Genomic DNA, 278,939 nt, shown 5'->3' with positions numbered 1-278,939 from the left:
ATGTGAGGCAGGTGGAGTGGGTAGAGCAAGATGGTGGAATAGAAGTCTTCACCAATTGTTCCCCCTCAAGCCCCCTGCAAGGACATCAGTTTAAAAAATATCTACACAAACAAAAAAAGCACCTTCATAAGAACAAAAAATCAGGTGAGCACTCACAGTAAGTACCTGGTTTTAACTTCATATCGCTAAAAGAGGCAATGAAGAGGTACAATGAACAGTCTTGGATTACTAAACACCACCTCCTCCTCCATCCCCTGAAAGTGGCAACAAGGTGAAGAGAACGTTGTGCCTTCTGTGCCCCGGGGAGAGGGAAAGCACAGCAATTGTGAGGTATTGAACTCAGTGCTGCTTATCGCAGAAAGCAAAACTAGACCAAACTCAGCTGATGCCCACCCTGGAGGGTGCATTTAAACCAGTCCTAGCCAGAGGGGAATCGCAGATCCCAGAGGTTGGAATTTGAGTTCCTGCAAACCTCATTGTTATAGGCTAAAGGGCTTTGGGGTCCCAAATAAACTTGAAAGGCTGTCTAGGCCACAAGGAGTGCAACACATAAATGAGCCCTAGGGCTGAACTGGGCCCAGAGCCTGTGGCCTGGGGGGACATGGGACATACTGAGACACCAGCTGGGGTGACTAAGGGAGTGCTAGCATCACCCCTCCCCTAACCCCAGGCAACTCCAAAAGAGAACCCTTCCTTGCACTTGAAGAGAGAATATGGAAGAGTGGGGCAAGGCTTTGTATTACATCTTAAATACCAGCTCAGCCACAGCAGGATAGGGCACCAGTCCAAGTCGTAAGAACCCTATTGCAGGCCCTACCTCCTGGACATTTCTAGACACACCCTAGGCCAGAAGGGAACCACTGCCTTGAAGGGAAGGACGCAGTACTGGCAGGGCTTATTACCCAGTAACTGAATAGCCCTTGAGTCCCAAATAACCAGCAGCAATACCCAGGTACTATGTCAAGGGCCTTGGGTAAGACAGAGACTTACCAGCCACTAATGAGTCTCAGCATATTCCCAGGTGTGGTGTCTAAAGGGTGAGACTTCTGATTGAGAAAAGCAGAGGGAAAAGTAAAGGAGACTTTGTCTTGCACCTTAGATACCAGCTCAGCTACAGCAGGCTCTTGGGGCCCCCAATTCTAGGGCTTAGGTTTTGGATGGCATTTCTGGACCTGCCCTGGGCCAGAGGAGAGCCCATTGCTCTGAAAGATGAGTCCCAGGCTAGGCAGCACTCACTACAAACTGAATGAAGAGCCCTTGGGCCTTAAGAGAACATCAGTGGTAATGTGGCAGTACTCCCCATAGGCCTTTTCCTCAACACACAGATCATTCTCAATGATAGACCATATGTTAGGTCACATAACAAGCCTGAAAATATCCCCCTAAAATTAAAATAATATCAAGCACCTTCTCTGACCACAATGGAATAGGTGGCAATGGCCACCGGGTGAGGCTCCTCTGCTTTCGGAAAGAGGACGGAAGAATGAGAAGGACAGCCTCTTGTGGTTTGAGTGTCAGCTCAGCTGTAGTACAATAAAATACCAGGTGGACTTCTAAGGTTTTTGACTCTAGACCTTGGATCCTGGATGGCATCTCTGGATCCACCTGGGAGCCTGGGGGAACTCACCACCCTAAATGAAAGAACGACATAGGTGTGACTGGCCTTGGCACCTGCTGATTATAGAGCCCCAGGACTTTGAGCGAACATAGGTGGTAGCCAGGAAGTGGTTACAGCAGACTTTGCATAATGCCCAGTGTTGTGCTGGCTTCAGGTCTGAACTAGCAGAATCCTAGGGATGGTGGCCACCAGGGTGCTTGTGTCACTCCACCGCCAGCTTCAGGTGGCTCAGGGTAGAAAGAGACTCTATTTGTTTGGCAGAAAGTAAGGGAAGAGAACAAGAGTCTCTGCCTGGTAATCCAGAAAATTCTTTATCTTGGCCAAGACCATCAAGGTGGTACTTCTATAAGTCTGCAAGAACCACAGCACTACTGGGTTTGGGGTCTGCCCTAAAGCAGATACAGCTTAGATCAGAACACCCAAGCCTTTTAAAATATCTGGAAAGCCTTCCCAAAAATTACAGGTGCAAACAAGCCCAGACTGAGAAGACTACAAAAAAAAAAACTCACTTTTCAATGCTCAGACACAGATGTACATCTAAAAGTATCAAGATGACCCAGGAAAACATGACCTCACCAAATGAACTAAATAATGCACCAGGGGCCAATCCTGGAGAGACAGAGATATGTGACCTTTTAGATATTGAAGTCAAAATAACTGTTTTGAGGAAACTCACATAAATTAAAGATAACACAGAGAATTCAGAATTCTATCAGATAAATGAACAAAGAGACAGAAATAATTAAAAAGAATCAAGGAGAAATTCTGGAGCTGCCAAATACATTCAGCATAGTGAAGAACACATCATAGTCTTTTAACAGCAGAATTGATCAAGCAGAAGAAAGAATGAGTGAGCTTGAACACAGGCAATTTGAAAATACACACCTACAGATTTTAGAAAATAGCTTCAAATGGGGAAATCTAAGAGTTACTGGCCTTCAAGAAGAGGTAGAATGTCTATTCCACGGGATAACTACAGAGAACCTTACAAACTTAGAGAAAGACATCAATATCCAAGTACAAGAAAGTTATAGAATGCTAAACAGATTTATTTTAGATAAATCTAAATAGTTATAGAACAACAAGCCAAGATGGCCAAATAGGAACAGCTCTGGTCTACAGCTCCCAGTGTGAGCGACACAGAAGACGGGTGATTTCTGCATTTCCATCTGAGGAATGCAGCTCCTCACCAGCAATGGAACAAAGCTGGATGGAAAATGACTTTGACGAGTTGAGAGATGAAGGCTTCAGATGATCAAACTACTCTGAGCTATAGGAGGAAATTCAAACCAATGGCAAAGAAGTTAAAAACTATGAAAAAAAATTAGACAAACGGATAACTAGAATAACCAACACAGAGAAGTCCTTAAGGAGCTGATGGAGCTGAAAGCCAAGGCTCGAGAAATACGTGAAGAATGCAGAAGCCTGAGGAGCCAATGCGATCAACTGGAAGAAAGGGTATCAGTGATGGAAGACGAAATGAATGAAATGAAGCGAGAAGGGAAGTTTAGAGAAAAAAGAATAAAAATAAACAAAGCCTCCAAGAAATATGGGACTACATGAAAAGACCAAATCTACATCTGATTGGTGTACCTGAAAGTGACAGGGAGAATGGTACCAAGTTGGAAAACACTCTGCAGGATATTATCCAGGAGAACTTCCCCAATCGAGCAAGGCAGGCCATCATTCAGATTCAGGAAATACAGAGAATGCCACAAAGATACTCTTCGAGAAGAGCAACTCCAAGACACATAATTCTCAGATTCACCAAAGTTGAAATGAAGGAAAAAATGTTAAGGGCAGCCAGAGAGAAAGGTCGGGTTACCCACAAAGGGAAGCCCATCAGACTAACAGCAGATCTCTCGACAGAAACTCTACAAGCCAGAAGAGAGTGGGGGCCAATATTCAACATTCTTAAAGAAAAGAATTTTCAACCCAGAATTTCACATCTGGTCAAACTAAGCTTCATAAGTGAAGGAGAAATAAAATACTTTACAGACAAGCAAATGCTGAGAGATTTTGTCACCACCAGACCTGCCCTAAAAGAGCTCCTGAAGGAAGCACTAAACATGGAAAGGAACAACCGGTACCAGCCACTGCAAAAACATGCCAAAATGTAAAGATCATCAAGGCGAGGAAGAAACTGCATCAACAAACGAGCAAAATAACCAGCTAACATCATAATGACATGACCAAATTCACAAATAACAATATTAACTTTAAATGTAAATGGGCTTAATGCTCCAATTAAAAGACACAGACTGGCAAATTGGATAAAGAGTAAAGGCCCATCAGTGTGCTGTATTCAGGAAACCCATCTCATGTGCAGACACACACATAGGATCAAAATAAAGGGATGGAGGAAGATCTACCAAGCAAATGGAAAACAAAAAAAGGTAGGGGTTGCAATTCTAGTCTCTGATAAAACAGACTTTAAACCAACAAAGACCAAAAGAGACAAAGAAGGCCATTACATAATGGTAAAGGGATCAATTCAATAAGAAGAGCTAACTATCCTAAATATATATGTACCTAATACAGGAGCACCCAGATTCATAAAGCAAGTCCTTAGTGACTTAGACTGAGACTGACTTTGACTGAGACTTAGACTCCCACACAATAATAATGGGAGACTTTAACACCCCACTGTCAACATTAGACAGATCAATGAGACAGAAAGTTAACAAGGATATCCAGGAATTGAACTCAGCTCTGCACCAAACAGACCTAATAGACATCTATAGAACTCTCCACGCCAAATCAACAGAATATACATTTTTTTCAACACCACACCACACCTATTCCAAAATTGACCACACAGTAGGAAGTAAAGCTCTCCTCAGCAAATGTAAAAGAACAAAAATTATAACAAACCGTCTCTCACACCACAGTGCAATCAAACTAGAACTCAGGATTAAGAAACTCACTCAAAACCACTCAACTACATGGAAACTGAACAACCTGCTCCTGAGTGACTACTGGGTACATAATGAAATGGAGGTAGAAATAAAGATGTTCTTTGAAACCAATGAGAACAAAGACACAACATCCCACAGTCTCTGAGACATATTCAAAGCAGTGTGTAGAGGGAAATTTATAGTACTAAATGCCCACAAGAGAAAGCAGGAAAGATCCAGAATTGACACCCTAACATCACAATTAAAAGAACTAGAAAACCAAGAGTAAACACATTCAAAAGCTAGCAGAAGGCAAGAAATAACTAAAATCAGAGCAGAATTGAAGGAAATAGAGGCACAAAAAACCCTTCAAAAATTAATGAATCCAGGAGCTGGTTTTTTGAAAAGAGCAACAAAATTGATAGACCACTAGCAAGACTAATAAAGAAGAAAAGAGAGAACAATCAAATAGACGCAATAAAAAATGATAAAGGGGATATCACCACTGATCCCACAGAAATACAAACTACCATCAGAGAATACTACAAACACCTCTACGCAAATAAACTAGAAAATCTAGAAGAAATGGATAAATTCCTCGACACATACACCCTCCCAAGACTAAACCAGGAAGAAATTGAATCTCTGAATAGACCAGTAACAGGCTCTGAAATTGTGGCAATAATCAATAGCTTACCAACCAAAAAAAGTCCAGGACCAGACGGATTCACAGCCAAATTCTACCAGAGGTACAAGGAGGGGCTGGTACCATTCCTTCTGAAACTATTCCAATCAATAGGAAAAGAGGGAATCCTCCCTAACTCATTTTATGAGGCCAGCGTCACCCTGATACCAAAGCCTGGCAGAGACACAACCAAAAAAGAGAATTTTAGACCAATATCCTTGATGAACATTGATGCAAAAGTCCTCAATAAAATACTGGCAAACCAAATCCAGCAGCACATCAAAAAGCTTATCCAACATGATCAAGTGGGCTTCATCCCTGGGATGCAAGGCTGGTTCAACATACGCAAATCAATAAATATAAACCAGCATATAAACAGAACCAAAGACAAAAACCACATGATTATCTCAAAAGATGCAGAAAAGGCCTTTGACAAAATTCAACAACCCTTCATGATAAAAACTCTCAATAAATTAGGTATAGATGGGATGTATCTCAAAATAATAAGAGCTATCCATGACAAACCCACAGCCAATATCATACTGAATGGGCAAAAACTGGAAGCATTCCCTTGGAAAACTGGCACCAGACAGGGATGCCCTCTCTCACCACTCCTATTCAACATAGTGCTGGAAGTTCTGGCCAGGGCAATCAGGCAGGAGAAGGAAATAAAGGGTATTCAATTAGGAAAAGGGGAAGTCAAATTGTCCCTGTTTGCAGATGACATGATTTTATATTTAGAAAACACCCTTGTCTCAGCCTAAAATCTCCTTAAGCTGACAAGCAACTTCAGCAAAGTCTCAGGATACAAAATCAATGTACAAAAATCACAAGCATTCTTATACACCAACAACAGACAAACAGAGAGCCAAATCATGAGTGAACACCCATTCACAATTGCTTCAAAGAGAATCAAATACCTAGGAATCCAACTTACAAGGGATGTGAAGGACCTATTCAAGGAGAACTACAAACCACTGCTCAATGAAATCAAAGAGGATACAAACAAATGGAAGAACATTCCATGCTCATGGGTAGGAAGAATCAATATTGTGAAAATGGCCATACTGCCCAAGGTAATTTATAGATTCAATGCCATCCCCAGCAAGCTACCAATGACTTTCTTCACAGAATTAGAAAAAACTACTTTAAAGTTCATATGGAACCAAAAAAGAGCCCGCATCACCAAGTCAATCCTAAGCTAAAAGAACAAAGCTGGAGGCATCACACTACCTGACTTCAAACTATACTACAAGGCTACAGTAACCAAAACAGCATAGTACTGGTACCAAAACAGAGATATAGATCAATGGAACAGAACAGAGCCCTCAGAAATAATGCTGCATATCTACAACCATCTGATCTTTGACAAACCTGACAAAAACAAGCAAAGGGGAAAGGATTCCCTATTTAATAAATGGTGCTGGGAAAAGTGGCTAGCCATATGTAGAAAGCTGAAACAGGATCCCCTCCTCACACCTTATACAAAAATTAATTCAAGATGGATTAAAGACTTACATGTTAGACCTAAAACCATAAAAACCTTAGAAGAAAACCTAGGCAGTACCATTCAGGACATAGGCATGGGCAAGGATTTCATGTCTAAAACATCAAAAGCAATGGCAACAAAAGCCAGAATTGACAAATGGGATGTAATTAAACTAAAGAGCTTCTGCACAGCAAAAGAAACTACCATCAGAGTGAACAGGAACTTACAAAATGGGAGAAAATTTTTGCAACCTACTCATCTGACAAAGGGCTAATATCCAGAATCTACAATGAACTCAAACAAATTTACAAGAAAAAAACAAACAACACCATCAAAAAGTGGGCAAAGGATATGAACAGACACTTCTCAAAAGAAGACATTTATGCAGCCAAAAAATACATGAAAAAATGCTCATCATCACTGGCCGTCAGAGAAATGCAAATCAAAACCACAGTGAGATACCATCTCACGCCAGTTAGAATGGCGCTCATTAAAAAATCAGGAAACAACAGGTGCTGGAGAGGATGTGGAGAAATAGGAACACTTTTACACTGTTGGTGGGACTGTAAACTAGTTCAACCATTGTGGAAGTCAGTGTGGTGATTCCTCAGGGATCTAGTAATAGAAATACCATTTGACCCAGCCATCCTATTACTGGGTATATATCCAAAGGATTATAAATCATGCTGCTATAAAGACACATGCACACGTATGTTTATTGCGGTACTATTCACAATACCAAAGAGTTGGAACCAACCCAAATGTCCAACAACAATAGACTGGATTAAGAAAATGTGGCACATATACACCATGGAATACTATGCAGCCATAAAAAATGATGAGTTCATGTCCTTTGTAGGGACATAGATGAAACTGGAAAACATCGTTCTCAGCAAACTATCGCAAGGACAAAAAACCAAACACCGCATGTTCTCACTCATAGGTGGGAATTGAACAATGAGAACTCATGGACACAGGAAGGGGAACATCACACTCCGGGGACTGTTGTGGGGTGGGGGCAGCGGGGAGGGATGGCATTAAGAGATAAACCTAATGCTAAATGACGAATTAATGGGTGCAGCAAAACAACATGGCACATGTATACATATGTAACAAACCTGAACATTGTGCACATATACTCTAAAACTTAAAGTATAATATTAATAATATTTAAAAAAATAGTTATAGAACGCCAAAGAAGATTACCTCATGGTATTTAATAAACAAATTCCAAAGATCAAGGATAAAGAAAGGATCCTAAAAGCCACAAGAGAAAACAAACAAATCGCTCCAATACATCTGGCAGCAGACTTTTCAGTAGAAGCCTTACAAGCCAGGAGAGAGTGGCATGACATATATAAAGTGCCAAAGGAAAATATTTTTTACCCTAGAATAGTACATCAGGTGAAATTATCTTTCAAACATGAAGGAGAAATAAAGACTTTCCCAGACCAAAAAAAAAAAAAAAAAAAAAGAAAAGGAGAGAGATTTTTATCAACACTGGAGCTATCCTACAAGAAATTCTAAAGGGAATTTTATAGTCAGAAAGAAAAGGACAATAAAGAGCAAGAAGAAATAATCTGAAGGTACAAAACTCAGTGGTAACAGGAAGTACAAAGAAAAGCAAAGAATATTATAACATGGTAACTGTGGTGTGTAAACTGTTATTAAGTAGAAAGACTAAACAATGAACCAATGAAAAATAGTAACAACAACAAATTTTTATGATGTAGACAGTACAGTAAGATATAAAGAGTAACAACAAAAAATTAAAAAGCAAGGGGATTATTAAGGTATACAATATTAGTTTTCTTTTTGATTGCTTGCATGTTTGTTTGTTTATGCAAACAGTGTTTTTATCAGCTAATCTCAAACCAAAAATCATACAACCTATACAGAAAAAACATGAAACAAGAAACTAAATCATATGACCAGAGGAAATTACCTTCACTAAAAGGAAGACAGGAAGGAAAGAAGGAAGACAAGACCACAAAGCAAAGAGAAAAGAAGAAAAATAGTAGAATTATATCGTTATTTATCAACAATAACATTGAATGTAAATGTACTAAACTCTCCAATAAAAAGACAGAGTTTTGGATACACTAAAAACACAAAACATGACCTATTCTGTTTTCTATTAGAAACACATTTCAACTATAAAGACACACATGAACTGAAGATAAAGGGATAGAAAAAGATATTCCATGCCAATGGAAACCAAAAAAGAACAGGAGTAGCTATCATTATATCAGACAAAATAGATTTCAAAACAAAAACTATAAGAAAAGACAAGGTCACTTATATAATGATAAAGGGGTCAGTTCAGCAAGAGGATATAACAATGTAAAATGTACATGGACCTAACCCTGGAACACTCAGATATGTAATGCAAATATTGTTAGAGCTAAAGAGAGAGACTCCAATACAATAATAGCTGGAGACTTCAACACCCCACTTTCAACATTGGACAGATATTCCAAATAGAAAATCAACAAAGAAACATCAGACTTAACACGTACTGTAGACCAAATGGATCTGATATTAATAGAACATTTCATCTAATGACTATAGAGTACATATCCTTCTCCTCAGCACATGGATCATTCTCAAAGATAGACCATATATTAGGTCACTTAACAAGACTTAAAATATCCCCTCAAAATTAAAATAATATCAAGCATCTTCTCTGACCACAATGGAATAAAACTACAAATAAATCACAAGAAGGATTCTGGAAACTATACAAATACATGGAAATTAAACAATATGCTCCTGAATGACCAATGGGTCAAAGAAGAAATTAAGAAAGAATTTGAAAAATTTTTTGAAACAAACGATAAGGAAACGCAATATGCCAAAACTTATGGGATACAGCAAAAGCACTTCTAAGAGGGAAGTTTATAGCTATAAGTGCCTACATCAAAAAAATAAGAAAAAGTTAAAATAAAAAACCTAACAATGGATTTTAAAGAACTAGAAAAGCAAGAGCAAACCAAACTCAAAATTAGTAGAAGTAAAAAAATAATAAAGGTCAGAGCAGGAAAAAATGAATTTGAAATTAAGAAAATAACAAAAGATGAATGAAACATAAAGTTGATTTTTTGAAAAGTTAAGCAAAATTGACAAACCTTTAACCAGACTAAAAAAAAAAAAAAAGAGAGAGAGAAAATCCAAATAAATAAAATCAGAGATGAAAAAGGAGACATTACAACTGATACTGCAGAAATTCAAAGGATCATTAATGGCTACCGGGAGCAACTATATGCCAATAAATGGGAAAATCTATGAGAAATGGACAAATTCCTAGACACGTACAAACTACCAAGGTTGAACCATAAGGAAATTCAAAACCTAAACAGACCTCTGACAAGTAATGAGATTGAAGCCATAATAAAAAGTCTCCCAGTAAAGAAAACCCTGGGTCCTGATGACTTCACTACTGAATGTTACCAAATTTTTAAAGAATAACTAATATCAATTCTACTTAAACTTTTCTGAAAAACAGAGTAGGAGAGAATACTTTGAAACTCATTCTACAAGGCCAGTATTACACTGACACCAAAACCAGACAAAGACACATAAAAAAAGGAGAAAACTACAGGCCAATATCTCTAATGAATATTGATACAAAAACTTCAACAAGATACTAACAAACCAATTCAACAGTACATTTAAAAGATTATTCATTGGCCGGGAGCGATGGCTCACGCCTGTAATCCCAGCACTTTGGGAGGCCGAGGTGGGCGGATCACAAGGTCAGGAGATCAAGACCATCCTGGCTAACACGGTGAAACGCCGTCTCTACTAAAAATACAAAGAATTAGCCAGGCGTGATGGCGGGTGCCTGTAGTCCCAGCTACTTGGGAAGCTGAGGCAGGAGAATGGTGTGAACCCAGAAGGCGGAACTTGCAATGAGCCGAGATTGTGCCACTGCACTCTAGTCTGGGTGACAGAGCGAGACTCCATCTCAAAGAAAAAAAAAAAAAAAAAAAAGACCAAGTGGTATTTATTCCTAGTTTGCAAGAATGGTTCAACATATGCAAATCAACCAATGTGATACATTATATCAACAGAATGAAGGACTATAACCATATGATCATTTCAATTGATGTTGAAAAAGCATGTGATAAAATGTAGCATCCTTTCATGATAAAAACTGCCAGAAAGCGGGATATAGAAGGAACATACCTCAACGTAATAAAAGCCATATATGGCAGACCCACAGATAGTATCATATTGAAGGGGAAAAAATTTGAAAGGCTTTCCTCTATTATCTGAAACATGACAAGGATGCCTTTCACCGCCGTTATCAACACAGTACTGAAAGTCCTAGCTGGAGCTATGAGATAAGAGAAAGACATAAAGGCCATCCAAATTAGAAACAAAGAAGTCAAATTTACAAATGATATATTTAGAAAAACCTAAAGAAGCCACAAAAAGATCTATTAAAACTGATTTTAAAAATTTAGTAAAGTTGCAGGATACGAAATCAACATACATAGAATTTCTATATGTTAACAGAAACTGAAACTGAAGAAACTGAAAAAGAAATTAAAAAGTAGTCCCATTTACAATAACCACAAATAAAATTAAATATGTAGGAATTAACTAAAGAAGTTAAAGTTCTCTATAATGAAACCTACAAAACACTGATTAAAGAAATTCAGGCGGGGACACCATAAAATACAAAGATATTCTATGTTCATGAATTGAAAGAATAAATATTGTTAAAATATCCATACTACCCAGAGCAATCTACAGATTCAATGAAATGCCTATCAAAATACCAATGACATTCTTCACAGAAATAGAAAAAAAACTATGCTAAAATGTATATGGAACCACAAAAGATCCAGAATAACCAAAGTTATCCTAAGCAAAAATGACAAAACTGGAGGAATCACATTACCTGACTTCAAATTATACTACAGAGCTATTGTAACCAAAAACCAAAACAGCATAGTAATGGCATAAAAACAGGCACATAGACCAATGAAACAGAATAGAGAACCCAGAAATAAATCCACACGCCTACAGTGAACTCATTTTCGACCAAGGTGCCAAGAACATATATTGGGAAAAAGATTCTTCAATAAATAATTCTGGGAAACTGGATATCCATATGCAGAAGAAGGAAACTAGTCCCCTATCTCTTGTCATACACAAAAATCAAATCAAAGTAGATTAAAGCCTTAAACCTAAGACCTCAAATTATGAAACTAACAAAAGAAAACATTGGGGAAACTCTCCAGGCCATCAGTCTGGGCAAAGATTTCTTGAGTAATATCCAACAAACATAGGCAACCAAAGCAAAAATGGACAAATTGAATTGCATCAAGTTAGAAAGCTTCTGCACAGTGAAAGAAACAATCAACAAAGCAAAGATACAACCCACAGAATGAGAGAAAATATTAGCAAACTACTCATCTGACAAGGGATTAATAATTATAATATATAAGAAACTCAACTCCACAAGAAAAAATCTAAAAATCTGATTAAAAATGGGGAAAAGACTTGAATAGACATTTCTCAAAGGAAGACTTACGAATGGAAAATAGGCATATGAAAATGTGTTCAACATCATTGATCACCAGAGAAATGCAAATCAAAATTACAATGAGATATCATCTCATCTGAGATAAAATGGCTTATATCTAAAAAACAGGCAATAACAAATGCTGGCAAAGATGTGGAGAAAAGGGAACCCTCATACACTGTTGGTGGGAATGTAAATTAGTACAACCACTATGGAAAACATTTTGGAGGCTCCTCCAAAAAGTAAAAGTAGAGCTACTATGTGATTCAGCAATCACACTGTTAGGTATATACCCATAAGAAAGGAAATCAGTATATCAAAAAGATATATGTACTCATGTTTGATGCAGCTTTTGTCACAATAGCCAAGATTTGGAAGGAACACAATTATCCATCAACAGATGAATGGATAAGAAAAATGTGGTACTTATACATAATGGAGTACTATTCAGCCATAAAAAAGAATGAGATTCAGTCATTTGCAACAATATAGACAGAACTGGAGGTCACTATGTTAAATGAAATAAGCAAGGCACAGACAGACAAACATCACATGTTGTGTCCAAAAATCAAAACAATTGAAACCATAGAGAATAGAAGGATGGTGATATGGTTTGGATGTGTCCCCATCCAAACTTCATTTTGAATTGTAGTCCCCATAATCCCCATGTGTCATGGAAGAGTCCTAGCGGGAGGGAGTTGAATCATGGGGGCAGTTATCCTCAGGCTGTTCTCATTATAGTGAGTGAGTTCTCATGAGATCTGATGGTTTTATAAGGGGCTTTGCCCTCTTTTGCTCAGAATTTCTCCTTGCTGCCGCCATGTGAAGAAGGATGTTTGCTTCCCTTCCACCATGGTTGTGAGTTTCCTGAGGCCTCCCCAGCCATGCTGAACTGTGAGTCAATTAAACCTCTTTCCTTTATACATTACCCAGTCTCAGGTATGTCTTTATTAGCAGCATAAGAAAAGACTAATACAGTAAATTGTTACCTGGCAGTGGGGTGCTGCTGTAAAGATATCTGAAAATGTGGAAGCAACTTTGATACTGGGTAATAGGCAGAGGCTGGGAAGTTTGGAGGGCCTACAAGAAGATAGGAAAATGTGGGAAAGTTTGGAATTTCCTAGAGACTTGTTGAATGGCTTTGACCAAAATGCTGATAGTGATATGAACAATAAAGTCCAGACTGAGGTGGTCACAGATGGAGATTAGGAACCTGTTGCGAACTGGAGCAAAGGTCACTCTTGCTATGCAAAGAGACTGGTGGCATTTTGCCCCTGCCCTAGAGGTCTGTGGAACTTTAAACTTGAGAGAGATGATTTAGGGTACTTAGTGGAATAAATTTTTAAGCAGCAAAGCATTCAATAGGCGACAGAGCATAATGTTAGGAAAATTTGCAGCCTGACAATGCAGTAGAAAAGAAAAATCCATGTTCTGGGGATAAATTCAAGCCTGCTGCAGATATTTACATATGTAACCAGGAGCCAAATGCTAATCACCAATGCATGGGGAAAACGTTTCCAGGACATGTCAGAGACCTTCTCAGCAGCCCCTCCCATCACAAGCCTGAAGGCTTAGGAAGGAAAAATGGCTTTGTGGGCAGGGCCCAGGGTCCCCCTAGTGTGTCCAGCCCAGGAAATGGTGTTCTGTGTCCCAGCTGCTTCAGCTACAGCCATGGCTAAAGGGGCCAAGGTACAGCTTGGGCCATGGCTTCAGAGGGTGCAAGCCCCAAGCCTTGGCAGCTTTTGTGTGATGTTGGTCCTGCAGGTACACAGAAGACAAGAATTAAGGTTTGAGAACTTCCACATAGATTTCAGAGGATGTGTAGAAATGCCTGGATGTCCAGGCAAAGGTGTACTGTAGGGGCAATGCCCTCATGGAGAACTTCTGCTAGTGCAGTGCCAAAGGGAAATGTGGGATTGGAGCCCCCACACAGAGTCCCAATTGGTGCACTGCCTAGTGGAGCTGTGAAAGAGGGCCATCGTCCTCCAGACCCCAGAATGGAAGATCCAACGACAGCTTGCACAGTGCACATGGAAAAGCTGCAGACACTCAATGACAGCCATGAAAGCAGCTGGGAGGGAAGCTGTACCCTGACAAGCTGCAAGCGTGGAGCTGCCCAAGACCATGGGAACCCACCTCTTACATCAGCATGACCTGGATGTGAGACATGAAGTCAAAGAAAATCATTTTGGAGCTTTAAGATTTGACTGCCCTGCTGGATTTTGGACTTGCAGGGGGCCTATAACCCCTTGGTTTTGGCCAATTTCTCCCATTTGGAATGGCTGTATTTACCAAATGCCTGTACCCCCATTGTAGCTAGGAAGTAATTAACTTGCTTTTGATTTTACAGGCTCATAGGTGGAACAGACTTGCCTTGTTTCAGATGAGACTTTGGACTTGAACTTTTAGGTTAATGCTGGAATGAGTTAACACTTTGGAGAACTGTTAGGAAGGCATGATTGTGTTTTTGAAATGTGAGGACAATAGATTTGGGAGGGGCCAGGGGCTGAATGGTATGGTTTGGCTGTGTCCCCACCCAAATCTTATCTTGAATTGTAGTTCCCATAGTCCCCACATGTCATGGGAGGGACACAGTGGGAGGTAATTGAATCATGGGGTTGGTTACCTCCATGATGCTGTACTTATGATAGTGAGTGAGTTCCCACAAGATTTGTTGATTTTAGAAGGGGCTTTTCCTCCTTTTGCTCAGCACTTCTCCTTGTTGCTGCCATGTGAAGAAGGATGTGTTTGCTTCCCCTTCCGCCAAGGTTGTAAGTTTTCTGAGGCTTCCCCAGCCATGCTGAATTGTGAGTCAATTAAACCTCTTTCCTTTATACATTACCCAGTCTTGGGTATGACCCTATTAGCATTGTGAGAACAGACTAACACAGATGGTTACCAGAGGCTAGGAATGGTAGTCAGTGGGTGGGGGTTTAAGAGGTGAGGATGGTTAATCAATTCAAAAAAATAGTTAGAGTAAATGAATAAGGTCTAGTATTTGATAGCACAATAGGGTAACTATAGTTGATAATAATTTAATTTTACATTTAAAAATAACAGAATATAATTAATTTTTTATTACACTTTAAGTTCTGGGGTACATGTGCAGAATGTGCAGGTTTGTTCATAGGAATACAGGTGCCATGGTGATTTGCTGCCCCCATCAACCCATCATCTACATTAGGTATTTTTCCTAGTGCTATCCCACCCCTAGCCCCCCATCCCCCGACAGGCCCTGGTGTGTGATATTCCCCTCCCTGTGTCCATGTGTTCTCACTGTTCAACTCCCACTTATGAGTGAGAACATGCAGTGTTTGGTTTTCTGTTCCTGTGTTAGTTTGCTGAGAATGATGGTTTCCAGCTTCATCCATGTCCCTGCAAAGGACATGAACTCATTCTTTTTTATGGCTGCATAGTATTCCATGGTGTATATGTGCCACATTTGCTTTATCCAGTCTATGATTGATGGGCATTTGGGTTGGTTCCAAGTCTTTGCTATTGTGAACAGTGCTGCAATAAACATACATGTGCTTGTGTCTCTATAGTAGAATGATTTATAATCCTTTGGGTACATACCCAGTAATGGGATTGCTGGGTCAAATGGTATTTCTCATTCTAGATCCTTGAGGAATCACCACTGTCTTCCACAATAGTTGAAGTAATTTACACTCCCACTAACAGAGTAAAATTTTTCCTATTTCCCCACATCCTCTCAAGCATCTGTTTTTTCCTGGCTTTTTAATGATCATCATTCTAACTGGCATGAGATGGTATCTTATTGTGGTTTTGAATTGAATTTCTCTAATGACCAGTGATGATCAACTTTTTTTATATGTTTGTTGGCCGCATAAATGTCTTCTTTTGAGAAATGCCTGTTAATATCCGTTGCCCAAAAAGGATATGAGGTTGATGGGGTTGTTTGTATTTTTCTTGTAAATTTGTTTAAGTTCCTTGTAGATTCTGGATATCAGTCCTTTGTCCGATGGACAGACTGCAAAATTTTTTTCCCATTCTCTAGGTTGCCTGTTCACTCTGATGATAGTTTCTTTTGCTGTGCAGAAGCTCTTTAGTTTAATTAGATCCCATTTCTCAATTTTGGCTTTTGTTGCCATTGCTTTTGTTGTTTTAGTGATCAAGTCTTTGCCCATGCCTATGTCCTGAATGGTATTGCCTAGGTTTTCTTCTAGGGTTTGTATGGTTTTAAGTCTTACTTTTAAGTCTTTACTCCACCTTGAGTATGTTGAACCACCCTTGCATCCCAGGGGTGAAGCTGACTTGATCGTGGTGGATAAGCTTTTGGATGTGCTGCTGGATTTGGTTTGCCAGTATTTTACTGAGGATTTTTGCATCAATGTTCATTAGGGATATTGGCCTGAAATTTCCTTTTTCTGTCATGTCTCTGCTAGGTTTTGGTATCAGGGTAATTCTGGCCTCACAAAATGAGTTAGGGAGGAATCCCTCTTTTTCTATCGTTTGGAATAGTTTCAGAAGGAACGGTACCAGCTCCTCTTTGTACCTGTGGTAGAATTTGGCTGTGAATCCATCTGGTCCTGGGCTTTTTCTGGTTGGTAGGCTAGTAATGACTGCCTCAATTCCAGAACTCGTTATTGGTCTATTCAGGAATTCAACTTCTTCCTGGTTTAGTCTCGGGAGGGTGTGTATATCCAGGAATTTATCCATTTCTTCTAGACTTTCTAGTTTATTTGCATAGAGATGTTTATAGTATTCGCTGATGGTAGTTTGTATTTCTGTAGGATCAGTGGTGGTAGCCCCTTTATCATTTTTTATTGTGTCTATTTGATTCTTCTCTTTCCTTCTTAATCTGGTTAGCAGTCTATCTATTTTGTTAATCTTTTCAAACAACCAGCTCCTGGATTCATTGATTTTTTGAAGGGCTTTTTGTGTCTCTATCTCATTTAGTTCTTCTCTGCTCTTAGTTATTTCTTGTCTTCTGCTAGATTTTGAATTTCTTTGCTCTTGCTTCTCTAGTTCTTTTTTTTTTTTTTTATGGACAGAGTCTCGCACTGTCACCCAGACTGGAGTGCAGTGGCATGATCATGGCTCACTGCAAGTTCTGCCTCCTGGGTTCATGCCATTCTCCTGCCTCAGCCTCCTGAGTAGCTGAGACTACAGGTGCCCACCACCACACTGGACTAATTTTTCGTATTTTTAGTAGAGATGGGGTTTCACCATGTTAGCCAGGATGGTCTCGACCTCTTGACCTAGTGATCCACCTGCCCTGGCCTCCCAAAGTGTTGGGATTACAGGCATGAGCCACCACGCCTGGCCTCTAGTTCTTTTAATTGTGATGTTAGGGTATCAATTTTAGATCTTTCCCACTTTCTCCTGTGGGCATTTAGTGCTATAAATTTTCCTCTAAACACTGCTTTAGCTGTGTCCCAGAGATTCTGGTATGTTGTGTCTTTGGTCTCATTGGTTTCAAGAAACTTATTTATTTTTGCCTTAATGTTATTTACCCAGTAGTCATTCAGGAGCAGGTTGTTGACTTTCCATGTAATTGTGTGGTTTTGAGTGAATTTCTTCATCCTGAATTCTAATTTCATTGCACTGTGGTCTGAGAGGCTGTTTGTTATGATTTCCATTCTTTTGCATTTGCTGAGGAGTGTTTTACTTCCAATTATGTGGTCAATTTCAGAATAAGTGTGATGTGGTGCTGAGAAGAATGTATATTCTGTTGAATTGGGGTAGAGATTTCTGTAGATGTCTATTAGGTCCACTTGGTCCAGAGCTGAGTTCAAGTCCTGAATATCCTTGTTAATTTCTGTCTTGTTGATCAGGCTAATATTGACAGTGGGGTGTTAAAGTCTCCCATTATTATTGTGTGGGAGTCTAAGTCTCTTTGTAAGTCTGTAAGGACTTGCTTTATGAATCTGGCTGCTCCTGTTTTGGATGCATATATATTTAGGATAGTTAGCTCTACTAGTTGCATTGACCCCATTACCATTATGTAATGCCCTTCTTTGTCTCTTTTTATCTTTGTTGATTTAAAGTCTCTTTTGTCAGAGACTAGGATTGCAATCCCCCCCCTTTTTTCTTCCTTTTGAGATGGAGTCTCACTGTCGTCTAGGCTGGAGTGCAGTGGTGCAATCTTGGCTCACTGCAAGCTCCGCCTCCCAGGTTCACACCATTTCCTGCCTCAGCCTCCCAAGTAGCTGAGACTACAGGTGCCTGCCACCACACCTGGCTAATTTTTTTTGTATTTTTAGTAGAGACAGGGTTTCATTGTATTAGCCAGGATGGTCTTGATCTCCTAAACTCGTCATCTGCCTGCCTCGGCCTCCCCAAATGCTGGGATTACAGGCGTGAGCCACAGCACTTGGCCCAATCCCTGCTTTTATGCTTTCCATTTGCTTGGTAAATATTCCTCCATCTATTTTGAGCCTATTTGTGTTTTTGCACATAGATGGGTCTCCTGAATACAGGACTCTAATGGGTCTTGACTCTGTATCCAATTTGCCAGTCTGTGTCTTTTAATTGGGGCATTTAGCCCATTTACATTTAAGGTTAATATTGTTATGTGTGAATTTGATCCTGTCATGATGCTAGCTGGTTGTTTTGCCTGTTAGTTGATGCAGTCTCTTCATAGTGTCGGCGTTCTTTACAATTTGCAGTGGCTGGTACCAGTTGTTTCTTTCCATGTTTAGTGCTTCCATCAGGAGTTTTGTAAGAGAGGCCTGGTGGTGACAAAACCTCTCAGCATTTGCTTGTCTGTAAAGGATTTTATTTATCCTTCACTTATGAAGCTTAGTTTGGCTGGATATAAACTTCTGGGTTGAAAAAATTCTTTTCTCTAAGAATGTTGAATATTGGCCGCCACTCTCTACTGCCTTGTAGAGTTTCTGCAGAGAGACCCGCTGTTGGTCTGATGGGCTTCCCTTTGTTGGTTATATGACCTTTCTCTCTGGCTGCCCTTAACATTTTTTCCTTCATTTCAACCTTGGTGGATCTGATGATATGTGTCTTGGGATTGCTCTTCTCAAGGAGTACCTTTGTGCTGTTCTCTGCATTTCCTGAATTTGAATGTTGGTCTGTCTTGCTAGGTTGGGGAAGTTCTCCTGGATTATATCCTGAAGAGTGTTTTCCAACTTGGTTCCATTCTCCCTGTCACTTTCAGGTACACCAATCAAATGTACGTTTGGTCTTTTCACATAGTCCCATATTTCTTGAAGGATTTGTTCAGTCCTTTCTCTCTAATCTTATCTTCACACTTTATTTCATTAAGTTGGTCTTCAATCTCTGATATCCTTCCTTCCACTTGATCAGTTTGGCTATTGATACCTGTATATGCTTCGTGAAGTTCTCATGCTGTGTTTTTGAGCTCCATCAGGTCATTTATGTTCTTCTCTAAACTGGTTATTCCAGTTTGCAATTCATCTAACCTTTTTTCAAGGTTCTTAGCTTCCTTGCATTGGGTTAGAACATGCCCCTTTAGCTTGGGGCAGTTTGTTATTACCCGTCTTCTGAAGCCTACTTCTGTCAATTCATCAAACTCGTTCTGTGTCCAGTTTTGTTCCATTGCTGGTGAGGAGTTGTTATCCTTTGGAGGAGAAGAGGAATTCTAGATTTTGGAATTTTCAGCCTTTTTGCACTGTTTTTTCCTCATCTTCATGGATTTATCTACCTTTGGTCTTTCATGTTGGTAACCTTCAGATGGGGTTTTTGTGTGGATGTCCTTTTTGTTGATGTTGATGCTATTCTTTTCTGTTTGTTAATTTTCCTTGTAACAGCCAGTCCTCTCTGCTGTAGATCTGCTGGAGCTTGTTAGACATCCACTCCAGACCCTATTTACCTGGGTATCATGAGCGGAGGCTGCAAAACAGCAAAGATTGCTGCCTGCTCCTTCCTCAGGAAGTTTCTTCCCAGAGGGGCACCTGCCAGATGCCAGCCAGAGCTCTCCTGTATGAAGTCTTTTGGCCCCTGCTGAGAGGTGTCTTCCAGTCAGGAGGCACGGGGGTCAGGGATCCACTTGAGGAGGCAGTCTGTTCCTTAGCAGAGCTCAAGCACTGTGCTGGGAGATCTGCTGCTGTCTTCAGAGCCGGCAGGCAGGAACTTTTAAGTTTGCTGAAGCTGCGCCCACAGCCACCCTTTCCCCCAGGGGCTCTGTCCCAGGGAGATGGGAGTTTTATTTATAAGCCCCTGACTGGGGTTTTGCCTTTCCATCAGAGACACCCTGCCCAGAGAGGAGGAATCTAGAGAGGCAGTCTGGCTACAGCAGCTTTGCTGAGCTGTGGTGGGCTCTGCCCTGTTCAAATTTCCCAGCAGTTTGTTTACACTGTAAGGGAAAAACCGCCTACTCAAGCCTCAGTAATGGATGAGGCCCTTCCCCCCACCAAGCTCGAGCATCCTAGGTCAACTTCAGACTGCTGTGCCAGTAGCAAGAATTTCAAGCCAGTAGATCTTAGCTTGCTGGGCTCCATGGGGGTGGGATCTGCTGAGCTAGACCACTTGGCTCCCTGGCTTCAGCCCCTTTTCCAGCGGAATGAACAGTTCCGTCTTGCTGGCATTCCAGGCACCACTGGGGTATAAAGAAAAAAAACTCCTGCAGCTAGCTCGGTGTCTGCCCAAATGGCTGTCCAGTTTTGTGCTTGAAACCCAGGGCCCTGGTGGTATAGGCACCTGAGGGAATCTCCTGGTCTGCGGGGTTGCAAAGACAATGGGTAAAGCATAGTATCTGGGCTGATTGCACCATCCCTCATGGCACAGTCCCTCACAGCTTCCCTTAGCTAGAGGATGGAGTTTCTGGACCTCTTGTGCTTCTCAGGTGAGGTGATGCCCCATGCTGCTTTGGTTCACCCTCTGTGGGCTGCACCCACTGTCTAACCAGTCCCAGTGAGATAAGCTGGGTACCTCAGTTGGAAATGCAGAAATCACCCACCTTCTGTGTTGATCTTGCTGGGAGCTGCAGACCAGAGCTGTTTCTATTCTGCCTTCTTGTGTGCCACTCAATGTGATTGTTTATAATACAAAAGAAATGCTTAAAAGGATGGATACTCCATCTTCCATTATGTGATTTTTAGGCATTGCATGCCTGTATCAAAACATGTACCTTGCAGATATATGTGCCTATGTACCCACAAAAAATTAAAATTAAAATAAACTCACATATCCCATAAATATATATACCTTCTATGTACCCATAAGTAAAAAATGAAACATGAATAAAATAAATAAAATAAAATGCCATGCAAATTTTTGCTGTTTTTTTGTTTTTAGCCAGTTTTATCCCTTTAGGGGGCTTTTTAAAAAGGATATAAGTATGATGATAGGAGAGGAGAGAGTGGACAAGGCTTACAAGTTTGCTTATTGAGGGTCTACTCTCCCCTTGTAAAAACTCTTTCTTCTTGTTACTAATCCCCTTTAAATGCAACGTCATGCAGAAGAGGCCAGACTTTAAATCAGCATTAAATAACACATTAGGCCATGTGCCAGCCCCTCAAGTGAGGTCTGGCCCATGACCAGGTAAGGGCAAGAGTGATGGGACAGAGGGCAGAGGCCATGGCAGGAGGTGAGTGCCGTGGAAGAGGAGACCAGGAGGGCACAAGAATTGACATCCTCTACTGTGAAATTCTCCTCGAACTGTTTTTTTTTCTATTTATTTTATTCTGTAAGATTTATACATCCAAAGGTAGTTGTGAGATGGAATTCTGTGGAGAAGTTTATAAAATACAGATTATTCATTATCCTGGAGGGTACATTCTGAACTAAAGAGCTTTCTTTCAGTCCTGTGATCTAAAGGTTTTGCTTTTAAAGAATTGAGTTTGAATTCCTTATTGAGTTTGATTAAAATGTGCCTTGTTCTCAGCCATTGCACCTCCCCAGCCCTCTTAACAACCATGAAGGAAAAAAATGTAGAAAACTGTATAAATAGGGCTATACCCCAGATGTCCTTAAGCCTAGCTAGTCTATGGATGCCAGTGGGGAGAGGGTCCCCCGTTACAGCAGTAACTCAAATTTCCTGTATTATTTGTTTCCTGTATTATTTGTTCACATGTTCCACCACCTGTTTCACCAGGCATGTTTGGTCTGCTCAGCCAAATCCACCTGTGACTTTTGAAGGACTGAGAACAGCCAAATCACCCACTCCTGGTACCAAAATCTGTATTAGAGTTCTCCAGAGGGACAGAACTATAATAGGATATGTGTATATATGACAGGGAGTTTATTAAGGAGAATTGACACACAATCTCAAGATAAAGTCCCATGATAGGCTGCCTGCAAGCTGAGAAGCAAAGAAGCCAGCAGTGGTTCAGTATGAGTCTTAAAGCCTCAAAAGTAGGAATACTGACAGTGCAGCCTTCAGTTTGTGGCTGAAGGCCTGAGAGCCCCTGGCAAATCATTGGTGTAAGTCAAAAAGCCCAAAGGCCCAAGAACTTGGAGTCCAATGATCAAGGACAGGAAGCAACTAGCACAACAGAAAGATAGAAGACTCAGCAAGCCAACTTCATCAGTGTTTTCCTACACATCCAAGTTGCAGGGTTCCATTCTTTTCCAATCAATGCCCTCACTTTAATAGCAGACACTTGGCGAGGCTGTGTGTGCACCTTCCATTGCAGGTCCCAGCCACTCACATCATAAGAGTTTATGTTTGATTTTCTGCAATTTCAGCCCTTTGTCTACAGGGTATAAGACTCTCACTCAGGGCAATCTTAGAAGATTTGAGCCTAAATATGTGCTTCTGGAGACAGGAGTTGGAATCCCTGAGCTTATCCTTTTCTTTCATCACTTTGTTATGCAAGCTTAGGAGCAACCAACAAACTTCATTACATTTCTTGTTTCTCCACATACAGTTAAAGGTATTATGTATAGGGTCACTGAACTCCTTGCTTCTCAAGAGGAGTGAATCAGGAGTATCAAATGCATTTATTTGGCATAACTGTTCACACCAAGGACTATCTGTTCTCCATACTATTAGAAGTACAGTCCTTAGCACTCTTGTGTCAATCAGATTAAGCAGCCAAGTCCAGAAACCCCAAAACCAACTAAAGAGATCCATCCTTAAAATTCTGTTTCTCTAGTACCACTCCTGGTACCAATTTTCTGTATTAGTCTGTTTTCACACTGCTATAAAGAACTGCCCAAGACTGGGTAATTTATAAAGGAAAGAGGCTTAATTGACTCACAGTTCTGCATGGCTTGGTGGACCACAGGAAACTTGCAATCATAGTGGAAGGGGAAGCAGTCACCTTCTTCACAAGGCGGCAGGAGAGAGAAAGCGTGTGAAGGAGGAACTGTCAAACACTTATAAAACTATCAGATATCATCATCAGATAGTGAGTGAAAACTCACTATCATGAAAACAGCATGGGGGAAACCACCCCATGATCTAGTCACCTCCCACCAGGTCCCTCCCTCGACATATGGAGATTACAATTCAAGATGAGATTTGGGTAGGGACAGAGAACGAAACCATATCACCCTCACATCTTGTCCGTGTCCTTATCAAGCCAGGTAGCAAAAGTGATTTTAAAGGTAAGAAGAAGAACTATGACACAAACCCAGAGCAGTTTTATTATAATGATTGATTTACATCCATGTATAAAACTTGTTCTTGTATTAACATTGCTTACATTAAAGGCTGGGCACGGTGGCTCACGCTTGTAATCCCAGCACTCTGGGAGGCCGAGGTGGGTGGATCACGAGGTCAGGAGATCAAGACCACGGTGAAACCCTGTCTCTACTAAAAAATACAAAAAATTAGCCGGGCGTGGTTGCAGGCACCTGTAGTCCCAGCTACTCAGAGAGGCTGAGGCAGGAGAATGGCGTGAACCCGGGAGGCGGAGCTTGCAGTGAGCCGAGATTGTGCCACTGCACTCCAGCCTGGGTGACAGAGCAAGACTCCGTCTCAAAAAAAAAAAAAAAAAAAAAAAAATTGCTTACATTGATTTTGGGAATTATTTAAGAGGCTTCTTCTCATTTCCAAGGCATTTCAGTTTGGTATATTTCCTAGATGTTGTCATCACATCTTCCTTTCAAAGTGCTTCATGTGTGTATTTTGTCTTCCCCATTGTGGGGGTAGGGTACAGGGGTCACTGAAAACAGAGACAGTTTTGTACTTCTTTTGTTATCTTTTAAGGGATCTCGGTGCAGTGCTCTGAGTCAAAGGACTCTGTTGCAGGTGTTCAACTGTGTAGATGTGTAGATTAGCTGAGTGATGAGTATGTGTGGACATCTGTGCAAATTTGTATATAGCATTAGGATAGTAGAACTTACTCCCTGTGAGACTGGAGCAAGAAACTAAGAGGGGTCTCGACTTACTGGCTTCATGAACTTGGATAAGTCACTTTACTTCTCTTGCCTCAGCTTTTCAACTCATATGGCAGAGCTAATAGTCTAGAATACAAGCCCAGAGTACAGCATTGTTGAGAGGCTCAACTAGATTAAATGGCTACATGTTTTACAAACCTAAACTGACTGGATGAACCCAGGCCTTGTATACAGTGGGCGCTCAGCAAACATTAGTAGCGAGGCCATTGGCTCTCCGTGCTAGCAAGAGCTCAAAGCGGGGATATGCCAGAAGCAGAATCCAAACTTTCCATAATACAGGCTGACTTTGCTTTTGAAGTCCTTCCTCTTAGGCTAGAATTTGTGATAGGAAACCAGTTTGCTTGGAGTGGCAAGGGTTGTGTGGGGTGGGGTGCAGATGATCTGCTACTTTTGTTTCCATTTTGGATTTCCAGGTTTCTGTGAGTTTCTCTCATCTTGTTTCCTGTTTTTCCTAAAAGCCTGAGTATATAAATATCTTTTTTCCGGCAGGTGTTTCTAACTTCTTTTTCCTTCCGGACAGTCTCAGTAATTATTGCCTTTCATGTGGGTTCTATGACCATGGTGAGTGATGTAATAACAGAAAAGAAGATTCCCATAGCAAGAGATAGCTATGTGAATGCTGGTGTGAGGTGTTTTTGCTTGGAATGAAGATGCAGATCTGAAAAGCTATATAATATGTATATATATTTTTTTGAGACAGAGTCTCACTCTGTTGCCCAGGCTGGAGTGCAGTGGTGAGATCTCAGCTCACTGAAGTCTTCAACTCCTAGATTCAAGTGACTTTTGTGCCTCAGCCTCCTGAGTAGCTGGGACTACAGGCATGTGCCACCATGCCTGGCTAATTTTTGTACTTTTAGTAGAGACAGGGTTTCACCATGTTGGCCAGACTGGTCTCAAATTCCTGACTTCAACTGATCTAACTGCCTCGGCCTTCCAAGGTGCTGGGATTACAGGCATGAGACTGCACTCGGCCAGATTTTTAAAAACTCAGTTAAATTGTATAAAAATGATTTACTAAAGCATATTAAAACATGTGTTTTTCACTAAACTGATGCCAATAAACTATCAGTGAATTATCAAACATCACTGCTGTACAACGGAGACAACCCATTATAACATTACTTAAAAGAGTCTCTATATAACTTATGTGTCTATACACACATATATACATTAATTTCTTCAATCAAGTTTTAGTGTTTCTTAATAAAATCTTATATTTTAAAAACTTTCTCTTTTTAACTTTTTACATACTTCATGCTTCGAATCCATCCATGGATGATAACCATGCCATTTAGGCTATCTTATTTTGATGTACATGGGTTTTATATTAGATCATTATTTCTTCCTTAGCAAGAATTATTGCTGCTTGAGGAACTGGTGGCTTAGCCTCAGTGTCACTGCTATCTTCCCAAGCTACTGGAATGACTGCTGCTCCCTAGGTCTCCCTGGGGACTACTCTGAGATGGAAAATTCTCAGCCCCAACTGGAATTTGGCCACAGAGAGGAAAAACAAAAGAAATGCCGTTTTCCAAAATCAAGTTGACTAAGACTCCTCCTATCATTACATATAATCTCCCTGCCTCCCGAAGACTAACTCTTGGGACACTTCTTTGTGTAAACAGGAATGATAACAGAGACCCCTGCTATGTTGGAGCTTAAGTACACAGCTCAACACAGGTAGGAAGGCAGGTGATTTGAACTTTAAAAAAAATAAATTTTGCACGTGAAAGCTTTTCAGCAATTTTTAAAAAATGTTTTCTGGCTTATTGTGTACATCTTTTCCATTTAGAATGGAGTTTGCCCAAATCAATAATAGACATATGTTTACCATTTATTTTAACTTTAGTCTACACATATATTTGACAGTTTTCTAGATCATGCATAACTCTAAGTAGAGACTATTCAAGAAAAATGTCCACAGTAATTTAACAAGTATTGATATTACCTAGCATATCATCTTTGGCAAACCATTGGTTAAAACTAGAGTAAATACAGCCATCTTGGACTTTTGAACAAGTTAAGTATTCTTTAAATTTGCCCAAGTTTTGTTTTGTTTTCTTTACCACTTATAGAAGGGAAACTTGCTAGATATAAAAGTTGCTTGTTTATAATTATTCTATCAGATCTTACAGAGAAGCTGAGGATTCATATGTCATTAAACATGTTTAATTATAAGGAAATCTATGAAAAGGAAATCTATGAAAGTCAATACATAGAATACAACTGCCAATAGGAGTCATGATATTTTGGACATGTCATTCTTCTTAAGGAAAACCTAAATGTCCATAAAGAAACATCCCAAAGCAGCACTGTGTTGGCATTTGTGGATTAGGTGCTATGGAATTCATCCTACTTCCTGCTCCAGTCTCTTCTTCACAAATAGTTTTTAACAATGTTAAGTCAAATGATGTCATTTCTTGGATGACATCAAGAGTTAAGAAATAATAATAATGAAAGTAAAATAATTAGAAAATGATACAAGTTTGTAATACAAGTGTATTAGGCCATTCTCACATTGCTATAAAGACATACCTGAGACTGAGTAATTCATGAGAAAAGAGGTTTAATTCACTCATGGTTCTGAAGGCTGTACAGGAAGCATAGCAGCATCTGCTTCTGGGAAGCCTCAGGAAGCCTGCAGTACTTTTCTATCTCAGAATTAGATCCAAAGTCCTTACCTAGGCTTAACAGTAAGATTATCACAGAATTCATCATACAAACAGGATTCTTCTGAAAATGAAAAGAGCCTTAGGAGCAATCACTCCACAGTAACAGGTGTAAACCAGAGTTGTTCCCAAGAAAACCAGGACCTAGAGGCACCTACCTAGATGGCCCTAGATGAACTAGCCATCCCTCCCTCCCATATCTCATGTTCTATCACTGTCTCCTTCTCTCTGTCCTCAATTAGCTCCAGCCACAACAACCTACTGGATGCTTTTCAAATATAACAAGCATGCCTCAGTTGCCTGGAATGTTCTTCCCCAAGATACCTGTGCAGGTCTTGCTGTTTTCATTTAATCCAGGGTTTCTACTCAAATCTCATTTGTTAAAGAGACTTTTCCTGATGCCCTCCTAAAATAGCATCTCTGTTCACTCTCTCCACCTTACTCTGCCTGATTTTTCTTCATAATGCTTATTACATCCTGACATAAAATATATGTACTCTTTATTGTTTATATTCTTCCTTTTTTTTTGTGAGACAAGGTCTCATTCTGTCACCCAGACTAGACTGCAGTGCCATAATCCTGACTCACCACAGCCTTGACCTTCCGGACTCAAGCAATCCTCCCCCGCCAGACTATGCAGTAGCTGGGACTACAGGCATGCACCACCATGCTCCACTAATTTTTAATTTTTTGGTAGAAATGGGGATCTCATTATGTAGCCCAGGCTGGTCTGAAACTCCTGGCCTCAAGCATCTGTCCCGCCTTGGCCTCCCAAGGTGTTGTGATTACAAGCGTGAGCCACTGTACCTGGTCTTTCTTTTCTAACTGGGTATGTCTCCCTCACAGAAGGCAATCTCCATCTGTAGATGAACTTTGTTTTGTTTATTACTGTGTGCCTGGCATCTACAGTAGTGCCTGGCACTGAGTACATATTTAATCATACTTGATAAGTGAACAAATGAGTGCATGCATGAAATAAGAAGTTGCTGTTTAAAATTGGAGGCATCTTTAAGGGGAAAGAGCAACTTCCATTTACTTTTGGATGGAAGTTAAGTGAGAATGCTTGTATTCTAAGAAATAATTGAGAAGTACCGGGAGGAGCATTACATGATATAAAGAATGAGTTGGGGAAAATTCTGGCTAATGTGAATGATGAAGGTATTCTAGAAACGATGACTCACTGAAATGTTTTTACATCTGATTTCAGTGAAATGACTTACTCCCTAGTAATGCACATTTTATGTCTTTATAACATGTTGAATCCATTCAGATTGCCTACCTTGTGTTTTAATTCAACTTAATTTTAAAAACTCATTTCAAATTTTATGGCAGCCACTAGATTTAGGAAATCCCTTAACAGATGATGTTGTCATCTTTTGAATAATAATATATACCTATCAGGTATATATTACCTATTATTTGCCAGGCATTATCTTTAGTGTTTTTAAGTATTATTTCATTTAATCTTTCCAACATATTATATAGTGTAGGCATTCCCATTATCCCCAGTTTATAATGAGGAAACTGAAACATGGAGAGATTGAGGCAGTCTGATTTCAGAGTCCATCAACTTTGTCATATTGTGCAATTTGTTTGTTTTTTATGGTTGTTGCAATCATTATTCATTTATTATTCCCATTAATTTCTGTATTCCAGTGGAAATATTTTAATAGAATTCTCTGATTTCCCTGGCAAATTCTAAATGTAACCTTTTGTGATTCAGTCTACTTAAGCCACTACCAGTTGTTTTTCTCTTAACTTTTATGACAGTGTGTTTTTATTTTGGTTATTTATTTCACTGTTTATGGTCTATCTTTTCTTACTGAAATGTCAGCTTCTTGAGGGTAGGAATTTCTTTGTTTTGCTCACTGCTATATTACCAATGCAAAAATGCCTGGTATGTAGCAAATGCTCAGTAACTGTTGGCTGCATGAATAAATACTGAATGAATGAGTTATATTAATTAGTTTTATCCTTTTACTATATGACTCATGTGATTCAGTCGACCAATGTTTATAAGCACCAATTCCATGCCTAGCACCATGTTTCATATATAGACTTAACAAATGCCAAGTCTTCTTCCAAGCACTTTATGTAAAGCAACTCTTAATATCTACAGTAACTCTATGAGGTGATCTGCGAAGGTCCAAAAACTGTTAGGACATGGCTGCTTTCCAGAAGGAGCTTCAAATAGAGTTGAGAAATAATAACAATGAAAGTAAAATAATTAGAAAATGATACAAGTTTATAATACACGTGTATTAGGCCATTCTCACATTGCTATAAAGAAATACCTGAGACTGAGTAATTCATGAGAAAAGAGGTTTAATTCACTCATGGTTCTGAAGGTTGTACAGGAAGCATAGCACCATCTGCTTCTGGTAAGCCTCAGGAAGCTTCCAATCATGGCAGAAGGCAGGGGGTGCAGGCAGGTCACATGGGAAAAGCAGGAGCAAGACAGCAAGGGAGGAGGGGCCACACACTTCTAAATGAGCAGATCTTGCGAGAATTCAGTATCACAAGGACCGTACGAAGATGGATGATGCTAAACCATTCATAAGAAAGCCACCCCTATGATCCAATCACCTCCCACAAGGTCCCACTTCCAACATTGGGGATTACCTTTCAATATGAGATTTGGGTGAGGACAAACATCCGAGCTATATCAACAAGCATTTAATTATTAAATTTTGAGTTACAATTATGCTTTAAAGAAGTGTCAGGCCTCTGAGCCCGAGCTAAGCCATCATACCCCTGTGACCGGCAGGTATATATCCAGATGGCCTGAAGCAACTGAAGATCCACAAAAGTGAAAATAGCCAGTTCCTGCCTTAACTGATGACATTCCACCATTGTGATTTGTTCCTGCCCCATCCTAACTGATCAATTGACTTTGTGACAATTCACCCTCCCCACCCTTGGGATAATGTACTTTGTGATATTCCCCCGACCCCCTGTGAATGTACTTGGTATGGTACACCCTCCCCACCCTTGAGAAGGTATTTTTAATATCTTCTCCCACCCTTAAGAAAGTACTTTGTAATATTCACCCCGCCCTTGAGAATGTACTTTGTAAGATCTACCGCCTGCCTGCAAAAAATTGCTCCTAACTCCACCGCCTATCCCAAACACATAACAACTAATAATAATCCCACCACTCTTTGCTGACTCTCTTTTCAGACTCAGTCCACCTGCACCCAGGTGATTAAAAAGCTTTATTGCTCACACAAAGCCTGTTTGGTGGTCTCTTCACATGGATGTGTGTGACAAGAAGAATATAGGTAGATATTTCAAATTCTAAAAGAAGTTGATACTTCATCTTGGCCTCAAAAGATGGGAGGAATTTGGATAGATGAAGGGAAGAGAGGGATGATATTCCTGGATAGAACAACTGAATTAAGGTGGAGAACAAGAATGACCTTTGGGGTCTGGGAATAATGGTATACAAGACTGGGCAGATAGGGAGAGGCCAGCCATAGATAGGTTTGAAACCCAGGCAGAAAAAGTTGAACCAGAGGTGACTGGAATTAGTGAATCGCTGTGTGTGAATATGTGTGTGCATGTATGTGTGTATCATTTGTAAAATTAAAGAAATATTTTTTCCAGCCTTATTATGTAGATTAAATGGGATAAAGAGTGTAAAGCACTTATCCCAGTTCCTGGCCTGTATTAAGCAGTCACTAATTAGTAGCCATTATTACTAAATTAGTGATAACAGCAGAGAAAGATTTGCCTTGAATTAAAAAAATTATTTTCTTTTTATGTGTATAAATTTATGGGGTACAAGTATAATTTTGTTAAATGCATAGATTGTGTAATGGTAAAGTCAGAGCTTTTAGGGTATCCATCACTCAAATAAAATACATTGTACCCATTAGGTAATCTCTCATCATCTACCCACTCCCACCCCCCTCACCTGTACAAATTTTTGTTGTCTATCATTCCACTCCCTATGTCCATGTGTACATATTATTTAGCTCCTACTTACAAGTGGCTTTCTGTGTCTGACTTGCTTCACTTAAGATAATTTGCCTTGAATTTTTAATTTGGACAAATAGACTCATTCTGGGTTATCTATACAAGGTCTATCTAATTTGTCTTTATAAAGTTGAATATAGTTTAACCAATAATACTATTGATGAAGACAAACACCTAGGATCTTACATAAAAATGAGCAGACCCCACATATACTCCAGCAAAGAAAATGTGTTATTTTAATGGTGTCACCATTGATGGAGTTAAAAATAATCACATGAAAAAGTTTTCAGACTACTGACTATTTCATTAAAAATGTGCTATTTGCGACTCTACAGAATCCAGTTATAGCTTTATGATTCCCCATGGAGGATATTTCGCTAAAACTCAGTTGGTATAAAAACAGGCATTTCCCAGAGGGATAAACAGAGAAGGCATAATAACCTCTGCAAGATCCTCTATAAATTTCAAAGGTATGAGCATGCCTGGAAGGTTTTTGTTTTGCTTTGTTTTGGGTTTTTTTTGGTGATGATAGGGGAGGCAAAGTATAAATAAACTGTAACTCAAGATTTCAGTTCTTTAACATTAAAAAATCCATCTAAATATAGTGTACCAGTATCATTAGTACAATATATTCCACGTTATTCTCCAAGCTGTTTTTTTTTTTTTTTTTTTTTTTTTGAGACAGAGTCTTGCTCTGTTGCCCAGGCTGAAGTGCAGTGGCGTGACCTCAGCTCACTGCAAGCTCCGCCTCCCGAGTTCACGCCATTCTCCTGCCTCAGCCTCCCAAGTAGCTGGGACTACAGGCGCCTGCCACCGCGCCAGGCTAATTTTTTGTATTTTTAGTAGAGACGGGGTTTCACCATGTTAGCCAGGATGGTCTCGATCTCCTGACCTCGTGATCCGCCCGTCTCGGCCTCCCAAAGTGCTGGGATTACAGGCGTGAGCCACCGCGCCTGGCCTATTCTCCAAGCTGTTTATACGAGTTAATGGTGCAACTTATAATTAAATATTATTCTAGATGAAGAAAACAAGGTCAAAGTTCTAAATAAGCTAGATGTGGATGGAGAAGTCTGAGCCACAGGGCTTCTGTAGAGGGAAGGACTAAAAAGTTTAGGGGAAAAGAAAAGAGGAACAGAAAGCAAGAACAGAGGAGAAAAACATGATTCAAGTCCTTTGAAGATTTTAAAGTCAAGAGTTTAAAATAAAATAGGAGCCAGTTAAATTCATGTACGCAGTTTGCATTATTGCTCACGTAGAAAACATTTCCTTTGTGCAACAGCCTGGACCTGCTCCATGTAATTAACAGAAAGAAAGGTCATACACACAGAGAAAGGCACTACTTTTGTTGCTGAATAGCTGGGTTAATCTTTTAACAAAGTCTTATATTTTTCTAATTCCCTTTGCCCTTAAGCCTTGGAATTAACCAGACTTCCAGCCATGTGTTCTCTCCTGTTCATCTCCCTTCTCCTTTCCCCTCTGCCTGCAATTCCAGACATTCCGTGCTACCTTCCACGCCCCTTACACAATCATCCATCTTAACTAGGGCTTTGTGGACAGAGGCATTCTTAGCCTGTGGTCTTTGCAGCCTGCTGCCAAAACCCTTTCCCACCTGATGGCCTTTATGCAAGTTGGGACACATACCGAGTTTCTAGAAATAGAATTAATTTTAGGTGAAAGTGCATTGAGTTTTGTTTTTGTTTTTTCTGAGACAGGCCTCACTGTGTCACACAGGCTGGAGTACAGTAACGCTATCATAGCTCACTGCAGTCTCCAACTTCTGGGCTCAAGGTGAGGTAGGAGAATAGCATCTGGAGGCAGGGCACTTAAGGCCAATTCATGCTGATTTCCTAAAGCTGAATCAAGGAAAAACATCAAGGTCTGGGGGCAGGGAATCTGAGGCCAATTTGTGCTGATTTCCTAGAGCTAAATCAAGGAAGAACACAAAGGTCTGGGGATAGGGAATCTAAGGCCAATTCATGCCGACTGTCCAGAGCTGGATCAAAAGGAAAACACCTGGGTCTGGGGGCAGGGAGCCTAAGGCCAATTAACACCAACTTCCAAAAGCTAAACCAAAAGGAAAGACCCCATCTCCTCACACCAAGTAGCAAAGGATCAAAGGCTACTCTTCCTACAACCCTCCCCCTTCCCTAGGGCTCAGATGGAAAGGGAGAGTGCCTTGGATTTGGGCCACGTGTGGGCCATCGCTTCATCTTCATAGGGCGCCAATTCACATCAGCCTTTAACTGGCCACAGACAAACTCTCATTCAGATAAGGGTCAGCTGCTAGGGACCTCAAAAGGAGTGTTTAAAACCCAGAAAACATTGTAACTGGGTCCTTATTCAGGGTGGGCCCACTCCCACACTGTGGAGTGCTTTCTTGCTTTAATCCCTGCTTTCACTGCTTCGTTCCTGTGTTTCATTCCTTTGTTACTTTGTGCGTTTTGTTCAATTCTTTGTTCAAAATGCCAAGAACCTGGACAACTCCCACCTGGCCTTCCTTCCAGTAACAAAGGGATTGTCCCGCCTCAGCCTCCCAAGTAGCTGGGACTAAAGGGGCACGTCACCACACCTGGTTGATTTTTAAATTTTCTGGACTCCTGGCTCAAGGAATCCTCCTGCCTGGCCTCCCAAAGTGCTGAGATTACAGGTGTGAGCCACCATGCCTGGCCTGCACTGAGTATTTTGAGTGCAAGTCACTATTTGCTGTTTCAGTTGGCAAAGTATACAATGACATTTTAGTTCACAGTATAGATATTGAGACAAGTGTCAACTCTTGCCTTTCTTGAGGACAATTAGCTAAAAACTAGTTGTGATCAGTTCATTTTGGTTTGTTTGGACCAACTTTTTACTCAAGTGGAAGGTGTCAGGCCTCTGAGCCTAAGCTAAGCTATCACATCCCCTGTGACCTGCATGTACATATCCAGATGGCCAGTTCCTGCCTTAACTGATGACATTCCACCACAAAAGAAATGAAAATAGCCTGTTCCTGCCTTAATTGATGGCATTATCTTGTGAAACTCCTTCTCCTGGCTCATCCTGGCTCAAAAGCTCCCCTACTGAGCACCTTGTGACCCCCACTCCTCCCTGCCAGAGAACAACCCCCCCTGTTTCCTTTACCTACCCAAATCCTATAAAATGGCCCCACCCCTATCTCCCTTCGCTCTTTTCAGACTCAGCCCACCTGCACCCAGGTGAAATAAACAGCTTTATTGCTTACACAAAGCCTATTTGCTGGTCTCTTCACACGGACGCAAGTGAAATTTGGTGCCATGACTCAGATTGGGGGACCTCCCTTGGGAGATCAATCCCCTGTCCTCCTGCTCTTTGCTCAGTGAGAAAGATCCACCAACGACCTCGGGTCCTCAGACCAACCAGCCCAAGGAACGTCTCACCAATTTTAAATCTGGTAAGCGGCCCCTTTTCACTCTCTTCTCCAACCTCTCTCACTGTCCCTCAACCTCTTTCTCCTTTCAATCTTGGTGCCACACTTCAATCTCTCCCTTCTCTTAATTTCAATTCCTTTCATTTTCTGGTAGAGACAAAGGAGACACGTTTTATCCGTGGACCCAAAACTCCGGCGCTGGTCACAGACTGGGAAGGCAGCCTTCCCTTGGTGTTTAATCATTGCAGGGATGCCTCTCTGATTATTCACCCAGGTTTCAGATGTGTCAGACCACGCAAGGACGCCTGCCTTGCTCCTTCACCCTTAGCAGCAAGTCCCACTTTTCTGGAGGAGGGGCAGGAACCCTGACCTCTTATCTCTGCACCCCAACCTCTTATCTCTGGGCCCCAATCCCTTATTTCTGCACCCTGACCTATTATCTCTGTGCCCCAACCCCTTATTTCTGTGCCCCATCCCCTTCTTTGCTTTTCTGGAAGGCAAGAACCCCCCACCCCTTCTCCGTGTCTCTACTCTCTTTTCTCTGGGCTTGCCTCCTTCACTATGGGCAAGCTTCCACCTTCCATTCCTCCTTCTTCTCCTTTAGCCTGTGTTCTTAAGAACTTAAAACCTCTTCAACTCTCACCTGACCTAAAATCTAAGCATCTTACTTTCTTCTGCAATGCCACTTCACCCCAATAGAAACGCGACAGTAGTTCCAAATAGCTGGAAAACAGCACTTTCAATTTTTCCATCCTACAAGACCTAAATAATTCTTGTCGTAAAATAGGCAAACGGTCAAGGTGCCTGACGTCCAGGCATTCTTTTACACATCGATCCCTCCTCCTAGTCTCTGTTCCCAATGTAACTCATCCCAAATCTTTCTTCTTTCCCTCCCACCGGTCCCCTCAGTCCCAACCCCAAGTGTTGCTGAGTCTTTCTAATCTTCCTTTTCTACAGACCCATCTGACCTCTCCCCTCCTTGCCAGGCCAAGCTAGGTCCTAATTCTTCCTCAGCCTCCGCTCCTCCACCCTATAATCCTTTTATCACCTCCCCTCCTCACACCCAGTCTGGCTTACAGCTTTGTTCCGTGACTAGCCCTCCCCCACCTGCCCAGCAATTTACTCTTAAAAGGGTGGCTGGAGCTAAAGGCATACTCAAGTTTAATGCTCCTTTTTTTTTTTTTTATCTCAAATCAGATAGGTTTAGGCTCTTTTGCATCAAATATAAAAATCCAGCCCAGTTCATGGCTCATTTGGCAGCAACCCTGAGACACTTTACAGCCCTAGACCCTAAAAGGTCAAAAGGCTGTCTTATTCTCAATATACATTTTATTACTCAATCTGTTCCTGACATTAAATAAAACTCCAAAAATTAAATTCCAGCCCTCAAACCCCACAACAGGACTTAATTAACCTTGCCTTCAAGGTGTACAATAATAAAGGCAGCCAAGTAGCAATATATTTCTGAGATGCAATTCCTTGCCTCCACTGTGAGACAAACCCCAGCCACATCTCCAGCACACAAGAACTTCCAGACGCCTAAACCGCAGTGGCCAGGCGTTCCTCCAGAACCGCCTCCCCCAGGAGCTTGCTATAAGTGCCAGAAATCTGGCCACCAGGCCAAGGAATGCCCGCAGCCCAGGATTCCTCCTAAGCCATGTCCCATCTGTGTGGGACCCCACTGGAAATCAGACTGTTCAACTCACCTGGCAGCCACTCCCAGAGCCCCTGGAACTCTGGCCCAAAGCTCTCTGACTCCTTCCCAGATCTTCTCAGCTTAGCGGCTGAAGACTGATGCTGCCCCATCGCCTGGGAAGCCCCGTAGACCATCACGGACGCCAAGCTTTACGTAACTCTCACAGTGGAGGGTAAGTCCGTCCCCTTCTTAATCAATATGGAGGCTACCCACTGCACATTACCTTCTTTTTGAGGGCCTGTTTCCCTTGCCTCCGTAACTGTGGTAGGTATTGACAGCCAGGCTTCTAAACCTCTTAAAACTCCCTAACTCTGGTGCCAACTTAGACAACACTCTTTTAAGCACTCCATTTTAGTTATCCCCACCTGCCCAGTTCCCTTATTAGGCTGAGACACTTTAACTAAATTATCTGCTTCCCTGACTATTCCTGGATTACAGCTACATCTCATTGCCACCCTTCTTCCCAATCCAAAGCCTCCTTTGCGTCCTTCTCTTGTATCCCCCCACCTTAACCCACAAGTATAAGATACCTCTACTCCCTCCTTGGTGACCGATCATGCGCCACTTACCATCTCATTAAAACCTAATCACCCTTACCCTGCTCAATGCCAATATCCCATCCCACAGCATGCTTTGAAAGGATTAAAGCCTGTTATCACTTGCCTGCTACAGCATGGCCTTTTAAAGCCTATAAACTCTCCTTACAATTCCCCTATTTTACCTGTCCTAAAACCAGACAAGTCTTATGAGTTATTTCAGGATCCATTCCTTATCAACCAAATTGTTTTGCCTATCCACTCCGTGGTGCCAAACCCATATACTCTCCTATCCTCAATACCTCCTCCACAATCCATTATTCTGTTCTGGATCTCAAACATGCTTTCTTTACTATTCCTTTGCACCCTTCATCCCAGCCTCTCTTTGCTTTCACCTGGACTGACCCTGACACCCATCAAGCTCAGCAAATTACCTGGGCTGTACTGCCACAAACCTTCACAGACAGCCCCCATTACTTCAGTCAAGCCCAAATTTCTTCCTCATCTGTTACCTATCTCGGCATAATTCTCATAAAAACACATGTGCTCTCCCTGCTGATCGTGTCTGGCTAATCTCCCAAACCCCAATCCCTTCTACAACACAACAACTCCTTTCCTTCCTAGGCATAGTTGGATACTTTTGTCTTTGGATACCTGGTTTTGCCATCCTAACAAAACCATTATATAAACTCACAAAAGGAAACCTAGCTGACCCCATAGATCCTAAATCCTTTCCCCATGCCTCTTTCCATTCCTTGAAGACAGCTTTAGAGACTGCCTCGACCCTAGCTCTCCCTGACTCATCCCAACTCTTTTCATTACACACAGCAGAAGTGCAGGGCTGTGCAGTTGGAATTCTTACACAAGGACCGGGATCGCGTCCTGTAGCCTTTTTGTCCAAACAACTTGACCTTACTGTTTTAGGCTGGCCATCATGTCTCCGTGCAGTGGCTGCTGCCACCCTAATACTTTTAGAGGCCCTTAAAATCACAAACTATGCTCAACTCACTCTCTACAGCTCTCATAATTTCCAAAATCTATTTTCTTCCTCACACCTGACACATATACTTTCTGCTCCCCGGCTCCTTCAGCTGTACTCACTTTGTTGAGTCTCCCACAATTACCATTGTTCCTGGCCGGGACTTCAATCCAGCCTCCCACATTGTTCCTGATACCACACCTGACCCTCATGACTGCATCTCTCTGATCCACCTGACGTTCACCCCATTTTCCCACATTTCCTTCTTCCCTGTTTCTCACCCTGATCACCCTTGGTTTATTGATGGCAGTTCCACCAGGCCTAATCGCCACACACCAGCAAAGGTAGGCTATGCTATAGTACAAGCCACTAGCCCACCTCTTAGAACCTCTCATTTCCTTTCCATTGTGGAACTCTATCCTCAAGGAAATAACTTCTCAGTGTTCCATCTGCTATTCTACTACTCCTCAGGGATTATTCAGGCCCCCTCCCTTCCCTACACATCAAGCTCAGGGATTTGCCCCCTCCCAGGACTGGCAAATTAGCTTTACTCAACATGCCCCGAGTCAGGAAACTAAAATACCTCTTGGTCTAGGTAGACACTTTCACTGGATAGGTAGAGGCCTTTCCCACAGGGTCTAAGAAGGCCACCACGGTCATTTCTTCCCTTCTGTCAGATACAATTACTCAGTTTGGCCTTCCCACTTCTACACAGTCCGATAGTAGACCAGCCTTTGTTAGTCAAATCAGCCAAGCAGTTTTTCAGACTCTTGGTATTCAGTGAAACCTTTATATCCCTTACAGTCCTCAGTCTTCAGGAAAAGTAGAATGGACTAATGGTCTTTTAAAAACACACCTCACCAAGCTCAGCCACCAACTTAAAAAGGACTGGACAGTACTTTTACCTCTTTCTTTTCTCAGAATTCAGGCCTGTCCTTGGAATGCACAAGGTACAGCCCATTTGCGCTCCTGTATAGACGCTCCTTTTTATTAAGCCCCAGTCTCATTCCAGACACCAGACCAACTTAGACTGTGCCCCAAAAAACTTGTCATCCCTACTATCTTCTGTCTAGTCATACTCCTATTCACCATTCTCAACTACTCATACATGCCCTGCTCTTGTTTACACTGCCGGTTTACACTGTTTCTCCAAGCCATCACAGCTGATACCTCCTGGTGCTATCCCTAAACTGCCACTCTTAACTCTTGAAGTAAATAAATAATCTTTGCTGGCAGGACTATGCTGAATCTCCTTAGGCACTCTCTAATTAGATGTCCTAGGTCCTCCCAACTCTTAGACCTTTAATACCTGTTTTTCTCCTTCTCTTATTCCATTTAGTTTCTCAATTCATACAAAACCGTATCCAGGTCATCACCGATAATTCTAAATGACAAATGTTTCTTCTAACAGTCCCATAATATCACCCCTTACCACAAAATCTTCCTTCAGCTTAATCTCTCCCACTCTGGGTTCCCACTCTGCCCCTAATCTCGCTGGAAGCAGCCCTGAGAAACATCGCCCATTATCTCTGCATACCATCCCCCAAAATTTTCGCCGTCCCAACACTTTTACCACTATTTCGTTTTATTTTTCTTATTAATATAAGAAGACAGGAATGTCAGGCCTCTGAGCCCAAGCTAAGCCATCATATCCCCTGTGACCTGTGTACACATCCAGATGGCCAGTTCCTGCCTTAACTGATGACATTCCACCACAAAAGAAATGAAAATAGCCTGTTCCTGCCTTAACTGATGGCATTATCTTGTGAAATTCCTTCTCCTGGCTCATCCTGGCTCAAAAGCTCCCCTACTGAGCACCTTGTGACCCCCACTCCTGCCTGCCAGAGAACAACCCCCCTTTTTCCGTTACTTACCCAAATCCTATAAAACGGCCCCACCCCTATCTCCCTTCACTGACTCTTTTCAGATTCAGCCCACCTGCACCCAGGTGAAATAAACAGCTTTATTGCTCACACAAAGCCTGTTTGGTGGTCTCTTCACACAGACCCAAGTGAAAGAAGGAGCCTGCCTTCAACCTTCCAGGTCAGTTACCTCTCTGCAAGCTCTCCAGCCCTGCCATAAAATGAAACCGTTTGCAATAGTTGCTACATCATAGCTTGCTTGGCATCTGCTTTCCTGAGCTTGTTCCAATTGTTCCCTTCATGGGGTCAGGTGAAGTTCACGTTGCATAGCGACTAGGATCTAGGTATGGTTTCCATCTCACTGGGGCAGCAGGCAGATGCTGAGCACAGAGGACCTAGGTGGTGGCTACACAGTTGCAGAGCAGCCATGACATGCTCTTGGAAACAAAAATAACTGAACACTGAAGTATGTGTAAAAGTACTTTTCCCCTTTGAATCAAGAATATGATCATCAACCTTAGCAAAAACAAAGCAATGGTGCTGACTCAGTCTTCTAAACATTGGCCCTGAACCTGAACCTACTATTAAATTGGGCTAAAAGGTTTACAGAGAAAGTGGATTCATTAAAACTGTGTTTTGCTATATTCTGTGTTCTGGCTTTGTCCCAGAGACTTCCAATGCTTCTAGCAGCTTTGGAGTTAGTAACTCTGATATGTTTGCATCTGACTTCTGACCTAAACTTTAGTGTTATTTTCAGCTGTTCTTTGACAGGGAATCCAACAGCTGCTGTTTAATACCACAGACAACTTGTGACACAGGCTAAGTTTCTAGCAATAGGATTAATCTACCAATGTGGGGCACTGATTTGAAGCTGGCTATAATTTTCCTGCACAGGAGGTGGGGGTAGGGAATAAAAAGCCTGAAGTATAGTGCTTTCCTTTTGTTTTTGTTTTTAATTGCAGCAAAATATATGTCTTAATAACCTTTAACCACACAGAAAACATTTTCTCGCTGCTATTAAAAGGTAACAGCAAAGTATTTTGCTTTCTCATGGTATTGATAACTGAACTTGAAAACCCTGTCCAATGGAGCAGAATAGTCACAAAGAAAATCTGAAATGATAGGCACCTATTTATAAATGCTGGTTGAAATATTTTTAAAAAAATTCCTAAGAAATCTGAGGCTCTGAGAAAATGTGGCTATTCCATCTAAACTTCATTTGGCAAAGAACAGTAAGTTTTAGAAAAGCAGATTAATCTAAAAATGTGTTTTAAGCAATTTGTGACTTAACCCCAAGACAAATACCAAAACTTTTTTAAAGTACACTTTGGTAGTTCTCTTTGCATGAGAGAGATTTCAAAAATCTTGAAAAGATTGATAGCCAGGTCAATGACTTACTGGTTTCAAAGTCCGTGGTTACAATTGCATAGTTTCAGTGGTAAAACTAATTTGGGTTGTCAGGATGTAATTTTTTTTTCCATTTGTTATCAAACATCAGCTGATAAGGAAAGAGCTTGAAGCTGTCCTCCACATTTAAGATAACAGCAAAAATAACAGGCACTTAGTGTCACCATACTAGGGGCGTGGCAATTCTCTCTCGTTCGCTCCTTTCTCTCTCACGATAAACTCAATGGGGTTGTCTATTTTTAACCTCCTGTTCTTTCCTTTTGGCAGAGTAATCAGTGTGAGCTGAGCTCTTTCCCTGAATGAATCCAAGTAACCCTGGTGGTTGCCTTCTGAAATGACCAGCAGACACACAACTGTCCAGAGGCTGCCCAAAGTATAAACTCTGGTTCTAAAGTACCATGTCCAGCCAAGGAAGTCCTAGTGTGGCGCTTTCTACGACGACAGTCAGTTCAGTTGCTGTGCAGGCTGGGGACTCCAAAATCGTTATAGCTGTCATAAAGGTAAGCTAACAACTTCCCTTTTTCTGTGCGGCTGTGGGCTTCTAGCTGTGTGTTGAAAACCCTAAAAAACATTCCATGCAATCGGCAGGACACAGCATAGAGAAGACAACGCAGCAAGCACTCTTTTGCTTTCTTAAATCGGCTACTAAGAGAAACCTCTAGAAGTTTCAGCAGTTACCAGAGATTCTCTTTCCTTTCAGTCAGCCAGAAAGCATCTACAGCAATTTGATTTAAAAAAAAAAGAAAAAGAAAGAAAAATAAAGAAAACCTCTAGCATATACTGTCAATTTGGTCTTTAAAAGCAAGGCATTAGTAATTGGAAGTTCATGATTGCCTGACTAAAGAGTCCAATGGACCTGTGAAATGCTTGTGATTTTTGAGAGTGGATGTGATGGAGATGGGAGGAGGCAGGTCCTGATAGACCGGGGAAGGGCACTGCTTTAAGCACAATGGAACTCAAAAAACACCTAGTAAAGGGCTCCGACATGTGTCCTTTGCCACACTGGTTTTGACATGGTAAAGACACTACTAAATCCTTGTCCAGTAACGAAGACCCTGCAAGGAAAGGTACAAAATGTTTGTGTCAAATTTGCTCTTAACAGCAGGAAGTAGAAGCCACTTAGAGTTTACAATTACTGCATGTTTTATGACAACCCATTTGCCCATTTACAAAGATGACCACACATCTTTAGGCTGCAGAAGAACTCCACGATTTTATTCTCCATGGAAATGCCCTGCAAAAAAACCTTTCAAGCACTCGGCTTGGGCTTTAGATGATATTCCACCTAAATAATTCAGTGTTAAATGAAGGGAAAGCTGGCAAACAAGCTGATGGTCACAAACCAGTTCCTTTCAGGTCCCTACCAGGCTTAATTGAATGACTTTTCTGGCCTTTTGTTAGAGCATGGACAGCAAGCCATGTTTACTTTAACTTAATTGCTGTGAATTTTATGGTAATGTGAAAATTCATACCAGGAAAACAGCACTTGATATTGAGCAAAACAATTCACTATAGAAGGACAGAATGGAAAGTGTTCCTGCCAAGGTGGATTTTCTGGTGTTGTGAGACTTCTCTCCCACAGGAACCAGGCCTCTGCTGACTTCCTCACCCTCCCATCTTTTCAGAGTCCCAGAGTGGAGATGAAAAGAAGCCTGATGCAGAAGTAGTGCAAACATCGTTTGCACGTGATTAATGATACTTTGAGTTAACTGCAGATTTCAGCAATGAGGGAAAAGAGGCAAACTCACTATTTTTCAAAAAGTTAACTTTTCATTTCCTCAAATACAAACATTCTTGGAGCAGGATGAGGAATAATATTAGAGGATAAATTACAGAAGAATCAGAGGTAGATTGAACACAAAAAATTTACACTGGAAATTACACTGGAAAATTACACTGGAAACTCTTATTTTAACTGAATTGTGTTTCTAAGAATGTTCCCCCACTACCCTCTCCTCAGCCCTCTTACCTTACTGCCATCTCCATACAAAATACACCCCAAGCAATTCAGAGTAGAAAGTCCATCTTAATGGAATAGAAGTGCCTGTGTGTGATTTATAGTGACTGTCCAAACTGTCTCGGGGACTGAATATATTCTAAAGTAGAAACACATTTTTCTAATTTCTCTTTAGTAATTCATGTATCTACATGCCTGTTAGTGGTTCCTTTTGCTTAATGAGTTGTTGCTTCTTAGAAAAGCAATTCCTCAGGAAATGCAATGACAAATTATGTCTTAGAGCAGTGTAAATCTTGTGTGGAAAGCAAGTTGACTATGCTCAAATGGCAGTTGTCACAGGCATCTAATTTTGTTAATATTTTCCTACATGCTTTAATGAATATTCAACAACTAAGGTTGGAAAACAGCATATTTTACTTTTGAAATAAGATAAAAATCAATTTCTTCATCTGATATTTATTATTTTCAGCTAAACCAGCAAGGCCAATTTAAAGACACTAATCAGCCTAAATTGCATTTACCAGAACTTCCCCCTATGGTGAAATTTGCATCCTACCTGCCCAAGTGGAATTTCACTATTTTTATTGAGTTCAGTTTTGTGAGTGAGAGAGGATACAGTTGTGTAAATTATTCTGTAACTTTATAATATTCAGTAATACATAATCCATTGAATGTTTTCCTCGTTTGGGAATTTTTAACTCAAATCCAATATGCCAAGAGAGAATAATTTATCCTAAGAATAAAAAATAGAAGGCAGGGCATGGATTTATATTAGATCTGCTATGTTTCAATTTAAGTAAACCCCATCTCTATGGAAAGAATGGGAAAAAATAGAAAATAGAAAAAACTGTTTACAGTATAACTGGAAATTTAAAAGATATATTAAAAATGAGAAGGGTGAAGAGGAAGGAACAAGAGGAACTAAAAGTGCATTTTATTTAATTTTTATTTTTAGTGTGGCAAATGGGTACAACTTCAACTGGCTGAATCACAGCCCAATCTTCTAGAAATTGGCAGCAGTCAAGATGAAACCAAAAAACTTCTTCATGATCATGAACTTCTTTTGGCCAAGCTCAAGGTAAGATACTAAGATGTGAAGCAGAAACAAAATTAAAGAGAAATAAAAAACTATTTCTTATACTTCTTGATTCCTCTGCTGTTACTGGCCTAGGGCCACTTTAATATGGTACCAGGTAGATAATGGAAAAATCAGTAGTTATTTATGAACAAACAGCATCAGACAGAAGTAGCAAGATTTTTAAAAATTTTCCCTAATGTGATAGAAAATATGGAATGATAATATTTTTCACTGTGGAGAAATGAGTAATTTTTTTTTCCTGGCTGCCTCAGTGGAAAAAAAACTCCATCATTTTTTCATTTCGTGCATTACACCATCAAGTCACAAAGACAGATCCACAATTTCTATTGTTAATGATACCTGCTGGTAAAAATAATTTAGAAGACTTTTCCCCCTGTTGGACTATTGAAAATATCTGATTCTGTGCTTAGTATTAAGAGTTCTTGAAACCAAATAATACTTCTAGTAAAACCAGACATACTATTTTATATGTGTTGAGAGTATGTGGTTAGAAATCTAAAAGTAACATTGGTTTGAGGTTGCCAGATAAAGGCCAGGTAAGATCAGAGCCAGCTACATAATCTGTGGGACCCAGGGCAAATAAAAATTTGGGGCCATTTGTTCAAAAGCAGGGAAAAGCTTTTTCTTGACCCATCACGGTGTTTTTTATTCACTACTTAATGTCTGGCTCCTTCATGTGTAAGATGAGTGCAGACCCTCACAGGTACATGGCCTCACCCATGACTCAGTGCAAAGGACATGGGTTTTACCCCACCCTTCTTAAGTTTCACCTTGGCCACAGCTCCAGCTATAAGAGGTGGCAGCAGTCACTGAGTGGGGCTGAGGAGCAGACAGGATAGCTGACTCTATATCCAGGAGATAGGACCACATGTCTGATGAGGTGCCAAGCCCTCAGCACTTGCTCTGTTGTCCCCTTGGACTTAATTTACAAAACACAAATGTAAGGAATTTCAACACAGGAACAGGTACAGCATTAAGCCCTAAATGGTGTTCCATTCTGAGGAACCTCTGAGGGAGCCAGCCCTGTGAGTAATAACCTCATAGACAAATGAAATATCTTCACTAAGATCAAAGAGGTTCAAAGAGATTTAATGAGGATTCAGAGAACTGCAAAGACTAGGATGCTCTGCGTTTTTAGTACTTTAATATTACTGTTTTCTTCGTACATCTAGGCTGAAATTCATACTTGCTTTCTAGATTTAGAAGCAGATTTGATCTGCATCTGATATATAGACAGTGGTTTTCTGCTTGGACAGTGGTAAAAGTAATTGAGTAAATGAAACCAAGAAGTTGAAGAAAGAATTAGTGCAAAGAAGAAGGCCCCTAGAAGGCAGAATTTATTCCCCTGTTTGACAGCCCCTTACTCTGGGATTTAGGTTGTTTTGCAAGGCAGAAATCCCTACTTATTGGTAAGTCTTTTCTGTGTAGAAAAACCCCATTATGATGTGGAAGAGCAATGAACCAGGAATCAAAACACTTATTGTTTAGCTCTAATTATGTCACAAACTAGTGAGATTTGGCTAACAACTCAAGGTCTTCCTGCTACACAAAAAGCTGTGTAAACTTGTTGTGAATCCCCAATTCCATGAACTGTAGAAATGCAATACTTACCTGAAGTTTCTGACCATTCCCAGAAGTTTGCTTTCTCATGATCTCTTGTGACCCCAGCTCCTTTGTATGCACCTGCCAACTGTTTCTGCTGAAGCTAACCTGGGCTTGAAACCACATCTTTTCCCCAGTTCCTACTAATAATTCATGCCCAGCCAGCATTTCCCAGTCCACTGATAAATTGTGGGTAGTGGTGGGTGAGCTCACATCAGTTTGGAACTCTTGGGCTACCTCACTTCTCCCTTCATCCCTACTCCATCCAGGACTACAGAAGGGAAATGCCTCCTTAGGTGCAGCAATTCAGCTCCTACCTCCCACCCTGTGCTCAAATTTGCATACCTAAATCCATCCAGTAGCTCAGCTACAAAAGGGTTTTCCGGTAGTATAGTTTGAAGTTGGGTAGAGCGATGCCTCCAGCATCATTCTTTTGCTCAGGATTGCCTTGGCTCTTCGGGTTCTTCTTTGGTTTCATATGAATTTTAAAATAGTTTTTTCTAATACTGTGAAGAATGTCAATGGTAGTTTAATGGGAACAGTATCGAATCTATAAATTTCTTTGGGCAGTATGGCCATTTTCACGATATTGATTCTTCCTATCCATGAGCATGGAATGTTTTTCCATTTGTTTGTGTCATCTCTGATTTCTTCAAGCAGTGGTTTGTAGTTCCCCTTAAAGAGGTTCTTCACTTTTCTTGTTAGTTGTATTCCTAGGTATTTTATTCTTTTTGTGGCAGTTGTGAATGGGAGTTCATTTGTGATTTGGCTCTCGGCTTGCCTGTTATTGGTGTATAGGAATGCTAGCGGTTTTTGCACGTTGATTTTGTATCCTGAGACTTTGCTGAAGTAGCTTATTAGCTTCAGAAGCTTTTGGGCTGAGACAATGGGATTTTTCCTATGTGCTTAGATGTAGGATCATGTCATCTGCAAAGATAGTTTTACTTCCTCTCTTCCTATTCATTTGTTTCTCTTACCTGATTGCCCTAGCCACAACTTCCAATACTACGTTGATAGGCATCCTTGTCTTGTGCTGGTATACAAGGAGAATGCTTCCAGCTTCTGCCCATTCAGTATAATATTGGCTGTGGGTTTATCATATATGGCTTTTGTTATTTTGAGGTATGTTCCTTCAATACCTAGTTTATTCAGAGTTTTTAACATGAAGGGATGTTGAATTTTATCAAAGGCCTTTTGTGTGTCTATTAAGATAATCATGTGGTTTTCATCTTTAGTTCTGTGTATGTAATGAATCACGTTTATTGATTTGCATCTGGGGAATGAAGCCTACTTGATTGTGGTGGATAAGCTTTTTGATGTGCTGCTGGATTTGGTTTGCTAGTATTTTGTTGAAGATTTTTGCATCAATGTTCATCAAGGCCTGGAGTTTTCTTTTTTTGTTGTATCTCTGCCAGGTTTTGGCATCAGGATGAGTTAGGGAGGAGTCCCTCCTACTCAATTCTTGGGATAGTTTCAGTAGGAATGGTACCAGCTCTTCTTTATACCTCTGATAGTAGTCAACTGTGAATCCATCTGGCCCTGGGCTTTTTTTGGTTGGCAGGCTATTTATTAGTGCCTCAATTTCAGAACTCATTATTGGCCTATTCAAGGATTCAATTTCTTCCTGGTTCAGTCTTGGGAGGGTGCATGTGTCCAGGAATTTATTCATTTTTTTCTAGATTTTCTAGTTTATATACATAGAGGTGTTTATAGTATTCTCTGATGGTTGGTTGTATTTCTGTTGGGTCAATGGTACTATCCCCATTATCATTTCAAATTGTGTTTATTTGATGCTTCTCTCTTTTCTTCTTTATTAGTCTTGCTAGTGGCCTATCATTTTTTTTTTTTTTTTTTTTTCAAAAAACTAGCTTTTTGGATTCATTGATTTTTTTTTTTTGAAGGTTTTTTTGTGTCTCTATCTCTTTCAGTTCAGCTCTGATCTTGGTTATTTATTGTCTTCTGCCAGCTTAACTGGGTTGTTTGCTCTTGATTCTTTCTTTTAGTTGTGATGTTAGGTTGTTAACTTGAGATTTTTCTAGCTTTTTGATGTCAGCATTTTAGTGCTATAAATTTCTCTCTTCATACTGCTTTAGCTGCATCCCAGAGATTCTGGTCCATTGTGTCTTTGTTCTCATTAGTTTCAAAGAACTTCTTAGGCTGGGCACATTGGCTCATGCCTGTAATCCCAGCACTTTGGCATGCCAAGGTGGGCAGATCACCTGAGGTCAGGAGTTTGAGACCAGCCTGGCTAACATGGTGAAGCCTTGTCTCTATTAAAAATACAAAAATTAGCCAGTCGTAGTGGTGCACACCTGTAATCCCAGCTACTTGGGAGGCTGAGGCAGGAGAATTTACTGAACCCAGGAGGCAGAGGTTGCAGTAAGCTGAGATCGCACCATTGCATTTCAGCCTGGGTGACAGAGCAAGACTCTGTCAAAAAAAAAAGAAAAAAGAAAAAAGAACTTCTGGATTGATTTCTGCCTTAATTTCATTATTTGCCCAAGAGTCATCCTGGGGCACATTGTTCAATTTTCATTTGGTTGTATGATTTTGAGTGAATTTCTTAATCTTGACTTCTAATTTGATTGTGCTATTGTCTGAGAGACTATTATGATTTCACTTCTTTTGCATTGGCTGAGGAGTGTTCTGCTTCTGATTATGTGATCAATTTTAAAGTAAGTGCCATGTGGTGATGAGAATAATGTATGTTCTGTTCTTTTGGGGTAGACAGTTCTGTATATGACTATCAGGTCCACTTATCCAGAGCTGTACTCAGCTCTGGATCTGAGCCGAATATCTTTTTAAATTTTCCATCAATGATCTAATATTGTCAGTGTGGTGTTAAAGTCTCCCACTATTGTGTGGGTGTCTAAGTCTCTTTGAAGGTCTCTAAGAACTTGCTTTATGAATCTGGATATTCCTGTATTAGGTACATATATATTTATGATGTTCAGCTCTTCTTGTTGAATTGAACTTTTTACCTTTATGCAATGCTCTTCTTTGTCTTTTTTAGTTTTTGTTGGCTTACAGTCTGTTTTGTCGGAACTTGGAATGCAAATCTTGCTTTTTCTGTTTTCTATTTGCTTGTTAAATTTTCCTCCATCCTTGTATTTTGAGCCTATGTGAGTCTTTGCATGTGAGATGATCTCTTGAAGACAGCATACCAATGGGTCTTGGTTCTTTATCCCACTTGCCATTCTGTGTCTTTTAATTGGGGCATTTCCATTTACATTTAAGGTTAGTATTGTTATGTGTGGATTTACTCTTGTCATCATGATGCTAGCTGGTTATTTGGCAAAAAAAAAAAAAAACAAAAAAAACCCACAACCAACCCGATTAAATAATAGGCAAAGGACATGAACAGACACTTCTCAAAAGAAGACATACATGCAGCCAACAAACATTAAAAAAAAGCTCAAAATCACTGATCATTAGAGAAATGCAAATCAAAACCACAATGAGATACCATCTCACACCAGTCAGAATGACTATTATTAAAATGTCAAAAAAAGCAGACATGGCCGGGTGTGGTGGCTCATGCCTGTAATCCCAGCACTTTGGGAGGCCAAGGTGGGGGGATCACGAGGTCAGGAGATCAAGACCATCCTGGCTAACACGGTGAAACCTGTCTCTATTAAAAATACAAAAAATTAGCTGGGCATGGTGGTGGGTGCCTGTAGTCCCAGCTACTCGGGAGGCTGAGGCAGGAGAATGGTGTGAACCCAGGAGGTGGAGCTTGCAGTGAGCTGAGATCACACCACTGCACTCCAGCCTGGGTGACAGAGGGAGACTCTGTCTCAAAAAAAAAAAAAAAAAAAACAACAAACAAAAAAACAACAGCAGAAGTTGGTGAGGTTTTGGAGAAAAGGAATGCTTTTACCATGCTAGTAGGAGTGTAAGTTAGTTGAATCATCGTGGAATTGTAGAAGACAGTGTGGCATTTCCTCAAAGACCTGGAGGCAGAAATACCATTCAACCCATCAATCCCATTACTGGGTATATACCCAAAGGAATGTAAATCGTTCTGTCATAAAGTTATATGCATGAGTATGTTCATTGCAGTACTATTCATGATAGCAAAGACATGGAATCAACCTAAATCCCCACCAATGATAGACTGGATAAAGAAAATGTGGCACATACATACCATGGAATTTGATGTAGCCATAAACAGGAATGAGATCATGTCCTTTGCAGGGACATAGATGGAGCTGGAGGCCATTGTCCTTAGCAAACTAACTCAGAAACAGAAAACCAAATACCATGTGTTCTCACTTATAAGGGGGAGCTGAATGATGAGACCCACATGGACACAGTTGGGGGAACAACATACACTGGTGCCTGTCAGAGGGTGGGAAGTGGGAGGAGGGAGAGCATCAGGAAGAATAGCTAATGGATACTGGGCTTGATACTTGGGTGATAGGATGATCTGTACAGCAATCCACCATAGCACACATTTACCTATGTAACAAACCTGCCCATCCTGCACATTTAGCCCTAAACTTAAAATTAAAATTGGAAGTAAAAAAAGAAGAGGGGTTTCCATTTCTATCCTCTTTAGAAGGCACTGGTTCTAGAATTAAACATCTTGTTCTTTGATGCCCTTAAGGCTATGTGTGGACTAGCCATTTAAGTTCTCTGGACTTTAGGCTTTTTATCTTTAAAATGAGGGAACCGGACAGATCAAAGCTTCATATTTATTGTGGATCTTACAATAATGTGCCATTCTCTCTCCCTGCACATGGGTCTAAGAAAATGAGGTCTCGAACAAAAAGATCTTTTACCTTCATCTGGACCTCTAGCCATAACCTCTTAAGGTCCATCTCTCATATTCTCTCCCAACTACTCACCACTCTCAGTCCAGCCACTCAGCCCTAACAAACTTTAACTAGTAGTTTTATCACCTAGATATACCTAATTCTAATATTATGAGTCTAAAAAAGAAAAAAATTATCAAGAAGTCTAAAGTGTATTTCAGATTTGCTGGCAAAAGACTTTTAAAAATAATGAAGATGTAAATTCCATTTCACAAATGGATAGATCATAAATTCAACCAATTTACTAGTTAATATGCTGTCAAGATAGGCACAAACTTAACCTGTAGCAGAAAATTGTTGGATCCCATTTGGTTTGAATATGAGCTTTTGAAGGATGAGGACATTAGTAGTTCAATAAGCCAATAATACTTAATATTTAATGTTTATTCCAGTCCTTTTTGTATGTACAGGGTCTTGCAATTTGTTCTAATCATAAAGAATGTGGTGAAAATGGCATTGGAAGGGTGTAGGATTCGGTGCTGAGTCAACTCTGATTTGGGCACAACACTTAGTCTCTCAGGTCTCAGGGTCTTTATTTGAGAAATTAGAATAATAATGACAGTTACCTTCACACACCTAAAAAGAAAATTTGGGGAAGAAATACAATAATATATGGAAGTGCATGCTGCTTTTCAAAGAAAAAGTGGCATAATTATTATGTTAATGAGTGTATCAGAGTAATTTGATATATTAAATGTTTAATTTAATAGAAAAGCTATTTTCTGCTTTCCACTGAAAATTATCTCAAACCCTAGTAATTTCGACTAAAGAAAAAAATTCTGAAAACTCAGAATTTTTATAAGTGCCTCTAATGTTGGTAATATCTGTACCCTAGAGATTTTATTTTCCCTTCTGCAATGTACTTAATCTCAGTGGAGTGTCCAGAGAAAAAATATTTTCCTGTTTTCAGTGATGAAAATACAATCAAGTGGAAAAAACTTTAACTCCCAAAAGGCATCTAGATTTCCAAACCATATTCAAATCATTTATAATGAAAAAGAAGGATTCCAGAAAAGGTAGATTTAAGCCAGGTAAAGAAGATCTGCCTGTGGCTACTATTGACATTATATACTCAGGTGAGGTGCAGAGTGTTAAAGGAAGAAAAAAAGTTGGAAATTGGAAGTTGTCAAGAATGTTCTTCTTAACATCTCACTTTCCATGACACTGCTACTGTCTAGGGTAATTACGACTGTAAGAGTCAAGAAAACCTCCTGGGCACTGGCTACTGTATTTGCAGTTGGCATTCAGTGAAGAATGACCCTTTAGAGTGGTAAAACACTGGAAAATTTCACCTCTAATTTGACTCTCATAAATTTACTGGTTTCCTGTTTTGACTAAATCTCCAACTCAGGGAATGCTTATTTTTGCCCTATTTCTATTTTCTGAGCTAGAAATGAATGTACTATAAATAGAATATATTAGTAGTAAAACTAAAAGTCTTATAAAAACTTACCTTAAATAAGAGATAGTGAGCTTTTCTGGTGTTCATCTGAAATATTTACTAAGAATGCATTTAGAAAATATTTTTATTATGGTAAAATATATATAACATATAATTTACCATTTCATTTGTTTTATGTGTACAATTCAGTGGCATTAATTATATTCACAATGTTGTGCAACCATCACCACTATCTATTTCCAAAACTTTCTCATCACCCCAAACAGAAACTCAGTACCCAGTAAAAAAAATAACTCTAATTATTACTTTCACTGGTAAGCTCTAATCCACTTTCTGTCTCTATGAATTTGTCTATTCTAGGTACCCCATATAAATGGAATCACATAATATTTGTCCTTTTGTGCCTGACTTATTTCACTTAGCATATGATGTTTTCAAGGTTCACCCATTTTGCAGCATGTATCAGACCTTCATTCCTTTTTGAATAATGAATAATAATCCATTGTAAAGACATGCTACATTTTGTTTATTCATTCATCTGTCAATAGACATTTAAATTGTTTCCACTTTTTGGCCCTTATGAATGCTGCTACAATGAACATTGGTGTACGAGTATCTGTTTGAGTATCTGTTTTCAATTCTTTTGAATATATATGTAGGAGTGAAATTGCTGGGTCCCGTGCTAAAAATTTCTGTTTTTAGTGTTTTGAGGAAACATCAAAATATTTTCCACAGCAACTGCATCAACTTTTGTTCCCACCAACATTATATGTGTTCCAATTGGTCCACATCTTGTCCATAACTTGTTGTTTCTTGTTTGTTTCTTTTTTAAAAAGTCATAGCCATCCTATTAGGTGTGATATGTCATTGTGGTTTTAATTTGTGTTTCCCTAAAGTGGATGATGTTGAGCATCTTTTCATGTGCTTATTGGCCAATGTATATCTTTTTTGGTGAAATATCTATTCAAATCCTTTGTCCACTTTTAAAGCAAGTTGTTTGGATTTTTCGTTGTTGAGTTGTAGAAGTTCTTTTTATATTTTAGATATTAATGCCTTATCAGATACATGATTTACAAATATCTTCTGCCATTCTGTAGGTTGCTTCTCATTTTCTTGATGATATTCTTTAAGAATGTATTCCAAAGCTGTGTGACTCGAATTATTTACATTTACATATTAGAGGAAATTTCATAGCATGTGTGTTGTGAATGTGATGAAACACTTTCAGACAGTGATAGAAGAGGACTAACCTGTTTTACATTATCTGTGTCATAGCAGTGTTTTACTCTAAATGCTTACTTTATATAGGAGCCACTCTATCTCTTTCCCTGTGCTCCTGTTGACCCACACCTTCAAGAATTTACCCTCTCAGAAGTGTTGGGGAAGATATTTCCACTTATATCTCCTCACTTTCTCTTTCCTACACAAATAGGGAGGCCTGTGTCACCTGATTGGTGAGACTGGGGAAGCCTCAAGGGCTCTTACCACAGATCCACTTAACTATGGGCTGCAGTTTCTCTTCTCTCTCTGCTTCTGCTCACCTGGCCAGATGTCCCCACCTGGCAAACACAGGCCACAGTCCCATCTAGGGCAGCCAGTTATGTATCTGTGCCTCAGATCCACCTCTCTCCACAGGGAGGTTCTGTGGGATAGGTTACAGGGAGAAAATGCAGAAATGCAACTCAACCCCATCCTCCAGTCCAGCTTTACTAGTAATAACAGCATATATTCTTATCCTTCCCTCACCCTGATTTCTATTTCTCAGTCGATTCAGAATCTTGAAGGGAAAAGGAGTGAGATCAATTGGCACCTTCCAAATTCAAACACATATTGATCTGTGTTTGAAATAGATGGTGTTCTCATTTTCTATGCATGTAAAGTTCCGGCCTTATTTTTCATGGAACATTTTGAAGAAGGTGACTGGAACAACATGGGAACAATGCCGGAATTGTAGCCTAGTGGGAATTAGTCAGTGCTTTAATTTCTCTTTTAGGGTTTTGAAAACGGAGAACTTTTTCCACTAAAAAATGAAAATAGTGTTCTCATAACTATGAGGCAGCACAACTTCCTGGTGACTTTCTCTACCTCGCTTGGCACCGTCCTTGTTTATACAGTGTTTTTTTCCCTGGTTCATTTCCAGTGACTAGAAGGGAGCAGTGCAGTGGTCCAAGGGGCTTAAGTTTAAATAGCATTCTTTACATTTGAAAAGTGCCTTGGCCGATTCTGTAAAACATAGTTTTCACAAGTGGATGTGAGACATGTTGATTTAAGAGAGACTAGGGTGTCCATTAAAATAGGCTTCTTCAACATGGAGTTAGGGCACATAATATTCTGGATATCACAAATAATTTGTTACCAGTTCAGGTTGAGCAGGAGTTTAGAGTATGACCATAACTAATGAAGTGTTGATGGGAGTTGATTTACCAAAGGGGCAAGAATTCTAGAAGGAGAGAATTTTGTAGGCAGAGACTGAAGAGTAAGAAAATTTAGAAAAGACACTCCTGACCTCGGCCTTGTCCTGGCCCAGGAATCAAGGTTGGACTTCTTAGCAGAGGCCGATGGGCCTGTGAAAAAGATGAGGCACACGCCATACTCCTTTGTTGCTGGGACACCAAATGATACAGAGTGGGCAAAAAAGAGAGGTGTCCTCCATATTTCTGCAAGGAACAGAACCTGGCTTGGTTATAGTGAATACTGTCAACTCTTTTGGCAACTTTGAAAAGACCTAGTACTCAGGAATATTATGGTAGATGAAAGATGGCTATTAATTCTTTGAAACGTCTCTTCCTGAGAAGTGGAATCTATGTCCCTTCCCTCAAAATTGGAGACTCTGTGACTGTTTAGAGTGATATGATGATGCTGTGCCATATTCTGGGCCCAGGCCTCAAGAGACTGGCTGCTTTTACTTCCTGAAACTTGGAATTGTAACTCTGGGAACCCATCCACCTTGTAAGGGAGTCAAACAGCACTGTAGAGAAGCCCATGTTGAGGAGAACTGAGGCTCCAAGGTAACAGCTTTGGCTGAAATCCAACAGTCAATCAACTTCCAGTCATGTGAGTGAGCCACCTTGGAAGTAGATTCTCCAGCCCCAATTGAGCTTCGCAGCTGACTTGCATGGGGCAGAGACAGGCCTTTTCCACTGAGTCCTGCCCAAATTGAGAATCATGAACAAAGTAAATGGTTGCTGTTTCAGGCAACTAGAATTTGGGGTGGTGTGTTACACAGCCACAACTGGAACAGAGTGCAAATGCAGAAGGAGCACCCTATAGGGATTTTGAAGGCAGTGCTCATAAATGAAAAGGCACAGGCAGAAGAAAACAACAGTTTTTATGGGAAGACAGTGGATAAGTGGAACTGAGTTTCTCTAACATGAAATATGGGGTGATAATCCAAATGATAAGTAAAAAGAAAATTCTGAATTTATGAGAGATTTACTTTATGAAGAATGAGGACAGATTCAAAGATATGACTATCATAATGTTAGACTGTTTGACTTGTGTTCTGACATAGTTTCTTGATAGACAGAAAAATGTTGTAGTTATAATTCAGCACACAGAGATATACACCAACTATTATGGGTATATTGTGGAAAATAGGGTATTTAGTTCTTCCAGGAAAACCTTGACAGAAAAAGTGATATTCGAGCTGTCCTGGAGATGAATATGAGTTTTCCAGAACCCATAGACTAATTTAATGGATGAACAATAGATAGGGAGAAAAATATTTGCAATTTACATGAAAGTCAAATGGTAATAATCCTTCATATTGATAAGAAATACAAATAAAATCAATAAAAAATGGACAATTTACAAAAGAGAAATACATTTCCACTAAACATTTAAAAAGATCAACATCAGAATTACCTGAGAAATGAAACAATAATTAAAAAGATACACCATTATTTGCCTAATATACCATTATGAATTCAAAATATCAATAACATCCAATGATGGTAAGAATGCGAGGAAAGACTGGTTGAGACATTGGACTGACACAACCTTTTGGAAACCGGAAAGCATTGAAATGTAAAATGCATGCATTCTGTGATCTACTAACTTCACCTCCAGGAAACTATCCTTGGAAATGAAAGCACTAGTAGAGATACTGATATAAAGATGCTTTTGCTCTGATATTGACCATGTTTTCACATTTTTTAAAACTTAAGTTCAGAGGTACACGTGCAGGTTTGCTCTTTAGGGAAGCTTGTGTCATGGGGGTTTGTTGTACAGATTATTTCATCACCCAAGTATTCAGCCTAGCACCCTACTAGTTATTTTTCCTGATCCTCTCGTTCCTCCCACCCTCCACCCTCCATTAGGAACCAAAGTCTGTTGTTCCCCTACATGTGTCCATGTCCATCTGTCATCATGTAGCTCCCACTTACAAGTGAGAACATGCAAAATTTGGTTTTCTGTTCCTGCTTTAGTTTGCTAAGGGTAATGGCCTCCAGCTCCATCTATGTCACTGCAAAGGACATTATCTCATTCTTTTTTATTGCTGCATAGTATTTCATGGTGTTTATATACCACATTTTCTTTATTCAGTGTATCACTGATGGGCATTTAGATTGATTCCATGTCTTTGCTATTGTGAATAATGCTGCAATGAACATATGTGTTTTTAGTAGAACAACCTAACTAGAAACAAAACAGTATACAATAACAGGGGAAATACAATTTTAAATTGGTAATTTATGCTTTTTTCATACTGCAAAATATTATACTGAGCCCCAGGCTTCTTACTTGTGACATAGATAAATTCAGAAGTTTAAGGCAGTGTTGGTTGGGCTTTATGTTATTTGCCACTAAAAACATTTCTATTTGAAAGGCCTGGATCATAGCTAGCATTTTTGAAATCATAGGCCTGTAGTCTCCAGCTATTAATTTTCTATTTAGAAGGTAGTCCTTTAAAATATAAACCCACAAACAAAATTTTTTCGTGGAAAATAGAACCCATAGTCCTTATTAGTATGACAAAAAGGCTGTAGGTCTGAGATTTAGACAGACAGGACGAAACCCTGGCAGTTCAATATAAATGAAAATGACAGAGATAAAGTAGACACAGAATCCATCCATCCCCTACTCCCAATCTTCAATATGTCTCAGTAAGATTAAATGTTAGGATAAAAATATACTTTTGTATTCTGTCCAGGAGGTAACAGATCTTTCTACTCTAGAAAAGACATAAAATTGTCTCTCAGTAACTGTGTGGGATTGGTTCCAGGATCTCTGCAGATACCAAAATTCACTGATGCTCAAGTCCCTTAAATAAAATGGCATAGTATTTGCATGTAAGCTATGCACATCCCCCTTTATACTTTAAATCATCTGTAGATGACATATAATATATAAAATAATATAACATTATGTAAATATTATACCACATTGGTTTCATATTTGTATTATTTTTTGTGGTTATGTTATTTCTTTCTGAATATTTTTATACATGGTTTATCGAATCTGTGGATGTGGATGTGAAGAACCAACTGTCCATATATATTGTACTTAGCCTAGAATGAGAGCATTTTCTTTTCTTTGTTTTGGTTTGTCTGTGTGTTTTAAGTAATTATGACTCCTCCCTGATTAGCCTTAGCCAGAATGCATCTTTTCTAAACTATAGACTTTGTCAGAGATATATAATAATGTATAAATGTATAAAACACTAGAGATTTCAAGTGACATGGCTATATCATTCTCATGACAAGTTCATCTAGCTATTACTCTTCTGGAGAATAAAGCAAACTTCTGACTCTATGATTAGCTCTGTTCTCCAAATTTTCTGTGTCCTCCATCTCCTTGCTACTATATATTTGAAACTTAGGTCCTTGAGCGAGATTAGAATTCTTGTCTTTTTTACTAGTTCTAGTACCAGGAAAGATGAAATGAACATCCTCCACCCTGTCTCCACTAACCACAACTATAAACCCAGGTGGAATACATGTATGACAAAGATGAAGAGCTAATGCCGGCAGATAGATTAGGGGAAAGGATTAGAGATCCAAATACCACCAAACCAGCAGTGTTTTCATATGTCCTTGCTCTGGTATTTGCCAGGTTGAATTCAAAGACAAATTGACACCCTGATATATGTACCAGATGTGGACAGAAAAAGTTCCAGAAAAGCCCTCTCTTTCAGTTGTGAGCAGAGGAAAGACGATCCAAGGGTCAGAGAGGGAAAGGGAAAATCTCTTGCTTTTGTTTTTTGCTTTTTGTGTTTCTATTGTCTCTGCCTAAGCCCAAGCCACAACCACCCCATCCCCAAATGGCAGTGGTGATAGTGAAAGTGGACGCAACCAGGCAGATGCCTAAACCTCCAAGAGAGGGGAAAGCTGGCCAGAAGATCAATGGTCCCAGAGCTTGGAATGAATTCATATTGCTTTTTTCTCTCCCTATCCTTTCTGCTGCTTGGTCCTACAGGTGCCATGAGAGGATGTGCACAGCAGTGAGGAAGCTAAAGCCCCTGTTTTAATGCCAAAGAACCAGTAAGGGGGTTTTCCAGGGTACAAATTTCAGGCACTGAGTCAAGCCAGTAAAGTGGGAAGACAGAGAAGGTGAGGGAGCAGTCTCATCTTTCAGCTCTATAACTCATATTGTATAGATGGTTCTCTGATTTTTTTCTTTTTTTTAAAATTTTATTATTATACTTTAAGTTTTAGGGTACATGTGCACAACGTGCAGGTTTGTTACATACGTATACATGTGCCATGTTTGTGTGCTGCACCCATTAACTCATTATTTAGCATTAGGTATATCTCCTAATGCTGTCCCTCCCCACTCCCCCCACCCCACAACAGTCCCCGGAGTGTGATGTTCCCCTTCCTGTGTCCGTGTGTTCTCATTGTTCAATTCCCACCTATGAGTGAGAACACGCGGTGTTTGGTTTTTTGTCCTTGCGATAGTTTGCTGAGAATGATGGTTTCCAGTTTCATCTATGTCCTTACAAAGGACATGAACTCATCATTTTTTATGGCTGCATAGTATTCCATGGTGTATATGTGCCACATTTTCTTAATCCAGTCTATCCTTGTTGGACATTTGGGTTGGTTCCAAGTCTTTGCTATTGTGAATAGTACCGCAATAAACATACGTGTGCATGTGTCTTTATAGCAGCATGATTTATAATCCTTTGGGTATATACCCAGTAATGGGATGGCTGGGTCAAATGGTATTTCTATTACTAGATCCCTGAGGAATCACCACACTGACTTCCACAATGGTTGAACTAGTTTACAGTCCCACCAACAGTGTAAAAGTGTTCCTGTTTCTCCACATCCTCTCCAGCACCTGTTGTTTCCTGACTTTTTAATGATCGCCATTCTAACTGGTGTGAGATGGTATCTCATTGTGGTTTTCATTTGCATTTCTCTGACGGCCAGTGATGATGAGCATTTTCTCATGTGTCTGCTGGCTGCATAAATGTCTTCTTTTGAGAAGTGTCTGTTCATTTCCTTGACCCACTTTTTGATGGGGTTGTTTGTTTTTTTCTTGTAAATTTGTTTGAGTTCATTGTAGATTCTGGATATTAGCCCTTTGTCAGATGAGTAGGTTGCAAAAATTTTCTCCCATTTTGTAAGTTCCTGTTCACTCTGATGGTAGTTTCTTTTGCTGTGCAGAAGCTCTTTTTTTTTTTTTTTTTTTTTTGAGACAGAGTCTCGCTCTGTCACCCAGGCTGGAGTGCAGTGGCACAATCTCGGCTCACTGCAAGCTCCGCCTCCCGGGTTCACGCCATTCACCTGCCTCAGCCTCTCCGAGTAGCTGGGACTACAGGCGCCTGCCACCACGCCCGGCTAATTTTTTTGTATTTTTAGTAGAGACGGGGGTTGCACCTTGTTAGCCAGGACGGTCTCGATCTCCTGACCTCGTGATCCGCCCGCCTCGGCCTCCCAAAGTGCTGGGATTACAAGCGTGAGCCACCACGCCCAGCCCAGAAGCTCTTTAGTTTAATTAGATCCAATTTGTCAATTCTGGCTTTTGTTGCCATTGCTTTTGGTGTTTTAGACATGAAGTCCTTGCCCATGCCTATGTACTGAATGGTATTGCTTAGGTTTTCTTCTAGGGTTTTTATGGTTTTAGGTCTAACATGTAAGTCTTTAATCCACCTTGAAATAATTTTTGTATAAGATGTGAGGAGGGGATCCTGTTTCAGCTTTCTACATATGGCTAGCCAGTTTTCCCAGCACCATTTATTAAATAGGGAATCCTTTCCCCATTGCTTGTTTTTGTCAGGTTTGTCAAAGATCAGATGGTTGTAGATATGTGGCATTATTTCTGAGGGCTCTGTTCTGTTCCATTGAGCTATATCTCTGTTGTGGTACCAGTACCATGCTGTTTTGGTTACTGTAGACTTGTAGTATAGTTTGAAGTCAGGTAGCGTGATGTTTCCGGCTTTGTTCTTTTGGCTTAGGATTGACTTGGTGATGTGGGCTCTTTTTTGGTTCCATATGAACTTTAAAGTAGTTTTTTCTAATTCTGTGAAGAAAGTCATTGGTAGCTTGCTGGGGATGGCATTGAATCTATAAATTACCTTGGGCAGTATGGCCATTTTCACGATATTGATTCTTCCTACCCATGAGCATGGAATGTTCTTCCATTTGTTTGTATCCTCTTTGATTTCATTGAGCAGTGGTTTGTAGTTCTCCTTGAATAGGTCCTTCACATCCCTTGTAAGTTGAATTCCTAGGTATTTTATTCTCTTTGAAGCAATTGTGAATGGGAGTTCACTCATGATTTGGCTCTCTGTTTGTCTGTTATTGGTGTATAAAAATGCTTGTGATTTTTGTACATTGATTTTGTATCCTGAGACTTTGCTGAAGTTGCTTGTCAGCTTAAGGAGATTTTGGGCTGAGACGATGGGGTTTTCTAGATATACAATCATGTCATCTGCAAACAGGGATGATTTGACTTCCCATTTTCCTAATTGAATACCCTTTATTTCCTTCTCCTGCCTGATTGCCCTGGCCAGAACTTCCAGCACTATGTTGAATAGGAGTGGTGAGAGAGGGCATCCCTGTCTGGTGCCAGTTTTCCAAGGGAATGCTTCCAGTTTTTGCCCATTCAGTATGATATTGGCTGTGGGTTTGTCATGGATAGCTCTTATTACTTTGAGATACGTCCCATCTATACCTAATTTATTGAGAGTTTTTAGCATGAAGGGTTGTTGAATTTTGTCAAAGGCCTTTTCTGCATCTATTGAGATAATCATGTGGTTTTTGTCTTTGGTTCTGTTTATATGCTGGATTACATTTATTGATTTGTGTATGTTGAACCAGCCTTGCATCCCAGGGATGAAGCCCACTTGATCATGTTGGATAAGCTTTTTGATGTGCTGCTGGATTTGGTTTGCCAGTATTTTATTGAGGATTTTTACATCAATGTTCATCAAGGATATTGGTCTAAAATTCTCTTTTTTGGTTGTGTCTCTGCCAGGCTTTGGTATCAGGATGATGCTGGCCTCATAAAATGAGTTAGGGAGGATTCCCTCTTTTCCTATTGATTGGAATAGTTTCAGAAGGAATGGTACCAGTTCCTCCTTGTACCTCTGGTAGAATTTGGCTGTGAATCCGTCTGGTCCTGGACTTTTTTTGGTTGGTAAGCTATTGATTATTGCCACAATTTCAGAGCCTGTTATTGGTCTATTCAGAGATTCAACTTCTTCCTGGTTTAGTCTTGGGAGGGTGTATTTGTCGAGGAATTTATCCATTTCTTCTAGATTTTCTAGTTTATTTGCATAGAGGTGTTTGTAGTATTCTCTGATGGTAGTTTGTATTTCTGTGGGATCGGTGGTGATATCCCCTTTATCATCTTTTATTGCATCTATTTCATTCTTCTCTCTTTTCTTCTTTATTAGTCTTGCTAGCGGTCTATCAATTTTGTTGATCTTTTCAAAAAACCAGCTCCTGGATTCATTAACTTTTGAAGGATTTTTTGTGTCTCTATTTCCTTCAGTTCTGCTCTGATTTTAGTTATTTCTTGCCTTCTGCTAGCTTTTGAATGTGTTTGCTCTTGGTTTTCTAGTTCTTTTAATTGTGATGTTAGGGTGTCAATTTTGGATCTTTCCTGCTTTCTCTTGTGGGCATTTAGTACTATAAATTTCCCTCTACACAGTGCTTTGAATGTGTCCCAGAGATTCTGGTATGTTGTGTCTTTGTTCTCATTGGTTTCAAAGAACATCTTTATTTCTGCCTTCATTTCATTATGTACCTAGTAGTCACTCAGGAGCAGGTTGTTCAGTTTCCATGTAGTTGAGTGGTTTTGAGTGAGTTTCTTAATCCTGAGTTCTAGTTTGATTGCACTGTGGTCTGAGAGATGGTTTGTTATAATTTCTGTTCTTTTATATTTGCTGAGGAGAGCTTTACTTCCAACTATGTGGTCAATTTTGGAATAGGTGTGGTGTGGTGCCTAGAAGAATGTATGTTCTGTTGACTTGAGGTGAAGAGTTCTGTAGATGTCTATTAGGTCTGCTTGGTGCAGAGCTGAGTTCAATTCCTGGATATCCTTGTTAACTTTCTGTCTCATTGATCTGTCTAATGTTGACAGTGGGGTGTTAAAGTCCCCCATTATTATTGTGTGGGAGTCTCAGTCTCTTTGTACATCACTAAGGACTTGCTTTATGAATCTGGGTGCTCCTGTATTGGGTGCATATATATTTAGGATAGTTAGCTCTTCTTGTTGAATTGATCCCTTCCCCATTATGTAATGGCCTTCTTTGTCTCTTTTGATCTTTGTTGGTTTAAAGTCTGTTTTATCAGAGACTAGGATTGCACCCCCTGCCTTTTTTTGTTTTCCATTTGCTTGATAGATCTTCCTCCATCCCTTTATTTTCAGCCTATGTGTGTGTCTGCACATGAGATGGGTTTCCTGAATACAGCACACTGATGGGTCCTGACTCTTTATCCAATTTGCCAGCCTGTGTCTTTTAATTGGAGCATTTAGCCCATTTACATTTAAAGTTAATATTGTTACATGTGAATTTGATCCTGTCATTATGTTGTTAGCTGGTTATTTTGCTAGTTAGTTGATGCAGTTTCTTCCTAGCACCGATGGTCTTTACATTTTGGCATGTTTTTGCAGTGGCTGGTACCAGTTGTTCCTTTCCATGTTTAGTGCTTCCTTCAGGAGCTCTTTTAGGGCACGCCTGGTGGTGACAAAATCACTCAGCATTTGCTTGTCTGTAAAGTATTTTATTTCTCCTTCACTTATGAAGCTTAGTTTGGCTGGATATGAAATTCTGGGTTGAAAATTGGCCCCCACTCTCTTCTGGCTTGTAGAGTTTCTGCTGGAGAGATCAGCTGTTAGTCTGATGGGCTTCCCTTTGTGGGTAACCCGACCTTTCTCTCTGGCTGCCCTTAACATTTTTTCCTTCATTTCAACTTTGGTGAATCTGACAGTTATGTGTTTTGGAGTTGCTCTTCTCGAGGAGTATCTTTGTGGCGTTCTCTGTATTTCCTGAATCTGAATGTTGGCCTGCCTCACTAGATTGGGGAAGTTCTCCTGTATAATATCCTGCAGAGTGTTTTCCAACTTGGTTCCATTCTCCCCGTGAGTTTCAGGTACACCAATCAGATGTAGATTTGGTCTTTTCACATAGTCCCATATTTCTTGGAGGCTTTGTTTGTTTTCTTTTTTTCTTTTTTCTCTAAACTTCCTTTCTCGCTTCATTTCATTCATTTCGTCTTCCATCACTGTTACCCTTTTTTCCAGTTGATTGCATTGGCTCCTGAAGCTTCTGCATTCTTCATGTAGTACTCCAGCCTTAGCTTTCAGCTCCATCAGCTCCTTTAAGGGCTTCTCTGCATTAGTTATTCTAGTTATCCATTTGTGTAATTTTTTTTTTCAAAGTTTTTAACTTCTTTGTCATTGGTTTGAATTTCCTCCTGTAGCTCAGAGTAGTTTGATCATCTGAAGCCTTCTTCTGTCAACTTGTCAAAGTCATTCTCCGTCCAGCTTTGTTCCATTGCTGGTGAGGAGCTGTGTTCCTTTGGAGGAGGAGAGGTGCTCTGCTTTTTAGAGTTTCCAGTTTTTCTGCTCTGTTTTTTCCCCATCTTTGTGGTTTTATCTACTTTTGGTCTTTGATGATGGTGACTTACAGATGGGTTTTTGGTGTGGATGTCCTTTCTGTTTGTTAGTTTTCCTTCTACCAGACAGGACCCTCAGCTGCAGGTCTGTTGGAGTTTGCTAGAGGTCCACTCCAGACGCTGTTTGCCTGGGTATCAGCAGCAGTGGCTGCAGAACAGTGGTGGCTGTAGAACAGCGGATATTGGTGACCCATAAATGCTGCTGCCTGCTCATTCCTCTGGAAGTTTTGTCTCAGGGGAGTACCCGGTGGGGTGAGGTGTCAGTCTGCCCCTACTGGGGGGTGCCTCCCAGTTAGGCTGCTCGGGGGTCAGGGACCCACTTGAGGAGGCAGTCTGCCCGTTCTCAGATCTCCAGCTGCATGCTGGGAGAACCACTACTCTCTTCAAAGCTGTGAGACAGGGACATTTAAGTTTGCAGAGGTTACTGCTGTCTTTTTGTTTGTCTGTGCCCTGCCCCCACAGGTGGAGACTACAGAGGCAGGCAGGCCTCCTTGAGCTGTGGTGGGCTCCACCCAGTTGGAGCTTCCAGGCCACTTTGTTTACCTAATCAAGCATGGGCAATGGCAGGTGCCCCTCCCCCAGCCTCGCTGCCCCACCTTGCAGTTTGATGTCAGACTGCTGTGCTAGCAATCCGCGAGATTCCATGGGTGTAGGACCCTCCCAGCCAGGTGTGGAATATAATCTCCTGGCATGCTGTTTTTTAAGCCCATTGGAAAAGCACAGTATTAGGGTGGGAGTGACCCGATTTTCCAGGTGCTGTCTGTCACCTCTTTGTTTGACTAGGAAAGGGAACTCCCTGACCCCTTGCACTTCCCGAGTGAGACAGTGCCTTGCCCTGCTTCGGCTCATGCACAGTGGGCTGCACCCACTGTCCTGCAGCCACTGTCTGGCACTCCCTAGTGAGATGAACCTGGTACCTCAGACGGAAATGCAGAAATCACCCATCTTCTGCATTGCTCATGCTGGGAGCTATAGACAGGAGCTGTTCCTATTTGGCCATCTTGGCTCCACCCTCCAGTTCTCTGATTTTTTTTAAAGTAAGCTTAATTACTCTGTCAGTAGACAGGAAACTCTGAAGAACCACAAGCTCTCAAATTCAGTTTCATAAGACATGTTTTTCACTTTAACAGCCAATTCAAAACCCATCCTAAGTATTTCCGTATTTGAAACTGGAGAAACCCAAACCACCCAAGGCTATTGCTGACTGCTTTGAGTGCCTGAGAATCTTAGATTCAGTGATACCATAGGCTATTAAACTTTTATTAACATATTGAAAAGAAAACACTTTGCTAGTGTGTCACACTTCTTGGAGCAGCAATAAATAGAAATGCATAAGAAAAACCACAAATGTAAGCTGCAGATGTAATTTAAATTTTTTGGTACTCCATATATGAATTCTGGAGCATTAAATGTTTACATTACAAAAGAATAGGTGTCTCAAATTGATGACCTAAGCTTTTGCCTTAAGAAACTAGAAAAATAAGAGTAAATTAAAGCCAAAGCAAGCAGAATGATGGAAAAAATGAAGATAAAAGCAGAAATCAATGAAATTGAAAGCAGTAAAACAGTAGGGAAAATCAGTAAGACCAAAAGCTAGTTTTTTGAAATGCTTTCCCGGCCAGACTGAGAAAGGAAAGAAAGAGGGCAAAAATTACTAATATTGGGATGAACAACTGTATGCACATGTTTAACACTTAGATGAAAGAAACCAAACCCTTAAAAATCATAAGCTACCAAAACTACTCAAGAAGAAAAGTAAAAAAAAAAAAAAAAAAAAGTGAAAATAATTTAATAATATGTTTAATTTACCCCATATATATATTATCTCTTAGCATCTAATCTTTATAAAAATTGAGATAGTTTAATCTTTTTTATATTAAAATTTCAAAGTCAGCCGGGCGCGGTGGCTCACGCCTGTAATCCCAGCACTTTGGGAGGCCGAGGCGGGTGGATCACGAGGTCAGGAGATCGAGACCACGGTGAAACCCCGTCTCTACTAAAAAACACAAAAAAATCAGCCGGGCGTGGTGGCGGGCGCCTGTAGTCCCAGCTACTCGGAGAGGCTGAGGCAGGAGAATGGCATGAACCCGGGAGGCGGAGCTTGCAGTGAGCTGAGATTGTGCCACTGCACTCCAGCCTGGGCGACAGAGCGAGACTCCGTCTCAAAAAAAAAAAAAAAAAACTTCAAAGTCCAGTATACACTTTATACTCATAGCACATCAGAATTTGAACAAGTCATTTTTCAGGTGGCTAGTGGCCCTCCATATTGGGTGTGCAGATTTAGAGAATAAAGAAGACTAAATGTTTTGGGAATGAAAATAGTTCATTTTTTTTAGCCCAGGAAAAGCCTGCTTGCCAAACTAATGCATACAGAGCCTGAAAAGGAAAATTGTGAGATGAGATTTATTTCAAGGATAAGAAAAGAAAGAAAACCAGGCCAAATTATTTCTAATAGCAAATGTTTGAAGGCAATTAATAAAGCAGTCTTATTAGACACTGTCATAGGATGAGTAGGAATATTTTTCCTAATATCATATTTTTAAAAATAGGCATGTGTGTAAATTTATTTGTATATGTATGTAGTAACTATTCCAACTATTTTACTTAGAAAAGTAATTTCTTTAAAATGAATGAATTATATAAGCATTTTGCAACAATGAAATGAAAACATACTAATCCAGTTTGAAGGGCTAGTGGTAAAAGACAGTAATTAAATGGTGAATTGTCTGTTTACAAATTCCGGGAGCATTAATGCACATTTCACTAATAATATTATATGTAATTAATTTGTTGTTCATTGTGCATCCATTGCTCAAATATTGCTCAGTGGATTTTTTGTGGTTATGTTTCTTAATGATAACAACATGGGAGGCCAAATGCAATTCAGATTCTAAAAATAGCTGAAAGGATTTTGTTAATATTTCTTAGTTTTTCTTGATGTTGGTTAATGGGTCATTAAAGATTGTATATTTTGTTACTTGAGTGACGAATGCGTAATACAAAGCAAGAATTTGCTTTCTGTTAGCATATTTGGAAAATGAACTAATTTAAAAATTGCTTTTGGTATTGCTTAATTTATTTATAAATGTTTCACATATGACTAATTTTCATTTATGGTTGTAGATGATGGCCTAAGTTCTGAATAATAAGCAAAGGGGGAGATATATATGTTATTTAAGAATATGATCTCTAATAACTTCAGTGTTCTATCGATGTTTATAGCCACTTAATGTATTGTGCTTAGAGAAGAGAGAATCATGCTCTGGATATTACATACACAAATGGGAGAAAGATTTAAATCTCTGGTAAAGCCAATTCTCCAGGACTAAGCAAGACACCTGGAAAAAGTATTGGATTATTAATCAACATTAGAAAGACAAAAAATCATAAATTGTGGATTTTCTTTTTCTTCCAATAACAGAAAACTTTCTATATCACCTGAGACTTAGAACTGGCCTGCAAAAAGGGTTAGTTAAACACAGGGATATCAAACAACATTTTCAATCCTGAAATTTCCATCATAACCAATTCATTAGTTATTGTAAGTGATTCCTTTTAATAAATCATGTTTACACTTCTAACCAAAAATCCCAGTTGAGCTTGCAAATAGGATTTTTTTGTAATTCCTAGAATGTTCATGATTAACTTATGGACCCAATATGTAACTATGGGACACCCTCTGTGGACCCAGCTCAGAGTTGGTACACAAAGGACTGTGGATATGAAATATTGCAAAATAAAGTTTTTACCCCCTTGAAAAACTTACAGAAGCAATAATGGTTACTATCTATGAATCATCTACTATATGCCAGTCATTGTATTAGATGCATTAGATATTTAATCTTCAAATTAACCTTGTGAGATAGGAAATATTTTCATTTCACAGATGATTAAACAAATTCAGAAGTGGTTATGCCCAAGTTCCACAATGGCCTACTATACTATTAGTCATTGCTACTCTAACTTATTTAAAGAGGTATTACCAAATCCAGCAGCACATCAAAAAGCTTATCCACCATGATCAAGTGGGCTTCATCCCTGGGATGCAGGACTGATTCAACATACACAAATCAATAAATGTAATCCAGCATATACACAGAACCAATGACAAAAACCACATGATTATCTCAATAGATGCAGAAAAGGCCTTTGACAAAATTCAACAACCCTTCATGCTAAAAACTCTCAATAAATTAGGTATAGATGGGACGTATCTCAAAGTAATAAGAGCTATCCATGACAAACCCACAGCCAATATCATACTGAATGGGCAAAAACTGGAAGCATTCCCTTGGAAAACTGGCACAAGACAAAGATGCCCTCTCTCACCACTCTTATTCAACATAGTGTTGGAAGTTCTGGCCAGGGCAATCAGGCAGGAGAAGGAAATAAAGGGTATTCAATTAGGAAAATGGGAAGTCAAATTGTCCCTGTTTGCAGATGACATGATTGTATATTTAGAAAACGCCATCGTCTCAGCCCAAAATCACAATCATGGCCTCACAATCATGGCAGTAGGCAAGGAGGAGCAAGTCATGTCTTACATGGATGGCAGCAGACAGAGAGAGCTTATTCAGGGAAACTCCTGTTTTAAAACCATCAGACCTCATGAGACTCATTCATTGTATGAGAACAGCACAGGAAAGACCCACCCCCTAATTCAGTCACTTCCCACTGGGTTCCTCCCACAACACCTGGGAATTGTGGGAGTTACAATGCAAGATGAGATTTGGGTGGGAGATAGCAAAACCATATCTGAGGGTGAGGACCAAAAAATTACCCATCAGGCCCTATGCTGATTACCTGGGTGACAAAATAATCTGTATCCCAAACCCCTGTGACACACAGTTTACCTATATAACAAACCTGCACATGTATCCCTGATCTTAAAGTGGAAGTTAAAAAAAAAAAAAGAAAAAGAAAATGAACAATCTCCGTAAGGAGCAGCAGAGAAGAGGAAGGAAGTCCTAAGCAGGTGATTCTCGACTGGGCTGGCATCAGAATCAACTGAGGAACTTAAAAAAATGAACCACAGGACTCATATATTCAGGCCCCAAACCCAAAGAGGCAAAGAAAGGCTGGAGTGCCTATATGTCTTTTTAAAAAGTTTTTGCAGTAATTCTAAAACACAATGAGGAACAAGAAGCGCTGACTATAACCTCAAGAAACATTTTTCCATTAAATAACATTAAAATGCCATCAATGGAATGGAAAAAGAGACTAATGGAAAGTTAGAGGCAAAAATATTCAGGGTCCCATCACAAACATTTGGAGAAAAGGAAATTCTAACACAGAAGTATTGAGTAGTGTCGAAAACAGCAGTGTGTTTGAGGAAGCTGACGTGAGCTCTGACAGTGAGGAAATTATCATTGCTCTCTGAAACATTCTTGGAGAGCTTCCCACTTACCTTATTGGCCAGGACCTCCTCTGAGTACCTTCTATAACTTGCAGCCTACCTACTTCTACTATAGTATGTGTTTCATGACAGACCATGAGTGTTTCATTTTCATCTTTGCGAGATTGTGGACATATTTCTATCCATAGAGCCTAGCACTGTGCTTGAATTACATGTTCAACAAATGTTTGTGGAATGAATGAATAAAGGAATGAATGAATGAATACATATGTTCATGACATAATCACAGGAACAGTTCATCTCTGAAATAACAAAAGAAACACGCAAAAAAGGAATGTGGGTGAAGAAACAAAATAGCGATGATTTAAATGGTATTCACATACCTTGCTGTTCTTGCTTGCAACAGTTCTGAGGGTTTGAAGAAGACTCAATTATTAATGTATGGAACATTTGGGCTCCTAAGAGAACATGGTGAAACGGATGAATAATTAATGCTGTTAGTTTTTCTGATTTGTGTCATTATTCTTCTTTTAACTGAGCCAGAGGATGGATTTCCCTGTAAATTATAGATGTCCTCATTTTGGAATGCCAATGTGGCCTCCTGAGCTTTGCCCTCACCTAAGCCGGGCCTGTCTTTCTCTACTGTGCTTCCTTCAAGTTTCTCAACCAATGTCTCATTATGCACAGTACAGTGTGACATTAATGTGATACTTACACAAGCATGGCCTGTATAATGTATTTCAAGCATGGTTTATGAAGTATTTACATTCATATCATCTTGGGTACCTGTTAAAGGGCAGCTCTCCAGACCTCTATGAGATAAGACTCTCTGTGGTGAGAGTAGGGCCTTCTGCACTTGGCACCTGCAGCTCTAAGGCTCTTCCTCATCATTTGGCATTGCTTTTAATGTTAGTTTGCTTATATTTTTACATATGTATATATTTCTCATAAGAGTGTAAGTTTTCCTCATGACAGAGATTGTGTTGGTGCACATTATTTTCTAGATAATTTTTGTCTAAATTAGTTGTAAGAAATTTAGAGCCCGAGTTGTGATATATGTATAAACATAACACAGTGGACTTTCATTGCATGATTGCTAGGTGCCAACCACTTCTAAACATTTAATATTTAATTTCAAACATTACATATATTTAAATGCTTTAAATGTATTAATCTGTTTAATCTTTAAAATAATCATATGAGTTAAATTTCATAACACGCAGTGTAACTTAGCAGTTGAGTATGTATGCTCTGCCTGCCTGGATGTGCGTTCCAGTGTTGCTGCTTGGCTGTGTAACTCTGGGAAAGTTACTTATCCTCTTTCTGCCTCAGTTTCCTCATCTGTAAAATGGAGGCAGTAATACCTACCTCAGAAGGTGGATGTGAGGATTTAGTGAGTTGAAACCTTTAAAGAATTTGAAACAAGGCTTCACACATAGTAAGTCCTGAATGATTACCTGTTATTATTTTTAATCTCCATTTTACAATTGAAGAAACAAATGCATACACAAGTCTGTATACACAGATGTATATACAGTCATTTGCCCTGGTCATACAGCTAGGAAGCCGTGGAGCTGGGGCTGCCATTCCAGTGGTGTGCCTTTGTGCGATTCCCCATACCCAGCAGGCTGTGTGCCCTTCAATCATTAACTGTAGTATGAGATCCCGCTCATTCAGGGGAGTCATAGGGATGGTATGTGTCACTTCTCAGCTGACTGAAAAGGACTACTCAGTAATTTCTTTAGCAATACTGAGGCCATGGAACTCATAGGATTTGCAGGAACCACATCACATAGCATCAGGATGGCTCTGCTCCACGTGGCTAGCTTCCCTGTCTACTCTGTGCCTCTGTCCTTGGCACTGGAAGGGACACCCACACACAAAATGTAAAAGGCATTCTTGGCGTCCAGAAATATATGATGTATAATATATAGAGAACAAAATGACCCTGGTAGGCTCACAAAGCAGTTAAATAACAGTGAAGTCACAACATCAAGGCACTAACTGATTAATTAAGTCCCCAGATGAAAGACACTGATCATGAAAGTACCATAGACATATTCATGGAGAAAGAGAAATTAATTTAGCTGGAGTCGTTTCATAGAGAAGGTAGAATTTAAGGTCAACCTTGATATACAAGGCTGTGGGAGTAAGTAGCTTGAGACAGAAAAGTGCTTGGGGCCGGGAGGAGAGCTAGCTCTTCAAGTTAGAAAAGCTGCCTTTTTCCTCTGCTTTAGCTTCATCCTGTGAACAGACGTTAGCTTAGTACTCGTGTTTATTTATCTTTCTGTTTGGTACAAAAACTTCCTGTTGTTCTAGCTTTCATCGAGTCTTAGGGAATGTGTTATTCTCTTTGTTGTTATTTTTGTATTTTATTCAAGCATGGTAGAGTTCAGATTCCCCAGTAAAACACACAATGGTATTCTTGATAAGCCTCCAGGACTGTTTTTTCAGTCACTTGAAAGGCCACAGAACTCTGCAAAAAAGGTAGTGAAATCCAAACAAATCCAAGCGTACGGACAACTCCCTCAAATAGCAGAAACTACTATTATTTGGTCCATACACCTGTAGATTATTTCTAATTACATTATTTACTTCATTTAACAGATCAGTTATGGAAGAGTCATTTGTACGCAAATATCCAAAAAGAAAAAATTAAGGAAACGCATTTATGAGAATTAATGTTATAGAGCCTTTTAGATGCATTTGAAATGTTTTAAAATACCATCTTTTATTAGGCCTATGCAAAAGAAATATTTTTGGAATAATTATTTTGCAGTAAACTGAGAAGAAAATATCTGATCTGGTTCCATTTACATTATACTTAGTCTTGTAATTATAAAGGGACTAAATTGTAGCTGGCGTTTCCATTATAAACAGATTTTATGGTCCTTTAATAAATGGTTCTAGTTTGAAAAGTGACCAAGAAAACACAAATCCTTGTTTTTTAAATCCAAATGGACTGATTCAATACAATGTCAGAATTTTCCAAGTTGCTTTTCATAATTTTGTCTCTTTCTGTTACTGTGTATGTCACTGACATTTCCTAGTGACAGCAGAACCATTTGATCTTTTACTAATTTGGTTTTAGCACAGGAGCCCTTGAAAATTAAAGAGTTGACACAAGAATCCTCAATTCACTGAGGGCTGTGGTCTAGCTTTCAGTTAGAGGTGATTTCCACTCAGGACAGCTGTGACCCTCAGGTTTTCAGCAGCCCATTAGCTGCAGCTTCTATTTCAAACTGAAGCCAATCAGAATACTAGTTCTGTCATTTGTGTGCCAGTTTGGATTAGGGGCAGCCTATACAAATAGGACAGGGTAATACCCCCTTCAGATAGGCATGGGCAATTAGGTTTGCATAGCTAAAATTAAGTGGTGGTATGTTCGTTTCTCTTTCACCAGAAAAAATAGTTGAAGCCAGAAATTCATTATGCCTGTCAGCAGTGTAAACTCAAAATCAAATTCAGCATGGTTTACAAAGGAAGGTATAACCTACTTGTTAGCGAAAAAAAGGCATAAAATGCCTATAAAAGGAAGTATGTAATTTCCAAAGTATTTATTATCTTATAATTATCTTACATTTTCGTTACTATTAATGATGATGATTATGCTAAGTTACTAACTTTTATGGAAGACTGAAGAGTAGCCAGGTGATGTGCTAACAATCACATGCTAATTAGCCAGCATGTGAAAAAGGATGTATTATCAACATCAAGGTTTTCCTAACATCCCTGAAATCACGCCACATATTTGCTTATTTATTCCATCAACATTTATGGCTAATGCTAACTGCCATCAGGAAATGTTGAAGCCTGTAGAAATATAAGCATTGCATGTAACTAAGCTGTAACCACTAAAATATCTTCATAGAATCCAAGTAAAACTAGATTAGAATAATTAACTTACATAAATGCATACATACTTACTTTAGAGACTGCTTTCATGTCATTGTCTCATTTTAGCATATATAATAAGGACCAGTGTGGTATGGACTCATTTTCACAGGTAAGGGAGCTGAGTCTCAGAGAGATTAAGGGACTTGATCAGGTTTAGTAACTGGCTGAGCTGGACTCACACTCTGATTAAAATCTCATTTTCATGATCTTTCCATGATGTTGGATCCTGTGGCTTCCTGGCACAAGCTGAGCATGGAAGCCTGCTGCTGTCTAGAAATATACACCTGATCCCATGAGAAGTGCCGTCATATCACAGCCAACAGTGGTCTCATGGGATCAGGTGTCTATTTCTAGGTAAGCCTAAGACTGGCCCAGTTCCAGCTTGGAGGATTCTGACATGCAGATCCTTAGTTCCCCTGCGTGGGGCAGTGTTGACCAGCCCAGAGTAGCACTCTGGCACACTGGATTGGAGTGTGGGGTGTACATAACTGACATAAAGAGTAGGAACATATTTAGGTAAAATTATGCTTTTGGATTTTAACGCTAGAGCTCCTTAAATTGTTGAGTGAGAGAAAAAAAAAAACCCACCACCTATATTTGAAATACGCATGCCCTTTCTATGGAACTTTTTGGATTCTACATGACGGTTATAATAGTCTTTGTTGCTAATAAATATGAAACTATTTTCTCTTACCTATCAAATGATCTTTCTAGCTGGGCATAGTGGCCCATGCCTTCAATCCTAGCACTTTGGTAGGCCCAGGTAGTCGGATTGCTTGAGCTCAGGAGTTTGAGACCCACCTGGGCAACATGGTGAAGCCCCATCTCGAAAAATTAGCTGGGCATGGTGGTGCGTGCCTGTAGTCCCAGCTACCTGGGAGGCTAAGGTAGGAAGATTGCTTGAGCCCAGGAGGTAGAGGCTGCAGTGAGCCATAATCATGCCACTGTGCTCCAGTCTGGGAGACAGAGTGAGATACTGTCTCAATAAAATGAATAAAATAAATAAATAATAAATATTTAGAAAATGATCTTACCATCACTGCAAAATAGACTAAGAGCTATACTGATGTATTGGAACTATGTTGTTTCAACTTTAAAGTCAATATTAATTATTAAAGTGTAGTTTCCTACTATAGAATAATCATTTTACTTTGGATATGAGGCAAAGTGTGAAGTAAAGGGGATAGAAAGGGAAAGAAAATAAATAGCAGTTTATGAGTAGATTTTTCTTTCTGAACACTGCTAAAAGCTTTCCTGTATGAAATAAATATTACGTCATTAAACTGGAATTACTGATACAAGAAGAAGTGATGTGCAATAAGTATTGTGCAATCGAAGGGTACAATAGTGAGGCCCTGGTGTTGATAGGTCTTCACATGAATGCTTCTCTCTCATCATTAATGTTCTGCATTGATGAAGTAACGATTATGGGAGTCATTTTTTTTATAAATATGGAGGTGCTTCACTTATCAGCAGTGTAGACCATGAATATATTTTGTTGATTCCTGGAGTCTCCAGGGAGATGCATCAAGATGATAGAAATATTGGGAAATATATTAAGTATTTGGATTTGGATAAGTGTTGGGAACCAAAAAGACTTTCGTCTCCTAATATATTATTGGCTTGCTGGACTGTGGAATATTGGCTCAGTGGACACAGTTTTATTTTTGAGCAACCAAATGGTAATTAACACTGACAAAAAGCAATGCTCTGAACTTGGAGCTGTGAGAGTCCAAAGAAGAGGGCCATGGTCTGGCTTTTGGGAAATTATAATCAAATGGAAATGGGATTTTTATTTTTGTTTTTTAGTATTTGCTTTTAAAGAATTATCTGAAACATATTTCATTGACTTATCTTTTCCGAATATGAATTTTAGAACATTGATTTGTACTTTTTTTTGCTATTTAACTTTTTCAGTAACTTCATATTGTATTTAAAAAGAAATATTATACTGTCCAATAAGAAGTACAAAAATGAGTGAGACTGTTCTTGCTCTCGCCTAGTTTATAATCTACAGAATTTAAAACTAGCTCACTCACAATTGTACCAAACAGTGAAACATAACAACCACATTAGGAAGGTGGAAAGAAAGTGACAAAGGAGCCCACAGGAAGGAGTTACTTTTTGCTGCTGTGGAGAGAAGGGTTTCATGGAGGAGGCAGCATTGTAATTGGGACTTGAAGGCTAACAGGTTTTAGATAGGCAGATGCTAAAGGGTAGAACATTTTAGCTAAAATCCTTCAACAAAACAACAGCAAAAGCTAAAAGAAATCCTTGACATTATTTGAAAGAGACTGAAAAAATAATAGAACTTAACCATTTACTGTTCCCCAAGTTTTTAAAAATTTGTGTTCTTTACTTTTAAGTGTCTTAAATTAATTACCTCCAGTTTAGTGGTAAAACTAAGTGCGTTTCTATAAACTAGAGACTCAACCTGTATCCCACAGTTTATGTTACAGATAGACTCCAGTGTCAGGAAAACATATGCAGGATATGCCACATATGTTTGCTCTTTTAGAAAATTGCTATTCAGGGGACCATTTAACGCTCTACTGAAGAGAAAGTCCATAATCCTTTTTTGTGGTTCGCGTAGCAGTTGAGGTGGTGCAATGTCTATAAAATATGCTGTCCTTAAAAAGCAGCAATTTCAAAGCCACACTTAAAAAGACAGAGTGCATTTTTCAAGTATTGCAGCACAGCCTTGGTTTCCTATCCTTTTGGAAGCAAAAGGGAAGTAGTGCCTTTTAGCATTTCTTTAAATAACCAGCTTTATGATGTTGGCCAGAACATCTTTTCCTCAGATCCAATTCCAAAATATTTTCCTTAGTTTAATGACTAAGCAAGTAGGAGAGGAAAACTTAAATCAAGCTGGACTTGACTGAGTCTTGAGGCAAGCCATTTTTCATGGGCTGCTCTTCTTATAAGTCCCATATCTCATCGTCATGGCCATATCTCATCGTCATGGCCATATCTCATCGTCAACACAAAGTCTGCTTACACTGTAAACTGGGCATTCCATTTTGTTCCCTTAAAAAACTAGTTTTAAAAAATGTTATTATTGCTGATGTCAATTTATCTAAGGGTTTTATTTGGTAACTGCCCTGATTTTTAAAAAAATCTGAGAATATGTGTTTTTTTTCAAGGTAAGGACAAAAATTGATTTTTTTATACTTTGCAAACAGATTGAAGTGTATTTTTTCACCTCGGACAGTGTCTAATTTTCTTTTAGGATAGTTTGTGTAACCTAGCAGCCACTTTCTTCAAGTTTAAAGACGGTACTAACAAGAAGAGAGGGCTTTATTACGCTTTAAAGCAGGGGAATGAGGATTTAAGGAAATGCACAGAAATGACTTGAAAGGTGGGAACCCAGTGTGCTTAACTCCCAAGGAACAGAAAAGAAGGGCTATCACCCACCCCAGACACACCCCTATAAAGCATCTTTCTTCAAAAATCAGATGTAAGTAAGAAGTGGAAGCTCATTTGTAAGATGGGCTTCTGTAGTTTACAAAAGAATGATGTGGTTCCTTAACACAGGTGTCTCTATCAAAAGATAGAACTAGAAGTATTTTTTTTCTCAAAAGTCAACTATTATTCAGAAACAAAGAAAGAAAGATGTGGAGAACACTGGATAAATAGGCCACCAGTATGCACTTTCTTTTGTTGTAAATAATTATTTAAAAGTTCAAAATATCTGGATAAAGTAGAAAATTGGATAATCATAACTTACAAATATTCGTGCTGTATGAAAATAAAATCTGCCAAATGAATAGACCAATACATTTTTGCGTGTGGGAAATCTCCTCCCTCCCCTATTAAAAAAGTAAGAAGAAAAAGAAAAAACACTTCTTGAAGCATGGCGGCCCACATAGGGAATATATTTTGTATCAAATATTTGCCTAGGGACCAATTCACCCAAACTTCAGCATATGTAGCACCTTTTACCGTTCAGAAATATGAAATCTCAGCAGTTCATAAAGCCCAGCCTACTCTGCTCTTTACCATCCACCCCGATGCCAACCCTCACCTTCCAACCTCAACCAGAATTCCATTTGTTTTCCACTAGGTAAAATTAACCAGGGAAATAAGAAATAAGTACATTCTTAAAAAAATAAAGAAGTTTATTCTTGCTTATGCATCAAAAGGTATCAAGACATCAATGTGTCATTCCTACCACTTATCAATTAACTCAGTAGTTAGTAAAAGCATACTCTGTGTCAGGTACTGGATTAGATTCAATCAATATAACTATGATTATGACATGACTCCTGTACTCTAGAAGCTTATGTGAAGATGGACCGTTCTTAGCAACTTTTTATTTTGAAAAATTTCAGACCTGAAGAAATCCTTCACTTAGATTTACTAACTGTTAATGCTGTTGCATATTTTCTTTCTCTTCCTCATCTTGCCTCTAAATATGTGTTTATGTGTATACATTTTTTTATGGTGGGGGGAGAACTATTTACTTTTTATTTTTTCCCATAAGTTATTAGGTAGGTACAGGTGGTATTTGGTTACATGAATAATTTCTTTAGTGGTGATTTGTGAGATTTTGGTGCACCCATCACCCGAGCAGTATACACTGCATCATATTTGTAGCCTTTTATCCCTCACCGCCCTCCCACTCTTCCCTCCAAGTCCCCAAAGTCCATTGTATTCATTCTTATGCCTTTGTGTCCCATAGCTTAGCTCCCATGTACCAGTGAGAAGATACAACGTTTGATTTTCTATTCCTGAGTTACTTCACTTAGAGTAATAGTCTCCAATCTCATCCAGGTCATTGCGAATGCTGTAAATTCATTCCTTTTTATGGCTGAGTAACGTTCCATCATATATATCATATATAGATATATATGATATATATGATATATGAGATATATGATACATATGATATATATATATGATTGATATATATCACATATATGTCACAGTTTATCTACTCATTGATTGATGGGCATTTGGGTTGGTTCCATGATTTTGCAACTGTGAATTGTGCTGCTGTAAACATGAATGTGCAAGTAACTTTTTCAAATAATGATTTCTTTTCCTCTGGGTAGATACCCAGTAGTGGGATTGCTGGATCAAATGGTGGTTCTACTTTTAGTTCTTTAAGGAAACTCCACACTGTTTTCCATAGTGGTTGTACTAGTTTACATTCCCACCAGTAGTGTAGAAGTGTTCCCTGATTGCCACATCCATGCCAACATCTACTGTTTTTTAATTTTTTTGATTATGGCCATTCTTGCAGCAGTAAGGTGGTATTGCATTGTGGTTTTGATTTGCATTTTCCTGATCATTAGTGATGTTGAGCATTTTTTCATGTTTCTTGGCCATTTTGATATCTTCTTTTGAGAATTGTCTATGCATGTCCTTAGCCTACTTTTTGATGGGATTGTTTGTTTTTTTCTTGCTGATTTGTTTGAGTTCATTGTAGTTTCTGGATATTAGTCCTTTGTCAGATGTATAGATTGTGAAGATTTTCTCCCCCTCTGTGGGTTGTCCATTTACTCTACTGACAGTTCCTTTTGCCGTGCAAAAGCTCTTAAGTTTCATTAGGTCCCAGCTATTTATGTTTGTTTTTATTGCATTTGCTTTTGGGTTCTTGGTCATGAAATCCTTACCTGAGCAAATGTCTCAAAGGGTTTTTCCAGTGTTATCTTCTACAATTTTTATAGTTTCAGATCTTAGGGTTAAGTCCTTAATCCACCTTGAATCGGTTTTTGTATAAGGTGAGAGATGAGGATCCAGTTTCATTCTCCTACATGTGGCTAGCCAATTATTCCAGCACCATTTGTTGAAAAGGGTGTCCTTTCCCTGCTTTATGTTTTTGTTTGCTTTGTCGAAGGTCAGTTGGCTGTCAGTATTTGGGTTTATTTCTGGTTTCTCTGTTCCATGTGTCTATTCTCTATTTTTATACCAGTACCATGCTGTTTTGGTGACTATGGCCTTATAGTATAATTTGAAATGAGGTAGTGTGACGCCTCTAGATTTGTCCGTTTTTTCTTTTTCTTTTTTTTTTTTGAGACAGAGTCTCACTCTGTAGCCCAGGCTGGAGTGCAGTGGTGTGATCTTGGCTCACTGCAAGCTCTGCCTCCCGGGTTCACGCCATTCTGCTGCCTCAGCCTCCTGAGTAGCTTGGACTACAAGTGCCCACCACCATGCCCGGCTAATTTTTTGTATTTTTAGTAGAGACGGGGTTTCACCATGTTAGCCAGGATGGTCTCGATCTCCTGACCTCATGATCCACCTGCCTCAGCCTCCCAAAGTGCTGGGATTATAGGCGTGAGCCACCGCACCCGGTCTATATTTATTCTTTTTGCTTAGTCTTGCTTTGGCTATGTGGGTTCCTTTTTGGTTTCATGTGAATTTTAGAATTGTTTTTTTCTAATTCTGTAAAGAATGATGGTGGTATTTTGATGGGAACTGTGTTAAATTTGTAGATTGCTTTTGACAGTATGATCATTTTCACAACATTGATTCTACCCATCCATGAGTATGGGATGTGTTTCCATTTGTTCATGTCATCTATGATTTCTTTCAGCAGTGTTTTGTAGTTTTCCTTGTAGGTGGTCTTTTGACTCCTTGTTTGGTATATTCCTAAGTATTTTATTTTTTTGCAGCCATTGTAAAAGGTGTTGAGTTCTTGATGTGATTCTCCGCTTGGTTGCTGTTGATGTATAGAAGAGCTACTGATTTGTGTATATTAATCTTGTATCTGGAAACTTTGCTGCATTCTTTTATCAGTTCTAGGAGCTTTCTGGAGGAGTCCCTAGGATTTTCAAGGTAAACGATTATATCATCAGCAAACAGGGGCAGTTTGACATCCTCTTTACTGATTTGGATGCCCTTTATTTCTCTCTCTTGTCTGATTGCTCTGGCTAGGACTTCCAGTACTATGTTGAAGAGGAGTGGTGAGAATGGGCATTCTTGTCTTGTTCCAGTTCTCAGAGGGCATGCTTTCAACTTTTCTCCATTTGGTATTGTGTTGGCTGTGAGTTTGTCATAGATGGCTTTTATTACATTAAGGTATGTCCCTTGTATGCTGATTTTGCTGAGAGTTTTAATCATAAAGGGATGCTGGATTTTGTTGAGTGCTTTTTCTGCATCTATTGAGATGATCATGTGATTTGTTTTTAATTCTGTTTATGTGGTATATCACGTTTATTGACTTGCATATGTTAAGCTATCCCTGCATCCCTGATATGAAACCCACTTGATCATGGTGGATTATCTTTTTGATATGTTGTTGGATTCGGTTAACTAATATTTTGTTACGGATTTTAGCATCTATGTTCATCAAGGATATCAGTCTGTAGTTTTCTTTTTTGGTTATGTCCTTTCCTGGTTTTGGTATTAGGGTAATGCTGGCTTCATAGAATGAATTAGAGAGGGTTCCTTCTTTATCTTGTGGAATAGTGTCAAAAGGATTGGTACCAATTCTTCTTTGAATGTCTGGTAGAATTCTGCTGCGAATCCATCTGGTCCTGGACTTTTTTTGTTGATAATTTTTAAATTACCATTTCAATCTCACTGCTTGTTGTTAGTCTGTTCAGGGTATCTAATTCTTCTTGATTTAAGGTAGGAGGGTTTGTATTTTTCCAGGAATGTATCCATCTTTTCTAGGTTTTCTATGTGCATAAAGGTGTTCATAGTAGCCTTGAATGATCTTATTTCAGTGGTGTCAGTTAGGCTATCTCCTGTTTTGTTTCTTAGTGAGGTTATTTGGATTTTCTCTCTTCTTTTCTTGGTTAATCTTGCTAATGGTCGATCAATTTTATTTACCTTTTCAAACAACCAGCTTTTTGTTTAATTTATCTTTTGTATTTTTTTGTTTGTTTCAATTTCATTTAGTTCTGTTCTGATCTTGGTTATTTCCTTTCTTCTTCTGGGTTTGGGTTTGGTTTGTTCTTCTTTCTCTAGTTCCTTAAGGTGTGACCTTAGAATGTCAGTTTGTGCTCTTACAGTCTTTTTGATGTAGGTGTTTAGAGCTATTGACTTTCCTCTTAGCACCACCTTTGCTGTATCCCAGAGGTTTTGATAGGTTGTGTCAATATTGTCATCCAGTTTGAAGAATTTTTAAATTTCCATCTTGATTTCGTTTTTGACCCAGTACTCATTCAGGAGATTATTTAATTTCCATATATTTGCATGGTTTTGAAGGTTCCTTTTGGAGTCGATTTCCAGTTTTATTCCACTGTTGTCTAGGAGAGTGCTTGATATAATTTCAATTTTCTTCTATTTATTAAGGCTCGTTTTATGGCCTATCATATGATCTATCTTGAAGAAAGTTCCACGTGCTGTTGAATAGAATGTGTATTCTGTGGTTGTTGGATGAAATGTTCTGTATATATCTGCTAAGTCCATTTGTTCCAAGATACAGTTTAAATCCATTGTTTCTTTGTTGACTTTCTGTCTTGATGATCTGTCTAGTGTATGTTGTCCGTAGGGTATTGAAGTCCCCCACTATTGTGTTTCTGTCTATCACATTTTTTAGGTCTATTAGTAATTGTTTTATAAATTTTGGAGCTCCAGTGTTAGGTGCATGTATGTTTAGGATTGTGATATTTTCCTGTTGGACAAGGTCTTTTACCATTATATAATGTCCTTCTTTGTCTCTTTTAACTGCTGTTGCTTTAAAGTTTGTTTTGTCTGATATAATAATAGCTAACCCTGCTCATTTTTTGTGTCCATTTGCATGAAATGTCTTTTTCCAACCCTTTACCTTAAGTTTCCGTGAGTCCTTATGTGTTAAGCAAATCTCCTGAAGGCAGCAGATAGTTGGTTGGTGAGTTCTTATGCATTCTGCAGTTCTGTATCTTGTGTTTTTTTTTGTTTTTTTTTGTTTTTGAGACCGTCTCACCCTATTGCCCAGGCTGGAGTGCAGTGGTGTTATCTCAGCTCACTGCAACCTCTGCCTCCCAGGTTCAAGCGATTCTCCTGCCTCAGCCTCCCCAGTAGCTGGGATTACAGGTGTGTGCCACCACACCTGGCTAATTTTTTGTATCTTTAGTAGAGATAGGGTTTCACCATGCTGGCCAGGCTGGTCTTGAACTCCTGACCTTGTGATCTACCCAACCCCATGCACAGCATTAGGAGAGCAGGAAGTAGTTTTGCATGGTTGGCCCATGTGCTAGGGATTAAAAGTTTGGGAAAAGGGTCATGAGAAAGATAGGATGGACAAGTAGGCAGTGGCTGAAACGCAGAAGGCCTCCTATGCCACTAAAAGGAGGTTTATCTTTATCTTTGTCTTATGGCTGATGAATAATCATTGACAAGTGATAGGCTGAGGAGTGACCTGATTTGTGCTCTGTATTCAGAACTTTATAGAGAGAACATCTAAAGTTAAAAGAACAACGGTGAAGAGGGAGATTTTCAGGTACCCTGATAATCCTGTGGGTAGAGATATTTGGGGAACTCAAGGCTTTTCAAATGCCCTAATATCTTACCCATGAATTGGTGCCCTGATTTTTCCACTCCAGAATATATATGTGGAGTGGTGCTTCCAACACATGGTTGTATGTTACAGTCAACTGAGGAGTTTTAAAAGAAGAGATTCACGGCTTTTACTCCAAACCTATTGAGTCAGAATCCTCTGAAGTGGGACCTGGGGATCTGTATTTTCCAAAATTTCCCCCAGGTAGCACTGGTGTAGCCAGTTCACTGAGTGAAGTTTGGGCACATCAAGTTGTAGAGGGAGAATAGGAAGGATTGGCTGCAGAGGTCTTACAAAGGGCTCAACTCGTCAGTGCCCGTGACACCTACCAAATGCTGTGAGAGCATTTTGGTTATATTAGCCTGCATTGCTGAAGCTGCCATATCATATGTCTCCTTGTGTCCTTGGAAAGTCTTGCAAAGTAAGGCACATGGTAGAGGCTCCTCAACTATTTGATAAATGAATGAGCATGGCTGAACTCTAATGTTAGCAAAGACTAGCAGTACGACTAACAGTGTGGTTGTATATTTTTATTTGACCAAAATACTCTAAAATACCAATTTATTAAAACAAGAGATACATATAGCCTAAAGCCCAGCTATTTATTCAGACTTTTCAGCAGTTCTGTTCATTTTAATTTTAAAATTAGGGCTCAGTCATTTTGATAAAATATCTTCTCTGAAGAAGATAACAGATCTTAGGACATAAAAGATGACATCAGTCATCTTGTGAACACTGTTAACACTGAGATTTTATGGGCTAAACTAAGAAAATGTATTCTCTGGTACTACTTCTGAATCAATTAACATCACTGTGTGATTGATAGATAATCTAAGTGATGACAGCTGGACATAATATTGGTAGTTAATTCAGACATATATTAAATAATGGAGACAGGAAAAATCATTTGAAGCTAAACTTAACAGTCATGGAATGATGTTTATTTCAAACATATTTTGAAAGAAATGTTTTCAAACATTTAATCATTTTGCTTGGTAAAAGAAGAGATAGTATTATTGCATTCATTAGTTGAGGTTTTATTATAGATATCAAAACCAAGACTCTTATTAGACATTAAATTTTTTAAAAAATTATTTGTTTCTGACCCTCGCCCATTTAAAATAAAAATCTCATTTAGACATTTTGTGTCTAGAGAGGTGCTGAATGGGCAGTCAGAAGATGGATGTTGGGGAAACAGAGCTGATCTTCAGGAATTGACAGTTGAGTCTGTTCAAAAACCATGTTCCAGAGTAACATGCATTTTAAAGCAGCTAAATAATGTTGTTTATCAGATGCAGCGCTTTTGATAAACAGAGGTGATTTAAAGATTTCAATTTACTTAACATGTTTATTAAGTTCGGTTTGGAGAATACATGAAAAATGTGGATTAGGTCTCTGTGTTTATTTGCATAAGTAGGAGACCAAGTTAGAAGAGGGCTGAATACAGGAATACTGTAACATTGTCAAAGCTCTGTCTCTCCAGCTCGTGGACAGTCTGTCTACACATAGCTGATGGTATGGCCAGTCAGCTACACCAAGCTCACATCTTGCCAAATTTGTAACCGGTGAATAGAATCTTTACAGATACCCTCAGCAAAAAAGATTCTGTGGAACCTGATTTTCCAGACTTTGATCATTTTCCATCCTTGAATCAATCATGTTTTCATCCTTGGGCCCATCAACTCCTTGACAAGGGGGATGGCAAATCTTATGGAGCTGGCGCTATGTCATTACTTTCCCTTGTCAGTGGGTGAAGGAGCAGGTTGATCCTTCCCAAAATCCTGTGTCATGAGTTTCTCACATGGAAGGGGGGGTTCTACTGAGAGAGAAGAAAAGTGTTATTCTATTGGCAAAAAGAAAAGAAAAAAATCAACAAGTGGCTTAATTTTCCTATTAGTGTTTAATATGTTTAACATAGGAAGAAAAATCAGTCTTTAATGGCAAAAACAAATTTTACGCTACCAAGTGAGGAAACATTGCTTCTCTTCCACAGTGAAAACAATGGTTTTATTCTTGTATTTCAGTAACATCTTAGATATTATATGCCTCTCGCCAACCCTGGATCTAATTTTAAACCCTTGTATGAAATGTGTTAGACAAAAAAGTTAAACATTTCACATGCAAAGTTTCTAGATTTCAGCTACTCCTTGTGCCTTGCAAATGGTAAATACTTAATATTTGTTGCATAAATTAATTATTGTATCACTACACCATGGAAATAAATGGGTCCTTAGAAGGCATCTAGTTAATCTCTCGGACGGGTGCAGATATTTCCTACAATATCTTGCAGAGTGATCATTGAACCGCTCTCTGAACACTTTCATATGAAAACTCCCACTGTTTTTTTCTCAGGGAGTTTGTTTGCCATCTACCAACATCTTATATATTTAACAGAAACAGATAACACCGAACAAAGGGACATTCACAGTTTGCTTAATTTCTTTTTCTCCTCCCCACCCCCATGTATGTTAAGATAAAAATAACGAATGATATCTCAAGTAATATTCTCTGCCAACGAAATGCAAATGAACAAGCTGGTCTTTGTTCAGGGGAAGTGGGGAAGAATTCCAGTGAGGGAATTGATTGAGGAGAGACAGAAGTCATGGGCCATGGTTTCAGCCTTGAAGCTGCCTGAGAGGAAGTAATGATTGTCCTGGATAGTTGGTACCTGGACTGAGAGCTAGGCTGGCTTCTTTGTGGCTGTTGGAGGTGTATCCTCACTGGAATGACAGAGAAGAGGAAGATAAGGTTCTGTGTGATCTAGAAGGTAGAGAGGTACAGAGTATCCAGAGACATATTTCGTATTAAGAAACACAAATACCACTGGGCATGGTGGCTCATGCCTGTAATCCCAGCACTTTGGGAGGCCAAGGTGGGTGGATCACTTGAGGTCAGGAGTTCGAGACCAGCCTGGCCAACATGGTGAAACCCCATTCTACAAAAAAATACAAACATTAACCAGGCTTGGTGGCACATGCCTGTAGTCCCAGCTATGGGGGGTGGGGGGAAGTAGAGGTTGCAGTGAGCTGAGATCGCACCACTGCACTCCAGCCTGGGCGACAGAGTGAGACTCTGTCTCAAAAAGAAAAGAAAAGAAAGAAAGAAACACAAACACAGTATTGAAGCAGGGATAGGATGGTGAAACATAGGTCCCACACGTCTTGTAGTGTTATTTGTAACTTCTGGTAATAAGATTTTTTATAATGTAATATGCTTGTTCATTGCAATGTTACTTTTTTGTTTTTTATAGATGAATCACATGTAAATAATCTCTAAATGCATCTCATCTTTGAATTAATTTGCTCAGTCTTTTCCTCCTGTAATATATACATTATAACGTATTTTAAAACTATTTAAATAATCCCAGTGGGTTACATTGTTTAATAATTTTCTAAACCTTTTTTTTTTTAAATTCTCCAAATAATGTTCACAAGTATAAGAAAACCTATGAATACGTTCTTGTGGAATAGTTTAGATCCATTTACCTGAATATTTTTCATTACAGATAGTCTAATTGGAGGGAAATCACTGTCAATTAATCATGTGTAGTTGAAAATATTTAAAGAAATTTGTTCATATTAGGTTTGAATAGAGCATTCTTAAAGTCTTCCCTAAATTGTAAGTTTGGTGATTTAAAAGCTCTCAAGAAGCCAAAAAAATTTTTGTGGCTCTTAAGAATTTAGTCTTTAGGCTGGGTGTGGTGGCTCATGCCTGTAATCCCAGCATTTTGGGAGGCCGAGGCGGGTGGATAACCTGAGGTCAGGAGTTCAAGACCAGCCTGGCCAACATGGCCAAACCCTATCTGTCCAAAAAATACAAAAATTAGCCAGGCATAGTGGCGCGTGCCTATAATCCCAGCTACTAGGTGGGGCCGAGGCAGGAGGATGGCTTGAACCTGGGAGGTGGAGGTTGCAGTTAGCCGAGATCATGCCACTGCACTCCAGCCTGGGCAACAGAGCGGGACTCCGTCTCAAAAAAAAAAAAAATTTAGTCTGTAATATTCTTTATTTAGGAAGCATTTTAGATACTTAACAGAGAGGACAAGGTGTAGTTTCAAGAAAATTTCAGGAAATCAATATCCAGATGTCATTCATAGAATAGAAATTTCAGATAGCATCTTCATCTTGACTCTGAAATGATTAATTACAGAAATGCTTGGCAGTAGAATTAGAATCAAATTGACAATAAAATATTTATTAATTCAAATACAATTCTACCAAATACCATGGATAACAATTCCATGAACAATTTTCACATATAATTTACCTATCAGCAAACAACTGTTATTCTTAAAAATTGGTCATTTGTATGCATTGTATGATTTTTTGAAACAAATGTGTTAGAACAATTATTAGCATTAGAAGAAGTAGCAGAAGATGATTATAAACATTGGCAATATGGTAACAATAATGACAACATATGTTTGCACTCACATGTGTTCATTTTCTTTTAGTGAGGGATGCCCCAAGGATGCATAGAGAGGAATATATCAATATCTCCCTAATCATTAATGCAGTCTTCAGCCCAAGAGAGCTACAAATCCCAGAATGCAACATTTTATTCTTATTTTAACATGGGTTTCAGAAACCAATGGACCAAATTTGATGAGGTAATTGGATTTACTATGAAGCCCCAAATGCTAAGACTTGAACTTTATATAACGTAGACTTTTGCCAAGTTTACTACATTTCTACATTCAATTTTAAGCAGTAGATGTTTGTACCCTCCACCTCATCAGCATATGTGATACAATTATTTGTTTTCATATACAAAAAATAAATCATTTCACCATAGAGAATGAGTACGAAGTTTAAGAACACAATGAATGATTGTGTTTTTATTCTGAAAAAAAGCAATTATTTTAAAAACGTATTCTAACATACATGTTTCTTGAGAGTAAGTCATTGTTATTTGGATTCAGATTAAAATATCTTATGTTTTGAACTTTCATCATTTCTGAAATTGTCATTGCAAGCTATCATGATTGGCATTCCATGTAGACACTTCAAATCAGAAATAAGTTTTTGTTTCCTCTTGTGGGTATGGTGTCCACTTAGTTTATTCCTACTGTGACTTCAATATGTTCCCTACAAGTGGTTGATAAATACACAATAATAACAGTAGTTAGAAGGTACATGAAAAGATAAATATAATTAAAATAATAGCTAATATTTATTGCATACTATGTTTGAGGCACTTTACTAAGAGCTTCCATGGATTACTTCATTTAATCTTCACAAAATCTTATAAGATAGTTATTATTAGTGTTCATATTTTATAACAGGCTGAGGCTAGTGAGAAAAAGTAATTTATAAAATGTGCAGAGCTACTACCTGGTGGAGCCAGAATGTGGACTCCAGGGTCTGGTTCTTAATCACTATGTAACGCTGCATGCCATGTTTTGAAAGGAGGTTTATTTCACAATGTGGCCACTCAAGGCAAATTCATCTCCACCACTGGAGAAACAGCTCAATGTGCATTTTTTTTTGTTGGAAAACATAATCTTTATACATGAAAGATAATATTATGTCAACATTTTCTTCATGACCAAAATTGCCTCCTTTTCATGAGAAGAAAAATTTTCAATTTTATTTTAGAAAGTTAATAAAAGTGAAAATATAAGGTTGATTCCATCCAAAAACAATCACTGGGCAAAGTAGATCTTTATCCCATTTTCCAGATTGACTCAATACATCCATCAAGTTATCTGAGTAATTGCTCGACTGTTTACTTATGTTTCTGGCAGAATATCTTTTATAACTATTTTGAGTTCACAAAAAGAATATCAGTCCTACTCTGTTTGTGAGAGGTATTATTTTGATGTGTTTGTGATGTTTCCTGGGAGCTTTGCCCCATTCATTACAGTGTCCTTTCTGGTCTCAACCTTCTTTCTGGGGAGAGTAGTCTGATTTTATTTACTTGTTACTCAAAAAATATTATTATTGACTGGACTCAGAAGTAGACGCTCTCGGAGAGGACAGGCTGCGTTTCTTGGTAATCTGCTCCTGGCATATTTTTTTGGCCTCCTTCATTCTTTTGGCCGAAAGTTTAGCATGTTCTACAGTATACTGTTTCTGCAGAGCAACTTAGCAGTGTTTGTGTTGTGAGACACTTGGAGTAACAAGATGCTGAATCTTGGGTGTGTTGGTCCTAGGCTTACCTTCTTTGTTAAAGGCCTTTCTTACCACATATTGTTGGACATCATCTTTTTTAGAGAGATTGAAAAGTTTGTGGATTCTGCTAGCTCTTTTGGGCCCCAAGTGATGAAGCATCTTGGTGTCAGACAGTCCAGGAATATCCTTCTCTCCCTTTTTTACAATAAGTCAATTGAGAACATTTAGATTGGCATCCACAATGCAATCCTGAACAGCTTTACACTTTCTTTCTCCAGTTCTTCTGGGTGTATAACAGGAATGCCCTGTACTCAGTAGCAGGTGGACATGGTCGTGGGCCAAGACATCCTGCATCATGGGAAAACTTTGTTTGTCATTCCTACCACTGATTTGGACCATATAATCCTTCCATTCTCCACCCAGAGCATCATCAGCTACTTCTGTGGCCATGTCTTGTCATAAAAAATATGAACTTTGGCCGGGAGCAGTGGCTTATGCTTGTAATTCCAACACTTTGGGAAGCTGGGAGGGTGGATCAGTTGAGGTCAAGAGTTAGAGACCAGCCTGGCCAACATGCCAAAACCCCGTCTCTACTAAAAATACAAAAATTAGCCAGGTGTGGTGGTCCACACCTGTAATCCTAGCTACTCAAGAGGCTGAGGCAGGAGAATCACTTGAACCTGGGAGGCGGAGGTTGCAGTGAGCTGAGATCACACCACTCACTCCAGCCTGGGTGACGGAGTGAGACTCTGTCTCAGAAAAAAAAAAAAAGAACATTGCATTGATCAGCCACTTCAGTGAATTTCTGGCAGCCAGTGGCTGAGAAGGAGATATTCAACTACTTCAAGAAGCAGCTGATTGCCTCCGAGGTGCCACAAAAAAGAGCTGGTCTCCACTTTCTTACATCAGACTCCATAATGTCCTGTGTCTTCTTGGTTCTGTTAATCCTGCCATTCCTGCCCGTGCTCCCCAAGGTTCTCTGATTTCCAGATGCTTTGCTATCTAGCACAGCCCTCCATCTCTTTTTACCTCCTCCTCTGATCTTTTTGGTTCAACTTATGATTTTTTTTCCACCTCAAGCTGCTATTCTCTTCGTACCTTCCACAAATGCTGCAACCATAAGCCTGGAAAGGCAGAATTGGTTTCTGGCCAGTTGGAATATATTGACTCCACAGTTCATTGGCATAGATTTTCTCTGGTGTTGGTTGCTGACACTGCAGCTGCACATCAGCACATTTAGGTGATACTCCCAAGGCTCCACTCCTTTCTTCATTTCCTCTATTAAGCTGTTTCTCAAATTGTGCTTCTCATGTCCCTAAGAGTTCACAAATATACTCTCAGAGATGCATAAGTACCTAAAATAATCTCAAATTTTGATTGTTTAAAAATATTTAATACACACTACCAAATTTCAATGCTTACACTTGTGCTTGTATTTTCATTTCATTGGTACCAAAGGAATGGCAGTGTTTGACTTTTTTCATATTTTCTCAAACTGGGGATCCATAGCTTATTCTCTGAGTTCTTGTGTACTCAAGATTGAGAAACACTGCTCTGCAGTGCTTGAAATGGACCTGGGCAAATGAGCATCACCCAGGCCTGGCTATTCAATCCTCATGCATCTGTTGTGTACTTTCTATGTTACACACTGCAATACACACAAGGAATAAAAAACAGTTCTTTTCAAGGGTTAGTGGGGAAGTCAGATAAGTAAACAATTTTAATCTATTATGATATTGCTAGTCAATTGGTACAAACTTTCTGGAGAACAATGTAGCAATTGCATCAAGCCTTGTGGATAATCCTTAACCCAGTCATTTCACTTTTAAAAATTTATTTTATGAACACAAGAGAGGTCTACAAAGATTTGTATGAAAGGACCCAGAAGTCAAATTAAATGAGGATTATTGGAATTGACTCAGCTCAACATTACTTACAATAGTTATAAATGCAAAGCATACTTAAAATTTAACAACAGGGGAATAATTACATAAATTATGGCATCCCATGTGATGGGAGTTTAGATAGCCACTAAAAATATTATTTCTACAAAGTATTGAAAACAAAGGACTCATAATACTATTTTAAGCTGAACAGCAACACACAGCTCTCTAAACCAGAAGTCAGCAATCTTTTTCTGTAAAAGGGTCAGGTGGTGAATATTTTAGGATATTTTATCTAAATTTTAAATTATTTAGGTAAATATTTTAGAATCATATTACTTTGTGAGTTGCAACTATTTAGACTAGGCTGTTGTATTGTGATAGTAGCTGTGGACAATATGTTAACCAGTAGACATAGTTGTGTTCCAAAAAAAACTTTATTATGGACATTGAAATTTGAGTTTCATGTAATTATTATGTGTCATGAAATATTCTTTTTTAAGTTTTGTTTTCAACCGCTTAAAAATGCAAAAGCCATTCTTACCTTACAGGCCATACAAAAACAGATGGCAGGACAAATTTGGATCATATGCCATAGTTTGTTGATCCGTGATCTATACCATGTGATTCTAATTGTGTGTGTGTGTGTGTGTGTGTGTGTGTGTGTGTGTGTGTGTGTATGGTGGCAAATCTCTGAGCAGTGGAATTATGGGCAATTTTTATTTTTTATGATTTTCTTCTATTTCTCCATTTTAAATATGAATTTACATTACTTTTATAATCAGAAAAGCAAAAAATAAATGCACTATCATAATGGCTATAATGGTGGAAAGTGCTTTAAAGGGGCTAATACCCTTGACCCAAGTAGGAGGGGAGGATGAGGGTCAGGGAAGATTTGCTGAGACAACTTCTGAATAGTGTTGTCAAGGATAATGAAGAATTGTTCAGGGATAGGTGAGTCACGGGAGAAAGAAGGGAGAGTGAGAGGCCAAAAGGAAGAGTATTCTAGGCTGAGAAATAGGTGATAGACCATAGGAGAGTCAGGGAACCACTAAAATTTCCGAAGGCTAGAGAACAGTGTTAGGGAGTGAGCCAAGAGGGGTAAGACTAGAAAAAGAATCAAACACTGAGGATCTTATTTGGTATGCTTGGAATTTTATTTTTTATCTTAAAATCAATTGGCAGCATGGAAAGATTCGTGAGTTGCTGAGTGACATGCTCATACTCCTGATTTAGAAAGTTCTATATGGCATACGGGTAGAGAATGGATTGGGTGAGGGTGAACCTAGAGGCAGGAGAACAAGTTGAAAGGCTGTTGTAGGAATTCGGGTGAGAAGTGTTGAAAGATGAAACTGAGGTATGGGGATGGAAATAGAGAAAGGAAAGTGTTCAAATGATATGTAGGAGTTGACTCAGTGGGCCTTGGTGACTGATTAAATCTTGGAGTTGGAGGAGATGGACAGGAGAGAATGAAGGTACCCTTCTGTGTTTTTGCTCCTGACAGCCAGGTGAGTTTCAGTGTAAATAAAGCAGACATGATCTATTTGTAGATGGTTTGAGTTTGAGGTAGTTGTGGAAAATTTGAATGGAGCTTTTCAATACGGAAAATCAGGAGAAATAAGTTAGTAGACAGTGGTTGCAGATTTAAGAGCTGATGTGTTCACTTGGAAAGAGGGTGTTGAATAATGACCGCTACACTTTCTCCGCCATTCCTATTGGACTGTACAGAGATGCAATCCAATCAATGTTCACGACTTGCTGTGATAGTCTATTCAAATTTTAGAATCACTTGTCCTCAGCTCTCAGAGCCACATTAACATTTCTGGAGTAAGTTAACTGTAGTTTGAAAAAGTTGCCCAAATGATTTTGATATATGCTTCTCAGACCCACCATTGATACTTGCTTGAGAAGAAGACATCAAAGACCGTGACATCCTGAAACACCTAGATGTTTAAAAATAGGAAAAGAAAGTGAATCTGTAAAAGAGAGCAGAAACACAGAAGAAAAATCAGAGTGCACTGGTAGTCAGTGGAAGAAAAAAAATTTTAATGGACCATGCAACAGTACTAATCATGAAGAGATAATTAAATAAAGATTACTGGCATTGATCCAAATGAGGTCATACAGACCTATACAAGAATATTTCAGTAAGACGATGGGGACAGAAACCATTCAGGAGTGAGTAGAGAAGTGGATGGGTATTAAGAAAAAAAAACTGAAGCATGGAGGAAATGAAAACAATACGATAGCTAGATTCCTCCTCAATCTTTTATATTTGTTACCACAATATGTACTATTCTACTTAAGAGATACTTGAGAAATGCTTGCTGAATAACTGAGACAATGAATGAGTGAATACATTCATGAATAACTTCAGCTTCCATTTGGTGTTATCTTCCCTGAACTGTAAGGGTCATTAAGAGTATTATTTTATTTGAACAAGTGACAGTTTGGTTTTAGCTTTAATAGAGGGTAAGGAGCACTCTTTCCATTCTAGTGAAGTACTTTCTACAGCTCCCTGTTGATTGAGAATGTTGTAAGTGCTCTAGAATACTATATAAATTTTTAAACTAGAAATCAATATACAAATATTCTTATTTATATTGCAATATTATTGCTGAATTTATAAATAAGACATGCAAAAATGAGATTTCTCCTGCTTTTAAGTGCATTTTCAGATATGAAGTTGTCTTTCCATACCTTATGATTTTTGATGGTCATCCATGGGGAAGAGCTGCTTCTCTTCATTTAGACAAGAAATCCATCTACAGCCGACAGCAATAGAGAGAGACCACTTGAGGGGATGGGTTAAAGGCTGGAGCACCAGGCTCATTTTAAGTGTTCAAAATCCTATCCTCAAGTTTGCCTGGTTTAAATTCCATAGTACACACATCTTATGAAATTGCTAAAAGAATTCTGTAGCTCTAAACAGGAAGTGAGAGAGAGAGAGAGAAGACTTCGAGGGTGTTATCAATGGTTTTCCCACCGTTGGAAAACTGGGAATCATGGCATTCTGGGGAATGAGGAGGCAAATTTTGGTCTGGTCTAATAGGGATGCTATTTGGTGGGACAATCCTTCCTCAAGCCCCTCCAATCACTACTACACACACGTGACAACTAAAAATGTCTGAGAACTAGTGACAGGTGCTGGAGCCGTAAATGTGAGTGAGACAACTTAGGTCTCTGTGTCTCCTTCCCAGATCTGAAATCATTATCATTGGCATGCTGGGGTATCATGCCCTGTAGCTGTCTCCATTAGTACCTCACTTGTGTTTGTGTTTCAAGCTGACTAACTGATACATGCTGCTCCTTAGGGGAAGAGAAAAGAAAGAAGTAGCCTCCATGGAAGCTCAGCAATGGACAATAAAAAGTAGTATTTCCTGAGTGCTGACAGCATATGAGCAATCACCGGATTCCGAAGGGAAGGCCTGGCCCACAGGATGGTGTGGCACATGGGCAAACAGAAAGCTGGACCACTAAAGAACCACAAGGCCTTCCTAACACCTTTACCAAGGCTGAAGAAGTATCACGGAGACCCAATTACTCCACATCAAAAACCTGCCAGGGTGGATTCTGCCTTTGGGTTCAGGATCATGTTCTATTTCCAGAATCTCATAGGAGACACACTTTAACTGGCCACTCCTGAGATTTTGCATTTTCGAGAAATATCTGTTCTATAAATCCTGTCTAGTTCACTCTGTTTGAGTCCCTGTCTCCTCCAGTATTTCAGATGGCATTTGACAGGCCTTGGGAAGCATTGGGCCTTACCTGGCCTCTGATCCCAGCAGCTTAACAGTGATCTAAAATTCCAAGGAAACTTGAATCAGACAGTTTTCTACAGATTCCCAAAGCAGAATGTCTGCTGACTTTCTTGGAGAAAATACAAAGTGTAATTTGTACCAAATTAAATCCAGAGGGTTCTGCAAGAATGTTCTGGCCTTGGATCTGCAATGAATAGAACATTTTGTGGTTCACAGTGGAGGTCATGGGAGAGTCCCAACAAAATATTGGAAGCCATAATCACAGTTCTTTAAGTTGTTCTCCCTAAAGCCTTTATATCACTGATTTGTAAAGTGTCATTTGAGTGGGAAAATTAAAATATTAAGAGGAGCTTATTTTACGTGTTTAACAAGGCTAAGAGGTTCCAAAGGCAACCCTGTTAGATATAGAAATAGCCCATTTTGGGATTTATTTTAGCACCTTTGTGCCAAATCTGAGAAATATTACTGGGAAGTTACATGTTTACCTGGTTTTCCCTAGAATGAATTCATAGTCTGTTATTTCTTATTCTTCCCTCTATCACTGACATAGAATTTTCAAATTTTGGCGAGGTGCAGTGGCTCACGCCTTTAATCCCAGCATTTTGGGAGGCCAAGGTGGACAGATCACCTGAGGTCAAAAGTTTGAGACCAGCCTGGCCAACATGCCGAAACCCTGCCTCTACTAAAAATACAAAAATTAGCCAGGCATGGTGGTGCATGCCTGTAATCCCAGCTACTCCAAAGGCTGAGGCAGGAGAATCTGGGAGGCAGAGGTTGCAGTGAGCCAAGATCGAGCCACTGCACTCCAGCCTGGGCAACAGAGTGAGACTCCATCTCACCAAAAAAAAAAAAAAAAAAAAAAAAAAGAATTTTAAAATTTCATGGAATTTGTAGTTTCAGTTCTTACCACACTCATTGTCATAGGAAAAAAGTTAGAATTTAAAACTTTTAATATAATGTTTTCATCTTATATATTCTTGAATTAACACCATCATAAGTGGAGATTGAGGCCAGGTTAACCTATTTTAATGTTAAAAAGTATAAAATGAAAAGTATGCACAATACAAAATTAATCAGCCCTTACTATGGTCTAAAACTTGTCACACAAGAATCAAATGTCCAGTTGTTATGCTCTCAAATAGCTAGGTAAGAAAATATACACTTTTGGTCAAACCCTCCTGCCAGTTTAGACACTCAGTTGTCTGTTTATTCTAAATAGCAAAGAGAACAGGGCTGGCAAATACTCATCTATCTCTCAGTGGATATTCATTGCCATTTCTACCCAATCTTCCTGAGACTTTTTTTGAGTTAGCTGTGAAATTATGAGTCTATGATCTAGATTTTTTGTTTTGTTGCATTATAAATTTTATTTTTTTCTTTATTAAGTATAAGAGAACCTTGGTGACATAATGTGCCAATAAAGGATTTTACATTTGTAAATGTATATGTCAGCTTGATATGGTGTGGTTGTGTCCTCACCCAAATCTCATTTTGAATTCCCATGTGTTGTGGGAGGGACCTGGTGGGAGATAATTGAATCATGGGAGCGGGTTTTTCCCGGGCTGTTCTCGTGATAGTGAATAAGTCTTATGAGATCTGATAGTTTTCAAAATTGGAGTTTCCCTACAACAAGCACTCTCTTTGCCTGCTGCTATCCGTGTAAGATGTGACTTGGTCCTCCTTGCCTTCTGCCTTGATTGCGAGGCTTCTCCAAACAGGTAGAACTGTGAGTTCTCCATTAAATCTCTTTTAAATTTCCCTGTCTCAGGTATGTCTTAATCAGCAGCATGAAAATGGACTAATACAGTAAATTGGTACCAGTAGAGTGGGATGCTGCTGAAAAGATACCTGAAATGTGGAAGTGACTTTGGAACTCAGTAATAGACAGAGGTTGGAAGCGTTCAGAGGGCTCAGAAGACAGGAAAATGTGGGACAGTTTGGAACTTCCTAGAGACTAGTTGAATGGCTTTGCCCAAAATGCTGATAGAGATAATGGACAATAAAGTCCAGGCTGAAGTGGTCTCAGATGGAAATGAGGAACTTGTTGGGAACTGGAGCAAAGGTGACTCTTGTTACGTTTGAGCAAAGAGACTGGTGACATTTTGCCCCTGCCCTATAGATTTGTGGAAATTTGAACTTGAGAGAGATGATTTAAGGCATATGGCGGAAGAAATTTTTAAGCAGCAAAGCATTCAAGAGGTGACTGGGTGCTGTTAAAGGCATTGAGTTTTATAAGGGAAGCAGAGCATAAAAGTTTGGAAAATTTGCAGGTTGACAATGTGACAGAAAAGAAAATCCCATTTTCTGAGAAGAAATTCAAGTTGGCAGCAGAAATTTGCATAAGTAATGAGGGAGGAACTAATCCCCAAGAAAATGGTGAAAATGTCTCCAAGGCATGTCAGAGGTCTTCACAGCAGCCCCTCCCATCACAGGCCCAGAGGCCTAGGAGGAAAAAGTGGTTTTGGGGGCCAGGCCCAGGGTCACTGTGCTGTGTGCAGCCTAGGGACTTGGTGTCCTGCGACCCAGCCACTCCAGCCATGGCTGAAACGGGCCAACACAGAGCTTGGGCCGTAGCTTCAGAAGGTGCAAACCTCAAGCCTTGGCAGCTTCCACATGGTGTCAAGCCTGTGAGTACACAGAAGTCAAAAACTGGGCTTTCGGACCCTCTTCCTAGATTTCAGCAGATGTATGGAAATGCCTGGATGCTCATGCGGAAATTTGCTGCAGGGGCAAGGCCCTCATGGAGGTCACTGCTAGGGCAGTGCAGAAGGGAAATGTGAGGTTGGAGCCCCCAAGCAGAATACCTACTGGGGCATTGCCTAGTGGAGCTGTGAGAAGAGGCCCACTGTCCTCCAGACTCCAGAATGGTAGATCCACTGACAGCTTGCAAATAGAAGCTGGAAAAGCCACAGACAATCAACGCCAGCCAGTGAAAGCAGCCAGGAGGGAGGTTGTACCCTGTGAAGCCACAGGGGCAGATCTGCGTAAGTCTGTGGGAACCCACCTCTTGCATCAGCATGACCCAGATTTGAGACATGGAGTCAAAAAAGATCATTTTGAAGCTTTAAGATTTGACTACTCTGCTAGATTTCAGACTTGCATGGGGCCTGTAGCCCCTTTGTTTTGGCCAATTTATCCTATTTGGAATGGCTGTATTTACCCAATGCCTGTACTCCCACTGTGTCTAGGAAGTAATTAACTGCTTTTGATGTCACAGGCTCATAGGCGGAAGGGACTCGCCTTGTCTTGGATGAGACTTTAGACTGTGGACTTTTGAGTTAATGCTGAAATGAGTTAAGACTTTGGGGAACTGTTGGGAAGGCATGATTGGTTTTCAATATAAGGACATGAGATTTAGGAGGGGCCAGAGGTGGAATAATATGGTTTGGCTGTGTCCCCACCCAAATCTCATCTTGAATTCCCACATGCTGTGCGAGAGACCTGGTGGGAGGTAATTGAATCATGGGGTTAGGTGATCCCTGTGCTGTTCTCATGATGGTGAATAAGTCTCATGAGATCTGATGGTTTTAAAAATGGGAGTTTCCCTACACAAGCCCTCTTTGCCTGGCGCCATCCACGTAAGATGTGAATTGCTCCTCCTTGCCTTCTGCTATGATTGTGAGGCTTCCCCAGTCACGTGTAACTGTGAGTTCTCCATTAAACCTCTTTCCTTTGTAAATTCCCCAGTCTCGGGTATGTCTTTATCAGCAACGTAAAAATGGACTAATACATAGCTTTTATTAGGTAATGCTAGGATAACAAATAACCCCAAAATAACAATGGCTTACAAATAGCAGATTTTATCTTACCGTGTTGGCTGCATGGTAACTGCAGTTCAGGTTTGTGTGTCTCCTTTATTTTAGAATCCAGGCTGAAGGAGTGTATTAGTCCATTCTCATGCTCCTAATAAAGACGTACCCGAAACGGGGTAATTTGTAAAGGAAAGAGGTTTAATTGATTCACAGTTCACCATGACTGGGGAGGCCTCAGGAAACTTACAATCACAGTGTAAGGGGGTGCAAACACATCCTTCCTCACATGGTGGCAGCAAAGAGAAGTGCCAAGAAAAAGGGAGAAAAGCCACTTATAAAACCATCAGCTCTTGTGAGAACTCTCTCACTATCACAGGAACAGCAGCTTGGGGGTAACTGCCCCCATGATTCAATCATCTCCCACCAGGTCCCTCCCATGACACGTGGGAATTATGGGAACTACAATTCAAGATGAGATTTGGGTGAGGACACAGCCAAACCATATCAAGATGCAATCCCTATTTGTGGAAAGAGCAATGATAGACTCACTTGTTGGTTCTTAATACTTCTACTCAGAAATGGCACACAAAACTGTTCACAGTTTATTAGTCTAACCTAGTTGCATACAAGTCTGGCTTCAGGAGGCCTAGAAGTACAGGCCTCTTACAGAGAGAAACAGCAAATAACTGGGAACAATAATATAATTAAGTGTGTAATGTGTCTTAGAATATAATTTGGAAGGATAAGGAAGGAAAGAACTGTTCAAGAATAATAATTGGAGATAACTTAGGTCCATGATTCCAGTACAGCAATGGCATGTGTTTTTTTTTCCTTTAAGAATAGGTCTATTTCTAAAAGAAAAAAAAAAGTCTATTTTACATAATTGCAAAAATAAAAAAATTTCTCCAATAATAAAAATAACATACTTTATTATAAAAAAATTGAAAATATACAGAATGATATAAATAAGAAGGTGAAATTAACTGGAAAACCCTAGGTAAATACCTAGAGAAATGAAAATATATGTCTACCCAAAAACTTGTACATAAATATTTATAGCAGGTTTATATATAGTAGTCAAAAATTGGAAACATCCAAATTTCTACAGGCAACTAAATAAATTGGCATATTCATCTATTCTTTTGGGGACATACTTGAGAAATTATTCAATATTTTCCATGATGGTGGCAGTGATAATAGTGATGATGAGGCAGATGATGGTAAGAGTTTCTTGGGACAATTTTGGTAACATTTTAAAGAAAATTTTCCATTTCATCCCAGTTTTTGTTTTTATTTGCAGAAAATCCAAAACTTGCTATATGCATTTATAGCCCTCCATCTTAATATTATATAATTATGTTAAATAAAATATTTTAAATGATACATAATAATTGCCCATATTTATGAGGTACATGTGATATTTTGGTACATTTCTACACTGTATAATGATCAAGTCAGGGTAATTGGAATATCCATCACCTCAAACAGTTGTGATTTCTTTGGTTGATGACATTAAAAATCTTCACTTTTAGTTATTTTGAAATATATAATAATTAACTATAGTCACTCTACTATCAAACACTAAGGCTTATTCCTTCTATCTAACTGTATTTTTGTACCCATTAACCAACCTCTCTTTATCTCCTTCTTCCTTCTTACCCTCCTAGCCTCTAGTGACCATCATTCTATTCTCTACCTCCATGAGATCTGCTTATGTTTTTTGTGTATCATTTTGTTCCTTTTAAAATGTCAAAAGTTAAAAAAAATTTTTGAAGAGACAAAATTCATATAACATAAAATTAACCATTTTAAAGTGTGAAATTCAGTGGCATTTAGTACATTCACACTGCTGTGTGTGAAAAGTTCAATATAGAAATGAACTTCCGAAATTAAAATGTTTTATTTGGGAGGAAAGTACTGCAATTCAGGGCATAAATGCAGACTGGTTGGTCTTCAGTATGTCTGAAAAACAAAGAGAAAGTTAGAGGTTTTATAAAAAGGAGCATATGTATTGCTCTTTGACAAATTTCATTGCCACTAGTAAGGTTTTGAGGAGCTGGTAAGCTCTGATTAGCAAGTGACAGTCGTGGGCAAAACTAGTCTCAGAGTTGCAGCAGGTTGTTTCAGTAGCCAATAGCTAAAACTGGTTTCAGGTTATAGTAGGCAGTTTCAGCTTGCAGACTTGCAGGGAATTACATTTTTGAGGCAATGTTTTGTGCCCTGAGTGGTTTTCTCCCTGATCTCTCAACTCCATTTTTGTTGAGTATGACAAGAATGACCCAATTCTTAAGATCAACTTTCACATGTGCAACCATCACCTCTATCTAGATCCAAAACCTTTCCATCAGCCCGAAAGGAAACCCTGTGCCCATTACATAGTGACTCCTTATTCACCCTTCCCCCAGCCCCTGGCAAGCACCATTCTGCTCTTTATTACTAAGATTTTACCTATTCTAGATATTTCATGTAAGTGGAATCATCCGTTATGTGACCTTTGGTGTTTAACTTTCACTTAGCATAATGTCTTAGAGGTTCACCAATGCTGTACCATATATTGGTCTCCCCTTCCCTTCCCTTCCCTTCCCTTCCCTTCCCTTCCCTTCCCTTCCCTCCCCTCCCCTCCCCTCCCCTCCTCTTTTTTCCTTCCTTCCTTCCTTCCTCTCTCTCTCTTTCTTTCTCTCTCTTTCTTTCTCTCTCTCTTTTGTACTATGTATCAATACTCCCTCATATGGATATAGTACATTTTGTTCATTCAGCAGTAAATGGACACTTGGGTTGTTTCTGTCTTTTGGCTATTGTGAATACTGCTGCTGTTAATATGCATGTGCATGCTTTTGTGTGGACATATGCTTTAATTCCTGTGGATATATGCCTAGGAGCATAATTTCTTCATCATATGGTAATTCTGTTTGACTTTTTGAGGAAATGCCAACATGTTTTTTTTTAAAGCAGCTGTACCATTTTATATTATCATCAGCTATGTACATGGATTCCAATTTTCTCCATGTTCTTGCCAACACTTGTTATTTTTCTTTTTTATTTATTTATTTATTTATTTATTTATTTTTTTTGTGATAGAGTTTTGTTCTTGTTGCCCAGGCTTGAGTGCAACGGCACAATCTCAGCTCACTGTAACCTTTACCTCCCAGGTTCAAGTGATTTTCCTGCCTTAGCCTCTGGCGTAGCTGGGATTACAGGCAAGTGCTACCATGCCCAGCTAATTTTGTATTTTTAGTAGAGATGGGGTTTCTCCATGTTGGTCAGGCTGGTCATGAACTCCTGACCTCAGGCGATCCACCTGCCTCAGCCTCCCAAAGTGCTGGGATTACAAGTGTGAGCCACTGTGCCTGGCCTCCCTTTTTTTTTTTTAAGGTTATAGCTATCCTAGTGGGTGTGAAGTGACGTCTCGTTGTACTTTTGATTTGCATTTTTCTAGACTAATCATTTGAGCATCTTTGTGTGCGCTTATTTGCCATTTATATATCTTTGTTGGAGAAATGTCTTTTCAAGTCCGTTGCCCATTTTATCATTGTATTGTTGTCCTTTCTATTGTTTTATTTATTTATTTTTTTATTTTTTTGAGACAGGGTCTTGCTCTCTCACCCAGGCTGGAGTACAGTGGTGTGATCTCAGCTCACTGCAACCTCCACCTCCTGGGCTCAAGCAATTCTCCTGCCTCAGCCTTCTGAGTAACTAGGATTACAGGTGCCCACCACCACACCTGGCTAATTTTTGAATTTTTAGTAGATATGGAGTTTCAACATGTTGGCCAGGCTGGTCTCGAACTCCTGACCTCAAGTGACCTGCCTGCCTCGGCCTCCCAAAGAGGTGGGATTACAGGCATGAGCCACTGCGCCCAGCCCCTTTCTATTGTTAAGTGGAAAGAGCTCTTTATATATTCTGAATACTAGATGCTTATCAGATATATCATTTGCAAACATTTTCTCCCATTCTAAGGATTTTCTTTTTACTTCTTTGATAATGTCCTTTGTACACAAAAGTCTTAATTTTGATGAAGTCCAATTTATCTGTTTGTTGTTGTTGTTGCTTATGCTACTGGTGTCATATCTAAAAAACTATTGCCAAATTCAAGGTGATGAAAATTTACTTACAAAATGCTTCTAAAAAATTCATAGTTTTAGCTTTCACACTGAGATCACTGATACATTTTGAGTTAATTTTTATATGGTGTGAAAGGTAAGAATTCAATTTTATTCTTTTACACGTGAATATCTAGTTGTTCTAGCTCCACTAGTTTGAGACTATTCTTTCCTAATTGAATGGTCCTAGCACCATTGTTGAAAATCAACTGGCCATAGACATATAGGTATATTTCTGAACTCTCAATTCTAGGCCATTGCCCTATATGTCTATCCTTATGTCAATACACCATTTTGATTACTGTTGCTTTGTAGTAAGTTTTGAAATTTAGAAGTGTGAGTCCTCTGAATTTGTTCTTTTTCAAGATTGTTTTGACTATTATGGTCCCCTTACAAGTCCATATAAATATGACGATTATCTCTTCAATTTCTGTCAAAAAGCCTATGAAATTTTTATACTGATTACATTGAATCTCTGGATTACTTTAGATAGTATTGCTTTTTAACAACATTAAGTCTTCCAACTCATAAACATGGGTTCTCTTTCCATTTATTCAGGTCTTCTTCAATTTCTTTCAGTAATGATTTTTAGTTTTCGATGTACAAGTCTTTCACCTCCTTGGTTAAATGTATTCATAGGCATTTTATTCTTTCTGATGCTCTTGTAAGTAGAATTCTTGATTTCCTTTTTAGATTGTTCATTTCTTTATAAAGAAACACAACTGATTTTTGTGTGTGTTGATCTCATACTCTGTAACTTTGCTGAATTTACTAAGTAGCTTTAGCATCATTTCTTCTTTAAACATTTGGTAGAATTCACCAGTGTAGTCACTGCTGGGCCTACTGCTTTCTTATTTGGAAGGTTATTAATTATTGATTTAATTTTTTAATAGATACAGGCTTGTTCAGATTACCTATTTTTTCTTGTGTGAGTTTTGGTGGATTGTGTCTTTCAAGGAATTTGTCCATTTCATTTCAGTTATCAAATTTGTGGACATAGAGCCCTTTATATTATTCCTTTTTATCCTTTTAATGTCCATGGGATCAGTAGTTATGGCCCCTTTTTCATTTCCAATATTAGTAATTTGTTTCTTTTCTCTTTCTTTCTTTCTTGATTAGCCTGACTAGAGATTTATCAATTTTATCGATCTTTTCTTAGAACTCGTTTCTGCTTTCATTGATTTTCTCTATTGTTTTCATTTCATTGATTCCTCCTCTAATTTTTATTATTTTCTTCTGTTTACTTAAGATTTAATTTACTCTCTCTAGTTCCTATGGTAAAAACTTAGAATATTGATTTAGGTTTTTTTTCTTTTCATATATATATATATATATACACACACACATTCAATACTACAAATTTTTCTTTAAGCACTGCTATTGTGGCATCTTAAAAATTTTGATACATCGTATTTTCATTTTCTCATTTAGTTTAAAATATTTGTATTTCCCTGAGACTCCTTCTTTGACTCATGTGTTATTTAAAAGTGTGTTGTTTAATATTAAAATACTGTGGTATTTTTGGCTATATTTCTGTTATTGACATTTAGTTTAATTCTTTTGTGGTCTGAGAGTATATTTGTATGATTTCTGTTTTTAAAAATTTGTTAAGGTATGTTTTATGGCCCAGGATATGGCCTATCTTGATAATGTTCCATGTAAGCTTGAGAGGAAAGTGTGTTATGCATTGTTGGAAGAATTATTCTATAAATGCCAATTAGATCAAGTTGACTGATGGTGCTGTTCAGTTCATCTATATACTTAATAATTTTCAGCCTGCTGGATATAATGATTACTGATAGAAGGATGCTGAAGTCTCTATTATAGTATATTTATCTATTTCTCCATGTAGTTCTATTAATTTTTGCCTCATATAGTTTGACTCTCTGTTGTTAGGCTCATACACATTTAGAATTATCATGCCTTCTTGTAGATTGACTCCTTTATTATTATGTAACACCCATCTTAATCTCAAATAATATTCCTTGCTCTGAAATATTCTCTGTCTAGAATTAACATAGCTACTCCAGCTTTCTTTAGACTAGTGTTAGCATGGTACATCTTTCTCTGTCCATTTACTTTTTTTTTTCATCCAGCTTTATTGAGGTATAATTGACAACTAAAAATTGTATACACATAAGTTGTACAATATGATGTTTTGAGGTGTGTATACATTGCAAAATAATTAATACATGTTAAATTAATTGAGCTAATTGACATATCACCTCACATTGTTACTCCAATTCATTTACTTTTAATGTACCTCTGCTTTTATATTTGGAGTAGGTTTCTTATAGACAATGTATAGTTGAGTCTTACTATTCTTATCCACTCTAATAGTCTCTGCTGAACCCAGGAGGGGTTGAGCAAGGGCATGTAAAAATATCTCAAAGCTTTTATACCATTTTTAAGTCACCTTTTTCTTGCTTCAGCCTTTGTTTGGTTGCTGTAAATCTTTGACTACTTTCCAGAGTTCTAACAAAATTAAGACAGTTTTTGCTTGCATTTTTTTTTTCTTTTTTTAAGACAGAGTCTCGCTCTGTAGCCCAGGCTTGAGTGCAGTGGCACAATCTCAGCTCACTGCAAGCTCCACCTCCTGGGTTCACGCCATTCTCCTGCCTCAGCCTCTAGAGTAGCTGGGACTACAGGCGCCCACCACCAGGCCTGGCTAATTTTTTTGTATTTGTAGTAGAGACGGGGTTACACTGTGTTAGCCAGGATGGTCTCGATCTCCTGAACTCACGATCTGCCCGCCTCGGCCTCCCAGCTTTTTTTGATGTTTCTCTACAGGAATGGTCACTTGGAGCTATCTACTCTCCCATTTTTATTGACATCTTTCAGCTGTTTTAATATTTCATTGGCTTTTTAATTAATCAAAACTTTAAAAATCAATTCTAATATTTTAATCTAACCTTATTTCTAATTTTGTATTAAATCAGTTTATCCCCCTTAATTTGTTCTTTTATTTATTTTTAAAAATAATTTAGACCTAAATGTTGAGATTATTTATTTTCTTTCTTTTAAAACAAGTTGTCTAATACTATGTATTTTATCTGAGCATAAGGTTAGCTGTATATTTAGAGTTTTTAAATGTAGTAGCCTTGTTACTACTTTTAAAAGCAGTCTATAATTGTAGTTCTTATCTATTTGTTTGATGTAAGACTGGTTATATCTACTTGAAATATTTCAGTGCCACAGATACAAAGGTTCATGAGTGTCTTTACTGTGGATCGCACTATTTATCATTATAAATGCCATTTTTAAGCTTCAGTTATTTTTGTTTTGATTCTAATTTCTTCAATATTATAGTCCTGCTTTCTCTTGTCTGTCTTTGCCTGATATATCTCATCTCTTTATTTTCAAACAGTATTTCTTTTTAGGGATACTCTAGCACACACAGATTGGTTGAATTTTGTTGCCTTTTTTTCCTCACTCTGATAGTGTTTATCTTTTTGTTTAAAAAGTTAACTTATCCACATTTTTTGTGTTAATTGATATTTAATTATGTACTTGTCATTATGTTTGTGTATGTCCTTATGAACCTGCTCTTATTTCTTTTGTTTTCTTTGTTGTATTTTTCTTTTTTTTTTTTTTTTGCCTGTGGTTTCTTTTTTAATTTTATTATTATTATACTTTAAGTTTTAGGGTACATGTGCACACCTAATGCTAAATGACGAGTTAATGGGTGTTGCATTTTTCTTTATCACGTTTTTAAATTCCTTTTTATGTTATTTTAGAATTTATTCATACTATTTTAGTCTACTATACTCTTTAAAAATTGTGTCTTTATTTTGGTGTCAACTTCAAGAATTATATGGAACTTATTGAATCCTCCTATCCCTGAATGAGACAATTATGTAAGCACATGTTCCTTTTCATTTTTCATATTTTGTTCAAACAGTAGATAATGTTGGTTATACATGTCTTAATTTTTAAATTATGACTATTCTGGTTTAAAAATCTACTCTTAATATTTACATTAATCGTCACGGTCATATTAACAACTAATGACAATTATTTGCAATAAACAGTAAGCTTTACTGGGCTTGTTTCTCACAACTTTATTCTTGATCACTCTTCTAGGTGTGTTCTTATTACTTTTCTTATTCTTTTTTTGAACTGTGAGATTAACATAATATTCTATACCCCTTGGGAATGTAGACATGTGTCTTTGACAGATGTCAGTCGTGTTTGGACAATGTTTAAATGTGAATGCCTTTAGCCTGGCCATGCTGCCTGGCTCACCTCAATCCTGATTGCTCCTTCCTTCCTGTCTGATATACCTTCTTGCACAACAGTTTGTGTTTATAAATTCCGTTTCCTAGACCACATATAATTTCTACTATCCAAGTGTTTAAAATGTGATCCTGTGTTCTTACATTGAGTTAACACCCTGCCTTATGCCTTTTTCTTTTGTACTTAGGCTTTGGAAGATCGGGTATGGGAACTCTTGCAGGAAGCAGACAAGACAGCTGAAGAGAACAAGGATCAGAGTCAGGTCTATGATGCCATGGCCGAGACTCTGGGTGAAGCATGGGCAGCTCTGGTGTCCATGCTTGAAAGAAGAACGGAGCTCCTTAGGTTGACATCTGAATTTTTTGAAAATGCCTTAGAGGTTTGTACTTTAAAAAACTTCTCCCTTCCCCACATCAGAGCAACTGAATAGCACTCCTGAAAATGTTTGTTTTTTCACAAATAGACATTGCAAGCAATTAAAAAAATGGCAGAATAACCAAAACATACATACACAATATATTTAATTTTTGATTGTCAAAAAATAAAATTATTACTATTTTAAGAGTAGACCTTCAAACAAAAACAAAGTACAATTAAATAACTAAAATTTGGTAAAATATTAAGTAATAATGGGAATGCTCATAAGTCATTACAATTATTTCCCTCTATAGAAGGTAGTAATACAGTTAGTAAAACAATTACTCTGATTGTAGGACTACTAAGAAATGCTGGTCTAGAGTGTTGTTCTTGGCTAAAAGTTGGAGAATAAAATTTCCTTTTGCTGCCTATGTTTTAAAAAGGCAATTATAGAATATTCCATAGGATATTTGATTCATAAATATAGCATTTTATGAGTACTTTCCTAAGGTGTATAGTTGATTTTCCATAGTTTGAACACCTTACAATACAACAGAAGGAAAAAGTCCTTCTGGACCTAAGAAGATCATGTCTCCATGTGATTTTTCTCGAATTCTACAATTTTTTGAGGTTTCTAATTTCAAAATGTGAGAGTTCAAAGAACATTATCAAAAGAGGTGTTATATTTGGTATAAGACAGTTATTGGAAATTTCACTATTAACTTCTCTGTCAAGTGGCAGCCCATTCATTTTGATGTGAGAGCACTGCTTCATTATGATAAAGCACTAGCTTTGAAAAATATGACATTTTAAACTAGAAATTCAGGACTTAAATCCAAAATAATGAAGGAAAGAAGATTAGTAATAGAACCTAAAAATTGGAGTAGGCAATCTCATGCATCATGAACTTGTTTAAAAGCAAAAGGGAGGAATAAAAACCTTATTATAACTTTCAAGGCTTGTTTTTCACAATTTGAACACCGAAGTTTAACTCATTTCAGAGACCATCTTGGAAAAAGTTTCATACACCATCTTTCTTCCCTGAAAAGAAATAAAACAGCCGAAATATACCTACAGAGGCCAAATTATAGGTATATCTGATTCATTCTATCTTGGTAAGTAGGGTATAGGTGTCAACTGTCCTTGAAACTCAGCTCTTTTGAGCCCAGGAAATTTTCTTTTTTTCTAGCGTTAGAGCAATATTTGTTTCTCACTGTGTTTCAGTGTTAATGCCAGCTTATTTTCTCCATGATGAGTAAATTCCTTTCAGATGTAACATGAAGTAAAAGGAAATAGTAGGCCAAACCATAATTAAGCCCAACACTCTTATTCTTACACTTGCGTGAGCTTTTATTGGATCTAGTGAAAAGACTAATTTTTTTTTGTATTATCCTGTTTCCAATTTTGTGGATCACTTCACACTAAACTGAAGACAAACTCCTATATAATCCTTATGCCCCCTTTGTATGCCAAAGCCATTTTTATTAGTGATAAAAGAGAGTGGAGGAAGGAAAATACTGATAAAAGTAAACAGAACTTTAGGGAAACTTTTTCTGAGTAAAGCATTGTTTGCTTATTGGTTTATTTATTTTTAATTTTATAACAAGCTGAAATATAAATATAAGTTAAACAGTGACCCTGGAACTTTTTGTAATGTTTTGCAGGTAACAAACAAACTACCTACTAGGAATTTTTTTTTCTTTTGGAAGATTCTCTTTAAATAATATTTTAAAAATCGGTTATTAGAAATTGAGTGAATCAGAGATGTAAATGATGTGGATATGACCCCCTTATTGAATTATGTGCATGCAGGAGTTTTTGAGAATGAAAAATTACTAATAATTGCATGGCTGATCATGATTACAAGATTATTTCAGGCTCACAGACATAACTGTCAGTTGGGTTATTCTCACCTTGAACACTGTGCTATAATTTAGGAACACTGCCCCTGAATGGCAGCAGTAGATGTCCATCAGGTTGTTCTAATAGGATGACAGAGGCCTTCCTTGCATTTCCAAAACATGTCCCATGCTCTTCAGTCTGTCTCTCATCATTCTGTTTCGTTTATAATTGGATTTCATATGGCTGTTGTAATAAACTACAGTCGATTGTGTTAATCAAATAGTTACATTAAAATATTAAGAATCCCCAAATTCAAAGATGATAGTTTGGAGAAGACTTGAAAAAGAAGATAAGTACCGTAGTAAGCTTCTGTGTCTGATACTTTTCCTTAATTAGTTTATTCTAAGCCCACTCCAAAGGTGAATATTTTAAAATGCTCATATAAATTGTGATAATTACTGTTGAATCTTAGTGCTAAAACAAGCCAGCTATTTGTCTACCACTATAGACATACTGTGACAGGATAATCAAATATATTTTTGCCATCTTCTAGGATTATTTTCCTGAGCATTTTAACATCACATTAATCATCTCTCTCAATTTCCCACTGCCTCTATGGAGAAAAAGAAAAAAGACCGGTTATATTCCTCACCATTTAGAGTGTGAAATTACTATGCATTTTCCTTGAAACAGAGAATAAATTTCTGACTTGTCATTCTTGCTCCATCTAATCTCATTTTATTTATAGATGTAATGCATACAAATTATTGATAAAAATGCAAACAGAATTACAAATTATAGATTCAAATATTAAAATTTTACCTCCTCTCACTCATCCTTAATTTCATTTCTTCTCATTAAGTCACCATTTGGTGTGTATTTTTTGAGACCACTTTCTATACAAATATATATATTTTTTGCTTTGTATGAAATATAGGATTAGACTATATATTATTCGGAAACTTGCATATTTTACTGCTAAGTTCAATTATAGAGGGAAAAAATAACTATACTTCAACCTTCTCTCTAAGTGAGTTCTTAAGCTACGTTTACTTGTAAGTGTGTAGATTACTTTTTAGTTAACCTTTTCTTGGTTTCCCTTAGCTAACTTTCTGCTTATTCTTAACGAAGTGCCTTAGAATGTTGAAAGTGACTGTATACATAGGACACTATAATTTTGGTTGAAAAATTTAATAGGCATTTGGACAGTAAACGGGTTGGTTTATTTCAGCATATATAATTAGGTATGAAAGGAGAAGAAAGTTCTTACCAATGACACTTTGTAAATTGACCACATGCAAACACACACCTTCATGCAAACACTGTAAGCCAACACACACACAAACACATACAAACATATGCACTTGCACAATCACACATCCTCAGTTGGGCTACTAATTTATGAAAAACATCTATGGGTAACTAACAATGGCACGTTAATTTTTATACAAATGTCTTTCCTCTGTATTTCTATTGTAGTTTGCTATTAAAATAGACCAAGCTGAAGATTTCCTCCAGAATACTCACGAGTTTGAGAGTGCTGAGTCCTTAAAATCACTTCTTCAGCTTCATGAACATCATACTAAAGGCAAGAAATATGTTTATTTCTCACAGAAGTGTTTAGAGGTTTTAAAAGATGTTAATGTGAGAATGCTTATGTATGACAGTGTATTTTAAATTGATCTATTTATGTTTACCTCAGCTTGTTCTAAGAAAAGTTAAATAAAGCTTCATTTTTAATCATCTTCTGAAAGAAAGAACTAGTTGTGAATATTCTGAGAGGATGGTAGAAGACACACCTCCAGGAGATTCTGTTATTTGGTCTGCTAGAGTTTAGCTCCTGAGGGAAGAGGCCATTCTACCTTGTTCATCCCTTTACCCTTAGCATCTAGCAAGGTTCCTGGCCACATGGTAGATTCTCAAGAAATTTTCTTAGTTGAATAAATCATTGAATTCAGTGAATGTTCCTTCTAAGGGTCAGTAAATGAAGGTCATTCTTTAAAAAGCAGGTCTGGATCAGCAAAATTCCTCTTTCAGTATTACAGTTAAAAAAATGGAATAGTGAATTTTTCCAGATGAAAATCTAATAAAACACTCTACAAAAATATTTTCAGTTCCCTCTGAACAACTAGAAAGATAGTTTAGTTGTTAACCAACAATTTGTATGCCAAGCCTTTCTACAAGAATTTGGTGTGGGCCGGGAGTGGAGTAGGGAACGCATTTGTGGAAAAGTAGTAGTTACCTGTCCTCTTTTGCTATGGAAGGAGGTTAGATAAATAGATAGAAACAACCATTTCTGTTCTGCCTAATATGTCTTCTAATTTTACTGCCAAATAGATTGGGGTCTGGATAGAAAGGCTTTCTGAATTCATTTGTCACAGTTCTAACTTGACTTCTAGCTCCACCAGCCTGTCATTCTGGACAGGACCAAAAGGTGTTTTAAAGTCACAAATAGATTTAGTGTTTATATTACCCTTCAAAAGACTCTAGACAATAGATCACTATGATAAATTACTACAACTTTCTAAAACTCAAAGATTAAAGGACTCAATCTTTCCTATGTAAGATTAAAGGACTCAATCTTTCCTATGTAAATTTTTATGAGATCCTACCAAATACATATATATAATTTCCACTGATTATTGTTCTATAGGACCTATCACTAATAGGGATTATAAAAAGCATCAAAAGTTTGTGCTTTAAAGCAACAGTTGCCCATTATTATATAGCAGTAGTAATCTAGCTAGGTCCAAAGGAAATGAGTAGAATCACGTGAAATTCCTCCTAGGAGACTGGAAGGTAACAGATGGGTTCTGTGGTCTCAATTCAATCTTCTTTCAACCAACATGATCATCACACAGTAGTTTTACCTCCAGAAACCTGACAGTGACGGATGCTATTGTTGAAGAGTTTCAATACTGAGGCAATCAAATGAAAGCATTCTCCAGAGGGACTGGGGGCTTGTAGAAGTAGGGGCTTTTCCATACATGTTTGGGAACGGAGTTGGCAGGGGGAACGGAGCCTCAATGCTGTTTTGTTGTTGCTACTGCTGTTGGCTCCTTCAGGTTCCTAGGATCTGTGGCACTGTGGGCCAGTTTATATGGGGCACATGCTGCTTTGTTTGTACTTCTTTGGCATCCAGCTGACAGTGAAACTGATGTCTTGCTTTTCAGGGGTACAGCCTTCGAGACTCCACTGGGTCTCCTTAGTCTGAGGAGATGGATAAAAATGCTAGTGGAAGACAGGAAACATAGTTTATTTTTATGATGAAAAAATATTCTTCTACCTTGATGACATATTTATTGTGAGAGTTTGTGCCCTTCTGTGTGATACTTGAAGCACAGAGGTGACAGAAAACTCTGGTCAGGATACTTGTTCCCAGTTCATATGCCCAGTGGTGGCTTCAAGGGTTTTTGTTTTCATAAAACAAAAAAATGAAGTTGATGCAATTTATTAACCAACTAATTCCGTGGGATATGATTAAGATTAGCTAATTAGAAATGCATATTAAAGGGTGAAATTCTGATTTTTTAGTTAAGGGCTTCATATCTATTATCTTTAAATTTAAGGAAATAAAGTATGTCTGTAAGTGCAGCTAGCCATTCTAGTAAGTTTCTGAGATGCTGATCAGTTGAGTAGTACAAAACATGAGTGTTAGGATGACAAAAGCTGGAAAAACTATAATCAAACTTACCCCTAATAGTCACTTTATTTCAATTAGCTTCACCTATGCTTTCTCCTTCTTTAGCAATGCTAAGCTTCTCAAATATGTAGGAAACTTACTCTTTAACACTATGAAAGTCAGAACCAGGATTAATGGGTTGATATTTCTGCCCCCCGGAATGTTTCAGAACAAGCTGGTTCCCTCCACCACATAACAATCCTTGAAATAGAGGGAATAATATACCTTCTCCAGTCTTCTCTCCTTGGGGTTAAAATTACCTAGTTAGTTAAAGTCTTTTCCAGCAAATATGGTTTCCAGATTGCTTACTGGCCTAGTTGCCCTCAATCCAAAACACATAATTAAACACTGTTTTCTGAACCCATAACCTCGTGAGAAATCCAGGGCCACGTGTCAGGGGAGTACATGGCCCTTTTCCTCAGGAAGCCTGCAGTTTAGCAGGACATGTACACATTCGTTGGTGACTCCCTCTGTACTTCCTGTGGGTACTTCAGTACATCACACACTGTGTAGTAATAATTTATTTTCTTATTTATCTTCATCATCAGGTTGTGAGACCCTAGATCTCCAAAGCTGAGAACAGTTTCCAATCCGAAGTATATTTGTTGGGTGTTATTTGTATATAATTCCAATGTACGACATGGCAGAATGATGCAAAAGTGAGCAACAAACAAAGTGCTATAGGGACATTAAGGAGAAGAAAATTTACTCTAAGCTCCAAAGAATGACAGCCGCACCCTCCAGTTTTCTAAGGGTCTTCTTAACATGAATGTAAGAACTGAGAAGCTGCATCACAGGAAGGATCATATTACTTCTTTTTTCTTCTTGGATGTTGTATATATCTTTTTTTAAAATTTATTTTTATTTAGTTTTTTTTAAATTATACTTTAAGTTCTGGGGTACATGTTCAGAACATGCAGTTTTGTTACATAGGTATACATGTGCCATGGTGGTTTGCTGCACCCATCAACCCGTCACTTACATTAGGTATTTCTTCTAATGTTATCCCTCCCCTAGCCCCCCACCCCCAGACAGGCCCCAGTGTGTGATGTTCCCCACCCTGTGTCCATGTGTTCTCATTGTTCAACTCCCACTTATGAGTGAGAACATGTGGTTTTCTGTTCTTGTGATAGTTTGCTGAGAATGATGGTTTCCAGCTTCATCCATGTCCCTGCAAAGGATTGGAACTCATCCTTTTTTGTGGCTGCATAGTATTCCATGGTGTGTGTGTATGTGCCACATTTTCTTTATCCAGTCCATTATTGATGGACATTTGGGTTGGTTCCAAGTCTGCTATTGTGAATAGTACTGCAATAAACATACATGTGCATGTGTCTTTATAGTAGAATAATTTATAATCCTTTGGGTATATACCCAGTAATGGGATTGCTGGGTCAAATGGTATTTCTAGTTCTAGATCCTTGAGAATTCACCACACTGTCATCCACAATGGTTGAACTAATTTACACTCCCATCAACAGTGTAAAAGCATCCCTATTTCTCCACATCCTCTCCAGTATCTGTTGTTTCCTGACTTTTTGATGATTGCCATTCTAACTGGCATGAGATGGTATCTCATTGTGGTTTTGATTTGCATTTATCTAATGAACAGTGATGATGAGCATTTTTTCATATGTTTGTTGGCTGCATAAATGTCTTCTTTTGAGAAGTATCTGTTCATATCCTTTGTCCACTTTCTGATGGGGTTGTTTTTTCTTGTAAATTTTTTTTTTGAATTGAGGTGAAGTCTCGCTTTGCTGCCCAGGCTGGAGTGCAGTGGCACGATCTCAGCTCACTGCAACCTCCACCTCCCTGGTTCAAATGATTCTTCTGTCTCAGCCTCCCAAGTAGCTGGGACTTCAGGCGGGTGCCAACAGGCCTGGCTAATTTTTTTATTTTTAGTAGAGATGGGGTTTCACCATATTGGCCAGGCTGATCTCAAACTCCTGACCTTGTGATCTGCCCGCCTCAGCCTCCCAAAGTGCTGAGATTACAGGCGTGAGCCACTGTGCCCGGCCTTTTTCTTGTAAATTTGTTTAAATTATTTGCAGATTCTGGATATTAGCCCTTTGTCAGATGGATAGATTACAAACATTTTCTCCCATTCTGTAGGTTGCCTGTTCACTCTGATGATAGTTTCTTTTGCTGTGCAGAAGTTTTTTAGTTTAATTAGATCCCATTTGTGTATTTTGGCTTTTGTTGCCATTGCTTTTGGTGTTTTAGACATGAAGCCTTTGCCCATGCCTATGTCTTGAATGGTATTGCCCAGATTTTCTTCTAGGATTTTTATGGTCCTAGGACTTACGTTTAAGTCTTTTATTCATCTTGAGTTGATTTTTGTATAAGGTGTAAGGAAGGGGTCCAGTTTCTGTTTTCTGCATATGGCTAACAGGTTTCAAACACCATTTATTAAATAGGGAATATTTTCCCCATTGCTTGTTTGTGCCAGGTTTGTCAAAGATCAGATGGTTGTAGATGGGTGGTGTTATTTCTGAGGCCTGTGTTCTGTTCCATTGGTCTATATATCTGTTTTGGTACCAGTACCATGCTGTTTTGGTTACTGTAGTATTGTAGTATAGTTTGAAGTCAGGTAGTGGGATGCCTCCAGCTTTGTTCTTCTTGCCCAGGATTGTCTTGGCTATGTGGGCTCTTTTTTTGTTCCATATGAACTTTAAAGTAGTCTTTCCAATTCTGTGAAGAAAGTCAGTGGTAGCTTGATGAGGATAGCATCGAATCTATGAATTACTTTGGGCAGTATGGCCATTTTCACGATATTGATTCTTCCTATCCATGAGCATGGGATGTTTTTCCATTTGCTCGTGTCCTCTCTTATTTCCTTGAGCAGTGGTTGGTAGTTTTCCCTGAAGAGGTCCTTCACATCCCTTGTAAGTTGGATTCCTAGGTGTTTTATTCTCTTTGTAGCAGTTGTGAATGGGAGTTCACTCATGATTTGGCTCTCTGTCTGTTATTTGTGTATAGGAATGCTTGTGATTTTTGCACATTGATTTTGTATTCTGAGACTTTGCTGAAATTGCATATCAGCTTAAGGAGATTTTGGGCTGAAGACGATGGGGTTTTTAAATATACAATCATGTAATCTGCAAACAGAGACAATTTGACTTCTTCTTTTCCTATTTGAATACCATTTATTTCTTTCTCTTGCCTGACTGTCCTGGCCAGAACTTCCAATACTATGTTGAATAGGAGTGTTGAGAGAGGACATCTTTGTCTTGTGCCAGTTTTCAAAGGAAATGCTTCCAATTTTAGCCCATTCAGTATGGTATTGGCTGTGGGTTTGTCATAAATAGCTCTTATTATTTTGAGATACATTCCATTGATACCTAGTTTATTGAGGGTTTTTAGCATGAAGAGGTGTTGAATTTCATTGAAGGCCTTTTCTGCATCTATTGAGATAATCATGTGGTTTTTGTCATTGGTTCTGTTCATGTGGTGGATTACATTTATTGATTTGCATATGTGGAACCAGCCTTGCATCCCAGGGATGAAGCTGACTTGATCGTGGTGGATAAGCTTTTTGATGTGCTGCTGGATTTGGTTTGCCAGTATTTTATTGAGGATTTTCACATCGATGTTCATCAGGAATATTGGCCCCAAATTTTCTTTTTTTGTTGTGCGTCTGCCAGGCTTTGGTATCAGAATGATGCTGGCCTCATAAAATGGGTTGGGGAGGATTCCCCCTTTTTCTATTGTTTGGAATAGTTTCAGAAGGAATGGTACCAGCTCCTCTTTGTACCTCTTGTAGAATTCAGCTGTGAATCCGTGTGGTCCTGGGCTTCTTTTTTTGGTTGGTAGGCTATTAGTTACTGCCTCAATTTCAGAACTTGTTATTGGTTTATTCAGGGGTTTGACTTCTTCCTAGTTTAGACTTCGGAGAGTGTATGTGTCCAGGAATTTATCCATTTCTTCTAGATTTTCTAGTTTATTTGTGTAGAGGTGTTTATAGTATTCTCTGATTTTGTTTGTATTTCTGTGGGATCAGTGGTGATATCCCCTATATCATTTTTTATTGTGTCTATTTGATTCTTCTCTCTTTCCTTCTTAATTATTCTGGCTAGCGGTCTGTTTTGTTGATCTTTTCAAAAACCAGCTCCTGGATTCATTGATTTTTTGAAGGCTTTTTCCTGTTTCTATCTCCTTCAGTTCTGCTCTGATCTTAGTTATTTCTTGTCTTCTGCTAGATGTTGAATTTGTTTGTGGTTGCTTCTCTAGTTCTTTTAATTCTGATGTTAGAGTGTCAATTTTAGATCTTTCCTGCTTTCTTTTGTGGGCACTGAGTGCTATAAATTTCCCTCTACACACTGCTTTAAATGTGTCCCAGAGATTCTGGTACGTTGTATTTTCATTCTCACTGGTTTCAAAGAACATCTTTATTTCTGCCTTCATTTCCTTATTTACCCAGTAGTCATTCAGGAGCATGTTGTTCAGTTTCCATGTAGTTGTGTGGTTTTCAGTGAGTTTCTTAATCCTGAATTCTAATTTTATTGCACTGTGGTCTGACAGGCTGTTTGTTATGATTTCCGTTCTTTTGCGTTTGCTGAGGGGTATTTTACTTCCAATTATGTGGTCAATTTTAGAATAATTGTGATGAGGTGCTGAGAAAAATGTATATTCTGTTGAATTGGGGTGGAGAGTTCTGTAGATGTCTATTAGGTCCACTTGTTCCAGAGCTGAGTTCAAGTCCTGAGTATCCTTGTTAATTTTCTGTCTCGTTGATCTGTCTAATATTGACAGTGGGGTGTTAAAGTCTCCCACTATTATTGTGTGGGAGTCTAAGTCTCTTTGTAGGCCTCTAAGAACTTGCTTTATGAATCGGGTGCTCTCGTATTGGGTGCATGTATATTTAGGATAGGTAGCTCTTCTTGCTGCATTGATCCCTTTACCATTATGTAATGCCCTTCTTTGTCTCTTTTGATCTTTGTTGGTTTAAAGTCTGTTTTATGAGATTAGGATTGCAACTCCTGCTTTTTTTTACTTCCTATTTGCTTGGTAAATATTCCTCTATCCTTTTATTTTGAGCCTATGTGTGTCTTTGCACATAAGATGGGTTTCCTGAACGCAGCACTCTAATGGGTCTTGACTCTATCCAATTTGCCAGTCTGTGTCTTTTAATTGGTCCAGTTAGCTTGTTTACATTTAAGGCTAATATTGTTATGTGTAAATTTGATCCTGTCATTATGATGCTAGCTGGTTGTTTTGCCCGTTAGTTGATGCAGTTTCTTCATGGTGTCAATGTTCTTTACAATTTGTTATGTTTTTGCAGTGGCTGGTACGAGTTGTTCCTTTCCATGTTTAGTGCTTCCTTCAGAAGCTTTTGTAAGGCAGTCCTAGTGGTGACAAAATCTCTCAGCATTTCCTTGTCTATAAAGGATTTTATTTCTCCTTCGCTTATGAAGCTTAGTTTGGCTGGATATGAAATTCTGGGCTGAGAATTCTTTTCTTTAAGAGTGTTGAATATTGGCCCCCACTCTCTTCTGGCTTTTAGGGTTTCTGCAGAGAGATCCGTGGTTAGTCTTTGTGGGTAATCCGACCTTTCTCTCTGGCTGCCCTTAACATTTTTTCCTTCATTTCAACCTTGGTGAATCTGACGATTATGTGTCTTGGGGTTGCTCTTCTCAAGGAATATCTTTGTGGTGTTCTCTGTATTTCCTGAATTTGAATGTTGGCCTGCTTTGCTAGGTTGGGGAAGTTCTCCTGGATAATATCCCGAAGAGTGTTTTCCAACTTGCTTCCATTCTCCTTGTCACTTTCAGGTACACCAATCAAACATAGATTTGGTCTTTTCACATAGTCCCATATTTCTTGGAGGCTTTGCTTGTTCCTTTTTATTCTTTTTTTCTCTAATCTTGTCTTCTCTCTTTATTTCATTAAGTTGATCTTCAATCACTGATATCCTTTCTTCTGCTTGATCTATTCAGTTATTGACACTTGTGTATGCTTCACGAAGTCCTCGTGCGTGTTTTTCAGCTCCATGAGGTCATTTATATTCTTCTCTGCACTGGTTATTCTAGTTAGCAATTCATCTAACCTTTTTTTCAAGGTTCTTAGCTTCTTTGCATTGGGTTAGAACATGCTCCTTTAGCTCGGAGGAGTTTGTTATTACCCACCTTCTGAAGCCTACTTCGGTCAATTCGTCAAACTCATTCTCCATCCAGTTTTGTTCCCTTGCTGGTGAGAAGTTTTGATCCTTTGGAGGAGAAGAAGCATTCAGGGTTTTTGGCATTTTCAGCCTTTTTGCACTGGTTTCTCCCCATCTTTATGGATTTATCTACCTTTGGCCTTTGATGTTGGTGACCTTCAGATGAGGTCTTTGAGTGGACGTGCTATTCCTTTCTGTTTGTTAGTTTTCCTTCTGACAGTCAGGCCCCTCTGCTGCCGGTCTGCTGGAGTTTGCTGGAGGTCCACTCCTGACCTTGTGTGCCTGGGTATCACCAGTGGAGGCTGCAGAACAGCAAAGATTGCCACCTGATCTTTCCTCTGGGAGCTTTGTCCCAGAGGGCCACCTGCTAGATGCCAGTCAGAGCTCTCCTGTATGAGATGTCTGTCAGACCCTACTGAGAGGTGTCTCCCAGTCAGGATACACAGGGGTCAGGGACCCACTTGAGGAGACAGTCTGACCCTTATCAGAGCTTGAATGCTGTGCTGGGAGGTGCGCTACTCTCTTGAGATCTGTCAGGCAGGGACATTCAAGTCTGCTGAAACTTCGCCCATAGCCGCCCCTTTCCCCAGATGCTCTGTCCCAGGGAGATGGGAGTTTTATCTCTAAGTGCCTGACTGGGGCGGCTGCCTTTTTTTTTCGGAAATGCCCTGCCCAGAGAAGAGAAATCTAGCAGTCTGGCCACAGCAGCGTTGCCGAGCTGCAGTGGGCTCCCACCAGTTCAAACTTCCCAGTGGCTTTGTTTACACTGTGAGTGGAAAACTGCCTACTCAAGCCTCAGCAATGGCGGATGCTCCTACCCCCATCAAGCTGGAACGTCCTGGGTCGATCTCAGACTGCTGCTATACTGACAGTGAGAATTTCAAGCCAGTGGATTTTAGTTTGCTGGGCTCTCTGGGAGTGGGACCCGCTGAGTCAGACCACTTGGCTCCCTGGCTTTAGCACCCCTTTCCAGGGGAGTGAAGAGTTTTGTCTCGCTGGTGTTCCAGGTGCCCTGGGGTGTGGAAAAAAAGAACTCTTGCAGCTAGTTTGGTGTCTGCCCAAAATGGCTGCCCAGTTTTGTACTTGAAACCCAGGGCCCTGGTGGGGTGGGCACCTGAGAGAATCTCCTGGTTTGTGGGTTGCGAAGGCCGTGGGACAAGCACAGTATCTGTGCCAGAGTTCCTCAGGCTGTCCCTCACGGCTTCCCTTGGGTAGGGGAGAAAATTCCCCTACCACTTGTGCTTCCTGAGTGAGGTGACGCCCCACCCTGCTTTGGCTCGCCTTCCGTGGGCTGCACCCACTGTCCAACCAGTACCAATGAGATGACCTGGGTACCTCAGTTGGAAATGCAGAAATCACCTTCCTTCTGTGTCAATCTCTCTAGGAGCTGCAGACCCGAGCTGTTCCTATTAGGCCATCTTGCCAGCAATCGTGGATGTTTTTTATATCTTAAACCTAGCTAGGGTATACATTCCTGGGGGCTCATTATACTATTATCTCTACTTTTGTCTCTATTTGAAAATACCCATTAATTATGTTCAAGAGAAACCATCCCACTGGGGAACATTTAGAATATTTTTTAAAGTATTAGGAAGAAATATCTTACATGATCTCAGGACCAAGATGGTGACCTTGATGCATTTTAGAAAGTACTCATTTGGAAAGTTTATTTAACAATCTGGGGTGGAGTCAAGATGGCCGAATAGGAACAGCTCCGGTCTCCAGCTCCCAGCCCCAGCGACACAGAAGACGGGTGATTTCTGCATTTCTGCTTGAGGTACTGGTTTCATCTCACTAGGGAGTGCCTAACAGTGGGTGCAGGACAGTCGGTGAAGCGCACTGTGTGCGAGCCGAAGCAGGGCGAGGCATTGACTCACTCGGGAAGCGCAAGGGGTCAGGGAGTTCCCTTTCCTAGTCAAAGAAAGGGGAAGCAGACGGCACCTGGAATATCGGGTCAGTCCCACCCTAACTGCGCTTTTCCAACGGGCCTGGAAAACGGCACACTAGGAGATTGTGTCCCGCACCTGGCTCGGAGGGTCCTATGCCCACGGAGTCTCGCTAATTGCTAGCACAGCAGTCTGAGATCAAGCTGCGAGGCGGCAGTGAGGCTGGGGGAGGGGCGCCCGCCATTGCCCAGGCTTGCTTAGGTAAACAAAGCAGCCAGGAAGCTCGAACTGGGTGGAGCCCACCACAGCTCAAGGAGGCCTCCCTGCCTCTGTATTCTCCACCTCTGGGGGCAGGGCACAGACAAACAAAAACTCTGCAAGAACTTCCACAGACTTAAATGTCCCTGTCTGACTGACAGCTTTGAAGAGAGTAGTGGTTCTCCCAGCACGCAGCTGGAGATCTGAGAACAGACAGACTGCCTCCTAAAGTGGGTCCCTCACCCCTGAGCAGCCTAACTGGGAGGCACCCCCCCAGTAGGGACAGACTGACACCTCATTCAACCCGGTACTTCCCTGAGACAAAACTTTCAGAGGAACTATCAGACAGCTGAATTTGTGGTCTCACGAAAATCTGCTGTTCTGCAGCCACCGCTGCTGACACCCAGCCAAACAGGGTCTGGAGTGCACCTCTAGTAAACTCCAACAGACCTGCAGCTGAGGGTCCTGTCTGGTAGAAGGAAAACTAACAAACAGAAAGGACATCCACACCAAAAACCCATCTGTACATCACCATCATCAAAGACAAAAAGTAGATAAAACCACAAAGATGGGGAAAAAACAGACCAAAAAAACTGGAAACTCTAAAAAACAGAGCACCTCTCCTCCTCCAAAGGAACGCAGTTCCTCACCAGCAACGGAACAAAGCTGGATGGAGGATGACTTTGATGAGTTGAGAGAAGAAGGCTTCAGACGATCAAACTACTCTGAGCTACGAGAGGAAATTCAAAACAACAGCAAAGAAGTTAAAAACTTTGAAAAAAAATTAGAAGAATGGATAACTAGAATAACCAATGGAGAGAAGGGCTTCAAGGAGCCGATGGAGCTGAAAGCCAAGCTTCGAGAACTACGCGAAGATTGCAGAAGCCTCAGTAGCAGATGCGATCAACTGGAAGAAAGGGTATCGCTGATGGAAGATGAAATGAATGAAATGAAAAGAGAAGGGAAGTTTAGAGAAAAAAGGATAAAAAGAAATGAACAAAGCCTCCAAGAAATTTGGGACTATGTGAAAAGACCAAACCTACGTCTGATTGGTGTACCTGAAAATGATGGGGAGAATGGAACCAAGTTGGAAAACACTCTGCAAGATATTATCCAGGAGAACTTCCCCAATCTAGCAAGGCAGGCCAGCATTCAGATTCAGGAAATACAGAGAACACCACAAAGATACTCCTCGAGAAGGGCAACTCCAAGACACATTATTGTCAGATTCACCAAAGTTGAAATGAAAGAAAAAATGTTAAGGGCAGCCAGAGAGAAAGGTCGGGTTACCCACAAAGGGAAGCCCATCAGACTAACATCTGATCTCTCAGCAGAAACTCTACAAGCCAGAAGAGAGTGGGGGCCGATATTCAACATTCTTAAAGAAAAGAATTTTCAACCCAGAATCTCCTATCCCGCCAAACTAAGCTTCATAAGTGAAGGAGAAATAAAACACTTTACAGACAAGCATACGCTGAGTGATTTTGTCACCACCAGGCCTGCCCTAAAAGAGCTCCTGAAGGAAGCACTAAACATGGAAAGGAACAACCGGTACCAGCCACTGCAAAAACATGCCAAATTGTAAAGACCATCGAGACTAGGAAGAAACTATAGCAACTAACGAGCAAAATAACCAACTAACATCATAATGACAGGATCAGATTCACACATAACAATATTAACGTTAAATGTAAATGGGCTAAATGCTCCATTCAAAAGACACAGACTGGCAAACTGGATAAGGAGTCAAGACCCATCAGTGTGCTGTATTCAGGAAACCCATCTCACATGCAGAGACACACATAGACTCAAAATAAAGGGATGGAGGAAGATCTATCAAGCAACTGGAAAACAAAAAAAGGCAGGGATTGCAATCCTAGTCTCTGATAAAATAGACTTTAAACCAACAAAGATCAAAAGAGACAAAGAAGGCCATTACATAATGGTAAAGGGATCAATTCATCAAGAAGAGCTAACTATCCTAAATATATATGCACCCAACACAGGAGCACCCAGATTCATAAAGCAAGTCCTGAGTGACCTACTAAGGGACTTAAACTCCCACACAATAATAATGGGAGATTTTAACACCCCACTGTCAGCATTAGACAGATCAATGAGACAGAAAGTTAACAAGGATATCCAGGAATTGAACTCAGCTCTACATAAAGTGGACCTAATAGACATCTACAGAACTCTCCACCCCAAGTCAACAGAATATACATTTTTTTCAGCACCACACCACACCTATTCCAAAATTGACCACATAGTTGGAAGTAAAGCTCTCCTCAGCAAATGTAAAAGAACAGAAATTATAACAAACTGTCTCTCAGACCACAGTGCAATCAAACTAGAACTCAGGATTAAGAAACTCACTCAAAACCGCTCTACTACATGGAAACTGAACAACCTGCTCCTGAATGACTATTGGGTACATAATGAAATGAAGGCAGAAATAAAGATGTTCTTTGAAACCAACGAGAACAAAGACACAACATACCAGAATCTCTGGGACACATTCAAAGCAGTGTGTAGAGGGAAATTTATAGCACTAAATGCCCACAAGAGAAAGCAGGAAAGATCCAAAATTGACTCCCTAACATCACAATTAAAAGAACTAGAAAAGCAAGAGCAAACACATTCAAAAGCTAGCAGAAGGCTAGAAATAACTAAAATCAGAGCAGAACTGAAGGAAATAGAGACACAAAAAACCCTTCAAAAAATTAATGAATCCAGGAGCTGGTTTTTTGAAAAGATCAACAAAATTGATGGACCGCTAGCAAGACTAATAAAGAAGAAAAGAGAGAAGAATCAAATAGATGCAATAAAAAACGAAAAAGGGGATATCACCACTGATCCCACAGAAATACAATCTACCATCAGAGAATACTACAAACACCTCTTTGCAAATAAACTAGAAAATCTAGAAGAAATGGATAAATTCCTCGACAAATACACCCTCCCAAGACTTAACCAGGAAGAAATTGAATCTCTGAATAGACCAATAACAGGTTCTGAAATTGTGGCAATAATCAATAGCTTACCAACCAAAAAGAGTCCAGGACCTGATGGATTCACAGCCGAATTCTACCAGAGGTACAAGGAGGAACTGGTACCATTCCTTCTGAAACTATTCCAATCGATAGAAAAAGAGGGAATCCTCCCTAACACATTTTATGAAGCCAGCATCGTCCTGATACCAAAACCTGGCAGAGTCATAACCAAAAAAGAGAATTTCAGACCAATATCCTTGATGAACATTGATGCAAAAATCCTCAATAAAATACTGGCAAACCGAATCCAGCAGCACATCAAAAAGCTTATCCACCATGATCAAGTGGGCTTCATCCCTGGGATGCAAGGCTGGTTCAACATACGCAAATCAATAAATGTAATCCAACATATAAACAGAACCAAAGACAAAAACCACATGATTATCTCAATAGATGCAGAAAAGGCCTTTGACAAAATTCAACAACCCTTCATGCTAAAAACTCTCAATAAATTAGGTATTGATGGGACGTATCTCAAAATAATAAGAGCTATCTACGACAAACCCACAGCCAATATCATACTGAATGGGCAAAAACTGGAAGCATTCCCTCTGAAAACTGGCACAAGACAGGGATGCCCTCTCTCGCCGCTCCTGTTCAACATAGTGCTGGAAGTTCTGGCCAGAGCAATCAGGCAGGAGAAGGAAATAAAAGGTATTCAATTAGGAAAAGAGGAAGTCAAATTGTCCCTGTTTGCAGATGATATGATTGTATATCTAGAAAACCCCACTGTCTCAGCCCAAAATCTCCTTAAGCTGATTAGCAACTTCAGCGAAGTCTCAGGATACAAAATTAATGTACAAAAATCACAAGCATTCTTGTACACCAATAACAGACAAACAGAGAGCCAAATCATGAGTGAACTCCCATTCACAATTGCTTCAAAGAGAATAAAATACCTAGGAATCCAACTTACAAGGGATGTGAAGGACCTCTTCAAGGAGAACTACAAACCACTGCTCAATGAAATAAAAGAGGATACAAACAAATGGAAGAACATTCCATGCTCATGGGTTGGAAGAATCAATATCGTGAAAATGGCCATACTGCCCAAGGTAATTTATAGATTCAATGCCATCCCCATCAAGCTACCAATGACTTTCTTCACAGAATTGGAAAAAACTACTTTAAAGTTCATATGGAACCAAAAAAGAGCCCGCATCGCCAAGTCAATCCTAAGCCAAAAGAACAAAGCTGGAGGCATCACGCTACCTGACTTTAAACTATACTACAAGGCTACAGTAACCAAAACAGCATGGTACTGGTACCACAACAGAGACATAGATCAATGGAACAGAACAGAGCCCTCAGAAATGATGCCACATAGCTACAACTATCTGATCTTTGACAAACCTGACAAAAACAAGAAATGGGGAAAGGATTCCCTATTTAATAAATGGTGCTGGGAAAACTGGCTAGCCATATGTAGAAAGCTGCAACTGGATCCCTTCCTTACACCTTATACAAAAATTAATTCAAGATGGATTAAAGACTTATATGTTAGACCTAAAACCATTAAAATCCTACAAGAAAACCTAGGCAATACCATTCAGGACATAGGCGTGGGCAAGGACTTCATGTCTAAAACACCAAAAGCAATGGCAACAAAAGCCAAAATCGACAAATGGGATCTCATTAAACTAAAGAGCTTCTGCACAGCAAAAGAAACTATCATCAGAATTAACAGGCAACCTACAGAATGGGAGAAAATTTTTGCAACCTACTCATCTGACAAAGGGCTAATATCCAGAATCTATAATGAACTCAAACAAATTTACAAGAAAAAAACAAACAACCCCATCAAAAAGTGGGCAGAGGACATGAACAGACACTTCTCAAAAGAAGACATTTATGCAGCCAGAAAACACATGAAGAAATGCTCATCATCACTGGCCATCAGAGAAATGCAAATCAAAACCACAATGAGATACCATCTCACACCAGTTAGAATGGCCATCATTAAAAAATCAGGAAACAACAGGTGCTGGAGAGGATGTGGAGAAATAGGAACACTTTTACACTGTTGGTGGGACTGTAAACTAGTTCAACCATTGTGGAAGTCAGTGTGGCGATTCCTCAGGGATCTCGAACTAGAAATACCATTTGACCCAGCCATCCCATTACTGGGTATATACCCAAAGGACTATAAATCATGCTGCTATAAAGACACATGCACACGTATGTTTATTGCGGCACTATTCACAATAGCAAAGAGTTGGAACCAACCCAAATGTCCAACAACGATAGACTGGATTAAGAAAATGTGGCACATATACACCATGGAATACTATGCAGCCATAAAAAATGATGAGTTCGTGTCCTTTGTAGGGACATGGATGAAACTGGAAAACATCATTCTCAGTAAACTATCGCAAGGACAAAAAACCAAACACCGCATGTTCTCACTCATAGGTGGGAATTGAACAATGAGAACTCATGGACACAGGAAGGTGAACATCACACTCCGGGGACTGTTGTGGGGTGGGGGGAGGGGGGAGGGACAGCATTAGGAGATACACCTAATGCTAAATGACGAGTTAATGGGTGCAGGAAATCAACATGGCACATGGATACATATGTAACAAACCTGCACATTGTGCACATGTACCCTAAAACCCTAAAGTATAATAAAAAAAAAAAAAAATCTTAAAAAAAAAAAAAAAAAAAAAACAATCTATAAACCTATCCACCTTGTGTATACATATTATACCATCTTAAATTGGTTATTTATACTTAATAATTGTGGCAAACTATAGAGGTATTAATATAAAATATGATGTATTTTATGAACTTCAATGATAATTTTTTAGATAGATTGAAAATTAATCAAAACAATTAATGAAAATTTATCGACTATCTTCTAAGTTCACATCACAAGGTATTGTGTCAGTAAGTAGGATTTTGTATGTGCTGATATACAGTCTTTAAAATAAATTGACTGTAAAGATGTTCTTGAAGGTCGCAATATATCTAGACAGTTTACTCTTGGGGAAAAACACATCACTTTGTAAGATCAACTGATGGAATAAATAGCTAGGAAAATGTAAACTGTGAAAAAGCAAAATGTAAGAAACTGAAAGACCAAGGGAACTGGCAGAGGAAACTGAGGGAAGAATCCATCCACCTCAACAGCCATCGTGGTAGCAGGTAACAGACTGACTCAGCCTGGATACATTTTACAAGTTAACCCTGGCTCAGGAGGCTGTGTGCCTGGCAATACTGTGATAGTTGTTATATTATTTTGGCAGAAGGTGAAACAGAAAACCAGAAAAAAAATGTGAATTTTAAGTTTGGCTAATTGTTTGTATTCTCGTGGGAACCAGAACAGGTTGACCATTAGACTGCAATAGCCTGAGGGCCTAAAGTTGTGCCTCCTTCTCTCATTTGCGAAGTCTAATGTGTAAGAGTTAGTTACAGGAAGGAAGGAAACCCTGTGGAGACCCTGTTGCCTTCCCAAACTTCTCGTGTGTGGGCTGTATGTGTGTGTGTGTTTGCATGTAGCTGTTCACAATATCATAACAAGCTCTTCATTGCAAAGGAAAAATACTATTTCTCTCTATATATAAAAGGAGACTCCATCATACTTCTTTTTTTTTTTTTTGAGACGGAGTCTCGCTCTTCCGCCCAGGCTGGAGTGCAGTGGCGCGATCTCGGCTCACTGCAAGCTCCGCCTCCCGGGTTCACGCCATTCTCCTGCCTCAGCCTCTCCGAGTAGCTGGGACTACAGGCGCCCGCCACCACGCCCAGCTAATTTTTTGTATTTTTTAGTAGAGACGGGGTTTCACCGTGGTCTCGATCTCCTGACCTTGTGATCCACCCGCCTCGGCCTCCCAAAGTGCTGGGATTACAAGCGTGAGCCACCGCGCCTGGCCTCCATCATACTTCTTACTTCATTAAGGCTATACAATTAAACTATTCAGTCTGATAGGCAAGGCCTGCTATAAGCTGCCTTTACCTCATTTCTCCAGTTGTGTCTTGGACCTCCCCATAAGAACTTGTTCTGAACAGACAGATCTTTTCCTGAACTCTACCCCCAGCCCCATCTTGTTCATGTTTGCTTCCATTTCTTTTTTCCAAAGAAATTGACTTGAATTATAATGTTCTCCCTGACTTTTCTTACGCTATTTACATTCTCCCATTCTTCTGACCTGGGTGAAGTCTGTGGCTGTTTTTGTCATTTGTTTCTTTGCATTGTTGACTCACAATCAAATTGCCCAGGGAACATAATCACACTCTCCTCATTCTGAGCAGATACTACTAGCTAATATTTTACAGGACCAATCTAGGTCATGTGGAATAAACTACTTCGAATTATTTCCTTTTCATCTCAAAATGCCTTTTTACAGTATATTAACTTATCTCATTCTGTCCTCCAGCTTTCGAAAAAAAAAAAAAAAGTGTCAATTGAAAGAGAAAACTGGCCCAACTACCTCAGCCTACATCATTGCTGTGTAATAAACTGCCAAAAGTTAGAATGCTGAAGTTGAGTGCATCCCTATAGCGGAAAGAACACTGAGCTATACTAATCATGAGTCTTGAGTTTCAGCACTGGTTCAGTCCATTTTTATTAGTGTCTGGCTTGGTAAGATGCTTAGTCTCTGAGTGTTTGTTCTCCACAGTTCCGCCATCCTGAAAAACAAAAAAACAAAAAAAACAAAAAACAGTATATTTGACCCTGTTATTCTTTTGAGATACTGTCCTAGCATTTTCTTTTCTTCTAATAACAAATGTCTCAAAGATTGTCCTGCTTGTTGCCTTCCCACTTCTCAGCTCAGTTTCTTCTCACTTCTCATTGCCTTCTCACTCCTCAACCTGGTAACTTGGCTTCTGTTTCCATCACAAAACCCAAAATCTTCTTCTCAACTTCTCTTTTTTACATCTCTGGAGAACTTCTGATCTCTAACATTAGCTCCCCCAATTTCCACCCCCTCTTTCAAAACATTTCTTCTCACTCAAGCATTCTACAAAAATGATTGCAAATCTCCTGTGCCAGTCACTGTGCTAAGTGCTGGGTACAGTCATGGTCTCTATCCTCATGTTGCGATGGAGCCCAGTGGCAAAGACAGACATTAAGTGTGAGAGTATTTGATCCCATCTGGTTTGTACTTTGAGGAAGTGACAGTTGACATGAAATACGAGTACAGTAAAGGTAACGAAGGAGGATGTTGAGGAGAATGGTGTCCCTGTGAGTGGACATAGTGAAAGGTTCAGGGTCAGGAGAGAGTATAGCATATGTGAGGAATTTAAAGAAGATAAGAATGAAAAGTTGAGAGATTGAGTCAATTTGAAAAGGAAGGAAGAGAATAGACCATGCCAGACATAGTAATCGACATTAAGGGGTCTATCTTTAATTTTAAGGCATTGGGGTGCCATTGTTGTAAGTGTGAGTGTGTGTGTGCATGTGTGTGTGTGAGAGAGAGAGAGGAAAGAAAGAAGGAAGGAAGGAAAGAAAAGAGAAAGAAAGAAAGAGAAAGAGAGAAAGAAGGGGAGGGAAAGAGATGCTATGTTTAGAAAAGATCGCTGTGGCTAAAGTCTGGAGCATTGATAGATGGATGGGAGAGAGGATACAATTATGAGAAGACTGAACATCCAGGCAACAAATGATGCTTTCCATGGTGAGGACAGAGAGAAGTAGACAGATGCCAGAGATAGCATGTAAAATCAACAGGTCTTGATGATGGCGGGATGAAGGAGAGGGATGTCATGGACAACTCCTTCTTTCTGCCTGATGGAGAGTGGACAGTTCCCCAACTGCTCCTTCAGTTGATCCCCACGTGTAGATGCTCCTCAATATGCTATTCTCAACTCTTTCTCCTTCTACGCTTTCTCCCTTGGTAGTTCTTCAATTTTTAGGCTTAACATCCCAATTCTACAAGATGTTACCTGAACTTACAATGCTATTTACTCCAGAGATCACATACTGGTAGCCCATTTGGCAGATATCTATGCTTCATTATGCTGTGATTTTTTAAATTAAAAATATGAATTATGTAAGATTTAGAAGTCAGAACTTTCATATAAAATTTGCATTTGAACCTCTTTTAATAATTGGAAGCTCCATCAACAATGAACCCATATTCCTCATGTCAACAGTTCGCCAGAACTGAGTTACAGCTGACCCGTTTAGCAAGCATTTTCCACTTTGTCATAGTCCCTGACATCTGGGCACCTGGCCACCACATTTATTGAGTTTTTGTTTGGTCATCCCAGGCACTAGCCTTTAAATCTCAGCTTTAGTCCAATCACCTCAGAATGTAGAACACCTACCCAGCATCATACCGCTGCAAACTGCAGCAATGTCAAAATCCCACCCTCATTCTACTCCCTGTCCTGAATCACACAGTTGCTGAACAAAGCATCCCATCAGTTGGCAGTTAGCACTATCACAATTGTTAGGCTAAGGTGTTTGACCAGTTTTTTCTTTGAAGTACTGTAGGCAGTTTCTGTTTACATATTTTAATTCCTTGCAGCACAACTTGTTTTTTATTAACATAAAAATTACATATATTTTTAATTATGAAGAGTCTGAATATTGCTGTATAAAAGCTTGCTAATATCATTATTGTTTTTTCTTTCTAATTTTCTTCTAGAACTCTTGGAACGGTCTTTAGCCCTTTTAAACAAAAGTCAACAACTCACTGACTTCATAGAAAAATTCAAGTGTGAAGGACCTAATGTGAATCCTGAGTTGATTCAGGGAGCTCATAGCAGCTGTCTGAAGATTGACAGCCTTCTTGAACTTCTACAAGACAGGAGAAGACAACTAGACAAGTACTTGAAGCAACAGTGGCAAGAATTGAGTCAGGTTCTGCAGATATGTCAGTGGGACCAACAAGAAAACCAGGTAACCCAAAGGGGCATTGGATGATGTTCCAGCCTCAGCTGATTAGTTGTTATATGGATTAACCATTCCCCGGGGCAGTTTGTCAGTCTTCATGGTCAAATCTTTTGGTCTTTGGTCCAAAAGGCTTTCATCCAAACTACCATGTTGTTTTTCCTATAAAAACAAATATATGCATTTTTTTCATTATACTGTTGATTGTATAAATGAAAGAACACCTGTGGGTAGTTTTGAGAATGAATGTATTCTACTGTTGGATTCTTCCTTCCAGGTCACTACTTTTAGACATGTTTCTTTGACAGTTTGAAATGTTAATTGCAATTTTCTTGAAAGTTGAAGAGGCATGATGCTGCCGAATTGTGCTAGATTGCTGCTTACATCAGTAAAAAAGTCTGTCATCCCAAAATAGAGATAATGTTCTTAGAAGAGTAGTCTGATGCCAATCAAGAAATATGACCTTGGCCCATAGCTGCAGGATCTGTGGTCAGAGGGCTTTGGGGGTTGATGAGTTTGCAGGCTCATTAGAGCTCATTAACCAGGCTGCGGGCACATTTCCGATGGGTTGTCAATGTGCTTGACATGCATTCCTTCTGCTACAATTATTTGATGTGAAGAGTGGGCAGAAGTCTCTCTGCAAACCCCCAACTCAAATAAGTGAGATGTTTATCACAACACTTCTGATTGTCTTAATTCCATGTTTAAATCTGTACAGATTAAGTGGAAGGAATTTTTAGGGAGAAATTATGTGGAGGGAGGTCTCCTGGCCTAGATACACAGGAAAGAGGTTTTTTCGTATGTTTAATATTATTACTCCATCCAAATTGAAGAGACATTCATATAGCTGGAAGCGCATATGAGTCCAGAAGAAACTGGTTCTTATTTCGAGCTGGAAAAATGAGAGTTTAAATGATGATCAACCTTTCAGTTAATACTTATTGAGCACTTACTATGTATCAGTTCCCATCATAAGTGCTGGGGATATACTAGACCACAAGACAGTGCCTTTTTCCTCTAGGAAATTTTCTTCTAATTCAGTGTTTCTCAACCTTGGCACTATTGACATTTGGTGCTAAGTAATTCCTGGTTGTGGGAGGCTGTCCTGTCCAGCACACTCTAGGATACTGAGCAGCATTGCTGGCCTCTATCAATGAGATACCAGTATAACATCCCCAGTTGTGAAAAACCGAAACTGTCTCTAGAGATTGCCAAATGTCCCCTGGGGGACAAAATTAATACCAGTTAAGAATCATTGTTCTAATGTGATGAGAAGGACTTATAATAAACAAATGATGAGTACGATGATAAACCTGATAATGAAATCGAATAAGGTAATGAATTTTGACATGTGTTGGTCAAGTTTTCATCAAAGAAGGAATCAAAGAAGCCTCTCCGAGGAAGTGGCACAGAGCAGAGACCCAATGCAGACGCCAGTCATTTATTCTCCTGCTTGCATTTTGTTGCCATTCCCCTCTAAGTCACCATACACTTTCTAAGCTGCCTTGCTTTTATCGTTTTAACCTGACTGCTGCCCGCTTCTCCTGTCCTGCTTCTGTTGTGCTTTACTTGCTGACTCTGCTCTAGCCATTATACACTCTCACATGCTCATTCCCCAAAGCATTATTGTCCAGTGTAAAGGTGTTTTCCTGATGACTCTGGCATAACAAGAAGGAAATTAATCCTCAGGACACGAAACAACTTAAAATTGTAAGACAACTTTTCCAAAGTTCTTTGTCTTGAGCATGAGTGGGTGTATTTTAGCTTACTTGCTCCTCTCTGTCTGTCTCTCTCTGCCCTAATCCTGACCAGCCACCGTGTTCCCAGAGCTGCTATCTGCTTAAAGGAACCTTCTTTTTATCTCTTCATTCTTCTTTTTTTTTTTCTGTAGTGTTTTATTTTTTATTTTATTTATTTTTTTATTATTATACTCTAAGTTCTAGGGTACATGTTCACAACGTGCAGGTTTGTTACATATGTATACATGTGACATGTTGGTGTGCTGCACCCATTAACTAGTCATTTACATTAGGTACATCTCCTAATGCCATCCCTCCCCGCTCCCCCCACTCCACAACAGGCCCCAGGGTGTGATGTTCCCCTTCCTGTGTCCAAGCGTTCTCATTGTTCAATTCCCACCTATGGGTGAGAACATGCGGTGTTTGGTTTTTTGTCCTTGCGATGTGTTTACAACCCCAAGCCCCTTCCTCTAGTGCTTCCAAAAATACATTAAAAACTCCTCTTGCTTTATCATACAGAGAAGTATTTGTCTTTTAAACCTCAACATCTCTTATCCAGATTAACACAGAGACCTTCTCTCTCCAAAAAAAAAAAAAAAAAAAAAGCTCATCAAAGGGGCTTCCCAAACAGAGTAATTTTCCCAAGAATAAGAAAATAGCTACAGTAAGTTTTATTTATTTATTTTTAAAACAGTAATTTTGCCTTTCTGCCCCATGACTATAGCAGTAATCATCCACTTGAATCTTCTGTAGTAAAAAAAAAAAAAAAAAAAAGGAAAAAAATCACCTGAAAATTTAGAAGATTCAAAATGAACATTCTAACCCAGCCATTCTTAAAGGAAATCTAAATACCTTGCTAAACCTGGAAAGCAGAAATATATTTGCTAATAAGTAAAGTAAGGTATAGCAGAAGGTTTCTGACTTGGTAAGTTCTCTAACTTATGGGGTCTCATTTTTTTTTAGAGGTGAGTGCTTTTGGGAGGGGTGCTTTTTAAAAAGTAAAGTTTATTTTTTTAGAGCTCTTTTAAGTTCAGAGCAAAATTGAGAGAAAGGTACAGAGATTTCCTATATGCTCCCTGCCCCCACACCTGCAGTTTCCCTCTTTATCAGCATCCCCCCTCAGAATAGCTTGTTTACAATCAATGGACCTACAGTGACACATCATTATCACCCAAAGTCCACAGTTTACGTGAGGGTTCACTCTTGATAATGTACGTTCCAAATGTCCAATTCCATGTACATATGGGTTTGAACAAATGTATAATGACAGGCATCCACCATTATAACATCATAGAAACCATTTTCACTGCCCTAATAATCCTCCATGCTCTGCTTGTTCATTGCTCCCTTCCCTCTAACCCCTGGTAAACACTAATCTTTACTGTTCTCATAGTTTTGCCTTGTCCAAAATGTCATAGTTAGGATCATACAGGACTTTCCAGATTGGCGTTTTTCATGTAGTAATGTACATTCAAGTTTCCTCCATGTCCTTTCATGGCTTGATAGCTCATTTATGCTTAAAGCTAAATAATATTCTAGACAACCCTGGGCAAAGTAGGGAGACCCTGCCTCTACAAAAAATGTTTTAAAGTAGCCAGGTGTGATGGTGTGTACCTGTGATCTCAGCTACTCAGGAGGCTGAGGTCAGAGGATCCCTTGAGTCTGGTAGGTTGAGACTGCAGTGAGCCATGATTATGCCACTACACTTCAGTCTGGGTGACACAGAGCAAGACTCTGTCTCAAAACACATAAATAAATAAATAAATAAATAAATAAATATCCCATCATCTGCATATACCACAGTTTGTTCATCCATTAATCTACTGACATCTTAGTTGCTTCCAAATTTTGGCAATTATGAATAAAGCTGTTATGGACATCGATGTGCAGCTTTTTATGTGAATGTAAGTTTTCAATTTATATAGACAAATACTAAGGAACACGATTGCTAGATCATATGGCAAGAGTGTGTTTAGTTTTGTAAGAAACTGCTAAACTATTTTTCAAAGCAGCTGTACCATTGTGGATTCCCACCAGCAATGAATGAGCGTTCCTGTTGCTCTACATCCTTGTCAGCGTTTGCCATTGTCAGTGTTCTAGATTTTGGCCACTTTAATAGGTGTGTTGTGCTGTCTCATTGCTGTTTTAATGGGCCTTACCTTTAAATTGGGAATAATACTTGACTCACAGAGTTGCTATAAGGATTAAATGAAATAATGTGCAAAACATGTAGCACAATGCATAGCAGTTTAAGAGGTACTTAATAAATATTAGTTTCTTTGCCCTCCCTCTCTGTGGTTAAACCTTACAACTTATAAAAGCTTTCTTGGCCAGGCCCGGTGGCTCACGCCTGTAATCCCAGCACTTTGGGAGGCCGAAGCGGGTGGATCACCTGAGATCAGGAGCTCAAGATCAGCCTCAACATGGGGAAACCCCGTCTCTACTAAAAATACAAAATTAGCCAGGCATGGTGGTGCATGCCTGTAATGCCAGCTACTCGGGAGGCTGAGGCAGGAGAATTGCTTGAACCTGGGAGGTGGAGGTTGTGGTGAGCCAAGATTGTGCCATTGCACTTCAGTCTGGGCAACAAGAATAAAACTCCATCTCAAAAAAAATAAATAAATAAAAATGCTTTCTCATTCAGCCCAGATTCTTTCCCCCAGGTGTAGCATTACTGTTATACATGTCGAGGTCTCTTAATACTGTTTAGTTATTGGAGGCTGTTACAAGTATAGTTAGGCTTTAAGAATGCACATTCGTGGTCAAGGGAATGAGGCTGTCATTTAGACTCCATTCCTAACAGCACTTGAACAAAAATTAATTATAATAAGAACAATAAACATTATAGTAAATATAATCAGTCAATAAACAAGATAGCCATTTCCTTAAATATAAAATTTAGGCTCTTAGGCTGGGCATGGTGGCGAATGCTTATAATACCAGCACTATGGGAGGTGAGGCGGGCAAATTGCTTGAGCCCAAGAGTTTGAGACCAGCCTGGGTAACATGGCCAAACCCTGTATCTACAAAAAACACACACACACAAATTAGTCAGGCATGGTGCCGTGCTCCTGTAGTCCCAGATACTTGGGAGGCTAAGATGGATGGGTGGCTTGAGCCCAGGAGGCCAAAGCTGCAGTGAGCCAAGATCACACCATTGCATTTCAGCCTGGGTGACAGAGTGAGACCCACTGTCTCAAAAAATAAAATAAAAATAAAATTTAGACTCTGAATCTTAAAACACCTATGTTACATTTTCTCTTGTTAACAGCAGCGACAGTGGTTGGAGTAGTTAGTTAATAAAGCTGAGTATTGTCTCTTTATGCTTGTAAGAGTACAGATCCTGGGGCCTTGGCTGGGTTCAAATCCTGGCTTCACCACTTACTGGCTGAGTAACAGCAGTTATTTAACTTCCCTAAGGCTCAGTTTTCTGTAAAAATATGAATAATACCAACTACTATCTTAGTGTTAGCAGTTGTTACCATCACGTCTGAAAAAGATAGTGAAGGCCCAACATATTACATACTGTTCCCACTCCTCGCCCCCGCAATGTCATGCTCAGATGACAATTGATCTCAGATTGAAGACCAGTTTTATTATTTGAGTTCACAGGATGTGATAAAATAAAAGTCAGTTTAATAATGTTAACAGCTACCCTTGTTCAACGGGCACTGAGTTGATAGTTTAAAACAAAAAGTAGTACCTTTTTTTTCTGCTTGTGATTTAAAAATACTTCTTTGTTAAAATGTAGACATCACCCTCCATGCAGATTGCTACTAGAAATTTGGCATATGGCCACCTTCTAGACTTTTATACAAATGTGAGCACAGTCGTAGGCACACACACATTTATTAAAAAAAACTAAACAAATGAAAATTAATTGAATTAGCCTATATATACTGTATTATAACCTGTTTTTTTGTTAAATTGAAAAAAATCATAAACATATTCTGTGTTTAAATAGATCAATTAATTTTAATAAGTGTAGTATTCTGCTATTTGAATAAAACAATTTAAACAGTATTTTATTAATGAGGAAATAGAGTTGCTTTGATTTCTTAATATTATAAACAATAATTAATGCTTACTCTGTTGATAATTACATGAACAAGGAATCACTTTAAAGTCCAGGTATGTATAAGCACAAATTATCTCACCTGAGTTTTTCAGTTTTTCTGACTTCTGTTTATTATTATTATTATTATTTTTCTTTTTGAGACAGAGTCTTGCTCTGTCACCCAGGCTGGAGTGCAGCGGCACAATCTCGGCTCACTCCAACCTCCACCTCCGGGGTTCAAGCAATTCTCGTGCCTCAGCCTCCCTAGTGGCTGAGACTACAGATGCACGCCACCACGCCGGCTATATTTTTTGTATTTTAGTAGAGACGGGGTTTCACCATGTTGCCCAGGTTGGTCTCGAACTCCTGGGCTCAAGTGATCTGCTGGTCTTGGCCTCCCAAAGTGCTGGGATTACAGGCATGAGCCACCGTACCTGGCCTGAATGTTCTATTTTAAAGTGTTGTTGATGGTACAATGGTGAAGAATTGCAGCAGGGACACTAAGCTGAGTGTCACTCAGTTAGTAATTTGGGTTTTATAGTTATCATGTTCTTGGATGATCTACCTGATAATTCTAGAACATATGGAACCACATTTCATTGAAGGGCAAAGTTGTTTTTTTTTTGTCAGTTCTGTCTTATTTTAAGGGAACACAGGAGCTATCAATCTTTACACTAATGAAATATCAGCTTTGTCAATCATTTTAACCACTTAAGAAAAAGGGAAATTAAGTAGAACATTAGAACAAAGATTACTGATGAATAATAATGTGGATGTCTGAATATGTGATGTGTCTTCTCTCATAAGGGCCATTTAAAAGATACATTTAGTGCTTCTCTGTTTCTAAGTGCTGTGGCTTAATGCTTTTGGACTAAAATAGTTCAGCTAATTCTCCTTTGGAAAAGAAATTAGGTGACCAGCATGATGGGGACTTAGGATTCACATCAATTGCAGGAAAACAGTAAACGAAAACCACATACTCTCCTATCTTAATTGGGATGCGATAGCCTCATAAAGATAATTATAGCATGTTCTTTCATCATTGTTTTTCAGATATAAAAAATGCACTCTTGTTTTACATTTAATGATAAGCAACTGACCTTTCTTTTCAGCTCCAGCAGCATCTTATTTTGCAGATAATCTGCCTCATTAATGAAAATCAGAAGCAGCTTGAAGTATTTTGTGCATAATTAATTATCTTGGCAAGAAGATTTATGAATGTAATTTTTCTCAATTGCTCCAATCAGGCATAAGTGAGAAAAACAAATATATTAAAACTAAGCTATTCATGGTCTCTGTGTACAAGACAGTGTCAAAGACGTCTAGGAGTATTAAGACATGAGGGCAGACAATCTCTTTTTACTACCCAGATCACATATAAGATATACATCTTTAGGGGCAGGAAGGGTAATAGAATCCATATCAGAAGGTTTTATGGTTTTACAATTTGAGTAAAATGTGTGTCATAATCATGCAGTATATTCCTTGTCAATGGGCAATGTAAATGACATTAGAGATGACATATATGAGCATAGCCTCTGGGCACCAGTCTTGTGTCTGGTGGGCATCTGTAAAACTGTGCACCCATACAGGCACATGTGAGTGTATTGTCTTGTATATGATGCCACCTTCTACTAGGATTTAGAACTTGAATGACTGAGCAGCTTAAATGCATAATTTTAAAAGTCGTCCTCTGGAAGTTCCTTGACTGATCTGAGCTTCTTATCTATTGCTTTGGAAATTTTGAAATGGGGATACTAAACCTATCACCAAGAGATTTTGTGAGAATTAAATGAGAAGGTGTGAGTGAAAATACTTTGAAACATTTATATCAGCAAAACGTCAGTCCTGGTCCCGTGATTGTGATGACGCATGATGAGCCTCTTCGGTTGCATTCTTGAGTGTATCTTTCATATTCCAAGAGGTGGTATTCCTGAATAAACAGTGTATTCCCAAAAGCGGAATTTGGGGGTTGACAGAATATGAACTTTTTTTTTTTTTTTTTTGAGAGGGAGTCTCGCTCTGTCGCCCAGGCTGGAGTGCAGTGGCGCAATCTCGACTCACTGCAGACTCTGCCTCCCAGGTTCACGCCATTCTCCTGCCTCAGCCTCCTGAGTAGCTGGGACTACAGGCACCCGCCACCACACCCGGCTAATTGTTTTGTATTTTAAGTACAGATGGGGTTCCACCGTGTTAGCCAGGATAGTCTCGATCTTCTGACATTGTGATCCGCCCGCCTCGGCCTCCCAGAGTGCTGGGATTATAGGCATGAGCCACCACGCCTGGCCGAACGTGAACATGTTTTAAGGCCCATGATCCATCTTGTCAAATTACCCCCACAAAAGTTGTTCAAATTTGACTCCAACTACTTGGAGTTGAGTACTAACTAGTTCCCACCACATTGGTCAATGTTGAGCATTACCTTTTATTTTCATGTTTGCAAATCTGGTCTTCTTGTTTAAGTTAGTATTTCCTAAATCTCTAGTGATTGCATTAAAAATGCATCTATTTATAATGCATTTGTGTCTCAATAAATGTGAGCTGCTGCCTCAAAAAAAAAAAGAGAGAAAAAAAAGTCCTTCTCTGAAGGCAGCTTTCATACATTGGCTGGCATAAGGCCAAATAAGGGTTGCATTATTTTGGTGACACTGGTATCAAACTGTTGGGTCAGTAACAGGTATAAATGACTGTCCAGCTGTCCATAGATGAAAATTTATCACAGAATTTCATTTTGGTACATAGGCTGTCTCTAGAATTCTCTCTAGCGCACACCAACAGTAAATGCAAAGGATCTGATAGTATTTGTAGAAGGAGCATGTAATTTTGATAGAAAAAGAAATCTTTTCCAACTGGAATGTATGCAAATGACTATTGCTTCCAATGGCACTGTAGTTCAAAGGTTGAAACAGAGGGACTCTAGTGCAGATGGCATGGATACCAATCCTAGCTTTTATATTTACTAGGTGTGTGGTTTTAGGCTAGTTACTTGGCCTCTGTGCCTCAGTGTCCTTTTCTGTAAAATGGGAATAATAATAGTATCTAAGTATAGATTTATTGTAAAAACAAAAATATTATATATTTTAAAATGCTTTGAGCACAGCTTGGCATATTGTAAGTGCTCAGTAATTTTCAAATGTTCACCATATCACTGCATACTTTGATGGGCACTTTCTGAGCTTTACTGGATAATCACTAGCATACAAAATCAGACACATTGGCCATATCCCACACCAATTCCATAAACCACTAGATAGTCTTAACTTTCTAAAATGTTCTGATATGAACAGGGCATAAATGCCATTTCATGGCTTTATATCCAGTCTAGTTTACTCAAAAGGTCAGTTTTAGCTGCAAGATAGAGTTAAAAACCAATTTTCCCCTCCTTAACTTTCTCCGCCCTTTAGCTATTTCTTTAGATCACTTATACTTATTATATTTGATTACATTTTCATTAAATTAGGCCATTCCTGTATACTGTTCAATTGAACTGATGGCTTAACAACATTTTGCCCCCAAGTCGGTTGGTAAGGGGGATGGGGACACACACTGTGACCATATTCATTCTCAGAAGTGATGAGTGTGCTCCCTGGGGAAGGCTCTGCGGTTGCTTCTAACCCTCATGCCCATTGTATGACAAAATTAGCTGTTGCTGCCTGAGCTATCTGCTAAGCCCTGGAGCTGCCTGTGGGTCTCATTTTACCTCTCTAAGCTCTTTTCCTTCGTACCCCTGGTGTTGCCCCTGGTGATCATTGGCTTTTCTTTTCTCCTGCCACCATCCCAAACTAGCCAGGGACTAGAAATCATTTTCTCCTCTTCCCTCATTCTCACCATCCAATCCCCAAAGACAACTCAAAAGGATGAATTAATTTTAATGAATGTTGTAGGGAGACTGTTAAGCAAATAATCAATGGCATGCTTTAAAAAGATTAAGACACCTTTTAAAATTTACCAGTTATTTATTTTCTCTATATGACAGTTTCTGATTCATTGTTTTTCCCAACAACCAGAGGTTCAGGCCAAAACTTTGGTAGGAAATCCATTAAGCTGCCTGACCTAGGAACTGGGAAGGTAAAATGAAAATGTCAAACTTTGGTCCCACTCCTAAGTAGTTCTGTACTGTCTGTCGGTCTGTCTCTCACTTTCTCTCACACACAGTGAATATAATTGGCTGAAGATAACTTAGGATGGAACTTTAAGTTATATTGGGAAAACCATGCCTTCAGTATCTTTGGGAGGGATACACATTGCCAAGACACTTGATGGGGCTCTGTTTCCTCTCCTGAAAAACAATGTCTTTCCACTGCTGGGAAAGTTATTTTCTTTTTTTTTTTTTCATTGCTATTGGTGTTCTTTATTGTTGAAGCATTTGTCTTTCCATATACAAGTGGGAATTTCTAAGATATTTCAATATATATTTTTTTTTATTATTATACTTTAGGTTTTAGGGTACATGTGCACAATGTGCAGGCTTGTTACATATGTATCCATGTGCCATGTTGGTTTGCTATACCCATTAACTCGTCATTTAGCATTAGGTATATCTCCTAATGCTGTCCCTCCACCCTACCCCCACCCCACAACACTCCCCGGAGTGTGATGTTCCCCTTCCTGTGTCCATGAGTTCTCATTGTTCAATTCCCACCTATGAGTGAGAACATGCGGTGTTTGGTTTTTTATCCTTGAGATAGTTTACTGAGAATGATGATTTCCAGTTTCATCCATGTCCCTACAAAGGACATGAACTCATCATTTTTTATGGCTGCACAGTATTCCATGGTGTATATGTGCCACATTTTCTTAATCCAATCTATCGTTGTTGGACATTTAGGTTGGTTCCAACTCTTTGCTATTGTGAATAGTGCTGCAATAAACATACGTGTGCATGTGTCTTTATAGCAGCATGATTTATAGTCCTTTGGGTATATACCCAGTAATGGGATGGCTGGGTCAAATGGTATTTCTAGTTCTAGATCCCTGAGGAATTGCCACACCGACTTCCAAAATGGTTGAACTAGTTTACAGTCCCTCCAACAGTGTAAAAGTGTTCCTATTTCTCTACATCCTCTCCAGCACCTGTTGTTTCCTGACTTTTTAATGATGGCCATTCTAACTGGTGTGAGATGGTATCTCACTGTGGTTTTGATTTGCATTTCTCTGATGGCCAGTGATGATGAGCATTTTTGCATGTGTTTTTTGGCTGCATAAATGTCTTCTTTTGAGAAGTGTCTGTTCATGTCCTTCCCCCACTTTTTGATGGTGTTGTTTGTTTTTTTCTTGTAAATTTGTTTGAGTTCATTGTAGATTCTGGATATTAGCTCTTTGTCAGATGAGTAGGTTGCGAAAATTTTCTCCCATTTTGTAGATTGCCTGTTCACTCTGATGGTAATTTCGTTTGCTGTGCAGAAGCTCTTTAGTTTAATTAGATCCCATTTGTCAATTTTGGCTTTTGTTGCCATTGCTTTTGGTGTTTTAGACATGAAGTCCTTGCCGATGCCTATGTCCTGAATGGTATTGCCTAGGTTTTCCTCTAGGGTTTTTATGGTTTTAGGTCTAACATGTAAGTCTTTAATCCATCTTGAATTAATTTTTGTATAAGGTGTAAGGGATCCAGTTTCAGCTTTCTACATATGGCTAGCCAGTTTTCCCAGCACCATTTATTAAATAGGGAATCCTTTCTCCATTGCTTGTTTTTGTCAGGTTTGTCAAAGATCAGATAGTTGTAGATATGCGGCATTATTTCTGAGGGCTCTGTTCTGTTCCATTGATCTATGTCTCTGTTGTGGTACCAGTACCATGCTGTTTTAGTTACTGTAGACTTGTAGTATAGTTTGAAGTCAGGTAGTGTGATGCCTCCAGCTTTGTTCTTTTGGCTTAGGATTGACTTGGCGATGCGGGCTCTTTTTTGGTTCCATATGAACTTTAAAGTAGTTTTTTCCAATTCTGTGAAGAAAGTCATTGGTAGCTTGATGGGGATGGCATTGAATCTATAAATTACCTTGGGCAGTATGGCCATTTTCACAATATTGATTCTTCCAACCCATGAGCATGGAATGTTCTTCCATTTGTTTGTATCCTCTTTTATTTCATTGAGTGGTGGTTTGTAGTTCTCCTTGAAGAGGTCCTTCACGTCCCTTGTAAGTTGGATTCCTAGGTATTTTATTCTCTTTGAAGCAATTGTGAATGGGAGTTCACTCATGATTTGGCTCTCTGTTTGTCTGTGATTGCTGTACAAGAATGCTTGTGATTTTTGTACATTGATTTCGTATCCTGAGACTTTGCTGAAGTTGCTTATCAGCTTAAGGAGATTTTGGGCTGAGACAATGGGGTTTCTAGATATACAATCATGTCATCTGCAAACAGGGACAATTTGACTTCCTCTTTTCCTAATTGAATACCCTTTATTTCCTTCTGCCCAATTACCCTGGCCAGAACTTCCAGCACTATGTTGAATAGGAGTGGTGAGAGAGGGCATCCCTGTCTTGTGCCAGTTTTCAAAGGGAATGCTTCCAGTTTTTGCCCATTCAGTATGATATGGGCTGTGGGTTTGTCATAGATAGCTCTTATGATTTTGAGATATGTCCCATCAATACCTAATTTATTGGGAGTTTTTAGCATGAAGCGTTGTTGAATTTTGTCAAAGGCCTTTTCTGCATCTATTGAGATAATCATGTGGTTTTTGTCTTTGGTTCTGTTTATATGCTGGATTACATTTATTGATTTGTGTATGTTGAACCAGCCTTGCATCCCAGGGATGAAGCCCACTTGATCATGGTGGATAAGTTTTTGATGTGCTGCTGGATTCGGTTTGCCAGTATTTTATTGAGGATTTTTGCATCAATGTTCATCAAGGATATTGGTCTGAAATTCTCTTTTTTGGTTGTGTCTCTGCCAGGCTTTGGTATCAGGGTGATGCTGGCCTCATAAAATGTGTTAGGGAGGATTCCCTCTTTTTCTATCGATTGGAATAGTTTCAGAAGGAATGGTACCAATTCCTCCTTGTACCTCTGGTAGAATTTGGCTGTGAATCCATCAGGTCCTGGACTCTTTTTGGTTGGTAAGCTATTGATTATTGCCACAATTTCAGAGCCTGTTATTGGTCTATTCAGAGATTCAACTTCTTCCTGGTTTAGTCTTGGGAGGGTGTATTTGTCGAGGAATTTATCCATTTCTTCTAGATTTTCTAGTTTATTTGCATAGAGGTGTTTGTAGTATTCTCTGATGGTAGATTGTATTTCTGTGGGATCGGTGGTGATATCCCCTTTTTCATTTTTTATTGCATCTATTTGATTCTTCTCTCTTTTCTTCTTTATTAGTCTTGCTAGTGGTCTATCAATTTTGTTGATCTTTTCAAAAAACCAGCTCCTGGATTCATTAATTTTTTGAAGGGTTTTTTGTGTCTCTATTTCCTTCAGTTCTGCTCTGATTTTAGTTATTTCTAGCCTTCTGCTAGCTTTTGAAAGTGTTTGCTCTTGCTTTTCTAGTTCTTTTAATTGTGATGTTAGGGTGTCAATTTTGGATCTTTCCTGCTTTCTCTTGTGGGCATTTAGTGCTGTAAATTTCCCTCTACACAGTGCTTTGAATGTGTCCCAGAGATTCTGGTATGTTGTGTCTTTGTTCTCATTGGTTTCAAAGAACATCTTTATTTCTGCCTTCATTTCATTATGTACCCAATAGTCATTCAGTTGCAGGTTGTTCAGTTTCCATGTAGTTGAGTGGTTTTGAGTGAGTTTCTTAATCCCGAGTTCTAGTTTGATTGCAGTGTGGTCTGAGAGACAGTTTTTTATAATTTCTGTTCTTTTACATTTGCTGAGGAGAGCTTTACTTACAACTATGTGGTCAATTTTGGAATATGTGTGGTGTGGTGCTGAAAAAAATGTATATTCTGTTGATTTGGGGTGGAGAGTTCTGTAGATGTCTATTAAGTCCACTTTGTGCAGAGCTGAGTTCAATTCCTGGATATCCTTGTTAACTTTCTGTCTCGTTGATCTGTCTAATGTTGACAGTGGGGTGTTAAAATCTCCCATTATTATTGTGTGGGAGTTTAAGTCCCTTTGTAGGTCACTCAGGACTTGCTTTATGAATCTGGGTGCTCCTGTGTTGGGTGCATATATATTTAGGATAGTTAGCTCTTCTTGTTGAATTGATCCCTTTACCATTATGTAATGGCCTTCTTTTTCTCTTTTGATCTTTGTTGGTTTAAAGTCTGTTTTATCAGAGACTAAGATTGCAACCCCTGCCTTTATTTTCTGTTCCATTTGCTTGATAGATCTTCCTCCATCCCTTTATTTTGAGTCCGTGTGTGTGTCTGCACATGAGATGGGTTTCCTGAATACAGCACACTGATGAGTCTTGACTCCTTATCCGATTTGCCAGTCTGTGTCTTTTAATTGGAGCATTTAGCCCATTTACATTTAAAGTTAATATTGTTATGTGTGAATTTGATCCTGTCATTATGATGTTAGTTGGTTATTTTGCTCGTTAGTTGACGCAGTTTCTTCCTAGGCTCAATGGTCTTTACAATTTGGCATGTTTTTGCAGTGGCTGGTACCGGTTGTTCCTTTCCATGTTTAGTGCTTCCTTCAGGAGCTCTTTTAGGGCAGGCCTGGTGGTGACAAAATCACTCAGCATTTGCTTGTCTGTAAAGTATTTTATTTCTCCTTCACTTATGAAGCTTAGTTTGGCTGGATATGAAATTCTGGGTTGAAAATTCTTTTCTTTAGGAATGTTGAATATCGGCCCCCACTCTCTTCTGGCTTGTAGAGTTTCTGCTGAGAGATCAGCTGTTCGTCTGATGGGCTTCCCTTTGTGGGTAACCTGACCTTTCTCTCTGGCCACCCTTAACATTTTTTCCTTCATTTCAACTTTGGTGAATCTGACAATTATGTGTCTTGGAGTTGCTCATCTCAAGGAATATCTTTGTGGCGTTCTGTGTATTTCCTGAATCTGAATGTTGTTCTTCCTTGCTAGATTGGGGAAGTTCTCCTGGATTATATCTTGCAGAGTGTTTTCCAACTTGGTTCCATTCTCCCCATCACTTTCAGGTACACCAATCAGACATAGGTTTGGTCTTTTCACATAGTCCCATATTTCTTGGAGGCTTTGTTCATTTCTTTTTCTTCTTTTTTCTCTAAACTTCCCTTCTCACTTCATTTCATTCATTTCATCTTCCATCACTGATACCCTTTCTTCCAGTTGATCGCATCAGCTACCGAGGCTTCTGCAATCTTCGTGTAGTTCTCGAAACTTGGCTTTCAGCTCCATCAGCTCCTTTAAGCCCTTCTCTGCATTAGTTATTCTAGTTATCCATTCGTCTAATTTTTTTTCAAAGTTTTTAACTTCTTTGCTATTGTTTTGAATTTCCTCCCATAGCTCGGAGTAGTTTGATCATCTGAAGCCTTCTTCTCTCAACTCGTCAAAGTCATTCTCCGTCCAGCTTTGTTCCATTGCTGGTGAGGAACTGTGTTCCTTTGGAGGAGGAGAGGTGCTCTGCTTTTTAGAGTTTCCAGTTTTTCTGCTCTGTTTTTTCCCCATCTTTGTGGTTTTATCTACTTTTGGTCTTTGATGATGGTGATGTACAGATGGGTTTTTGATGTGGATGTCCTTTCTGTTTGTTAGTTTTCCTTCTACCAGACAGGACCCTCAGCTGCAGGTCTGTTGGAGTTTGCTAGAGGTCCACTCCAGACCCAGTTTGGCTGGGTGTCAGCAGCGGTGGCTACAGAACAGCGGATTTTCCTGAGATCACAAATTCAGCTGTCTGATAGTTCCTCTGGAGGTTTTGTCTCAGAGGAGTACCTGGCCGAGTGAGGTGTCAGTCTGTCCCTACTGGGGGGTGCCTCCCAGTTAGGCTGCTCGGGGGTCAGGGACCCACTTGAGGAGACAGTCTGCCTGTTCTCAGATCTCCAGCTGCATGCTGGGAGAACCACTACTCTCTTCAAAGCTGTCAGACAGGGACATTTAAGTCTGCAGAGGTTCCTGCTGACTTTTTGTTTGTCTGTGCCCTGCCCCCAGAGGTGGAGCCTACAGAGGCAGGCAGGCCTCCTTGAGCTGTGTTGGGCTCCACCCAGTTTGAGCTTCCTGGCTGCTTTGTTTACCTAAGCAAGCCTGGGCAATGGCGGGCCCCCTTCCCCCAGCCTCGCTGCCACCATGCAGTTTGATCTCAGACTGCTGTGCTAGCAATCAGCAAGACTCCGTGGGCATAGGACCCTCCGAGCCAGGTTCGGGACACAATCTCCTGGTGTGCCGTTTTCGAAGTCCATTGGAAAATCGCAGTATTAGGGTGGGACTGACCCGATTTTCCAGGTGCTGTCTGTTACCCCTTTCTTTGATTAGGAAAGGGAACTCCCTGACCCCTTGTGCTTCCCGAGTGAGGCAATGCCTTGCCCTGCTTTGGCTCACGCACAGTGTGCTGCACCGACTGTCCTGCACCCACTGTTTGGCACTCCCTAGTGAGATGAACCTGGTACCTCACATGGAAATGCAGAAATCACCCGTCTTCTGTGTCGCTCAGGCTGGGAGCTGTAGACCGGAGCTGTTCCTATTCGGCCATCCGGAAGTTATTTTCAATGAGTCAGAGGTAATGCTAGAAATAAAATTTAGGTCCAGAGACGTCTACTGTACTGATTTTGTCCATTCAACTAAAGAGCTTTCCATCCATTAAGTAGTTGTAAGTAAAGAACCTACCTAAACACAAATAATTGTTGTGGGCAATGTTAAGAAGGGAAGTCCTTAGTGCCTTTTTTCAGGAAATATAGATGTGAGAAGAGAAATTATATGCTAACATAAGTCAGAATAGTTAAATACATAAAATTATTATTCTAGACAGGAAAAAGGATTGTATGTAAAGCTGTTCATAAAGTAACAAGTTTGCCTTAAAATAACATATTTTAGCTTTCCTACTGCCCATCAACAGAGAATACCGGGATTTGATACTGGAATTTATTGAGGAGATACTGATACCTTCCAGTTGATTTCAGTAATTCACAAAGGGCTCCCAAATTCAACAGAAGAAAATTGTGAGCGTTGTCGTCCTGGAATCTCTAAGTCCAAATAATAACAGGCCAATAACTAGATCAGTCCCAGAATACGTCTAAAAATGGAAACCCGATCCACGTTTTTGGCAGTAATTGTTTTTTCCTGCTCTCCTCCCAAGTCTGCAGGTACAAACAGCAACACAGCTTTAGCGTCTCTTCTAATATGCATTAGAATCACCTAGTGGACCAAATGGATATTTCAAGTCTGGTCATTGCTAGTTAAGTCCAGAGCTCATTTGACTGTATTGTCTGATACAAAATAAAGGCAACTTGTTCCGCTACTGTAAAAAAAGAAAAAAAAACCCAAAGCCCTATGGAAACATGCCTTCAAAATCAAAGCAGTCCTTAGAACTGTCACCTGTGACCATCAATTGAAAACATTTCTGTATGTGTGTGTGTTTTTGGTAATTGCCAGAGAGACTGTCAAAAAGTCTTGGGTTAAAGAAGATAAATAATTGATGCCTTTTTCCTTTATCAGGTTTTTGTACTTAATAGAACCTGGTTATTCAGCAAGTTCTGCACATGGAAAAGAAAATGAAAGTAATTTGATGAGATTTTCATCTCTCCTTAAGCATTTCTGTTAAGGTCGTTTGAATTGCTTATTGCTAGCTCACCTCCTCCAGCATATTTTAAATAAAGATAAAAGAGATCTGATTTCAGATTGTAGAACAAATTGCAGAAAAAGAAACTGCAGTGGTTTATGGCATTCTGATGTGTTGCTTTGTGCTGCAGCAGAAGTTCACCTTCTTGCCGCCTGAATTGTTTATCCTTCACCATCAGAGAGCATTTTCTACTGCTTGCATAACCCATCTTTCAGTCCTGTCTTTGGCACATGTCGTTTGGGAGCTGAAATTCTCAGCCTGCTTTTGCTGTCACCACTGCCCACAGTTGGCTTCTTGCTCTCAGAGACTCCTTCTGAGAGGCCTGATCCACACATCCATTCTCCTCTCTAATGAACTGTTTTCACGGAGCCCCTGATTGTATATGGGACCTATTTCTGTGTTAAAATTGGATTCTATAACCATAGCTTTGCATTTTGGTTTTTATTTTAAGGACGTTCATAAATATAGCCTAATGAGAACCATTTCTCTTCTCCAGAATCCTTTATTTCTGCAGATGTATATAATGAGCAGGAAAAATATTGCATAATATGAATTCTGACACTGGCATTTCTGTCCCTACCTACAAGAATTTCCTCTTACTGGTTGTGTGAAATTAGGCAAGTTATTGAACTGTCTATTGAACTGTTACCTCATCTGTTAAAAAGGCAAATATCTCTATCATAGGAGGGGTGCAAAGGTTGATTGAAATTATGTTGTAACCTGCCTAAATTCGTACCTAATACTTCTCTTAGAAGGAAGGCTGGTTAACTTCTTTTACCTTCTTCATTCTTATCTACCAGCAGGGGTCCAAAGTGGGACTTCCAACAAGAAAAAAAAAAAAAAAAAGGAGTCCTTCTTTGCCAAAGACTAAATACCGTCCCACTCTTCCAACCTTCCCATTCTTTTGGTACATCCCTGTATCAACTTTCCTCATGCATCTTCAGTGATGAACAAGACATGCAAAGAAATGCATGTCTTACCTAATCAAAGAAAAAAAATGTGGGAAGGAGCCTCTTTGCTACTTCTGCTTTCCCAAAAGCTATCGTCCTTTACTCAGCCAATGAATGTAGCCAATGTCTTAGTCCATTTTGCATTGCTACAAAGGAACACCTGAAACTGGGTAATTTATGAAGATGAAAGGGCTATTTGGCCCATGATTCTGCTGGTTGAAAGACTGGGCATCTGTTGAAAGCTTCAGGCTGCTTCCACCCATGGCAGAAGGTGAAGGGGAGCTTCCATATGCAGAGATCACATGGCAAGAGAGGAGGCAAGAGAACACGTGGAGACACTAGGCTCTTTTTAACAACCAGGTCTGCTGGGAACTAATAAAGGGAGAACTCACCCAAAGCCCCCACCAAGGGAGGGCATTAATCTGTTCATGAGGGGTCCGCTCCTATGATCCAAATACCTTCCATTAGATCCCATCTCCAACACTGGGGATCAAATTTCAGCATGGGGTTTAGAGGGGACACACATCAAAACTGTAGCAGCCAACATCCCCACTTAGATGTTCTTAAATGCTACCAACTGATATCTCACACCGCTCTTCTCCTGACTCCACTTTTTAAAATACCCTTAATTAAAGCTCAGTCCTTAAGTCTACATTTAACAAGTATAGTCCAAATATATTTTAATTGGAGAACCATCCAATAATAATATAATGCAACCTACTGATGTGATTTTAAATTTTCTAATAGCCACATTTTAAAAGTAAAAAGAAATTAAAAAGTAAAAAGCCACATAAAAGGATGAAAAGCAATAATATTTTTAAATTAACCCAACATATCTAAAATGTTATTTCAATAGGTAATCAATGCTAACTTTTTTTTTTTTTATTGAGACAGGGTCTCATTCCTATTGCCCAAACTGGAGTGCAGTGGCGTGATCTTGGCTCATTGCAGCCTCAACTTTGCAGGTTCAGGTGATCTTCCTCCCATAGCCTCTCTGAGTAGCTGGGACTACAGGTGTGTGTTACCACACCCTGCTAATTTTTTGTATTTTTTAGTACAGACTGGGTTTTGTCATGTTGCCCAGGCTGGTCTCAAACTCTTGAGGTCAAGCGATCCACCTGCCTCAGCTTCCCAAACTGCTCGGTTTACAGGCATGAACCACCATACTCATACTCATACTAACGTTCTTAATGAGATATCTTCATTATACTTTATGCTAAGTCTATGAAATCTGCCGTGTGCTTTACACGTGGAGCATGTCTCAATTAGCTAGTCACTTTCCAAGTACAAGATAGCTATGTATGATGAGAGGCTACTGTATTGGACAGTGCAGGTTTTCCTGCCACCCCACTTTAATTTTCAAGGCAGCTCTTTGTTTTCATTGAACATTCCTGATTGTTTCCTTTCTGCATCTTTGCTGACTTTCCTTTTTCTCCATCTCTTTTCACTCTGTGATAGTTGCCATCCCATCACTACACACACACCACACACAAAGATCTGCCTCACTCCTCTGCTGCATTCTATCTCCTCTGGGCATCAAGTACCTAGAATGCCCTATCAAATTAATGGGATGACCATGAACACATTGCTCAGATGAAACTGGAAGATAGAAACTGGAAAGAAAGGAAAAATATTCTAATTTACCCCTTTAATCCATCATTGCCCAGAATCAATTTCCAGTGCATACTTCGAATACTTTTTGTTTTCCTTCCTTTGTACATCTCCTCAGCTTATGGCTCATGTTTTCATAGTTTTGCAGGGACCATGTTCTACATAAATGTCCTGGTGCATCATTTACTGTACTTATCACTCAGGCTTCTGGACAGCAGCTGACATAATTTAAAAGCTTATAAAAAGCGCACTTAGAATATCAATGCAGCTGTCTGCGGTAGCTACTCGCTGGGCACAATGACTGATTTACTGGGTGGCAGAATATTATGATTGACATGCTCCTCGTTATTTAGGGTGTCTTATTTTGTCATCAGAAGGACTCTGAGAGCCTATTTTGTGTGCATTCCACAGCATACATGGTAAATCTGATCTAAGAGTCTGCTCCTGTGTATGAATACCTCATAATGAGATGTAACACCCTCATGATGATCTACTTCTGAGTTTTATGCCAACTTGTTTTTATATTTCTTTCCAGGGCGCATCTGGTAGTAAAAATTTGTAGATCTAGAGAGTCAGCATGATTTAACAGGCAGGAACGTGAACAGGATACACTGAACATTATCGTATTTCTTTAACTACATTCTCCTAAAGGGAATAGTATTGTCTTACAGGAATAGTATCTTTTGGGAGTTGAAATAGTATGTGCCAAATCTAGAAGATGAGGTCAGTAGCTACCGTTTAAAAATCAAAACAACTCACACTTTCCCAGCTTTCTACACTGCTGGCATGTGTTAGATGACAAGTCTTTGACTCACAAAGTTTAATAAGATTATCTGAGGTTTCAGCCTTCTCACCTGTTTTTAGAGATTAGAGAACACCTGTTTGTACCTATTTTTCATCCACTCTGATTCTATATTAACTGTCCCTATTAAAGCATTCTTGAGATGTCAAGTCCCTCCGACTTTAGCTAAGAATAAATAAAACTCATTTTCATTTAATAAAATAAATCATCTCCGGAAGTTAGCTGTATCCGTGATCCACTTTACTTTGAGGAAACCCTTAAATCATTGCTCTAGTTGTGTTTTTATGGGGGCTCACTGAATTTTTGGGAGAAAATTATTTTGTTTTACAAAATAAAATAATTTTTGTAGCTGTTGATAAAATATTCTCTGTATTTTCATAGGCACATTGTACATATCATCTAGCTCTAATTGGATACCAGAAAAACACTGTCTTCAAATAATTGTAAATATGTAAGCACAATACTTGTGTATCGTGGGGACTAACTAGATAACGTGTATTTTGTGCATAGGTTACCAGATATTCGGAAGAAAATGAGATATATGTCACATGAAAACTGCTACAAGGTCACCAGTATTATTTTCTTTGTGCTAATGATGGGCTAAAATGCTGGTTAATAATGACATTTCCAATTAGCAGAAAGCTAGAGAAATGCTTCCATCCTATATTTTAACTGCCCATTCCATGCTGAGAAAAACTAAGAGTTGGTGTAGACCTTTTGATTGCATAGTCAACTTTGTGATATCAGCCCTATAAATGGTGTGTCCTATTCTAGGTGAGCCCTTAACTCTGATATGTATGTGTGTGTGTGTGTGTGTGTGTGTGTGTGTGTGCGCGCGCATGCACGTGTTATGTGCATTTATTGTGTGGAACTTCTGATCTAATCTAGAGTTCTCCTTGGCTACCTGTTGTGCACATTTCTTCATGTTACAGGATTTCAGAGAAGTCCTGAGACTGCTGCAGGCAAGACAACCTAGGCTGGGGAAAGACATAGTATCAGGCTTGGGATTTATATGCCCATTGTTTTGAATGGGCTGCCAGTGTTCATTTTTCAGATTTGAAGTCATTCCTGCTGATGGCAGGGCTGTAAGACTTTAAATGACTCAAGCATGGCAGCAGGGCACAATGGAAAGAGCATGGACTTTGAAATCCTGCAGACTGGAGGACAAATTCTGTCTCTGCTACTTACTATGTGGCTGTGGATAAGCTGCTTAACCTCTTCAAAACTCAGTTACCACATCTCTAAAATGATGATATCATGACTGTTATAAAGTTGTTGAGAGAAATAGAGATGATGCCCAAAAAGCAACTAGCAAACTGTCCAGCTCGTAGTAGTCTCTTAAGAATCAGTCATTTTGATGTGATCATAAGGATAGTGCTATACAGGATTCAATAGTAAAAATCTAAGTCTCCATTGAGATAAGGAATCTGCATCTAGGGCCCCCATGTCAAATGTTGGCAGCATTTAAAAAGGTACAGATTATTTCAAGTCCTTTGCTATTTGTAGTTTCAGCACTGTATATGGCATGTATTATAAATCAAGTCAATGTAAATGTGAGTCATGCCCTTACCACTTATAATGTCAATGGGTTTTAATAACCTCTCTATTTTCTGGATATAGATTTCCAGCACTTGTAGCAAACTAAATATTTCTGCATAGTCTATTTTATGGCAGGAAATATAATTCTACCTATGCTGCTTAATATCTTCATATGGGTTTATATAACTAAGATTCATATTCATATATATTCATATTCATATATATTTTAAACGAATTCATGATTTTTGGACTGCTTGGGAATCTATTTTGATTCTTTGTCAGGAGATTTTCATTTTATTCATGCCATGTAATCTACTGAACTGATTAGTCATTTTCATACTTATTTGGGATTTTTTTTCTTTTATGCATGTAGAGGTTAAATGAAGAAAAAATTCTAAACTTGTTCATATTATTTTAATACATGAGATAGTTTATATAAAGAGAAATTAAAGTAAGTTTTGAAAGGTCGAGGGACTATTTCTGAATTTTTACTCACTTATTCTGATCATTTGAATTTTGATCTTTCTTTGTTGCTTTTTACCTAGGTTACTTGCTGGTTTCAGAAAACTATAAGAGACTTACAGGAACAAAGTCTAGGTTCATCACTTTCAGACAATGAGGATCTAATTCGTAAGCACGAGGAACTGATAATAAAAGCAAAGGTAAGAGATATATTAGACACATTATAAATAATTGAAAAATGCATTAACTTTTCTTGAATATACTTCTGTGGGTAATTTAGAGGAGAACTGAGAACTCTCTTTGATTAATCTACTATTCATGTAAAAAAATATCCCAATGACATTAGCAAACACCACTGTGCATTGACAGGGCTTCCAGAATAATGATAAACAAATTAACAGCTTCTACAACAATAACTATATTTTTCTGAATAGTTACTATGTGCCAAGGACTATACTATGTATATGAGATCCATTATCTAAATTATCATAAAACCCCTAAAGTGGAGGTATTATTTTCCCCATTTTATGCATCAAAACAAATAAAACACAAAGGCTTGGAAATGCCAATTCGCTTGACCAATGTAATATATCTTTTCAGTGGCAGATTTGAAATTCGGTTCTAGGTTTTGTCTAATACAAAGGCCCAAGCTCTTAAACATTATACATTTTAGCTTTCTAAAAAAACTTTTTTTCTACACTGAGATACAATTACTATGAGTCATCACTTTTATGACTTCCAGATATAATTTGATTGTTGTTCCAATTTACATGTCTTTTGCTCCTTAACTTGCTTCAGATTTCTCAGTTTTACAAGAAGTAATGGCTACCAGCCAGGAAGCCACTTGTAGGTATATAGAATGCATGAAAATGCAAGCATGAAGTGCTGAAAGCAAGATGAGTAAAGCGCTGGTGTTGTGGTTGACCTTCTCTCCATTGTGTCTTGTTATTTGAAAATCCGTGCATTTATACATCTGGGGGTCTGTAAATACTTTCCAAAATTCTTTACAGAGGCTCCATATTGATCTGCAAGTAAACAGAAGTCCATCATAGTAGATGGGATGGGAACAGTGAATAATCACTATCAAGATTTAGAGAACTTTGTATATTAATATTTTAGATGATTGATAGTTGTAGGTAGAGCTAAGTCATAAAGCTCTAGAAAACAATGGGCCAACACTACTAGACAATAATTGAATACAGGCTAGTCAAGTCAAATATTCACATGTCTTGGAGGTTAGGAGTAGGCAGGATGAGGACCGAGGCAGTAGATTGCATTTATTTAGACTTAAATCTTTTCATGGGGATCATGACACATTTGTTTCAGTTTCTTGCTTCTGTTTGAACACTCCAGTGTCTTGTAGGCATTCAAAGTGTTTGGTTTGAATATTTGATTGATAAAAGGTGCACTTACAGAAGACTGTTGACTAATAATGACTGATTATTTTTTAATTTCTTAAAAATTTTCAGCATTTGGTTTATCTGTTTAGGAGGTTAACTTTTTTCATTGAATTATGTGGCAATTTATTCTGTTTGTATCAAACTCAAGTTTTATCAATGAAAATTCTATCGAAAGCCCCAAATGCCAAGCACAAGAGATCACCAGAATTGCATAGGATGCTACTTCCTTTAATATAAAAAAAGCAGTATATAGTGTACACATAATTTAGACATCCCTTGGGGTTATATTCATGATAAATGTGGAGTTATGGTTTCCTCTAGCCCTGAAGACAGTCTAGAGTAGAATATTTGTTAATGTTTGACCTTAGTAGGGCACAGTTTTTCTCATAGTTTATAGCTCATATTTCAACCTCTGATGTCCATAAACAAAAAAGCATATAGATATTCTTTCCATCAATATTATTAAGTTGCAGGTATAAAAGATGTAAAAAATAATTTTTAAAAGACTATTTTTAGAGCAGTTTTAAGTTCACAGCAAAATTAAGAGGAAGGTATAGAGATTTCCCATATATACCCTGCCCCTACACATTCGTAGCCCCCCCCATAATCAACATCCCCACCAGAGTGGTGCATTTGTAACAATTAATGGACGTACATTGACACATCATTATTACCCAAAGTTCATAGCTTATATTAGGGTTCACTCTTGGTGTTGTACATTCTATGGGTTTGGACAAATGTATGATGATATGTATTGAATGATTGAACATCATTGAATTATACAGATTATTCTTGCTGCCCTAAAACTCCTCTGTGCTCTGCCTGTTCATTCTTTTCCACACCCCCAACTCCTGACAACCACTGATCTTTTTACTGTCTTCACAGTTTTGCCTTTTCCAGAATGTCATGTAGTTAGAATCGTACAGTATGTAGGCTTTCAGATCGGCGTTTTTCACTTAGTAATATGTATTTAAGTTTCCTCTGTATCTTTTCATGGCTTGATAGCTCATTCGTGTTTAGAAATAAACAATATTCTAGACAAGGCTGCATGACATAGGGAGATTCCATCTCTACAAAACATTTAAACGATTAGCCAGGTGTGTTCCATGCTACTCAGCTACTCAGGAGGCTGAGGTGAGAGGATCGTTTGAGTCTGGGAGGTTCCAGACAAGTATATGCACTTCCTTCAGGGTCCTGAACTACTCTGCATATTGTGCAGAAGCTGAGTACTGCCACATGTACTCAAGTAGTTTTCAAGCCAAACTGTTTTTGAAAAGTGAGGCATAGAAACCTATTTCTCCACAAGCATCCCTGAGAGTAAATTTCTTTTCTTTTCCCTTTTTTTTTTTTTTTTTTTTTTTTTTTTTTGAGATGGGGTCTCTCTCTCTGTCACTCAGGCTGGAGCACAGTGGTGCAATCATAGCTCACTGCAGCCTCAAAATCCTGGGCTCAAGCAATTCTCCCACCTCAGCCTCCTGAGCAACTGGGACTGTAGCTGCACACGCCCATACCTGGCTAATTTTGTTTTTATTTTTTTTTTTGTAGAGACAGGGTCTTGCTATGTTTCTCAGGCTGGTCATGAACTCCTGGCCTCAAGTGATCCTCCCACCTCAGCCTTCTAAAGTGCTGGGATTATAGGCATGAACTATCATACCTGGCAAATTTATTTTCTAAAAAAAAAGGGGAGGGGTTCATTTATTTATTGGGATTTCTTTTTTTATTTATTTATATGAAGCATTCTTTCCAATGTAAGATTTTCCTTCCAAACTATGGGTTGGGCTATAGAGCCATCAATCTTAAATCCATCTTTAATTAACAAATTACAAAAATGTTGACTAATTATTTAGACTGATTCAGTCAAATGAAGATGAATGCTCAAATATAACTTGTAGATACAAAAAGGTTCTAAAGATATTTGCCATGAATTTCAGACACTAGAGAATTCACTGGCAAGATAATTGGTTATTAAGACTTCAGGAGTCTCCAAATCACATGTGTTTAGAGAGACCCCCATCAGTGTATATGCACAAGGGGGAGTGGTGCTTTATTCTGGGGTGATCCGGGACAGCTTTCTGGAAGGATGGGGTTTGAACAGATGGATGGAATATGAGTTGTTGGTTAGGAAGGGGTGGTCAAACCAGAATATGGCAGAATAAGGCAAACAGCAATCAGACCAGGCTGTCTGTGATGAGAGTTAAAGTCCTTATAATGTGTAAGCCAGAGAAGAGAGGCTAAGGAGAGTTGTCTTAGAGGCAATAGACTTATCCACAGCCATTCTGTAGGAAACAAATAATAATTCATGGTCGTGAGAGAAAAATAGACTTCCACAGTTTGGGAAATAGAAGAGATTCCTGAAGCAACGAGAGGTAGGCCTAGATGACCTGAAAACTTTCTTTAATTTTCAAATCCTGTAAAGGAGATAGGATGTACATTTCAATATCAATTATGCTTGTTATATTGAAAGCAAGATAAGTGTAAAAAACACCTTTCCAGAGCTGGTTGAAAAGAATAAGTCTGGGCGGGGAAGTAGCAGTATTTTTTTAAAGTAGACAGTATCTTACCTTGGTATTCTCAGCACATAGGACAGTGCCTGATATGAAAAGGACATTAATCAAATGTCTGTGTAGTAAGTCTTTTACGTTGTGAAGAAGAAACATCCTTTTAGTTTTTCTTTATGATTCCCTGGTGACTTTAGATAATCACTTAGCCTCCTTTTATCTATCTATCCACCCATTATCTTTAAAAACATTTTTTTAGCCCTCAGAGTAGAGTTACACTTCCCTTTTGGTTTACCTTATTGTCTTCCCCTTTATTCTCTCTATCCCTCACATTCTCATTCTCACAGGGACCTACTCTAATGGGCTCAACATATGTCTTTAGACACAGTCCTATTTCTAAAATTTAGAGTTACGTGTTTCAATTTGCATAAATAGAATGAAGCCATAGATCTCATATTGATTTTTGCCATAACACTGTTTGCATCTAGTTTATACAGTTCTTTGTGTTCTTCAGTACGCTAATTTCTAGTTGCAACGTAAATTTGGAAAGTTGTATTACATAGGTGATGTTCTACTTCTATCCTTTCTAACTTGTCACTGCCTCCCCCCATTTCTTTTTTTTTTCTTTTTTTTTTTTATTATTATACTTTAGGTTTTAGGGTACACGTGCACAATGTGCAGGTTTGTTACATATGTATCCATGTGCCATGTTGTTTTGCTGCACCCATTAACTCGTCATTTAGCATTAGGTATATCACCTAATGCTGTCCCTCCCCCTCCCCCCACCCCACAACAGTCCCCAGAGTGTGATGTTCCCCTTCCTGTGTCCATGAGTTCTCATTGTTCAATTCCCACCTAAGAGTGAGAACATGCGGTGTTTGGTTTTTTGTCCTTGCGATAGTTTACTGAGAATGATGTTTTCCAGTTTCATCCATGTCCCTACAAAGGACATGAACTCATCATTTTTTATGGCTGCATAGTATTCCATGGTGTATATGTGCCACATTTTCTTAATCCAGTCTATCATTGGTGGACATTTGGGTTGGTTCCAAGTCTTTGCTATTGTGAATAGTGCCACAATAAACATACTGTGCATGTGTCTTTATAGCAGCATGATTTATAGTCCTTTGGGTATATACCCAGTAATGGGATGGCTGGGTCAAATGGTATTTCTAGTTCTAGATCCCTGAGGAATCGCCACACTGACTTCCACAATGGTTGAACTAGTTTACAGTCCCACCAACAGTGTAAAAGTGTTCCTATTTCTCCACATCCTCTCCAGCATCTGTTGTTTCCTGATTTTTTAATGATGGCCATTCTAACTGGTGCGAGATGGTATCTCGTTGTGGTTTTGATTTGCATTTCTCTGATGGCCAGTGATGATGAGCATTTCTTCATGTGTTTTTTGGCTGCATAAATGTCTTCTTTTGAGAAGTGTCTGTTCATGTCCTTTGCCCACTTTTTGATGGGGTTGTTTGTTATTTTCTTGTAAATTTGTTTGAGTTCATTGTAGATTCTGGATATTAGCCCTTTGTCAGATGAGTAGGTTGCAAAAATGTTCTCCCATTCTGTAGGTTGCCTGTTCACTCTGATGGTAGTTTCTTTTGCTGTGCAGAAGCTCTTTAGTTTAATTAGATCCCATTTGTCAATTTTGGCTTTTGTTGCCATTGCTTTTGGTGTTTTAGACATGAAGTCCTTGCCCACGCCTATGTCCTGAATGCTATTGCCTAGGTTTTCTTGTAGGATTTTAATGGTTTTAGGTCTAACATGTAAGTCTTTAATCCATCTTGAATTAATTTTTGTATAAGGTGTAAGGAAGGGATCCAGTTTCAGCTTTCTACATATGGCTAGCCAGTTTTCCCAGCACCATTTATTAAATAAGGAATCCTTTCCCCATTTGTTGTTTTTGTCAGGTTTGTCAAAGGTCAGATAGTTGTAGATATGCAGCATCATTTCTGAGGGCTCTGTTCTGTTCCATTGATCTATGTCTCTGTTGTGGTACCAGTACCATGCTGTTTTGGTTACTGTAGCCTTGTAGTATAGTTTGAAGTCAGGTAGCGTGATGCCTCCAGCTTTGTTCTTTTGGCTTAGGATTGACTTGGCGATGCAGGCTCTTTTTTGGTTCCATATGAACTTTAAAGTAGTTTTTTCCAATTCTGTGAAGAAAGTCATTGGTAGCTTGATGGGGATGGCATTGAATCTATAAATTACCTTGGGCAGTATGGCCATTTTCACAATATTGATTCTTCCAACCCATGAGCATGGAATGTTCTTCCATTTGTTTGTATCCTCTTTTATTTCATTGAGCAGTGGTTTGTAGTTCTCCTTGAAGAGGTCCTTCACGTCCCTCGTAGGTTGGATTCCTAGGTATTTTATTCTCTTTGAAGCAATTGTGAATGGGAGTTCACTCATGATTTGGCTCTCTGTTTGTCTGTGATTGGTGTACAAGAATGCTTGTGATTTTTGTACATTGATTTTGTATCCTGAGACTTTGCTGAAATTGCTAATCAGCTTAAGGAGATTTTGGGCTGAGACGATGGGGTTTTCTCGATATACAATCATGTTATCTGCAAACAGGGACAATTTGACTTCCTCTTTTCCTAATTGAATACCCTTTATTTCCTTCTCCTGCCTGATTGCTCTGGCCAGAACTTCCAGCACTATGTTGAATAGGAGTGGTGAGAGAGGGCATCCCTGTCTTGTGCCAGTTTTCAAAGGGAATGCTTCCAGTTTTTGCCCATTCAGTATGATATTGGCTGTGGGTTTGTCATAGATAGCTCTTATTATTTTGAGATACATCCCATCAATACCTAATTTATTGAGAGTTTTTAGCATGAAGGGTTGTTGAATTTTGTCAAAGGCCTTTTCTGCATCTATTGAGATAATCATGTGGTTTTTGTCTTTGGTTCTGTTTATATGCTGGATTACATTTATTGATTTGCGTATGTTGAACCAGCCTTGCATCCCAGGGATGAAGCCCACTTGATCATGGTGTATAAGCTTTTTGATGTGCTGCTGGATTCCGTTTGCCAGTATTTTATTAAGGATTTTTGCATCAATGTTCATCAAGGATATTGGTCTGAAATTCTCTTTTTTGGTTATGTCTCTGCCAGGCTTTGGTATCAGGATGATGCTGGCCTCATAAAATCTGTTAGGGAGGATTCCCTCTTTTTCTATCAATTGGAATAGTTTCAGAAGGAATGGTACCAATTCCTCCTTGTACCTCTGGTAGAATTTGGCTGTGAATCCATCAGGTCCTGGACTCTTTTTGGTTGGTAAGCTATTGATTATTGCCACAATTTCAGAGCCTGTTATTGGTCTATTCAGAGATTCAACTTCTTCCTGGTTTAGTCTTCGGAAGGTGTATTTGTCGAGGAATTTATCCATTTCTTCTAGATTTTCTAGTTTATTTGCATAGAGGTGTTTGTAGTATTCTCTGATGGTAGATTGTATTTCTGTGGGATCGGTGGTGATATCCCCTTTTTCATTTTTTATTGCAACTATTTGATTCTTCTCTGTTTTCTTCTTTATTAGTCTTGCTAGCGGTCTATCAATTTTGTTGATCTTTTCAAAAAACCAGCTCCTGGATTCATTAATTTTTTGAAGGGTTTTTTGTGTCTCTATTTCTTTCAGTTCTGCTCTAATTTTAGTTATTTCTAGCCTTCTGCTAGCTTTTGAATGTGTTTGCTCTTGCTTTTCTAGTTCTTTTAATTGTGATGTTAGGGTGTCAATTTTGGATCTTTCCTGCTTTCTCTTGTGGGCATTTAGTGCTATAAATTTCCCTCTACACACTGCTTTGAATGTGTCCCAGAGATTCTGGTATGTTGTGTCTTTGTTCTCGTTGGTTTCAAAGAACATCTTTATTTCTGCCTCATTTCATTATGTACCCAGTAGTCATTCAGGAGCAGCTTGTTCAGTTTCCATGTAGTTGAGCAGTTTTGAGTGAATTTCTTAATCCTGACTTCTAGTTTGATTGCACTGTGGTCTGAGAGACAGTTTGTTATAATTTCTGTTCTTTTACATTTGCTGAGGAGAGCTTTACTTCCAACTATGTGGTCAATTTTGGAATATGTGTGGTGTGGTGCTGAAAAAAATGTATATTCTGTTGATTTGGGGTGGAGAGTTCTGTAGATGTCTATTAGGTCCACTTTGTGCAGAGCTGAGTTCAATTCCTGGATATCCTTGTTAACTTTCTGTCTCGTTGATCTGTCTAATGCTGACAGTGGGGTGTTAAAATCTCCCATTATTATTGTGTGGGAGTTTAAGTCCCTTTGTAGGTCACTGAGGACTTGCTTTATGAATCTGGGTGCTCCTGTGTTGGGTGCATATATATTTAGGATAGTTAGCTCTTCTTGTTGAATTGATCCCTTTACCATTATGTAATGGCCTTCTTTGTCTCTTTTGATCTTTGTTGGTTTAAAGTCTATTTTATCAGAGACTAGGATTGCAACCCCTGCCTTTTTTTGTTTTCCATTTGCTTGATAGATCTTCCTTCATCCCTTTATTTTGAGTCTATGTGTGTCTCTGCACGTGAGATGGGTTTCCTGAATACAGCACACTGATGGGTCCTGACTCCTTATCCGATTTGCCAGTCTGTGTCTTTTAATTGGAGCATTTAGCCCATTTACATTTAAAGTTAATATTGTTATGTGTGAATCTGATCCTGTCATTATGATGTTAGTTGGTTATTTTGCTAGTTAGTCGATGCAGTTTCTTCCTAGCCTCGTTGGTCTTTACAATTTGGCATGTTTTTGCAGGGGCTGGTACTGGTTGTTCCTTTCCATGTTTAGTGCTTCCTTCAGGAGCTCTTTTAGGGCAGGCCTGGTGGTGACAAAATCACTCAGCATTTGCTTGTCTGTAAAGTATTTTATTTCTCCTTCACTTACGAAGCTTAGTTTGGCTGGATATGAAATTCTGGGTTGAAAATTCTTTTCTTTAGGAATGTTGAATATCGGCCCCCACTCTCTTCTGGCTTGTAGAGTTTCTGCTGAGAGATCAGCTGTTAGTCTGATGGGCTTCCCTTTGTGGGTAACCTGACCTTTCTCTCTGGCTGCCCTTAACATTTTTTCCTTCATTTCAACTTTGGTGAATCTGAGAATTGTGTGTCTTGGAGTTGCTCTTCTCCAGGAGTATCTTTGTGGCGTTCTCTGTATTTCCTGAATCTGAATGTTGGCCTGCTTTGCTAGACTGGGGAAGTTCTCTTGGATAATATCTTGCAGAGTGTTTTCCAACTTGCTTCCATTCTCCCTGTCATTTTCAGGTACACCAATCAGACGTAGGTTTGGTCTTTTCACATAGTCCCAAATTTCTTGGAGGCTTTGTTCATTTCTTTTTATTCTTTTTTCTCTAAACTTCCCTTCTCGCTTCATTTCATTCATTTCATCTTCCATCAGCGATACCCTTTCTTCCAGTTGATCGCATCGGCTACCGAGGCTTCTGCAATCTTCGTGTAGTTCTCGACACTTGGCTTTCAGCTCCATCAGCTCCTTTACGCCCTTCTCTCCATTGGTTATTCTAGTTATCCATTCGTCTAATTTTTTTTCAAAGTTTTTAACTTCTTTGCTATTGTTTTGAATTTCTGCCCGTAGCTCGGAGTAGTTTGATCGTCTGAAGCCTTCTTCTCTCAACTCGTCAAAGTCACCCTCCATCCAGCTTTGTTCCATTGCTGGTGAGGAACTGCGTTCCTTTGGAGGAGGAGAGGTGCTCTGCTTTTTAGAGTTTCTGGTTTTTCTGCTCTGTTTTTTCCCCATCTTTGTGGTTTTATCTACTTTTGGTCTTTGATGATGGTGATGTACAGATGGGTTTTTGATGTGGATGTCCTTTCTGTTTGTTAGTTTTCCTTCTACCAGACAGGACCCTCAGCTGCAGGTCTGTTGGAATTTACTAGAGGTCCACTCCAGACCCAGTTTGGCTGGGTGTCAGCAGCGGTGGCTGCAGAACAGTGGATTTTTGTGAGACCACAAATTCAGCTGTCTGATAGTTCCTCTGGAAGTTTTGTCTCAGAGGAGTACTCGGCCGAGTGAGGTATCAGTCTGTCCCTGCTGGGGGGGGTGCCTCCCAGTTAGGCTGCTCAGGGGTGAGGGACCCACTTGAGGAGGCAGTCTGCCCGTTCTCAGATCTCCAGCTGCATGCTGGGAGAACCACTATTCTCTTCAAAGCTGTCAGTCAAACAGGGACATTTAAGTCTGCAGAGATTCCTGCTGAATTTTTGTTTGTCTGTGCCCTGCCCCCAGAGGTGGAGCCTACAGAGGCAGGCAGGCCTCCTTGAGCTGTGTTGGGCTCCACCCAGTTCGAGCTTCCTGGCTGCTTTGTTTACCTAAGCAAGCCTGGGCAATGGTGGGCGCCCCTCCCCCAGCCTCACTGCGGCCTTGCAGTTTGATCTCAGACTGCTGTGCTAGCAATCAGGGAGACTCCTGGGCGTAGGACCCTCCGAGTCAGGTTCGGGACACAATCCCCTAGTGTGGCGTTTTCCAGGCCCGTTGGAAAAGCGCAGTATTAGGGTGGGACTGACCCGATTTTCCAGGTGCCGTCTGTTACCCCTTTCTTTGACTAGAAAAGGGAACTCCCTGTCCCCTTGTGCTTCCCGAGTGAGGCAATGCCTCGCCCTGCTTTGGCTCATGCACAGTGCACTTCACCGACTGTCCTGCACCCACTGTTTGGCACTCCCTAGTGAGATGAAACTGGTACCTCAAACAGAAAAGCAGAAATCACCCGTCTTCTGTGTTGCTCAGGCTGGGAGCTGTAGACCGGAGCTGTTCCTATTCGGCCGTCTTGGCTCCACCCCTCCCCCCATTTCTTTATTCCTTCCTAATCTCTGATCTTATAGAGCACTCATTCTTTCTTCTGCTGTACTCCTTCTGCCTTTCAGCCCTCCTGTCAAGTTCTTCACTTCAGCTATTACATTTTTCATGCCCAATTGCTGACATTGATTCTTCTTCATAAACAGTTTTCTGTTTTACCTATCTAATGTATTTCCTCATATCTTAAGATATGCTTTTTAACATATTAAATTTTTGTTCTGTCCAGTGCATTAATTCTGCTGCTTGTGTATTTCAGTGTTGCTTGTGGTCAACAGATGTTGTTTATCCCTGTGAGTTAATGTTCCGTTGGGATATCAGTAACTTTGGTATGATGGGGATATGAAAGCCAGTGCTCTAACTTACCCCTTGTGGGTGAGTTGGGGAGAGTACCCCTAAGTGCAGTTGACTTCTTTTGCTACAATTAGGATTCGACCATTCCCATTTGTCCCCCAACACCCCCCCTCCACCACACACACAAAAGAGTATACCACTTGGATGACCTCCCAGTGATTAGATTCTGGACCTTGCTTTTATCTATGACCTATTTCTCTGGGTGGTATTCTACCCACCTCACGTGGTGGAGAGTTGGTGTGGACACATGAAGAAACAAATCAGGTTGCCTACCTCTCTAATATCAACTATCCATCTGATTAGATTTCCATGGGATCTTGTTTTTTCTCTCTTACTGGTACTGGACTGAGGGTACTATTTTCTATCCAAAAAAGGTAGAAAGTGAGCAATGACCAGGGAGGTAAGGAGAGAAACATCACACCTAAAAAATTCTCTCCTGGCATGTCTCCTGTCTATGGCATCCAACCTTATTGTATGTAGACAGCCATGTGCCCTGAGACTCAACCACCTTTTGTCTCCCACAGAAAAGTTCTGTGATCTATAAAACCTTACTTTTCACTTTACAGAAAGAACCAGCGATATAATTTGTGAGGCCCAGTGCAAAATAAAATTATGGAAGCTTTTCTTAAAATATTATTGAGAATTTCAGTATAGGGACAGCATGGGCCCCTTTTAAACATAAGGCTCTGCATGATTGCACAGGTCAGTTGACCATGAAGCCAGTCCTATATACAGCGTTAGGATTTCTGGAAAGACCTAGCAGCCTTTGCTTGATATACATTTTCCTTAGCCACTTTATTAGCCTCTTCTCACTTGAATTTGCAGGCTTTCTAAAACAAACCAAACCAAAAGAAAAAAAAAACATGCAGATTAGATTAGAGAAAAGGGAATTATAATGACCAAATGTTTATAGTTCTATATTCTTTGTCTTCCCTTACTCCAAAACAGAATATGTTCTGGGAGCAATGCAATATCTAAAAGTTGACTATAATGCTGTACTTGGTTGCATCTACATGGAGAAAAACAGGTTTAAACCTCTGTGATGTCATTCACTACATAATGAATGACATACCTTGGGTACATTACATCCCTGTGAGCCCCACTTTCCTCACCTGTAATATAGACCCTTGAAAATTCAATTAGAAAATGTTTGTGACAATAATAGTGAGAGACTTCAAAACTCTACTAACAGTATTAGATAATCAAGGCAGAAAATTAACAAAGATATTCAATATCTGAACTCAACACTGGACCAAATGGATATATTAGGCATCTACAGAACCTTTCATCCCAAAACAACAGAATGTACATTATTCTCATCATCACATGGGACATACTCTAAAATTGACCGCATAATTGGACATAAAACAATCCTCAGCAAATGGAAAAGAACTGAAATCATACCAAACACACTCTCAGACCACAGCACAATGAAAATAGAGTCACAACAAGGAGAATCACTTAAGACCATGCAATCACATGAAAATTAAACAACATGCTCCTGAGTGACTTTTGGGTAAATAGTGAAATTAAAGCAAAAATCAGAAAGTTCTTTGGAACTAATGAGAACAAAGATACAACATACTAGAATCTCTGGGACACAGCTAAGGCAGTGTTAAGAGGGAAATTCATAGCACTAAATGCCCAACATTTAGTGTTCTCCCCTAAATGTCTTTCTAACATCAAAAAGTTAGAACGATCTCAAACTAACAACCTATCATTGCAACAGAAAGAATTAGAGAAGCAAGAACAAATCAACCCTAAAGCTAGCAAAAGACAAGAAGTAACCCAAATCAGAGCTAAACTGAAAGAAATGAAGACATGAAAAAACATTCAAAAGATCAATGAATCCAGAAGTTGGTTTCTTGAAAAACTCAATAAGGTAGATTGGCTGCTAGCTAGAGTAATAAAGGAGAAAAGAGAGAAGATCCAAATAAACATCATTAGAAATAATGAAGGGAACGTTACCACTGATCCCATAGAAATAAAAATAACCAGGCCAGGTGCAGTGGCTCACCCTTGTAATCCCAGCACTTTGGGAGGCCGAGGCAGGCGGATCACGAGGTCAGGAGATCGAGACCATGGTGAAACCCCGTCTCTACTAAAAAATACAAAAAAAAAATTAGCCGGGCGTGGTGGTGGGCGCCTGTAGTCCCAGCTACTTGGGCGGCTGAGGCAGGAGAATGGCGTGAACCCGGGAGGCGGAGCTTGCAGTGAGCCGAGATTGCGCCACTGCACTCCAGCCTGGGTGACAGAGTGAGACTCCGTCTCAAAAAAAAAAAGAAATAAAAATAACCATCAGAAACTACAACGAACACCTCTATACAGACCTAAAAGAGATGGATAAATTCCTAGACACATATCCCTCCCAAGACTAAATCATGAAGAAATTGATTCTCGGCCGGGCATGGTGGCTCATGCCTGTAATTCCAGCACTTTGGGAGGCCGAGGTGGGTGGATCACGAGGTCAGGAGATCGAGACCACGGTGAAACCCCGTCTCTACTAAAAAATACAAAAAATTAGCCAGGCGCAGTGGCGGGCGCCTGTAGTCCCAGCTACTCTGGAGGCTGAGGCAGGAGAATGGCGTGAACCCAGGAGGCGGAGCTTGCAGTGAGCCAAGATTGCACCACTGCACTCCAGCCTGGGTGACAGAGCGAGACTCCGTCTCAAAAGAAAAAAAAAAAAAAGAGAAAGAAATTGATTCTCAGAACAGACCAACAACAAGCTCCAAAATTGAACAAATAATAAATAGCCTATCAAAAAAAAAAGCCTAAGACCAGATGGATTCATAGCCAAATTCCACCAGAGGTACAAAGAAGATCTGGAACCATTCCTACGAAAACTATTCCCAAAAATTGGGGAGGAGTCCCCAATTTTCATTCTATGAGTCCCCAACTCATTCTATGAGGCCAAAACCTGGCAGAGACACAACAAAAAATGAAAACCAGGCCAATATCCTTGATGAATATTGATACAGAAGTCCCCATCAAAACACTTACAAAACCAAATTGAACAGCACATCAAAAAGCTACTCTACCACAATCAAGTAGGCTTCATCCCTGGGATGCAAGGTTGGCTCAACATATGCAAATCAATAAATGTGATTCATCACATAAACAGAACTAAAGACAAAAACTGCATGATTTTCTCAATAGATGTGGAAGAGGCTTTCAATAAAATTAAGCACTCCTTCATTTTAAAAATCTTCAATAAACTAGATATTGAAGGAACATACCTCCAAATAATAAGAGCCATCTAAGCCATCTATGACAAACCCACAGCCAACATTATACTGAATGGGCAAATGCTGGAAGCCTTTCCTTTGAAAACTGGCTTAAGACAAGGATGCCCTCTTTCACCACTCTTATTCAACATAGTATTGGAAATCCTAGCCAGCGCAATCAGGCAAGAGAAAGAAATAAAGTGCATCCAAGTAGGAAGAGAGGAAGTCAAACTCTCTCTTTTTGCAGATGACATGTTTCTATATCTAGAAAACCCCATAGTCTCGGTCAAAAGCTCCTTCAGCTGATAGCTTCAGCAAAGTTTCAGGATACAAAATCAATGTACAGAAATAATTAGCATTCCTATACACCAACAACAGCCATGCCAACAGCCAAATCAGAAGGCAATCCCATTCACAGTTGCCGCAAAAAAATTTAAATTCCTAGGAATACAGCTAACCAGGGAGGTGAAAGATCTCTACAATGAGAATTAGAAAACACTGCCCAAAGAATTCGCAGAAGACACAAACAAATGGAAACACATTCCATACTCATGGATAGGGAGAATGAATATCATTAAAATGGCCATCCTGCACAAAGCAATTTACAGATTCAATGCTATTCTTATCAAAATACCAATGACATTGTTCACAGACCTAGAAAAACCTATTTTAAAATCCATATAAGATCAAAAAGAGGCCAAATAGCCAAGGCAATCCTAAGCAAAAAGAACAAAGCTGGAGGCATTATGTTACCAAACTTCAAACTATACTACAGGGCTACAGTAACCAAAACAGCATGGTACTAGTACAAAAACAAGCACATAGACCAATGAAACAGAATAGGGAATCCAGAAATAAGGCTGCAAACCTATGACCACCTGATCTTCAAAAAAGCTGACAAAAACAAGTGATAAGGTAAAGACTCCCTATTCAATAAATGCTGGAATAATTGACTAGCCATATGCAGAAGATTAAAGGTGAACCCTTCCTTACACCATATGCAAAAATCAACTCAAGATGGGTTGATTAAGGACTTAAATGTAAAACCCAAAACTATAAAAACCCTGGAAGACAACTTAGGCAATATCATCCTAGACATAGGAATAGGCAAAGAGTTCATGACAAACACACCAAAAACAATTGCAACAAAGCAAAAATTGACAAGTGGGATCTCATTAAACTAAAGAGCTTCTGCACAGCAAAAGAAACTATCAACAGAGTAAACAGACAACCTACAGAATGGGAGAAAGTATTTATAAACTATGCATCTGACAAAGGTCTAATAGCCAGCATATATAAGGAACTTAAACAAATGTACAAGAGAAAAACAACTCCATTAAAAAGTGGACAAAGGACATGAACAGACACTTCTCAAAAGAAGACATACATGTAGCCCACAAACATGAAAAAAAAAAAGCTCAATATCATGATTATTAGGGAAATACAAATAAAAACCACAATGAGATACCATCTCACACCAGTCTGAATGGCAAAGTCAAAAAATAACAGATGCTGGTGAAGTTGCAGAGCAAACGGAACACTTATACACTGTTGATGGGAGTGTGTAAATCACAGTATGGAGACTCCTTAAAGCTAAAAGCAGAACTACCGTTCAACCCAGCAATCCCATTACTGGGCATATACCCAGAGGAATATAAATTATTCTACCATAAAGACACATGCATGTGAATGTTCATTGTAGCACTATTCACAACAGGGAAGACATAAAATGATCCTAAATGCCCATCAATGACAGATTGAATAAAGAAAATGTGGTACATATACACCAAGGAATACTATGCAGCCATAAAAAAGAATGAGATCATGTATTTTGCATGAACATGGATGGAGCTGGAGGCTATTATCCTTAGCAAGCTAATGAAGGAACAGAAAACAAAATACTGCATGTTTTCACATATAAGTGAGAGTCAAATCATGAGCACTTATGAACACAAAGAAGAAAACAACCGACACTGGAGTCTTCTTGAGGGTGGAGGATGGGGGAAGGAAGAGGAGCAGAAAAGATAACTGTTGGGGACTGGGCTTAATACCTGGGTGATGAAATAATCTGTACAACAAACCCTGTGACAGGAGTTTACCTATGTAACAAACCTTCACTGTATCCCTGAACATAAAATAAAAGTTAAAAGAAAATGTTTGTGAAAGCATCCACATTTTAGTAGTGACTCCAAAAATATTGTTTTGTTTCCTTTCCCATCCATAGTGTAAACTTCCAAATAGTTTTTATCTGTGGTTTTTCAACAATCTAATTTCTTGTTCATGGAAAAGAAATTCAATTTTATATGTCCTTAAATAGTAAGCAGCGTATTACATTTTGGACTTTTGTTTGGGTGTGGATATGAGGCACAGAATAGGAAATGTTCCTTTCAAAGAAGATTTAACATAGAAATAAGGCATCAAGCTGAGGATTCATTAGTGAAGCTCCTATAAATAATCTGGTAACACAGAGAAAGCAGGTGTTCTCTGCTACCCACAGCTAAATTCAACAGCAGGAAGCTGGTATATATGGCTTGTTAATCTACTAAGTAAGTTCTTTCTAAGTAAACTTTGAAAATGTCTCTATCATTTCTTACTGGAATACATTCAGAACAAGAAATACAGCAACTTTCATAGCTCTTAATAAATGTGATACTTTATTCAGGATGTGTTGAAATAAATGAATTAAAGGATTTTTAAATACGACCTTTGACTATGGGTAATTGATTTGAATTATACTTTCTTTACCGAATATGAACATTCTTCTTTCTTTTGCATATATAAGAGACAATGAAATAGCAGACATGGATGATTATAAACCATCCTTTGGTTTAAAAGCTTAAATACTCTTAAATTGTATTATAAATCAACTTGATGCCCCAAAGCTTGAATTCAACCTTTGAAACTCAGAATTTGTTGTAGGACGTATTAAAATACTATGCAAACAAATACTTGCTAATTATTTTTTTTGAGAAGGCATAATCACTCCTTCTCTTACACATCAGAAATAATGTTCATATAATAGAACTCCCTTCAGGAACCAATCTGTAGTTCCATAGCTTCAACCCTTGGTTAAGTTCAGGCCCTTTGTAGTTCGTGCCATGGGGGAATGTATGGATTAGTGCTTCTCAACTCTGGCTGCACACTGGAGTCACCTGGGGGATGTTGAAAAAAATACTGATGTCTGCATCTCATTCCTAGAGATTCTATGTAGGTTTTGGTGGGCATCTGGCTTAAAAAAAAATGTCAATCTTAAAATGTTGGAGTTTCTGTTAAAAAAGAAATCTAGATTTCCTGTTTCTTTAAAAAAAACCTGGAAGATCTGGCATTATCAGACTCATCTCCCCACATAGACATAGTGACTCCTGGCTGGAGCCCAGTAATACCTGTTTCTTTTAGAAAAGGTATATGCACATCAGTCTGCCACAGTCCTTAGTTTACCACTATTCCTCATGACCTACCCCCCCTCTTACCCTTCCTTCACTCATTCACATTATGTGCCTGGCTGCTGTAAACATTTGGATTTGAGACCAGATGGGCAGTGAAATATCATCCAAGCAAAGTATAGCTTAAACTGATTTGCATTTTAGGAGATTACCTTGGAAACAATGTGAATGACAGTAATGGGAGGGAGATTAGAAGACAGAAAATCACTTAAGAAACTATTGTGATATGAATGGGAGTGACTTTAGGAAGGGCATGATCTCTTTCGAGAAGGAGGTTATTAATCTCCATCTTTAAGGCTTAAAGGAAACTTATAGCCTTGTTATTCAAGGTGTGACTCCCAGAGAGCAACAGCAGCATCAGAGAGTTGTTAGAGATTTAGAATCTGAAATCCACCCATCACACTTATTGAATGAGACTGTGTTTTAACAAATTCCTCAAGAGGATTTGTATTCATGCTAAAATTTAAGAGGCACCAACTTAGACATTTTGCCCATGTGTTTCATGTATGTACATGTCCCTCTTAATTTTTATAGATGACTTCTTATATTGTTGTCTTAGGACATATATTGTTTATGAAGTTCTTGATTAATAATAATTTTAAAGTTCTGGGAGAGAAGCAAAACTGAAAATTGTGTATAGAAATATCATCTTAAATGTTTTAATATAGCAGTATTCACGTATCTCAGCTTCAAAATTAAAACCATCTTCCACGGTTCATCATCTAATCTGATTTTCCAAGTCATTGAAAATATTTTCTAGTTGTTACTGAGTGATTTCATAAATTGGATTTGTGATCTTGGCCCCAAGTTCCTTCAAATAATATTATTTGGAGATCTTCAGAAAATACCAATGCTTAAGTCCCACAGAAACTATAGTCAAAGGAAAGAGTTCAGTTTAAAGTTAAAAAATATGTATAAATATAGGTTAAGGAAGTAAAGCAGAATCTCCCACAAGCTTATTTAAATAATTTAAATGCATAATTATCATCAGTAGAGCCAATGCAAGAAAGTGACTCTTTCAAAATATGTTTATTGTTTTATTTTTCTGATTACACGGTACCTTCTGATTTTAGAAAAAATAGAAATGACATAAAACTAAACAAAAGAAAATTAAAATCACACTATATGTGGGTATACATGGAAATAGGAAAGAAATATAAAACATTTACATGTGAGTGTTCCAAAATTGTGTATTGTGTGTACGTATACACTATATGTGTGTATGTATACACAAAAAATTGTATGTGTTGTTTTTCAATGTGATTTTTTTCCAATTAACATTATATCATAAGCATTTCCTCATTTTGACACATATTTTAAATGTGTTTTCTAAGGATTACATGTTACCAAACCGTGTAGAAATACATTATTTGAAGTGGCAACATATAGCATCTTAGACTACTTAGCAAAGAGTGAATGGGACACTCCCAGGCGGTATACAGCATGGCAGCCCTCAGGCAAGGGAATTGGAGTTAAATTTGAGCATCTCTGCTTACTTCTGATATAATCTTGGGCAAATTTCTTGTGTATTTGGGCCTAGGTTCCAGTCCCTTTTTGTGAAAGGGGTAAAAATTGTACCTAATTTACAGAGTTTGTTGTGAAGATTAAACGTGGTTGTATATAACAGTTTTGTGTGTGTGTGTGTGTGGTTTTCTTTTCTTTTTTTTTTTTTTTTTTGAGACTGAGTCTCACTGTGTCACCTAGGCTGGAGTCCAGTGGCACGATCATGGCTTATTCAGGCTCTGCCTCCTAGGTTCAAGCAATTCTCTTGCCTCAGCCTCTTGAGTAGCTGGGATTACAGGTATGTGCAACCATGTCCCGGCTAATTTTTTAATTTTTAGTAGAGACAGGGTTTCATCATGTTGGCCAGGCTGGTCTCGAACTCCTCACCTCAAGTGACCTGCCCCCCTCAGCCTCCCAAAGTGCAGGGATTACAGGCGTGAGTCACCACATCTGGCCATATATAACAGTTCTTAGCACAATGCCTCGCACAACAGAAAGACAACATAATATGGGCTTCAAGAAAATAATGGTAAAGTAAATATTACATAAAATTTATCATTAGTGACATTTAGTAAATTCACAGTATTGTGTAATTACCATGGCTACCTAGTTCAGAATATTTTCATAACTCCAAAAAGAAACACCATACTCATTAAGCAGTGAATCTTCATTCCTCTCTCCCCTCAGCCCCTGACAACCACTAATCTGCTTTCTGTGTCCATGTATTTACCTGTTCTGGAAATACCATTAAATAAAATAATATTTAATGGCTTTTTGTGTCTGAATTCTTTCACTTTGCATGTTTTTCAGGTATATCCATGTTGCAGCATGTATTAAAACTTCCTTTTTATGGCTGAATAATATTCCATCGTATGGATATACCATCTTTCATTTATCCATTCCTCAGTTGACAGGCATTTGGGTTGTTTTCACCTTTTTCTAGTGTTAATAGTGCTGCTATGAACATTCATGTATATGTTTTTTTTTTAATACCTCTTTTCAATTCTTTTGGGTAATACCTAGGAGTAGAATTACTAGACCATGTGGTATACTTATGAGAAATTACTATGCTATTTTTCCATAGCAGATGCTCTGTTTTATATTTCTACCAGAAAGGTAGAAGATTCCAATTTCTCTACATCCTCTTCAGCACTTATTACTTTTCATTTTGTTTGATTTTTATAGTCATCATAGTCTGCATGAAGTGCTAGTTCATTGTGATTCTTACTTGCATTTCCCTAATAACTAATGATGTTGCAGATCTTTTCATTTACTGGCTGGCCATTTGTGTATCTTCCTTGAAAAAATGTCTATTCAAGCCTTTTGACCAAAATGTTCTTTGATAAGTAAAAGTTTTAATTTTGATAAAGTTTAATTTATCTATCTTAAATTTTTTGCTATGTTTTTGGTGTCATATCTAAGAAACCATCATCAAATCCAAAATTATGAAAATTTATCCCTTATGTTTTCTTCTAAGAATTTGATGGCTTTAGTGTATATATTTAGATCTTTGTTCCATTTTGAGTTAATTTTTGTGTATGGTGTGAGGTAAGGGTCTAACTTCATTAATTTGCATGTGGATATTCAATTGTCCCTGCACAATTTATTGGAAAAAAATATTCTTTCTCTGTTGAAGGACTTTGGCACACTCACTGAAAGATGTGTGGGTTTATTTCTGGACTCTTCTATTCTGTAAATCTATATGTCTATCTTCATGCCAGTTTGCCACGCTGCTTTGATTACTGTAATACGTTTTAAAATCTGGAAGTATAAGTTCTCTAATTTTCTTCTTATTTATCAAGATTGTTTTGGCTATTCAGGGTCCTTTCCAATTCCACATTAATGTTAGGATCAGCATTTCCATTTCTTCAAAAAAGGCCAGTGAGATTCTGATAGGGATTGCATTGTATCCCTAGAATACTTTGGGGAGTATTGCCATCTTAACAACATTAAGTTCTCCAATTCATGATCATGCGATATCTTGCCATTTATTTAGGTTTTTCATTTTTTTAACAATGTTTTGTAATTTTCCTTGTATAAGTTTTCCATCTCCTTGATTAAATTTATTCCTAGGTATTTTACTTTTTTTGATGCTACCATGAATGAAATCATTTTCTTAATTTCCTTTTCAGGTTGTTCAATGCTATTCTATAGAAACACAGGTGATTTTTTTTTTTTAGTGTTGATTTTATACTCTCCAACTCTACTGATTTAATTTATATGCTTTAATTTTTAAAAATTATTCCTTAGGGTTTTCTGCATGTAAGATCATATCATCTGCAAGTTTCCCCTTCTATATTCTTTGTTCATTTGCGCTTTGCTCATCTGTCTAGTTGTAAAAAGCTGCTATTTCAGTGTATCCTAGACCAGAGCTTCTCAAACTATAGTGTACTCATGAATTACCCATATATTTTAAAAGGCAGATTCTGATTCATCAGCTTTAGAGTGGGGCCTTAGTATCTACATTACTAACAAGCTCCAGGGTAATGATGCTGCTGGTCTCGGGGCTCCCTTTTTGATAACAAAGGTTATGAGGGAAATAATTGCACAATGAAAGAGAGTATAAGTGATTAGAGTCAGAATACTGGGTCATTGTTAAAACTCAGAAGATATAAGTCGAAATAAATCTTTGAGTCTCTTAAGGTGTGGACATGTTTGCCCAAGCTTACAACTTAATTTTGTTGTTGTTGTTTGTATTTAGTCCTAGATACATTACTCAGGTAATCGAAGATCAAAAGACAAGTATTTAAATGTTCTGATTGTTTATTTTCAAAAATAGGAATATTTCCTCAGAAGTAGCACTTATATTTAGTAAAAAATGAGCTACTTACACGTCTTGTGGGTAAAGAGGTATGTAGCAATATCCAGTTTGTATAATCATAGTGTCCAGGATATCCACATATTTTCCAAGTGTTTCACAGGCATTGTTGAACAATTTTCTTCTCATTGCTGCACTTATTAACCTGTATAAAAAAGCAGACTCTTCTGCTATTTGAACTTTCATTACCTCCCCAAATTCCTTCACCAAAGGTATGTGAAAAAATTGTAAAATCACTATAAAATATATTGCTTCAGTAAATCAGCTCACATATCTGATGATTACAAAGAAAATCAATAAAATGAAAGAGAGTCTGTTTTATAATGTTTCATCTAATTTAAAAAATAAAGTGGGGTCTGAATCTGAAGTGTCTCAAGGCAGAAATTGAGTTCTCCAAAGAGTAAAACACCTGCATCAGAGCATTTCAATTCCTCTGTCTTCATTTAGTGAATAATTTGTTTTACTTGTCTGATTCTTTAATGAACTTTCCAATTAAAAGCAGATGTCATTTTTCACAGAACATAAATTAGAAATCATTTTATTACTAACAGGCAAAATATATACAAATAGTATTGAATTTGCCAGCAAGCACTGGGAATGTCCACACAATGATGGGATTTTCATATTGGTAACCCTATTCTAGCCTTAATTTGCAGCTCAATTTAAATCTTAGTGAACCCTATGTTTTAATTTCCAAGGGAAAGTTGAATTTAGAAAGTCCCTCCGAAATATTTATGCCCATCTAAGAAAGGGCTGAGTTAAGAAAGCAAATAAAGAACATTGTGCTCTATGTTCTGTGATCATGAGGTTTAAGACTACCTGCTGTCATTTTGCTTAAGAATCTTTACCAGCTCGTTAAGTTTAAATGCTTAGAAAAGTATTTTTAGTTTTGACTTTTACAAAAATTCCTCATATATCTTTTTTTTTTTCCTGGCATTTGTCAGCCCTTAAATAAAATATCCCGGAAAGCATGGATTTTTACAGTTAATACTATTATATTGCATGGTATTTTGCTATCATGATAATAATAGTAAAATGGAATCTACTTTACGTGAACACCTGAGAGTACTTCTTATACCTTAACATAGTCAATCTCTGAACCGCCTACAACCTTCCTATGCTAATTTAGCCATTTAGTGACTTATTTAGCCATTTAGTGACTTATTTAATGCCCTAGCCTTCGCTTTCCTTGACCTTCTTTACTCCAGCTAGCTTCAGCTTCCCGCTCCTGTGGCCATCACACTTCGTTTTATGACATCACCCAAAACTGCTCTCATCACAATCTCCCTGCCTTCTCTCTTTTCCTGGCCTCTGTCCTTGTGCTACTCAGTGTGGACCACCAGGACTGTTGTGAGTAAACTCAATCAGCCGGTTTCTCTGTTTCTGCCTAATTCTGAAACAATTAGCATAATTATTCTGATTGGTTCTATTTAAAATGTAATTTATCTGTTACCAGTTAGCCTTACAAATCCCTTTATTTATCATCTGTTAATTCCCTGCTCCATTTCCCGTAACAACTAGTCCAAAACCTTCGTGCTCTTTTAAAATTCTCAACCACTATGGAGCCAGGCTTTAACTAACCTCAAAGTCGCTTAGTCACACAGAGTGAAATTGCTTGCCCTTTTCTTCGGTGCCCAGACTTTTTGTCTCTTCCTTGCTTCTCTCTTTTACTTCTCTTTCCCCTCATTTCTGGGAGAAATGGATCCTATTCTAGATCTCACTGGTTCTATCTCCTATTCACTTTATATCTCTTTTCATTCTTAATATCTCATTTTTCTGTCACCCTTCACTCCCCACCCCACCTTCACCCCCCACCCCACCTCCACTCCTTTTTTGCCTAGATAACTCCCACAGCTTGTTTGAGGTCTCAGCTCAGATATTGCTTCCTATAGGAAACTCTTATTAATTCTCCAGACTTTCCCAGGAGATACTAACAGCCAATCAGATTTAAGAGCCTTTTATAAAAAGTCTATATTTGAGGTTTATTGCGGATAAAACATAAATAGACCCTCCCTTCTATTAAGTTAGCCTATTTCATTTAGGGAAATCACCACAAAAGGTAAACATCACAACCTAATAATTTCCCCTGTAGCTGAATTAGATGTGTTGAGATCCTGAAAATATCTCCAATGGATTGTGTAGACAATGAAAAAGTAAGTCCTCTGAGGACATTAAGATAAACTGGGACCACCTGCTCAGTCCATGGCACAATCTGATTGTAGGCAAATTGTGTTAGATGCAAGTATTTTGGCCAGCTAGACTTTTATTAAATTTAATTTAAAATGGAAACACCAACCAGGCTCTGTTACTTAACTAGAATAAAATGTGATTAATAGGAACAAGAAATCTAAGAAAAACAGGGACAAGACACTAAAGAAGAAAATGGTTCTTGGAATACACAAATCTTGGGAATATTTTCCCCAGAATTCCCGTGTAATTAAATTTTCATCTATGTTGAACCAAGGAAGAAAGAATAAATGCATTTGTGCTCCAATCACTGTTTTGAAGATTTGTTTATGAGCACAGTGTGTTGTGATTTTATTTTATTTTCAAATTTTATTTTGCCACATAGCCATTTCCTTCAGTATTTATTAGCAACAAGCACCCTGCTTCATGCTGCTAAAGTGCTGCTTAGTGGGTCCACTCAGTGGCCAAACACTGAAGAGAATAAGGGAAACAAGAGATTTCCAAGTCATGGGCTATTTTCCTGCAACTTTAAAAATATCTGAATGAACTAAAATAAACTAACTAAATATCTAACTAAAATATCTAAATGAACTAAGATAAGAAAGCAGCAACTAATACTCAGAAATTAATTTGGTGATATCTGTCACTTCTGCAATTCCAATGCTGGTAAGGTTAATTTTTGGATCAAACAGCCAGTATCCCACATTTTAGGAGGGCATGAAATCCAGGAACTTGAAGCACAGCTAATTTGTCACTGAATTAACAGATGAGTCACTAGAGAAGCAGAAATGTACCAACTGGTGGTGACTGTCATTGCACTGCAGTAAAAGTAGGGCTCAAAAAGCAAAATCTTCCTGAAGCTACTTAACAAGCTTGGAATAAAAAGTGTACCTCTAGCTGGAGTTCTTTGCTCTTACCCACAAGCTCTCCCTGGTTCAATCACAATGATTTTCTACCATATGTCTGGGAGGTGAAACAGCACACTTCTTTCATCTCTAGGTGAAATGCAAAATCCAGTTCTTCCTGTGTGCAATCTGTGCCTTTGCTGGACTGCATCATAGTGAGGGCAAAGTTCAAATGGCGTGTAGACACTGAACTCAGCAAGCATGGGAGACTGAGGCAAGACACTTCTCTGCAGAATGACCCTGGTATTTGTATAGGTCAGCATAGAAATACCCCTGAAGGGAGCATGAGGAGAAGAAACTACCACCCAGTTTATAATCCAACTTGACATAATCAGAGTTTCAACTTCTAAAGGGCTCAATGCCACTCTTCAAAAGCATAAACATTTCTGTAAAAAAAAAAAAAAAAAAATCTTAAGCGGACTTTCAAATATTCTATGATTAAAATTGCCAGGTTTGTTTTACCATCTGCTAACGCAATCATGTAAAATTCTATGATTTTGTGTCAATGAGTTAATTCTAGTTGTTCTGAATGGAATTATAGACTTGAGGGTTAAACAAGAAATAGGCTATATCTAATGAGATGGTCTAAGAATCAGCCATGCTTTGGGAACTATACATGAACTCAACACATGCTTCTGCCAGATTTGATTTTGGCCAGTAATCTCCACAGTTAATATTTTTTGTAGTTTTCGAATATATTCCCTATTGTTTTTTGGTCCACCTTTCCCCCACTTAAAACTTAGATTCTGAAGTCAAGCTTATAATGAAAATTTACCACCTGATGTTGAATGGTTAAAATCCCCTCATACACAGGGAAGTTTTTGTGTGAGCAAAAGCTTACTAAACATACTGTGGTTATTATTATTTTTTCTTTTCAGTTGGAGCAGCTAACATTCTTACTTTTTGGATCTGCTTGCTGGATAATTGTTATGCCAATTCATAACTTCATTTAAAGAGCTAAGCTAGGACTAGCTGTGGGGGGAAGGAAAGAAGAAATCTTTTTCGCCTTCTTGTCTGTCAGCACTAATCCTCTTAAAAGTACCCTTTCAATCAAGGGATCCAAGAAAAGCTCAATTTCCTCAGGAAATGGAATACTGAAAGGTACAGTTAAAAAGGTTCCTACTGTGAGTGAAAAGTGAAAATAATGGAGTGACCTATGGAGACATCACAAACCTGGGAACACACAGGGCCTCGCGTCTGTATTGGGTCAGAGATATGCACACATCTCTGTCAAATTGAAAAGCCAAGGAAATGGAAGGCTTTGGCTTTCTGCTGGTGGGGACAAGTACTGGAAATATTTTATTGCAAAGTGACTGAGACCCTGTTAGAAGTTGAACACTTAGCAGGCAGGCAGCAACGGCTTAGAGAAAACAGAAGGAGATTTTCTCCATTGGGCTCCTCTAGCCTTGACAAGGGTGACAACTATATTTTTTAAATAGCGTGATGGATTCAAATTGCTCTGGAAAGTTTCATCTTAAAAATAAAATGGGGGAAGTGTCCCCTATGAAAAATGTCTGGGGAAATAAATACATTACCAGCACGGTATAGAAATGCATCAGAAACTGCCTATAGATTGCCCAAAGAAAACAGAACCAATTTTCCGAGAAGATTGAATAGAAATATTGAATGGACCCAGCTTCATTTAATACCCACAGAGTTCATGTGAAAATGTAATTAAGAAGACTGGGGATGGAGAACAAAAAAAGATAAGAGGCACAAAATGGCCCTTTACAGTTTCTATGGAAGGTCACAGTCCACTTTTTATAGCACGACATCAAGCACAAGGTTAAAGTGGGTTTTCAAAGACTTGGCTCTACTCCAGAGGTCTCTCTTTAATGTTGTTTGCAAAATTTATACTGAAGGCAGATTTATGAACATCGTTGGAGAACAGGTATTTCTCTTATTCATAGAGAAGAGGTTTATTATTTTGGTCCAGTTGCTAAGCAAAACTAAGTCTGAGTTTGGGCTGTAAATTTTCAACTATATCTATATTAGCTTTGTGTTTATTCTGAAATAGCGAGCCTTCTGATTTCAAATCTGAGAATCCCAGGGTCACATAAGATTTTTATCACCTCCGAGGTCTTGTCCAGGCCATATGGAAGTTTTATGTAGGCAATTCCAAAATAATATGGTTAGTCATTCTTTGATGAGAAAAACAGTGTATCAAGACTGAGAAGAGCTGGGGCTGGAAATCTGGTTGAGATGGTAGATTGTAGAGTCAAACTACCTGAGTTTGAAATTTGGCTCTCTCTCTTACTAATGTTGACATCTTGGGCAAGTTGGTAATCTCCCTTGGCCCTAGTTACTCCATCTGTAAAGTGAAGATAATAACAGTTCCTACTTCATAGGGATATGATAAAAATTAAATGAGATAATGCGTGTAAAGCATTTAGCACACCACTAACATACAGAAAGAAAAATCAACCCTTACCATCTTGCAGACAGTTAAGACAACATCCTAGAGCTTAGTGTTGTTAGACTGAGCACGCAATGGCTATATTTCATTTCTTCATATCCTAACTTCTGCATTTTCCTTGCCCCTGTTTTTCTAGGCCCTCCCCAGCTTCTCAATATTCATTAAGTTGTCTCCCCCTATTCGCACAGAAGGTTCTGATCAATGCCAAATCTTTTTAAAGAATTACCTGCTTTTTTCTGCATCTTTACACATTAAGTATTTCTCCGCCTGAGTTTGAGTATTAATGCCCCACAGATCTTAACAGACAGAAGAAGAAAGGATGATACAAAGAGAGGAAATGAACTAACAGAGGAGCTGGAGAACAGGGACAAAACAAAGAAAGAAACAGAAAGACTTGTGAGAGCTGGTGAACCCAGTTGGTGATTCAGCTGCTCTTAGCTATAGAACGTTTTCCCGCAACATTGTTCCAACTGGAGCATTGGTCCCCTGAGATGACTAGCAAACAGTTTATTAATCAAGAGAGTTTGCCCAAAACATTCCACACTGCACTTTCCTCTATGAGAGTCTCAATGCACATTAATACATTAAAGATGCCAAGAAGTACTGCAGTAAAAAAACACAAACAAAAACCACAAAAAAACCCAGTTTTACTTTGTTTGATCTCATAAGACTGATCAATACTTAACACTAATCAGTAACATTTTGGGAAACATTTCACTGCCATTATTTTACAACTGGGTAATGGGAATACCCATAAATAAAGAACACATTTTGGAGAGCTAATGAACCAAAACTGATGGGCAGAAAAGTGGGGCTAACATTTAGTGAGTGCCTATTATGTGTGCCAGAAATTGTACTGTTTTAAAAATATTTGCTCATTCCCAGTAGGTTAAATAATGGTTTTTAAGTGGTAGCGGTAATAAAAGTGCTTTATGAAAGAACATCTTGGCACGTATTAGTTTTCCTTAAGTGGGGACACAATAGCTCTTTAAAAATTGAAAGATCTTGAGAACTCACGTAGCCCATATCCATGCTTAAGAGTGTTGCTTTTGCATGCACTGAGAAATTGCAGATTTTGGAGTCTATCCTCAGTTCCCTGGAAGGTAGCATGAGACAAAGACCTGTGAACTAGTCCTGGTACTGCCTCTTACTGGATATGTAACCTTGAGTAGCATACTTTTCTGAACCTATGTCAATACTAGAAAAAATAATATCTAATTTAAGGGTTTTTGAGGATTACAGTTATAAGCCACAATTTTATATAACTGATACTTCAAATAATTCAAATTTCTTACTCTACATTTTATACTCCTGTATTCATTGATCAAAGTGTTTTTCTCTTGCACCTAAAACTATAACAGTTTCCATGGACACCACAAAATAATATGTACAGTTTCTATCTTAACACCTGCTAATTATTATTTAAAATACTATTGTATTGAGTGTGTGTGTGTATGTGTATGTGTGTGTGTGTCTGGAGTTCAGTGACACGATCACAATTCACTGCAGCCTCGACTTCCTGGTCTCAAGTGATCCTCCCACCTCAGCCCCACCGAGTAGCTGGAACTACAAGCATGTGCCACTATGCCCAGCTAACTTTTTGTATTTTTTTGTAGAGACAGGGTTTTGCCGTGTTGCCCAGGCTGGTCTCAAACTCCTGGGCTCAAGCGATCTGCTTGCCTTGGCCTCCCAAAGTGCTGGGATTACAGACATGAGCCACAGCACAAGCCATTTTATTCTTTCTTTATATTCCCCAAGGCATCTGTCTTAGCATAGTGCTGGGTAGGTAGTAGTACCCTAGTAGTTACTTTGTAAAATGAATGAATGGAAACAATAATGGCAAATTGCACTAAAATTGCACTTATTTTACACGATGTAATATAACAAATGTAACTTAATAATAGGTTACTTTGTACTGGTAGAACAAGGCAGGATGGAGTCAGACTGAGACTTCTGAAATCTTGTGCTAAATTTTCCATGCTTCACAAGTAGCCTACGCCTATCACTCAACCTCAGCTTATATGGATACCAGAAGATTCACTAACAAGACAGCCATGTTAGAGATAATCATTCTTTTATGATGGTGGGTCTGACTTCAGGACTTTTGCAAGAAACTTGAATTTCCCTTCAAATAAATTGAATGTAAATATGTTTGGTTTACTCCAACTCATATTTTAATTCTGTTTAATGTTTTTCCATCCTCATGCAACAAAAAGTAAAAAGCTACCTCTTTTCATTTTCTGAAAGGTCTATATACCATTAAGAGTGAAGCCTTGAGTGGTGAAACTGATATCATGGAGGAGGAAATACCAAACAATAACAGCTATTCATTTTATGAGGAGTAACAGAACTTCATTTTATTAGGTTGGTGCAACGGTAATTACTTTTAATGGCAAAAACCGCAGTTACCTTTGTACCAACCTAATAGCTGTACGTGTAGGCAGACACAAAAACAACAGTCATAAGACATGTGATTTCTCTTCATTTCTTGTACACATTTACCCACATTGACAGTGAGACTGAATTGTGGGAAAGATATGTTTTTATACTTAAATGAATAAACATTGGACAAAATGAGTTCAAGATTTAAAACTGTTGTTCATTGTATAAGGGGTATATTTTTAGGTGGAGTTCACAGAAATGGAAGTGACCTGTATTCAGGTCAGCTGGGAGCTCTGCTAGTCACTCATCCCAACTTCCTGCCTCTTTCTACTCTCCCTTTTCAGCCTCTTTCTGTGTCTTTTCCCACTACATCTACATGGTACTCAAACCTGTAGTGAAGCATTTACCACTACAGAATTTACTACACTTTCATGATTTGAAAATCCAATGGCAGATTTATGATATACTCAGCATATCTAAATATTCTCTGAATCTTATCAGAAATTATTAAAAAAGATGTCTTTGTCAGTGTGAGTTTCTATAACAAAGTAACATAGACTGAATGGCTTGTATACAATAGATATTTATGTCTCATTGTCCTGGGTGTGGGAAGTTTGAGATCAGTGTGCCAGCATGGTAGAGTTGTGGTGAAAACCCGCTTCTGGGTTGCAGACTGCCAACTTACCGTATCCTCACATGGTGGAAGGGGCAAGTCAGCCCTCTCAGGCCTCTTTCATAAGGTCACTAATCATCTCCCAAAGCCCTACTTCCTAATATCATCACCTTGGGGGTTAGATTTCAGCAGAGGAATTGGGGTGGGTGGGGGGGACACAAGCATTCGGTCCATAACAGGGGAGATGTATAAAATAAAGTTAGTAAGAATGATCTCTTGCAGGAATGGAATTCTGCTGTTGAGAAGCTGAAGAGTGAGGCACTGAGAATTCTGCTGTCAAAGGACTACGTGGAGAAAGAACACCTCCAGCTCTCTCACCAGAAACTGAGTCAGCTTCAAGAAGAATTTGGTCAACTCATGGTGGAAAGGAATACCTGGTTAAAGAAGGCAAATGAATTTTTTAACAGTGCTAACAAGGTCAGTGTGAGGTCAAGTTGATAATTTTCGGTAATCAGGCAGACCAGTGAAAGACCCATTACTTCAACTGACTGGAACACATCACAGAAGTCAAAACTCCATGTAAAATTTCAAAATTGATAGCAGCAAAGAGAGCTTTTAACATATATTCCTATTATGGCCATTATTTGATTCTCAAAACTAAAAGACTGTTTTCACATGTAAAAGGTGACTTTAAAAACAACAAACAAACCTCGTGAGGGTTTTTTGTTTTGTTTGGTTTGGTTTGGTTCGTTGGATGGTTTTTGTTGTTGTTTTGAGAAAGGGCCCGGCTCTGTCAACCTGGCTGGAGTGCAGTGATCATAGCTTACTGCAGCCTCGACCTCCTGGACTCCAGTGATTGTCCCACCTCAGCCTCCCACGTAGCTGGAATCATAGGCACTTGCCACCATGCTTGACTCTTTTTTTTTTTTTTTGTAGAGACAGGGTCTCGCTATGTTGTGCAGGCTGGCCTCAAACTCCTGGGCTCAAGTGATCCTCCTGCCTTGTGGTCTCCCAAAGTGCTGAAATTGTAGGCGTGAGCCACCATGCCTAGCCTCATGAGGGTTTTATCTTACAGCTGCCACTGGTCTGTTTTTGGGGGACACTTGTGCCCACATTATAGCATTTCCCATGGAGGAAGAGAATTATCATAAATGTATCAAAGTTTAAAAATACCTTAAAATTTTTACCAAAGGCCCTCCTTTTTTTCGTCCTCTTTTATTTACCAGGTAAAATATATATGAACATTGCAAGCCTTTTTGCACACAAGCCATAAGGCTAGAAACAGTGCCTTAGCCCGATTGGTCCACCTTCATCTTGCCTTTTTAAGTGAGCCAGAGTGAAATCTGGCTGTGGACCATCTCCAGGTCTTCTTGAGTTGGAGAAGTGCTCTGCTTCTCCTCTCTGATTCATTGGATGTTGATTGCAGCAGGTGGTTCCTGCTAAGTGGCAATGTTCACCTGTTCACATCACTTGAGTACAGCTCAGTATATGAGGCTGGTGATATTATCTGAAAATTTTTTCTACCTTTTCCAATGTAATATACACCTTCAAATGGTGTTTTTGGAATTGTTTCGTACCTTAAATTTCACTGATGTTTTCAAAACAGACAATGTGGCAGGAAATGAATGAGGAAACTCTGGAAGCTAGGTACATTGTGATCTAAAATCACAGCATCAACACCCTGAATGCAATGTCCTGGTGTATATCAAAATAGTGACTTAATTTTGAACTTCTTTACTAATAAGAAACTTTTTGAAAAAATAAATAGTAAAATTTCAAAACAGAGGTGCTAAATTGTGGTAAATGTTAAAGAAAGATTTATTGTCAGATTATTTATCATTTGGGATTTCTTTGTTTTAAGAGAGGAAACAGATATACCGTATTACTGGAGCTATTGAACTAATTAGATGTTAGTTGCTAGTTAAGTTTCTCCTCAGTAATTCTGTTTTTGAATAAGAGACTTTTAAATTTAAATTGCGTGTTCATTCTTCAAAATGAGTGGGTCATCTACAGGTCAGTTAATATTGTTTCTAAGCAAAACAGTTATCAAACATTGCTATAAAACAATTCTTCCAGTACAAACCCTATAGTTTACAGCCTTGCAAAATGTAATTTCTCTCTTTCATTCCCATTCTCTTACTCTTGTTTTCTCTGCTCCCACTATTTTATACTTTGCTGGGATATTTTTCTGGGTTTTAACAGAGAAGGAATATCTCCTGCAAAAGCCTTTTTAAAAAAAAAAAAAAAAAAAGACAGCGGTTACTTTCTCAAACTCATACAGTAATTCAGGTCAGATTGGAGTAGAGAATTTATGTTTCATAATCACAAAGACTTTTGATTTCTAGATTCCCCATTTTATCATTTGCAAGCCATGGCATGCTAACTATACAAATTATAATAAGCTCCACTGGGATTTATCCACACTATAGCAGGTTCTATAGCCAAGTGGCACTCGGAATAGTGTTAGAATCCTTTCTCCCTTTTCAAAGCATCAAGGAAATAATTTCTGACTCCAAATCTAAGAACTCAATGTGAAAGATGATGGATATTTCTACCTCAGCAAAAATAGAAGCTGGAGTTTGGAATGTACATGTTTAATCATGACTGTTGAAATGAATTTTTTCCTATGTTATTAAGTAAAATAACTATATTATTTATACTATATTATTAAGTAAGATAAATGATGAAATTATGTTGTGTAAATCTACTTAAAGAAGAAAGCTCTTCTTGTGGCTTATAAATGGTATTTTTCTTTTTTATTTATATTGTAAAACCTCCAAATTTTACAAAAATTTGACCACTTTACCCAATTTTTAGCATGACACTTATAGCCCTAGTTTAAATAAAGAACTGAAGTTTTAAAATTAATATAATTTCAAAATCCCCTAAAATGTTTTTTTTAGAATAAAATTCTGTTTACACTAGTGAAAAGGTATGTTCAGTTTATATAATCAATTATCTCCGAAACACTGAATTTTCCTCTTGAAAATTCACTTTGTTGTGCCTTGAGTGCACTGGGTTTCCTAATTGTGAACATTCCCGTTCTTAGATGAAGTCATGCTCTCAAGAACTGTGAGGGGTTTGAGATTTTACCCTACATTCAAGCTAACATGTTAACTTATCACAGTTTCATGGATGATTACAGAAGACACCTGACCTCTGGCTCAGAGGTGATTGATTATACCACAGCAGCAGCCAGAGTGTCAGCATGCCCCATCAATTCTCCCAGCCCCAATTCCCCCTGAGTGGTGCAGATGGGCCCAGATGGATATATGCACCCGCAGCAGGTGGGGTTCAGGAGAGGAACCCTAAGCTTGGGGAATCTGTAGTTTTACAGCAAATAGGAAGCACGCCTGCTCTTTGTCTTGGAGGGCAACATCACCTCAATCCTGAAGGTTGCTAGTTGCAGACCCAACACTGAGAAGTGGCCCAGATATAAAGGGATCAGAGTCTTGTATTCTTGACCTACCAGTGAGATGTGTAGGAGCACAAGAGATCCATGAAGAATTTTCTCTCCCAGCACATGCAAATCGGATGTTAGCACTGCAGGGGTAAAAGATGAAGTCAGCACTTTACAAAAGGGTACTTTCCTTGAAAATCAATTTCATTCTTGAAAAGTGGAATTATTTTTCAGCAAACAACTTCTTGTTCCAAATTCGTTGAAGCTAGGTCAATATGCTTTTCCAATTTCTATGTCAAATACTAATGTATGAAATTTGTTGGTATAATGGGCAATATATAAATGAGTGAGTGGGATAGCTTGAATATCTGCTTGGTAAAAAGCGAAATATATGATTTTTTAAATATACCTTTTACTTTTTTGAATTTTGTTAAAAAATAAATATCCAATTTTATCTGCAGAATAGACTGTTAGTAATTTTCTCATATCATATATATTTCTTTTTTCATCCAGGTTTTATCATATTTCTGGTTAAAATCATTGAGAAGTCCCTCTTCCCCCTTTTCCTTTCATTTTCTTTCTTTCTTTTTTTTTCAGGGGGTGGGGACAGGGTCTCACTGTCACCGAGGCTGAAGTGCAGTAGCATGATCACAGCTCACTGTAGCCTTGACCTCTGGGGCTCAGGTAATCCTCCTACCTCAGCCTCCCAGGCAACTGGGATGCCACCACACCAGGCTAATTTTTTGTATTTTTTGTAGAGACGGGGTTTCACCATGTTGCTCAGGTTTGTCATGAGCTCCTGGGCTCCAGGGATCCACCCTCCTTGGCCTCCCAAAGTGCTGGGATTATAGGTGTGAGCCACCATGCCCCACCTCCTTTCATTTTCATTCATTCCCCTCTCTAACAATTCTAGATAGGGATATTATTGTTTACTAGAAATATTTTACAATAATTTATTTTATTATTTAAAGGTGAATTCATGAGAATAATTACCCTTCTCTTTAGATATTCACTTATTTAGTGTATATTTATTGAGCCACTGCTGTGTGTCAGGCATTGTTCTAAATGCTGGAAAATAAATAGCAGAGAACAAAACTTACAAAATTTGTGAAATTCAGTAAAATATAATTATCACTTAATTGCCCACATTGACAACAGTTCCCCCACTGCCTTTGTCCAGTGGCTCCAGGAGTGCAATTGATTACCTTTAATTCTGCTAGGGTTTGTTGATTACCCAAGGTTCAGGAATGTTTCTCACCCAGAGGAAGTGTCTGGCAGCCCGTGACTTGAGATACGGATGTTCGGACCTGGAGTGAGCAGCAGGTGGCGATGTTGAGATGGCATTAGGAACTTGCTGCTTGCTGTAAACCAACCACTGGATTCAAGTGGAGTGAGCCATGTAACTGAAGAATCTGATATACTTCCTGTTCTTTTTAGAGTTTCCTAATGTGTTTGGTGAAGGAACCTATTTGTTAAATCACTTAGCAGAATATACAAGTAAGTGTCAGTTGTCGACATTGACTAATAGCTGATTGGAGAAGAGTTCCTCTAATTATCAGATGTTACTAAGATTTATGAGAACATGGCATGAAATATGAATATAGCACCTATTAGAATAACTCATCTCGATCCTCCAAAATATTCATCCTTTGGGATTATAGATTATCTTATTTATTATACTTCTAGTGTGTTCACAGAAAACAAGCTATGGTTGATATTTATTGATCACCCCAAATGTATTTATCATTGTTAAGGGAATGTAGTTTGAATCAGAATTTATCATTGTTAAGGGAATGTAGTTTGAATCAGAGATAAATATATAATATGTTTCAAAAACAGAATGGGGTGAGCCCGTATTTACAGGACAGCTGCAATTGAACCCAAAACTGTAAAACATGACTAATTGGCCATAACATATTGTGTCCTATGCCTTCCATTCCCAGGCACATGATTTCATTGAAGAAAGCAAGCAGAGGAAACTGAGGCCAAATCCATTTTATGAACATGGTCTGACTTTTGGGTGGTCAGCCTGAAAGCAAAGATGAAGGAAAAGTTGGGGTGGCCAAAGAAACACACAAAAAGTAGTTTGAAATGTAACAATTGTCATAGCTTCCATTGTTTCTGCCATAGCTATTGAAACATTAATGTCTTTTAAGAAGATGATGTTGCTTTTTCAAGATATTTACAGTGATGCACAGTAATGCTTATAGCAACATCATTGTTTCAGATGCAAACAAAATAATTAAGCATGGAATTTGGTACACTTTTTTTCATTTATATATACGTGATATATATGGGATCTTACCGTTTTCAAAATAAACACATTTTAGGCCCAACTGATGAAATAAATTAATGAAAATGGTCCAGTTGTAAAGATTGAAATTTTAAAAAACCTGCCCAAGTAGAGTACCTAAAAAATATTATGCAGAAGGAATTTATTGAGGTAATAGAAATGAATTCAAGAAATAGGATAAATGTTATTAGATATCAAGGAAAATATAATTACTTTCAGTTTCATAATTCCTCAGCAGCCTGTCTTAAATTCCTCTTTTTCAGAACTCCCCTTTCTCTTAGAAATAACTAAAGCCACTTATGTTCCCTCCCTCTCTTCTTCCATATTTGCATTCAGCTAATATGTTGTGTTCCTATTCTTGCCATGCATAAAATGGGTACTTGAGCGAAAGCAATGAAAGATATAATCTCTGCTTTCCAGACCTTCTCAGTCAAGTTTAGATGAGAGGCAAGGGAACAGAAGTGCACTGGGTTGTGGGAAAGCTGTGATGGAGTAAGCCCAAAGCATTAGGGCACACAGAGCAGAGACCCTTAACCTGGCTTAGGGAAAAAGAGTCAAGGAAGGCTCCCCAGAGGAGGTGATCATGAGATGAGTTTGAAAGGATGGGGCAAGAAGGGTTGAGGAAGGGCTGGATGGTACAAAGTCATGCCATGTTTGGGGAAACTAAGATAATTCAATTTGCCAGGAGTGTAGGGTGTATACCAAAAGTGATGAGAGACAAAGGTGGTAGAAGCAGGTGGGGAGATCAGGAAGCATTTTGAATAGCATGCTAAGGAGTTTCTATTTTATGCTGAACATGTCTTTATATATGCAGAGATATTTAAGAATTGAAAAACTCATGATGATGCAAACCTCACCACAACAAGCAGAAGATGTCTTAATTTACCCTCTTCCTGTACTCCCTCTGAGAGAATGATGACTGTAGGGTTTAGAAACCTTTGATTTTAGAGCTCAGAGGTCAGGCTATTTAAACCACAGCAAGTATTTGATAAATATGGCTACATTATTAGCATACAATTATTAAAATAGATATATCATAGAAAAATTGTAGAAAAAACACCTTTAACATCTTAGGTGTCTCATGAGAGCTCACAACTCAGTTCATATCTAATAGGCTGATAATCAAGATGTTCAATTTTATTTTCCTCACTCATGCATACCTTTCACATTTAAGCTGTCAATGGAGTTCTAAGTTAAGAGTGTATTAATTGGTTTCTCTTCTATGCGCAATATCAGATTGTTGCATCTCTCTGTTGGCAGTAAACACATTCTGCCTAGTATTACAGTTATTTATTTCTGGGTAGATTTCTTTTGCTAAATTAAAATTTCCTGAGGGTAAGAAACATGTCCTTTTCACTTTGTGTTCACCAGAACACTTAGAACAGTGACTTCTAGTTAGTGGGTGTTCAATAATTATTTGAATGACTAAGAGCAGTGGAATATTATAAACTGTAGAGTTTCAAGGCCAACTACATGAAATTGTTCATAGAAGATTATATTGATCCAAGGTACTTGGGACTTGACCATTTTAATAGAAGATAACTTAATTACTTTAATATACAAGGAACACAAATTTTAAGTTTCATCTCTGCATCATATCTGAGAAGGCAGGTCATGCTGTGTAAAGGGCTTGTCATCTACACATAGTGCCTCCTCTGAGACATCTCCAGGCAGCACTAATTGCTTATTTTGTATCATTTCCATAATATTTCTCTGTATGCCTTAGAGAGAGATTATGTCCTAATCTTCTTTGTGTGTCACATACGTTCAAAAAACTTTTGTCGGATAAATGAATAAATGACTGGCCATGTGACAAAGCAATTTACATTTTGAGCTTGAGTTTCCTCTTTTCTAAAATCAGTCTAATAATCCTTATCTACTTCAGAGAGTCTCATTCAATAACAAAAGTTCTTATAATTGGTGATAAATTGTACACAATCTTTTTGGGATACAGTTGGAGTGTAAAATAAATGGAATTGTAGGGTATTAAGTGAAAATTAGAAATGTTTGCTAGCATGACACTTTGCCAAAATAACAGTAGATTTTGGAACCAGGATGCCTGAGTGTGAATCTGATCTTGGACATTTATTAGCTCTATGACCTTGGCCAGTCACTTAACTTCCCTGTGCATCTGGCTTTTTTAACCTGTAAAATAGAAGTACTATTGGTACCTTATAAGGACATTGTGCTGTCTGAGTAAGTTAATACATGGCTAGAGCACAGAACTGCTAAGCACTCACTAATTGCTAGCCATTATTTTGTCTTTATATCTCTAATGTGATGTAATGCTTTTGTTCATTTTTACATTCCCAGCACATAGCTGAGTACATAGTCCATAGATTTCCATGTTTTTTGAGTAAGTGAAAAAATAAGTGCTTTACACATTATAAATGGACATTTTCTATATTAATATTCCCAAGATCATCTTAAAGTCATTTAGGTCAACTTAGAGAAAAGAAACCAGAAATTATAAATAGTGACTAGCTGCCTAAAGTGCTATTGAATGGGTCTAGATATATTCCTCAGAACAAGAGATGGTCAATGCATAAACTTCCTCCATTCCTTGTTGATAAAATGCTTCAGATACATACCACTTTCAATCCCAAACCTCTTTTATTCCAGTGTTTTCTCAGCTTTCCAGATGATGAAAGAAAAGCTTCCATAGGTGCTAATGGCATTTAATACCTCTCATTAATACCATGAATTCACCCTGGAACAAGGAGGGAGCTCTGGGGTCCAGCAGCAACTGCCTTTGATAGGCAAGGAATAAGCTGGAGCTGCAGCAGGGGACAGCAAATATTGGGAGCTTAAAAATCACATCACCCCTATACTCTGGCCTTCATGGCATTTGAAAGCTTGGACAGATGTGGGGAGGACCTGAATTAGGAATCAGTTCCCCAGAGTGGGAACCACCAGAAGTTCTCTCAGGTGATGTATAGCAAAGGAAACTGAAGCTTTTGGTCTTTGTAACAGAACCTAAGGGAAATCTGAATCTCTACAGGTGATGGAATCTGGTGCTCTAATTAGAAGCACTAATTAGACTCAATTCAGCACTTAGCTGAGTTTTGTGTTTTTGGTAATTATAAGCAGTCCAACAAAATTCTCTCCAGCCACTAGACTCGTGGAAGGAAATTTTCTAGGTTCTGCTGTTTTCCTTCTGTTGTTGTTCCTGTTTAATGTTGACTCTCTTCAAGTTAATTAGTCAAGAAGCAAACAGCATTACTTATTAAACACCTTTGTGAAACAGCATGATAGAATTCTGCTAGATGACTCACGGCTCTTGTTTGAATTCGTCTTGTAGATATGTTTAAAAGAATGAAATATGCCATGTCCTGATACTATCTTTATTTGGTTTGGTGCAGGCTGCCTTGGGTCCTGTACTAAACAAGTGAAAAAGAAAGGTCTTTATTGGTTTTGTAAAGAAGAAACACCAAGCAACTCCTTGGTCTTTACCAAAACAAGACCGAAAAGAGCTGATTCATCTTCTTATCTGCCTAAAAACTGAATAGTACATATAAAATGTTCAAGAAGAGCTAGGAACCAGAGGGATAAAATATTATCCTTGTCCTATATCCTTTTTTCCCAATCCAGTTGTAGTAGCTTTATTTGACCTGCACATACAAGGTTTGAAAAAAGAGAGATCTGTGAAGGAAAAAAGACTAAAGGGAAAACACTACTTCCAAAGGAGTTTATATGGGGGTCACAGTGTTCTTATTGCCAGAAATAATATGTTCTGTACTGTGTGTGCAGCAAAGGGAGTCTTTCCAGGCTGGATCCAGTATATCAGGTTCTTTATGGATTTGGTAAATAGAAAAGCACTCAGTTCTATTTTGAGGGTAGATTAAGTGAGAGCAATGATACTTAGATCATTTCTGGAACTGGCACATGGAACTGGCAAATTCTGCATGGGAATAAGAGAGATGAGCTTTGTGTATAATTCGGACAATCACAGATAGTATAGTCTTCTTGAAAGTAGCTTCCTGTTAAAGTCCAGAAATTTAACTCTTATTTCTATGTCTGCAGATTATTCCTATTAAGGTTTGGTTAGGATTGAGGTCAGTATCCAGCCCATCATACTAATAGGTATTCTACAAATGTATTTGTTGAGCTAATGAGGGAATAAAATCACTTACCTCCTTTCTACTGCTATAGTTCTATTAAGTGTGATACACAGAACAATTTATAGTAAATATTTTCCTTACACATTTGAGAAAAAGCTCTGGAAGATAATTTGACTATTTTGATTCTCATTATGGGCTATCTTTGTCCTTGATATATCATTCCCTTCTTCTAGTGAATGCTTAGTCTTTCAATTTATTTCCATTTTATTAGGAAGTAATACTTTTATTATAACATTCAGGAGGGGGTGGAGTGGTATCACACATGCATTCAATGACGTTGTGGTTTTAGCATCTAATTCCAATAAAGATGAGACCAATGCCTGAGGATTTGAGAGTGGCAGATGTTCAGTGGGGCCACCGAGGAAAGGCCCATGTGGGATGAATGACAGGCACCAGGTGACCATGCTCTTCTCAATGACTTTTTAAAGATGGGCTCAATCAATCAAGATTTATAATAACAGCCAGTATTTTCCAAGTACCTACTATATGTTTGCCATGAAACCCACTTACTTTTATATATTTTTCTTCCTAATTCTCAAAACAACAAACATGACATGTATTAAGGTTATAGTAGCTTTATATTAGAAAATGGGGTGAAATATGTAGGCAAGAAAAAGCACTTCGGAATTTTCTATTCTTTCTCCATTCACACTGAAAACTTGAGAATTATCTTAAGGGAAGAAAGGCGAGAAGGCTGTGACATTTACATAGAGACTTTCCTTTTATTTCTTCCTTTAGTGTAGCTCAGGGGTTCTCAATTCTAAATGTGAATATGTGTTACTATATGCACTAATTCACATATATTAGACTTTAAGTGTGATTTAAGGGAGTTGAAGATGATTTTGACTATGCCAGATATTTGCTTTAGGCATTTGACTTTAAAACTAACCCTCGGCTGGGCGCGGTGGCTCACACCTGTAATCCCAGCAGTTTGGGAGGCCGACGCAGGCAGATCACAAGGTCAGGAGTTCGAGACCAGCCTGGCCAACATGATGAAACCCATCTCTACTAAAAATACAAAAATTAGCTGGGTGTGGTGGTGTGTGCCTATAATCCCAGCTACTCGGGAGGCTGAGGCACGAGAATCACTTGAACCCAGGAGGCGGAGGTTGCAGTGAGCTGAGATTGCGCCACTGCACTCCAGCCTGGTGACAGAGCGAGACTCTGTCTCAGAAAAAAAAAAAAAAAAACAACTAACCCTCAATTAACAACAAACTCCACTGTATTCAAAATAAGTAACACAAATTTTAAAATATATTTAAAATTTTCAGAAACAGTGGTTATTGGCAAATGATGTTTCAATGGGTTATGGAAAGATAGAGAAAGTCATTAAATCATCTTCTTTCTTTTTCTTTCTTTCTTTTTTTTTTTTTTTTTTTTTGAGACAGAGTTTCACTCTTACTGCCCAGGCTGGAGTGCAATGGTGTGATCTCAGCTCACTGCTACCTTCACCTCCCGGGTTCTAGTGATTCTCCTGCCTCAGTCTCCCAGGTTGCTGGGATTACAGGCATGTGCCACCACGCCTGGCTAATTTTTTTTTTTAATTTTTGGTAGAGACGAGGCTTCACCATGTTGGCCAGGCTGGTCTCGAACTCCTGACCTCAAGTGATCCGCCCGCCTTGGCCTCCCAAAGTGCTGGGATTATAGGTGTGAGCCACCGTGCCTGACCAATCATCATCTTTTCTAACATCCACATTTTGTTGCACTTGGCTCCATTGCCAACCGCAGGAAAGAAAAGAATCAGATAAAGAAGAGTTCTTCAAGTTCAAAGTTTCTTTAATTAAGTTCTCTTTCTTTTACAGTCCTATAGTATAAGAGAAATCTCTCAACCTTTCTCTGTATCTTTTCTACCCTATAAGAAGGAAAGGCAGAGACATATTTACAAAAAGTAAGTTTTAAAATCCCTCCTTTTCCGCCCAAGATTACAACTTTCTCTGACATAGCCCTTCCTTCTTAAGTCTTCCAAGGTAATCCTTTGCCACATGGCACCACAGCCCAGGATTTAAGAGCAGTGGTCTCAGAGTCAGGAAATTGGGTATAAATCCCAAATCTGCTCTTTGGTAGAAGTGTCACTTTCTGCAATTTATTTTACCTCTCTGAGACTCAGTTTTCCCAGTCATACAATGGGGATAATTTCTTACTTCCTCTTAGGGCTGTTAAGGAGAATGTGCCTGGAACTAAGCAAGCTTTCAATATTCATTGACTGAATAAGAATTGTGCAACACACAGTATTGAAGCAAGCACGTAGTCCGTTCTTATTAAACTATAGTTATTATTATAACTTCCTCTTCGCTGCTAAACAAGTGAGAATGATTTTGTTTTAAATATTCTAAATAAACAGAATTGCAGACATGGGAGACATGAGGACATTGGTGGTGAAATAGAATACCAGTGTATAAGTAGTAAGACACTGTTTGAGTGATATTCATAAATTCGAATTTTGTCCAGTTCCAATTCTGCCACTAGATCTCACCCCCTGAGATGGCAGCAGGCGCAGGGGCATGAGTGCATTTGTGTACCTCCATGACCATAGCCTCTACATTTGGCTTCGCCTGTGTTGCCCCAGCATCAGCTCAACCTTGCTTGCCTGGTCTCCTTCAGGTCTTAGTGGTACTGGACTCATGAGCCCACCTGTCCTCATTTATTTTGGTCTGGGATCCTTACCTAGGGTCTTCTGTGGGGTCTTCCTGCTCTACTGGTCAGCTCCTGGCAAGCTCACTGGCTTCCAACTCAGCAACCCAGGGAGGCTACACTTCAAGGCCCTGCCTCACTACACAGCACTGCCCAGCTGACTGTGTTAGGACTATTTTCCAGATTGGTATGGAACATTCCATAAGGTGGCTTCTTCCAATAGTGTTAAAGGTCAATGTGGCAAGACCTCCCATGCCATTCAGATTTTCTTCAATGTACCACTTGTTCTCTAGGTCAAAATTATTCCTAGAGACATTAGGTGAGATATCAGGAGACCTACAAAGACGACTGCACTCTGCTTTCTCTCTTTCTCCTCATATACCCACAGTATTCTTTCATTGCCTTTATATCATACACTCCTCCATCTTAATACCAGCTAAGCCTTAATGGCCCAGTGGCTAACTCCTCTCTATTTTATGTTAATTCTATAAGCTTAATCCTGCATGCTGGGTTGTTGATCTGCTAATAAAGGGAGAAAATAAAGGAATTTTAAAATCTTCTCTCAAGACAATATCTTGGTTTGCAAGGCTATGTTTTTTATGCATAATCCTATTTCTGCATGTCAGAAGCTAAATATTACCTTGGTCTTACTCTTTGCATGCCTTCAGAACAAAATTCTAATCTCTTCTGAAGACAGATGGATGCCTTGGATGGAATAGACTGAAGGTCTTATATCTGCAAAAGCAAGAGAAAAAAAGGACATTCATAATTTCTTGAGTATTTCCCTACAGTGTTTCAAGAGCAAAGTGGAATTTACTGGGAAATTTCCTCTAAGGAATATAACAGAAACATTCTTGCCATAAAAGCCAGTATAATGTTTTTAAATAACTCATCTATTATTTGTATACAGTGTAAAATATACAAAATAAACCAGACTGACTCTCCAAATTCTATGCAGTTACAACTCTTTGTGTTGTATAGATACATTCTCAATGTAAACTATTTTGGTGATTTTATGGTATTGACATTTAGTTATGCTGAACTAAGCTATGATCAGTTTCCCTAAATGGAACCCTAAAAAACTATACAGCTGTTTTCCAACAACCTTCCAAGATTTAGATGGCTGTTTTTTGTTATAATGAAACTAATAAATTGTTTGGCCTGGTTTAATTGCTAGTGTTTTGTGTACACGTTGATGCAGATTTTAAAGTAGAGAAGCAGAAAATGAAAGTATGTTTTCTTTGGCAGGCATTTGATGTACTTGGAAGAGTTGAAGCTTACCTTAAGCTCCTTAAATCAGAGGGTTTAAGTCTGGCTGTTTTGGCAGCGAGGCATGAGGAATTACACAGAAAAATTAAAGACTGCACAGCTGATGCTTTGCAAAAGGGACAGACCTTAATCAGCCAAGTAGACTCCTGCAGGTGAGTAAAGTTGATTTCTTTCTCAGTGTAACAAGCTTTTTCACAGTTTCCACAACGTGCTAAAAAATAAGATGCATGATTGTCTTTTTCTGGTTCTGATGTTTTGCTGCATTATGATATGGCTTAAAAGGATCTATTGAAGTTTGATCAACAGCTATTCTGAACACAGCCATTGCTCATCCAGAAGTGAGGCCATATTCTGAGCCTGGAGACTTACATATGCTAAAACTTTCTGTTTACTCGTTTCTGAGGAGGGGAAAGGGAATGGACAAAATAAGAAATAGAGCTTTAGTTCCCAAGGCTTTTCAAACTCTAGCATCTTTATGGAATAGCTCCTTCCCTTTGGTTCATGAGTCTTGAGTCTATCCTGTCCTGTCTTTTTCTTACTGGGAGAAAATAAAATACCACAATTTCCTTCCAGTTATGACCTTGGTGGCTCACCATGCAAAACCCTAAGTAAACAGTGACAATTATTAATCCAACAGCATGGGCACCAGACCCCATGCTTTTGAACAATGCTCTGGGTGGGCCTGTTTTATGAGCACATTTGGTGAATGCATCAGTGTTGAGCTTAGTGGGCATGAAGAGAGAGAAAGACCTTGAGAAACAGAGAGAGAATGCAGTAGGAAAGTATGGGAAAGAACAGGGGTTGGAAGACAAAGGGGAAATGACAGAGCAGATAGTGGAATGCATATTGACCGGGAAGAAATGAAAGCAGGGCTTACATTTTTCACAGAGAGAAACAAAAAAAATTATAAATGGGTTAAACCCAGTTTTTCACCTTCCATGTCTACAATCTCCTTGAAACTCAAAGATATTCAATTTGAAGAACCATGAAATAGGTGAAATGTGATAAAATCATTTTATTTCTGTTTAAACCCTTGTTCTGTTCTATTTTAGACGAGTTTAAAGGCGTTGATTTGGTAACTTTGGGTTTGGGGATCATTCTTTCCAGAAGACAGTCTGAATCTGGACAGAGGTATTTAACCCAGGGTTTGTGATGTTTGCTACAAACAAGTTGTGCTACATGCACAACTAAGATTAGAAATAATCCAAGGTCTTCCAATAAAAGCCAAAAAGTTGAGGCTATTTGAAGACAAGGGATTCTCCCCTTTGAAAAATGAATAACTACATTTTTTACTAAGTTTCTTTACTTTAGCTCCAAGCTGTGCATTAGGTAATAGGGGTGTCCACTAGGCTTCAGGAGTTTCAAGGTGTTTCCTCCCATCCAGGCACAAAATATGGATACAGGAACTCCTCCTTCTCCTCCTCTTTTCCAGCTTTTCCAGAATGTATAAATGTCTTGAACAATACAGAAAACATCCTATGGGGTAGAAGGGACACTTATTGTGCCTGGACTCGGGGTACATGTTGGACATTGATTTGAGTCATATGATGACTGAATTAACCGGTAAGGTTTCCAGTTATAATTTCGAAATGGTCCAGTCTCAGTGTAACAAATGGGTCTCAAAGCACAGACAGATGTTATTTCTCTGGTCAGGCTACTCTTTGCTTGCAGCACGTTCCCTGGCTGTGGAAAGGTTCCTTTCACACATGGGGAGATCACCATGTAGCTGAAGACCTCTGCCCAAATCTCTGGAGTTCTGTTTGTGGGTTACTCCTTCCTATCTGGTACCCTGTCCACAAATTCAAGATGCCTTGACCCAAAGCCTGGTTCCTGTCTTCTCAACTCAGCAAGAACTCCAGGCTCTGCTTAGTTCCACCTCTCTGAGCTTTGATCTAAAAATTACCTTCCAGGCAATGAACTAGTGCAATCATAAGGCTCATCTCATGTATTTTCCTTCTCTAACAGATCACTGCCCTGTGCTACTAATTGTTCAGTATCTGAAAACCATTGCTCATGTACTCGTTTTTCTAGTTGGTTAAGGCGTGAGGGTAAATCCAGTCCCCGCCTCTTGACCAGAAACTGAAGTTCCCTATTTAGTTTTGATGTTTAACTCCTGGAGTTAGAAAAGTAGTCATAACTTTTTACTGCTGAATTTTATCCTGTTTGCTCTAATCAGTAATTCTTTGTTTTTAAAACTTAAATATAAGAGGAAAGCTGCTTTTATTTTATATACATTCTATGTTTGAGGTTTTATTGACTGTTTTTAGCCGTCCATTTTGTAATGGCTGATATGTTTATTTGCTTCTTTATGTGCCAAGAGTGGTGCTGTCTTATTCAACTACAAAAAACAAACAAACAAAAAACTCTATGAAATGGACATCTTCATTTCATAAACAGGAAACTGAGACTCAGAGAAGTTAAGTTTAAATGTCATGGCATTATTTTTGACACTCTACATGTATGAAATTAAACTCCCTTGCCACTAGTCTTAGTTTCCTTATCCATACCAGTTTTCTTTTTACCTCGTTTGCTCTTTTTGGTCTTAATTTTTACATAATTATTGTTTTTCAAAGAGACATCTACAATCCTGTTTTTCATGATACAGACTGGTTTCAATAGAAGAAATAATTAGGTACCATTTCAAAAAGCTTGAATTAATGCTTAGGTAAGTGGGTTTAAGAAAATCATTAGCAATATGGTTTCTGTCAACATTGTGGTTCCAAGGTATTTGGTTTCCTTGAGATTTTATAATATTTTATAAATCAATAGTATTTTCATTTTGCAGGAGGAGCTGAAGATAAAATAAAATTGTTTCTTGGCAAAGGACATTTTTGGATTCAGAAGGTAGATCTAGAATAAAAACCCATTAAAAATTGAACTGAAATGCATTAGATTGTCGGTTGCAAACTAGAGCCATACATTGCTACTGACCTCAATCCCATGCATTCTGTTTGTGATTTGCTTCCTTTCCTCATCTAATAATTAATGTGCTCAATGAACTGAGTCACCATCACAGGAAAGAAATAGAATGTAAGGATAATATTTCGAGTGCAGCCACTGCTGGAGTGAAGATGGAGTTTAGAATGCTGGCAATGGAAATCAATGTAAATTTCAACAGAGCAAAGCAGATATTGTTGAACATCACAATAGCTTCTGAGACTTCTGAGTGCCAGCCACACTCATGGGACACAATTTATTAAGGTTCCTATTACCAGACACCAAAAAACTGGTATGGATAAGAAACCCAAGACTTCACGTTTAAGGAATTTTAGTTCATACATTCTGAGTGCCAAAACAATGTCATGACATTTAAACTTAATTTCTCTGAATCTCAGTTTTCTCTTTGTAAAATGAAGATATACATTTTATAGAGTTTTTTTAAATTGAGTGAGACAGCACCACCAGTTGAGCACAAACTCACTTGTTTATTGAGGCCTCTCTATGTGCACCACCATCAGCACATAGAGAGGGCTCAATAAGCAAGTACAGTGATACATCACTTAACAGTGAGGATGCATTCTGAGAAATGAGTCTTAGGTGATTCTGCTGTCGTGTGAACATCATCGAGTGCACTTACACACATCTTACACACATACCTACACATACTTAGACGTGGTATAGCCTACTACATAGTTAGGCTGGCCTATTGTTCCTAGGCTGCAGACCTGTGCAGCATGATACTGTATTGAATATTATAGGCAAATGAAACACAATGGTATTCATGTATCTAAACATAGAAAAAGTACAGTAAAAATACAGCAGTATAATCTTGTGGGACCACCATTGTTGACTGAAATGTTATACAGTGTATAACTATACCTTTTTACTTTCTATATAAAGAGCTTAAAAAAAATACTGAGGGTAATATGATTGTTTCAAATGATTACAACACAGTCAGTTGTATCAAATTCTATTCATTTTCACTAACTGGAAAGGTAATATTTGAAATAGGGAAGATAAACACTTATCTTAATGTAATAAAAGTCTTAATTTAGTATTGAGGCAGGTAGGAATTTCAGAGGCCCTTTGATCTGATTTTTTTTTCTGTTAGTCAAAAAATAGGACCTCAGAAGTTTACATTTATCTGAGATGAAGCTTCCTTAGTAAATCTGAGATCCTTTCATTATTGTTCAGTAATCACTACTTTATTAGGAACAGACTTACACTGTTTTACTATCATGGAATCAAATACATTTGAAGTTTGAGCAGTTTCAGAAAGCAAATTGTGGTTATTTACATGTTTTCTTGCCTTTTCTATTTCCTGCATTTAATCTGATGATAATTCCAAGTCATTATGAAATAGTTGTTATCTTTTTGGAGTACAATATCTGTCACATAACCACTTTAATTTTAAAAGCATTTTAGTGCATTCTTTATGATGCTTACGAGTGTATGTAATAACAGTTGCCTTAGTCCATTTTCTGTTGCTGTAGAAGAATACCTGAGACTGGTAATATATAAAAGAAAGAAGTTTATCTAGCTCATGATTCTGGAGGCTGGAAGGCCAAGATTGGGTGGCCACATCTGGTCAGCCTCTGGTAAGAACCTCATGCTGCCTCATAACATGATGGAAAACTGGAAGGAAACCAGGTATGTGTGAAAAAAAGGAAAAACACAAGAGGCAGCCTCGCTTTATAACAACCTGCTGTAGTGGGAACTAATCTATTCCTGAGAGAACTAACCCAGTCTTATGAAACATACATTAATCCATCTTAATGACCATGTTATTTACCTCTTGAAGACACCACCTCCCAACACCAGCTCATTGAGAACCAAGCCTCAATATGAGTTTTGGTGAGGACAAACCATACTTAAATCATAGAAATGGCCAAACTTAGACTTACAGTGAGGTTGAAAGCCTCTGGCTTCCAGCCTTCCTCATCTCTCCCTAAGCATCACCCTTGAGAACCAAGTCTAAGGAAAAACCAAAGATGGCCTGCTACCAAGCATAATTTTGCATTTATTAAGACACAGGAATCTGTGGTGATTGGAAGTGCTGGGTCCAGGACCTTGTGTGAGGGTAAAGTTTTCTATAATGGGACAAAAATGAGGACCTCGTTTTTTTCTCTCAGTTCAGTTACCAATTCAGAGCTCAAAAACATACAAAAACCCAGTAAGACCAGGCTACCTTGTGAAGTATTCATTTGCCTTTCCTGTTTGCTAAAATTAACTTATATAATTGACAAACTTGCTTCAGAGTTAACTCAATTTCTATACCTGCCTAAAGGGCTGTATAAGGTTTCATTCTACCTCATCATGGTGGATTTAAGCTTATATGCCTCATCCTAACTGAATATTTTGCTTTGGTATAACTTTAATTAAGCATTATCTGTTTTGATCCAACACTTACTGCCTTCTTAATGTAGATCTTCGTATTTTCATATTTTACAGAGACATAAAACAGGAGTTAATTGGATTTTGCTTTCTTTTCCCACAATTTTCATTTGTGTTGGCTACTGCTACTTCCTTTGGTTGATATTGTGCATGGTTATGAACTTTTTGGAACAGAACGTGATCCCTTTCTTCATTTGTTTGTTCAGAAATATTTATTGAGTATCTTTTGTAAATCAGATGTTCCCAAGGCATCGAATGTGATAGGTAAAGTGTCCATCTTCATGGTGCTTATGCTATTCTGGTGGTAAGAAATAGCCAACAGATAAATACATAAGATGCTCTTACCCAGCAATGAGTACTATGAAAAAAATATAAAAGGGAAATGAGATACAGTGACTGAGCAGGAGATCATTTTAGACATTGTAGTCAGAGAAGGACTCTCTAAGAACAAAGGGGGCTGCCCTGCAAGCAGCTGGGAGATGAGTGGACCAGGCAGAGCAACAGTAAGGGTGCCACAGAGAGAAGGGTGGTTTGGCTGGAGGAGGGGGTGGCAGGGGGGAGAAGGGTGTCAGACAAGACTACAGAGTGAGGGCGGAGGTACACTATGTTCAAAGACTCATTGGCAATATGGGCAAACACTTCTGTGCTCTAGACATAAATTAATTTAATCCTCAAAACCACCCTGTGAAATGGGTACTACTATTATCATTGTCCCTGTTTTGCAGATGAGGAAACTGGGGCACAGAGAAGTTTAATAACTTGCCCTATCGCCTGTCACACTGCAGTAAGAGGTGGTGTGAGTACTTAAAAGCTGATCTGAACTACTCTGTTAGGTTGCTAGCTTTTTGTCTTTCTACTCCTTTCATTCAGCTTTAATCAATAACAAGAAGCCTCGTGGCTAAATGAACATGGATCCTTTTTTAAAAATATATATTTTAGTGCACTTAAAATTTACTCTAGTTTCTAGCTTCAGCTCAAGTCCCAACTTCTCTGCAAAGTTTTTCTTTCTTTCTGTTTATTTAGGAAGTTATCAAATGTACATATGAGCATCTTATATGACATACCAGCACCAGGCCTTGGACTATCAAAGCCATATAAAACTGACCCCAAATCCCCAGAACCTGTCCCATGTCCAGTCAGGGAGCTGCACATCAAGGAAGCATGCTCCAGGCATGAGGGGACCATGAGTACAGTGGATATTGGGGTCATTTCTTCAGAGAAGGGAGACACAATCCTAAAGTCTGAGATCAGGATAGGCCAAGTGAAAGGGTGAAATCTGAGAGGGCTCAGAACAGTTGCTATATTTGGTAGGCTGAGATGGGTGAAGGGTCTACATCTTCGAGCCAAGATGAACTGAATCAATACCTACCACATAATAGTTTATTGAATTCCTTTTTATTTGTCACATCTATCTCATGGCTTCACTTTTCATTCTGTGCTGGGCTGAATCATTCTTTAGTTACTTCATTTGTGACGGTATCATGTCCTCATTCAGACCATGCTATCAACCCAGGGCTGAAACCACCCAAGAAACCTCTTTTTTACCTTGGTATTACATTACACTAGTATTACATACTAGGTGACTTGATTTGAAATGTTAAGGGGCTGGCATGACATTGAAGGAAAGCCCTTAACATAGTGAAAATATTTACAAAGATCTTAACAAACAAAAACAATCTCCATTCTCCAACAAAACAAACACATTTCCTTTGCCTAGTAGATTTGTCTATGCCTGCATTTTATATGAACTGTACTAAGCATTTAAGAACTTAAAAATAACTGCTTTTAAAAGAGTTTGATGATGCGTTTAGATGGTAAATGTCAGATAGTGAAATTTAGGAAATTACAAAGTTGAGTTCTTATGACAGTCAACCCAGCCACTTTCCAAATATTTTCATGTCTATATTAAGCTGTTCTTTTTAGAGGCTGGGTAAATGTCATAACTGCAATCTTGGCTTGTTAACACTGTTAAGGATTTTATCATTCTAAAACTCTTAGTGTGGAAAGTACCAAAAGCTCACACTTCCCATTAAATCCAGGATTAACTACACTAGGTTCTCATAAAGTATCTTTATCACTGCAATATGAATGTATTCATTTATAATGCTGATGATGTGAAGTGAAGTAGCAAAGATCCCAGAGTGAAAAGATCTGGACCCACAGAACCTCCAGAGGAAGGCTGACTAAAGAGGCAGAAATCCCTGCCCTGGGTGATTGAGGAGTCCTCTCATATCACAGGGTTTAGGGAGAAGAGGACAAAGAAAAGAGACAGAAAGAGATGTGAGGGGACATATTTATGAACAAGATGCTCATCACAGTGCTATTTATAATAGTGCAAACCCGAAAACCACCTAAATATTTCCAGAAACTAGAGAAATGTTTGAATAGTTTAAGGGAAAGTACATAATGGAATATTCTAAGTCCGTATCAACTAGTTTTTTGAAGAATATTTTAAGACAGAGTATCCTCACAATATAACGGTAAGTAGGTACAAGTGGGACCCAAATTCTCTATAAGGCATAATACTAATGTGGGGTGGAGTAAGTGAGGAGGGCCAGGGGACTACCAAAAAGAAAGTCTTTTTGGAAGGAAATACATTAAAAGATATTTTTATGTTTTCCAAATAATCTCAAATGTGTGCATTTATCTGTTTAGCTCTTGCTGTGCCCTTTTAATCTCAGTACTATGTAGCAAATTATGAGAAAATTTCAGCAATTATCTTTTTAAATATTACTTTTCTGCTATTACCTTTTTTTCTCTTCTCGTATACCTTCTATTAGAAGAATGTTGGAGCCTCTTGGTCTCTTTCCCGTCTCTTACCTGTCTTTGGTATTTTTTCACTATTTTAACTCTTTGTGTTGCATTCTCCATGGGTCCTCAGGCTATTTTCTCTTTTGTCCATTTTCCCTTTGTTTTCATTCATTGATTTCTTATTTTAGAAAATATACTGTTTTCATTTCTGTGCTTTCTAATTTTTTTTGTATCTAATTTTGTTTTATTTCTGACTTTTTGTTTCAAAGTTTCTTGGTCTTTTAGTGTGGGTGTTGGGTTTTTTAAATCTCTCTGATGATCTCAGGCATTTACTTTAAAGTCATTGTCAGATTGCTGTACTTATTTTCTTTACAGCTAGAGTACATTTATCTCTTGATTGTTGAACGTATCTTGGATTTGCTTTTCCTCATGTGTTTTGAGGTTTTGGATTGCACTCTCATTTGGAGTGGGAGGGTTTTTTTCTTTGACTTTCTTTTGCTTGCTTGCTTCTCTCTTTGCTTTTTCCTCCTTAGCAGCTTTGCAGTGACCACTTGGACTCATAGGACCTTCAGTCCAGCATCAAAATGTACTTCTGTTATTCGATCAGGGTCACACAAGCATCTGTGGAGATATTGTGGCTCTTGAAGATGCAGTCAGGAAACCGGAAGAGAGCTTGATGTGGTTCCTGATGGCTCTGCCATGTTTCATTCCATGGCCCCCATAGCAGTTGGCTGCAGCATTTTCAGCCTCCCCTAATGAGGGCGGAGAATTTCAGCTCTGCTACTGATTTCAGGAAGAATCCTAGCAATGGCACCCTTCACATAGGACATATATGTTGGTCTCTATGGCCTCATAGAAATGGAACTTCTGGCCATCTCTACATGCATCTGAACAAGAACCCAGGTGCCCTGTAGCTTCAGCCACACTTACTGCTTTCTGTTTCTACTTTGTTATCTATACATAAAACTGTGTGTGTGTGTGTGTGTGTGTGTGTGTGTGTGTGTGTGTGTGTGTGTGTGTGAGAGAGAGAGAGAGAGGGAAATGTTTGGTGGGAGAAATTTTCAAAGTATATAGCTTAAATAAGAATCAAATTTATTGTAGAAACATACGCATTTCACTTCTACAGTATAAATGGCACTTTTTCAAAGTAGGGATGAAAACTAGAGAGCAGCAGTTGTTTTCTCAAAAATAAAGACAACCATAAACATAAAAAGACACTCTTCGGGTTCCCATTAAAAGAAGCAGCAAGCTAAAGATAAGGAAGACTTTTTTCCATCTTCAAAGTATAATTTGTCCATAGACAAAAAGAAAAATATGGTAAGCTGATCCCTCCCAATGAGACAGAGTAAGCTGTCAAGTGCTTACCATCTGGTTCAGCTCCTAATCCAGATGGGTTGACGATAGTAATTTATGAAAGGTTTGAAAGCAACTTGCCATTCTTCAGAAATAATCATTAGAACACATTAACATTGGAATTTGCTTCCCTCCTCTAGCCCCAATTTACAACAAATGCAAAGATAGGGCAACTGCTTCCATACAGTAAATAGAACAGTCTGTTCTTGAACCAGAAGTCAATACGTCTCTGCTCTTTGAGAAAAAAAAAAAAGCAATTATTTTTCTTCTCCCTCCACTCCCCTCTATTGGCTCAATGAATAAGGGAGAAAATGTTCTCATTTGGAATTTCTAACAAATGCCTGAAGAAGCTTTCACAATCTGTGATGCTTGGAAAAGTCAAAGTCAACCTCAGGAATAATCTGATGTACCGCATGTTCACACTACAGACAGGCATCCTCTAATCCATTCTTACAGAGACAGTCCAAAGGTCAATCAATATTTCCAATGCAAATCACCAAGCCACAGACTGTTAGAGCTAGAAGTCTAAGCCCATTGTTAGCCCCTCTCCCACCCAGTCAGGCTGCACGTGGGCAGTGTTTCTTCCAAATCAGAACAAAATGACAGGCCACCACGTTTTTGGTTCAACCAAGTTTCTGTTACCCACAGTCAGTTCTTGTCTCATCATTAATTTAATAGGACTGTAAAGTAATAGGACTCATTTCTGGGAGACTGATGAGATTCTATCAATTTATTTTCAGTTCATGTAAGAATTGCTGGCAAAGAGTGTGGTCATACCTTTCCTTTGATCAGACCACCTGCCATTCAGGTGCTGAGGAAATTGTCAATGTGCATGCTATGCAGGTTTTAAAATGTTTCAGAACTTTCAAAAGAAAAGCCTGGTATCATCGTATAAAATTTCTGATGGAAAAGGATGGAATCAGGGCTGAATGTAACCTGCAGATTAGGGTGTCACTAAGAAGGAATAGAAAAAGCCCTAGGACTGGGAATGTGATGGATATATTCCAACTGGGAATCAGAGAAAAGGAACTGGTTACCGCCCAATCAGACAGAAATGACCTAGTTATAAGGGCATAGAGAAAGGGAAATAGGAACTGGCTAGAGTAACCAAAATGAATGGAAACTTCTCTTCCCGAGAAAAGGATCTAAGCCACACGTGAGAGTGGAGTACACACAAGATGGGCAATGATGCACAGAATGACAAGGCAGTTCAGTCTGTCCCTCTAAGGCTTTAAACAGAAGGAAGTATGGAGCCAAACTACACATGATAAATTTGGCTTAACGTAACTATAAATGCTAAAGCATACCAAAGAAGAAATTGGGCAGTCTTTGGATAGCCTAAAACTTCTATAAGTGGCCAAAAGTGCAAGTCATCATTGTTTAAAACTACTGGACACCGTTACTACGACCTTTCAAATATGGTAACTGCGCATATGTTCTTCTCAATCTTTAAATCTGTGTTTTCTTCCCTTAAATAATGACCAGAGACTATTTTATTTTATTTGAAAATGGGCATTGATATTCTACTACTTATAAGGCTATGTGTTCAGTTCTACAAGGGATATAAGAATAAATAGGACAGCATTTATTTCCCTCAAAGAGTTTACAACACAATATATACACATAATAAGGCATAAATCACCACAAAATGAGACCGAATCTCCAAGGTTACTGAAAAACAGAGAGATAGATCCTATATGATTGGTTGTAATTCACCTAAATTAAAATTGTAGGTTGCTATAAAGCAACACTTTTATGGAAGGAATGCTTGGTTTGGTTTTGTTTACCTATTTTTTTTGCTGGAGAGACCTTCAAGAAACGCAGTAATTTGAACAAACTACCATGACCCTCTAGTGGCCACTTTGAAAACTACAGCAGGCATTGCATTACCTAGAAAAGCCAACCAGTTTCAAAAGAGCATGTCAGCCAAGCCATCTCTGTTTCTATGACAGCCAAGAACACTCAACTGAAGGCAAAGTGAAATTTTAGAGGAGAAAATACTCCCTACCCCACGTCATGTGTCATAGACCCAGAAAAAGCACTATGAGGTGGCAGAGTGTGAACTCTGAGATCAGATGTCAGCCATTTCAGAACTGGGCCAGTTACTGAGACTGTCTGTATTCCTCAGTCTACTCATCTGCGAAATGGGGATAACAATCCTACTCAGCTCATAGGGTTGTTATGAGGATTAGAAAAGAGACTACTTTTTAAGAATGGTGCCTTATCACAGTAAGAGCTCAATAGCTGTTTTTATTAGTTGTAGTTACGAAATTTTATGGTACAAACGAAACCAATGTAATCTGTTTTTCCTTAAATTTCCTGAAGGCAAGATGTATAACTAATCATGAATTTAATAAAATTATTAAGTATATTAAGTCTATTCAAGTAGCAAAGAGACTTGAAATTAAATCAAGTCTTTGCTACTTATTAGCTGTGTGTCTCTAGGGCAAGTTATGTCACCTGTGAAGGCTCAGTTTCATTGGCTAAAAATTGAAGTTATTGCTACTTTTCTGACACTTCGCAAATTTATTTTAAGGATTCTATCAAATATTGCATCTAATGCACTTAACAAAGTGGCATGTCTGTTGCAAGAATGTATTAAATAGCTATTATGACTATATGCAAATTTATAAGAAGTGTGCATCTATGATCTATGTTTCCCATGACACTGTACAATTGAGTGATGCCATTTTAGAAAGAGAGTTCATTTTGTATTCAAATGGCCAAAGAGGAGGCTGGGCTCAGTGTGAGTGTTGAATTAGAGCATCATAGTTAAGACAAAGTAGGGATTCAAAAGTGGGAAATTTGGGAGCAGGAGGGGATGCTAGAGCAAGTTCAGGTCAGAGTCAGAGAGTGGGTCTGAGTTCTGGTACTTCTGGTACCTGAGACATCATGGCTAGGACTTATAGATAACTGCAAGAAGCTGGCTAACAGTCTTATTCTTTGGAGAAGGCCAGGGAATAAAAAGAGTAATGTGAACAGGAATCAAGACGCTTGGCTGGAACTGGTTACTGAGATCTAGTTTCCCCTAGGGAAACTTTCAAAATTTGGACTCCCCTCCAAGCTACAGCTTCTTGGGGTCAGGCAGGCCTGTATTCTAAGTTTAGTTGGTAAAATAGCCCATAACTGGAATAGACACCGAGGGCATTTGGGGTGGGACCACACAGGGCAACTCAGAGGTGGGAGTGGGCACCTTTTATCTTGGCTTTTCTTTCTGAATTGTATTAATCATTTCCAAATTCCTTTTATTTAATAATGGCATTTTCTGCCATTTTCAGATATATTTCTTCTCTATGTGTTTGCCCATTTCCTTTCACAACCTTTGTTCTCTGTACTTTCTTTCCACAATGCCCTTTATTCAATTTGTTTTTCTCATTCCAGGTTTCCATATTCTGCAGAAAACTTGGAGCCTACAGTATATAGGAAAGCTGGGCTTTTAAATGCCTTTTGAGCATATAATATTTCAAAGTCTAAAGCCTAGTCAAAATGCAATTCATATTACCAATACACTGCTTTTGTAGAATTACGGAATTTAGTGTTGTTAAGAACCATTTCTTAATGATAAATGAGAAGAATCCCCTGATGCCTTGATTATATTCTTCACTGTCTCTACGTATTAAAATGCAAAACTAAATGTTTAAAATGTAATATCTGTGAAACATTATGTGCCAGGAATAAGATTACTCATAGTGGTTTTGTATTTTCCTCCAATTAAACTTATCTGGGACTCCCGTGGTCCACAGGACGCACCTCAGTGTTCTCCAGCCGTGTAGTGGCATCACCATCATTCCAGTGAGGTTACTTTACCTCTCAGTCATTTAGGATCCTGCCCTCATTTCATTACTAATTAAATTCATTTTTACAGAGTCATAAATTAATTATTTTGAGGTAAAATGACTGAAACCTGTACCTTATTCTGAGCTCTTTTTAAACTCTGGGTAATTAAATTTAAGGGTTATCATGTTCATCTTTATTAATACAGTACATGAAGGAAATGACTGAGGGGAAATGAAAGACATCAACTTCTTAAATAGTCTTAGGGATAGGTTGGAAAATTTAAGTGTTCATTCCATCAACAATATTAGGAAACTTGTTAAGATCTTTGGACCAGAGCTAGGGTCCAGCTCAAAGTTCATGCATTATTTGGGAGGCATTTTCATTGTAGGAGCTCTCACGTCGCTTTTCTTTTTCTCATGAGGCCGGCACAGGTGAAAAAATGATAATGTGAGGCTTGGCTTCTTTTTTTTTTATCAACAAGTATATTTGATTTCCAATTGTTGGTGATAATTTGGTTTTCATCTAATGAATACAGCCTTGAGCATTCATAATCATTGAGAACAAGGACCTTAGTGTTATATAAATATTTTACCCTATTGGATTAGTAAATGCTTTGTTAATTGGCTGATCCACATTTCTATTCAAAGAGCATCTTTAGATAAATGAAGTTTTTAAATAACATCCTAAGGAAAAGTCGTGGTAAACCTATTGTGGCTTTGCCATAAGGTTTTTAAAATATCCTACAGAAATATTAAAAAGTAAGCCTTTAGAAAAGAAGATTAGACCTTGTTGCAAAAACCCACAACTCATCTTTTCCCTCAGGACTGACTGACAAACAAAAGAATATAATTTGTTTTTGCTTTCTGCTATGCCGAGATGATAGCTACTTAACTTCTATTATCCTAAAGCTGATGCCTTTTACAAACGCCTACCTAACATGAGAGCAGATCTGTTTTCAAATATTCTGTGTTCTATATTGGGGTAGAGTGAATTAACAGCTGGCTTGCTCTGTTCAGCTCTCAGGTGTCCGGCATCCATGAGATGATGGGGTGCATTAAGGGACGAGTGGATCATCTGACCGAACAGTGTTCAGCGCACAAGGAATATGCTCTTAAGAAACAACAACTAACAGCCTCAGTGGAGGGTTACCTACGGAAGGTAGTTTCATAAACTAAAACTTAAACATCTAAGTTGGTGATAATAGATGATATGGTAGGGCGGTATGTGGGCATGGCGGGAGGACAGGGGCATGTCTCCTTAGGCTGCCCTTATGTGCCACATTGGGTCCTTTAATTGAACTAAACAGAGTTGTAATTCACTATTGTTCATCAACCATCCCTGACCCAGGTGGCCTGTCTGCGCCTCTGGCCTGAAGGTATATACACAAAGGCAGTTCCCGCTTTGCACAGTACTGTGTTAACTGAACCAAGTACAGATGGGAATGGAGTGGATCTTTCATTTGCATGGTTCTGAGCATGGTTCAAATATGTACAAGTTTCTGTTACCATGGTACCATACAACACCAGGACTATAGATAGGTAGATAGATTGATACATAGACACATCCCAAATATTATGAGTTTTAGGTTTTTCAAGGAATAAGTTGCCATTATTATATTTTATTGAACTAGACCAGTGCAAGGCAACACAGTCATTCTGCATATAAACATACATGTGAAAATCCTCTCTGCAGAGTGAACATGATGGCTTGGTATGGAAGAATTTTACTTCCTGTTTCCAAAGGGGAATAAAACTAAGGAGCTACAATTTGACAAATAAAAAAATTATTTATCTTTAGCAAAAACTAGTAATATCTCCATGGCATTGATGCTAATGAATCTTACTGCAGAGGCTGGGTCTCAAATTTTCAATGATGTTTTCATTTGATACAATGGACTTATATGCCTGAACTTACATGAATAGAATTAGTAGACTTCACTGGAGGGGACATTAAATATCAATGTCTGTATTTAAATTGCCTTCTCACCTTTAATCCAGAAACTTGGGGATTTTATCCTTGTTCTGGCACCTGGGTTTAGGGAGTGTCCAAATATGGTGGCGTCTGTGGTGCTGCATTGCTTGGAGCTTGAGGCCCAAGCCAATTTGGTGGTGGTGGAACAGTAGGACCTCAGCTGTTGCTACTTGTCCTATTGCCAATTTGGAGCCAATTTGAGTCTGGGGAGTATGGACTAGAGTTAGAGCAAGAGGACAAATCATGTAACTTGAATGGAACAGAACCCTTCAAGGGTCATTTTAGTCAATGACTCATGTCCACCGAGGATCAAATCATAGTCCTCCAAGCTCATCAATTAAATGTCCTAAGTATCTCCCTGTGTTTTACTACAGCATGTCCAGGGTTTGGTGCTTCCCCAGAGTCCTTCTTCCCAAAATACTGCAATGCTCAGGCTCTGGATCTTGCCTTTAAAACATGCCTGTAAATTGGGTCCTATTCAACTCACAGCTAAATTCATCTCTGTTGATGTGTTAGCAAGTGCATTATCCTTCATAGGTAATATAGATAAGTTCTTAGAGGATGTGGATGATTGCTTATATCTCATAGCTCTTAATAAAAGAAATGTCTTTCAACATATAACCTTTGTTGGTGGGCCACAAGTATTACCTCCTATGAAGAGCAGTGTTATTAAAACATGAAATTCTGAATATTTAAAACTATATTAGATTAATATAGGTAAAATATATTTCAAGTATAATGAGAATCTATAAAATAATATTTATCTTCCTGACACATGTGTGTACATATATGCAAAAATATATTACTAAGACTGCCATATATTATTCACTCCTAAAGGTGGAAATGTCAATTCAGAAAATCAGTCCAGTACTTTCTAATGCAGTGGATGTCGGTTCTACCCTTTCTGAATCAGAGAAGATTTTGAATAAATATCTGGAACTAGATATGCAAGCTAAGGTAAATAAAATGCGAATGATTATTATGGCTATAATTTTGTAAATATAATTTTAAAAATATTTGATAGCTATAAACTTAATCCTAGCTCACTTGAGGTTTACAATTCTAAATTCATATGTAGCACATAATGACTTAAAAACTCATATTCTTATGTGTCTAAATTATATATATCTATCTATATATACATATGTGCATTTATTAGGGCATTTGTGCTCACTGAAAGTCAGCATTACAGCTGGGTATTAAACACTCATTTGGTTCCCTTTTCTTGCCTGGGCAGTTTCTCAAAAAAAGCCTCATTTTGGGGGTGACAGAGGAGGCAGGGACAGTGCTTCTCTGACTATTGGCAATTTTTTCTGCAAGAGCAAGTTACCAAAAAATTACCAGAAGCAACATGCATTATTGCGAGATTCCAATACCTAACATTCAGAGATAGAAAATGCCCCACCCCCACCACAGCACTTTCTCCAGCTCCCTCCTACCCCTTTCACTTGGCACTTGCCTCCAAACCTGCCCTGAAGTTTCTGTCTGCTCCAGCAAAGTTTAAGGAACATGAGTCAAGTGCCCTCCTCTGGTTCTCCCAGGTCAGCAGGAAGAGCCCTGTGACTCCAGTTTTCAGCAGAAGAGCCTCCTTCATGGACTGTGTCCCCACCAGAAACTCACAAACACACCAATATTTTTGTTAAATGGGGTATTTTTTATTTATTATTTAGGAGACTTAAAACTTATGTCTGAACTCCATTTCATTTTTTAATTGTAAACATTTTAGAAATGGGGAGGAGATTACAAGGGAAGAAATTCCCTGCTTCCTTCCTTCCCAGAGTGCTATCAGGAAGCAGGGCCTGTAAATTAGAATTACCTTCATTCGATGGAGTACTTGGGAAGCATATTAATCACAAGTAGGGAAGCAATCTCTCATTGCTACAGAGCTTTTTTCTTTCATTTTGCTTGGTTTTTAGGTTGGTCTCACATGAAATTTTACATGGCTCTTTCTATGACATGCATAATTGTCATGCCTACAATTTCTATTCATCCATTTAATCAATGGTTGGAGTTCACATAACAGAAATTACACTCAGAATATAGGAGAACATCCCTGAGCAATCAAAGTCACTGATTTTTTAGGTTATTTAGGCCTGATATGTAGTATTTTCCCTACCATCCCTTCTAGATAGAGATTTAAATAAGACTGCACTATTGATATATCATCTTTTTGTAAATTAAAAACTAAGGAATAAGTTTTGTAAATTTGCCATCTCTTGTATAATAAAATTAGGAATTTGCTAGAGGTATTGTTAAATTTCAAATCGCTATCTCATGTATAATTAATTCATTTAAATTATTTAAAACATTTCTAGCCTTTCATACCAAGCAACCTTTCTTTTATTTGTGACACAGAAAATAGAGTGCTCAGAATAAGTATAGCTGATAGAACCAAGAATAATTTGAGACGATTTTCATTCTAAAGTGCCCCTCTTTTTTTTTTTTTTTTTAGAATTTTGGAAGTTGTGTCTTTCTTTACTGAGGAGATTCTTGGTATAAGTTCAATTAGTAATCATAATTGATGGATATGCAGAAGATAATGAAATGTGAATGTTCATGATTCCCCTGGCAGTTTCTGACCTCCAGTGCTTTGCTTTTACAGGAGACATCACATGAATTAGAAGCAGCTGCAAAAACCATGATGGAGAAAAATGAATTTGTATCCGATGAAATGGTATCACTTTCCTCTAAAGCTAGATGGCTAGCAGAAGAATTAAACCTATTTGGCCAAAGCATTGACTACAGATCACAAGTCCTGCAAACTTACGTGGCATTTCTGAAGTCATCAGAGGAGGTACGGTACTGTGTGTTAACCTTCTTCAGCAAGGTGGCTGCTGCCCATGTCCTTGCTTTCTGTGGGGATATATGCTTTGCCTTGGTGGGTACTTCCATATCCTCTACCCCTGTGCATGGGCTCACTTACAGGCCCTGTATTCTTGTAAACCAAAGAGTGATTGTAGCAGTTCTCAATCTATAAAGGTTTATTTAGCCAAGGTCAAGATGTGCCTGGGAAAAAAATTAAAATTCCAGGAGCACCTGTGACCTGTGCGTTTTCCAAAAGCGAGCTGGGGAACTTCAGTATTTAAAGGAGAAAGGGCAAGCACGAGGAAAACAAAAAGGAGGGAGGATAGGCAGTGAGGCAGCTGGTTACATTCTCGTGAGGTTGTGATTAGCCTCAGCAAATCTACATTTTACATGTGAAAACCTACATTTTTACATGGGGAAAAAGTAAATTATGCACTGTTGCACACCTAGTAAATCTACATTTTACATAAGATAAAGTAAACATGTGAAAAGAGGGAGTAGAGGCTATGACATAAAGCTGTAAAATTACAGTTATCTGGAAACAAAAGCAAAGTAGTTTTTGTGTGTGTGATCCAGTTCCCAAGCTTAACTTTCCCTTGGGCATAGTGAGTTTGGGGTCCCGAGATTCTGTTTTGTTTTGTTTTTTTTTTTTCCACATTCTTCAAGGCACCATACAAAGGCTCAAAAAATAAGTTGTCTTATTAAAAATCATACAAATTTGTACATGTGGATACTGTGGCATATTCACAAATAAACTGGTTATATTGGAATAACTTTTACTACGTCCTACAAATATTTACAATATCCTAAACATACAACAAAATTATTTCAAAATAGTCATCTTCTAAACCATGGATCTTATTGAATACCTTAGTAGTTAGCGTGGTTCATTTGAAATACACAGAATTGGAAATTACAGGCCTCTGGGTTCAGTCTCGAATCTGCCTTGTGTGATGTGTCTTCATATGTTACCCCTCAGAGCTACTTCTGAGGCCTTATTTTGTCTGGTTATACTAGATGACCTCTAATATTCCCTCTAGTACACTGGATTCTATCTCAAAGGTCATTGCTTCTTGAGGCTGGCATCGGTAATAGAAAAGCCCTATTTTATTTTCCCACTTTATTTAACCCCAATCTTAGTAATCCCCATGTAAATGTAGATCACTCTCCTCTTCAGGCAGATGGGTGCTGGTTTAGTGGGAGGCTGAGCCAGTAGGGTTCACTCAGGGGTAGAGCCAACCCCAGATAAATATGTGCTTGATTTTTTCCATCTTCTCACCTCCACCTTCTCAACACCTTCCTTCTTACCTCTCACCACCACCATCCTGCCGGCACACCTCTCCTCTGTCCAATTCCTTTATAATATTCTCAATTCACCACTGCATCCTTTTCTACATTTTTACTCAACTGTTTGTCCTTTCTGACTTCTTTTTAGCTTTTTCTCTTTATTTTTCTTTTTTCTTAATTTTTGATTTTTGTGGATACATAGGTATATATATTTATGAGATGATTTGATGCAGGCATGCAATGTGTAATAATCACATCATGGAGAATGGTGTATCCATCCCCTCAAGCATTTATCCTTTGTGTTCTTTTTAGTTCTTGACCCTAAACTCTCATGGTTTGGCAAGTTCCAAACTATTCCCAACTGACAGAATTATCTTGTTGATGAATATTATAATGCAGGACATGAAATGGTAGAGAAGCTACAAAGAAGTACTTGCTTTCTGCATCTTCGTTGCCAAAAATGAACCTCCTCAGCTTTCATTTAAGCATCCACTTTGATCCACTCTGGCCTTTGGACCAGGAGGCTTAGCTTTGCAAACAACAATTTAATCAGAACATTTTAGCTTCCTGCTTTCTGTTTTCCGCTAAATCTGTTTTCCTACCTGGCAGAGCCTTCCATCCTTCCAATCCTGGCGATGCTCCCTGTACATTACTTCACTCCCCCTCTGGCTTTCCTTTCTTCCTCACCAGCTAATGTTTACTCATTTCCTTTCCATCCTCCATCCCCTCAACTCCCTGCCCTCCACCCTGACTAACCCTGCCAACTCCCAATACGAGATCAATCCAATACTCTGTTTACTCAGCCTTTCCTTCCAAGCTTCCAGACGCTCCAGTGGAAAATCATACAATTGTGCTGACTGGTCCCGTTACAAATGCACAGGCCTCTGCCTCAGCTGGGTCTCCCATATGCTCCCTAGTCGGCTCCCATTTGGTAGCAATTCTCAAGCATCTTACCTTAGTTTCTATCCCTAAGTCTCATCCAATGTTCTTAACTCATACATCACTGGAAAAAAAAATAATTGAGAATAATGGCCTTGACTTCCAAATTTGTTGACATATTCACCTGTCCTCCATGGGTTCCAATAAACTAAAGTCTTTGCTCCTGTTCAGCACAAATCTGTGATTAGTCCTTTCCTGAATATTCCTACATCCTTCAGCATCTAGCTCCAGCAATCATCTTCTAATTTTTACTTTTTAAAATTTTATTTTTATTATTATTATTATTAGAGACAGAGTTTCGCTCTTGTTGCCCAGGCTGGAGTGCAATGGCGTGATTTTGGTTCACCGCAACCTCTACCTTTGGGGTTCAAGCGATTCTCCTGCCTCAGCCAGGAGTAGCTGGGATTACAGGCATGCGCCACCACACCAGCTAATTTTTGTATTTTTAGTAGAGAGGAGTTTCTCCATGTTGGTCAGACTGGTCTCAAACTCCCGACCTCAGGTGATCCGCCCACCTCGGCCTTTTAAAGTGCTGGGATTACAGGTGTGAGTTCCCACGCCTGGCCATCCTCTTTTTAAAAGGTTTCTTTTCCATTGCTTCTTTCCCTTTGTTCTACAGTTATGTCCTTATAGTCTTGCCCTCACCAAGGCTACCACTCCATCATTTTATTTCCCTTCAAATGTAAACTATTTTGTGTGTGTGCGTGTGTGTGTGTGTGTGTGTGAGAGAGAGAGAGAGAGAGAGAGAGACAGGGTCTCACTCTGTCACCCAGGCTGGAGTGCAGTGGCATGATCACAGCTCACTGCAGCCTCGACTTCCCCAGGCTCAGGTGATCCTCCCACCTCGGCCTCCCAGGTAGCTGGGACTACAGTTATGTGCCACCAAGCCCAGCTAATTCTTTTGTATTTTTTTTTGTAGAAATGGGGTTTCTTCATGATGCCCAGGCTCAAATTTGGACTCTTGAAATGGGAAGAAGATATTCCTCACCTCTACTTGCTCATCCTGTCCTTGTCCCACTGCAATTCACCTTATTCCTGTTTCAACCCTTCCACTTGCCACCTCTTCCCTCCGTTAAAAACATTCTTTTAAGCTACCTACTGTTTGACAAATGAAGTGGTATATTTTCAGTCTTCATCCTGCTTAATCTTTCTGCAGTATTTATTTGACCCAGTTACCCACTCTCACCTCCTTTGGGTTTCTTTTTTAAAGAACAGATTTACTGAGGTATAATTTACATAGCATAAAACTCACATATTTCATAAGCAATGATTTTTCCTATATTTATAGAATCATGCAACCACCATAGCACTCCAGTTTTAGTATATGTCCATCATCCCCGGAAGAGCACTGGCATACATTTTTAGTCAGTCCTGGCTCCCACCCCCAGCCTCAGGCAAGCACTGATCTAATTTCTGTGTCTCTAGGTTTGCCTTTTCTGGATGTTTCACATAAGTGGAATAATCCTGTCTACTTCTTTGTCTGTTCCTTCCCCTATCTCCTAATTCTCTTTTCTTTTTTGTTCTTAATGCATGGTGGGTCATAGAATTCTTGCCCGTGCCCTCTCTTTTGCACCTTGTCCGCACTTTTTCTACAAAAACCATATTCCCACCTATGGTTTCTTCACCAATAACTCAAAAGTGGTTCCTCAGCCCCAACTCTCCTAAGCTCCAAACCAATGCTTTCAGTTAGCTATGTATCCTGTAGGCTCCTCCAACTCAGCAAAACACAGCTGGTGTCTTTTCTGTAACTATGCTTTTCCTTCTGTATTTTGGCATTGGGTTAATGACTCCACCATCCTTTCAGGAATCCTGTGTAGAAGCTTCTATGTCTCTTTCAATCACTTTCTCAGTGAGCCTTTACTTTGTACTAGGTACTGCGCTTTTCATTCCTGATTTTACTTAATCCTTATAACCCCCTATGTTTTAGTTACTATGATCCCCATTTTGTAAATATGGGAAACTGAGGCTCTGAGGGGTGAGGTGTGCAAGATCAAGCACTAGCAAACATCAAAACTGAAGTTTAATCCCCAATTCTTTCCCTTTTGTTTTTTCTATTTCAAAGGCCGTGCTCTCCCATATCTGTTTATTGAGCCAACCTAAAAGATTTCTGAACCCCCCTTTCTTGGCACTTTCACCATCACTTCCTCAGTTCAGGCTGTCATCATCTCTTACCCAGCTTAATGACGTCATCTTCTGCCTGCTCAATTTGCCTCCTATATTTCCCCCTTCACACTCCCCTTCTTTTTGCAGCCAGAACAAAAGTCATTCTAAGGTAAATCTGATCACGTTACCTCCTGAAATTCAGGTAATTCGACAAGTGTAATAAAGCAAGTTGCAAATAACTTTTATCACAAATGAATAAAGTCTTAAAGTTTATCATTAATTCACCTAAATTAACTAGTACAGAGTTAAGGGAATTTCTATAATAATATGGTTCTCATTTGCATTCAAGGAGGCTTTTTTGAGCAGTTGGAAAAGAAGGATGAATTGAAGTTTATGTTTTGAGAATTGCACATAACTGACTGCCCATAATATTGACACCTAGCCTATAATGGATGATTTTATTGAAGCCCTGATGATTGCCATGGTGATTCCGACTCATCTATCGGTGGTTTCAACCTAATGAGAATGTATCTCAGTTATATTGGTTACAGCAGGAAACAAGTTGAAACCTGCTGGCCAGTTTTATCCCAGCACGAATATCCCTCTGCCTCTTTATTACCATTCAGCTTGTGCAACCTGTACTTAACTCACACTAAGATCATGTATTGTCCTCTGAATCAGCGAGTGTCTTCACAGCTAGTGTTTCACGCTTTTACACAAGTTATCCCTCCCATCTGGGATCCCCTGTGATGCCTTCTCACTGTGGACAATTTCTCAAGACACAGATCAAATGTCACTTCCTTTGGGAAGCTCTTCCCTATTTACTCCATATAGAGTTGGTGGTCTCTCCTCAGTGTGCACATAATATTGTCTGTATATGTGTCTTTGTGTTGTAATAATTTGGTTATGGCTCTCTTTCTCCTAGAGCTATTTTTGAGTACCCCCCAAAATAGTTAATTATTACTAGGGCATCTTAGAAGGCTCCATGGCGGAAGTAGCATTTTAACTGCTCATGAAGGATAAACAAGAGAAGAAAATTGAGGAGAGATCATTCTGGGCTGAGGGAACAAGCATCAGCAAAACACAGAGGCATGTATAAATGGAATATGGAAATGAGGAGAGAGCTTCTGTTTCTGAGAGCTGTTTGCAGGCTCTCCTATCAAGTTCAGTTAAATTAAGAAAAATGTTAAAATCTTTAAAATATAGTGACTAACCATTGCCTGAAATTTCTTACCCTGTTTAGATTGCTCTTGGGAGTTACAGGCTATTTAAGTCTGGTCCTGTCAGCCATTAGTATTACTGAAAACGCATACAAACTTGTGTCAAATAATTTCTACTATTTCTACATCATCCAATTACATATTAATCTGTAGGTCTACAGACACATTTGATTTTATACAAACTCTGCTCAAGGGGAGTGATTTAAAATGATCTAATATTGCTTACATTGGTTAGCAAATGAGAAAATATAATTCCAGGGAGGCATAGTAATGTACCTTAATAACAGATTAGCTCATGAAGGCAGTTTAATATTAATACTTTGGCAGAAAATTAGTAATTATTTATACTTTTTTATTCTGGTTTATTGCTGATTAGAAGTAAATCGTGATTTACTAATAATCTTTCACTGGCCTGTATTTCTTACTGATTTGTATTGTCTGATTCTATGTATGCGTCTTTCTTGTGAATTATGAAACTTGGCTTTAAATGAAACCACATAGGTCTTTGACATAAATTGTCCCAAATTGAAAAACATACAAACACAGAATTTATAAATATGATTTTGGCTTCAATAATTAGTTTTTATGCTTATTAAACCTGTCAGCTCAGTGTTCTACCCAAACAATCAACAACCCAAATAGATTTTTTGAATCTTTTCAATAAGTTGAAAATATTCAGTAATTATTTAAATAATTCTGAAAACGGGCTGGGGTTGGCGGCTTATGCCCATAATCCCAGCACTTTGAGAGGCCAAGACAGGAGGATCTCTTGAGCCCAGGAGTCCGAGACCAACCTCGGCAACATAACAAGACCTCGTCTCTACCCAAAAAAAAAAAAAAAAAAATTAGCCAGGCCTGGTGCCGAGTGCCTATAGTTGTAGTTTTTAGCTATTAATACTTGGAGGATGAGGAGGGAGGATCGCTTGACCCCAAGAGTTCGAGGCTGCAGTAAGCTATGGTGGTGCCCCTGCACTCCAGCCTGTGTGACTGAGCAAAGGACCTTATCTCTAAAAATAAATAAATAAATAAATAAATAAATAAATAAATAAATAAATAAATAAATAAAAATGTTTAAAAATTAAAAATTCAAATAATGTAGTTTTAGGTTTTATATAGGTTTTTATTGGAATCTACTGTTCTTTTTCTTTAAAAAAATGTGTTTAAGTGTTCTTAACTCTCTTTTTCTTTTTTAGGTAGAGATGCAGTTTCAGAGCTTGAAAGAATTTTACGAAACCGAAATCCCTCAGAAGGAGCAGGATGATGGTAAAGCCAAGCATTGTTCTGACTCGACTGAGAAGCAGTGGCAGCTATTTTTAAAGAAGAGTTTTGTAACACAAGATCTAGGGCTTGAGTTCCTTAATTTAATAAATATGGTAAGAATGACATTAAATGGATCACACCTTCTGCAAGGATTACTCATCGAAGTCAAAATAATAATTTCAAAGGTTCAGCTGTCTATTAATCAGCAGTTCTCTCCTAGGGAGTTCTCTTTAGTTTCATTCAACCTAGACCAGTCCTGAAGCCCAACATTTAAATGCTTGCTTGGCCTAGAACTTTGGTTAGCTTAAAACAGGAAGGCTGTTTTAACCATTAAGAAGAAAGTGACTGTAATCCAAATGCAACATTGTTATTATTAAATAGAGTCCTCAGAAGTCCACCCAAAAGTTCTGTGTTATTTTGAAAGCATGCAACAAGGTCCTTTCAAAATTTCTAGGGGCTAAAGACAACTTCAAGATGAATCTACTTTTGATGAGTTTCTTACCATAGCAGATCTCTTTGTAGTGAAGGTCCATTGCATTTAGAAAAATATCCTAACCTTTAGCTGTCTTGAGTTATATCTGTAAAATATTTTAGAATCCTTACATCCACCCATAACCCATATAAAATTCCCTATAGGATACTTAAAAGATAGTCCACTTCTCTTTCAGTACCTCAAACATTTTCCTAATGAAACTGCTCATTTCATTGTTGGAGAATGCCAGCTGCCAGAAACCTTTTTTTTTTTTAATGTTAAATATATTTGTTTCCATATCTACTCCTAATCTTCTGTAGCTACACAGGGACAAAAAGTATTCATATTTAATTTCTCTTACACATGAAAGTCCTTCCAACATTAAAAACAGTTGCTATGTCTGAGTTTTGTCTGCAGCATTAAAAATCCTTTCCATCATTTATGAAGGAGCTTTATTTTTCTTTCTATGCTGATTCCCCTTTCTCAGGATTTTCTATGGTTTGTCAAGATCATTCATCAAATGTAACCAAAAAGTGAACTACCAGTGCAACATAGAGTACAATAAACTGGACATTATTATTTACTAATGAGACCTACAATTATGCTAACATTTTTAGCAGTAGTTTCACTTTGCTGGTACATCTTAAGCTTGTGATAGAACAAAACTCTCATAATATTTTTATTGCAGCTTCTGTCAAACCATGTCTCTCTCATATTATACCTGTGTCAGCCATTTACCTTTTTTATACAAATGTGGGCCTTTATATTTTTTCTTATTTAATTTTATTTTGTTAGTCTTCAAACATGATCCCGTCTTGCTAAACTAATTTGAAACTATCTAGTATATTAGCCATCTGTCTTGGGTTTAATTCTGTAGATATGACAAGTAAGCTTTCTATGGCAGCAATTAGTTCTTAAATATAAATGCCTAAAGGGCAGATTGGCATTCCAGCAGTCTACTGATTAACCAGTTTTTAAAATAATCATGAATGCTCCCAGTAGTACTTAATTCAGCCACTACTTCATAATCTTCGTATTAAGTCTATAATGGGAGACTTTCTCAAATAAACTGCTCAAAAGAAGGTTTACCTACCTAGTATCCTATCAATGACATAGACAATTTGACATAAATCAGGTTGGCTCCTAGCGATGAAGGCATTCTTTCCAAAATGCTCACAAAGTGACTGGTAAGTAATGAACTTATTGCACTGATTTTCAGTGTGAAGCTTACCAATCTGTAAATTGTATAGTCCATCCTTTCCTCCTTTCGAAAATCAGGGCATTTTCTGTCCTCTAATTTTATGGCCCTTCTAGTTAATGTAGATTTTCAAAGATAACCGACAGCTGCAATTTGCTCTGTACCTGGGATGTGATTAATCTCAGTCTGGAGCCTGAATTCATTTGGAAGAGTTAGGTTCTAACTACCCTCATCTACTTGGAGCTACAATTTTCTCTTTATCTTGTTTCAACTTTTGTTGTTTGAAGACCATTCTTGATAAACCTACTTGGAAATAAAATATGCATTAGCTGATTCTAATTTATCCAACACGAGCCTTAAACATTAAAAAAAACTTGCTAAGCAATTTGCCCATGTGCCTATGTGATCTAGGTGCTTTACTGCAAAAAAAAAAAAATTATTTTTTGTTTAGAACATTTAGAACATGTATTATCTATCTATCTCTCTGTCTCTCTCTCTCACACTTTTACATAGTTCAATCAGTCTTCTCCCATCTGTTGATTATGTATGTTTCTGATTTACCTAAGGGAATTCAAATACTTTCAAACTGCATAATTTTGTCTATCTTTTTATTACTAACTTCATTAGAGAAATTTTAGTTCTGGAATCTACAATCAGTACTTTTATTTATTAAATTACTGATGAAATTCTGTTTCTTGTCTGCTCTTTTCCCATCTTTCCAATACTTTCTTGAACTATATTAACCCTAGGCACTTAAAGTGCTCATCAGCTAACTACAACATTTGGATCTGGAGCTCGCTCGCTCTTTCTTTCTTTCTTTCCTTTCTTTTCTTTTTCTTTTTTTTTTTTTTTTAGATGGAGTCTCGCTCTGTCACCCAGGCTGGAGTGCAGTGGTGCAATCTCAGCTCCCTTTAACCTCCAGCTCCTGGGTTCAAGCGATTCTCGTGCCTCAGTCCCCTGATTAGCTGGAATTACAGGTACCCGCCAGCACGCCTGACTAATACTTGTATTTTTAGTAGAGACGAGGTTTCACCATGTTGACCAGGCTGGTCTCGAACTCCTGACTTTAAGTGATCTGCCCACCTCTGCCTCCCAAAGTGCTGGGATTACAGGCATGAACCACAGCGCCCGGCCAATCTGGAGCTGTTTCTGTTGTCTAATTTTTCTCTTGGTTTCCAGTCCTGTAGTCCTGTTTCTTGGCAGAACTTGCGAATATTTATCAAATGCCAGACATTATGTATAAAACATTGGAGGATCGGCAGATGGTGTTTTCTTCTTCAAGAAAGGGTCACCCTTCTTTCTCCAGGCAGGCGTTGGTGGGCAATCACTCAAGCCAATCAGAAGCTGGTGGAGTTGTGTTTGCAGTGTAGCCCTGTCCCCTCAGGCTCCCAGAGTTTTGTATTGAGAGCCAGGTGCTTTCTCTGAGGTCTCTGCCCCTGGCAGGTCACAAACTCCAATCTTTGTTTGGGTAGTCTGCTGAAAAACTCCACTCTGCTTTCCAGAGGGCTTTTGCTTAGGTTTTTTTTAATCCACTGCCCAATATACCCCCAGTATTTTGTCAACGTCTTTAGAAGAAGATCATTGTGCTTGAAGCCCTCCAAGTGTCTGCCAAAATCTCTGGTGTTTCCTCTGCTCCAGGGAAGTCTCGATTATCAGTTTCCTGTCTGCACAGAATTGGGAAATCCCCCTGGGATGACAGGTGAGCTCACCACTGTCAGGTTCTTCCCTCTCTGGAGTCAGCCTCTCTAGTTCTGGTTGTCCGAGCAGCTCTCTGCTTCCTTCAAATGGATTCCTTCTGCATTTTACCCAGCTTTTCTAGGTATTCTAAGCAAAAGCACTGCTCTGCCACTGGCTACCCCATTCTACCCAGAAGTCGTTTGTTACTTATTTAGAATGTTTCAGATTGTACAGTCAGATTTTCGTTTTTAAAGATCTGCAACAATAATTTATTCCAAATTATATTTTGTAGACACAAATATAGATATAGACTATCTAAATAAACTTAGGTTATCATAATATTCAATGCCCACTTAGATCTCCCAGAAACAGCATATATTTTACTACTGTGCTTTGGTGGTCTTTTATCTTGATGTCATAAACATGGTCACTCTACCCTAAGGTCTTTACCCCTATCATATGATAAATAAGTTCGTCCTTATTGATAAAATTAGAGCCCATGTAATAAGGAAATTTATTGGTTAGCAACATTTGGAGAGATGAAATTGTTGGTAAAGTAAGTAAAACAATTTTTTTTATTCTTATATCTTTTGGACCACTAGGCTTTTAAACAAACATTATTGTTGAATCATGGTGACTATTTGGCTTGTTAAGAAGGCAGAGGCCAGCTGGTATACTCAGTTGAGTGTTCTGTTCTTTACTGGGTTCTTGTGGCTCATATTTTCATGCCAGAAATAGAAAAAATTTCAGTTCATCTAAAAATCATTAAGATCAGAGAAACTGATTCAGGCCCAAATTATGGCAGACATCTTGATGAAGGTGCTAATTTATTAATTTATAATGGCCAATACCAAGAATGCTATCTGGGATACAGCCTTCCTATTATCAAGGTATCTGAAAAGCAAGACATCAGAAAACCATTCATGGTGCATGAATATAAACGAAAAATGAATGCTTTAGTGGCCTATTTAGACTGGATTATGGCAAAAATTTTCCATGTCCTACACAGAAGTAAAATGAGTACTGTGTTTACTAATTAGACCTCAGGCAAATTATTCAATCTTCTTGAGTGGCCAAAATATTCGTCTGCCAAATACATGATCACTTTTCACAGATCCTACTAGCTAGACGTCTATGAATCCTATTTTGGCTCTCCTTTCTCTAGACCTCACTCAGACCACCATATCCTTCTGATTAAAGTTGTCATTGGCATGCTGCAGTTTCAAAATTTATATTAAATTATATAATACAATACATTCTGGTTAATCATTTCTTTAAAATATGTGAAAGATAATTTTATTTATAATATAGATAAAAGTATAATTTCGGGTGCATTCTGCTGTAGTTGTCTAATATCTTTCATAATTTATTATGTATCAATAATGAGGGAATATATAATTTTATTCTTAAGTTCATGGGGGAAATCTCATTTAGGACCTACAAATATATATATTTTTTGGAATTGCCACTGTATAATGTGTAAAATAATATAAAAATATAAGTGTGCAATATCCATGTCATTTAAAATAATTTTAAAATAAAATGGCCTATCTTTAAAAGATCCTGTTAAATATTTATGATACTGTCAATTGCTGTCATTGAGATGATAGAAATTTGAAGATTTATTGAGAAAGCCTGGCTATTAAAGTAAAAAACATAATAATTGTTTTGCCAAATGAATGTTCCTGTGCATTTTTTAAATGTTTCTACAGAAATAAAGCATGCATAGTCTTACTCTTTGCTCTTATTATCATTTTACCTCTAATTGAATTTCCCCTTGTTTAAAACCATTGTTTAAAAGATTTCGAACCAGTCAAGCAGAACATATGAAAGCTGGGAAGTGAAATATTTGATTTTAGATACTGTGCTTCCAGTGTATGATGTAGTTCTGAATACAGAGATACAGACTCATTTCAGTTCTCACAAAATGGAGGAACTTGAGAAACAGCAAAGGACATTTAAAATAATAGCAATGTATACAATGGAATAGTTTAAAGAAAAAAAAAAAGTGGTCCAGAACAATCTGTCCCCTCCTATTCCTTGATACTGATATTTTGACATATTCCAATGAGCATGTGAAAATAAACTACGGAGTATACTTAAAATGCGTATAGGTATACGCATTTTTTAAATCTTCACTTCAAAAATTCTGGATCCCCTGCTCATTAAATAATCTTTCAAACCCTAGGAAATAACCAGACCCTAGGTAGGAATTCAAACACCCCTTGGGTCTTGAAGAACTCGGGACCGGATGTCTAAGCACAGTATATGGTTCCGAGAGCTGAACTGTGCCTCTGCGCAGGGAGTTCGGACTTGCTTGGATGTCAGAACCGTCTTCTGCTTTGGCTATGATAAAGAATTTGCCTTGTAAAATAGTTATATACAACAAAAAGCTGTATCTCTTGGGAAAGAAAAGCTATTATATAAATTATTAATTTAACAGGCAAAAGAGAACGAGATATTAAATGTGAAAAATGAAGTGTACCTCATGAAGAACACCATGGAAAGCCAGAAAGCAGAACGGGAAGAACTTAGCCTCCTTCGGCTGGCATGGCAGCTTAAAGCCACGGAAAGCAAGCCTGGAAAACAGCAGTGGGCGGCATTCAAAGAGCAACTTAAAAAGGTGAGGCGAGGAACAATGGGTTGTGAAAAGGAATGAAATTCTGACACAGGCTAACGTGAGCGAACCTTGAAAACACTAGCTAAGTGAAATAAGCCAAACACAAAAGGATAAATATCGTGTGATTCCACTTATAAATGAGGTCCCTGTAGTCAACCTCATAGAGGCAGAAAGCAGAATGTAGGTTACCAGGGACTGGGAGAGAGAGGGAGGGAATGGGGAGTTGTTTAATGGGTACAGAGTTTCTGTTTGGGATGATAAGTTCTGGAGATGGATGGTGGTGATGTTGATTGCACATTGATGTGAATGTATTAAATATCATGCCTCTGAACTGTACACCCCAAAATGGTAAACATGGTAACTTTTGTTATGTATATTTTACCACAAGAGAACAAAAAAAGGCAGCAGAAACCAAGGGCCTTACTCCTTGGTGGTTTAGAATCCTGAGCTCATGCCACACCCTGAGTGTTTTCCTGGGGTTTGAAAAATTTGATCACACTCTGCGTCATACCTAGAATGATCACATTTGCTGGAGATGTCAAAGAAAATGCATGTGTAACTGTCCAATATTTATTTCAGACTTCTCACAACTTAAAACTTCTTCAGGAAGCACTTATGCCTGTGTCTGCACTTGACCTTGGAGGGAGCCTCCAGTTCATTTTAGATCTACGACAAAAATGGAATGACATGAAGCCTCAGTTCCAGGTGAAGAAATATATTGCTGGATTTGGGTGAATGGAAAAAAATACTTAAAACTGTTTGGTTGCAGTTTACCTGATTAAGTGTAATAGGCTGGTGAATTTCTATTTTTTAAAACAAAAGTATTGCTTGTCTAAAAATCCACTCTAGAGACATTATTCTTACTTTTTTCCTGCATTCTTTTGAATTTCATGATATACCAGCATTAGGGCTACAAAATGTCCTAAATAGATTTTTATATTAGATTTTTAAAATTCACATAGCTATTTAAACTAGTAATATATTTATCCTATATTTTCACTCTAATTCTTTTCCTCGGGAGTGCAGAGGTGTTTTAAATTGAGACATCTCAGAACAAGGATGGGCAACCTCGGACCCAGAGGCTCTGCTGCCCTGGGTCCCTGAGGTGACCACTGTTATGTCACTGTCCTCACCCACCAGCACCCCAGGCACGTACCATCACCCCAGGAATTTTGCTGTGCTCTCCACTCCACCTTTCAGGATATGAGCAATAAAACCATGAGTCATGTTCCTGACCCTGACTGCTTAACGCAATCCCTATTTCCCTACCTCCTGTCTCTCCAAAATGTGACACAACTGCCAAAAATTGCCAGCTGCTAGTCACATTATACTTCTGCCTGGATTCTTATGCTTTGCTGCAAAATTTAGATATCTGTGTTTCTAGCTGTCACTACTTCATAAATGTGGGCTTCAAAGAATCCCAGAATCAGAATATTGAAGATTCCTTTAGGGAATATCTAATTGTAGATTCCTTTAAGACAAGCACCAATGTAAAGTATAACCACCATGCCTGCTACATACAAACACACCCACCATTGTAATCCACAGCAAACTCTTTTAAAACTCTCAGCAAATGTGACTGGCCTATATTAGGCTCTTTAATACACCCTGTGTTATCTGCTTATATGTGTTTTGTTTGTGTGCACGTTTGCATGCACGTGTAAGTTCCTCTGAATCAGGACTGTTGCCACACTTCTTTAGCCCTGTCACCACTGTGATGCACATATATTTGATGCCCAAATGCTTGAACTTGAAGACCCTTTTTAGGTCACTCTTCTGAAAATTATCTCCTTTGTCTAAATCATTTCCATTACTTTTACCTTTCATACAAAAGATCTACGCTTGAAATTATAGTAACATTCTCTATCTTTCTCTCACTGTCCTTTTTTTTTTTTTTTTTTTTTTTTTTTTTTTGAGACAGAGTCTTACTCTGTTGCCCAGGCTGGAGTGCAGTAGCACAATTTTATCTTGCTACAGCCTCTGCCTCCCAGGTTCAAGTGATTCTCGTGTCTCAGCCTCTGGGGTAGCTGGGATTACAGGTGTGTGCCACCACGCCCAGCTAATTTTTGTATTTTTGGTAGAGACAGGGTTCTGCCATGTTGGCCAGGCTGGTCTTGAACTCCTGTCTTCAGGTGGCCCACCCTCCTTGGCCTCCCAAAGTGCTGGGATTAGAGGCGTGAGCCACCATGCCCAGCCTATAGTAGCATTCTCTTTAAAGTATGCCCCCTTTGCGAATTCTATTCCAGAATCTGGATTATCTGAGCAATGCTGGGTGAAAGGAAAGGCAGTTTATCCCTCCCTACATGTGATGGCTATTTGTGGATCATGGGATGACCACTTTTGAAGCAGTCTATCTACTATGCTGTTCAGCTGGTGGTTCATTCTGATCATTCTTTTATCACAGAGCACAAGTTATTCCCCTGATATATTTTTACACCCATCTTCTCATGGTGTTTTTACCATACCACCTGGTTCTAGTCTGTATTAAATATCAGAGATAATCATGGGGCTGCATAAAATATTGAAAATACATTTACTTAACAGATGAATGGATTATTTGGTATGCCATAGAAATGTATGATTTTGTTTTTCCACCTAGCTTTGAAATCTTTGTCGCATTGCTCATGCTATTTTTTTTTTGTAAACTTCTCAGGTGAATATAGAAAAATGTATCTCTATCGTCCAGCACAATGCCCAAATATTTTGGAGGGTGGGGGCATTCATAATAAGTATTTGTTAACAAATGAAAGAGTGATTCATTGTTTAGACCTTTATATTGTCAGTTGTAAAGTAAAAAAGTTGTTTAAAAACAAGATTTTTTATTGCTTTCAATGTTTTAGCAATTGAATGATGAGGTTCAGTACATTATGAAAGAATCAGAGGAGTTAACTGGCAAAGGAGCCCCTGTAAAAGAAAAGTCTCAACAACTGAAGGACCTTATTCACTTCCATCAAAAACAGAAAGAGAGAATCCAGGATTACGAGGATATCCTGTACAAGGTGGTCCAGTTCCATCAAGTCAAGGAAGAGGTAAGGCTTAGAAGGGATGTCTGAAAAATCCTGAGTTTTAAACTATGCAATTAAAAATGAATTATTATATAATAAAGAAAGGCCAAATTGTGTCTTCTAATATCAGAAGTTTACACAATCTGGCCCCTATCTTTTGTCTCACTATGTTCCTATTCTTCCTTTTGTTCCAGCCAAACTGAGTTCTTTGTCCCTCAGAGGTGATGCACACATACCTAACTCCAACCCTTGACTCTCAGGCTGCCATTATTTGGCAAGTCTGTCTTTCTCCTCCCTCTTATCTAAATCCTATACCTCCTTCCAACAATCCTACCTCACTTGGAATGATTTCTCTCTCTTCAAAAATCCTACAGCTCATTGTTTATTCCACATATCTTGCATTTTACTATCTTGATTCTTAATTACTTTTTGAAAGTATAGCTTCCTGCCCACCCCTCCAATTCAATTCTAGGCTCTTTGAGGGTGAAAACCAAGTTTGAGTTTTTTTTTTTTGCACTTCAAGTACCTGACATCATGGAGTGCTATTTGTTGGTGGCATTTCTACAAAAACTTCATGGTTATGGTCTCTATTAACATAAGATGGAGAAATATTAATAATTATCCCTTTAAAATAGCCTCTAAATTTACTCAGAGCACAGACCTAGATCTTGCTAAGGTTTTGGGTCATGACCAAAGAGACTGTTTCCTTCTTTAATGGAACTGACAATGTTAGCAGTTCAATTTTACCACCATTGGATTTGCAGCATTCTAACATTTATTTGGCTAATGCCAACAGTTTATAGATGGGCTTGGCAGCATTTCGACCAGCTACCAAAATGTGCTATAGAAATTAGGCTTACAAAATATCTGTCTTCATATAAAACCCAGGTTAATTGTTAATGCCCTAAATTGTAGCTGGGACATCTCATCAAATCAAGAGTGCCGGAATTTATAGAGCAGCCGAAGGAACTGGGTGATGCCCATGATGTGCAGATTCACCTCCGGTGCTCTCAGGAAAAGAAAGCCCGTGTAGACCATCTCCACAGACTGGCCCTTTCCTTAGGAGTGGACATCATCTCATCAGTGCAGCGGCCTGTAAGCATCTAATATCACCATCATTTAGACTCAGTTCTAGCTGGGGCTTGGCCTAGCATATGAAAGAAACCAGGCAGATTGCTTAGTATATGTTAAATTTAAAAATAAATTAAACCATTGGGGTAGTTATTTGTGATTCGTTTCTACCCTCTGACAAAAGAAAAACTTTTAAGTAGAAAATCTGAATATAAAAGTCTTGTTGAATACCTCTATTTTCATGAAAAAAATTTTTTAAAGAGTATTTATGTAGTAGATCTGTGTAGTCCAGTGTGGTAGTCACTTTTTTGCCTTTGACGTGTGCCTAATGCAACTAAAAAACTAAAGTTTTAATTTTATTTAACTTGCATTAATTTAAATATAAATTTAAAAATCGATCCTCAGTATAGTTATTGGAAAACTTTTAAGTATGTTGGGAGCAATTTGGGTATGGGAATCAACTTTTGAAACTGTAAATTTAAAAAATTAAAATACAGATCAAATATTTCTGATCGAAGTTTAGCAACAAATGAGGATGCTCAAAGTATGAAATACACACCAGATTTCAAAGAGGTATTATGAAAAGCAATCATATTAGTATTTTTTATATTACTTACATGTTAAAATGGTGATATTTGGACATAGTTGGTTATTATAAAAATTAATTTTGCCCTAGCTTTTTATTTGATTTTTTGATATGACTACTAGACAATTTTAAATTATTTGTGTGGTTCACATTTTGTTGGCCAGTGCTGTTTTAGCATTGCAGATCTGGAAGACCATCTAGATCTTAGAGTTCATCCAAGCCAGAGCTATCATTTTATGGATGAAGAATTTGAGGCAAACAGAAATTCCCACCTTACCCATAAAAGCCCAGAATGGAGGAGTCCAAGCCTCCTGATTCTAGCCAGGGCTCGTTGGATTTGTTTGATGCCACTGTCAGACTTCAAAAGAGGGGCCTAAAAGAGAAGGAAATATTCCCAGATCAAATTTTCATCAATAACACACTGGACATTGATTTTTTAAAAAAATTCCTTCTTCAGCCTGGGCACGTTGGCTCACGCCTGTAATCCCAGCACTTTAGGAGGCCGAGAAGTTCAAGTCCAGCCTGGCCAACATGGCGAAACTCCGTCTCTACTAAAAACACAAAAATTAGCCAGGCGTGGTATTACGTGCCTGTAATCCCAATTACTTGGGAGACTGAGGCAGGAGAATCGCTTGAACCCGGGAGGCGGAGGTTACAGTGAGTCGAGATCCAGCCATTGCACTCCAGCCTGGGTGACAGAGTAAGACTCCATCTCAAAAAAACAAACAAAAACAACAACAACAACAAAAAAAAAACAAAAATCCTTCTCCAGATTTCTAACTTGAGGGGAGAAAAGATTATGTTTACTCTAACAATAGGTATAACATTAATAAAATCATAATGGCCCATTTTATTTTAAAATACATGTAAGATATCCACTAAAGTATATGAAATAGAGTGAATCTAAAATATATATTTTTTAAACTGAAAGAGAAATACAAATTATCTGTTGTTATTAATGGAATTGGTTTTTTGCCAGGAAAGAGCTTTCTTTTTAAAGAGTTTATTTTATTAGTACATTTATTTTTAAAAGAAAAAGAAAGCAAGAAGTCTCACTTTGTGCAAATAACGTAAATTGTTCTCCAATCCTCTTCTGGCCTTGGCCCTGGCAGCCCCACTGTGCTGAGCTGAGATTGGAGCACTTGCATAATGAACCTGAGGTTAGGCTCAAGTTGACAGGAAAATTATAGTGCAGAAATCAAATGTTTCCAATGCATATTTTATGCCTTTTGCAGTAAAATTATACCCTGTAATGAATGGCGTCTCTGAGGAGTTGGGTGTGATGAGCGAATCTTCAACACTAGAGATTCGAGCTGGGAAATGTCTTTTCCATAATGTTGGGTGTCTGGCTTCTTTCTGAAATAATTATGTTCAAATATGTTTAAGGTAAAATAAATCAGGAACCTATTTCTTTTTTTAAAAAGTGTCATTTATGAGTTTCATAATTCAGGTAAATAGCCTACTCGTCTTATTGCTGTTTCGTCCATTCTCTCTGTTACCACCATTTGTCTCTTTTAGCACTGCTCTAATGTTTCTGCAAAGAACCTACAGCAGCAGCTGGAGCTCCTTGAGGAGGACAGCATGAAGTGGCGTGCCAAAGCTGAGGAGTATGAACGGACCCTGTCCCGTAGTGTGGAGTACTGCGCCATGAGAGATGAGATAAATGAGGTGGGGGTGGGAGGGGTGAGAACTGGCACATTGCCAAAAAGCTATTTGAACCTAAAGCATATGTCTAAATGTCCACATATGTGCACACTCCCACACACACACAAACACACAATGAATCAGGAGACTCTCTTCTCACTTATTTCTTTTAATCCACTGAGCAGTGACCTCAGGGATCTGGAAGTTTGAGTAAACTTCAAGCTCTCAAATTTGTTGAAGTCAGTATGATGTCAGTGCATAGAAAAACCTATAATTCAGTAGTACAGTTTTATTGGTTGCTTTTGTTTGTTTGTTTTTTGCTTCCCCCTTCTCCCTCAAACCTGTATAGCAGTCATTTGCTTCAGTGGATACAGCTTTTTCAGGACCCAGAGGAAGGGGTGACATTGACCAGTTCATTGCAGCCAACTCCAGCCTGCTGAGATTCTATTTAAGGGTCATTGACTCACGGTGAATCAATGGTGCCAGGGGCCAGGGAGCAGACACTTTGCTTTGGAGGCTACGAAGTATTAGCACTGAGGTCAAGTGGCTGGTTTCATATTTACTCAAACTGACTGGCTTTTCTGGCAAAACAACTCTTCAAGAAAAAAGAAATAACAGATCAAAGTGATCTTCTACATCCATGCACCTCCACATGCTTAATTCTACCTCCTCCCCCTTAACTGTAACAAATCCACAACACCTAGATATTCACTAAATCACAACCACCACCTGCTCCTAGCTAAGCTTTCCATTGAAAGGCTTACTTGTTCTGAGAAAACAACTCACAGATTGGGATAGCAATGGTTCTGATTCTTGACTGGGAAGTGATAGCAGAACACAAGGGTACACATAATTCTAGATTTATCTCCATTTAGAGCAAAATATTTCTGAGCCCATTAAGCCATAAGTCCATTGGGAAAGAAGGTGGTGGAAAAGGAGGCAGAAAACTTTCTTCACTTTCTGTTTATGCCCAGTTTACGTCAACTAGACCCAGCAAGTATCAAATATTATCCAACAACATTAAAGCACAGAAATAAGTATAAATAACTCAACTTTAATGGTGGCCTGGCTCTGAAGTGGCCCTTTCTGTAGGCCACACATTTACAGATCACAGGCAGGTGCAGGATGGACCATGGCTGGAAGGAAAACCTGAGGGGAAGAAAGCAGCAGTGGCCACTTCGATTCTGTTAAACACGAGGGAAGCAGGAACTGACATCTGATAATGATGTTCATTTCAGCAGTGTGCTACAGGACTGTAGAGTTTCAGCTCAGAATTTGTGTTCCAGGGAGTTGCTTTTGGCTAGAGAGACGTCGACTCTTCGGAGTTTAACCGGTAGTGTAATTTGCCCTCTACGTGATAGAATGGCCACTTCCGGTTCCTTTGCTGCTGCTCACACGTCAGTCACGTCTTGTTAAGGAAAACCGTCAGAGCACATTGGTCTCCCCAAGGCTACAAAATGTGGATTCATGGTCATGGAAACTATTCCTTTACAGTCTTTCCTTAAAGTGATCTTCTTTATTCCTCTTTCTCTGTTCTTTCCTCCTCTCCCCCTTTCTTCCCGTTTTCCCTCCTTCTCTTCCTCCTCCTCTACTTCTATTTGTAAACCTTTGTCTTGCCAAAATCCTCTCTCTTTGCAGTGATGGTTGGGCTCTACATTTGCTAAAGCGCAAGTGGAGCAGGCTGAGGGGTTTTCCCAGCCCCCTCCGGCTCCGTTTCTATCTCCCTGTAGAGCTGTGACATGTCTCCCTGTTCAGGCCCTTCCAGCAGGAGTTCTATTTATAGGGACTGCCTCATGATGAGACTGTGTTTGGAGCCAGCCGGCCGGGATGACAAATTTCCCTTCCTGTCAATAGTAGGGACGCCCCAGGATTGTCTGTACCGTGTCAGGAATGAGCAGCCAGATACATGCGGGTTTGATTTAGGAATCAGGTATTACTTTAGCATGCTGTTACATTTTAAGAGAGATATTCTTCCCATTTGCTTCCACTACTGATCCAGTTCATCTTTCATGTAACTTACAATTTCACATTTAAATGACCTTTGAGAACTTTGAGTCTTTGTCACTTCTGCTTTTTTGTGGAGATACAGTGAGCGTGCACACCCTGGACTTTCCCACCACAGGCCTAAGGAAAAATAATCAGGAGGAATATTTTCCGTGCCCCTTAGGAAAATAAAAATACGTGTGTTCCAGTTTATGTTGTGAATAGCAGAGCCCAAACAGATGGCCAGTGTCCACAGTGGTAATAATATTTGCTATCTAGACATTATTATTGTTGTTATCATTATTAGTCTTTGGGTATAGCTGCTTAAAACGTATGTAAAATTAAATACAATACGTTACACTAATTTTTTTCTGCATAAACAAAATTAGATAACATGCCAGAGGACTAAACCAAGTATAGCATTTAATGTTTAAAGTTGATTTTTAAACACCATTTCACTTTCAATGTGCTTACAGTACTGTTAGAAAGTTCACAGACTCTGACTTGCAATGGATTTTGGAGAATGTCCAGTTCAGTATGTTCATTTTTCAGATAGGAAAACTGAGGAGCATATGACTTTCATGTTATGAATATGCTACAGGACAACAGAGTTTCAGCTCAGGGTGTTCCAGGGATCAACTTCAGGCCACAGACTTATTTGTTGGGCACCAACATGCTTATCATTTGTTAAACTCAGAATTCACGATTTACATAATATTTCAGTGCCATTCAACCACTGCATGGTCTGATGTTAAATATCTTCTTTTTTTATGCTTTCCTCTTGTATCCCTATTTTCTGGTATATCTAAGATGTTTGTATGATCCGATATAATAGTACAGTTCATTTGGTTATTTCAAAAAAATTTCTTTCTTCACTGTGCTGTAGCTAACTTACATGGTCTTAACTGCACTGAAAGCCCTTAGAAAAGAACCCAATACCTCGAGGCAAAATAAAGTATTCCAAATGTGATTTTTAAAAATGTAATGTGATGTGCCTTAAAGACAACGAATGATAGTTTGTGCTTTATATTTGAGAAAAAACCATTTTTTTCCAATTTCATATGAAGACATAGGAAATTGTAGAACCTTATTTTCTTCTTGTCTACCTACTAGAAAAATAATCTTCAGACTGCCAAACTTTGTGTTGTTTCCTACCCATTTCACACAAAGATACATTTGTATGCTTGAATGTTGAATATAATTCATATTTTTTCTTGCCTGGCTATATAAATAAGTTGTTCATACACAAAGCACAGTAGACATACTCTCTGCCATTTTACATGACACAGAAACATCATTCTTTACACATCTACATTTAGAAATGTAATAAGTAAATATCAAGCATGTTTTCTTCTTTCAACCTGACCAAAAAAATTACCTTTACGTTTACATGATGTTAATGGAAATTTGTAACTCGAGGCTCATATTGCAGATCACAATTACTTTGCTGAAAAGAATAGTAATGACAGAATCAGGTTGGTATCCATTTTCTCAAGTTTTCCACATAGAACTTCCAGATAATTATTTTACCTTACCTTGAAATTTTCCACTGTAGCAACATCTTACCCATCAGGAATTATGCAGAAAAGGACTTAGTATATATGTTCCATGTATCGGCCACATGTTCTAATGGCACAAATTCTTTTTTCAATTTGAATAGATCAGTCAAATGAGTCCCAGGGATACAAGTCGATTAGTAGCAGTAAAGTAGAATAGAGGAATAGTGTTGCTATGGACACATACGCAATAAAATTAAAACCGCCTGACATTGTATAGTGCTTTGCCACTGACAAAATGACCGTGGACTGCTATCCACTGGCAGGAAAGGAAGCAGAGAAAGAGTTTGCATAGACGGCAAAACATCCAACAGGGCAGCACAATGGTATAGTACAGACAATAATTATTTTTCAAGATTTATAACCTGAGTTCATCATTTTCTTTAAAAAGGACTCCATTATATTTACTCAACGAATGTGTTAATGTGGCTTCTGTGTACCAAGCCATAAGAATACAAATAGCAGTGGCTCACACCTGTGTTTCCTGCACTTTGGGATGCCAAGGTAGGAGGATTGCTAGAGCCCTGGAGTTCCAGTCCAGCCTGGGCAAGATGGTGAGACCCTGCCTCTACAAAAAAAACATTTTTTTTTTTTTTTGAGACTGAGTCTCACTCTGTCACCCAGGCTGGAGTGCAATGGTACGACCTTGGCTCACTGCAACTTCTGCCTCCCAGGTTCAAGCAATTCTCCTGCCTCAGCCTCCCGAGTAGCTGTGATTACAGGCATGCACCACCATGCCCAGCTAATTTTTGTATTTTTAGTAGAGATGGGGTTTCACCATGTTGGCCAGGCTGGTCTTGAACTCCTGACCTCAGGTGATCCACCCGCCTCAGCCTCCCTAAGTGATAATTGATAATTGTAGCAAATGATTTGGGTTAAATTTGGAGGTTTTAGGTCTCTTGATTTTGAATGAAGCATCCCTGGGAGGTGATAAGATCACAGCTTTCTGTTACTGAATATGAGCATCAAAAAGCTTTTTTCTGGAGTGAATAAAATGACAGGCAAGAAATGACATTCATGAAATGGACATTGTGGAGATTAACCAGTCATTTTATATTTTTGCTTCTGGCCAAACATGTGCCGTAGTTCTAAGGAAAGTCTTTCTTTTTAAATGCATTAAATGCATTTCTGTTTTAAATATCCCATGTCCCTAACACAAATTGGCCTTGACAGCAGCAAACTTATAAATAATACATTCTTGTGCCAAAACTGGCTCAACCAGCTTCGTCAAGACTAACAATAGCAAGCCAGCCTCACTTGGCATCAGCCTCTTTTCCCTTCTGCTTCTTTCCAGAGAAGCTTTGTTTATTCCTAACCCTGAGAGGGGGCTTACGGCACGCTGGAAAGTTTGGCAAAGATGCTCATTCTGCTAATTTCAAAATAGCTATAGTTTTTAAATCTTAATAACTTATTTCTAATTATAGCTATGTTAACTCAGTCTGTTTATTCTATGGTAAATACAGAGGAGCTGAACACATGAAAAGATGGGAAATAAAATTATTCATTAAAAATATATTTTCCCTAATTTTCTGAAGACTTTGAGGAACTTTAATATGAATTATAACATCATTTCAAGATTTCTAACAGGGTAAACTTTTTCTCACCCCAAGCTTGGGGTGTTTTTCTCCACTTATGTGCTCAACTTGAGCAGTTGTCTCAGACCCATCCCGCCATTCCCCATTGTTGACAAGCTGACTAAAGTTAGAAACAGCTGTGTGAACAATGATACCACAGCCCAGCAACTATGGCACTTGGTTCCTTTAAAAATATGACCACAAGTTATGTGGGGATTAGATGGGAAGTTAAGTTTTCATATTGGAAAGTGCAGGTAAGAAAATTAAGAATGGAAAGATTTTTCAATCACTGAAGGTAGTTTCATGCATGCTGCTTTCCATTCGTATCTGCAGTAGTCCTGAATTTAAGTTGAAAAAGGCACAGAGATATAGATTTAAAATGGATTTCCAGTGAAACCAAAAGAGAAAAGTGCCAGCAACTTTGTCAAGGGAGCTCATGTGTCAGAATGAAGCTGATCCCATTTCACATACTCATAGTGTCATGAACATTCTTTGACCTTATAAATCGTCTTCAGTGGAAGTGCACATGTTCTGAAGCAAACAGAAATCAAATCACACTCCTCATTTATCAGTCTAAAATTTCTTAATCCAAAGTAGATTTAAAATCTCATGGTTGAGAATTAAAGTATTAAATCTCAGCCTTTCTCTATTTATCATATTCAAGTAGACATTGAACTTTCCCATTTAAAGCAGATGTAATCCAATGGTTATCAGGTTAATAACAGAGAACCCTCTTCCTTTCTCTAGACTAAGGTTTTCTGATATATGTCACATTTCAGTAGAGAAAAATATATGACTATATTTTATATATTCTTATACATAAGTAGAAGAATATATAAGTTTATTTTCCAATGGATAAATGTTAGTGACAGGGCATTTTTTCCCTTTATTTTTAATTGTGGTAAAATGCACATAGCATGAAATTTACCAGCTTAACTGTTTTAAGTGTATAGTTTAGTGGTATTAAGTACGTTCACATTGTTGTGAACCCATCACCACCATCCATCTGCAGAACTTTTTTATCATCCTAAACAGGAACTCTGCACTCATTAAATAGTAACTCGTTATTGAGATGTTTTTTAAAACAATAATGTCTGGTTTCCTCAGATGTGGTACTTATTACATTTATAGTTGCAAAAACTCTTGCCAAAATTTTATGTAAATTACTGAGGATATAACGCCTTTATATCTCAATCTTATAAAATTGACATTATCCTTTCCTGTTAAAACCAAACGTATGCACATTAAAACACTGAATGCCATAGAATGTAAATATTTATTAGTTATTTCACAAATATATCAACTGAATATGATCTTTTAAATATTCCCCTGAGTTTCTAATAGAGAAATAATGTTCAAATTCTGAAGATTTTCACTTTTTCTGAACATTACTGATTTATTTATCAGTTAAAGTGGTTCATGCGGTCTCTATGCTTGGTTTAGTTTGTAACTTAATGTTCAACAACTTTATTTACCATAGAAACTAAACAACACTGATTAAGTATATGTGTATCAGATGCAAAAATTCTATCAGTATAATAATTTCCGTGTGCAATTCCACTAGGGCTTTAAAGTTGATGTCTCCAAGATGTGTTAAAAATAAGATAAAGGCTTTATTTTCACAGTCTGAAGAATTTGAAATAAGCATTTTGAGAAAGCATGCATTTTGTAGGGCAAGTATGTTTTTCTGCATTACAATTCTAAAATCTAGCACATACACAGTCTTTATTCCCTCCCAAATAATTTGTTTGCTATCATTGAAAAGAATTTTAATGCTTTTCTGACTTCTCTTATCTTAGCTCAAATTTATCAACCATGACATTGTTCACTCTTGCTGTTAAATGCCTCCATATAATCTGAGAAGGTGTTTTTTTCTCTGTACTTCTCTTTGTTTATAATACAAAAAGAGAGTTGCCTGTCAATACGCTTATCCTTCTTAAATATAGAGAAGGGACAGAAAGTGGTGCATTTAATGGAACTGCACTGCTTAGAAATTTGGTGCACTGGTAAAGTTGAACTGTTGTTAAGACTGTCAAAATCTAACCCCTGTGTATAGCTATATGCTTTATTTATACACAAGTTAGCATAGCCGTCATTAACAACAACTCTCACTTTACTTTTTTTGTTTTTGAAGGATCTCTGAAGTTAATGGTCTATACCTAAGAAGTAAAACTCTTTTCAGAGCTGCTCACAAAAAATAATTTTTAACTGGGCACATACAGTTATTTTTCTACTAAATCTCGTATTTGGTCTTCTCTTCCACCCCACCATTGTCCTGGGTGGTCTAAATGTCAACACTTCGTTGACCTCTTCAACATTGATAGGTTTTTGGAGCCTTCATAAAAGTATACATGATGGCTGTGAGAGAGTGTTGGAAGATAGATCTGGGGCAAATATTAGTATATCAAAAACAGAATGAATGCGAAAAAAATATCAAATAAATTCAAATAAGAAAACTAGGGTTGTTAAAATTTATGTATGATATGTGAGAAATTTTCTTGAGGGACAAAGGAATATTCTATAGCTATAATCCTAAGTAAAATTACAAATCGAAAAGTATTAACAAACATTTTATAATTACTTATATTTGGAAGATACATTTAAATTCACTTTGTATGTCCACTTGGCAGATTTGTTTTCTAATGAAAATCACTCTGAGGCTGGGCGCGGTGGCTTAAGCCTGTAATCCCAGCACTTTGGGAGGCCAAGGTAGGTGGATCACTTGAGGCCAGGAGTTCGAGACCAGTCTGGCCAACATGGTAAAACCCTGTCTCCACTACAAATATAAAACTTAGCCAGGCATGGTGGCACACATCTGCAGTCCTAGCTAGTTAGGAGAGACATGAGAATTACTTGAACCCAGGAGGCAGAGGTTGCAGTGAGTCAAGATCCTGCCAATGCACTCCAGCCTGAGTGACAAAGTGAGACCCTGTCTCAAAAAAAGAAAGAAAGAGAGAAAGAGAAAGAGTGAAAGAAAGAAAGAAAAATGGTAAGTTCATGTCTTTTGTAGGGACATGGATGAAACTGGAAACCATCATTCTCAGTAAACTATCGCAAGGACAGAAAACCAAACACCACATGTTCTCACTCATAGGTGGGAATTGAACAATGAGAACACATGGACACAGGAAGAGGAACATCACACTCCGGGGACTGTTGTGGGTTGGGGGGAGGGGGGAGGGACAGCATTAGGAGATACACCTAATGCTAAATGACGAGTTAATGGGTGCAGCACACCAACATGGCACATGGATACATATGTAACAAACCTGCACATTGTGCACACGTACCCTAAAACTTAAAGTATAATAATAATAATAATAATAATAATAAAAAGGAAAAAAGAGAGAGAGGGAGGGAGGGAGGGAAAATTACCCTAAATACATTTTCAAGATAATGAATATTTTGAAGTGTTCAGATGCTTTGATTTATTGCAAGTGACTTTGTTTTCTTATTTTAAGGAAACCACTTATTTCTTTTTATTGAATTACAGCTCAAAGACTCATTCAAAGATATCAAAAAGAAATTCAATAATTTGAAGTTTAATTACACTAAGAAAAATGAAAAATCTCGGAATCTGAAGGTCCTTAAATATCAAATTCAGCAAGTTGATATGTATGCTGAAAAAATGCAGGTAATAAGAAAGTATGGTTTGTATATGTGTGCATGTGTATGCATGTACTACACGATTATTGCAAAATTGTTTTGAATTTCAAATCTAGATACCTAACTCTGGCTTTTTGTAGCATTGGGACTCAAAGGGTATTTTTCCATTTTTATAACAATTTTATCCTTCATGTAAAAATGCATAATAAATTGATTTATCTCTTGAGGCAGATCCAGAATGGTTTCTGCCAAACCCAACCTGTCTATTTCCATTCTTCTCCCCAACACATACACACACGCATGGATGCATGCACGTGCCTTCTACACTCCCCCTCCTTTTCTTGCATCCATCTATGTCATTAGTTTTGCTGCTCCTATAGCCTCTTATTCCTACCTTGATTATTACATGTACTGGCTAGATTATTTCAATGCCTTTTCCAGGAGACAGTGAACTTATTGAGGACAAGTATTTGATTTAATTATCAATGTCTTTAAAAAAGATCATATTACTAGTCTCAAAATCTGGAATACTCTTGTGTACATTTTCTATTTATTTGCTGAATGCTAAATCAATAGAATTTGGGGAAAACTCATTCTTTCCATAATATATTTATAATAATAATTATTTTAATAGATTGGAGGAAGCTGCAAAAGCTTTTACCAATTCTTCTCTCAGTATTTCATCACGAGCATCATAAATACAAATGGAATGTTATTTTAAAAACTTTTTGTTTTTCACACAGGCTTTGAAAAGGAAAATGGAAAAAGTTAGTAATAAAACCTCTGATTCTTTCTTAAATTATCCAAGTGATAAAGTTAATGTCCTTTTGGAAGTCATGAAGGATTTGGAAAAACATGTGGATGACTTTGACAAAGTTGTGACAGATTACAAGAAGAATTTGGACCTGACTGAGCATTTCCAGGAGGTGATAGAAGAGGTATTCTCTTTTTGCAGCGGTATCCACGTTGTAATGTTGTTTTCAAAAATCATTTTGCAACTTTAAAGCAATGTTGCATTAGCTGTTATTGTCATTATATTAATTTATCATGCTCCTTTTCATGATTTTTTTTCCTTAGGAGAATTCTCTGAAATAGAATTGTTGGACCTAAGGGGATGAATGTTATAAGGTCTTTGATTTTATTGGTCAATTTCTCTTGAGAAAAGTCTTTCCTAATTTACCAGCAATGTATGAGAGTTCCTGTTTCTCCATAACCTCATCAAATGAAGATGTTTAATTATCATGAAATTATGTTCACTGCTGGATATCTGTTTAAAATGCTGGGAATGGCTTATTTATTTCACAGAACTTGAAAATATTTATTTTAAAAAGTGATACTGTGATATTTCAGCTACAAAAAGTTGTTATTCGTGTTTTCTTTTATTACTGTCAAGAAGATAAATGGTAGAGTTTACGTAAAATATATGAAATTTGGCAAGTTAAAGTTACTGTTTGAACACTTTGTATTGAAGAAATTCTGCACTTGAAGTTCTTGAGTGTTCTTTGTTGCCCATTATTGTTTGAGATACAGAACGTCTTTACCACTAATACAGCTGAGTTTTTAGATTTAACACCAGATTAAGGAGAATCAAAATGATCAATCTTCTACATATGATGTATAACTTTGCGGCCCCTCCGTGGCACTTATTTAAAACCAGCTTCTAACAGAGTCATGTGTTTCTATTTCTCACCCTGCATAAGTGCTTCAGGCCTGGGTCACACATTCCTTCCATCACGGTTATTTATTTATTTATTTATTTATTTTTGAGATGGAGTGTCACTCTGTTGCCCAGGCTGGAGTGCAGTGGCGCGATCTCGACTCACTGCAAGCTCCGCCTCCCGGGTTCACGCCATTCTCCTGCCTCAGCCTCCCAAGTAGCTGGGACTACAGGCGCCTGCCACCACGCCTGGCTACTTTTTTGTACTTTTAGTAGAGACGGGGTTTCACCATGTTAGCCAGGATGGTCTCAATCTCCTGACCTCGTGATCCGCCTGCCTTGGCCTCCCAAAGTGCTGGGATTACAGGCGTGAGCCACCATGCACAGCCACAGTTTTTTAATGAGAAACTGTCTCATTCTCCACTGTGTTTGGAAACTGTTTTCTACTAAGAAAAGGTGAAATGCTATTTGTTGGATGATATTTTCCCATTCATAAACTAAATCTTATTCTTTAAAGATAATTTATTTATTAGAGTATTCATCAGGCAATACTTTAGCAGTGTATTATTAATGATATCAATTCTTTATGCTGGATTGTGAACATTTGGCTTTTTTCTTGCCATTTAGCATGTATTTGGATTCTTTTTAGTGCCAGATGCTTTTTATCCTGCCTGTTCTTATAAGTCTGCAACATTCCTCTTAGGAATTATATTTTAGGCAAACCTAAGAAGGTTGGAGAATCAAATATATTTTCATATTTTTACTTTCTTATAGTTTTATTTATATGTATTTTCATATTTGTATTTATTTCTGCCACTAACATTTAAGTGCAATAGAATACAATCATGTTTTAATATTTTCTTTATTATGACTTAGAAAGTTCAAGCCAGTGTGAACATGAAGTTGAGGGAATTAAAATTTGATACTTCACTGGTCAAAATTAAGAACTTTAGAAGGACGGTATTTATTTCATCTGTGCTTTATCCTATCTAAATTTAGTGTCACTTTTGGTACGAAGATGCAAGTGCCACAGTTGTAAGAGTTGGCAAATATTCCACAGAGTGCAAGACAAAGGAAGCTGTGAAAATTCTCCACCAGCAGTTCAATAAGTTTATTGCACCCTCAGTGCCGCAGCAAGAAGAAAGGATTCAGGAGGCCACTGACCTTGCTCAGCGCTTATATGGTGAGATCTCTTTTAAGATATCCAGTGACTGGCCATTGAACAAATCTATACTGAGCCTAATCCAGTAGAAAGCAAGAGTGTGGCAAGTCCTCAGTACACCAACCTATTCAGGGAAAATGTTCAAGGTAAGAGCCCACAGCCAGGGAAAGCAAACAGGGAACAGAGGGAGGAATTTCTGACAGCAGATGAAGCCTGCAGATTTTTACCTACTTTGTGTAAGCCTTCCTTCTCTATTCTGTTTTCTCCTCCATCCCTGTTGTTCATCTCTAGGGTAATAACACCAGAACAATACTCAGCTTATATAAACAAACAAACAAAAACCATCTAATTTCCACTAGAGTGATTCATGAAAAACATACAAAATTTCAGTAATACTTTAAGAAGACATAAAGCTAAGACTGAAGTCTCCAGCCCTCTCCTTTCTATGAGGCTTTTGGTTCACAAATTTGAGAAAGACCTGGAAAATTCTCCTTCACTTTCCTCTCACTTGTGGAATAAATGAGAGAACTCAAATTGCCATATTACAAATTCTGCTTTCCTCTCTTCCATGACTAGAAAAGATAATGTCATGTCAGCCTGAGAGATCCTTCTTCCTAAAAGAGGCCCCCCATTTAAGAAGTCCATGGAGGATGATAGTTCTTGAGGGCTCTGAGGAATAAGTTCCATGAATTCCCTGGTATCGGTCCTATGAGACGCAGAGTAATTCCCAGTGACCAGGCAAATGCAGCCCAGAAAGAAGACACAACAGTTGGTACAAAATGCTTAATTTGCCTGCCCATGGCTGCGCCAGATATTTTCTCTTATAACGTGAAACGCTATCCATGGAGAGCCATAAATTTTGTAGTATACTACTTAAATTGTTGAGAATGAATTATTCATAATATTCCAGAAGAAAAGGATAGAAACATAAAAATAATAAAATATGGATTGAAAAATTAATGGAAACTAAGGTGACATCTTCTTGCTGGAGTTACTGTGTAAGTGCACTAAATATTTTAGAGACACTCTGCTCCCATAGCCTGGTATATATTTCCTCCACGATTGAACTTTTTACATTGTAGTATAAATACCTTCTCTACTGCCCATAAACTTGAGGAAAGTATATTTTTTTCACTGTATTTGTGCCTGGATCAGTGCCTATTCAATCTCAGAGCATGAGAAGTGCCGACAAAGACCCTAAAATTTAAATTCCCTTCCCGTCATGCAAGATCCTGCATCTGGCTTTGTTTGTATTCCTGGCACTTATCACCAACTAACATTTTATATAGGTATTTGTCTGTTGCCTGACTTTCCTTACCAGAGTGTAAGCTGTATTCGAGGAGGGATTTTGCCTGTTAGTTCACTGTCTAATGGCACATACCAACTGCTTAACAAATATTTGATAAACAAATGAATCACTGAATGAATAAATGAATGACATGAGTCTCCATCTGTTTGGTAGGGAAGCTATATATTTTTTAAAATTTGCATCAAGGGAGGCACTTTAAGATCTTATCAACTCTTGCAAGCTCAGAATTTTCATGCAAAAATTTATCTGAAACAAATTTTTGCATACTTGTTATCTACTAAGAGCTGTGGCTGTTATAAAGACAATTAAGACCTAGTTCCTGCATTCAAGAGACCACAGTCTAGTCCTTGAAGTCATTGTATGGTAAATGGAGTGAGAAGGACATAAAATGTTCATGTTTGTTTGCTAGGGCTGCCGTTACAAAATACCACTGACTGGGTGGCTTAAACAGAAACTTCTTTTTTCACACTTCTGGAGTCTGGGAGTCCAAGATGAAGATGCCACCAGGGTTGGTTTCATCTCAGGCCACTCTGCTTGGCTTGCAGATGGCTGATCCCTTGCTACCTCTTCACGTGGTCATCTCTCTGCACACACACGCACCTGGTGTCTCTCCCTCTCCTTGTAAGAGCACCAGTCACATTGGATTAGCACCCCATCCCAATGGCCTCGTTTTAATTTAACCACCTCTTTAAAGATCTCATTTCCAAATACAGTTACATTCTGAGGTACTGGGAATTGAGACTTCAACATATGAACTTGGCAGGATGGGGGGACATAGTTCAGCTCATAACAACGTGTGATACAATCTTGGCCTAGGGTGTAGAGTCAGATAGTCCTGGGTTCAAATACCTGTTCCCCCATTTATCCCCATTTATTGTCTGGGTCACCTAAAGAAGTCCTTTTTTTTTTTTTTTTTTTTTAGACAAAGTCTTGCTTTGTCACCCAGGCTGGAGTGCAGTGGCATGACCTCGGTTCACTGAAACCTCCACCTCCTGGGTTCAAGTGATTCTCCTGCCTCAGCCTCCCAAGTAGCTGAGATTACAGGCATGAGCCACCACACCAGGTTAATTTTTGTATTTTTAGTAGAGATGGGGTTTCACTATGTTGGTCAGGCTGGTCTTGAACTCCTGACCTCAAGTGATCTGCCCACCTTGGTCTCCCAAAGTGCTTGGATTACAGGCGTGAGCCACTATGCCCAGGCAAGAAGTTCTTTTGAGCATCACATTCCTCATTTGTAAAATGTCGATAGTAGTAGAATCTATCCAAGGATTACATTGAGCAATGGTTACACAGTGCTTAGGCACAGGCAAATAATAAGCATGTGCTACATGGTAGCTATTTTTATTACAATAGAGAGAGAGAACCCCAGTGGAAAACATTAAGAATATCTTCACAGAAATGTTGGCATTTCTGGTGGACCTTAAAGAGTAGGTTGTATTTTGACAGCAGAAATCGAGAGTGGAGGGACAGTAGTCCTGGTAGAGGAAGGAATACTCAGCTGCTGTGTGGATCTTCAGGGAGGAGTTGCTGGTTCCATTTGGCTGGAGACAAAATACAGGAGAGAACTAGAGTGACATGCATTTGGGAGAGGCAGATTGAAACCGTGTTATGGAACGGCCTTGAATGCCATCCTGAGGAATTTGTTCTTCTCTAAGCAGAGAGGAACCACTGAATGTTTTGAACAGGAACAACTAAAGAGAATTGAGCTTTAAGACTATTCATGTAGCAACATTATTTAGGTTACATGAAAGTGGCGTGGTACAGCAAATGTAATCATTTTCCTAGAATATCTAGCTTTTAGAAACATGTCTTTATTCATTTATTTATCTGTTCAGCAAATATTTATTAGGAACTTACAATTTATCAGCCCTTACACTGGACAGGGAGATAAATTTATACCTGGACTTTTTTTCTTGCTAAAAATTTGACCTTTAAAACTAGTTTCATCCTTCTCCTCCCCAGGTTTGGAAGAAGGACAGAAATATATTGAGAAAATAGTGACAAAACACAAAGAGGTTCTTGAATCTGTGACTGAATTATGTGAGTCCCTCACAGAGCTTGAAGAAAAACTGGAGGTAATTTTTTCTTCCTAGAATATGTATTTTCAAGCAAAATAAATAAAAATGTGTTAATCAAATGTCTTCTGGTGCAAAGACGTTTTAATAGAATTTCTCAAGGGACATAATGTGCACATTTGTTTTATAGCTTTCTAACATAATTATCTGGGTGTTTCTGATAATTAATTCTATTTCTTTCCCATCACTGCAGAGAAAAATATTGCTGGGAATGAAGGCTAAACACAATTAAGGTGTCTGGTTTACATTTTCATGGATCATATCCTAAAAAATGTGTCCCGTTAAGACTCTGCCAGTAAACTTTGTATTAAGTAGCCTATGGTTTTGTTTCATAATTAAGTAGCCTATGGTTTTGTTCATAAATAATAGATGCCAGGGTTTTTTTTTCCTCTCCAAATTGTGGCACCAGAGAAAATAAAAGTAATCTTCAGTTACTATATTCATTCAACACTTTTCCTCATGGAAATAGTAAACTAATCATGATCACTTTTCGTAGAATACAAATTTGATGGTAACAAATATAGAGAATATGTTTATGTCTAAGCAAAACCAGTTAAAGTGAAATACATATGTTTCTTTGTCAATGTCATGTCAAAAACTGGTTTGATTAATGCTGTTTTTATAGCTGGCTGAAAGAACTGGTTGTTGAGGATGGGGAGAATAGCAAGGTCATTAAGATCAAAGGCTGTAGAGCAAAGCACAGTTGCCTTGAAATACCAACTCCCTAAAAAATTGGATTTGTGACCTTGGGTAAATTATTTAATCTCTCTGAGTCTGTTTCCTGATCTACAAAGTGGATCCCAGGGTAGCCCGGAGGATTGACTGTGAAGATACTCAAGATTATTGTTGTGATAGTTGTTATTGAGGCCTAGTGGTGGTCTTGCAGTTCAGAGCAGAATTATGTTTATTTCTAGCAGCCACTTTTTCTGTAGAAATTTCCATGTCATGAATTTATTTATTTATTCAAATGGTTTGTAAGGCTTTTAATTCAAATAGTTTGTGAGGCTTTTAATTCGGTGGGTACCCAACCAAATTATCTTTATCCTTTGGTTAAGAATCTAGATTTTTTTAACCATTTTACCATTTTAAATAACACTACAATGAACATCTTCGTGCATAGCTTTTTCTTTCTTTTGTATTGTTACCCACACATAAATTCTACAATCAGGTTTGAGAAAACTGAAATTTTTAATATATGAAATGATTAATATTTCTAATATATATGTTATTTGCTTCCCATCATTGTTTCACAATGATAATAAACCATATATCTAATGTTATCTTTTTCAACATTTATCCTTTCCTCCCCACCTCCACCCCACCCCCGAGGACCTGCTGCTGCTTCTGACTTCCAATATGAAGGGTGAAAATCGCTGCTTCCTCCGACTCTTTGCTCTTCATGGTCTATAATATTCCTCCCATTTACGTTGCACATCTTCAAGTGAGGGTCAGCTTCATAAAATCTACTTTCTTCAAGTTATATCCCTTTCTAGCTTTTACCTTGATGGCTATTCTTCCTGAAAGAGCTGTTTCCACAGCCTCTCCCACTTCCTCATTCTCCGTTCCTTACACATTCAGTGTAGTCAGGTTTGCATTCTCTCTTTCTCACGCTCAACCTGTCACTTGGATTCTCTTTTGCAATAGTCAGGAGTCCCCTAATTACACTCCCAGCTAGATTACCCTTCCTAAATAGTTCTGCTAGTGTCGTCTTCACATTCACAACACTCTACTACAAACTCTTCCTTACCAAGTCAAGTTCCAATTCAAGGCCTTTCAATGTTCTGAAGCCGGTCACCTTTCCAAACCATTGTGCTTCTGCATTCACTGTAGGTGTGTGTCCCACTGATCTACTATGCTCCCTGGGATTTCCCACTTCTAAACCTTTACTTCAAGGACATGACCTTCTGTCTCTGTTTTTCAAAATCTTACCATCTCTCAGAGCCAAACCCAAATGCTGCCTCTCCCATAAATCCTTTCCTTAGCTATATCACTCCCTCCCTGATCTCCCATGCCACTTGTGTGCCTTTCTACCTGTCTTAGTCCATCCTAGCTGCTATGCCAAATGCCATAGACAAGATGCCTTATAAAAAACAGACAGTTGTTTCTCATAGTTCTGGAGGCTGGAAGTTCAAGATCAAGATGCTGGCAGATTTGGTGTCTAGTGAGGACTTCCTGGTAGCTGTCTACTCACTCTAACCTTACATGGTAAAAGAATGACGGGTATCTCTCAGGCCTCTTTTCTAAGGGCACTAATCCTATTCATGAGGGCTTTACCCTCATGACCTAATCACTTCCCAAAGGCATCATCTCCTTATACCATCGCCTTAAGGATGTGGATTTTAACACATAAACTTTGGGGGAACATAAACATTCAGGCTATAACACTAGTATAATCATACATATAACTACTACATATAATTACATCACATATAACTACTGTTGCCATCCCAACCCTCTCTACTTGATTATACTTAAGGAAACCCTCTGGCGCTGCTAAATTTAGTGTCCCACGCAATATTTAACACTATGCTTTGCCTTGTATTTATTTATTGATTTATTTATTTAGAGACAGTGTGTTGCTCTGTTGCCCAGGCTGGAGTGTAGTGATGTTATCATGGCTCACTGCAGCCTCGACTTCCCAGGCTCAAGCAATCCTCCAACTTCAGCCTCCCAAGTAGCTGGGACCACAGGCATGCACCACCACACTCGGCTAACGTTTTGATTTTTTTATAAAGTTGAGGTCTCACTATGTTGCCCAAGCTGGTTTCAAACTCCTGGGCTCAAGTGATCTTTCTTCCTTGGCCTCTCAAAATGCTGGGGTTACAGGTGTGAGCCACCACACCTGGCCTGCTTTGCTTTTTAAAGCAGGTACTCCAGAAAGAGTTTTGGCATTTGTAGTAAATGCCCAATGGATTGGTACAGAGAAGAACTATCTTTCAGTGCTTGAAGATGTTTAATTTGGGTGGATGTAGAAATGAGAACGGGTCTCTCTGGCAAGAGAAATAGGCATCAGCGTTATCTTTATGAGTTACAGCCGCAACAAACACTGGGCAAAAAATGCTTACCAGCACTTTACAGGTGTTTGTATGAAGAGAGCAAATGTCTATTTTTATGTTATTAAATATAAATGTTGATGCTATGGCTCTCCTTTCAAAGTTATAGAAAGTGGGCTCAGCAATTCCTGTCAAGGCTGAAATAGTGATAGAAATCCTTTCTAATGTATAGCAATTTGAGACTTACAAAGGACATTCATATACATTATCTCCAGTGATTTCCAAATAATGTTGAGACAAAAAGAAGGCAAATGTTTTCTGTGTAGAGGTGAAAGGAAAAGTCCAAAGAGGGTAAAAATGCTTTACATGGGCCCCAATAGTCAATAGTGGTAGATCTGAAATTTGAATTTAGATCTAATTCAAAATCTAGCATTCTTTCCACACCAGCTGATATTTTGGAATAAGATATCAGCTGCATACCAAAGCAGAGTGACTCATTGAGCAGCACAAACCAGTTCAGTTTAGAGTTGGGACTGAAAGCAGAATCTCCCCAGTAGTGGGTCTCCCTGAATCCTCCGAGCCAATGTCCCATATGCATTTTGATGAGCATGCGTGTTTGTTTAAGACTCATCTAAGGATTTTATTCCAGGTGGAATAGAGACTCTTCCATTGCAGTATAATTATCATTCTAAACTGGTGTGTTCTATCACGTGGGATACCAGTGGTTCTTTCCACCTTTACAAAGTCTTCTCGCTCTTGCACTGACTCCACAGCACTTTGCAAACCCTCACTACCTCCATGACTAAAACTGAGCCCCATGAAATGCAGGGAACAAAATATCTTCAACCACATGAAGCATGTTGTGTTCTCAATTGCTGTTTTTCTTTACTGTACTCAGTGATATTTTATTCCTCTTTTCAAGAGTCTCCCCAGTATTTTGCTTGTGTAGATTCTCTGGATTTCCTACTTTCTTCTCCCCTAGAGACCTTTAATCATTTCTACCTCACTGCTGCTCCCCAGACTCTCCTAATGGTTTACACTGCCATGCGTAATGATGCCTTTCTCTAGAGAATGTTCCTGCAGAAGCATCCTATTATAATGATTACTTTTTTCCTGCTGGGCCTTTCAACAACCAATTTTTACTGGCAATGAACTCTATCAAAGGAATGAGGCAGGAGGGAAACTGTGAGCTGGGAGGGATAATTTTATAAATCACATCATGGGAGTACACCAGTCTCTCGTGGAATATATTTGCTGAAAGGTTGCAAGTGGTCTATGTTTTCTTCCAAGTAGTTAGTGTATGGCACTGTTCTCCAACTTTCCTGGCTCAGGCTCTCACTAACTGTTGCTTTGTACAGCAGGGAGACGTTTTAAAGATGAATCCGAATTTGGAAGACTTCCATGATGATTACATTGACTTGCTAAAGGAACCAGAAAAAAATAAGCAGACAATATTCAATGAAGAAAGGAATAAGGTAAAGAAAACTACTCAACCTCAGCTATTCAGTACTTTTGCTTTGAGGTTAAAGTCATTGTCCATTGCAAAATAAAAGTGAATTGCAGCTTTCTTATCTATCCAAATAGAATTTCCCAATGTAAATGCAATGTGAGTTTCCTCCTCCCTTGCTTCCTTTTGCTCCTCACTTGGTGTTCCTTCTCTCTGCCATGCTGTTTCCTCTGAGCTTCTCACTGTCGAGTACTGAAACCATGACATTTCACAGTAGCATTGGGACAGCCATTTAAATGCCATGTCACCCCAAACCACTTGATTTTCCCATCTCTAGCTGCCTTTTCCATTGTCTTTTTATATCCAATCCAACTTCAAATTTTACTTCCCCCTTTTTATCCTATTGCCAAGCCATGATTTTTATTGTTTTACACAACCCATTAGCAAACCTTAATACATGAAATTAGATAGTATCTTGTTCCCACAGACTCTACCTCTAAGATGATATTTCCAGGCATATTTACCAAACCATAGAATCCAGCTGAAATATAAATACTAAGGTATTTAGAGAAATATTTAAATTATCATAAAACTTATGCACTTACTGATAAATTAAAGCATGTAATGACTACAGATACTCACAAAAATGCAAATGTATCATGATTTTGAAAGTGTTATTTAAATCACAACATCATGATGGTTTTTCAGCATTAGTTGCTCACTCTCTATTCATAGCTGCTGGACTATAATTAGCTTTTGACTTTTTGCTTTGCCAAGTTGCCTGCTCCCAACGTTTCTCTCCCGAGGAGCTGAAGGAACAAAGTCAACATTATTCTCAACTGTGCTCAAATTAATAAAATATACTTCTTGTGACATGAGAGTTAAAAACAAAAACCCTCTCCAGTTATTTCATGGAGAAGATTTATCTTTCCTTGAAGTCAATATGGTTCTTTCAGCTTTCTTATAGGTCCTTTTCCACAGGTTAATCTCTGTCAAGGCCTGGTGCAGTTATACAACCAGCAGGCAGCAAGTAGTGTTAAGCAAACTGTCTTTTTTTGTGGTAGGGTCTTGAGCCACTGAAACCCAGATTCCTCTCTGAGGCAAAGGAAAGCTGCCAAACTTTGGTCATTTTGCTGGATGTTACTCTTATATCAAATGGTCTTACGTTACTCTGATTGGTCTAAATCAGGGTTTCTCAACCACAGCACTGTTGACATTTTGGCCAGAGAATTCTCTATTGTGGGGAGCTGTCCTATGCATTGTAGGAGTTTAGTAGTATTCCTGGCCTTGCTCACTAGATGCCAGTAGCATCTATTATACTAAAATCACTTCAGTTGAGAATGACTGGTCAATATAATAAAGAATAGCCTTAAATGCACCACATTTTCTTAAAAAGCTTTCTAAGGGTTACTAAATCCAACATCCGATCATTTATTTTATTTAGTTCTGCACAATTTCCTACATTGTGAACTAGACACATTTACTAAGAACTCAGAAACAAAAGTTATTGCTACCAAAGCAAACAAAAATAATTTATACTTAGTAAAAGCACTTTTTCTTGCTTTTATTTTCTTTTTAGAAGAAACAGATTCCTTTAAATTAAAAAACAAGCAAGATTTACCTTCATGGAAAAATCACTTTTATTCTAATATAAACTAAAAGGATAGAGCATCAGTCATTTCGGGTGTAAGTGAAGGTCTACAATTACAGCTGTCAAGAATTCTTATTAACATCATGTCATGTCCTGGTGCAATTGGTGTAGACAGCAAAATTAAAGGGTGGCAGTAATCTTCACTTTTAAGTAGCTCAATCACTTTTACCCTCTTATTGTCTGTATTATTTATATGTAGATCAGATGTAATGATTCTCCACAACCCCATGTGGGCAGATAGGAAGCACCAAGTGAAAAGCTTGTCCTGGTATTGCAGTCAATTCTGATACCCTTAAATGATGGTGGGCTTCTTGAGGAAATTATTTGAGTCAGAAAGAATAGTTCCACTGAACTACTACAAGAATATATTCAACACAGGGACTTTTTTTTCCTGGAGATAGCAAAGTACTTCTTACTTTTCGGACCCAAAAATGCAGCAGGTGAAATTAGGCAATTCACTAAATGCAACACATGTAGCACTGCTAACAGATTAGTGATGGTGTTTTATTCCCAACGTGAGCACTGAAGCTGTGAAAACTCCTAAGGTTAAATGGAAGCACACAGTATTAACAGGCTCACCTAAAGTCATGGAACTATTCGGTGGAAGATGATGGCTTTTGATGCCAGCATTTAGAGTTATAGAATTTTAGTGCTAGAAGGGATTTAATCAAATATCATTTTACAGTTGAGGAAACTGAGGCCAAAAGGGATTGAATATATTGTCCTCCAAAAATTACAGAAAGTAGTGTAAGAACTGGCAGTCACCCCAATTCTTCTGAATTTTAGCCATACACTTTTCCCACAAGACCAAAATGGGAGCTCCCAGGAACTGTTGCATATACATAAGCATTTTGTAAAGTCTGTAATGACAAACTTTTCCCCTCTTCATATTTATCTGTTTATAAGCAATAGCATGGAAATATTTTTGCACCAAAGAATTCAGTGGAGTGCTCTTATCAGACTGGGTGAGGAGGGTCCCTGCACTCCCCCTCTACCCTCAACACACACACACACACACACACACACACGCACTAACCATGATCACCTGGCAGGTACAGGAAGATGTTCCTGAAACACTTGCCTTGAAAAAAATTGGGAAGAGAATTAATGTTCTTCTTCACCACCTCTCTGTTCACTTTTCTTTTACCTTGTCCACCTAAAGTGCCCAAAAATACCATATAACCATATTACCCCTTTTTGTCTAAAGCCCCCGCTAAGGGCATTCTCTACAAATGCCTTTTACAGACCAAGTTCTATGCTTAATATCTTCCTTTGTGTTCTTCCTACTTACTTTCATTAAATCTTATTTGCCCTAAAGTAAGGCTATCTGTTATGGAGGTATTTTGAAAGATAAAATCTTGTGGTGTTCCTTCAAATTTACCACATATGTAGTTCCCTGCTCTATGGACTTTGAGGATTGGTTGTGCCCACTTAGTTGAATGGATGTAGGAATATCACGGTATTCTCCCTTCCAGACACTTTTTCTGCCTATAGGGCAATGATTTAAATTCAAGGGATTATGCACATCAGCAGAAATGAAAGTTCAGAAGTCCTGACAGAGATAAGACTTGAAGCTATAGATTTAGTATTAATTAAAAGCTAATTGTTTACTAGATATGTAAGTGGGTAAGATGTTTGAGGGGCAAGGAATGTAGAGACAATTAGAGAACTTAAAGATAAGACTGCAGGCCATTCATGTATTTAGAAGGTGGGAAAAGAAAAAGGAATCAACAAAAAGACAAAGATCAGCCTCTCAATTTGATATAAGAAAAGCAGATTGAGAGTTGATCTATGTTTTGGTGAATTAGATCAGAGTTTCCCAGCTATTTTGCCAGAACTCATTAGACTGATGTAAATATGCCCTGTCTGTACTGAAAACCATAGATTTATTTAACCTTTTCTGGGTAAATAACACACACACATTTTTTTTTGTAATAACAAACATGGTTTTATGGTGAAAAAATATTAACAAATAATTAGTATATGTGAATGTTTGGATAGCATTTTCATAGTTGAAAACTAGACAGTTCTAGAAAATATAGCTCAGTGAGTTTTAAAATAACGTTTCTGGCTGGGTGCTGTGGCTTATGCCTGTAATCCCAGCACTTTGGGAGGCCGAGGCGCAGGGATCGCCTGAAGCCAGGAGTTCAAGACCAGCCTGGCCAACATGGTGAAACCCCGTCTCTACTAAAAATACAAAAACTAGCTGGGCATGGTGGCTGGTGCCTGTAATCCCAGTTATCTGGGAGGCTGAGGCAGGAGAATCATCTGAACTTGGGAGATGCAGGTTGCAGTGAGCCGAGATTGCGCCATTGCACTCCAGTCTTGGCAACAAGAGTGAAACTCCATCTCAAAAATAAAAATAAAAATAAAATAAAATAATGTTTCCATAAAATTCCATAATGACTTAAAAACTGAAAATTGCATTTTTAATTTTAATTTTTTTATATTATACATAATAGATGTACATAGTTTTGAGGTACCTGCAATAATTTAATGCATTCAATTTTGCATTTAAGAATAAAAGCAGAAGTGCCAAGAGCCAAGTGGATTTACTCAGAAAACCACTTGCATATATATTAAACTCACCTTATCTTGCTTCCTGAAATGATTATTTAATGAGTAATTCTAGGTTAGTGCCATAGGCATAATTTATTATGGTTTCAAGATGTCATTTGATAAACGCACTTATGATGCTCTCCTAAGATAAGTGGAGAAATGTGTACTGAATGAGGGTTTGGACAAGTTATAATTGTACTCAAGAATGTTAAGTAGTTCATCAACATCAACTTTGGAGACAATCTGTCTTGTGGAGATATCTAACTTTGTTCTAAACACTGCAATGTTCAACATTTTCATCAATAGCATTAATGGACAGAGGAGGTAGGACATTTTAGTTGACTACAAATTCAGCGTGGGTCAATGGTCCCATGTGATTTTTATTTAAAAAAATGAACTAATACAATCACCTTAATAAAAACATATCATATAAGTCAAGAAGATGATGATTGCACTGATTACTTACCATCTGGAAAGTAAACAACTCTAGAAACAAACATGTTTAATGGGAAGTTAAATGGTTCCAGAAAAAGATTTGAGAAAACTCTGTCCCTCTTATTGATAGTAGAAATTATTGGGTAGTGTTATTTTTTGAGGAAAGTACTTTTTCTATTTTAGGAATTGTTAGAAGTGAAAAAATGATAGCCTTGGATTCCTTTCATGTGTTTGGCACCAGCTGAAAGTAAGATACAGGAGTCAGGAACCAGTTAAAGCTGGATGGCTTGGACTTTTCTAGTGGGTTTCCCTAAACTTCATGCCCGATTTAAATAGATTAAATATGTACCTAGTCCACTTGGGTGCCCATCTGGACGACCACAGACTTCACCTCCAGGGGATTTTCGTGTCTTAGAGCCAACCTGAACCCATGCATTTCATGAAAGGCAAATCCAAAAGTGAGGGCCTCATAGAGACAGATCTGAGTATGCTTAGTTCCTTCTTCCAAACCCTCAATTAGGAAATAAATTCCTCCCCAGCAGGGATTGAGGAGTTGGGAGATGGGTCTGGACTTTTATTCAAGTTTCTCTCCTAAGCTTGTTGTAAATTTTCAGACAATTGTAAAACATTATTCTTCTGTGGAGGGTCATAGGTTACCTGAAGAAGTCATTAAGGAGTTGTCATTGTCTGCCCCTGGAAGGCCAACAAGTCAACAAATGTCCCTGCTCTTCTATGAAGGACCTTGTGGCCCAGTAGGAGTGGGACCTCTCAGAAATGACCAAGATGATGAGAGAGAGTTGAGGCAAAAGAAGACCTGAGAGTGTCTGGTACAGAGAAAGAGGCTTAGACAGGTTGTAGGGCCAATTATCCAAACAGGCAAAGAGCTATTAAAGTTGGAGAGCAGCTGGACTTTTTGTGTAGCTCCAGGAGGCCAATTCAGATCCACTGGTGGAAATTGCAGGAAGGTAGATCTTTGCTACATATAGGAAGATATTCTTAACACAAGTAAGGCACACATTCTCAAAGTACTCTTTCAGAAAAAGTGTTCAAATAGAGGCTGCCAAAATGTTGTAGTAGAGATTCTTAGACTGAATAGGTGGTTGATCAAAGTCCCTATAAGAAGGAAAATAAGCATTCTACTTTCATGAAGAGATGGAGAGAGAGAGAGACGGAGCTAAACTGTGGCACGACAGCCAAAAGAGGGAGGGGCAATTAGTAATTTAGTATTCTTTTTAATGAGAGGAGCTTCTAAGAACATCTGGGTTTTAGACTCAGAATTTAAACTTTTAGTAAATGGCTGAAGGAAACCACTTTTGCTAAGCTGGGTTAATGTTTCTCTGAGGAGAGATAATCTCTGTGGGATAGTAGAAGCAACATTGCTTTGCTTCGACTCTTCAACCTGAAAACACATTTTTTTTTTTTTTTTTTTTTTTTTTTTTTGGAGACAAAGTTTCACTCTTGTTGCCCAGGCTGTGGTACAATGGTCTGATCTCGATCTCGGCTCACTGCAACCTCTGCCTGAGTTCAAGAGATTCTCCTGCTTCAGCCTCCCAAAGTAGCTGGGATTGCAGGCACCCATCACCACACCTAGCTAATTTTTTTTTTTTTTTTGAGACAGAGTCTCACTCTGTTGCCCAGGATGGAGTGCAGTGGTGCAATCTTGGCTCACTGCAACTTTTGCCTCCTGGGTTCAAGAGATTCTCCTGCCTCAGCCTCCCGAGTAGCTGGGACTGCAGGTGCACACCACCATGCCGGGCTAATTTTTTGCATTTGTAGTAGAGATGGGGTTTCACCATGTTAGCCAGGATGGTCTCTATCTCCTGATCTCGTGATCTGCCTAACTTGGCCTCCCAAAGTGCTGGGATTACAGGTGTGAGCCACCGCGCCTGGCCTTATTTTCTTAAAAATCACTTACAAAATGTGTATCAAGAGCAAGACTATGGGCTAAAATGAAAAACTCAAAGGCAAGGCAAGATGTAACTTTCCTATATGCATCAGTTACTACAGGACAAAAACCAGTACATACTTAGTAAGAAGGCACCCAAAATGCTGAGGAACGGCACAGAAAGGAGATATAAAATAAGCAGGTGGTGATAGATAAGATCGCTTTTCAGCTTCAATGTTCTTTTGAGTCTATACAGCAGGGACATTTGAGCCTCTTCTTAAACCAGAGATGGATGTGGATTAGACTAGGACAGTGGAAGCAGAGAAAGAAGTACTGCTACTCATCGCTCCCAGCAGGACTACACTCAGATTGGAGCAGAAACAAGTGGCCGGTGCTTTCCTATTGTATCTTGATGTGCTCTCTTGGGAAAGGCCATCATGTCTGATTGTTCCATTAATATCTACCTCCCCCACTAGGATATCATCTCCTCAACTGCAAAGACTGATCTACTTGTATTCAAGTAGATCAAATTATGCCTCTAATACTAGCATGGTTCCTAGTGTATAGTAGTAGGTGCTCAATAAATATTTTTTCAATGCAAGGATAAACTAAGGGACTTCAAGAAAATAAAACTAGTCATGAAGAATTGCTTTCTCTATATGAGGTACATAGAGGGGTCAAATGCATAGAGCAAGAGAATAGAATGGTGGTTGCCAGAGGCTGAGTCAGGGGGAAGACAGAAGATTAGGGGGTTAGTGTTTAGTGGATACAGAGTTTCAATTGGAAAGATGAAAAAGTTCTGGAGATGGATGGCAGTGATAGTTACACTCAATGTGAATGCACTTAATGCCTCCGAACCATACACTTAAACATGGTTGAAGTGGTACATTTTATGTATATTTCACTACAATTTATTTTTTTAAAAAATGGCTTTCTTGAGAGAAAGGACAGGTTATTCCGTGAGAGTCCAAGGAATCACCTAACAAGGGAGTCTCTGATGGTCAGCATCTATGTGTTTATAGATGTGTGTGTAGACAAGCCAGACCTAAGCTGACTTTGCTGTTTGAGAAGACTCCCCAGATCATGGTTTGAAAGATGTTGATCCAGTCCAACCCCTTCACTACAGATGGAAACTAGGGCTTTCTCTCTTCTGTTCACAAGGTCTATCACATTTTACTCAGAACTTGAGGTCTTTATAATGATTCCTTAGTCATGAGAAGTGGGACTGTGCTCAGGATCGACAGACAAATGGTTTCCCATCTGTAATTCTTGCTCCAGCCCCCTAAGTTTTAACCCCCTGTAGGTTATCTCAAGTTGTCTCTCCGAAGTTGAGTTTTACTATAATTGAAACTGGAAAAAGAAAAATGAATGAATAAGGCTGATTTGGCTTTTCTTTTTTCAAGGGGCAGGCGCAGGTGGCAGATCTTTTAGGCATCAATGGAACAGGGGAAGAGCGGCTACCGCAAGATCTGAAGTTGTCCACTGACAAGGAGGGTGGCGTCCAGGGCCTGCTCCTGCCTGAAGACATGCTCTCAGGGGAAGAATATGAGTGTGTCTCACCTGATGACATCTCCTTGCCTCCTCTCCCAGGAAGCCCTGAGTCCCCCCTTGCACCATCTGACATGGAGGTGGAAGATCCTGTCAGCTCCTCCCTCAGCCTTCACATAAGCAGCTATGGGGTGCAGGCTGGGACCAGCAGCCCAGGGGATGCCCAGGAATCTGTTCTTCCACCACCTGTTGCATTTGCGGATGCATGCAATGATAAGAGAGAAACATTTTCAAGTCATTTTGAGAGGCCTTACCTCCAATTCAAAGCTGAGCCCCCACTAACCTCCGGAGGATTCGTGGAAAAGAGTACTGCCTTACACAGAATCAGTGCTGAACATCCAGAGAGCATGATGAGTGAAGTGCATGAGAGAGCTTTACAGCAGCACCCTCAGGCTAAGGGCGGTTTGCTAGAAACACAGGAGAAAATGCATGCTGATAATAACTTCACTAAAACCCAAGATAGGCTGCATGCTTCCCCTGATGCATTTTCCGGCCTCAGGTTTCAATCAGGTACCAGCAGGGGCTATCAGAGGCAAATGGTTCCTCGAGAAGAGATTAAAAGCATGTCAGCAAAGAGCAGCATGGTCAGCCTAGCTGACCAGGCACCTAATTTCTCCAGGCTCCTGTCTAATGTAACTGTCATGGAAGGTTCTCCAGTGACTTTGGAAGTTGAAGTAACAGGATTTCCAGAGCCTACACTGACATGGTGGGTAGCCTATAATGACAAGCCATAAATGGAAACAAATTCAGTCACAGAGAAAAATCATTCTGTGAGCACTAACTGAAAGGTTTAGGGCTAGCTGATTAATATTCTATGACACTGCAACTCTGCATGATTCAATCTCACATCAGACCTCTCTCATTTTAGTAACAGCATAGTTAATACCTTTAAGAAAAATAAAAGGTAACCATATAAAGTACTAATAATTTAACAAATTTCCAAAGCACTGTAGGTTGGTTGTGCTTGTTTTTTTCTGTGTTTAATATTCCACATTTCTAAAGATTGTGGGTTGAAATTATTTTCTATTGTCTGTTTCCATATAAGCATGGCATCTGCTTGCTTTAACTACCTTAATGCAATTGAAAATATAAGAATTTGTTTCTGTTTCCCTTTTCTCTCATTTACCTCTTTCATCTTTTTCCTCTTTCCAACAGAGTCACACATGTCATCTTTGTAACATTTTGTTTTACTAGGATTTCTTTTTACAAATTTTTTCAATGTGAGAGGTGGAATAAAAATATTTCTGTCACAGTTGCTCTAGGTGACAGGCAATAAACTCATTTTTGAAAGGTAGTATAATAACTGAGCTGTAAACGATATGATTTCACTCTGGAGACATCATTATTTTTTCGCCTATTTGTTTCAGTAAAAGCAAACTGTAGAATGCTGGTTTTGTATCACCTACTATTGGTAACAAAAGCAGTTCTTTCTCAATATGTGGGTTACTTTTAAACATTTAGAAAATTCTCATCCTTAAGTAAATTTATTTGAGGACAAAGTTACAAATCTGTGAGAGCCAGTTTATACTTATAAACTAAGATAAAGTAAAATAGCATTTATTGATCACAATGTTTCAGTAGATATTAAATGATCAGTTTCAATTATTGTGTGTGCCCATTGATGGTACTTGAAATATGAACCAGTTATCTAAGGAACTTATGAGAAAACTTTGGTTTCTCAAATTATTAAAAAAAACTGCACTTGTGCTATATTAGTGCAGTCACTTTTGCTTTTTGTTTTATTGTCTTTATTGCATGTTTTTTACAAATCAAGAGTGTCATATTTATGAATTTTAAAGGTATTTAATTCATTATTAAATCTCAGTTCACTCCAAAGAAAAAAGTTGTCAGATGTGTTTCTTGTTTTTGTCCACACAGTAAATATTAATAATTTGGTTAGTATGTGTGTGGTTAAAGAACCACTGCTACATACGTGTTGTTGAAGAATATTGCAATGTTGTAAACAAATGTTTTGCCTTCAGATTTACAACTGTGCTCAATTAATAACTGACAAGCTTTCAGTATATCATACATTCTTAGGACACCCAAGAAAAGGCAAAGTTATCACTTAGGCAATGGGAACAGAAAACAATTCAGATTTGTCATCACCCCTGAGTGATAGATTGTGGGTATAAATAAATAAACAAGAATCTCAGATATACAAAATAAACAAATTATTTGCTTTATAAAACCATGCAGTTAAGCACTCATGTTCATAGGAAACTTTTAGAAATATGTTATTAATAGTCATAACCCAGTTGCATAAATACCTTTTATAATTAGTCATTTTCTTCTCATGAAATTGCTTCAAAAAAATTAAATGAAGTGATCTCATCAGGAGGTGATGTTAAGTACAGTCCTCTAAAACGGCACATCTGTATTGTCCTGTGGATACTGTGGTATGAATATGATGGGGTAGATGAGTCTCACTCCCATACAATTTATAAGGAGTCACAGCTGCTGTTCCAGAGTGGCAAAAAGAATAAAGCTGGACAACATAAGGGTGCCATTTCACACCCTAGGTAATTGTTACTATGAGCAAATGGTGGCCTAGTGTGACCAGATGGTCTGTTTTGTTTTTGTTTTTGTTTTTAGGCGTAGCTGGATATCTGAATTTTCATATGCAATATTACAATTTTTAAAGGATTTCAAAAAAGTCAGTTTTCCAAAAACATTGTCTGAGCCAGTCAAAGCAATTCTCTCGCCACCAGTTGCCAACTTCTGCTTGAAAGATAAACAGCCCATAATACCAGCTACTCAGGAGGCTGAGGCAGGCAGATTGCTTGAAACCAGGAGTTCAAGACCAGCCTGGGTAACACAGCGAGACACTGTCTCTTAAAAAAAAATAAAAAATAAAAAGTAAAAAACTTAGCCTGCACATGGTGGTAAGCGCCTGTAGTCCCAGCTACTTGAGAGCCTGAGGTGGGAGGATTGCTTGATCCCAGGAGTTTGAGGCTGCAGTGATTTCTGATTCTGCTACTGCACTCTAGCCTACTAAAGAAAAAATGATAAAGAACCCCACTGAAATTTGTTGTGGCTACAAGGTTCGTACTAATCCTAAGAGAATATTGCAGTGGTAATGGGCCTATTTGCAACCATTATTAGAACTTGGAAATAATGTGAATAAACAGCAATCCTGACTTTAAAAACTGCCTCTCTGCTTCAGGTACAAGAAGGGCCAGAAACTGTCTGCAGATGGGCACTTACAGGTTTTGCACAAGGAGACAAGGCATTCGGTGTTCATTCCAAAGGTATGCAAGGCAGATGCAGGCCTCTATGTGGCTCGGGCCCAAAACTCTAGCGGCGCTCTCTCTTCCAATGTCATCCTCCACGTGACAGGTAACTGCAGGCCGCCAATCACAAGAATAAACTGGATAACCCTGTGTGTCGTCTATGTTAGTGTGTCCCTAATGTACTGGCTACTCACACAATAACTGTGGTGTTGGCACCAATGGACATCATTCTCATGTGCCTAAAGAACAATGCCGCTGTTTATCTTCCTGCACCTCCTGCAAAGCATCTCCCACCAAGTGTATCTCCAGTCTCATCACCATACTTGTTTGGCTAATACCACTGCTAGGTGAAATAATCAAATTTTCTTGAGTGTTTAATATATTTGAGAAGCTTGGTAAATTATCTATAGTGGATGAGAACGTGTTTCTGTACTCTAGAAAGAGATATTTTCAACATAATATGCAGCAAAATTATTCTATGCCTATTCCCTCCTAATTTAAGGGTGTGCAGATGAAGGCTGACATCGGCATACAGATGTGCTAAATTTCAAATACAGTTGTTCGATAATTTATTTTTAATTGTATTTTAAAACATCCCTTTGTAGGGAATACCAGTAGAATATTGAATTGATGTTGTATTTTTGCATTACCTGTCCTTTAATTTTGCTTTCCATGTCTTGATCTTGTTACTGAAATGCATTCTGTGTAATTTCAACATAGACTACATTCCTGAGTCTGATGATGTCACTGTAAATAATCATTCCTCATGTTGCTCTCACGGGTTTGACATTGGAGGATAGACGTGCCATCAACTTTAAATAGAGTTTCCATCTTTTGTCAGCTCTGCATGTCATACAGCAAGATGGAACACAGGTTGCAAGAAAGAACCAACATTATTCCTGACATTATATTAATGTGTTTTGAGCAGCAGTGTGTAACCAGGTGTTTCTGCTTCTAATCTTGATTCTGCTGATGACCATTTTTATACTCTATGGCAAAGCATCTCATTGCCTCAGTTTCCGGTCTGGAAAATGAGTTCGTTATCTACCTCTTGGGCAATTGAGAGTTTTCATTTTGTGTCTTTTAAACATCTGGAAAATGGAAAACACTCTATGAGGGCTAAGGATAATGATGTTGTTTAATGTAATTTGTCATCAGACCAGCCTCCTGCTCACTATGTCTTTTTTGTAGATGCTGTTTTTTAGAATATTAAATTAAAGGAGTGCTGTTAATATGTAATTTTCAACTAGTTCCATGGGGGAAAGTGATGTTTTATGAATTAGAGCTGAAATTCCTATCTAATTTCTTAAGACTGCATTCTTTTCAAAGACTTGAAATTAAACTCAGGAGGATACATTTTGTTTGTTCTAGGGGGAGACGTGTAATAGAATGGTATGAGATGAATTATATCCTTTTATAATAATTATTACTATAATGTTGAAGTATTCTATGCCTTTCTGAAACACTTTATTCAGAAAAGATCATTTTTTGGCTTCCTTTTAAAAATAAGCATGAAGTAGGGAAGCATTTGTTTTTTAGATTTTAAATGTAGTCTTGTTATGCTGAGGAAAATCTTTAGTTGAAAGAATAATTCATTACAGATTTTTGATGAAGGGAAGAAATTAATTATGTTGCTGGAAGACTGTCTACAAATAATCAAAATATTTAAGTGTAATGTATTCAAGTTGTTATTATAAAGTTACTGAATGTTATCTGAAGATGTGAAATGTGTAGTCAAGTAAAAAGTTGGCATATACTTTCTTGTGCTGCATATCCAATTTAATTAAAAAATTAAATCTCAGTTTCCTTCTAAATTTTGATAGAACCATATTAAAAGCTTATATACACAGCATCCTAGGGAATTTCTCTTAACTATCTTTTTTTTTTTTTTTTGAGAAAGAGTCTTGCTCTGTTGCCCAGTGCAGTGGTGCCATCTTGGCTCACTGCAACCTCCACCTCCGAGTTCAAGCAATTCTCCTGCTTCAGCCTCCTGAGTAGCTAGGATTACAGGCATGCCTACCTAATGTTTATGTTTTTGGTAGAAACCAGGTTTCACCACGTTGGCCAGGCCAAAAGCCTCCCAAAGTGCCAGGATTACAGGTATGAGCCACCATACCCGGCCTCTTGTATCCTTTTTGTCCAATTTCAAATAATGTGTGAATCTTGCCTAACTGCTATTGCCCATGTTGAAGCTAAAGAGTAAAAACCTATTCATGTCCAAAGAAGGCAAGTGAGATCCAGTAACAAATTGTCTCTCTTCCCACTTTCTCTTTCTTATGAATTTGGCAGGATCTCCCTTCCCATTTTGTCAACATGGTTGAATTTGTGTGTTGGGGTTGTTAGGGCATGGGAATTCCTGGTTTGCTTTCTCTATTGCATGCTTGTTCATGTTAATTCTTTGGGGAGCAGAGTGAGATACATATGCATCCATGGTTATGATGGAAAAAAGCATGGAAAATCCATTTTGAGAGAGAGAAAGAGAGAGGTGGGGATGGGGAGCACAAAGATCAGAAAAGAGTACTATGCTGATATTCAAGATATAGTACAGATAGCTTTCTGTGTACCTATCCATCTACCTATTCATCTGGGCTATTGATTGACTCCCACAGCAGTAAAGAATAATTATTCAGTTATTCTTCTGGTTATGTTTTAATTTCAAAAACTTAAGTGTGATTTTCCTTTTTGCTGGGATTTCTGTCTTGAGCAAATAATTCTTCTTATGAAAGTATCAATTGCAGTTACTGGTTAAAAATGTAAGACCTAGGAAATTTAAGTGTTGTTTCTATTTTAAGGTATATACATAATTTATAGCCATTTACTTCTAGAGAAAATCCTGAATGGTTAGTAATATCAAAACATTTTCAACAAGAAAACTAAAATGAAAAGAAAGATTAAAAATTACATGTGTTACAGCTCTTTTAGAATTTGTCTAGCAGGTTTTCTGGTGAAAATTAACCTCAAGATTTTCACCAGAAAACTTTTTAAAACTTCTAAACTCTTAAACAAATTATAAATACTTGATACTTCGAAGAACTGCAAAACAAAATGTTTTTAAGATTTCATAAGGCAAAATCGTTGAGTTTTCCAGCTTTGATTTTCCAATAAAAGGATGTATAAATATTTGGTGGTAGTTTTTCACACTCAATTCCAAGAGAACTTTACTGTAGGAATCTGTACCTTTGAATCTCTGAATATTCTATGATATTTAAAATATTTGAACAAGATGCAGAAAATTTTTTAGCTATATTAATCAATAATGGTAACCTCTATCACTCATAATCAAGACACGTACTTAAAATAGATGACTACAAGACCCTTCTAACTGCTTTGCTCAAATTTAAATTTCCTCAAGTAGTTCATAGGCCCTTTACAACCTGACCTCCCCTCTCCACCCTCTGTTTGATCTCCTCCTATTACCCCCAACCCCTAGCAAAGTAACATTTAACTTCAGGGTTTTAACATATCATGCTCTTCTCTCCAGCCCTTTCTTCCTATAACTCTCTTACTATCTTCACCACCCTATCTTCATGTGACTTAACTCTTGCTTATGTTCCAGTTCTGCTGAGACACGACTTCCCCTGGAAGCCTCCTGACCCATCAAGTCCAGAGTAGATGGTCTGAATCGCAGGTTTGAGCATCTGTCTCCTCTGGCTAGGCTGTAAGAATCGTATCAGCAGGATCCATGACAGCCCTGTTGTCATTGTATTGCCAGTACCTAAGACACAGTCACACTCAGTAAACTCTTTTGAATTGAATTGTTGCCAAAGGTAAACAAAGATAAACCTAGCTTGTTTTTCTTCCCTTTTTAGAGAGAGGAGAGGGGAAATGTAAAAAGACAAAGATGATTCTCCCTTCTTATAGACAGGAGTCAATCCAAATCAGGCCCTAACAATGAAGCACGCATGAAAATCTCTCACCTCATCTGCAAAACTTGTGTGAAAACCCTCCAGACCCTCTGGGTTAGACCCTGATTGAAAATTTGAATTTAAAAAATAGATGCTGGCTCCACGGACTAAAATAAGAGTAGGGAGGAAAGAGGAAAGGTCCAGGATTGTTGTTCCTGGATCAGTATTGTTCCAACATTTTAAAGTGTTCCAACATTTTAAAACATATGTACTTAGGCATAAATCATCATCCGGTATGAGGAACTGGATGCCTCCACTCTCTATGACTAAATCAAAACTGTCAAAACCAGAATTTATGTACTTCTTTAGAACACTACGTAAATGATCAATATTTAATTGTAGCTGGGGCTCAATAATCTGAGCTGTGAACAGATCTTATTTGAAACCAGAATTTCATACAAACTTGTAAATATAAAGTAAGCCAAATCCAAGAACTTAAGAGTATTTGAATTCCAAATGAAGAAAGGAAAGAATATCTTATTTTGTTCTGCTTTATGTTTGTCTTTATTCATGACTATTTCTTACTAAAAATTACCATCTGAAGCTTTTGACACTCCTGTTGTATGCACAGCATTTTAAGTGCAGCCATGAAATAAGTTAGTTGAAACAAAATAAAATATCTCCTTCCAGTATGCTCTGATATTGTGTCAATGTAAATGCCAAAGCATGACAGACTGTTTTCCATTTATAATTAGCGGAATCTTGAGTTGCATTGGAAAGCTAAAAGATTTGCACTGACTTAAATGAAAGTGTCCTTTTTAAAGCAAAAACAATTCATTTTCTCTGTGCTCATCACAGGAGATGAGATTTGAATGTTATCAGTTGTGCATAAATTCAACCTCAAAAACAGGAAGCACACAGCTGTGATTTTGGCCTTTTTCCATGAATCTCCACAGCACTATTCCTTTTGATGGTGAGAGTTTGTATAACATCACGAACCGTCTGAGCATCAGTGCAGGTTGGAGGCATGACACTCCTCAGGGTGAACAAGGCTTTGTGTTGAGAGTTTGAGCGTTTGGCCGGCTCACTCTTCCTTCCGTTCAACAGCAGTTTCATTTGTGTAACCCAGGACATGGCAAATCGGATTCATTGGATCCTCCTTTTTGTACCATAAAATTAACTTCCTATCTTCCTTAAAGAGCAAGAGTGTAGAAATAATTGTATAGACAAGAATGTGTGTGTATTCCCAATTAGCACAATAAAAACTGGGTGAAATCAAAATATATTTTAACCATAGGAGTAGATGAAAAAAAATAGATCAAATCCAATTTTTCTTTAAACCAGAACAATAATGGTTACATAACATGAAGTTTTCTATCTGTATTCTCATGGCTCCTTGCCATGGCTCTTTTTCCATTTAGAATGCACCTAAACATCAATACTTGTAAAATGGCAGCTCCAGAACTAGGTAATAAAATGAAATCATCATTTTCCTTTGTCCCATTCAACAACAGTTCTTTTTACAAGAACTTCATTGATCCAAGCATCTACAAAATGGTATTTTTATCTTATGTATGCATTTTTTAAAAATGCAATAAAATCTTTTGAGTATAAAAAAAATCAGTGAAATATAAAGGGACATACTTTATCCATGGCAAATTGTCTCCAACACATATTGTGCTAATGATGGCAGACAGCCACCTCTCTTTGTAATAAGTATTATGCACACCCACACACAAACAAGCTGTTGGAAAACAGAGTCAGCTGGAAATGCAGACAAGGTAGGAAACCACTTACTTGGCAGGGTCAGAAAGGTGAATATGCCCATTTGCTCCAGAGCCGCTCCTCTAGAAGCTGCTGCTGTGCCAACCCTGCAGGGCCAGCCTTTGATTCAAGTGAATGCAGCTCCAGAAGGTGCCTTTTAAAATGCATTTTTATTCGTTTCTATTACTCTTACAAGAGTAATGGTATTTCTTATCACATTCTGGTCTGGGTTAGTAGATTAAATAAGAATGCTTCCCCACCCAAAGAACATAATTTCTGGTGAGAAAATAGGGTCTATGGAAAGCTGAAAGATTTGTGTGCCATGTTCCACTTAGGGGTGGTGACTGGGGATATGTAAAACTGGAATGGATAAACTGGCTACACAACACGGTGAGGACGCTGAGTGTCAGCTTTGGCTTTCAGCTTCCGGGTTTGTGTGAATTTCCTATGGATTCTGGAAACGTTTTTAGGGAACTCCCTGAGAAGAAGTTAGAGGCCACAATAAATGTTTCTACATGACAATTTTTGTTACCCAGTAAGAGGACCCTACTGGGTTCAGTAGTGTCAAGGTGGACCCTAAATCCATGTCCTGGTGTCTTTAAAAGGAGGCCATGGCAGACACAGAGACACAGAGGAGACACACAGGGAGGAGGCAGTACATGACACATGACAACAGAGGCAGAGATTGGAGTAATGCAGCTGCTATAAGCCAAGGTGCACCAGAGATTGCAATCGCTGGAAGCTAAAAGAAGTGAGGAAAGATTCTTCCCTAAAGCCCTTGGAGAGAGAATGATTGTTTTGGCTTAGACTTTGGACTTTTGGATTTCTAGCCTAATGAACCATGAAAGAATAAATTTCTGTTGTTTTAAGCCACCCTGTTTGTGGTGCTTTGTTATGGCAGCAGCCCTAGGAAGCTAATACAATGACCACGTTTTAGAAGAACCAATACAAGTCTCTGGTAATAAAATTCCCAGAGACCAGTACTAGACACCAGCCAGCCTTTCAAACCAGCACTCCTGAGGTGTGCTGAATACCTCAGCTTCCTTACTGATTTGAAGGGATCACCCTAGTACATTTCAGTCTATCAGTAACTTTTCATCTTCTATGTGAACATCACCCCCTAAGTGCACTATGGTGCAAAGAGTTCTAGAGGAAGCTGGAATTATTCACAACAGGGGTCGAGGTAGGGGGAAAGAAAGTTGTGTTTAGACATATAACCAAAGTAAGAATATATACAATATAAGGAAGGAGAATAGAGAAGTTCAAAAAATGGGATTACTAACGGTCAAAAATTAGGAAATACATGACTTAAACAGCACTATCAATCTACTTCATCTAATTGACACATAGAATATTCCATCCAACAACAGCAAAATACACATTCTTCTCATGCTCACGTGGAACATTTTCCAAGATAGACCACATTCTTGGCCATACATCATACATTAAAAATTTAAAAGAATAATAATTATACAAAAGCAGGTTTTCAGACCACAGTGGAACGAAACAAGAAATTAATAACAAAGCTCAAAAATCCAGAAATATTTGTAGATTCAACAGCACACTTCTAAAGAACATGTAGATCAAAAAAAATCTCAATAAGGATTTTTAGATATTTTGAAAAATATGAAATTACAATTGTAACTTATCAAAATCTGTGGGATGTAGAAAAATAGTGTGTAGAGGAAAATTTATAGCATTAAATGCATATATTAGAAAGAAAAAAATCTAAAATCATCCTAAGTTGTCACCTTAGGAAACTAGAGAAAGAAAAGTGATGTAAGCCTATAGCAAGCAGAATAAAAGAAAACTTAAAAATGAGAGTGTAAATCAATGACATTGAAAACAGGAAAATACTAGAGAAAATCAATGAGACCAAAAGCTTGCTCTCTGAGTAGATCAATAAAATTGATATACCTCTAGCCAGGATAACCAAGAAAAGAGAGAAGATACAAATTACTAATATTAGAAATGAAAGAAACTCTAAGCTCACAAATTTGATAACTGAAATGAAATAGATCAATTCCTTGAAAGACAAGTTACCAAAACTCACACAAGCAGAAATAGAAAACCTGAAAAGCCCTTTATCTGTTAGAGATATTGAACCAATAATTAACAACTTTCCAAAAAAGAAAACACAAGGCCCACATGATTTCATTGATAAATTTACCAAACATTTAAAGGGGAAAAAATAGCCATTCTCCACAATCTCTTCCAGAAAATAGAAGCAGAGAGAACTCTTTTTAAACTTATTCTCTTGGGTCAGAATTACACTAATACTAAATCCAGGTAAAAGTATTACAAGAAATGAAAACTAAAAACCAATATCTCTCATGAATATGATTACAAAAATCCTCAACACAACACTAATAAGTTAAATCTAACAATGGATAAAAAGAATCCCACACAAGACGTGGGATTTGTTCTAGGTATATATGGCTCTTTCAAAATTCAAAAATCAATCAGTGAATCCACCACATCCACAGGCAAAAGAAGAAAAATAATATAATTATATCAATTGATGCAGAAATAACATTTGACAAAAATCTAATGTGTGTTCATGATAATTTTTAAAAACTGTCAGAAAACTAGTAACAGAGGAAACTTCCTCAACTTGATAAAGAACATCTATAAAAACCTGTAACTAACATCATACTTAAGGACATCCTCTCTTACCACTCTTATTCAATGTTGACTGGAAACACTAGTGAATATGACAAGAAAACATAAAAGTTACTAAGATTTTAAAAGAAATAAAACTAATTTGATTTACAGATATCATGGCTTTCTACCTAGAAAATCCCAAAGAATCTACAAAAAAACTCTTGGAACTAATCAGAGTATAGCAAAATCACCAAAGCAGAAGATCTGCAACAACTGCACTCAAGAAAAAGGAGCTGTCAGTGCAGTGATCAGGCATCTCCAGAGACCATGGCAAAGGCAGGCTGTAAGAAATTGCCCCTTTTCTGTACGTTGGTTGCAGACATTATGGAAACCTGAAATCTAGTTGTGACATGTCACACTTGCGTTTTCTTGCACCTTCCTCTGATATTTTGGTGGGGGGTGCGGGACAGATTTGATAGAGGTAAATTATTTGAAGAAGATGATGCTCAACAGAGTGAGGGAATACTTGATGTGGAACATAAATCAAATTTGATCATTAACTGCCATGGTCATTATCAACAGATCAAGAGAGAAAAAATAGAAAGAAATTATAATTACAGGACTGCTGAGCTGGGCTTTCTCCAATAATTACATGATCAAAATAAAATAAAAGAAGACCTTTTGGCTTCTGACATCACATCCTGGAGTGAATGATTTACCAGTTGGCCATCTGCTGTGCTGCAAGAATGAATGTAGCTACCGTGGGTAAGTACTTTTCTAGCAGCAAGGATGGGCCCTGGCTGCTAGTATTATTTCTAAGATTTCTTCTTAGAAACCTAAGCTAAAATATGCCAACCACTGTATTATACCTTAAAAAGTAGTATTTCATAAAGTCATATTTTAGTTTGTTAATTAATTAAATGATAGAATACAAATGGCTATTTTGGCACTTTTAGTTAACTGGAAACTTTTCAATGAAACTAATTGTTTTGTATTGTCTAAATGTTAAATATAATTATTTTCTTCATTTCCATTAAACATTTTCTTGAGGGTAATTTTTGGTCTTATATGTCAATATTCTAAATTATTATGGCATTGTACTTTATTACTTAAAAGAAAACTAACTGATGTACCACAAAAGCCAAGTATTAAACTTGTATTTTATCAAAGGCCTTGTAAATATAGTAGTATAAACAATAGAGCACTGTAAAGACCCCATCCAGGACTTATAAATGGATATACAAAGTACCTATTATAGGTTTTGTTCAAACCTATGTCAATACATCGTATAATTGCACAAATGCTGATTTACTTTGAGAACCCAAAATGGATTATGAACACCATGAAAGATGGCCCAGGTTTAACAGGATGTTCCTAGACAAGTCAGGAGCGCAGTCTAAGGTACAGGGGCTGGTCCTCAGTTGCAGCTGACTTTTTTATTTTTTGATGAAGTCTCACCCTTGTCGCCCAGGATGGAGTGCAGTGGCGTGATCTTGGCTCACTGCAACCTCTGCCTCCCGGGTTCAAGCTATTCTCCTGCCTTAGCCTCCTGGGTAGCTGGCATTACAGGTGCACACCACCACGCCAGCTAATTTTTGTGCTTTTAATAGAGATGGTGTTTCTCTATGTTGGCCAGGCTGGTCCCAAACTCTTGACCTCAGGTGATCCGCCTGCCTCAGCCTCCCAAAATGCTGGTGTGAGCCACTGTGCCTGGCCACAGCTGACTTTTTCTTGGCAGATGAGTCTCATTCCTCTGTGCTCTGACTCTAATCCATTGTAGGCAAAAATTAGATCAGTTAGAGGAATGATACCATCTCGTAGAGAATCTCAGAATTAGAAAAGCCTATACCATTTCTTTAAATATAAGAAATTGTTGGTTAGCTTAATCAAAATTATATAGCAGAGTGTTTTACATGCCATAAGGATCATTGTGAATGAATAAAAACTATTTCAAGAGATTTGAATTTTTGCTATACGTGTGTGTGTGTGTGTGTGTTTCTCTGTATGAATTCTTACTTGTATGAATTCAGTAATACATAAAATGCCCAGGTGATATATGATGTGATCAGGTTAGAAAAACACCTCATGCTAATGGCGCCAGTGCCGTTAGCAACTTACGGCCTAGATTTGATGAAGAAATAAGCTTCTCTCATTTTAACAGTGGTATCGTACGTAGAGTTATTTATATGCATTCTCTGGATAAAAGGCTCAGCACAACTCCAGTTTTAAAATAGATAATTAAAAATCTGTATATTTCAAACAAGATTTCCAGATAGCTGTCGGAAGGGGGGAAAACATCGTTAAGATATGTGTACACATATAGCAACCTCAAATATAAATTCATTTAAATTCTTCATTGATAGCAAACCAAAAAGAATTATTTCTAAATAGAACTTAGAATTTACTTTAATTTTAATGTAATACCAACATCATAACATCATAAATCTTAGTTGAGAAGCAGCTGTTGGTTTTTTCAATCCATTAGTTATGGTATTTCAAGCTTCCATAAAAGTACTGAATCTAGATCTTTAAAGATGAATTTTTCTAGCTCATATCTTAAGGTTACTAAAGCATACATGATTACTGCAGGAACAAATGTTTTGTGCGTTTATTTCTTTTTTATTGCTAATGGTTTATATGCTAATAATAAAATGTATATTATGTCTACTAAATACCTGGAAACAACAGAATTTGCTTGCCTGTTTCTTAGCTTTAGTGGGAATTCCTTAAAGTATAATTTGACATTAAGTTCCTCTAAAGGTAATAAATTTAATCTGATTATCTCATTCAAACTTTTGCAGATAGGGGATGCTTATTCTTATATAAATATTGACTCAAAATGCTCTTAATAAATGCAGTTTCTCCAACTCAAGAGAAAAAATAATCATGGTTGTTAATATTTAACCACCATTAATATACACTGATTAAACATCCCATTGAAGAATAGTGGTTTGTTTTATGGAAGGATAGTAATCAAAGCAAGTTAAGACAGTTTTCTACAGTCGACTGTACTGGCTTCTCATTGTGCTATATTCCTTTTCATGTGTGGACACATGGAGAAATATTTCTTTTTCCACCGATCTGAAACTTTGCAGGTTGACTCAAACAGACTCCATATACAGTGCAAAGATTACATGGTTATTTTAACAACATTAACAGACATATTTGAAATCAGAGTATAATTGATATTTAAATTATATGACATTGGCTGTGCATGTTACTGAAAATAAATTACAACCAATCTTCACTTTTGTTTTAAATTTCTAATGATGGATATGCCTTTATATGTCTAATATACATATTTGCATTTAGAGATAACATAGATGAGATAAACGGCCCTCCATTGATGTTGCCCTGAGAAACCTAGGGCCATCTGAATCCTTTTTAATTGGGTAAGTGTAGGCTTTTTGTTGAGGTTATCATGTACCTTTATGCAAGTAAATTGAAATCCTAAATATTGCTCATTAAAATAGTGGAACACTAATTTTATAAAATGTCATGCTTTTGAGCCCATTCTCAATCTTGTATTCATAGAGAAGGGAGCACTTGTTTTAAAGAATTGGAGTATTCTGTATTACTCCTCTTAAAATGTTACTATTTGGAGGAGCTAAAGAGCAAAATTATTTTTTTTTCAGGAGGGATTTTTTTTTTATTATACTTTAAGTTCTAGGGTACATGTGCACAACGTGCAGGTTTGTTACATGTGTATACATGTGCCATGTTGGTGTGCTGCACCCATTAACTCGTCATTTACATTAGGTATATCTCCTAATGCTATCCCTCCCTGCTCCCCCCACCCCACAACAGGCCCCAGTGTGTGATGTTCCCCTTCCTGTGTCCACGTGTTCTCATTGTTCAGTTCCCACCTCTGAGTAAGAACATGTGGTGTTTGGTTTTTTGTCCTTGCAATAGTTTGCTGAGAATGATGGTTTCTAGCTTCATCCATGTCCCTACAAAGGACATGAACTCATCCTTTTTTATGACTGCTTAGTATTCCATGGTGTATATGTGCCACATTTTCTTAATCCAGTCTATCATTGATGGACATTTGGGTTGGTTCCAAGTCTTTGCTATTGTGAATAGTGCCACAATAAACATACGTGTGCATGTATCTTTATAGCAGCATGATTTATAATCCTTTGGGTATATACCCAGTAATGGGATGGCTGGGTCAAATGGTATTTCTAGTTTTAGATCCTTGAGGAATCGCCACACTGTCTTCCACAATGATTGAACTAGTTTACAGTCCCACCAACAGTGTAAAAGTGTTCCTATTTCTCTACATCCTCTCCAGCACCTGTTGTTTCCTAACTTTTTAATGATTGCCATTCTAACTGGCATGAGATGGTATCTCATTGTGGTTTTGATTTGCATTTCTCTGATGGCCAGTGATGAGCATTTTTTCATGTGTGAAAACCTAAATTCTAATCCTAGCTTTGCTACAGAAGAACTCTGAGGATTTAGGCAACTAAAATCTTTGACCCTCATGTTCCTTGCCTGTGAATTATGGTGCAAAATAGACCATTTCTAAATGTGCGTCTAGCTCTCACTGATCTCTAAGGGGTATTAAACACACAGTGTGTTCTTGATTTTCTCATTGGAACAGGCAGGTGATATTGCCAAGCACTTGGTGTTTGGGGCCAAATGATCAAGAGAACAATCAAGGTTTAGAACAAAATTTAAAGGAAATTTCCTGGGAAGCAGAAGACAGATAAGGTAATAATTTTGTTTGCCCAGAATAGTGTACTTTTTGGCAGTCATAAAAAATTCTATTTATTCAATAAAGAAAAAATATAAATATATATATGATTGTAGGACTTCAAATATGGTTCACTAAAAACTTGGTGTACCCAAACACAATCAGGCTGTTATTCACCCCCAAAAGTCCCAGCCTTAAAGCCGTTTCATGCAGTTGTGGCTTTGTTGAGTGATGAAATAACTGGGAACATAGCGCATACTAGTTGATGAAAAATTTATTCCTATGTTAGAAAAAAGAAAGCATAGATCTTGTCATTCTCTAGAGAAATGCAAACCTAGTTTAACATTCGTTTTGTGTCCAGTGAGTATTATAAAAATGCATAGTGGTATAATAGAACATAGAAAATAAAAAGTCACTTGGACATCTTTAACATGGGGAACCTTGAGGAACTTCATAGATAGATACCCTTACAAGACTGTAGCACTCTAAACAGGGCTATCAAAACATCCACCCACATGATACCTGCTTTAATGAAGAGCTCAGTGCCAGTTTCAGGCAATTTAAAAATTTTAGCCTTTATTATATAGAAATTAAGTCAAATTATTTTTCTATTATGATCCCTTTTGAAATAAGCTTTAACATATTTCTAATGCTTTCTTCAGAATGGCTC

At 38.5% G+C, this 278,939-nt stretch overlaps 1 protein-coding gene and 2 pseudogenes across 1 annotated transcript; 2 read left to right on the top strand and 1 right to left on the bottom strand.

The window, feature by feature from the left end:
- The first annotated feature begins 41,212 nt into the window (after positions 1–41,212).
- CCDC141 (coiled-coil domain containing 141) lies at positions 41,213–266,653 on the top strand. The gene is made up of 24 exons (XM_030803664.1): positions 41,213–41,516; positions 43,929–44,051; positions 106,683–106,874; positions 110,174–110,282; positions 130,321–130,574; positions 153,441–153,557; positions 184,180–184,374; positions 197,591–197,763; positions 211,843–211,984; positions 213,635–213,754; positions 215,400–215,591; positions 222,345–222,524; positions 228,202–228,381; positions 228,958–229,083; positions 231,219–231,407; positions 232,299–232,478; positions 234,559–234,708; positions 243,291–243,431; positions 244,147–244,341; positions 246,060–246,243; positions 249,494–249,606; positions 253,958–254,074; positions 261,980–262,830; positions 265,291–266,653. The coding sequence occupies exons 1-24, from the start codon at positions 41,415–41,417 to the stop codon at positions 265,556–265,558; spliced, it is 4,593 nt and encodes a 1,530-aa protein (XP_030659524.1). The 5' UTR covers positions 41,213–41,414; the 3' UTR covers positions 265,559–266,653.
- On the bottom strand, positions 88,560–93,394 carry LOC105738369 (annotated as a pseudogene).
- Positions 266,654–268,259: 1,606 nt separating the features above from the next.
- On the top strand, positions 268,260–268,317 carry LOC115832597 (annotated as a pseudogene).
- Positions 268,318–278,939: the final 10,622 nt, after the last annotated feature.

This window comes from Nomascus leucogenys, chromosome 22a (assembly GCF_006542625.1).
Source record: "Nomascus leucogenys isolate Asia chromosome 22a, Asia_NLE_v1, whole genome shotgun sequence".
Classification (NCBI taxonomy): Eukaryota; Metazoa; Chordata; class Mammalia; order Primates; family Hylobatidae; genus Nomascus; species Nomascus leucogenys.
This window is presented reverse-complemented; position numbering and strand designations above follow the sequence as displayed.

Excerpts from the sequence above, each read along its gene's own strand:
- CCDC141 (XM_030803664.1), top strand. The coding sequence starts at position 41,415 with ATGTCCAGCCAAGGAAGTCCTAGTGTGGCGCTTTCTACGACGACAGTC. Across the intron at positions 106,875-110,173 it reads TTTTTGAAAATGCCTTAGAG|TTTGCTATTAAAATAGACCA; the intron begins GTTTGTACTTTA and ends TTTCTATTGTAG. Across the intron at positions 228,382-228,957 it reads TCAAAGAGCAACTTAAAAAG|ACTTCTCACAACTTAAAACT; the intron begins GTGAGGCGAGGA and ends TATTTATTTCAG.